Below are 288,358 nucleotides of genomic sequence, written 5' to 3'. Positions count from 1 at the left end.
TCCTTTTTTTATTGATAGATTGGCAATTCTGAATGCAGCGATACCAAATATGTGTATGTTTGATTTTTTTTTTTTAATTTTATTTTGAATGGGGCGAAAGGGGGGTGATTTGAACTTTTAATTTTATTTATTTTTTAATATTTTTAAAAACTTTTTTTTACTTTTGCAATGCTTCAATAGCCTCCTTGGGAAGCTAGAAGCTGCCATAGCTCGATCGGCTCTGCTACATAGAGGCGATGCTCAGATCGCCTCTATGTAGCAGAATTACTGCATTGCTATGAGTGCCGACCACAGGGTGGTGCTCATAGCTATCCGGCATCAACAACCATAGAGGTCTCAAGGAGACCTCTGGTTGTCATGCAGATGCACCGATGACCCCCCAATCACGTGTTGTCACGGGAAGCGCGCTGTCAGAGTTTGTTAAAAATGTCAATATGATGGAGCATACAGTAGTTATAAGTGTGAAGTCTGCTGGGTGTTCGATTAGGGCATCAACATCAAGCAAAGAACTGTCCTTAACCAACCACAGTGTGAATCTATATGGCAAGGAACCCTGATTGAATACCAGGAATCTCTGGTCCTGAAACACTGCCCTAAAGGGAATCTCTCCTACAGCTAAAAAATGAATTTATGGCAATAATTCCTGTTAGGGAACAGCAGTTTAAGGAATTCCCTTGTAAAAGGCTTAAAAGGTTAAATTTAAAATGAACTTTACTTTCTATACTAATTTATTTCTATCTTTTGGTTCCTTGCTCTGTATGGTAGACATTGTGCTCTCACATTTGAGTCTTTTGGTCATTACCCTGCCTTTTACGTGAATCAATCATTTTTGACATGCTCTCTCAATATCTGGTATTTTAATTAGTATATCTCCTTTATAAAGGAAGTAAACACTGCTCCTTGCATGGGTCTAGATTTTGCACATGCAACGATTTGCTGCTGTAAAATAAACTTATTTTAGAGTCAACAAATACCTCTCAAGATTAGAGAAACTGATTTTTATGGTCTACAATTCAGGCTTGGTGTGAGATTAAAAAATTATATAAAAAACAGACGTTCATTTTCAGATTAATGACCACAACTAAATTACAATCATGAAAAATACAATTAATGTCAATTTTAGGCCCAAGCCAACAAAAAACAAAGTGTGATTCGGCAGGCTGTCTTAGTTTATGCAACTGAAAAATTATAATTTTTATTTAATGTGCCTTAGGTCTGCAGACAGTTTCATATCACCACAGCACTAAATGACAAGGTGGGATACAGCAGGCTGTTTCACATTCAGCTAGTAAAAAATATTATTTAGAATGCTATACTCGTGCATGGAGCACAATAGAAGCAGTGCACAACACACTTGTAGGACATGTGCCCTGCTGGCTTTGTCTGCTGACCTCAGTAATGGCCCCCCAAAAATGCTGGCAGGTAAATTTTACAGCCACACTGGAAACTAGCTAGCTACACTATGTGACTGATATACAACCACCTAGCTAACTAGCTAAAATCTTGCTGCTAACAGTGCCAGCGTCAAGAGCAGCCTCTCTGTGATGTTAAAGTGTCAAAATGGCGCTAAAACAATATGTTTGCTCTTTATATGGAGAGGGACATTTGATTTCAGCAGCCAATCACATATGCCATGGTGTCAGGACATTGTGGATGTTTCCTACACCCTGATTGGCTAGCTGCAATGTGCACACATAAAGTTAAGGAAAAAAAGTTTACAAGAACGTTGCGCCTCTGAGCTCTGCAAACCCCCTCACCTCATCAAACACGTGCCAAACGCTCATGATACACCACCATTATCGTTGCTGAAGTGCAGAAAATACTTTTGTGCCAACGCAAATATTTTCTCGCACTTATTACTGAATGTTACCGATTTTTACCGATTTTATAAAATTTTACTCGGGTTTCCGATCACGAATCTGAATGTGCCGTATTCTTGCCAAATTTATGTTTGGAGATTGTTTTCCGAACTAATTCGCTCATCACTAGTCAAGAGTCTCTAGCCAACAAAATCTGAATTTAACAAACTAACTCATTGATCTGGAAGATACTGTAGATCCAGAAGAGCCAAGATCAGACTGGTTGACTTCAAGGAAGTGTCAGGGAACAGACTGTGTCAGATTTATTCAGAACTGGCTTCAGGCTACAATGCCCAATGCCCCGTTTCACAACTCGTTCGCTTTGGAAAGAGATCACTGCCTATCTAGAAATAAAATTTCCAGGGCTGGGGAGCTATCTGCAAACGTTTTTCCCTTGAGATAGGATTGTTATTCTTTGCACTTGACAGACAGATAAAAGACCTAAAATTTATTAATGAGACCATTAGGGTTTATCCACATTTCTAACATATGACTCAAAAAATCGTAAATAATGTTATTAAAATGAAAGCTCAATGAATTAAATTAAAGCTTAAACTAATTAAAGGAGAACTGAAGTATTCAATTATCTTTCCTTATACATTGAGAGTAATCTTGAATTATAAAGATTTTTTTTTTGCAACTCCAACAGAAGGGCACAACTGGTTGGGAAAATATAAATGTCAAAAAATATATAATTTTCACAGGGAAAATATAAAATGCACCTGTTTTTGGTGATAGTTATTTGTCTATGTATTGGCATTGCTCACGTAATAGGTGAGTTGTGTGCTGATGTACTACTACAGGGGTGGAGAACCTCAGACCCAAGGCCTTCGATGACCTTTTATCCCGCCCCGGGCAGATTTCCAGAGACTGCAGTGTTTGGGCCGTTAGCTGTATATTGACGTCCGCCGGCCCTTTAATTTCTCCATGCACACATGCAGTGTTCACTACTGAACCCTGAGGCGTGTGCATGTAATTATTATATCCTGACACCAGTGGCAGCGTCAGGACGTACTTTGTGGGCAGAGTTAGCGCATGATTTGTCAGGCCCCCGAAAAATGGTATAAATATCCAAATGGTAATCGGCAGAAAAAAGGTTCCCCACCTCTGTACTACTAGACGGTAGCTGTAAAGGGAGTGGATTTAAGGGGGGATTGAGGAGTTTATTTTTTCATTTTTTTTCTTTGAACTGTGAGGGGGCTGATTCAATCCATCTATACCTCTAGTGATTATTTGCCTACATGAGACCTATCTGAGAAATAATACAAAATATAAAATAAGTAATAAAAATAGATCAGGATGAACTATTCTCAATTAACACGTCCTTTTATAAGGTATTGAGGGTATTAAAGTCCGTGAGATTTTAAGTGTCATATTACATCTCAGATCTGAGATGTTGAAGGTCGATATGCATGTTAGGTTAGACTATGGGTTGAACTAGATGGACTTAAAGTCTTCCTTCAACCTTAATAACTATGTTACTATGTTACTATAATATGTCTTTTTATTTTGCCAACTAGGGGAATCTAATTGTTTCTTGGCTTTCTTGTGCATTCATCCTCCATTTTCATCTTCAGTCTTGCTGAAATTACAGAATTTTCTTACTGACAAGGGCTCCCATCGATTGTTGGTTATGTGACGCCCCAGGGTCCTGATCATTACAGTGACATTGCTTTCCTCATGGGGAGAGTGATGTTACGCTTGGAAGTGATGAAGGATATCTCTTTATCAGGTAATCACAATGCACACAACATGTTCACAATCCAGACCAGAAGGGGGAGCCCACACCCTGTATATGGGTGGCTTCCCTATATAAATTCTGATTTGGAGGGAAAAGTGGGGGAACGTTGAGAGGCAGAGGAGAGTGCAGACCGACAGAGAGTGTCAGAAGGTCTGAAGGGGCTCTGTAGTCTGAAGTACTACAACCCCTGGAGAAAGAGACATACAGAAGGAAAGAACATCATTCAGTGAGCATGCAGGAGAGCAAAACACAGGAGAGTGACATCAGGGGAGACCAGCTGCGAATGAGCTGCCTCCCTCTGGAGCGCAGATCACCAGTAGCCGGAACACCGAGGTTGTAAGGGACTCTAAGACTTACAGCAGAGACCGTCAGGACAGCTAAACTGCAAGCTACCTGTCTGCCCTAATGCCCAGCAGGCACAGTGACACCTAGAGCTCGGGTCATGATAGAGATCCTGTAAAAAGGCTCGAGTCACCTGTCATACGGGTTTGTGTCCTATCCTTTATGGGGGACAGAGAAGAACTGTGAGGACCTTATCAGAAGCCATAGGCAGAGGAAGGCTTTCATCTCCACCTGGTAAAGGGGAACTCTGCATTCGCTTCCAAGACGGCCAGATTCTGCCTACCCTGTGATCTGGTACCCTGGACTGTGGCTGCCTGAAGCCTTCAGTAAACCAGGTAAAGCAAATGCACCCCTGTGTCCTCGTTCTTTACTGCGCCATTTACCATCTTCTATCTCCACACCGGGAGCCCTGGGGATATACTTCACCTGTGGGAAGTTATACCATCTAGCTGCCATAACATCACCCGAGAGGACCCCTTAAAGCAGCGCCGGTCCCCACTGACCGAATGCCACAGGTGGCGTCACGAACATAAACTTTACTCAATTTCCCTTTTTCATGGGCACACAGGGCCACAGACCGGGTTGCCACTGTGAACACCAGACCCGGTACCGGGTACCCCACGGCCCTGGCGGGCGACGCAGTTACAGGGGACTTTAAAGGGAATCCCTCAGCAGGTTTTTGCTATGTGATCTGAGAGCAGCATTATGTAACAGCTGAGAGCCTGATTCCAAGGATGTGCCACTTACTAGGGTTTGCTGTTCAATAAAATCAGTGTTATCAGAAGGCTGTTACTACAGAACTAAGTGTCTTTGATTCCAACTCTGCCCCCAACACTGATTGGCAGCTTTCTGCCTATGCATATTATACACAGAAAGCTGCCAATCAGTGGAGTGGGCGGGGTTATACACAGCTCAGCATTCTGAGCTTTGCTTGATCTGCAGCAGAGAAAACTGTGATTTTATTACAACTGCTACACCAAGTAAACCCTACTGGAATTAGGGTCTCTGCCACTATATTTTGCTGCTGTGAGAAAACATATCAAAACCTGCTGACTGATTCCCTTTAGCAATGTTTGAATGAAAAGGTAGATAAATAGATAGATTCGTTTTTGGGGGCAGTCAGAACTATATACACTTCTGTAAAATTACTGAATTCTGGGAAGTTCTAGTGTCAGGTCCAGCAGGGATGGATGCGAGTTGAAATACACACGAGTACAGATAATGGAGCACACCAAACATGGAACACTAGAGTCTCAACCCAAGACACAGGTTTGTCTGTCAATGGGCCTTAAATAGGACGAGGGAGATGATATTGATTGCCAAAGCTCGACGTGGAGCACAACAGGGGGCAGCGATCTCAGGAGAAGGAAACGGAGCCTAGGATACCCAGGACAGGTGTGTAACAAAAGTATAGTTACTGCCTAATGCTGATACTCTTACCCAAAGCATACTTATTGGATATCTCAGTTTTTATCTATTTAACCAATATGGGAGAATTGTTTTGCTTCACAATTATTTGCAGCAGAGGAGAGCAAATGAAAAAAAAGGGGTGGATGGGGTCATACCTTTATATCCTAACTATTGAAAACATTTTACTATTTGCTCTTTTGATATTGTGAAATTTCATTTCAATAAAGAGACAAAACATTTTCAATTGCTTGAATGACAGCACACTGTTATGGACAGATCTGAAATCGGACTTTCAAATGTAATCTTTAATACCTCTGCATTTGTTATAAGCAGCTGTACTCACAAAGCTGCTATTTGTAAGCTTTATAGTTTATTTAATTCACATTTAACTGTAAGAAGTGTAATTCCTTGCAATATTGGAGGCATAATATGGGGTCTTTCAGAGATGAACAATAGGACAACATTCTGAGATACTTCCGAAGTACAGTATATCATCCGACACAAAGTGATACAATTTATGTTTCATCATTCTTCTAAATTTTAATTGGACTACAACCCTCAACTGATTGTCTCCATAGTAAAATTCAACTGACCAACCTTTTACACACATTATGGTCTTGTTCTGTGCTTAATCCAATTTGGACATAAATAATTGGTAGGATTTATCATAATTTAGACCGTGCAGTGCTTTTTTGATCCATCAATAAGATAAAGAATCTGATAAGGGCATCGTCACGTAATTCTGGAGTAGGTAAAATTAGATTTACAAGAATATTAGTTTTAGCAATATTGTCTATTGCAAAAAGTGGGTTTCTCTACATAGGTTATCAATTCAATTTTGGGTGCAAATCCTAAAGCAATGTTACTACTCTAAAAAATTAGGTAATCCTAGGCAAGCAGACCCCATCTGATAGGATACAGTTGTGGCCAAAAGTATTGACACCCCTGCAATTCTGTCAGATAATACTCAGTTTCTTCCTGAAAATGATTGCAAACACAAATTCTTTGGTATTATTATCTTCATTTAATTTGTCTTAAATGAAAAAACACAAAAAGAATTGTCCTAAAGCCAAATTGGATATAATTCCACACCAAACATAAAAAAGGGGGTGGACAAAAGTATTGGCACTGTTTGAAAAATCATGTGATGCTTCTCTAATTTGTGTAATTAACAGCACCTGTAACTTACCTGTGGCACCTAACAGGTGTTGGCAATAACTAAATCACACTTTCAGCCAGTTGACGTGGATTAAAGTTGACTCAACCTCTGTCCTGTGTCCTTGTGTATACCACATTGAGCATGGAGAAAAGAAAGAAGACCAAAGAACTGTCTGAGGACTTGAGAAACCAAATTGTGAGGAAGCATGAGCAATCTCAAGGCTACAAGTCTATCTCCAAAGACCTGAATGTTCCTGTGTCTACCGTGCGCAGTGTCATCAAGAAGTTTAAAGCCCATGGCACTGTGGCTAACCTCCTGAGATGTGGACGGAAAAGAAAAATTGACAAGAGATTTAAACGCAAGATTGTGCAGATGTTGGATAAAGAACCTTGACTAAGATCCAAACAAGTTCAAGCTGCCCTGCAGTCCAAGGGTACAACAGTGTCAACCCATACTATCCGTCGGCGTCTGAATGAAAAGGGACTGTATGGTAGGAGACCCAGGAAGACCCCACTTCTTACCCCGAGACATAAAAAAGCCAGGCTGGAGTTTGCCAAAACTTACCTGAAAAAACCTAAAACGTTTTGGAAGAATGTTCTCTGGTCAGATGAGACAAAAGTAGAGCTTTTTGGGCAAAGGCATCAACATAGAGTTTACAGGAGAAAAAAAGAAGCATTCAAAGAAAAGAACACGGTCCCTACAGTCAAACATGGCGGAGGTTCCCTGATGTTTTGGGGTTGCTTTGCTGCCTCTGGCACTGGACTGCTTGACCGTGTGCATGGCACTATGAAGTCTGAAGACTACCAACAAATTTTGCAGCATAATGTAGGGCCCAGTGTGAGAAAGCTGGGTCTCCCTCAGAGGTCATGGGTCTTCCAGCAGGACAATGACCCAAAACACACTTCAAAAAGCACTAGAAAATGGTTGAAGAGAAAGCACTGGAGACTTCTAAGGTGGCCAGCAATGAGTCCAGACCTGAATCCCATAGAACTCCTGTGGAGAGATCTAAAAATGGCAGTTAGGAGAAGGCACCCTTCAAATATCAGGGACCTGGAGCAGTTTGCCAAAGAAGAATGGTCTAAAATTCCAGCAGAGTATTGTAAGAAACTCATTGATGGTTACCGGAAGCGGTTGGTCGCAGTTATTTTGGCTAAAGGTTGTGCAACCAAGTATTAGGCTGAGGGTGCCAATACTTTTGTCTGGCCCATTTTTGGAGTTTTGTGTGAAATGATCAATGTTTTGCTTTTTGCTTCATTCTCTTTTGTGTTTTTTATTTAAGACAAATTAAATGAAGATAATAATACCAAAGAATTGGTGATTGCAATCATTTTCAGGAAGAAACTGAGTATTATCTGACAGAATTGCAGGGGTGTCAATACTTTTGGCCACAACTGTATGTTGTTGTTGTTTGGGTCTCAATTTATTCAACATTTTTTTCCTTTCTCCTCTCTCTCCTTTCAATCCTGGAAAAGTCAATAAAGAGATCAAATCATCAATTTACATTTATCAATTCAACGATAACATCTGGGCATTCACTTCCTCCAAGGTAAAAACAAAGGTTTTACACCAATATAGAAAGGATTCTTTTCTGTAAGAGCAGTATGGCTATGAAATAAGCTGTCAAAGGAAATTTCCTGAATATTTCCCTTATTTTAATAATACTAAAATTTCCATGTACTAGATTACTCTGTCAGATTCTAAATGTTCTTACACTAAAGAATTCTCTTCCCCTTGGTATGAAAACATTTATATAGAAGTAGTAATAGAGATCTCAGTATTCTGCTCTGTTATGGTTATTATTAGTTATTAAATCACTTTCAGCTTACTATTTTTTAAGCCAAATATTAAAGGACAAACTTTCTGGCAGGGGCAGACATATCATTGGTTCTACCTGTGCAGCTGTAAAGGGGTCCAAGAGGTAAAGGGGACGATCTCCAGCTCCAATGCAGGCGGAATTGTGCATAATGATGGGATATTGGGCTGCATAGGGCCCATATACTGTTCTTGCACAGGGGCCTTCTTCTGTCGGTTTCCGCCAGTGTTTACTGGGTAGCAAAGTTCATCCTTTTATTACTTTAGTTGCCACCTTTAAATCTACTTTCAATTCTACAGCTTTCCTCTGCACTGGTCCCTAAGTGGGACACAATAGCCCGTGTGTGGTAGTGACTGGTAAAGTGGTAGAACTTTGTTCTAATCGTGTGACTGTGCCTCTTTGATGAAACACATGATCTCATTTGTCTTGGCCAAAGTTTCCTGACACTGGTTACTACATTTAAAGGGTTGTCCAGGACTGATATATTGGTGACCTACCCTTAAGTCACCTGGCATCCTCACCGGTCAGCTGTTATCAGCTTTCGATCTAAGCTGTCCTACATTGTATTCATTTACACGGTTTAGTAACATCTCCATAAATTGATACTTTACCATAGAATCCCTCTATTCTCTTTAACAGATCAGATATGTTAAAACACCACTCCAGCATTTTTATTATTAACGCGCTAGAGTGGTGCCACTGGTCTAAGATCTCTGACCATAGTATCAAACACCCCAATCAAGGTCTTCAGCTGTTCCCTGTGCCGCTCTGGTCCCGATCCACCATCTTGTGTCCCCCAATTTTTGACTGACCAGAAGTCAGAGGTAACGGTTACAAGCTCTCAGTGTAAGTCTATGGGAGCCTCGTTCTGGCCTCATAGACTTACATTGAGTTGTGAGTTATGGATCACCCAGCAGATACTGGAGAGATCTGGCCGGTGATAAACTGCTGGAGGCTGACCTGAGCGGCATCAAGAACAGATGAAGATGGCAGCTGGTGAGTTTAATACAAGGGGCAGGAAACTTAGATTAGTCGCACCACTCCAGAGCGGAAATAAAAAAAAAACACTGGAGTGGTGCTTTAAAGAGAATTGACACTACATCCGAAAGAGTCCACCATTTAACTCTCACAGGAATGTTTATTCAATGTGCACTTGGAGACACACGCTCGAAACAGGGCTCCCAGTGTAGGCCATAGTCTTCACTGTCCCAGGCCACGGAAGGCTCCTTGTTCAGACCACAGTTGGATCTAACTGGTCACATTCCTTTACACTGAGGCACTGACTGATAGCCGGCTCTAATGCTGTCAGTCAGGGCTGGGGGCGAGGTCACAGACACCACTCTATATACACTGAGCCTTAACCTGTGACAGCACCTCCTCTATGACTGAAAGCCGGAGAGAATAAAGTTAATTTTCTCCTGTCATTGGGGCTCTCATGGTGTCAGAACGCTATTAACCTGCAGATTTCCTTCAGGTTCCTTTTAAATATGGAGAAACTACATTATATTGCTTGTGTTGAGGTATTTACATTATTTTTTTATGTGTTTAATGCAAGAAGCAGAAAGATTGCAAATGTTGCTAAGAAGCCTAATAATAATAATAATAATAATTTGCAATGGAAAGTGAATCATTTTGGTTGCAACTGTATATTCTAAAGTGTAAGTTCTAACCAAGATTAAGATTTTCAATTTGAACCATCCAAAATCCCAATAACTTAATTTTTTATGCATATCTGATTATCTACTGGCAGGAAGAAATGTACAGTGTGTAATGTTCATCTACTTAGTGATGCAAACAGCTATAAACCATTGCAACAGATAGCTGGAATGGGTTAATTCTTTTTGACCTCTGACCTTTCTGTAGGCCACAAAGTAGGGTCATACAGCTGCAGCGCCACCACACTGACATTTCTCCCCACCACCGAGTGATCTAAATTATTCCATTGTCTTCTCCGGTTTGTCTGCTTTCTCCTGTTGACAGCAAAGGACGATTGGCAGAAAGCAGAGAGAGGGTGAAGAAGGAGGGGAGAGGGCAAAGTGCTGGCACGCAGCGCCCGATCAATGCTTCATTGTGTGAGAAGGGACGAGTTATACTTACCAGCTGTACAGGCAAAACAAGTGCTACATAATCACAGCTTACCCACCTAAGAAGAGGAAGCACAGAAATGCTCTTAGAGGGACAGACAAGGTTTTTCCAAAAATTATTCTTAGGCCACATTCACACGTTCAGTATTTTACCTCGGTATTTGTAAACCAAAACCAGGAGAGGAATAATCAGAGCAAAAGTATGATAGAAACACGTCACCACTTCTGCATTTGGAGCGCCCCCAGTAGGGCTATGGGGTACTCGGAGCCGGACCGTTCGGTTCTCAAGGGGGATGTCATGGTGGCTGACCCTGTCCATGGCCCTAGGGACGTCCGTTGTACATGGGGGAAAGGTCTTTAAAGGGGATATGTTCGTGACGCCACCTGTGGTATTCGGTCAGGGTGACCGACGCTGCTGTAAGGGGTCCGCTGGGGTGATGTGATGGCAGCTAGATGGTATACCTTCCCACAGGTGAAGTATATCCCCAGGGCTTCCCAGAGTGTAGATGGTGAATGGTGTGAGGCGCAGTGAAGAACGAGGACACAAGGTTGCAGTCTCTTTACCTTTACTGAAGGCTTCAACATCCACAGTCCAGGGTACCGACCACAGGGTAGGCAGAGTCCGGCCGGTCTGAAGGCAAATCCAGAGTCCCCTTATTCAGGTGGAAATCAGTAGCCTTCCACTAGCGCCTGGATGTTGTAGTACCTCCCTGCTGAGCGTCTCGGTAAGGTCCTCACAACTGATGTTGGTGTTCTAGATGTTATGTCTTTCTCTCTGTCCCCCAGATGGATAGGGACAATCCGTATGACTGATGGCCTGAGGCTTTTTACAGGGACTCTAGCATGCCCCAGCCCCCACAAGTTGCCACCGTGCCTCCTGGGTATAGGTCGGGCAGGTAACGTGGAATTATGTGTCCTGCCGGTCTCTGGAGCAAGGCTTGGAGACGATTGCTCCCTCGGAGTTCCGGCTACCGGATCCTGTGCCTCAGAAAGGAGGCAGCCTTTTGCAGGGCAGAATGCCTTCTGGTATCCTCTCCTTGTGCTATGACTTCGTTTCTCACCCTCCGCAATACAGTTCTCTTTCGTGTCCTTCCTTAGGATGCTGCCGCACGTGGGGCAGGCGCAGCTCCGTGGCCTTCTGTCTAGGCCTCTGACAGGATCCCACCCCTGTCAGGGGCCTCTCTGTCTGCAGCTCTAGATGTTCCTCCTTCCACTCTGGCTGCCTGACAGGTGCTGCCTGGGTGAAGCCCAGTCAGCTTCTGCCTAACTTCCTATCCAGACCACCAGTTTTACCTAATTGTGAAGAGTGCCCTAATAAATAGAAGCATAGCTCCCCCTGGTGAATTGGAGTGTGAAGTGTGTTGTGTTGTTTGTGATACCTGGTAAAGTGATCTCCTTTATTGCCTTCAGATGTAACATCACTCCCCCTGGTGGAAGAATGACATTACTGCAACGACCAGGACATGGGGCGCTGCACATTTATCACCCACTCCTGATTATGGCTTACACATACTGAGGTAAAATACTGACCAAATACTTAACATGTGAACATGGCCTTAGAGCAGCAGGAAATACTTCCTCACTATAAATAAGTATTGAGCCCTTCAAAAATTAAACTTACACCAATTGAGAACAACTGAAGGATCAGTCAAAGGTATATAAAATATAAGGGTATGTAAAATATAACAATCTTTATTAGAACAATAATATATAATATAGACACAAACAATTATAAAAAATAGGACTATACAGGTGTATTTAGAAACAACCAACAATGACCAACTACAACAGAAGTACCATAGCACATATCAATTAAGTGATAATATTAATTCATTAAGGTAACATTAGATATGTCTATGGGATAGCCTATTATGATGAACACTATGACAAAGTGGTTTAAAGTGGCTGAAGTGCATGGAGGACCATAAATGAATAGCACCATTAAATCAATAAGTAGTACGGTCCAAGAGATGCCCTTACAGCAACCGTGAGCTATAAACCATGATACAAAAGTAACCAATGTATAAAGAGTCACATGCTAGATAACCTGAGGGCAGACTCCCCTGTCACAACAGCCATAGATTAAACATTAATTATCTGTATCCATGATAAGGGGACATTCAGTACTGCTGAAAACACACCTCGACGTGCGTTTCACCGCCGCTCGCAGTTTCGCCAGGAGGTCCCAGTGGTGGCCTTAGAGCAGACCTGGGCAAAGTGCGACCCGCGGTGCGACTTGAACAGACAGAGGGCTGGACTGAGACAGCAGAGGGGCTGAAAACAGTGGCCCACGAGCTGTACAGTGCCTACCTGCTCCGGCTCCTTCCTCCACCAATCAGCGTGTAAAATAGCTGACACGATGATGTCATGTGTACTGCAGCAAGTCAGCGCACCGGAGACAGAAGCAGAGGCAGAGCATCGTGGGAAAGATAGAAAGGTGAGTATATGGTGTTTTTTTTTATTTATGTGTATGGGATGTTTGGCTGCACATGGCGAGGCTATGGGGGTTTCATCTTCGATATGGTGAGTCTATTGGGGTCTTATCATGGACATGGGGAGGCTATGGGGATCTTATGGATGTGGGGAGGCTATGTGGGTCTCATCTTCAACATGGGAGGATATGGGGGTCTCATCATGGACATGGGGAGGCTATGAGGGTCTTATGGATATAGGGAGGCTATGGTGCTCTCATGCTGGTCATGGGGAGGCTGTGTGTGGTTCATATGCTGACATGGGGTGGCTGTGTGGGGCTCGCATGCTGCCCACGGGAAGACTGTGTGGGGCTCATATGCTGGGCATGGGGAGTCTGTGTTGTGCTCATATGCTGGACATGGGGAGGCTGTGTGGGGCTCATATGCTGCCCATGGGGAGTCTGTGTTGTGCTCATATGCTGCCCATGGGGAGTCTGTGTTGTGCTCATATGCTGGACATAGGGAGGCTGTGTGGGTCTCAGATGCTGGAAATGGGGAGGCTGTGTGGGTCTCATATGCTGGACATGGGGAAGTTGTGTGGGTCTCATATGCTGGACATGAGGAGGCTGTATGGGGCTCATATGCTGCCCATGGGGAGTCTGTGTTGGGCTCATATGCTGGACATGGGGAGCTTGTGTGGGTCTCATATCCTGCCCATGGGGAGTCTGTGTTGGGCTCATATGCTGGACATGGGGAGGTTGTGTGGGGCTTGTATGCTGCTCATGGGGAGGCTGTGTGGGGCTCGTATGCTGGTCATGGGGAGGCTGTGTTGGGCTCATGTGCTGGACATGGGGAGGTTGTGTGGGGCTTGTATGCTGCTCATGGGGAGGTTGTGTGGGGCTCGTATGCTGCTCATGGGGAGGCTGTGTGGGGCTCGTATGCTGGTCATGGGGAGGCTGTGTGGGGCTCGTATGCTGGTCATAGGGAGGCTGTGTTGGGCTCATACGAGATATAGGATGGGCTGTATTCGGGTTCAAGCAGTGTATAGGGGGATGTCAGCTTACTTAAGGCTACTCAGTATTAAGTTATACAATTGATGTTAATATAATTATTAATATAATAATTACAATTAATATATTTATATTAATATTGAGCCTAATTAATTTTAGCCAATTAGTTCAGCCTCCACAACAGTGACAGTCTCTCATGTGGCCCCTCTGCAAAATTAATTGCCCACCCCTGCCTTAGAGTAATACTGTGTGCTGTGCAAATATAGACAAATTGGATTATTAAAGGAAAATCACACTGGTCAGAAGGTTATTCTATCACTATGATTATTTTACCTCTTCCACATTATCCAAGGAAACAGTTTGTTTATTTATTTTTACTCACTTATATAGCACCATTATTTCCACAGCGCTTTATAGACAGTTAACCACAGATTATCAACTAGTGTCTTACTACAACCCTCAGCATTCCCTGATAGGCAGGTCATTCAATATCTGTCATTCATTATTGCGAAAATTCCATTTTCATCTAAATGAAGGTGACTCAACACCTTCCAAACTGACTCAAGGACAATTTGTTATCATCTGCTTCTATTTTAGGATCTGTGTACCAACAACAATAACCTGGAAGAAGTTACCTGACTGATACAGATGATTTTTCTGCTGTTAATTATATCTGACCACGTTAGCAAACAAGCAAGGTATCATAAATAGAAAAATAGTAAACATTAATATTCTGACCTACATTGCCAAGAGGCCTACCTGAAAAATTATTCAAAAAGCCATTTAATGCACAACAAAAATGTAAGAACCATATATAAATTTTCCACCTTTATGATGAGATATTATCATTTACAGTTACATAACCAAAGTCTAAAAAGAGACATGATGATGATTTCTCACCTTCAAATTTTTGTCTGCTGCATGTTTGTCATGAAGATAGAGGTTTTTTGTGGAGCCAAATTTTGCCCACTCATCCAGAAGAGCTTCTGTGAGGTCAGACCATGATGTTGGACCAGAGGTCCAGCTCGCAATCTCCATTTCAGGCAATCACACAGTGTAGGGAGCTGTGGGGGCCATTATACTATATGTGCAGGCTCGGACTGGCCCACAGGGTAACAGGGGAATCCCCTGGAAGGCCCCTGTGTAGATCTGGGCCCTCAACCCCATTGCAGTAGTCTGAGGAGGACAGAGGGTCAACGGAGCTGTGCATGCTCTCAGAGCTGCAGCTCCTAGAAAGAGACATTGAAAGGCAGAATTGTATTGCAGCAAGCGTGGAGGAACTCGAAGCAAAGGAGAGGATACCAGAAGGGGACCAGCCCCGAACAGGCTGCCTCCTTCTGAGGCGCAGAATCCCGGTAGCCGGAACACCGAGGGAGTAAGGACCTCTACGCCTTATTTCAGAGACCGGCAGGACAGCTAATTGCATGTTACCTGTCCGCACTTACACCCAGGAGGCACGGTGACACCCCACAGAGCCGGGTTATCTAAGAGACCCTAAAAACAGGCTCAAGTCACCAGTCATATGGGTTTTGTCCTATCCTATATGGGGGACAGAGAGAGCGAAACATCGCATCTGTGAGACCCTTATGTGAAGCCATAGGCAGTAAGGGACTACACCACTGCAGCGCAAGGGTAGGCTACTGATTTCCACCTGGACAAAGGGACTCTGGACTTGCCTCCAAACCAACCGGACTCTGCCTGCCCTGTGATCTGGTGCTCTGGACTGTGGATGCTGAAGTCCTCAGTAAAGGTAAAGAGACTGAAACCTTGTGTCCTCGTTCTTCACTGCGCCATTCACCATTCACCATCTACATACTGGGAAGCCCTGGGGATATCCTTCACCTGTGGGAAGGTACACCATCTAGCTGCCATAACATCACCCCAGCAGACCCCTTAAAGCAGCGTCGGTCACCCTGACCGAATACCACAGGTGGTGTCATGAACATAAACACTATCCCTTTAAAGACCTTTCCCCTTTTACATGGGCGCCCTGGGCCACGGACCGGGTCGCAGCCACCGTGACATCCTCCTGTGAAGCAGTAGGACCCAGTACCGAGTACCCCTTGCCCGCGGGGAAACTCACATTCATGTTGACTGGTGTTGACATGTCATTTGTGAATTTTTCAATATAAATTATTGAATACAAATATTTATATGAAATCATTGATTTTGTGCATATAGTGTCGTGTAATAGAGAATCTGTAGGTTGTAATTGGTGTCCATGAATATTCTGGGTCACAAGTATTATTTCAGCATACAGATGTGTGGCGTCATATTTCAGCTTCTAAATATATTAGATTGCCAACTTGTCTGGGATTTTATATGAATTATAGCTATAAATTAATAGAAAATGTTGGCAAAGTACTTCCTTTCACAAATTATGAATGCATAAAAGCTTAAAGGAGTTTATCAGTTTCATAAAGATATTGCCCCCAGCTGCAGTTTGTTAAAAAAAAAAAAAAAAACTAAACTGTGCTTTGTTCCGCCCTCCCAGGTCTAGCACTGAGTCTTTCCTGGTGCTCCTGATGTCTTTTACTGTCTGCAGCACTGACATCATGTCGATTGCACTGCAGCCAATCAGTGAGCTCTGTGGCTCTACCCAAGTAAATGGCGTGAGCCCCTTATACCTTCTGCGCTCACTGAGTGGCTGCAGTGCTGTTAATGTAATGTCAGTGCTACAGACAGTAATAGACACATTATGCTGAATGGAGCACTATGTGGTGCCATTTTACTATATGGAGCACTTTGTGAAGCCATTGTACTGTATGAAGCACTATGTGGTGCCATTATACTGTATGGAGCACCATGTGGGGTCATTATACTATATGGAGCACTATGTGAAGCCATTATACTGTATGGAGCACTTTGTGGGGCCATTATGCTGTATGGAGCACTATATGGTGCCCATTATACTGTATGGAGCACTTTGTGAAGCCATTGTACTATATGAAGCACTATGTGATGCCATTATAATAATAATAATAATAATAATTTTATTTTTATTTATATAGCGCCAACATATTCCGCAGCGCTTTACAACTTATAGAGGGGACTTGTACAGACAATAGACATTACAGCATAACAGAAATCACAGTTCAAAACAGATACCAGGAGGAATGAGGGCCCTGCTCGCAAGCTTACAAACTATGAGGGAAAAAGGAAGACACGAGAGGTGGATGGTAACAATTGCTTTAGTTATTTGGACCAGCCATAGTGTAAGGCTCGGGTGTTCATGTAAAGCTGCATGAACCAGTTAACTGCCTAAGTATGTAGCAGTACAGACACAGAGTGCTATTAACTGCATAAAGTGTATGAGAACATGATGCGAGGAACCTGATTATGGTTTTTTTTTTTTTTTTTTATTAGGCCACACAGGGATAGTTTGGTTACTGCGTTGAGGCGGTAGGCCAGTCTGAACAAATGCATTTTTAGGGCACACTTAAAACTGTGGGGATTGGGGATTAATCGTATTAACTTAGGTAGTGCATTCCAAAGAATCGGCGCAGCACGTGTAAAGTCTTGGAGACGGGAATGGGAGGTTCTGATTATTGAGGATGCTAACCTGAGGTCATTAGCGGAGCGGAGGGCACGGGTAGGGTGGTAGACTGAGACCAGAGAGGAGATGTAGGGTGGTGCTGAGCCATGGAGTGCTTTGTGGATGAGGGTAGTAGTTTTGTACTGGATTCTGGAGTGGATGGGTAGCCAGTGTAATGACTGGCACAAGGTAGAGGCATCGGTGTAACGGTTGGTGAGGAATATGATCCTGGCAGCAGCATTCAGGACAGATTGGAGCGGGGAGAGTTTGGTAAGAGGGAGGCCGATTAGTAGAGAGTAACAATAGTCCAGACGAGAATGAATAAGTGAGACAGTAAGAGTTTTTGCAGAGTGGAAAGTAAGAAAAGGGCGAATTCTAGAAATATTTTTGAGATGCAGATAAGAAGAGCGAGCCAGTGATCGGATGTGGGGGGTGAATGAAAGCTCGGAAACCAAATCTACTGATTGTTTGTCCAATAGGGGCAGTATACAAAGAGAAGAGGAGGGGGCCTAGGACTGATCCTTGAGGAGCCCCAACAGTAAGGGGAAGGGGAGAGGAGGAGGAACCAGCAAAACATACAGTGAAGGATCGGTCAGAGAGATAGGAGGAGAACCAAGAGAGAACGGTGTCCTTGATGCCGATGGAGCGGAGCATAGTCAGAGAGTGAACTAGATGCAGTGGGGGAGGGAGGACAGTGCCTGGTATGAAGAGATTGGGAGATGATTTCCTGTCGAATGTGGTCAATTTTTTCTTTGAAGTAATTGGCCAGATCGTCAGCGCGGACGTGGTTGGGGCCTGCTCTCTTGGGTTGAGTAGGGACTGGAAAGTGTCGAAGAGACGTTTAGGGTTATTGGACAGTGAGGTGATGAGGGTGTTGAAATAGGTTTGTTTGGAGAGGTGAAGGGCAGAGTTGTATGTTTTTAGCATGAACTTATAATGGATGAAATCTTCGGGTAGATTAGATTTTCTCCTCAGACGTTCGGCGCACCTGGAGCACCGCTGCAGGAAACGTGTTTGCAGCGTGTGCCACGGTTGTCGCCATCTGTGTCGAGTTGCTCTATGTATAGGAGGAGCACCTTCATCCAGGGCACTTTGCAGGGTTTCATTGCAATGCTTCAGAGCAGAATCAGGACATGAGATGGAGGAGATTGGGGCCAATGAGGACTGCAAGTTCTTCATAAGTTTCTGGGTGTTAATGGCCTGTATGTTTCTATAAGTGTGGAAAGTGGGGGTGACCTGAGCGGGATGGCAGTTCTTCATAGAGAATGAAAGAAGGTTGTGGTCAGCGGGAGAGGGGAGTTTGTGAAATCATCCACTGAGCAAAGCCGGGAGAAGACCAAGTCAAGGGAGTTTCCATCTTCATGCGTTGGAGAGTTAGTATGCTGCGAGAGGCCGAAAGAGGAGGTTAGAGATAAAAGGTGAGAAGCAGATGGGGAGAGGGGAGAAGCAATGGGGATGTTGAAATCACCCATGATAAGGGTGGGGGTGTCACAGGAGAGAAAGTGTGGAAGCCAGGTGGGAAAATGATCCAGGAACTGATGAGAGGGGCCAGGAGGACGATACACCACCGCCACTCGCATGGAGAAGGGGACGTAGAGTCTGACAGCATAGACCTCAAAGGAAGGGAATACAAGTGAGGGTACTTGGGGGATAACTTGGAAGGTACATTTGGGTGAAAGGAGCAGACCAACGCCTCCACCTGCTCTGTTGTCTGATCTTGGGTTATGAGAAAAGTGTAGTCCACCATATGAGAGAGCAGCAGCAGCGGTGGTGTCTGCCTGCTGGATCCAGGTTTCAGTAAGAGCCAGGAGATTAAGAGAATTAGAAAGGAAGAAGTCATGAATGAAGGAGAGTTTATTACACACAGAGCGAGAATTCCAAAGAGCACAATTGAAAGAGACAGAAGACATGCATGGAATATTAATAAGGTTAGAGGGGTTTCTGGGTGTAGCAGTTGGGAGGTTTGACTGGCTATAACATGGGGGGCCGGGGTTTGGAGAGATGTCTCCAGCGACTAGGAGAAGGAGGATAGAAAAAGTGAGCAGATGGTTAAGTGATTTGTGAGAGCGTCTCTTGTGTTGGATGGTGGGACTGCATGGATCTGCGCTGTTAAGCAATGCGAACAGAGCATGAGTGCTATACATAGGAGAGGCAAGGACAGAGGGGCCGATATGGATGGAGTTTAAAGAGTATATGCAAGGGTGGTGAGTGAATGCAGCAGCCAGGATATATATTATACACTGTATGGAGCACCACTTGGGGCCATTATACTGTATGGAGCACTATGTGAAACCATTATACTGTATCTAGCACTATGTGGGGCCATTATACTGTATGGACCACTTTGTAAATCCATTGTACTGTATGGAGCACTGTGCCATTATACTATATGGAGCACCAAGTGGGGCCATTATACTGTATGGAGTACCATGTGGGGCCATTATACTGAATGGAGCACTATGTGGGGCCATTATACTGTATGGAGCACCACGTGGGGTTATTATACTGTATGGAGCACTATGTGAAGCCATTATACTGTATGGAGCACTTTTTGGGGCCAGTATAGTGTATGGAGCACTATATGGTGCTCATTATACTGTATGGAGGACTTTGTGAAGCCATTGTACTATATGAAGCACTATGTGGTGCCATTATACTGTATGGAGCACCACTTGGGGCCATTATACTGTATGGAGCACTATGTGAAGCCATTATACTGTATGGAGCACTTTGTGGGGCAATTATACTGTATGGAGCACTATATGGTGCCCATTATACTGTATGGAGCACTTTGTGAAGCCATTATACTGTATGGAGCACTTTGTGGGGCCATTATACTGTATGGAGCACTATATGGTGCCCATTATACTGTATGGAGCACTTTTTGGGGCCAGTATACTGTATGGAGCACTTTGTGGGGCCATTATACTGTATGGAGCACTATATGGTGCTCATTATACTGTATGGAGGACTTTGTGAAGCCATTGTACTGTATGAAGCACTATGTGGTGCCATTATACTGTATGGAGCACCATGTGGGGTCATTATACTATATAGAGCACTATGTTAAGCCATTATACTGTATGGAGCACTTTGTGGGGCCGTTATACTGTATGGAGCACTATATGTTGCCCATTATACTGTATGGAGCACTTTGTGAAGCCATTGTACTATATGAAGCACTATGTGATGCCATTATACTGTATGGAGCACCACTTGGGGCCATTATACTGTATGGAGCACTATGTGAAGCCATTATACTGTATCTAGCACTATGTGGGGCCATTATACTGTATGGACCACTTTGTAAATCCATTGTACTGTATGGAGCACTGTGCCATTATACTTTATGGACCACCAAGTGGGGCCATTATACTGTATGGAGTACCATGTGGGGCCATTATACTGAATGGAGCACTATGTGGGGCCATTATACTGTATGGAGCACCACATGGGGTCATTATACTGTATGGAGCACTATGTGAAGCCATTATACTGTATGGAGCACTTTTTGGGGCCAGTATAGTGTATGGAGCACTATATGGTGCTCATTATACTGTATGGAGGACTTTGTGAAGCCATTGTACTATATGAAGCACTATGTGGTGCCATTATACTGTATGGAGCACCACTTGGGGCCATTATACTGTACGGAGCACTATATGGGGCCATTATACTGTATGGACCACTTTGTAAATCCAGTGTATTGTATGGAGCACTGTGCCATTATACTGTATGGAGCTCCACGTGGGGCCATTATACTGTATGGAGCACTGTGTAGGGTCTTTATACTGTATGGAACACTATGTGGTGCCATTATACTGAATGGAGCACTATGTGAAGCCATTATACTGTATGGAGCACTATGTGGGGCCAATATACTGTATGCAGCACTATGTGGTACCTATTATACTGTATGGAGCACCATGTGAAGCCATTATACTGTATGGAGCACTATGTGAAGCCATTATACTGTATGGAGCACTATGTGGGGGCATTGTACTGTATGGAGCACAATGTGGCGCCCATTATACTGTATGGAGCACTATGTGGGGTCATTATACTATATGAAGCACTATATGGGGCCATTATACTGTGTGGAAGGCAATGCAGGGCCCTGTTATACTGTATGGAGCACTATGTGAGTCATTATACTGTATGAAGCACTATGTGGGGATATTAGTGTGGGAGGCAATGCAGGGCCCATTATACTGTATGGAGGACTATGTAAAGCCCGTTATACTGCATGGAGCTCTTTTTCTGGCTATTATACTGTATGGAGGGCTGTGTGGGGATTACAGTTGGAGAATCATACATCATGATGAGGATCACCATTCTTTGTCAGGGGCATAGAGGGAGCAGTACTGTGGAAGAATTCACTGTGGGGGTATCTTACTGTGTTTGGGGGTACTTTTGTTTGCATCATACTTTATTATCTTTATTCACGTTTTTGTATCCATTGCTATTACATATTTAAATTAGGCCAGTGAGCCATATGCTTTTTACTTCTCTTACATAACACATTATATTATTCCAACATTTCACTCTATGATATATTAATGAAAATGTACTTTGTTTGTGGTACAACCCTTTTAACTTTGTTTCCCTATGAAAAGTTCATATTTGATGATAGGGAAAAACTTCCTCAATTGTAGGCATTATTTTTAATAGCAAATAAACAAAAATGTAGGGGCTAAAAAGCCCAGTCAGCTCACCGATAGACCACAGGAGCACGAGAACTCGTCCTGACCCAGACGTAGCATATGCTGAAGACGTGAGAAATGTAGAAAATGTTCCAGCTCCTTTCAATTAAAATTCTTTATTGATCCAAAAGGTATAAAAGAAATCCCTGCATATAGGGAATGTGAACATGCGGCAGAGAGCTACGCGTTTAAATCTATGAGATCTTCATCATGGCTGTCTGCACATAGATATTAGAAGGATATATATGTGAATCGGTAATCTATTACATTCGGACTCCCGATCACATGATCTAGGCTAATCGCAGGTTCTGTTACCAATACGTCAGAATAACAAATTCTATTAACATTAAGACAGACAGAACAATTTAAAACATTAACAAAATGATACAAAATTTCATTCCTTTTGTTTAATCCCTGAGGCAATCTGGTTTGTAAATTATAAATCCAATACGCCTCCCTTGTGAGGAGGCGTCTCTTAATGTCTCCTCCACGGGCAGATCGCTTCACTTGTTCGATTCCCTGAATGGACATAGCAGAAACATTTCCACCATTGCAGGTTACAAAATGTTTGGCAACCATGGAGACATTTCGATTGCTGATGCTAAAATTAGTGATATCTCTCAAATGTTCCGATATCCTGGTTTTTATTTTTCTGGTAGTACACCCTACGTATGCTATTTCACAATCTATACAACTTATTTTGTACACCACATTTTCAGAGTGACAATTTATGAATTCTTTGATTTTGAGTTCTTTTGTCTTGTCAGAATTGGTGAATTTTTTACTAACTAGACTATGAGCACAGGTTAGTGCATGCCGTAGTGCCACACTTATAAAACCCCTTACATTCAAGCCAGGGTGCAGACTTTGGTTTTGACACAAAAAGACCATTTGAAATTATATTCCCGATTGTTGGGGCTCTGCGAGCAACTATATTAATTCCTTTGCTTAAAATTTTAGCTATCTCTTCGTCTTCCAATAATATAGGGAGCCGTTTTTGTGTATGATATATTTAATATCTGCAAATTGCGGACTAAATTGGAGACAGACAAAAGGCGTCTCTTTTCTTTTTTCCTTATTTATTCTGTTATTAATATTTTGTTGTAATAAATTGGCCCTATCTTTTTTGTCCACTATGCTACGCGCCCTATCCAAACACCATCTGGGATACTTTCGTCTTTTTAACTTGGTCTCAAGAGTGTTAAATTCTTTGATCCTATCCTCATCCTTATTACAGTTTCTTTTAAAGGGAACCTGTCACCTGAATTTGGCAGGACCGGTTTTGGGTCATATGGGCGGGGTTTTCGGGTGTTTGATTCACCCTTTCCTTACCCGCTGGCTGCATGCTGGCCGCAATATTGGATTGAAGTTCATTCTCTGTCCTCCGGAGTACACGCCAGTGTAAGGCAATATTGCCTTGCGCAGGCGTGTACTCCGGAGGACAGAGAATGAACTTCAATCCAATATTGCGGCCAGCATGCAGCCAGCGGGTAATGAAAGGGTGAATCAAACACCCAAAAACCCCGCCCATATGACCCAAAACCGGTCCCACCAAATTCAGGTGACAGGTTCCCTTTAAGTCTTGTAAATTCCCCAATTGGTATAGATTTTATTGTATGTGCAGTATGGCTACTTCTGGCATGTAGAACCGTATTACCATTCATAGGTTTATTTTTAATACATAATGTTGGCCAGCGACTTTGTCCAAGCTTTTAATTTTAGCTTTCTGTGTATTTGAGTTAGACATCCCTGTCTTAGGGTGACCAATCAAAAAGTGCCAACTCAGCTCCAATGACATACTCCCAATTACAGTTGCATCACTTGTATAAATGCTCTCTGTGTAAGGTTTGCAGTTTTAGGATTTCTTAGCTTACTTACTTAGCATATAGACATGTTTCTATATGTTTTTTCAGATATGCCTCATTCTTGCATTAACAAAGTGAATAGTTTTTTGCTACATATGTGGAGAAGTCACTTTTGCGTTACAGAGGCGAAACTTGACTGCCATGATAAGGAAAATCTGCAGCTTGTATTTTGGCTGCAGAATAGGAGATCAGGACAAGAGTTGGACTCCAAACATATGCTGCAATAGATGTGCATCACATATTACCCAGCGGTTGCATGGGAAAAGGCAAACTTTGTCTTTTGCACTACCAATGATCAACAGAGAGCCAACCAACCAAACTACCAATTGTTATTTCTGCATGGTGACCTTTATTAGTAAAGGAGTTTCAAGGAAGTAATAAACTTGACAGTATCTAAACATTCCATCTGCAATAAGCCCAGTACCACATGCAGAAGAACTATTGGTTCCAAAAGCAAGAGAAACATTTTCAATCGAGTCAAGTGAGAAAGAAGAGGGCACTAGGTGTCATGAAGCATCTTCCTCTCACAACCCAGACATTTTGCCAGCAACCTCAACTGAACCAAACCTTATAACTAGTGATGGGCGAATATACTCGTTGCTCGGGTTTTCCCGAGCACGCTTGGGTGGTCTCTGACTATTTATGACTGCTTGGAGATTTAGTTTTCCTTGCCTCAGCTAGATGATTTGCGACTAGTGATGAGCGAGTGTACTCGTTGCTCGGGTTTTCCCGAGCACGCTCGGGTGATCTCCGAGTATTTGTTAGTGTTCGGAGATTAAGTTTTCATCGCCACAGCTGAATGATTTACAGCTACTAGACAGTTTGATTACACGTGAGGATTCCCTAGCAACCAGGCAACCCCCACATGTACTCAGGCTGAGTAGTAGCTGTAAATCATTCAGCTGAGGTGATGAAAACTTAATCTCCGAACACTAACAAACACTCGGAGATCACCCGAGCGTGCTCGGGAAAACCCGAGCAACGAGTATACTCGCTCATCACTATTTGCAACTACTAGACAGCTTGATAACATGTGGGGATTCCCTAGCAACCAGGCAACCACCACATGTACTTAGGCTGGCTAATAGCTGTAAATCAAGCAGCTGAATCAACAAAAACTAAATCGCTGAGCAGTCATAAATACTCGGAGATCACCCAAGCGTGCTTGGGAAAACCAGAGCAAAGAGTATATTCGCTCATCACTACTTATAACACAAAGTGAACTGAATGATCTTGTAAGAGATTTGGATCTGCCCAAGAATAGGGCTCAGCTCTTAGGTTCCAGGCTACAGCAGTGGAATCTTCTAGTAGGTGATGTTCAGATTTCTTTGCAAAGATGAAAGATGATAAAAATCTTGTCCAATACTTCTTCATAGAGAGCGGTCTTGTGGCATGTAACAACATCAGCAGTTTAATGGAAGCTCTGAAGATAAGTCATAATCCAGAGGAATGGAGGCTCTTCATTGATTCGTAAAAAAAAACAAGTCTAAAAGCCATCTTGCTGCATGATTGGAATGCAATACCTTCAATTCCAGTTGGTTATCCAGTTCACATGAATGAAACTTATGACAACATGAAACAGCTGTTGAGGGGTCTGAACTATGACCAATATGTGTGCCCCTCCATGGTGACTTAAAGGTGGTTGCCTTCTTGCTTGGTCTCCAGGGTCGATACACAAAGTACTGCTGCTTTCTGAGTGTGATGGTCGTGCATGAAAATATCACTACAATAATAGACTGGTCTCTAGGACAATCTCTTCATCAAGGGAATAATAATGTCCGGCATCCAGCACTTGTTGACCCACATAAGATTTTGCTGCCACCATTACATAGCAAGTTGAGCCCAATGAACAACTTTGTAAAGGAAATGGATAAAAATGCAAAAGCATTCAAGTATCTCATTGATAGATTTCCAAGGTTGAGTGAAGCAAACATAAAGGAAGGAGTCTTTATTGGACATCAGATTCATAAGCTTCTGCAAGATGAGGAGTTTCTCCTTTTGTTGTAGAGCAAGGAAAAGGCTACATGGGTAGCATTCGCATTAGTGATAAGATAACTATTTTTTTTTAAACTCAAGAGCAGATAACTGAAAAATTGGTGGAAAATCTCCTAAAAACATATAAAGATCTTGGCTGTAACATGTTCTTAAAGATTCATTTCTTATCATTTGTATATAGACTTTTTCCATCAAACTACTGAACAATGAGCGACGAGCACAGTGAGATATTTCACCAAGATATTGCGACTACGGAGAAAAGAGATCAAGGAAAATGGAATCCATCAATGCTTGCAGAATACTTCTCTGAATAATTCATCTCTGATGCAGGAGTACAAGAGGCAAGCAAAAAAGAGTTGTCACTGAATGAGGACCAAATTTTGTAGCTCTGTAACTGTTCACAATTTGCAATAGTGTTTAGACAGGTTTTAAATATTTGAATTGTTGTTAAGTTTCCTCTAAATAAATTTCAGAAAGTTGGCATAATAAAATATTCTGCATCTTTATATTTGCAAAAATAATAATGTTTCAAAGTCCTTTTTATGCATTAATTGTATGCAGCAGTAAAAGGAAAACTCTTTGATATCATAGATCCAAGAGCCAACTAAAAATTTTCATTGACAGATTTGAATTTTGGAGGTCAAAATCATTAAGAAATGTATAATTTCAGAACTGAACCTGACAACTTTTGAAAATATGCAGAACAGTGGTATCAATGTAATCATATACACTCACTGGCCACTTTATTAGGTACACCTGTCCAACTTCTTGTTAACACTTAATTTCTAATCAGCCAATCACATGGCGGCAACTCAGTGCATTTAGGCATGTAGACATGGTCAAGACAATCTCCTGCAGTTCAAACCGAGCATCAGTATGGGGAAGAAAGGTGATTTGAGTGCCTTTGAACGTGGCATGGTTGTTGGTGCCAGAAGGGCTGGTCTGAGTATTTCAGAAACTGCTGATCTACTGGGATTTTCACGCACAACCATCTCTAGGGTTTACAGAGAATGGTCCGAAAAAGAAAAAAAATCCAGTGAGCGGCAGTTCTGTGGGCGGAAATGCCTTGTTGATGCCAGAGGTCAGAGGAGAATGGGCAGACTGGTTCGAGCTGATAGAAAGGCAACAGTGACTCAAATCGCCACCCGTTACAACCAAGGTAGGCCTAAGAGCATCTCTGAACGCACAGTGCGTCGAACTTTGAGGCAGATGGGCTACAGCAGCAGAAGACCACACCGGGTACCACTCCTTTCAGCTAAGAACAGGAAACTGAGGCTACAATTTGTACAAGCTCATCGAAATTGGACAGTAGAAGATTGGAAAAATGTTGCTTGGTCTGATGAGTCTCGATTTCTGCTGCGACATTCGGATGGTAGGGTCAGAATTTGGCGTAAACAACATGAAAGCATGGATCCATCCTGCCTTGTATGGAGCATCTTTGGGATGTGCAGCCGACAAATCTGCGGCAACTGTGTGATGCCATCATGTCAATATGGACCAAAATCTCTGAGGAATGCTTCCAGCACCTTGTTGAATCTATGCCACGAAGAATTGAGGCAGTTCTGAAGGCAAAAGGGGTCCAACCCGTTACTAGCATGGTGTACCTAATAAAGTGGCCGGTGAGTGTATACCACCTACCTTAAAATTATATAATTCTTTATCCTGCACAATGAGCATAGTAAGAAAATAAATTACAAAAAGAGTGCCAGAATTACTGTTTTTTGTTCATTCCTCCTGCCTAATAAAAATGGAAAAAGTGATCAAAAAGTTGTACTTACTAAAAATTATGGCTTGTCCTCCAAAAAACAAGCCTTTACACAGCTCCATCTTCCTATTAATGCCTTTCCAACATCTGGCATAATAGTACACCGATGTCAGACTCCCTCCCTTTGATGTGGGCTCCGGTGCTGAGCCCACATCTTTTCTGGCACATGTCAGCTGTTTTGAACAGCTGACATGTGTCTCTAACATCAGCGGTGGAATCGTGATCCACCCGTGGCTGTTATCTAGTTAAATGCCCGCTGCGCAAAAAATAAGCCCTCACCCAACCCAGGATCACGAAAAATGGAGACGCTACTGGTATCAGAAAATGACACAATTTTCTTTTTACAAACTTTGAAAATTTTTTTCACCACTTAGATAAAAAAGAAGCTAGACATGTTTGGTGTCTATGAACTTATAATGACCCGGAGAATCATAATGGCAGGTCAGTTTTAGCATTTAGTGGACATAGTAAAAAAGCAAAACAAAAAACAATTGTGGAATTGCACTTTTTTTGCAATTTCACCGAACTTGGAATTTTTTCCCCATTTTCCAGTACATGATATATTAAAATCAATGGTGTCATTCAAACGTACAACTCGTCCCACAAAAAACCAAGCCATCACATGGCATTATTGACCGAAAAATAAAAAGTTATGGCTCAGGGAAGAAGGGGAGCAAAAAATGAAAATGCAAAACCAAAAATACCTCTGGTCTTTAAGAGGTTAAGTAAAATAGGTTACGTGCTTAGTTAAAAAAAAAAATATATATGCAGTTAAAACAAATCCCCCAAAACTCATTGTGGGAACAAAGCCTTAGGCTATGTGCACACGCTGCGGACTGGTCTGCGGATTTTTCCGCACTGATTTTGATAAATCCGCAGGGCAAAAACACTGCATTTTTGCTGCGGATTTATTGCGGTTTTACCGCGGATTTACCGCGGTTTTTGTGCGGACTCTACTGCGGTTTTACACCTGCGGTTTTTCAATATGTAGCAGGTGTCAAACCGCTGCAGATTACGCACAAAGAATTGACATGCTGCAGAAAATAAACCGCAGCATTTCTGCCCGTTTTTTTCCGCAGCATGTGCACAGCGGTTTTTGTTTTCCATAGGTTAACATTATACTGTACACCGCATGGAAAACTGCTGCGAATCCGCAGCAAAAACCGTAACGTGTGCACATGGCCTTATACTGAATGGTGAAATGTCTTTAAAGAAAAAAAAATTCTGAATTGCTATTTTTTATTCATTTCACCTCCTTAAAAGTGTAACAAAAAGTTATCAAATTCTCCAATGCACCAATGAAAACGACATCATGTTTCTTAGCCTAGGACCAAATTAGGCCTGGTACTTAATAACATTTTTAATAGGGGGAGTGCTTTTTTAACTAAACCTGTTTAAGTGTGATTGTAGTGTAGTGAAAGTGAGTTTATTATACTCTCTGATCGCCATCTTCTCTGGTTCTTTCTTTAAGTTACATGATGGGTTTTCTTCCTCGCAGGATCACTCTACGCTCTATGTGAGAGCCAGAAGTCGCATTTACAATGTAAGTTTATGGAGCCTTGTTCTGATGGCTTTCGACTCACACATAGAGGCCAGTGTGAGCTGGCAAGTAAAAGTAGCTGTCACATGAGTGAGAAGAGGACTGAAGCAGCGCTGCAAACCGTGAAAGATGGCAATCCGTGAATATATACTGTAAATATGTACAATTCACTACATACAGTTCACATTTACACAGTTTTAGCTACTAACATTTTTCAATGGGAGTGCTTCTTTAATGGATTCATTTGATTGATATGTTTAAATTTCAAGTAAACTAAAAAATGTAAAGCTCCTAAATGGTTAATATCTAGAGCTCATGACTACAAGGACAGGTGGAGTGTTAGTCACATGCGCTTGCCTGGGGATCATGATTGGTGGTAATTCAGGGTTAGAAAAGAGGATCAGGTTCATACTGTGCAGGGGATGGCAGGCCTTGTGGATCTCTGTGAACTAAAGTTTGGTGTTTTTAATTTTTTTGCAATGTTTATGCTTGTAATTCTTTTAAAAGAAGTAATTTTTTATCCTTCGAATACTTTGTGGCTCATTTATGGTTTCTAATCTGGAATATTCACTGCACACTATTGTTATGAATGCAATTTATTTTATTTCATGCAGCTAGAGATAAGTTGAGAACCAGCATAAAGTGCAGGACATTAATGCGCATAACGTTTCGATCTGGCCTTTTGGATCCACAAACTCCAGACCCTGGAAAGACGACCGTCAGGGCCCTTGAGTACAAGGGTGCCTAAGAATGGGATTTGGTTATGGTCGTGATTGAGGGTGATTGAGGGTGAACTTGAGTTCTGGTCTGACTGCATTCAGTATTGTGACAAAAGAGTTAAGTGTGTCAAATGTGCCTAGCCAAATGCAGAAGATATCATCTATGTATCTAAACCAGCACTTGGAGAGTCGTTGAAGTAGTGCATTACAGCATACATGTTGTATACTCTAATGCACTAATTAGTTGTACTTACCCTTTCATTTTTCCAAAGCTAGACATACAGTGTCACAGCTACAGTTCCAAGTTCCAGAACAAGTCCCCAGACCTCATGGTGGTGGCAACCACATTAAAACACTTAAACAAAGAGAGGCCTTCTAGATTCACAAACTCCAGAGCCTGGCCCCTTTGGGCTTTAACAGAGAAGCAAGACTTACTAGCTTGAATACTTTTAACTTTTGCATTGTTCTTGCCGCCTACACAGAATCGTTAAACCACTGGCCACAGGAACCTCTCTCCCCCTTGTGCACAACCACAACCACAACCAAGGTAAACTACATAAGGATCTGCCACACACCTACCAGGAGGAATCCCGTCTGGGTATTTAACAGTTACATAAAAAAAGTTTTATTTACTGTATTATAATTTCACAACTTTGATCTAGAGACCAATATTAATTTGCCATGAATACTACATCTAGCAAAAGCATTAAAAATGTACCCAGTCCCTGACACTATTTGCCCAAATTCTCTTAACCATTGTGTAGCCAGTGTGACCCAATGCAAAGTTTACCATGAATCAATAAGTTTGTCCAGCAAGAAGGAACCTCGAGGTGACCACTTTCAGTGGCCCTCTGGTGAGTGATATTTCCAGAAACTGACTTTCCGACCAGGTACATTCTGACATACCTCATCTTGTTTCCTTTCTTAGGACTCATTAAAGCAAAATGTCCTGGTAAGCAAATGCTTCATTACAAAAATGCATATATATGTCTAGAATATCTACTCCCGCCTGGGGCACATACATTTTTATTAATTAATGAAAATATAGCTGGATGGGAATTGTGAAATGTAGTCAGCTACTACAATACTTAATCTTTAATGAAGAGAGTTACAGGTGTGCGGGGTCTTCTGCTCTCTAGAGCACACAGAACACAAAGATATTGACTACTGCCAGGTACGACCGGGACACATTTGAGATGGACAGCGGCAACCTGGAAGTTGTAAAGGATTTCAACCTATTGGGATCTAAGATCACTCAAGATGCATCAACAACACCAGAAGTCAATAGGAGAATAGCTATGGGCAAATCAACAATGAAGTCACTGGACAAGGTCTTCGAATCGAGGAACATTTCACTAGTGATGAAGACGCGGCTCATTCATAGTTTGGTCTTTTCTGTGGTAGTATATAGATGCGAAACCTGGACGATAAAGAAACAAGACAAAAAGAAAAATCAGTGCCTTCGAACTGTGGTGCTGGAGAAAATGACAATATCATGGATGGCAAGGAGAACAAAAAAATCCATTTTGGAATAAATCAAACCAGATATGTCACTCCAAACAAGTATCACCAAGCTACGACTTTCCTACTTCGGACACATCATACGAAGAAGGTCAATCACTGGAGAAGGACATCGTGGACCGAAGAATAGATGGAACAAGGCGAAGAGTTCACCACTGTTTCATGTTTTCACCATTTGTGGATAATGGCTCTCACTGTGGTTCACTGGAGACCCAAAGCTTTAGAGATGGCTTTATAACCTTTTCGAGACTGATAGATCTCACTTACTTTATTTCTCATTTGTTCCAGGATTTCTTTGATGATGCCTAGCTTTTGAGGATCTGTTGGTCTACTTCACTTTGTTAGGCAGGTCCTATTTAAGTGATTTCTTGATTGAGAACAGGTGTGGCAGTAATCAGGCCTGCGTGTGGCTAGGGAAATTGAACTCCCCTTTCCAAAGATGTCATAAACCAAAGTTAATTTATTAAAGTGAAAACAGAAACAGTTTAGACCGCACCAACGCCCCTACAAATTAGCCGACACTGCTCACCTGCAGTGGAGGTCCAGTCTTCAGATTCCGGGTGCCATAGCCAAATAAACAACTGGAGTAATCCGAAACAGAAGAGAAAAGAGGCAGCACTCACCGATCTTCCGAGACAGGTAAATTTATTGCTTACAATAAAAACTTCACGGCCGGGGGTGCTGGAATTCTGAGTGCGGCAAGCCTGACGACGGCCGTTTTGCGCCTGACAGGCGCTTCTGCGGGTCAGTCACTGACCCGTAGAAGCGCCCGCCAGGCGCGAAACGGCCGTCGTCAGGCTTGCCGCATTCAGAATTCCAGCACCCCCGTGTTATGGTTCTCAATGGCGAGAGAACATAGCCCAGCATATATGAGAACTAGCTCTTGGAAGATGGAAACTATACTGACCATGAACTAAACCTGCCGCACAACTAGAAGTGGCCGGGTAGCATGCCTACGTTTTTTTATCCCTAGATGCCCAGCGCCAGCCGGAGAACTACCTAATCCTAGCAGAGGAAAAGACAGTCCTGGCTCACCTCTAGAGAAATTTTCCCAAAAGGCAGACAGAGGCCCCCACATATATTGGCGGTGATTTTAGATGAAATGACAAACGTAGTATGAAAATAGGTTTAGCAAAAATCGAGGTCCGCTTACTAGATAGCAAGAAGACAGAAAGGGCACTTTCATGGTCAGCAGAAAACCCTATCAAAACACCATCCAGAAATTACTTTAAGACTCTAGCATTAACTCATAACACCAGAGTGGCAATTTCCGCTCACAAGAGCTTTCCAGACACAGTAACGAAACAGCAGCTGTGAACAGGAACAAAATGCAAAAACACACAAGGACAAAAGTCCAACTTAGCTGGGAGTTGTCTAGTAGCAGGAACATGCACAGAAAGGCTTCTGATTACATTGTTGACCGGCATGAAACTGACAGAGGAGCAAGGTTATATAGCGACTCCCACATCCTGATAGGAGCAGGTGAACAGAGGGGATGATGCACACAAGTACAATTCCACAAGTGGCCACCGGGGGAGCCCAGAATCCAATTTCACAACAGTACCCCCCCCTCAAGGAGGGGGCACCGAACCCTCACCAGAACCACCAGGGCGATCAGGACGAGCCCTATGAAAGGCACGGACAAGATCGGAGGCATGAACATCAGAGGCAGTGACCCAAGAATTATCCTCCTGACCGTATCCCTTCCATTTGACCAGATACTGGAGTTTCCGTCTGGAAACACGAGAGTCCAAGATCTTTTCCACAACGTACTCCAACTCACCCTCAACCAACACCGGAGCAGGAGGCTCAACGGAAGGCACAGCCGGTACCTCATACCTGCGCAACAATGACCGATGAAAAACATTATGAATCGAAAAGGATGCAGGGAGGTCCAAACGGAAGGACACAGGGTTAAGAATCTCCAATATCTTGTACGGGCCGATGAACCGAGGCTTAAACTTAGGAGAAGAAACCCTCATAGGGACAAAACGAGAAGACAACCACACCAAGTCCCCAACACAAAGCCGAGGACCAACACGACGACGGCGGTTGGCAAAAAGCTGAGTCTTCTCCTGGGACAACTTCAAATTGTCCACCACCTGCCCCCAAATCTGATGCAACCTCTCCACCACAGCATCCACTCCAGGACAATCCGAAGATTCCACTTGACCGGAGGAAAATCGAGGATGAAACCCCGAATTACAGAAAAACGGGGACACCAAGGTGGCAGAGCTGGCCCGATTATTGAGGGCGAACTCCGCCAAAGGCAAAAAAGCAACCCAATCATCCTGATCCGCAGACACAAAACACCTCAAATATGTCTCCAAGGTCTGATTAGTCCGCTCGGTCTGGCCATTAGTCTGAGGATGGAAAGCAGACGAAAAAGACAAATCTATGCCCATCCTAGCACAGAATGCCCGCCAAAATCTAGACACGAATTGGGTCCCTCTGTCAGAAACGATATTCTCCGGAATACCATGCAAACGAACAACATTTTGAAAAAACAGAGGAACCAACTCGGAAGAAGAAGGCAACTTAGGCAAGGGAACCAGATGGACCATTTTAGAGAAACGGTCACACACCACCCAGATGACAGACATCTTATGAGAAACAGGCAGATCCGAAATAAAATCCATCGAGATGTGCGTCCAAGGCCTCTTCGGGATAGGCAAGGGTAACAACAATCCACTAGCCCGAGAACAACAAGGCTTGGCCCGAGCACAAACGTCACAAGACTGCACAAAGCCTCGCACATCTCGTGACAGGGAAGGCCACCAGAAGGACCTTGCCACCAAATCCCTGGTACCAAAGATTCCAGGATGACCTGCCAACGCAGAAGAATGAACCTCAGAGATGACTCTACTGGTCCAATCATCAGGAACAAACAGTCTACCAGGTGGGCAACGATCAGGTCTATCCGCCTGAAACTCCTGCAAGACCCGCCGCAGGTCTGGAGAAACGGCAGACAATATCACTCCATCTTTAAGGATACCTGTGGGCTCAGAATTACCAGGGGAGTCAGGCTCAAAACTCCTAGAAAGGGCATCCGCCCTAACATTCTTAGAACCCGGTAGGTAAGACACCACAAAATTAAACCGAGAGAAAAACAACGACCAGCGCGCCTGTCTAGGATTCAGGCGCCTGGCAGACTCAAGGTAAATTAAATTTTTGTGGTCAGTCAATACCACCACCTGATGTCTGGCCCCCTCAAGCCAGTGACGCCACTCCTCAAAAGCCCACTCCATGGCCAAAAGCTCCCGATTCCCAATATCATAATTCCGCTCGGCGGGCGAAAATTTACGAGAAAAAAAAGCACAAGGTCTCATCACGGAGCAGTCGGAACTTCTCTGCGACAACACCGCCCCAGCTCCGATTTCAGAAGCGTCGACCTCAACCTGAAAAGGAAGAGCAACATCAGGCTGACGCAACACTGGGGCGGAAGAAAAGCGGCGCTTGAGCTCCCGAAAGGCCTCCACAGCATCAGGGGACCAATCAGCAACATCAGCACCCTTCTTAGTCAAATCAGTCAATGGTTTTACAACATCAGAAAAACCAGCAATAAATCGACGATAAAAGTTAGCAAAGCCCAAAAATTTCTGAAGACTCTTAAGAGAAGAGGGTTGCGTTCAATCACCAATAGCCTGAACCTTGACAGGATCCATCTCGATGGAAGAGGGGGAAAAAATGTATCCCAAGAAGGAAATCTTTTGAACCCCAAAAACACACTTAGAACCCTTCACACACAAGGAATTAGACCGCAAAACCTGAAAAACCCTCCTGACCTGCTGGACATGAGAGTCCCAGTCATCCGAAAAAATCAGAATATCATCCAGATACACAATCATAAATTTATCCAAATAATCGCGAAAAATATCATGCATAAAGGACTGGAAGACTGAAGGGGCATTTGAAAGACCAAAAGGCATCACCAAATACTCAAAATGGCCCTCGGGCGTATTAAATGCGGTTTTCCACTCATCCCCCTGCTTGATTCGCACCAAATTATACGCCCCACGGAGATCAATCTTAGAGAACCACTTGGCCCCCTTTATACGAGCAAACAAATCAGTAAGCAGTGGTAACGGATATTGATATTTAACCGTGATTTTATTCAAAAGTCGATAATCAATACACGGCCTCAAAGAGCCGTCTTTCTTAGACACAAAGAAAAAACCGGCTCCTAAGGGAGATGACGAAGGACGAATATGTCCCTTTTCCAAGGACTCCTTTATATATTCTCGCATAGCCGCGTGTTCAGGCACAGACAGATTAAATAAACGACCCTTAGGGTATTTACTACCCGGGATCAAGTCTATGGCACAATCGCACTCCCGGTGCGGAGGTAGTGAACCAACCTTGGGTTCTTCAAAAACGTCACGAAAGTCAGACAAGAATTCAGGAATCTCAGAGGGAATAGATGATGAAATGGAAACCAAAGGTACGTCCCCATGAGTTCCTTTACATCCCCAGCTTAACACAGACATAGCTCTCCAGTCGAGGACTGGGTTATGAGATTGCAGCCATGGCAATCCCAGCACCAAAACATCATGTAGATTATACAGCACCAGAAAGCGAATAACCTCCTGGTGATCCGGATTAACACGCATAGTCACTTGTGTCCAGTATTGTGGTTTATTACTAGCCAATGGGGTGGAGTCAATCCCTTTCAGAGGTATTGGAGCCTCCAATGGCTCCAAATCATACCCACAGCGTTTGGCAAAGGACCAATCCATAAGACTCAAAGCAGCGCCAGAGTCGACATAGGCGTCCGCGGTAATAGATGACAAAGAACAAATCAGGGTCACAGATAGAATAAACTTAGACTGTAAAGTGCTAATTGAAACAGACTTGTCAGGCTTCTTAGTACGCTTAAAGCATGCTGATATAACATGAGTTGAATCACCACAATAGAAGCACAACCCATTTTTTCGTCTAAAATTCTGCCGCTCGCTTCTGGACAGAATTCTATCACATTGCATATTTTCTGGCGTTTTCTCAGTAGACACCGCCAAATGGTGCACAGGTTTGCGCTCCCGCAGACGCCTATCGATCTGAATAGCCATCGTCATGGACTCATTCAGACTCGCAGGCACAGGGAACCCCACCATAACATCCTTAATGGCATCAGAGAGACCTTCTCTGAAAATCGCCGCCAGGGCGCACTCATTCCACTGAGTAAGCACAGACCATTTGCGGAATTTTTGGCAGTATATTTCAGCTTCATCTTGCCCCTGAGACAAGGACATCAAGGCCTTTTCCGCCTGAAGCTCTAAATGAGGTTCCTCATAAAGCAACCCCAAGGCCAGAAAAAACGCATCCACATTGAGCAACGCAGGATCCCCTGGTGCCAATGCAAAAGCCCAGTCTTGAGGGTCGCCCCGGAGCAAGGAAATTATAATCCTGACCTGCTGTGCAGGGTCTCCGGCAGAGCGAGACTTCAGGGACAAAAACAATTTGCAATTATTTTTAAAATTTTGAAAGTGAGATCTATTCCCCGAGAAGAATTCAGGCAAAGGAATTCTAGGCTCAGACATAGGTGCATGAACAACAAAATCTTGCAAATTTTGTACCTTTGTGGCGAGATTATTCAAACCTGTAGCTACACTCTGAAGATCCATTTGAAACAGGCGAACACAGAGCCATTCAAGGATAAGAAGGAGAGAGAGAGAGGAAGGCTGCAATATAGGCAGACTTGCAAGTGATTCAATTGAAAGCACACTCAGAACTGAAGGGAAAAAAAAAAAAAAAAAAAAAATTTTTCAGCAGACTTCTTTTTTCTCTCCTTTCTCTGCCAATTAATTTAACCCTTTGTGGGCCGGTCAAACTGTTATGGTTCTCAATGGCGAGAGAACATAGCCCAGCATATATGAGAACTAGCTCTTGGAAGATGGAAACTATACTGACCATGAACTAAACCTGCCGCACAACTAGAAGTGGCCGGGTAGCATGCCTACGTTTTTTTATCCCTAGATGCCCAGCGCCAGCCGGAGAACTACCTAATCCTAGCAGAGGAAAAGACAGTCCTGGCTCACCTCTAGAGAAATTTTCCCAAAAGGCAGACAGAGGCCCCCACATATATTGGCAGTGATTTTAGATGAAATGACAAACGTAGTATGAAAATAGGTTTAGCAAAAATCGAGGTCCGCTTACTAGATAGCAAGAAGACAGAAAGGGCACTTTCATGGTCAGCAGAAAACCCTATCAAAACACCATCCAGAAATTACTTTAAGACTCTAGCATTAACTCATAACACCAGAGTGGCAATTTCCGCTCACAAGAGCTTTCCAGACACAGTAACGAAACAGCAGCTGTGAACAGGAACAAAATGCAAAAACACACAAGGACAAAAGTCCAACTTAGCTGGGAGTTGTCTAGTAGCAGGAACATGCACAGAAAGGCTTCTGATTACATTGTTGACCGGCATGAAACTGACAGAGGAGCAAGGTTATATAGCGACTCCCACATCCTGATAGGAGCAGGTGAACAGAGGGGATGATGCACACAAGTACAATTCCACAAGTGGCCACCGGGGGAGCCCAGAATCCAATTTCACAACACCCCCGGCCGTGAAGTTTTTATTGTAAGCAATAAATTTACCTGTCTCGGAAGATCGGTGAGTGCTGCCTCTTTTCTCTTCTGTTTCAGATTACTCCAAAGTTAATTTATGTTTTAAGGGGGCAATCACTTTTTCACACAGCCTGAAGGTTTGGATTTATTTTCCCCTTAATAATAAAGACCTTAATTTATAAACTGTATTTTATGCTTACTTGTGTTATCTGTGTCTAATATTTAAATTTGTTCTGGGATCTGAAACATTTAAGTGTGACACACATGCAAAAGAATAGGAAATCAGGAATAGGGCAAACACTTTTTCACACCACTGTATATACAGTATCTACCAAGTCTATTGGTAAGCATGATCCACAATGGTTTCACTTTACTAAACCCCCAAGTCCTGGACATAGCACTTGACAGAATTCCACAAAAGAATCCAGTCCCATATTGTACTTAGTGCTGAAGATCTCATCAATATTCAACAAATGTGAAATCCGATCAATTTCTATTTTATCATGAGACTTAGGCTACGTGCCCATGATCAGGAATAGCAGCGTTTTGGATACAGCGTATTTCGCTGCCTCCAGAACGCTGTGTTCTAAAATCACGCAGTCAATCCACATCATCTTAGTGAACTCTGCGGATTTAACGCATCTAATGAATGACTGTGGGGGAAACTAGGCAGCGTAGATGCGTAAACTTGCACCATGGATGAGTTTACCCAGCGTTAAATAGAAGCACAGTGGGCATAGGATTTCTATAAATCCCATCCGCTGTGCTTGTAATGTAGAATTTGCGCTGCTTCCAAAACGCTGCTATTCCTGATCGTGGGCACGCAGCCTAATAGATTCTACATAGTGCCCCAAAGACAAGACGCTAGGTTTCATCTCTTGATATGTTGGTGTCAGAGGAATGTATATAGTGCTAAAAAAAATCAAAATTGGACATAAAACATTAATTGTTGCATAAAAGAAAATAAACATAAAATCTGGAGTTCTTTTCTATTTCTAAAGTTTTGCAGCTGGGAGACAGATAAATAGCCTAAACTTGTTTGTGAGATTAACATGACCCTCTCCCTTATTCTCTTCTTATGAAGATGACTGCAGCTGCAGGCTATGTGAATAGGTTTTCATGCAACTTTGAAGACAGAGGGACAAAGGGACCATTCTCTCCAGGTCCCCAGACTGCAGCTGGACATCCCCCCTCTTTTTATGCCCATCTCTCCCTTATCACTGCTCCAGACATGATGGGGATCTGCATTCCAATACTCAAGGACCTGTTGGCATTCTGGATGTTCGGGTGCTATGGGGGCTTTAAAGATGGCTGCCAAGCGATACACACAGTCCTTTATTATAAGAAGAAGTCATTTCTAGTTGGAAGGTTTGGTCTTGGGAGAATCATTAGTAAATCTACAGATGCAGTCACTGACACTGTAATAAATGAAAACAGAACAACATCCCACTGATTCATGGGGTTTACTTATGGTTGTAGACCTTGGTTTGAACGTGCAAAGAAGAAATAATGAAAAGAAATAGAAACAAAATGTAATTTTTTAATGACTAAACGTAACATGATTTTTTATTCTTTATATAATATGAGTAATCTAAATGTCACTGAATAACACAATTTATACTCTTTTTCCATCTGTCATTTTTAGTGACTTTTAAGATAACGTTCCCAAGTCATATTGTCTCCTTTCATCTTCTGTAATACGTCATCTTTTAACTCTATACACATTTTGGTGCTTTTGTCATAGTTAAAAAAAAACAAATAAACAAGTATATTTGTCTTGTTTTAACCTTTATATAGGTGCTGAAACGCGTTGGAACAATAATGAATCATTTTGCAACACAAAGGGCTTTCCATTTACCGCAGCACGGCCCCTACAACGTGATATCCCCCTCCTCAACTAAAGTTTCATAAGTTAGCATACAGACGTTTTATACTGTGAGATGCCATTTTATTAAAGATTTTCTTTTAGTCTTGCAGCAAGTATAGGGGAGAATAACTCTATAAGATAGTGCCATATAGTGCCGCCATATGGAGTGCCTACTACAATACATGGTTTTGTCCTGATGGAGAGGTGCGCTGACCTCGAAACGCGTTGCCTTTGTAAACCTGATAAAATAAAGTTTTCAAGGAAAATATTTGTTGGATATAATTATCAGCAGTGCATCCAGTGTCACTTCACCCGGATATGTTCATACTACAATACACCGTACTATAGACCCCACCATGTGCATAAAATTCAGGATTTTCCATGTAAAGAGAATATTCTAGTTGATAAAATTAGGATATCAGTTTTTGAGTATGAGTCATGAGAGATAAATTATATCCGGTTCTGCATGGGTTAATTCCGATTGGCTAAACATTGAGAGACAAGTGGTAATAATAATCAGCCTAAGGGAAAATGTGCTTTGTTTATCCAAGTTTGCCAAGGACATCATATGACTAGAGCCAGGACCTGTCTGACGGAAGCAAGCGCAATGAAACGCGTAATTGTCTTCTAGTTTTGACACCGTATGGAGCGGATGTTTGGGACCACAAAATATGGAGCTTTCAGCACAATAGAGTCCTAGTTTCACTTGGCAATCTCATTGTATATATAGGTTATCGTTTTTCCTTTTCATTGTTTTCCCCTGACCACAGAACTATAAGTAGTTATTATAGTAACAAGTGGTTTTCCACCAAGAGAAAACATCAATGATGAAATCATTTTGTGAGAATATTAAAAATGGCACTAATTGTAATTAGACCGGTTCCTAGTGTGAAGGCACTCATGTATCCTTAACCAGGGTCAGTAGATAGAGGTTAATTTATATAAATCCTTTTATTATCTAGATTATTTCAAGAACATTTAAAATGATGCAAACGTATCAATTCCTTATTCATTACATGGGACCAACACGTCTTCATGGTATGGTAACCACAACCTACACTGTACGGATATCATAAGTACTAGCATAATAATTATTAAAATGTTCTGTTCTGAAATACAATCTGTCACCAGGCTTTCCTTATATAATCTGAGAGCAGCATGATGTAGGGCCCGAGACCCTGATTCCAGCGATGTATCACTTACAGGGCTGCTGGCTTTAATTTTTATTCAGCAACTGTTTTCTCTGCAGGAGATCTAGCAGTGCTCAGAATGCTGAGATATGTATAACCCCGCCCACACCACTGATTGGCTGAGCTGTGTATAACACCGCCCACACCACTGATTGGCTGAGCTGTGCATAACCCCGCCCACAGCACTGATTGACTGAGCTGTGTATAAACCCGCCCACACCACTGATTGGCAGCTTTCTGTGTACAGTGTGGAGTGCCCCCGTAGGGCAGTGGGGTACTCAGCACTGGGTCCTTCGGTTCTCAAGGGGGATGTCACGGTGGCTGACCCAGTCCGTGGCCCTGGGAACGTCCGTTGTAAATAGGGGAAAGGTCTTTAAAGGGATAATGTTTGTGATGCCACCTGTGGTATTCGGTCAGGGTGACCGATGCTGCTTAGGGGTCCGCTGGGGTGATGTTATGGCAGCTAGATGGTATACCTTCCCACAGGTGAAGTGTATCCCCAGGGCTTCCCAGTGTGTAGATGGTGGATGGTGAAAGGCGCAGAGAAGAACGAGGACACAAGGTTGCAGTTTCTTTACCTTTACTGAAGGCTTCAGCATCCACAGTCCAGGGTACCGACCACAGGGCAGGTAGAGTCCGGCCGGTCTGAAGGCAAATCCAGAGTCCCCTTATCCAGGTGGAAATCAGTAGCCTTCCTCTAGCACCTGTGTGTTGTAGTACCTTATTGCTGAGCCTCTCATAAGGTCCTCACAACTGTTGTGGATGTTCTAGGTGTTAAGTCTCTCTCTGTCCCCCTGATAGTAAAGATAGCACAAACCCGTAGGTGGTGGATGGTGTGAGGCGCAGTGAAGAACGAGGACACAAGGTTCCAGTCTCTTTACCTTTACTGAAGGCTTCAGCATCCACAGTCCAGGGTACAGACCACAAGGTAGGCAGAGTCCGGCCGGTCTGAAGGCAAATCCAGAGTCCCCTTATCCAGGTGGAAATCAGTAGCCTTCCTCTAGCGCCTGTGTGTTGTAGTACCTCCCTGCTGAGCGTCTAAGTAAGGTCCTCACAACTGATGTTGGTGTTCTAGATGTTATGTCTTTCTCTCTGTCCCCCAGATGGATAGGAACAACCCGTATGACTGATGGCCTGAGGCTCTTTACAGGGACTCTAGCATGCCCCAGCCTCCACTAGTTGCCACCGTGCTTCCTGGGTATAGGGCGGGCAGGTAACGTGAAATTAGCTGTCCTGCCGGTCTTTGGAGCAAGGTATGAAGGACTGTTGCTCCCTCGGTGTTCCGGCTACAGGGATACTGCGCCTCAGAAAGAGGCAGCCTGTGCAGGGCAGAACTCCTGGATTTCCTCTCCTTTTTGCTATGACTTCGTTTCTCACCCTCTCTACAATACAGTTCTCTGTTCATGTCTCCTTCTTGGGAACTGCCACATGTCGGGCAGGCGCAGCTCCGTGACCTTCTGTCTAGACCTCTAACAGGATCCCACACCTGTCAGGGACCAACTACCTGAGCCGAAGCTCAGCCAGCAACTCCTGAGAGGAGCTCAGACAGCATCTCCCTCTCTTTCTATTCAGACCACCAGTTTTACCTAATTGTGAAGAGTGCCCTAATAAATAGTAGCATAGCTCCCCCTGGTGGACTGGAGTATGAAGTGTGTTGTATGGTTGTGATACCTGGTAAGGAGATCTCCTTTATTGCCCTCAAACGTAACATCACTCCCACCTAGAGGAGAATGATATTACTGCAACGACCAGGACCCTGGGGCGCTGCAAGTGTATATTGACAGAATGCTGCTAATTAGTGGAGGTGGCAGGGTTATAGAGAACAAGTTGACCAGGAGGCACGAGACACCTAGTCCTGTAGTGATAATCACCTGCTGATAAAACACTGATTTTACAGCAAAACACAGCAGGGTCTCTGCCCATACATCATGCTGCTATCAGATTACATATCAAAAATATTCTATCATAGTCTCTTTAGTGCCATGTAACAGATTGGTTTACAGAGTTCTAACACTAAAGGCTCAGGGGCACTGCGTTAGAAAAGATCAGCTCAGACCCCCAACACAACTTCTCTTCATGGCTTCAGGCTATGATCCGCGCCCGTATTTATTATTATGCTTTGCTTATATAGCTCCATCATATTTCACAGCGCTTTACAGACATTATTATCACTGTCCCCATTGAGGCTCACAATCTAGATTCCCTATCAGTATGTCTTTGGAGTGTGGGAGGAAACCGGAGAACCCAGAGGAAACCCACCAAACATGGGGAGAACATACAAAACTCCTTGCAGATGGTGTTTTTGGAGGGATTTGACCCAGGACCCCAGCGCTACAAAGTAACAGTGCTGCTAACCACTGAGCCACCCATACCTTTCAGCTGAATCCATCAGTACAGTGTTACCAGCCCAGTTATCCTTATTGTGGTAAGCAATAGCCTTTCTTGGCCAGTGGTATCAAACTCATTTTTATTGAGTGCCACATCTACATTATGGTTGCCTCCAATGTGACAGTTGCAAGTGTAAGACTGTATGAATGTAAGATCTCCTTAACATATCGTTAAATATCCTGTGACAAGGTCCAACAGCCCGAAACACCGTGTCTGTGAATTGAGATACTGATTTGGCTTTTATCCTAAGTCACATTGCACGACTCGTTAAAAGGTTGATCGTGACTTGTAGGATCGCTACTTCCAACAGGTGGCGCTATAGAGTTTAAGTCCTCTTTTTCTCAAAAGAGGCAATTTGCATATCTCACCACATCATCCATTAACCCCTTGGACTCACAGACCCTTCTGGCCTTTACGACAGACCTTTCATTTTTGACTCTACCATAAGGACCCATAACTTTTTTTTATAGTTTTTGATCGCCATAGTCCCATATGGGTTCTATTTTTTTTTTTACAGTATAAGTTGTATTTTTTCAGTGGCATCACCTTAGGTCTCATAGCACTGATTACCAAACTTTTTAAACTCTTTATGGGAAGGAATATAAACAAAACAGTTCTTCCGCTGTCTTTTTTTTCTGTGTGTTTTGCGGGTCAGTCAAAATATGGCGATATCAAATTTATATTGTTTTATGTATGTTTTTATTACTTTCATACAATTAATACACACTTTGAAAAAAAATCATTTGTTTTGGGGTTGCCTTATTCTGAGAGTCATCAGTTTCCTAATTTTTTCTTATCAGCGGAGCTGTTTGAGGGCTTGTTTTTGTAGGAGAAGCTGTGGTTTTCATTGTCGCCATTTTTTGTACACGCGACTTTTTAGTCACTTTTTAGTCACTTTTTATTAAAAAGGTAAAAAGCAATTCTGTAGTTTTTTCAAATATTAATTACCATTGGGTATCATTGTAATTTTATCTTTATTCTGTGGGTTGATACCATGATAACAATACCAAATTGATTTACTTTGTTATGCTACTTTTGTACAAGAAATTACTTGAAAAAAAAATAAATATATATATCTTTTTGTGTGTGGGCCTGTTTTTTTTTAAGAACAAGCTGCAGTTTTTACTGGTTCCCCTTTTTGGCACATATTACTTGTTGACCTATTTTTGATTTTTAATTCTTTTTCTTTGTAGTAGGCATGAAATGTAATCTGGAATTGGTTTTAAATTCCATTTTTATAGGGTACACCATGTAGCATAATTAACATGATAACATTTTTCTGTGGGTCTATATAATTACTTTGATACCAGTTTTATAACTTATTTCTTTTTCACAAGAAAATATCTTTTTTCATAAAAAATGTTTTGGGGGTCATCGTATAGTAAAAGTCCTAACTTTTTCATTTCTCTGTTTTTGGGGCTTGTTTTTTTTTGCAGAACAAGCTGTAGTTTTTTGCTGCTAACATTTTGTAATGCATATAACTTTTTGATCACATTTTATATAATTTTTTTTGAGCCAAGATTAACCAAAAATGTCAATTAATGTATAGTTTTTCATATTTTTTATAATAATGTCATCTAAGTGCAGTCCAGTGTTTTTTCTACAACTTGACATGCATGGCTAAATGCGATCCAATCGGATCCAACTCGGGCATGGTGAGATTTTTTTTCCGCAGACTGGCTCGGTACAAGAAAAAAAATCAGACATGTGCACGGCCCCATAAAATAACGTCAGTCCTAGTGCGATCCAAAGTTTTGGCGTATCACACTCAGACCGAAAATACGGTCATGTACATGAGCCCTAATAATAACGACTACAAGACAGTGAAATGATCATTTATGAAGATTGGAAAAATGGTGTAAAAAGAAATGCCATGATTGATTTTTTCTCCAACCCATAAAAAATTAAATAAAAACGCTGAGGCTGTGTTCACATATAGCATAAATTCAGCATTTTTTCTGCTGCTTTTTATCTGCACACTTTGAACCATACTATCTAATAATCTCTGATTTTTGCTGCTTATTTTTGTGCCTTTCTTTTATGTGCTTTTGGTGCAGATCTGAAAACTTTGATTATGCAATTAAAAATACAACTGCATCTTTTTATATATGTCTATTTCAGGTTCCTCATTGAAGCCTAAAGAGGAAAAAAAGGAACCAAACCCGCACAGTACAACACCTTCGTTAGATGCACAGCGGCTGCGGTTTTCAAGAAATCATAACAATTGGCTTCGACAGGTAAGCCATATTCACTTGTAGCATAAATGCTGCGTTTCTTGCACAGAAAATCTGCCGAGTTTAACTGTCTAGGCAAAGTGGATATGATTCCACGAAAACTCATGCCCTCTGTGCGTCAAAAGTTGCTGTTGACCTATGTGGTTTTAGTATTGTTTTTCCGCTATAGGCTTCTATATGGAGCCTAAAAAATGTCTGTTTAAGGGGGTGGAGATGTGGCCAACACTGCCCATTGAAGACACGTGTATCGTTGTAATGTTTCTGAATTCAATGATTCGCATTGTTAGTGATAAAGCTGTATTCAAGCAAAATTGGACTCCTTTCTCTTCTGTAATAGTTGGGAGATATGGTAACTGAGCTCCCGATGGCGGGAAATTACCTGTAATATGGACATACAGTTATACCAATGTGCAGGAAAGGTTTAATCATGTTCTGAAAATAACAGCAATTCAAATGTATGGTTAAATGTAAATCAACTAGATTTCTTGTTAGAAATGCATTTTGTTATATTTTTAATTTACATTCATGTATTCTCTTTCCCATATTTCATTAAAATTGCATCAGTTTTCTCTTATTGGACATTTTGGGATTATTGGTATATATTTTACGCTTATGTGAAATACTTCAATCTAGTGGCAGGATGCGGGATGCAGTCACCAATGTATTGGTTAGTAAAAGGCCAAGATGTAATTAGGACCAGGTCAGGTATAGCCAACCCCTTCCATCTGTTTAGCACCGGGTGTCCTATCTTGGAGGAGTGCTTGGGTGTCTGGTTAGGGCTGTCAGGGTTGTCACTGTCTGTGAGTTGTTGAACATAAACGATGTGTTGATGCGCGCAGGAGCTGAGCTCAGAATACAAAATGGCACTCGCTCCCTCAGCTGGTGTCACCCCCACTAAGTACTGGCTGCGCCCTGCAGGATAGGACGAAGCTAGCACTTAGCATAGGGGCAGTGCCAGCACAGGGAGCGGGTGCCATCTTAGATTCTGATTTCCAGTGTGCAACTCCACACCTTTCTGATCAGCAATTCCTATATGGTGAAGATTATGAGGCCACATTTTCTCCAGCTGCTATACAGACCACAGTCGGGACTCTTCTGCCTATAGCCGCTATACAAAAGATGTATGCCAGACATTTGGACATCAAAACTTCCATTTTAAATGGTGACATTGAAGAGAACTTGTACATGACTCAACCTTTGGGTTATATCAAAGAGGATGATGAGAGTCTCGTGTGCAAACTACAAAAATCGCTCTATGGTCTTAAGCAATCGTTAAGAGCATGGATCACTAAAATGAACAAAGTTTTATCGGAAGAAGGATTTAAAAGAGTTCAAGCAGATCCGTGTTTATACACAAAATGTACAGACGAGAAGTGGAAGTGTATTCTCTTATGTGTGGACGAAGTGATTATGATTCATCAAGAGGAAACAGAAATTGCAAAGATGACTAAAATTCTGAATCAGAATTTTGAAACTAAAGACCTTGGAAATGTGACATATTATCTAGGAATCCAGGTCCAAAGAGAAGAAGATGGAAGCTTTCTTTTAAACCAAAGTACAAAAATCAACTCAATTCTGAATTAGTTTGGAATGTCAGAAGCCAAAGGTATATCAACGCTAAAGGAACCATCCTACTTAAAGTTGGAAGGAGAAGGTGATCTTTTACCTAACAATGAGAAATACAGACAGGCAGTGGGGCCAATTCTATACATGGCAACTATGACTCGACCGGATATCGAAGCAACAATAGGAATTCCCTACAGATGTGTGGAGAAACCACATCAAAAACACTGGAATGCTGTTAAGAGAGTTCTTCAATATTTGAAAGAGACTCAAGAAATACATTTAAGGATATGTGCAACAGGAGAACTAAAACTCACAGGCTATGTGGATGCAGACTGGGCTGGTGATTTAAATGATCCTAAATCCACAAGCGGTTATTTGTTCAAGCTTGGAGAAAGTTCAATTTCTTGCTCTAGTAGAAAGCAGGTGTCTGTATCATTGTCATGTCATGTCATATCATCTACAGAAGCAGAGTATGTGTCTGCAGCCCATGCAAGTCAAAAGTAATTTCGCTAAACCAATTGTTATGCGATGGTGGTAAGCCATCAACTCAATCGACTCTGATTTATGAAGACAACCAAGGATGCATTAAACTTGCATACAGTGAGAAGATCAATGTGAGAACCAAACACATTGATGTTAAATATCGTCACCTGCGTGATTTGATGTAATGTGGAATAATTGAGTTTGTTTGTTGTTAGACTGGCCAGATGATAGCTGATGTTATGACAAGCCACTTCCAAGAGCCAAATTTGAAGAATTCAGAGCCATTATGGGGCTAGCAGGATAAGTAGCTGTTGAGTAAGGGTGTTGGAATAATGCTTATTATTGTATATATTGCAACAACTACTATTTACTACTGTTTAATAGTGCACGAGTCTCTGTCTCTAGCTATGGTAATAGATTGCCAGTATAGACTGTTAAATGGAAAAAACAGGAAGTTCCTGTTCACTCACTGTGTGTTTGTAGCTGGAGCACAGTTTTACTTTCACTTTACAAATGACAGGCAAGATGCCTAAGCTATAAGAAATACCAGTTGTAAGCTGTGTTATCTTTTGTTCCTGAATAAATATATATTCACTGTTGAACGGCTGGACAGTACAGAAATTAATCCGCTGCCAACACTTACCCATCCCCACAGTGCTACCTGCCTCTACTATTCTTCGTTACATTGAATATACATGTGACCAACCATCAGACAATGTCAAGCATGTTTGTAACCACAGGAGAGCATTGAGGATCACAGGTGGCCCCCTGGCTACAGGATGTGCACTTCTACAGACACAGATTAGTTCTGGCACAGAGGACGAAAGGGGCTCAGAGGGGAACTATGACTGGGTACCCTCAGAGCCGAAGAGCAGGAACTGGGCACCGGGAGCCAGAGGCTGTGTTGTACTCTAGGATACATAGCAGAACCGGAGGGCATAGGACTGTATGTTATTTGCCCACACTACACCTGGAGGTGAAGTAGCACCTGAAGAGCCCGGGTCATGATAGAGATCCTATAAAATGGCTCAAGCTGCCCACCATACAGGTACCTGTCTCAGGACAGGAGGGAGAAGACTTTGCCAGCAAGCTACAGGCAGCAGGGAACTCGCACGAGTAGGAAGGCTTACAGACCTCACCTGGGAGAGGGATCTACTATTGCCTCCAGGCCGGCTGGACCACATCACCACCTGTGCCTGGTACCCTGGACTGTGGACTGCTACCACCAGTAAACCAGGCAAAGACTTTACAACTCTGTGTCATCCACTTATTTGCCTGCACACACCATACTTGCCCAAACACCTTTGGAGCCCTGGGGACCCCGCTTCGCCTGTGGGAAGCGTTACCATCTTGCTGCACCAAAATCACCCCAGAGGACCCCTTTAAGCAGCATCGGTCCCCTCTGAACGAGAACCACAGGTGGCATCACAAATAAACTTTATAACCAAATTCCCTTTAAAGACTTTTCCCCTTTCATTGAGTGCCCAGGGCCACAGACCGGGTCGCAGCCACCGTGACATCCCCTTTAAGAGCGACCGGACCCAGTACGAGTATCCCCATTGCCCTGGTGGGCAACTCACATGTGTGACAAGCTAACCTTAATCACAACTGAGTTGGTTATTTTACATTGGGTCTTATCTCAATGTTTTGGGGAGCCTTACCCAGTGATTGTGTATCCAAGGAGGCGGAGACAAATGTAGGTACATCTGCTTTTGAGGCGATGGCTCACTAAAGACATTTCCACCGACTGTATAGTTCTCTACGCCGCCATCCTGACAAGTTTAATCTCTACTGTCAGATGAGCATCTCTACATTTGACCTTCTTTTGGAGACTGTGTGACCTGGCCTAACCTTCAAGGACACCAAGATGTTCAAATGTATTTCAGCAGAGGAGCATCTTTTACTTGCATTACGGTATGTATTCATCCTATATTTGTTGGCTATTAAATGTAATGATCATTTTGAAACCGGCTCCGGCCATACGTTATTTCAAAATATTGTGTGAATGTTTACGGCATCTTCACTTCAATTACTTCACAACATTTTGTCATTATCACTCCCTGATGTAATTCAAACTGAGCTGTTCCTTAGCATGTAATAGTGTTGTCTATTGTTGATCCAGGGCTTAGCGTGCTATGTAGCTTACTTTTATGATATACTATACTGTTATTGTTATGAGTGGCCTTTTTTTCTGATTTTTCTTTGTATTTTTTAATGTCAGATTTTTTTCTACTTCCAATAGGTGGCACTAGAGTTCTAGTCCTCTTCCTCTCTGAAGAGACAATTTGCAGATTTATTTCTATACACCGGTCTCCCATATGCGGCACTTCATCTGGAGTTTCAGATTCGGAAATCTACAATCTCAGCCATTGTACAGAAATCTGGTCCCTCTTTCATGATTCAGTTATGTCCAAGCTCAAATAAGAAGACTGGCTGCGGATAGACCGTGGCTTTGAGCAAACATGCCAGTTCCCCAACTGTATAGGATCCCTGGATGGGAAGCATATCCATGTTTGGAAGCTGCCAAACTTAGGGTCCCGATAATAAAATAATAAACATTTTTTTTCCATAGTGCTGAAGGAAGGGTCAAGGGGTGCTTGAGTGGTAGCCATGGCTGACAGCAATCCTTGTATGACTCCCTGGTCCCTTCTCCATAGAAGTTCACAATTCTCGGCTGTATTACCTCTGTGCTGGCTTTCGGTGTCTTCTGGACTTTCCCGGTACGGGGATGGTTTCTTCACAGATGGCTCCGGAATAAAAGAGACACACTCCGGGTTAACTTTAACGATAAGTTCTTTACTCAGCACAGCTTGATCAATTACAGGCACTTCAGGGTACGCATACAACTCATTCTTCTATGTCCCTGCTCTGTCCTTTCCTTCTCTATATTCAGCCCCGGGTCGGACCGCTTCTCTTGGTCCTGCAGAGTCTATTTCATCCGGAATTCTTGCCTCACATGGGGAGTCCTATACCGTTTCGCCCCGGTTCTAAGTACTGCCGCCCAGGCAAAGATCTGCCACATCTCGTGTGTAGTGACCGTGCTGACCTGTCTTCTTGCTCTATAGGGACAGACTTGCCTTGCCAGCGCTTCCATTCTCTTTTCCTCCTAGAGGAATCCTTTCCTTGCAGCTGTTCTATGCTGTGCCCCTTCTTAAACGTTGCGGGGCACAGCGACTTCTGGCCAGGCAGCCCTGTGAGCTGCATGGGCACTCAGGCCCTGACTCTAACTGACTAAATCAGGAAACCTAACTATTCTTATGCACTGTGCCCCTCCTACTCAAACTACATGCTACAGTGCCCCCCTCTAATGGTCAACTATGGACACTACGTCCCTATCACTACATCAGGCTCGGGGACAAACGTTCCCTAACACTAAATGTGCAAAACATAAGCATATAAACAATTACATATTCAGAGCAATACACATGCAGTGTGTAGCAGTACTCTTGTACACGGTGACAATACACTTTATGTGTAGCAGTGCCACCTTGTATGAACACCTTAATAATACACATTAAACATTCTTAAAGGGGTTGGGGAGAAAAAGGGAGCACAACATATTTACATCCCCTACAGTGCTGTTGGCCCTGGTTGACATACAGGGTTATAATTGTCGATATTGGGGCCTATGGAAGAACCCTTTACTCCAGAGTCTTCATTTCTTCCATAATGGGTCGGCGGATGCAAAATAATGATTTGTACATCCCACCCCCACGGGTTCTACCTGGCACATGTTTAGAAGTGGTTCCTTATGTAATGGTTGCTGGTGAGATATTTCAATTGAGCCGCAATGGAATGAGAACATATCCACGGAGAGGCCTGGACCACCTGCGGCAAATTTTTAATTATCATCTATCCCACACAAGACGATTAGCGGCGTGTGCCTTTGGAATCCTATGTGCAAAATGGAGGGTCCTGATGTCATTAATGAAGCTAATGTTGTGAATGGTGTAATTAAAGTCTGTGTCATCCTACACAATTTCACGAGGATCCATGAAGGTCCATCAAATAATACTGATGATGGAGAATATAGGAATAATGGAAGACCTACAACACATGTTGCCAATCCATGTCATCAGCCCTCCGGCCTTAAAGTGCGGGACATATTTATACTCCTTGGCAAGGCTATGCTGTGTCTATGTTCTAATATGCTTTGTTCTATTAATTTCAAGGAGCAACTGTTATCAACCAAAGTGTATGATGACTATTTATGTCCAAAAATAGACCATGTATATCAGAAACATGGGGCATATATTGGCCAAAACATAAATCACACATTTAAATAACAGTTTTATTTCTAACAAGTGTAATTTGTAGCAAAATACTAATTTTTGTAGCAAAATACTATTTTTTTTTACAAATTCTGGTAGGAAGGTAGATATGATGGTGCCAGCACAGCATGACTTGTTTGTTGATTTTGGTTTCCTACATGATTAGGCCCCTGAGAGGTGTTTGGCATTTGGCTAACCCCCCCCCCAGAATGAACAAGTCGAACATACCCATGTTTTGACTAGTCTCCTACAGTTGATATGTTCAAGTGGCCATATTGGGAAAGTGCAGCTGGATTTGAGAAGTGCGCTTGTGGTTGTAGGTGTTGGTATGGGGTTTGCTGTGACTGAGTTGATGGGATCCACGGTGGAGGTGGTTCTGCGAGTATTATAGGTTGGTCATCATGGCTTCCAGGCATGTGTAGGTGGTTGTCGGTGGACATCTGCCATCTTTAAAGGAAGTTAAAAACCAGACTTGGATTGTTAGGTTCTGTGCAGGAATCACTCACAGTTTGTACGGCACTCCTGACATGCAGCCTCACCTCACGGGGAAATTTTGTGCGCATATACTGAGCAAGACTCTGACCATTGGCCTCCTCACCATCATCGTTAACAGTGAGCGATATATGTTCCAAAACACCAATGTCTAATTTGCGCCTGTTACCGGTGGTGGGAAGCTCCCTCCTGCGCTGGCCCCGGCATGTAGTGAGGTATCAAGGGGGAGAGTAGGACTACTGCTACATCCACATTCATCCTCATTTCGATTGGCCTCATGTCCTGCCGAAGGTCGTGGATGTAGTGGTTGGTCTGTTGCTGATGGTGCAGAAGAAGGTCCAGCCGACTGTTCAACTTCGACAACCAGGCCAAAGTAGACCTCGGAATCCGATGCTGTTTCTCATTCACGAATGTTGGATTCAGTTCTGGTTTTTGTGCAAATTTGTTCCCAGATTTCAGGCATCTCCCAAACCAGAAGAATCAGCATTTCCACATTAATATGTGTGGCCATGTTACTGACATCCATGGAGGCGTGTTCCTGGCTTTTTTATAGGTTGCCAGGACAATCTTCATGCCATGTTTCCTGTTCCTGGCTGATGCAATTTCCTGGCTTTAGGAAAATGTGTGCGTATTTGTCACACGCTATACGGATGGTCCGTGTGGCGTCCGAGTTTTTCTCGCACCCATAGGCTTGCATTGGCGAGTCTCGGACAATATACACGTACAATCGCAGCCTGCTGCAATTTTACACACACGCCGAATACGCCTGAGAAAATAATCACAGATCTGAGCTGCCCCATAGAGCAACACTGGGCCGAGTGCTATGCGATGCTTTCGTGCATAGCCCTCTGCCGTATTCTACGATAGTGTGACTCCAGCCTAAGACTTAATAACTGAGCTGTGATGGAAAAAACTGACCCAAGCAAGTAAATCCGGACAACTACTTTGAGTATGAGACAATATTTGTTGGAATTGCTCCACAGACTGATTATTTATCTCGGTTTGCCTGTAACGATAATACCGATTTCAAACAAGCATATAAAAATGTCTAATTTTCATCCATAAAAACGAATGATTTGTCATCTGTATTGTCATCTTCATACCATTTGATTTAATCATCAAACGTTGTTAAACTTTACAAGACCAAATATAGTTTCCTATGTTAATAATTTCAATTCAACCATAAAAATCTGATGCCATATGGATGATCTGTATGGGATCTGATTTAATTTTGCACACCCATACCCAGACAAGCTTCATCTAAAATACATGATAAATGCTTTTTTTGGAAGGGGGGTGCTGTTCTGATGACAGAAACTGTATTCGGAACATTTCAATTGAATAGACCAAATGGTCCGAGTATTGTCCGTTTGAGGTAGATGATGGTAGATGGTAGATGAGAATGAAAGATGCTTCAGATTTTGATTGTCCATTTAGATGGTCACTGTAAACTTTGCTCCTTCTGGTAGATGACACCATTCATTTCAGAATTAACTTTATGTACTTCACCATCACCAATTAAGTAGTTCTGCTCTGCTGGAGACAATTTTTTTGTAAGTAAGGGCGGTGAGAATTTTTGGGGTAGTATTAATATTTTATATTCTGAAGAATTTTGTGACTGAACTATGTGACTCCCTGTCTCACAACCCTAAACAGTTATTCAACACCTTCAATTCTCTCCTCCGTCCCCCAGCACCTCCTCCCTCCCCACTTATCTCCGCTGAAGACTTTGCCTCATTTTTCAAGCAGAAGATTGATAGCATCAGAGACAGTTTTGGTCAACAACTCCCAGAGCCCTTCCTCTCGACTTCCCAGCCCTCCACCTCCAAAACCAACTTCTCCACCATTACAGAAGATCAACTCTCCACTCTACTCTCAAGATCGCATCTCACCACCTGTGCACTTGACCCACTCCCATCCCACCTCATCCCAAACCTCACCACAGTCTTCATCCCAACCCTAACCCATCTCTTCAACCTATCACTAACAACTGGTGTTTTCCCCTCAAGCTTTAAACATGCCTCCATCACACCTATCCTCAAAAAGCCCTCTCTTGACCCATCCTCTGTATCTAGCTATCGCCCTATATCACTTCTCCCTTATGCCTCCAAACTACTGGAACAACATGTTTACCTTGAACTGTCCTCCCATCTCTCTTCTTGCTCTCTCTTTGACCGCTTACAATCTGGCTTCCGGTCACACCATTCCACTGAAACTGCCCTAACTAAGGTCACCAACGACCTCTTAACCGCCAAGAGCAAGTGACACTACTCTGTCCTCCTCCTCCTCCACCTGTCGGCTGCCTTTGACACAGTGGACCATTCCCTATTATTACAGACCCTCTCATCCCTTGGCATCACAGACTTGGCCCTATCCTGGATCTCATCATACCTAACAGACCGGACATTCAGCGTCTCCCACTCACACACCACCTCCTCACCTCGCCCCCTATCTGTCGGAGTCCCACAAGGTTCAGTCCTTGGGCCCCTGCTCTTCTCCATTTACACCTTTGGCCTGGGACAGCTCATAGAATCTCATGGCTTTCAGTATCACCTCTATGCTGATAACACACAGATCTACATCTCTGGACCAGATATCACCTCCCTACTAACCAGAATCCCTCAATGTCTGTCCACTATTTCATCCTTCTTCTCCGCTAGATTTCTCAAACTTAACATGGACAAAACAGAATTCATCATCTTTCCCCCATCTCACGCGACCCCCCCAACGAACCTAACCATTACAGAAAATGGCTGCGCACTCTCCCCAGTCCCACAAGCTCGCTGCCTCGGGGTAATCCTTGACGCTGATCTCTCCTTCAAACCACATATCCAAGCCCTTTCCACTTCCTGCCGACTTCAACTCAAAAATATTTCACGAATCCGTTCATTCCTCAACCAAGAATCTGCAAAAACTCTAGTCCATGCCCTCATCATCTCTCGCCTTGACTACTGCAACCTTCTGCTTTGTGGCCTCCCCTCGAACACTCTTGCACCCCTCCAATCTATTCTAAACTCTGCTGCCCGACTAATCCACCTGTCCCCCCCGCTATTCCCCGGCCTCTCCCCTCTGTCAATCCCTTCACTGGCTCCCCATTGCCCAGAGACTCCAGTACAAAACCCTAACCATGACGTTCAAAGCCATCCACAACCTGTCTCCTCCATACATCTGTGACCTCGTCTCCCGGTACTTACCTACACGCAACCTCCGATCCTCACAAGATCTCCTTCTCTACTCCCCTCTTATCTCCTCTTCCCACAATCGTATACAAGATTTCTCTCACGTATCACCCCTACTCTGGAACCCTCTACCACAACACATCAGACTCTCACCTACCATCGAAATCTTCAAAAAGAACCTGAAGACCCACCCCTTCCGACAAGCCTACAACCTGCAGTAACCACCGATCGACCAAACCGCTGCATGACCAGCTCTATCCTCACCTACTGTATTCTCACCCATCCCTTGTAGATTGTGAGCCTTCGCGGGCAGGGTCCTCTCTCCTCCTGTATCAGTTATGACTTGTATTGTTTAAGATTATTGTACTTGTTTTTATTATGTATACCCCTCCTCACATGTAAAGCGCCATGGAATAAATGGCGCTATAACAATAAATAATAATAATAACTACTCTTAAATCGATAGCAGAACGGCCTATCTCATCAGGTTGGTGAATAACTGGAGCAGTGGAGAAACAAGATTTAAGTTGCTTGAAGGCTTTAACTGCAGGGTTTGACCAATTCTGAGAATTAGCACTGCTCAGAGTAAGGGCAATGGTTAAACTTAGAAGTAACAGAGAAGTTTATTCAGCCTGGTATCTTCCAGCAGGGCAATGGTTAATAGCAGCAATGTATGCAAAATGGGACTTGTGGCAAAGAAATGGTTAACTTCAGGCAGCGTCGGACTGGAGCACCTTGGGCCCACAAGAGAAAATCATTCTTGGGGCCCACTATGTAGCTACATAGAAATAGATACAAGACCACCAATCGTGGGGTAAAAAGCGCTAATATCAGGGTATAATACAAGGTAGTTCACGTCTTAATTATGTAGCAAGGGTTGGGGCAGCCCCCTCACAGAATATAATGTAGCCCCCTCATAAAATATAATGCAGTCCCCTCTCATAGAATATAATGCAGCACCCCACCAAATATAATGCAACCCCCTCAGGTATAACGCAGTCCCCACCATAGAATATAATGTAGCACCCTCATAGGGTATAATGCAGCCCCCTCATATAGTATAATTCAGCCCACCACAGAATATAATGTAGTCCCCTGAGAGAATGCAGCCCCACCACAGAATATAACACAGCCCCCCATAGAGTATACTGTAACCCCTCATATAGTATGATGTAGCCCCCCATAATATAATGTAGTACCCTGAGAATAATGCAGTCCCCCCACAGAATATACTGTAGCCCCCTCATAAAGTATAATGCAGCCCCTCTCCACCCCCATCATTGTCCTCATCACCACCTCCATCATTGCCTTCTCCCACTCCACCCCTATCATTCTCCCCCACCACCTCCATCACTGCCTATTCCACCACCTGCATCATTGCTTCCTCCCCCACCATCATTGTCCATTTCAGCACCTCCTTCATCACATCCATCATGACCTCCATCATTGCCCATTTCATCACCTCCATCATTGCCTCCCACCACCATCATTGCCCATCACCTCCATCATTGCCTCCCCACCATCATTGCCTCCCCCACCATCATTGCCTATCACCTCCATCATTGCCTTCCCCACCACCATCATTGCCCATCACTTCCATCATTGCCTCCTGACCATCATTGCCTATCACCTCCATCATTGCCCATCACCTCCATTGCCTATCACCTCCATCATTTCCCATCACCTCCATCATTGCCTCCCGACCATCATTGCCTATCACCTCAATCATTGCCCATCACCTCCATCATTGCCTCCCGAGCATCATTGCCTATCACCTCCATCATTGCCCATCACCTCCATTGCCTATCACATCCATCATTGCCCATCACCTCCATCATTGCCTCCCCCACCACCATCATTGCCTCCCGACCATCATTGCCTATCACCACCATCATTGCCCATCCCCTCCATCATTGTCTCCCCACCACCACCATCATTGCCTATCACCTCCATCATTGTCTCCTTGTCTCCCCCTACCAATATCATTGTTCTTCACCACCACACACACACACCTCACCGCAGCAGCAGCTCATCACACACACACGCAGGCACACACACTCTCTCACACACACACACACACGCACACTCTCTCTCTCACACACACACACACACACACACACAGGCACACATAAACACACACACACGCAGGCAGGCACACAGCACAGCTCACCTCCCCGCAGCAGCAGCTCATCCAGCAGCCTCTTCCTCGCTGGAAGCTTTCTGACTGAGACAGCACGCTGGATGATGATGTCATCCAGCTGGGCTGTCTCAGACAGGAAGCAGGACACCGGGAGGTGAGCTGCTCTGTGTGCGTCTGTGTGCCTGCATGTGTGTATGTGTGCGGTGCTGTGTGTGTGCATGCGGTGGTGGGGCTTTACATGCGGGCAGTGTTAGCTGCAGCCTGCGGCTAATGCTGCCTGCTATTAAAGAGAAATGGAATTCACACCTGTCCTCGCCCATAGGGGCGTGGGGAAGCGTGAATATTCATTTTGCTTTTGCAGCGGGGACAGGATCCTGTTTCCAGCTGCTGCTACTGGCACAGGGCGGGCCCCCTTAACTCAGGGGCCCCATAGCCACTGGCTGGGGGCCCCTGGAGCAGTGGGGGCCCTACGCAGCTGCTGGCCAGTATGCCAGCAGGTGTCAGTGCCTGGGCCCACCGGAGAATCCTCTGGTTCTCCGGTGGGCCAGTCCGAGTCTGACTGCAGGGAGTATAGGCAAACTGGAGACTCACTTAAGCAGAAGTTTTATCTTCATTTCAGAGGCAAGGTGTGAACAGGACAAAGAACAGTCGTGAGCAGTTAGTAGTTTGCATGCTGAGATGTATGTGTAGGCAACAACTAGCAAGTTGGACTGAGCTTGGAATTAAAGCTGGCTGTAGCATGGAAGCCAGGAGAAGCAGAGATAGATATTTATTAGACAACTGGCTGAAGTTGAGCCAAGTGAAGAAGCAAACTCCTGGCAAACCTTAATACGCAAGCACCTGACCTCTGCCTGTTCGGCTTTAAAAGGCCTTGGGTGATGATATTAGAGTAGTTTGCTGGGTTACCTGAGAAACCCGGAGTGGACTAGTGCAAATAGAGGTAGCCATAGGTGTACGGAGCAATGCAAGGACAGGTTGAATAACACGTGCTTGCTGCTAATTAAACAACCTTATTTGATTGAATAGAAGTTATTGCAACCCCTGATGAAGCATTTGTGAAACACGAATTTGGTGTTTAGTGTGTGAGTTCCTTATTACTAATTCCTTTTTGTCTTCACCTTTACTGCTTTTTATTATTCTTGTGGGATAGATTTTGGCTGGTACTCCAATTTCCATCTAGATGTTTGTTTCCAGCCAGCTAACGCTCGGCACGTTCATTGCTATCTAATTAACGCTGCTGGTGATTAAACTAAAGTAAATAATGTCAACATTCAATAGCGCTTACTCAGGTGGTAAATTAACTTAAAATGAAGTTAATAACAATAGTGTGGTGATGTGTTGGGGGCGGGATTATGTGTGGTAATGGGGTGGGGGGCGGGATTATGTTTGGTGATGTGTTGGGGGTGGGATTGTGTGTGGTAATGGGATGGGGGGCGGGATTGTGTGTGGTAATGTGGTGGGGGGTGGGATTATGTGTGGTAATGTGGTGGAGGGATTATCTGTGGTAATGTGGGGGGCGGGATTGTGTGTGGTAATGTGGTGGGGGGCGGGATTATGTGTGGTAATGTGGCTGGGGGCGGGATTATCTGTAGAAATGTTGTGGGGGGCGGGATTATGTGTGATAATGTGGTGGGGGGCGGGATTATGTGTGGTAATGTGGTGGGGGCGGGATTATGTGTGGTGATGTGGTGGGGGGGCGGGATTATGTGTGGTGATGTGTTGGGGGCAGGATTATGTGTGGTGAGGTGGTGGGGGGTAGGGTTATGTGTGGTGATGTGGTGGGGGGGTGGGATTAGGTGTGTTGATGTGTTGGGGGGGCGGGATTACGTGTGGTGATGTGGTGGGGGCGGGATTATGTGTGGTGATGTGGTGGGGGGCGGAATTATGTGTGGTGATGGGTGGGGGGGCGGGATTATGTGTGGTGATGGGGTGGGGGGCGGGATTATGTGTGGTGATGTGTTGGGGGGCGGGATTATCTGTGGCAATGTAGTGTGGGGCAGGATTATGTGTGGTAATGTGGTGGGGGGCGGGATTATGTGTGGTGATGTGGTGGGGGCGGGATTATGTTTGGTAATGGGGTGCGGGGGCGGGATTATGTGTGGTGATGTGTTGGGGGCGGGATTGTGTGGTGATGTGTTGGGGCGGGATTGTGTGGTGATGTGCTGGGGGGCGGGATTATGTGTAGTGATGTGTTGAAGGGGCGGGATTATGTGTGGTGATGTGGTGGGGGGCGGGATTATGTGTCTGATGTGGTGGGTGGCAGGATTTGTGGGGGGCGGGATTGTGTGTGGTAATGTGGTGGGGGGTGGGATTAGGTGTGTTGATGTGGTGGGGGGGTGGGATTATGTGTGGTGATGTGGTGGGGGGCGGGGTTATGTGTAGTAATGTGTTGGGGGCGGGATTATGTGTGGTGATGTGGTGGGGGGTGGGATTATGTGTGGTGATGTGGTGGGGGCGGGATTATGTGTGGTGATGTGGTGGGGGGTGGAATTATGTGTGGTGATGGGTGGGGGGGCGGGATTATGTGTGGTGATGGGATGGGGGGCGGGATTATGTGTGGTAATGTGGTGGGGGAGCAGGATTATCTGTGGTAATGTGGTGGGGGAGCGGGATTATCTGTGGTAATATGGTGGGGGCAGGATTATGTGTAGTAATGTGGTGGGGTGGCGGGATTATGTGTGTTGATGTGGTGGGGGGCGGGATTATGTTTGGTAATGGGGTGCGGGGGCGGGATTATGTGTGGTGATGTGTTGGGGGGCGGGATTGTGTGGTGATGTGTTGGGGCGGGATTGTGTGGTGATGTGTTGGGGGGCGGGATTATGTGTAGTGATGTGTTGAAGGGGCGGGATTATGTGTGGTGATGTGGTGGGGGGCGGGATTATGTGTCTGTGATGTGGTGGGGGTTGCAGGATTTGTGGGGGGCGGGATTGTGTGTGGTAATGTGGGGCGGGATTGTGTGTGGTAATGGGGTGGGGGGCAGGATTATGTGTGGTGATGTGGTGGGGCGGAGCTACTGTGCAGGGGGCGGGATTAGCGAGTAATCACGATGCCTCTTATATACAGTGGGGCAAAAAAGTATTTAGTCATTCAGCAATAGTGCAAGTTCCACCACTTAAAAAGATGAGAGGCGTCTGTAATTTACATCATAGGTAGACCTCAACTATGGGAGACAAACTGAGAAAAAAAAATCCAGAAAATCACATTGTCTGTTTTTTTATCATTTTATTTGCATATTATGGTGGAAAATAAGTATTTGGTCAGAAACAAACAATCAAGATTTCTGGCTCTCACAGACCTGTAACTTCTTCTTTAAGAGTCTCCTCTTTCCTCCACTCATTACCTGTAGTAATGGCACCTGTTTAAACTTGTTATCAGTATAAAAAGACACCTGTGCACACCCTCAAACAGTCTGACTCCAAACTCCACTATGGTGAAGACCAAAGAGCTGTCAAAGGACACCAGAAACAAAATTGTAGCCCTGCACCAGGCTGGGAAAACTGAATCTGCAATAGCCAACCAGCTTGGAGTGAAGAAATCAACAGTGGGAGCAATAATTAGAAAATGGAAGACATTCAAGACCACTGATAATCTCCCTCGATCTGGGGCTCCACGCAAAATCCCACCCCGTGGGGTCAGAATGATCACAAGAACGGTGAGCAAAAATCCCAGAACCACGCGGGGGGACCTAGTGAATGAACTGCAGAGAGCTGGGACCAATGTAACAAGGCCTACCATAAGTAACACACTACGCCACCATGGACTCAGATCCTGCAGTGCCAGACGTGTCCCACTGCTTAATCCAGTACATGTCCGAGCCCGTCTGAAGTTCGCTAGAGAGCATTTGGATGATCCAGAGGAGTTTTGGGAGAATGTCCTATGGTCTGATGAAACCAAACTGGAACTGTTTGGTAGAAACACAACTTGTCGTGTTTGGAGGAAAAAGAATACTGAGTTGCATCCATCAAACACCATACCTACTGTAAAGCATGGTGGTGGAAACATCATGTTTTGGGGCTGTTTCTCTGCAAAGGGGCCAGGCGACTGATCCGGGTACATGAAAGAATGAATGGGGCCATGTATCGTGAGATTTTGAGTGCAAACCTCCTTCCATCAGCAAGGGCATTGAAGATGAAACGTGGCTGGGTCTTTCAACATGACAATGATCCAAAGCACACCGCCAGGACAACGAAGGAGTGGCTTCGTAAGAAGCATTTCAAGGTCCTGGAGTGGCCTAGCCAGTCTCCAGATCTCAACCCTATAGAAAACCTTGGGAGGGAGTTGAAAGTCCGTGTTGCCAAGCGAAAAGCCAAAAACATCACTGCTCTAGAGGAGATCTGCATGGAGGAATGGGCCAACATACCAACAACAGTGTGTGGCAACCTTGTGAAGACTTACAGAAAACGTTTGACCTCTGTCATTGCCAACAAAGGATATTTTACAAAGTATTGAGATGAAATTTTGTTTCTGACCAAATACTTATTTTCCACCATAATATGCAAATAAAATGATAAAAAAACAGACAATGATAAAATGATAAAAAAACAGACAATGTGATTTTCTGGAATTTTTTTTCTCAGTTTGTCTCCCATAGTTGAGGTCTACCCATGATGTAAATTACAGACGCCTCTCATCTTTTTAAGTGGTGGAACTTGCACTATTGCTGAATGACTAAATACTTTTTTGCCCCACTGTATATAGATACACATTGGATGTCTAGTATATCTCTTACTGCTTATTTTATATAAACATGTTCTATGATTGGAGCATTTTATTATTGGGGTTCCTACGGTGGCTCACCCACCAGTTTTTTTTACATTGTTTTTAATATATTGTTTTCAATAAATTTTAAATGTTTTAAATTCATTATTAGTAGTAATGAAATTCGGCACTCAAAAGGAAATGTTGCAAAACAAGGTGAATTTATTTACAGCCTGTGGATCAACAGCCAGTGTACAACGTTTCAGTCCGTATGGACCTTCGTCAGATAAATCCTGTGCTGTTGAAGCGCTGCCCAGCGCTTCCTGACTGTGGCTTTCAGCCAACATATCCCAGCACAGACATACCTCTTACCACCTTCAGGGTACGTGCACACGTCAGGATTTCTTGCAGAAATTTCCTGAAGAAAACCGGAAATTTTCTGCAAGAAATCCGCATTTTTTTTTGTGCTTTTTTTCCCCGTTTTTTTCACGGTTTTTTTAGCATTTTGCAAGCGTAATTAGCTTGCAGAATGCTAAAGTTTTCCAAGCGATCTGTAGCATCGCTTGGAAAACTGACTGACAGGTTGGTCACACTTGTCAAACATAGTGTTTAACAAGTGTGACCAACTTTTTACTATAGATGCTGCCTATGCAGCATCAATAGTAAAAGATAGAATGTTTAAAAATAATAAAAAAAATTAAAAAAATGGTTATACTCACCTGCAGACAGCCGATCTCCTCAGCGACGTCCGTTCCTATAGATGGTGTGTGTGTGCAGGATGACGTCGCGGTCACGTGAGCGGTCACATGAGCGGTCACGCGACCAATCACAAGACCGCGACGTCATCGCAGGTCCTTCACACACACCATCTATAGGAACGGAAGCGGCAGCATGCACCGCTGAGAGGCAGGAAGACTCCGGGGCCATCGAAGGTGAGTATATCACTATTTTTTATTTTAATTCTTTTTTTTTTTTACCAATTATATGGTGCCCAGTCCGTGGAGGAGAGTCTCCTCTCCTCCACCCTGGGTACCAACCGCACATGATCTGCTTACTTCCCGCATGGTGTGCACAGCCACATGCAGAAAGTAAGTAGATCAATGCATTCCTAGGTGTGCGGAATCCCCGCAATTCCGCAAATTTAATGAACATGTTGCTTTTTTTCCCGCAATGCGATTTTTTCGCGGAAAAAAATGCAACATTTGCACAAGAAATGCGGAATACACTGTAAATAATAGGAGGCATATGTAAGCGTTTTTATCACGTTTTTATAGCGAAAAAAAACGCAAAAAAACGCGAAAAATACTGAACGTGTGCACATGGCCTTAGTCTGTTCAAAGTAGGAAATACTATGAGTATTGACTACTTATCTTCCACTTCAACATCACAGAATTTATCTGATAAAGGTCCATGTGGACTGAAACGTTATCCACTAGCTTTTGATCCATGGACTGTAAATAAATTCACCTTGCTTTGCAACATATCCTTTTGAGTGCCGAGTTTCATTACTACTACTGGTACGGATCGGAACCCTACTCGGGCACATCATCTTTCCCCTCCGGAGTGCCGTTTATGACTTTTCTATTAAATTAATTATTGTCATGATTTTTGTTCTGGCACATATTTTGTTTTGAGTTTTTTCTATGTCATTAGTGCCTTTTAGGACACCTTACCCTTTCCCGGTATTACAATTTTCTATAGTGGACCAAATTTCTGCAACAAATGCTCTGTTGAGCATATCCATTTCTATAATCAAGATGTGATAGACTGAATATTTGAAGCTTCCAGAGCATACTTACAGTGGGTATGGAAAGTATTCAGACCCCTTCAAATTTTTCACTTTTTGTTTCATTGCAGCCATTTGGTAAATTCAAAAAAGTGCATTTTTTCACATTAATAAACACTCTGCACCCCATCTTGACTGAAAAAAACAGAAATGTAGCATTTTTTTTGTAAATGTATTCAAAAAGAAAAACTGAAATATCACATGGTCATAAGTATTCAGACCCTTTGCTCAGTATTGAGTAGAAGCACCCTTTTGAGCTAGTACAGCCATGAGTCTTCTTGGGAATGATGCAAAAAGTTTTTCACCCCTGGATTTGGGGATCCTCTGCCATTCTTCCTTGCAAATCCTCTCCAGTTCCATCAGGTTGGATGGTGAACGTTGCTGGACAGCCATTTTCAGGTCTCTCCAGAGATGCTCAATTGGGTTTAGGTCAGGACTCTGCCTAGGCCAGTCAAGAATGGTCACAGAGTTGTTCTGTAGCCACTCCTTTGCTATTTTAGCTGTATGCTTAGGGTCATTGTCTTGTTGAAAGGTGAATCTTCGGCCAAGTCTGAGGTCCAGAGCACCCTGGAAGAGGTTTTCATCCAGGATGTCTCTGTACTTGGCCACATTCATGTTTCCTTCAACGACAACCAGTCATCCTGTCCCTGAAGTTGAAAAATACCCCCACAGCATGATGCTGCCACCACCATGTTTCACTGTTGGGATTGTATTGGTCAGGTGATGAGTAGTGCCTGGTTTTCTCCACACATACCGCTTAGAATTATCACCAAAAAAGTCTATCTTCGTCTCATCAGACCAGAGAATCTTATTTCTCATAGTCTGGGAGTCTTTCATGTGTTTTTTGAAAACTCTATGCGGGCTTTCATATGTCTTGCACTGAGGAGAGGCTTTTGTCGGGCCACTCTGCCATAAAGGCCCGACTGGTGGAGGTCTGCAGTGATAGTTAACTGTGTAGAACTTTCTCCCATCTCCCTTCTGCATCTCTGGAGCTCAGCCTCAATGACCTTGGGTTCTTCTTTACCTCTCTCACCAAGGCTCTTCTCCCACGATTGCTCAGTTTGGCTGGATGGCCAGGTCTAGGAAGACTTCTGGTGGTCCCAAACTTCTTCCATTTAAGGATTATGGAGGCCACTGTGCTCTTTGGAACCTTAAGTACTGCAGAAATTCTGTTGTAACCTTGGCCACATCTGTGCCTTGCCACAATTCTGTCTCTGAGCTCCTTGGCCAGTTCCTTTGACCTCATGATTCTCATTTGGTCTGACATGCACTGTGAGCTTTGAGGTCTTATATAGACAGGTGTGTGCCTGTCCAAATCAAGTCCTATCAGTTTAATGAAACACAGATGGACTCCAATGAAGGAGCAGAACCATCTCAAGGAGGATCAGTAGGAAATGGACAGCATGTGACTTAAATATGAGTGTCTGAGCAAAGGGTCTGAATACTTATGACCATGTGATATTTCAGTTTTTCTTTTTCATAAAATTTGCAAAAAATTTAACATTTTTGTTTTTTCAGTGAAGATGGGGTGCAGAGTGTATATTAATGTGAAAAAATGAACTTTTTTGAATTTACCAAATGGCTTCAATGAAACAAAGAGTGAAAAATTTAAAGGGGTCTGAATACTTTCCGTACCCACTGTAGATGATGTAAACTTAAAACTGCTTCCCCAAAGGAAGAGTGTGAGGAGCAGGTATTTCATGGTGAAACATCCGGGATTGGACACATACATACTGACTCATCATATGACTGCTGGACCAAGAGTTGATATTGTCCCTGAAGAAGAAGGCATAAAACACCAGGACATTTTCAATGAGGACTATTTGTAAAATTGCACCTTTTCCATTGTAGGTATATTGGAGCAAAAAAAAAATTTGGAATATGAATTAATGTGAGAACTTATTGGTATATTTAGATTGGGACAGACTGTGGGACAATGTTTCATTGCCTTATGCTGTCGACAGGTGAGATTAGAGGTGACTGGGAAAAGGCACTGACTTTGTTTTGTTTGTAACTGCAATAGTTAAGGCAATGAGCGGCACTATGCCAGCATGTTTTGGAGATAAGTCTCAGAACTCGTTTCTAGTTTCAAACCCAAGCCCAAGGGCTTTTGGTTATGTCCCCTCCGCCTCTTCAGTACTTGGCCCCCCTCCCTATACTTCGCTGGGGCACAATGAAGTCTTTTGTCCCCAGTGATGTGGATGATGTGGAACAGCCAGCAAATCACATTGCGGTTAAAGAAACGTGTAGATGATACAGACCTCGGGCGCAGGACGCCTCCCACCTAATGTGACAGGGACAAGGTGACAAAGAGCGGTATTCTGGGAAAGTGTCCCATGTTACCTCCATTCCCAGAAGTATAACCAGAATTTACTGCAAGGGTACGCTCTGCAGAACTACAAGTGCCGGCGTGTACCAATGGACGAACCGCAAACTGTCTAAACTTGGCCGACAAGTACTACAAGTATTCTTGGTAGGAGTCTAAATATTTTAACCCTTTAATCCTCCCCTTGCATTCGGCAGCTATAGCAAAGGCAATGATCCCATGTGGATAGATGCTATTTTACATGGGTTGTTTGTTTTTACATTATTTTATTAAATATCAGAAACTTTACACAACTATCAAATATTTACCGTACACACGTTATATAGACGAAAGGAACCAGAAGTACCAGGGCACCTTCTCGAAATCAACCTTTACGGTACGGAACTTCTTTTAGCCATGGTATTCACCTCGGTGCCACCAAGTAGAAAAACAAGGACAGCACAGGGCGTCCCCTAGTGGGCAATGTAATAAACTAAAAATAAAGATACCTTTCGCGATATTGAGAATTTTCCTGGCAAAAGAAAAAAAACATTTTAGTTGTAAATAGTTTTCCTAAATAGGATGAAAAGCAGTACTCTAAGGCAATGTTCACACGTTGCGTTTTTGCAGCAGCTAAAACCTGCTCTCTTGGTAGAAAAGTCGCTGGTTACAAAATATCCTACCGATTGCAACAAAAAATGCACCATGGTTGAAAAGTGTAACCAGAGTCATAGGCTATGTTGTTCACTTGTTGTGTTTTTCCTGCATTTTTTAACATAATTTTTATGCACATTAAAAACTGATTTCTGCAGCATCAGCAAAAGCTGTGACATTTCAGAAATCTCATGCACACACTTGTTTTTTTTTGTATTCCTAAGTGAACTGGAAAACTGTAGCGTTTTTTTAATCTATAGCATGTCAAATCCTTCAGTGTTTTTTGCAGCGTTTTTTCGCTTTCTCATGACTTTCTATGGGTGAAAAAATGCTGAAAGATTTGACATGCTGCAGATTTCAAAAACCCTACAGTTGTCAAATTCAGTCAGTCGGGAAACAACAAATAAAAACAGGTGCATGCATGAGATTTCTGGAAAGTCATAGCTTTTGCTGAAACTGTAAAAAAATCACTTTTTAAATTTGTATAAAACACTGCTAAAAACGCAGCAAAAACACAACATGTGAACATAGCCTAAGACTGTGCTCATATGATTCAGCCGTGGAGCATTTCTTTGTCACAGTCACATAAGGACTTGCTCACATTCGCGTATAGAAAAATCGTTCCAATCCCGCTCTTGAAAATTTGGACAAATGGAATCTGTATGGTTGAACTTATGTAATGTGAGCGCAATGACTATTTTCTTGCCTAGCATCTGTATGACATGCATGTGGAATGCGTTTTTTAACATCGTCTTTTATGTACTACATGCTCTATGTAACTTAAATCTAACTTACAAAAGTAATAAAGCAATCTTATATAACGAGATGATAGATAAATACAGTAGATAATAGCTAGATAATAGCTAGATAGATAGATAGATAGATAGATAGATAGATATGCGCTAAATAGATAGATATGAGATAGATAGATATGATATAGATACATAGATTGATATGAGATAGATAGATATGAGATAGACAGACATAGATAGATAGATAGATAGATAGATAGATAGATAGATAGATAGATAGATAGATAGATATGAGAAAGGACTGCATCCAGGACCGAAACGTCGCCACATGGGACAATAAAGAGCACCTTACAACTGCCTTATGGAGTGCTGCTTCAAATTTTTATTAATTTAAGATAGATAGATAGATAGATAGATAGATAGATAGATAGATAGATTTTAGCTAGATAAATAGATAAATAGATATGAGATAAATAGATAGATATGAGCTAGATAGATAAATAGATATGAGATAGATAGATGATAGATAGATAGATGCTAGATAGATAGATAGATAGATAGATAGATAGATAGATATGAGATAAATAGATAGATATATAGATAGATACAGTAGATAGATAGATGTCCTGCACATACCTCATTTCACAAGCCTACTACATATTATTAAACTTGCACCCTTTAGTGTATTTCATGTAGCACTAAAGGGTGGTTAGGCTGGTTTAACCTAATAAAAATAAAAATGATTAAAAAAAATTACTTGTGGTCACCGCTAATTTTGTTTTTAAACCAGCAAAAGTAAAGCAGACAGCTGTGAGCTGATATTGCCAGGCTGGGAAGGTCCCTGGTTATTCGGCCCTTTCCAGGCCAAAAATACCATACCACATGAGATTCGCCAATTCTGGCACTTTACCTCACTCTTCCCAATTGCTCTGGTGCGTTGTCATTCGGGGTAATGGTAGTTGGGGTTGGTACCAGATGTGATTTGTCAAAAATCACAGCTGGCATCAAGCCCTTGTGTGTCTATCAGACATCCCCATCACTAACTCAGTAATCTAATATATAAAGCTGAATGTGTGTGTGTGTGTGTATGTATGTATGTGTGTATGTCCGGGATTGAAATCTGCACCGTCGCAGCTACAGCCACAAAATTATGCACAGCCACATGTCTGGACCCCGAGAGCGTCATAGGCTATGTTGTGAGGCAAAATTTTAACCCCGCGCGTTCCAATTCACCAAACAATTGTGCCCCTATCTACATAATGGGGAAAAAGTGAAAGGAAAAGTGTTGGAGGCAAATTGACAGCTGCCAGATGTGAACAAGGGGGACTTAAAGAGTGAGAGCAATGGCGCCAAAGAGTATATACCGTACAGTTGCTAAGGTGGGGCCCCGACATGGGATACTCACCACACACGGGGATATGAACACACACACAAAATGCGCCACACACTACCACGTGCTTGAACACATATCACCCTCAGCGCACATTTCACCACACATACACCAACCTCGCAACATAAAAGTCGAAACACAAAAGTCGCCACTCAAAACTCGCCATGCGCAAAATTCGCCACATGCAAAACTAGGCTCACACAAAACTCGCCACACGTGCAAAACTCACCTCATGGAAAACTCGCCACACGCAAAACTTGCACACGCGGAAAAATTGCCACATGCACAAAAGTTGCAACACATGCAAAAGTTGCCTCACACAAAACTTGCACATACTCAAAACGCACCACACATAAAACTCGCCACGCGCAAAACTCTCCATGTGCAAAACTTGCTGCACACAACTTGCTACACTAACCTGTCACATGCAACTCGACACACTAAAAGTTGCTACCGCATGTTGCCACACAAAACTCATCTCACAAAAGTCGCTACATGCATGTCGCCAAACGCAACTCAACACACACAATTTGACACATGAAACTCGCCCTAAAACACACACAAGTCTGGTATTATCCTTCAAAAATAAAAATCTGATCAATAAGCAGACAAACTACAAGAGCAACAAATGTACCATATAGGAATCCGGCAGCTGTCAGTCACATGACCAGTCTATTATGTGTATGTGTGAGCTAATATATACTGCCAGAGGGGAGGGCTTCCTGTTGGCTGGGGATTTATCAGGCTGCCAATTTAGCTTACAAATACTGAGGTAAAAATACTGAGCAAATAACGTGTGAATGCGGTCTAATACAGAAGGAGATTACACACAGATATATACTATATACAGGAGGAGATGACACACAGGTATATACTATATACAGGGGAGATGACACCCAGGTATATACTATATACAGGAGATGACATACAGGTATATACTATATACAGGAGGAGATGACACACACATATATACTATATACAGGAGGAGATGACACACAGGTATATACTATATACAGGAGAGATGACACACAGGTATATACTATATACAGGAGGAGATGACACACAGGTATATACTATATATAGGGGAGATGACACACAGGTATATACTATATACAGGAGATGACATACAGGTATATACTATATACAGGAGGAGATGACACACACATATATACTATATACAGGAGGAGATGACACACAGGTATATACTATATACAGGAGAGATGACACACAGGTATATACTATATACAGGAGGAGATGACACACAGGTATATACTATATACAGGAGGAGATGACACACACATATATACTATATACAGGGGAGATGACATAAAGGTACATAGTATATACAGGGGAGATGACACACAGGTATATACTATATACAGGGGAGATGACATACAGGTATACACTATATACAGGAGGAGATGACACACAGGTATGTACTATATACAGGGGAGATGACACACAGGTATATACTATATACAGAAGATGACATACAGGTATATACTATATACAGGAGGAGATGACATACATGTATATACTATATACAGGAGGAGATGACACACAGGTATATACTATATACAGGAGAGATGACACGCAGGTATATACTATATACAGGAGGAGATGACACACTGGTATATACTATATACAGGGGAGATGACATACAGGTACATAGTATATACAGGGGAGATGACACACAGGTATATACTATATACAGGGGAGATGACACATAGGTATATACTATATACAGGAGGAGATAAGACACAGGTACCGGTATATACTATATACAGGGGAGATGACACACACATATATACTATATACAAGGGAGATGACACACAAGTATATCCTATATACAGGGGAGATGACACACAGGTATATCCTATATACAGGGGAGATGACACACAGGTGTATACTATATACAGAGGGGATGACACACAGGTATATACTATATACAGGAGATGACATACAGGTACATACTATATACAGGGGAGATGACATACAGGTATACACTATATACAAGAGATGACATACAGGTATATACTATATTTAGGAGGAGATGACTTACAGGTATATAGTATATACAGAAGAGATGACATACAGGTATATACTATATACAGGAGGAGATGACACATAGGTATATACAATATACAGGAGGAGATGACATACAGCAGGTATATACTATTTACAGGGGAGATGACATACAGGTATATACTATATACAGGTGATGACATACAGGTGTATACTATATATAAGGGAGATGACAAATATGTATATACTGAGGGGAAAATGAGAGGTGTTAGGTGAAAATGAGGGGTGTGAGGTGAAAATGAAAAGGTGTGAGTGCAAATTGAGAGGAGTGAGGGAAAATAGTGGAGTGATTGGAAAATGACAGATGTGAGGTCAAAATGACAAGAGTTAGGGGGGAATGAGAGGAGTGAGGGGGAAAATAAGAGGAGTGAGGGGGAAATGAGAGGTGTAAGGGAGAAAATGAGAGATGTGAGGGGGAAAATGAGAGGCGTGATGGGAAAATAAGAGAAGTGAGGTGCTATAACTAACCACAGATATTTACTATGCCTAGGCAATGACGGGCTCTTCAGCTAGTGAAAAATAAAAACACAGGCAAAAATATTTATTTGAAAAAACACTCCCCCATACTTTCTTTCGCTCACCAATTTATTAAAATAAAAAAACAAGAAAATCCATGCATATCCACTGTAGGCCAACAAATCCGATTTAGTCCACAAGTGGATATCTGAAAAAAATAAAAAGAGAGAAAAAAAACAAGACAATGTCCCTTGTTTACCAATTTATTACAAAAAATGTGCCCACGCAAGTCCGATGTAGTCCAGTGTTCCCTGAATCTGACCTGGCGACTGAATAGCAGTAAGTAATGTTACTGCTATTCACAGTCGCCCGATACTGATGTTACCGCTTATCAGGGTTGCCGGCTCCCGCTGCACCCTGCAAGACTGGGCTGCTCTGAATAGCGGTGACATCATTACACCGATCATCACAGTTGCCAAGGGCAGCGTGACTCAGTGACTCTGATGAGCGTTATAGTTAAGCACGTTACTGCCAGAGGCGTAATTAGGGGGTTTAGCTCGGGGGGATGGCGAAACATCTATGTGGGTCCCTAACAAGGTAACCCTGATTTCAACTATCTTGGCACACCCTAATTGTGTGCATAGGGGAACCTCAGCGGATGACCATGGTATTACTGAAAATAAATCTCTATTAAAAAAAACACTGATATTACCGCTACTGCAGAACCTATAGGAGATTCAGGTACAGTTAAAGATAGTGACTTACAGCTGATCTTCTTTCTTGTTCACTTTTCCCGTCTTTTCCATCTGGCCCAGACCAACTCAACAACTTCTCCAACCAAGACTCATCTGCAGATATTATATATAACAAAGGCCCCCCGTTCCCATCTATTCCCAACCTGCATAAACTCTTAATCCTACTGATACCCCAATACTGAACCGCGTCTGCCGTATGTGTCCCTTTTAATGCACATGCTGTACAAAAACAGGGTTCCTCTTACTGCCCCACATAGTAATGCCACCACTATGCCCCTGTGTCACTATGAAAACAGTGTCCACATTTAGTCTTTAGAAAGAAATAATGCCACCTTTGACAGTCACAAAACTCTGAGTGCCCCTATAACAATAATGCTTCATAAGTGCCCATTTAACATTTAATAATATAACCTGAATCCCCCATGTACAGCTCCCCTATACACAGTATGAGGGACCCACAGCTCTACTATACACAGTATATTGCCCCTACAGCTCCCCTATGCACAGTATGAAGGGCCCACAGCTTCCATATATTCAGTATGATTGGCCCACAGCTTCCCTATACACAGTATGATGGGAACACAGCTCTTCTATGCACAGTATGAGGAGCCTACAGCTGCTCTATACATAGCAGGTTGGGTCTACAGCTCCCCCATACACAGTATGAGGGGCCCACAGCTACCTTATACACAGAATGATGGGTCCACTGCTCCCTCAAACACAATATAATGACCCCACAGTAGTGCTCACAGTGCATAATGGCCCCCACAGTAACACCCACATGATATAATGGCCTCCACACTGTTTAATTGCTCCCACAGTAGCCCCAAACTATATATTGGCCTTCACACTTTATACTAGTCTCTACAGAAGTCTCCACACTGTATGATGACCTCTAAGCTGTAGAATGGCCCTCACATTAGCTCTCACACTGTATAATGGTCCTACAGTAATCCCCACACTTTATATTGTCTCCCACACTGTATGACAGTCCCTCACAGTAGTCCCAATACTAGCCCACAAGTTGTATGGTGGCCCACTCATTAGCTCCCAAACTGTATAGTAGCCTCAACAGTAGTCCCCACACTGTATAATGGCCACCACATCAGCTCCCACGCTGTATAATGGCCCCCACACTATATGAGGGCTCACTCCAATAGTCCCTACAATGTTTGAGGGTCCCCCACACACTTTATGATGCCCCCTGCCACACATAGTGTGGGAAAGACTAAGTGCAACACGAAGGGATGAGGGGTAGGGAGCCCAACACTAGGGAAGAGGGGAGTGAAGACCACTAGGCAGATCTAAAATCACCCTGTCTGCCATAAACATCCCTATATAGGTTCTGCACCTATCGCCTAGCAGTAATCCAATCCCTGCCTGACCCTGTCTTGGGAATTTTTTTTGTAATAAATTGGTGAACAAGGGACATTGTCTTGTTTTTTTTCTCTCTTTTTATATTTTTCAGGTATCCATCAGGTATCTGGACTACGTCGGATTCGGTGGGCTACGGCGGACTTGCATGATTTTTTTTGAGAGGTTTAATGAATTGGTGAACCACGGAAAGTGTCAGGGAGTTTAAAAAAAGAAAAAAAAAGTTTTGTGTTTTTTTTTTATTTTTGATTACTGGTTTAGTTATGGATGTGTCATATCGACACCTCTCCATTACTAACACAAGTGCTTGATGCCAGCTATGATTTTTGATAAATCACAGCTGACATCAACCTCAACTAACATTACCCCGATTGCCAACACACCAAGGCAATGTGGAAGAGCGAGGCAAAGCACCAAAATTGGCACATCTCATATGATGCGCTACTTCTGGGTCAGCTGTGGGCTGGTATTTTTAGGTTTGGAAGGACCCAATAACCAAGGACCTTCCCAGCCTGATAATATAAGACCACAGCTGTCTGCTTTACCTTTGCTGGTTATCAAAAATAGGGGGCACTCCACATCGTTTTTTTTTTAATTATTTACTTATTAGGTTAAACCAGCCTAAACACCGTTTAGTGCCACATGTAAGGCACTAAAGAGTGCAAGTTTACTATATGTAGGGAGCTTGTGAAATTATATATTTACTCAATATCTATCTATTCTATCCATCTATGCTGAGGCTTCTGGCTGTGAATTTACTGTGCTTGGCTAATGACATTTCGTCATTAAATTCAGATATGTGTGTAAAATTTGGATGGTAGATGGATGATCTGTGTACTGTCCGTTTTTTTTTTCTATCACCCATTGACTAGCCGCAACGTATGAATGTAACCTAAGAGGATAAGTCCATATGCAGCAGATTTGTTATGGAAATGGGTTTATATCAGCAACAAAAGCATTAATTTCTGCAAGCCCCATTGAGATTATTAGGACACTGATAGCCAGCATCTTTTTCTAAAATCCTCCAGGATTCTTTTCATACGTGAAATTATTCCATGTACACAAAAAATCAGAAGTGTACTGTTATATTACAGGTGGGGTATTAAATTAAAAATAACACTCCCACTCCTCTGTTCTCGGTACTGTGTCCCCAGACGTTCTTCTGGCATCAATATCCAATCAGATACATCCTTCACATTCTGTCTGAGCCTTATTCTTCAGCTCTGGTGTGAGGTTCCGCTTTTCAACAAGTTTTGGAGCAAAATTCAGAAGTGGAATAAATCATCCACAGGCTTCCAGGTTAAAGAAAACCTTTACAAACCTTTACAGCACAATCATTTTTTTGAAGGTTCCTTATGAATGGAATAGCACAACTAATTAATCTATATTAAAAAGGTATACTAATGCCTGAAATGTGCCCGCATTACACGGATATTAAACCGACCTAAATGTACCAGTGAAAAAAAAATCTAGCCTTTAGGCTGGCTTCAGAAATCTGCAATTTACAGTTCATGTGCAGACAGTGATGCCCAGACCAGCTGTGGGTCTCCGGACCCGAACTCAACAACCTCATATGATCACGGGACCAAAATCTTGTTCCAGACATCAGGTCACAAGACCAGCAGCCAATTCTGGGTCACAAGATCAGCAGCTGGTTCTGGGTCACAAAACCAGCAGCAGGTTCTTGATATCACAATCTGCTCTTGGACCATGAATTGAAACGTGTGAAGCTGACATTAAAAGGAATCTGTCATCAGGTTTATGCTATGTAATCTGAGAGCAAGTGTCATGCCAGGGAAGGGAGAGCCTTGGTGAGTGGTGCAAAGATATAGGGTGAAACAGGAAAAGGAAGGCCATGTCGATAGGGAGAGGGGGAGAAGGTGACCCTGCAACAGTTACATAATGCTGAACCCTGCGCTCCCTATGCAGCACCCCAGAGTCCTGGTTGTTGCAGTACTGTGGCTCCGCCACTATGGGGAGCTATGGTACGTCTGATTGCACTAAGGAGTTTCTCTGACCAGGTACACTGACACCACACTTCACACTCCGGCCACCAGGGGGGGTGGTCCTATCTAGTAGGCCACTCCTCACAACTCTGGTAAAACTGGGGGTTGGACAGGAAGACAGGGAGAAGTAGCTGGGAAGAGCTAGTGAGAGGACCTGTCAGGGATGGGATCCTGGCAGACTCCTCAGAACAGAACTAACCAGTGCACAACGGGAATACAGTAAAGAAGTATTGGGACCAGAAGGAGTCGTGCTGTTAGACCGAGGCAACATCCTTCTGAGGCGCAAACAGTCGGTGGCCGGAACGCCGAGCAAGTAAGAGACTTTAAGTACACTGCAAACCACGGCCGGACAGCTAATTATAGGTTGGCTGTCTCACTTAACACCTAAGCAGACAACGGAGGCAGTTGTGGGAGAGGGGCGACTCTAGGGTCCCGGAAGAACTCCAGGCCTACCCCGTCATACGGGTGTGTCCTACCATATCATCTGGGGGACGGAGAGAACGAACATCAGAGACAGACAGAAACAGTTGTGAGGACTATCCCGGGAGCTCAGCAGGGAAGAACTACAACACCCAGCGCTAGCAGGTAGACACTGATTCCCACCTGTAAAGAGAACTCCTGATGTGCCTTTGGACCGGCCGGTCTCTGACAACCCAGTTAACAGCGCTCTGGACTGAGGTCTCCAAAACCTTCAGTAAAGAGGTAAAGAGACTGCAACCTGGTGTCTTCGTTATTTACCGCGACTTGCACCATTATCATCACTTATTGCAGGGGTCCCCAACTCCAGTCCTCAAGGCCCACCAACAGGTCATGTTTTCAGGATTTCCTTAGTCTTGCCCAGGTGATAATTGCATCACCTGTGCAATACAAAGGAAATCCTGAAAACATGATCTGTTGGTGGGCCTTGAGGACTGGAGTTGGGGAACACTGACTTATTGCACCGGACGTCCCCCACTGACAGACAGGGCCACGGACCGGGTCTAGCCACCGTGACAACCCCAGGACTGAGACCCAGAGGCCCGGCTCCGGGTACCCCTCGGCCCTGCGGCGGTGTGGGGGCGCTCCAACTTGGCGTCACGAACAGGATTTACTTAAGCCTGAAGAATCAGGTCATGTGTGCCTTGGAACTGTGATTTATTGTGCTTAGACTGTACTTTATTGAAAAGACTGTGTGCTGTGCCATTTACCGCCAAAATTCGCCATTGCCGCGCACGGAGGGAGGAGCCCTAGCTACGCGGGCGGAACCAGCCAAAAGAAGCGCGGAACGGAAAGCGCGGTAAGGCGCCAATCCCGGAAGAGGAACCCCGACCTCCAGCAGGTTAGTGGGAGGAAGGGACAGCCATCTCTGAGTCGGGAGGAGAGGAGGTGGCGGTCGCAGCCGCGGACGTAGGGGCAGCTCCGGTCCACGCAGCGGGCGAAGCCGCGGCCCTAATACCACCACCGGTTGCCGCAGAACCCGCTGTTCCCCTCAGCCAGCCGGACACTGCCGCTAACACAAAAGCCATAATGCCCTTTTCTATGCCGTACCTGCCCGGAGCGGCCTGGCTCCCACGATACTCTGGGGAGTCGCATACATTCACTGACTTTAAGGAAGGGCTCTGCAGCCTGCTCGAGTTCTATCCCCTGACAGAGCCTCAGAAGGTTCATATGATAACCGGCCAACTCTTTGGGGCGGCTCTGAGAGAATTGAAATCCTGGCCCGCTGAGGATAAAGGAACTGCACAACAGATTTTTGCCAAGCTTAAAGCCACCTTTGATACTCGCACTGCTACAGAAATTAAACTGACTTTTTATGGATGCAAACAGAGGCCACAGGATAGCTTACGGGACTATGCCCTTAATCTCCAGGAGGCTATGCGGGCCATTAAGCAGAGTGACCCCGGCAGCATGCAGGATGAGGATAAAATCCTGAAGGAGCGGTTCATCGAGGGGCTCCTGTGCAGTCACCAGCGGGGCCAATTGCACTTCCTGGCCATGCAAAATCCAGACTTGACTTTTGCGCAGTTCAAAGATAAAGCTATCCAGGCATTGCAGGAGGGACAGCCCAGCCGCGCAATACCACCCAGGCGCCCCGCTCTCACATACCACCAGGAGGTGGCATCGGATACCCCAGTTGCCGCGGAGGCCGACGCCCAGAGCTTCGAGGACGACTCCCCTGCAGGACTCCGTCTTCAGATGCAGGAGCTGACCAAGAACGTTGCTGCCCTAGCCCGGACGGTGCAGTCCCTACAGAAGGCCCCCAAGAAAAAGATCCAGCTAGCCTCCGGACCAGAGGATGTTCCCTGGACGCGACAGAAGAGGACCCCACCGACCAGAGGCCGGGACAGCGATCGTTTCCATCAGGACGGACGACCCATCTGCCGCCGATGTCACCAGGTGGGCCATCTTGCAAGGTACTGTCCTTTAAACGAGCAACCCCTGGGGCAAAGGGCCAACCCCCAGGAGTAGGACGGTCAGGCCCGCAGCATTGGAGAACCAAGTATATTGGAGGACGACCAGTTCTCCCTGTAGTGATTGATGGAATCCCCTTGAATGCTTTGCTGGACACCGGTTCTCAGGTGACGACTATACCTTACGTGCTCTACAAACGGTATTGGGAGGACGCTGATATTACTCGTGGCCCTGACGATGATTTCACCATAATCGCCAGTAATGGTCAGCCGTTGCCACAAGTGGGGTATAAGGAGGTCACCATCAAAGTGGGGCGGGTGGAATTGAAAGCCCAAGGGATTGTGATTGTTGATATTGATCGTCGAGAATGTAATCCCATGATGACTCTTGGTACTAATGTTATAGAAAATTGTCTTGCAGAAGTGATTGTTTTGTTGCAACAGGTGGCAGAAACCGCTGGCCACAGTGAGCAACGTGCCCTGCAGAAGGAAATCAGAGCTCTGATGCAGAGACAGCAGGTAGAGCTGACTGGTGGTGAGATTGGTCGTGTCACTGTGAGTGATTCAAACCCCATCGCGATACCCCCCAAGAGTGAAATGTTAATATGGTGTCGAGCAGCCATAGGCCTCAGGGGTAAGGACTACCAGGCCTTGGTAGAACCCGTATATTCAGACAATAGGCCTACTGTTCTGACAGCCCGGGGGGTGGTCGACGTCCGTCAGGGGAGAGTGCCCGTACGTGTCCTCAATTGTGGGGAGGAAGAGGTTCACCTCACCAAGTATACCACGCTCGCCAAATTGTTCACTGTCAATAATAATGTGATACAGACACCTGAACCCTTGGTCCCGTCAAACTTGGCGGAGAACAAAGGTTCTGCAGAGCCCTCGAAGGACTGGTGTCGGGAATTGCATGTGGGCACTGACTCTACCCCATCCCATCAAAAACAGGGGGCCTACAGGGTGGTACACGAGTACGAGCAGATATTCAGCAAACACCCCTCAGATTTTGGGCAGGTGAAAGGGATCCAACATCACATCCCCACGGGAGATCACCGACCCATAAAAGAGAGATATCACCCTGTACCCCCAGCTCATTACCAGTGTGCCAAGGACATGTTGCGGGAAATTAAGGAGGCTGGGGTGGTGAGAGACAGCTGTAGCCCCTGGGCAGCTCCGTTAGTCCTTGTTAAAAAGAAAGATGGTACAATGAGGATGTGTGTTGATTACAGGCAGTTGAATCGCATTACACATAAGGACGCATACCCACTGCCTAGGATAGAGGAGTCTCTGGCTGCCTTAAAATCTGCTAACTACTTCTCTACCTTAGATCTCACCAGTGGGTACTGGCAGGTTCCTGTAGCGGAGGCGGACAAAGAGAAGACGGCCTTCACGACGCCAATGGGTCTCTGTGAGTTCAACTACATGCCCTTCGGATTGTGCAATGCTCCCGGAACGTTCCAGAGGATGATGGAGTGCTGCCTGGGACACCTGAACTTTGAAACCGTGCTGCTATATTTGGATGATGTCATTGTCTTCTCTAAGACCTACGAAGACCACCTGAAGCACCTGGCCGAGGTGTTTGAAGCCCTATCCAACTTTGGCTTAAAGGTGAAACCGTCCAAGTGTCATCTGCTGAAACCTAAAGTGCAGTACCTGGGCCATGTGGTGAGCGCTGAAGGAGTGGCCCCAGACCCCGACAAGGTCACAGTGATTAAGGACTGGCCAAAGCCCAGTGACCTCCACGAAGTCCGGCAGTTCCTCGGGCTGGTAGGCTATTACCGGAGGTTCATTAAGGACTTCACCAAGAAGGCCGCACCCTTGCAAAACCTGTTGGTGGGCCAACCAAAGAAGACCAAGGGGAGGAACACCCCCTTTGATTGGAATGAAGAGCTGGAGGAATCCTTCACCTGTTTGAAGTCGGCACTGACGGGAGAAGAGGTACTGGCTTACCCCGAATACGACCAACCGTTTGTGCTGTACACAGATGCCAGTAATGTGGGACTAGGAGCCGTGCTGTCTCAAGTCCAGAAAGGCAAGGAAAGAGTGATCGCTTACGCCAGCAGGAAACTCCGTCCCACGGAAAGGAACCCTGACAACTACAGTTCCTTCAAACTGGAATTCCTTGCCCTTGTCTGGGCAGTGACAGAGAGGTTTAAGCACTACCTGGCCTCCGCGAAATTCACCGTCTTTACGGACAACAATCCGCTAACGCATCTGGGTACTGCCAAACTCGGGGCTTTGGAACAGCGGTGGATGGCCCGGCTGTCCAACTATGATTTCACCATCAAATATCGGGCAGGACACCAGAATGCCAATGCCGATGCTCTGTCCCGAATGCCCAATTTACCAGAAGTGGGAGAAGACCCGGAGGCACTTGAAGAGGTGGAGCTGCCTGCATTCCATCACCCCAAAGCCACCCAAAACTCTCATCAGGTGAAGAATAGGCACAAGAACCAACCGGATGCCACACTCAATCCCCTGCCCCACCACGGATGGGCAGAGACCCAGGATAGTGACCCCGCGGTCCGTCAGGTGAAGGAGCTCTTGACGCAGGCTGGGTTGCACCCTGGCCCAGATGATCCACAAGAAACCCAACAGCTGTGGAAGGGGAGAAGCAAACTGTTTATCCATGATGGCAAGTTGTGCAGGAGGAGCATCGACCCACGTACTCATGAATTGGTGTGGCAGATAGTGGTGCCAAGGCGAGATGCGCCCATGGTTCTGGGAGCCTACCATGATGGAGCCGGACACTTCGGATGGAGGAAGCTAGAGAAGCTGCTCCGAGGGAGGTTCTATTGGATTGGCATGAAGAGAACCATTGAGAAGTGGTGTCGGGAGTGTGGTCCATGTAGTCTGCGCAGGAAGGACCGTGACAGTCAACGGGCTCCCCTGCGGCCTATCATCACCAAACGGCCGCTCGAATTGGTCGCGCTGGATCATGTGAAGCTGACACCTAGCCGGTCGGGCTATATCTACGCCCTTACCATCGTGGACCACTACTCCAGGTTTTTGGTGGTTGTGCCTGTCAAGGATCTAACGGCTAGGACTGCCGCCAGGGCCTTCCAGCAGCACTTTTGTAGGCCCCATGGCTACCCAGAGAAAGTACTGACCGATCAGGGGCCTGCATTCGAAGCGGAAGTGTTCCAAGAATTCTGCCAGCTGTACGGGTGTAAGAAGATCAGAACCACCCCGTACCACCCTCAAACCAACGGGATGTGCGAGAAGATGAACCAGGTAGTAATCGATTTATTGAAGACCTTGCCTGTGGAGGAACGGAACCTGTGGCCGACAAAATTGCCTGACCTGGTGGATATGTACAACCACATCCCAGTAAGTTCCACCAACTGTACTCCAGCGTACCTGATGCGAGGAAGGTCTAGTCGGTTACCCGTTGATCTGGACATGGGGGTCCTAGTACCCGAAGATACCTCGCCGGAGGCAGATTGGGATACAGAAAGGCAGCGAAGATACCGCGAAGTACAGGAGTGTGTAGAGAGAAGTCTCGCCTAGGCTAGGCAGAAACAAGAAAGGGACTACAATCAACACGCTCCTGCGATTCCCCTGTCACCTGGTGAGCAAGTGCTTAAACGAAAAAGGAGGTTACACAAGCTCGATGACCAATGGGAAGCGGAACCGTATACCATCTTGCCATCCGACTTCGACAACACTAAGGTCTGTCTCATCAGCAAGGACAGAGGGGAGACCTCGACAGCGGTATCCAGGGATCACCTTAAGGTCTGCCCCGATAAGTTGAAAGAGAGGGGCACGGCCCCAGAAATCTCCCCGCCGGTGGAAAAGGAGAAAATGTTCCATACTGTCCTTGGTGACTTTCCCCAGTCCTGGACTCAGATAAACCAAGCCGTTGTGGTACCTGTCGTAATGTTTCAACAGCCGGACCCGCCAGAAACAATGGTGGTACCAGATCATCTGGCTCCACTACCTCAACAAGCCTTACCTGATGAAGCCCTGCCAATCGTTGAACCGGCAGGTCCTCCCTCTGCTATCAGTGAATCTGCTGTACCCACTGTTGATAACCGCAGCTCTGAGAGCCCCAACCTGCCAGTGCTACCCAGACTCACTAGAAGTGTAGTTAGAAGGCAGCGCACTACACCAGCGGTAGCAAGCATAGCGGGCCCTGTTAGGCCAATAGCAACCCCTGCGCTGCGAAGGTCCACACGCAGCACTCAAAACCAAACTCCCCTCCGCTACAAAACTTGGAGGTATTAATAAGGGCTGCTATTTAATTGTAAATGGTTGTATATATATCTTTTTGTTACAGGTTTTTAAATGGACACTAGAGTAATGGACGGTGAATTGCTCAAAAACTTTCATAAGGGGGACCCCTTTGTTTACCCGGGGTCCCCGCTGTTTCAACCACTGAACTGAGAGTCATAAACTGTGCATGACCTAACTTTTGCAACGTTCAAGAATCCTCACCTCCCATAAAGGGAAGCTTTGTTATGTTCAATTGTTATGCTATTTCAAAAATTTGTGTGTTTTCTGTTAACATGTATTATTGTTCTTGTTTTCCCAGTCCCGGAGTACTGGATTTAACCGGGGGGGAGTGCAGCACCCCAGAGTCCTGGTTGTTGCAGTACTGTGGCTCCGCCACTATGGGGAGCTATGGTACGTCTGATTGCACTAAGGAGTTTCTCTGACCAGGTACACTGACACCACACTTCACACTCCGGCCACCAGGGGGGGTGGTCCTATCTAGTAGGCCACTCCTCACAACTCTGGTAAAACTGGGGGTTGGACAGGAAGACAGGGAGAAGTAGCTGGGAAGAGCTAGTGAGAGGACCTGTCAGGGATGGGATCCTGGCAGACTCCTCAGAACAGAACTAACCAGTGCACAACGGGAATACAGTAAAGAAGTATTGGGACCAGAAGGAGTCGTGCTGTTAGACCGAGGCAACATCCTTCTGAGGCGCAAACAGTCGGTGGCCGGAACGCCGAGCAAGTAAGAGACTTTAAGTACACTGCAAACCACGGCCGGACAGCTAATTATAGGTTGGCTGTCTCACTTAACACCTAAGCAGACAACGGAGGCAGTTGTGGGAGAGGGGCGACTCTAGGGTCCCGGAAGAACTCCAGGCCTACCCCGTCATACGGGTGCGTCCTACCATATCATCTGGGGGACGGAGAGAACGAACATCAGAGACAGACAGAAACAGTTGTGAGGACTATCCCGGGAGCTCAGCAGGGAAGAACTACAACACCCAGCGCTAGCAGGTAGACACTGATTCCCACCTGTAAAGAGAACTCCTGATGTGCCTTTGGACCGGCCGGTCTCTGACAACCCAGTTAACAGCGCTCTGGACTGAGGTCTCCAAAACCTTCAGTAAAGAGGTAAAGAGACTGCAACCTGGTGTCTTCGTTATTTACCGCGACTTGCACCATCATCATCACTTATTGCACCGGACGTCCCCCACTGACAGACAGGGCCACGGACCGGGTCTAGCCACCGTGACAACCCCAGGACTGAGACCCAGAGGCCCGGCTCCGGGTACCCCTCGGCCCTGCGGCGGTGTGGGGGCGCTCCACCTACACCCTAGACGGGATTTTCTCCCCATGCGACGTCATGCGCCTAAGCCCTGACTGACCCCTGCTTTGCCCTTGCTAGTGAGAAGGACAGCAAGACACTGGTCTTACTACTATGACAAGACAACACTGGGAAGGAGTCAAGCAGGGGAAAACACACAAACAAATAGAACTCCACGGCATAAATGGAAGACACAACAGCTTCTCTTAGGAGCACCTTCTCCAGAGAAGCCAGGCTCAGGGTAGAAACTCTATTGCTGGCATGGGAGGAAGCCAGGAGTGGGTTTAAATAACGAAGGGGGAGTTGTTCCAAAGAGCAGAAGCTGAGACAAAAGCCAAATGGAATCTCAGCAAATTTAAACCAGAACTCTTAACAGTTTCCGTATCATAAGAAACAAGAAACCTGCACCACTCATGTGAAAGGCCGCGTAGACTTCAAAGAAGACCACTGATCAGCTAATCTCTGTGATCTTCGGATCCCAGATGCATAACAAGTCCCAGCAAGGTGTGGCACCTTCATGACAGAAATATAATGTAATCAAACAAATAAGGCAGCACTCTGTAGTGCCACAGCTTGCAAACATGAAATATAAAAATTGAATTTCATTACTGCACTAGAAATATGAAAAATTGAGAAAGTTTAGCGCATATATTGGCCAATTCATGTGTACCTCGTAGCCACGGTAAGGCGTTTCTCGTTACCAGGACCTAAACAATGCCAATCCTCTCTTAGAATAAAGTCTTCATCTGTATGGGAACCTGTGAGTCCTCTCTTAGACTAAAATCTATATCTCTGTGGAGGGGTAGTGGTCCTGCTTTGATTAAAACCGCCAGAAGCTAAGAGCCGGAGTGCTCAATCAGAAGGCTATGTTCTCCATAGCTTCACTCCACGACACTGCCACTAGTTTCTACAATGCCACTCTGGCATCAGCCATCGACTCAGTCGCCTCTGTCATGCATAGCAGAGTGCAACGAATCAATAGACAACCCTGGCACAATAACATTACTAAAAAACTTTGGCAAGTATCCAGAATTGCAGAACAGCATTGGAAGAAAACGCATTCGCAAGATGATTTCACTGCACTCAAACAAGCAACACTTGCATTCAAATTAGCTCTCACCTCTGCTAAACAGGCCTATTTCACATCCCTCGAATCTTCTTTATCCCACAACCCCAAACAGTTGTTCAACACCTTTAACTCCCTCCTCTGCCCACCACTGCCCTCTCTGACTTCCTTAATCTCTGCTGAGGACTTTGCCACGCACTTCAAAAATAAGACAAACCAAACAAGGCAAGTCTTTGTTGTCCGACCACCACAACCCCTTTGTATGCAAGACCAATGCCCTATCCTCATAACTTCCCTCTCCAAAATCACTGAAGGACAGCTTGCTCATCTCCTCTCGAAATCACACCTCACCACTTGTGCAGTTGACCCCATCCCATCCCACCTCCTCCCCAATCTCACCACTATACTAATCCAATCCCTAACCCATCTCTTCAATCTATCACTAACTTCTGGTACCTTCCCCTCTGCTTTCAAACATGTCACAATCACACCTATCCTCAAAAAGCCTTCCCTTGACCCGAACGCTATGTCAAGCTACCGCCCCATATCTTTGCTCCCATTTGCTTCCAAACTACTTGAGCAGCATTTCTATGCTGAACTTTCCTCTCACCTTGCATCTAACTCTCTCTTTGACAACATACAATCTGGCTTCCGTCCCCACCATTCCACTGAGACTGCCCTGACCAAACTTACGAGCGACGTACTTACAGTTAAAGCTAACAGACAATTCTCTATACTCCTCCTTTTAGACCTGTCCTCTGCCTTCAACAGTTGACCACTGCCTCCTACTACAGATCCTCTCTTCCTTCGGGGTCAAAGACCTCGCCCTATCCTGGATCTCCTCATACCTCACCAACTGCACATTTAGGGTTTCCTACTCCCATACTACCTCTTCATCTCGCCCCCTCTCTGTTGGTGTCCCTCAAGGCTCTGTCCTAGGACCTCTTCTCTTCTCAATCTATACCCTTGACTTGGGACAGCTCATAAAGTCCTATGGCTTCCAGTACCATCTATATGCCGATGACACTCAGATCTACCTCTCTGGCCCAGATGTCACCTCTCTGCTCTCCAGAATCCCAGAGTGTCTATCAGCCATATCCTCCTTCTCCTCTCGCTTCCTCGAACTCAATGTGGACAAAACCGAACTAATTATCTTTCCTCCATCTTGCACACCTTCCCTACCTGATCAACTGAATTCACACTTTCCCTGTCCCAGGAATCCGCTGCCTCAGAGTAACCCTTGACTCTGCCCTGTCCTTTAAACCGCACATCCAAGCTCTCGCCACCTCCTGTCGCCTCCAGCTCAAAAATATTTCCAGAATCTGTCCTTTCCTCAACCCTCACTCTACCAAAATGCTTGTGCATGCCCTAATCATCTCCAGCCTAGACTACTGCAACATCCTCTTTTGTGGCCTACCCTCTAACACTCTCGCACCCCTCCAGTCCGTCCTTAACTCTGCTGCCCGACTAATTAATCTCTCTCCTCGCTACACTCCTGCTTCCCCTCTTTGCAAATCCCTTCACTGGCTCCCAATTTCACAGCGTATCCAGTTTAAACTACTAACACTGACCTACAAAGCCATCCATAACCTTTCTCCTCCGTATATTTCTAATTTCTAATCTCTCAATATCTCCCCTCACGTAATCTCCGGTCCTCCCTAGACCTCCTTCTCTCCTCCACGCTTATTCGCTACTCACCCAGTCACCTCCAAGACTTCTCCCGAATATCTCCCTTCATCTGAAATTCTGTGCCCCAACATGTCTGGTTATCCACCACATTTGGATCTTTCAAACGGAACCTGAAAACTCATCTCTTCAAAGAAGCTTACAACCTGTAATGACCACACGACCACCTCAACACCATTGGAGCTACTGCAACCCCCGACCTACTGTCTCCTTCCCCACAATCCTGTAGAATGTAAGCCCACAAGGGCAGGGTCATCTACCCTCTGATTCAGTCTGTCATTTTTAGTTTTGTTTACTGCAAGTGATATTTGTATTTTGATGTAACACCTTCTCATGTACAGCACCAAGGGGATCCCCTTTTTCTTTTTCCCTCCTCTCTCCTCTATCATTGCGTATATGGCCCTAGCCTAATATCAGCACTTGGAGCCTAAAGGCATGTGTATATCCTTGATCTAGGTACGCATGGACCTTATTATATCCAGTTGTTTTCTGATCCCTATGGCTCTATTGTTTGCAGCCTTTTAGGCTTCTACCACTTGTTTCTTGCTAGGACCTATTTTTGGTCCTTGTTGTAGTTCCATATGGTACTGTGATATTGGGAGGTTTACATATGCATACTGCACTCTTTGCTTTGACCTGAGAATTATATATATTTTTTTGTTATACCGATCACATCAATTGTATACGGCTATATTTTGGGTTACTGCATCATATGACTATTTTGGTGGGGATAGGGATGTGGGTTGTCATTTTCCCCATATTAGGATATGACTTATGTATAGGCTTGTGCTGCATGCTGCACTTTTAAATGTTTTTAATCTTTTTTTCTGTGTGAAATGTTTTTGTACATGTTTTTCGTATTTTTTGTATGCTTATCAATAAAACTATGCGTTTTCTATATGTTGAGGTGCTCCCATATGTGTGGGCATGCGATTAACAATCACCCAGGTGACGGTACACCCGGTTGATACTGGAAGATCAGTGATAAAATCCATAGCAATATGCTACCAGGGAGCAAAAAGAAAAAATGGTATGGGCAAAATAAGTAGGAAGCTGTTTCAGGTTTCAGAGTCTTGTTCTGGGCACAAGAGGGACAGGCAGAGATGAAATCAGCAATATCTTTACGCAGGGTTGGCCACCAATAATGTCGGGAAATGAGAAGAGCAGGTTTTTTTTCTTGTCCGGCATTGCCAGCCAACTTTGACGAGTGACTCCACATAAGAACTCACTTTCTGGCCAGATTCAGCAACATAAGTCTTTCCAGAAGGGAGTCGAGACAAATCCAATGGAGTGTCTGTAATATTAATAATAATTAACTTTATTTTTATATAGCGCTAACATATTACTCAGCACTTTACAGTTTGCACACATTATCATTGCTGTCCCGATGGGGCTCACAATCTAAATTCCCTATCAGTATTCTCATATTTGGCATGCAGATGGTTCTTCCTTAATCTGCAGAATCTGGTGGAGCGCCCACACATTAAGGGCAATGGGGTACTCGGCACCGGGTCTCTCTCGCTCTCTTCTGGGGATGTCACGGTGGCCCGACCCGGTCCATGGCCCTTCTGAGGGGCGTCCAATTAAAGGTGAAGTTTGTCTGGTGTTCGTGACGCCACCTGTGGTATTCGGTCAGGGTGACCGACGCTGCTTAGGGGTCCGCTTGGGTGATGGAATGGCAGCTAGATGGTATACCTTCCCACAGGTGAAGTATGTCCCCAGGGCTTCCCAGATGTGTAGGTGGTGATGGTGGACGATGTAAGGCGCAATGAAGATCGAGGACACAAAGGTTGCAGTCTCTTTACCTTTTCCTGAAGACTTCAGCGTCCACAGTCCAAAGTACCGTTCACAGGGCAGGCAGAGTCCGGCTGGTCCGAGGGCATATCTGGAGTTCCCTTAACCAGGTGGAAATCAGTAGCCTTCCTACTAGCACCTGTGTGTTGTAGTACCTCCCTGCTGAGCACCACAGGATAGTCCTCACAACTTTCGTAGATGTTTCTGATGTTCTCTCTCTCTCTCTGTCCCCCAGATGGTATGGATAGGACAACCCGTATGACTGGGATAGCCTGGGGCTTGTTTGTAGGGACCCTAGAGACGCCCCGACCCCCACAATTTGCCACCGTGTCTTCTTAGGTATTAAGGTCGGGCAGCCAACTTGGAATTGACTGTCCTGCCGGTCTCTGAAGTAATGCGTAGAGTCAATTACTCCCTTGGTGTTCCTGCCACTGGCTACGCGCCTCAGAAGGAGGCTGCCGATCTCGGGACAGAACTCCTCCCGGTATTATCTCCTTGTGCTGTGACTTCGTTTCTCACTCTCCACAATACACTTCTCTTCGTGTCCTTTCTTAGGATGCTGCCGCATGTGGGGCAGGCGCAGCTCCGTAGCTATCTATCTCATGCTAGGCCTCTGCCAGGATCCCACCCCTGACAGGGACCCTCTGCAGCTCAGATGTTCCTCCTTCTCCCCCTGTCTGCCTGACAGGTCCTCTCTGGGTCAAACCCAGGCAGCTTAATGCCTAACTTCCTATCTAACCCACCAGTTTTACCCGTGTGTGAGGAGTGCCCAAATAGATAGAAGCAAGGCTCCCCCTGGTGGACTGGAGTGTGAAGTGTAGTGTGTGACTTGTGATACCTGGCAAGGTGAACTCCTTTAGTACCATCAGACGTAATATCACTCCCCCTGGTGGAAGAGCGACATTTCTGCAGCAACCAGGACTCTGGGGCGCTGGACTCCCCCCCCCCCCCCATTAAATCCAGTACTCCGGGACTGGGAAAAGAAGAACAACAATACATGTTAGCAAAAGACATACAACATTTTTGGTATGCTGTAAACAAATTAATTTAACAGTGCTTCCCTTTATGGGAGGTGAGGACACTTGAACGTTGCAAACAAGAACATATTTACATTGTGCAATAAGCAGATTGGAAACAGTTATTATCTATCTGTAGAACCAATTACCCATACAGGTATTCTACCTAAGTGCTATCTCAACAATAAATTAACATTTTCCTTAAGTGCAAAGTCTATTCACCATCTATCTATGGCTCTCTAAAGGACTCACTAACCCCTACGGGTTCACTTTATTGAAATGCTGAACAGGCTTCACCTCCACTACAGGCTAGACCGTATCTTTCTTCCAACTTTCTCTTGTCCTCAATTTTATTTAAAGTACATCATTAAACATTTCTTATCACTAGCTTTCTAACTACATACTATCACTATGTATAATACTATTGCTATCTAACTTCTTTAAACAACATTATCACTTTTAAACATTCCCTTTAAGAGAAAACTCCAAGTCTTTTCAGAGGTAGTGAAAATAATCACATCATTACTTTTCGAGTTGGTTTAAGGCAGTATGACGTGATGTAATATGAGGGACCCGTTACGAACCCCCAAACGTTGGTCTTGGGTGGGCTACAAGACGTATAATCCTGACCCAGAATTCTGCCGCACCAATGGGTTTTTCTTCAGGTCTGTGAAGCAAAGCAGTTATTTTACAGCATAATTAACAGCAGTTTCTGTTAAGAGGCAGTCCCTGTAAAAGCCTGTAAAACCAGTAGAAAGCACCTTTAAGAAGGTGCAAACTATGTACAAGTAGTTTTTGATCATGCGCAGTTCATGATTCTGCAGTTCTTTAGAAGAAAAATAGAAAAACTTAAAACAATAGGGATCCCGGGTAAACAAAGGGATCCCTTTAAGAATTAACCCTAGACAGGTTTTAAAGCAGCAAAGAAGAAATGAACAGTTAACTATATACAGTTTTCGGTTCTCCGAGGTTTATTTAAACCACTCTGGAGGTAGTACCAGCGGGGGTAGTCCTTTTGGATATTGGCTACCGCCTGGTACTACATAGGGAGGTCTCTCATTCCATTTGGGGGTCTGAGTACCCACTGTCTTTCTCTCAGGGGTAGGTGAAGCACCAGCCTTCACTGGAGTCAACTCTCTGGCCACCACCGTAGTAGTAGTGGCGACAGTACACATCGTAGTCCAGATAATGGTACACGTCGGGGTAACAGTTGTAGTCTTGGTAATAGCTGTAGTCTGGACACGAGGTGGCACTGTTGCCACAGGAGACAATTTAACCGGGCCTTTCGTGGGATGTGCTACAGTGTCTTTCCTTTTATGCACATTAAAGGCGAACCAGCCCTTTTCCCCGAAGTGCCTGGTATAGGTGACTATGTCTCCCGGGTAAAGGTCTCAGTCTGGGTGGCCTTCCCGAAGGTGGGATTCCACGTCCCTCTGGTTTACAAAGACCTCAGCGTACAGCCCTTACTCTTCGATGAAGCCCCATCCTCCCCAGAGCTTGAAGGCTACAACCGTGCCCTGCTTACGCGGGGCCTGGTGAGTGGTGTGGTCCTTACGGGCCTTGGCTTTTACCACTAGGTCACGTTGGTCATGGGCCTCACATTGGGCCTGGTATTTTTCCTCTTTCTCCTCCCACTGTCGAGCAAGCTGGGCCTGGTAGTCTTCCCAGCTTAGGACTTCCACCGTCTCCCCTTTTTGCGGTCCTACCCCGGGGAACCCCATGAAGCCTGGCCTGGGGTTCACCCAGCGGTACACAGTCCGCTCCGCGTAGACCTCACCCGGCAGGGTGGTGGGCGAAATCCTGGCCTTCAGGAATTGCTCCATGCCCGTGGCCTGATCCCATGGTGTTAAACACTGCAAGTGGCGGGCACCGCGAGGAGGTGGCGCTGCGACGGGGCCTGTTATGACCCCAATGGCAGAGGGTCTCAGGAATAATTGCTAAGTCTGCAAACACAGAAAACCAGCTCATAGGGCAGTGGTAACTGGGCTGACCATATATCTAATCCTAGCACCACAAATACCAGCAGCCGGGGAACGTGCCTACGTTGATTCTAGACGTCTCGCGCCAGCCGGAGAACTAACTAACCCTAGAAGGGAAAAGAAAGACCTTTCTTGCCTCCAGAGAAAAGACCCCAAAAGTTGGATACAAGCCCCCAACAAATAATAACGGTGAGGTAAGAGGAAAAGACAAACATAAGAATAAGCTAGGTATTTAGCAAAGAGAGGCCCACTAGCTAATAGCAGAATATAGAAAGATAACTTATATGGTCAGCAAAAACCCTATCAAAAATATCCACACTGGAAATTCAAGAACCCCCGAACCGTCTAACGGCCCGGGGGGAGAACACCAGCCCCCTAGAGCTTCCAGCAAGGTCAGGAATCACATTTAGTACAAGCTGGACAAAAATGAGAGCAAGCAAATAACCCAAAAAACAAAGAAGCAGGACTTAGCTTAATTTTGCACGAACCAGGACCAGCAGATAGGAGCAAACAGAATGTGTCTGATTACAACGATGCCAGGCACTGGACTAAGGATCCAGGAGGTTTATATAGCAACACCCCTGAACTAACGACCCAGCTGGGTGCAAACTGAGGGAAGAAAATCCCAGAGTCATATCACTAGTAACCACAAGAGGGAGCCAAAAAGTCTAATTCACAACAGGGGCCTATCAATAGTTCCTCAGTCACCAGGGCAGGGTCACTGGGCTTACCTGCCACCACGGTGTCCTGGATACCGGCTGGCTCTGCTGGCGGCGACGTCACTGATGGTGTCGGGAGTGGTGTCAGTGGCGGTAGGTCTTCTGTAGGTGCCACCTGGTACGGGGCCTTGGTGTTCACCTGCAGCTTCAGGAGTTGATCGATCAATTCCTCCATCCTAATCTGTAGGGAGTCGGTGTCATTGGCGAAGGCTTGGCTGCGGTGCCTGTTGTGAATTAGACTTTTTTGGCTCCCTCTTGTGGTTACTAGTGTTATGACTCTGGGATTTCCTTCCCTCAGTCTGCACCCAGCTGGGTCGTTACTTCAGGGGCGTTGCTATATTAACCTCCTGGAACCTTAGTCCAGTGCCTGGCATCGGTGTTATCAGACACATTCTGTTTGCTCCTGTTTGCTGGTCCTGGTTCGTGCAAAATTAAGCTAAGTCTTGCTTCTTGTTTTTTTGGGTTATTTGTTTGCTATCATTTTTGTCCAGCTTGTACTAAATGTGATTCCTGACCTTGCTGGAAGCTCTAGGGGGCTGGTGTTCTCCCCCCGGGCCGTTAGACGGTTCTGGGGTTCTTGAATTTCCAGTGTGGATATTTTTTATAGGATTTTTTGCTGACCATATAAGTTATCTTTCTATATTCTGCTATTAGCTAGTGGGCCTCTCTTTGCTAAATACCTAGCTCATTCTTATGTTTGTCTTTTCCTCTTACCTCACCGTTATTATTTGTGGGGGGCTTCTATCCAACTTTTGGGGTATTTCCTCTGGAGGCAAGAAAGGTCTTTCTTTTCCCTTCTAGGGGTAGTTAGCTCTCCGGCTGGCGCGAGACGTCTAGGATCAACGTAGGAACGTTCCCCGGCTGCTGGTATTTGTGGTGCTAGGATTAGTTATATGGTCAGCCCAGTTACCACTGCCCTATGAGCTGGTTTTCTGTATTTACAGACTTAGCATTATTCCTGAGACCCTCTGCCATTGGGGTCATAACAGTATGCCAGGCCAACATTGAATGTTTAAAGCATTGCAGAAGTGGGATAATAAGAAAGGAAATTCTGAGTTTTTTTTTTTTTCCTTCTCTTCCTCCCCTTTACCTTTGAGTGGCTTGTGCTTGCTGCAGACATGAATGTCCAGACCTTGATTACAAGTGTAAACCAGCTGGCAGCTCGTGTGCAGGGTATACAAGATTTTGTTACCAGTAGTCCTATGTCTGAACCTAAAATACCTATTCCGGAATTGTTTTCTGGAGACCGATTTAGGTTTAGGAATTTCAAGAATAATTGTAAATTGTTTCTTTCTCTGAGACCCCGTTCGTCTGGAGATTCAGCTCAGCAAGTTAAAATTGTTATTTCTTTTTTGCGGGGCGACCCTCAGGATTGGGCTTTCTCGCTAGCGCCAGGAGATCCGGCATTGGCGAATATTGATGCGTTTTTTCTGGCGCTCGGATTGCTTTACGAGGAACCCAATCTTGAAATTCAGGCAGAAAAAGCCTTGCTGGCTATTTCTCAGGGTCAGGATGAAGCTGAAGTGTATTGCCAAAAATTTCGGAAATGGTCCGTGCTTACTCAGTGGAATGAGTGTGCTCTGGCCGCAAATTTCAGAAATGGCCTTTCTGAAGCCATTAAGAATGTGATGGTGGGTTTCCCCATTCCTACAAGTCTGAATGATTCTATGGCGCTTGCTATTCAAATTGACCGGCGTTTGCGGGAGCGCAAAACCGCTAATCCTCTGGTGGTGTTGTCTGAACAAACACCTGATTTAATGCAATGTGATAGAATTCAGACTAGAAATGAACGGAAAAATCATAGACGTCAGAATGGGTTGTGTTTTTACTGTGGTGATTCTACACATGTTATATCAGCATGCTCTAAACGCCTAACAAGGGTTGTTAGTCCTGTCGCCATTGGTAATTTGCAACCTAAATTTATTTTGTCTGTGACTTTGATTTGCTCTTTGTCTTCTTACCCTGTTATGGCGTTTGTGGATTCAGGTGCCGCCCTGAGTCTTATGGATCTGTCGTTTGCCAAGCGCTGTGGTTTTGTTCTTGAACCGTTAGTAAATCCTATTCCTCTTAGAGGTATTGATGCTACGCCATTGGCGGAAAATAAACCGCAGTTTTGGACGCAGGTGACCATGTGCATGACTCCTGAACATCGGGAGGTGATTCGTTTTCTTGTTCTGCATAAAATGCATGATTTGGTCGTTTTGGGTCTGCCATGGTTACAGACCCACAATCCAGTCTTGGATTGGAAGGCAATGTCTGTGTCAAGTTGGGGCTGTCAGGGAATTCATGCTGATTCCCCGCCGGTGTCTATTGCTTCCTCTACTCCTTCGGAAGTTCCTGAGTATTTGTCTGATTATCAGGATGTATTCAGTGAGTCCAGATCCAGTGCTCTGCCTCCTCATAGGGACTGTGACTGCGCCATAGATTTGATTCCAGGTAGTAAATTTCCTAAGGGAAGATTATTTAATCTGTCAGTACCTGAGCATACCGCAATGCGTTCATATATCAAGGAGTCTCTGGAGAAGGGGCATATCCGTCCATCCTCTTCCCCTCTTGGTGCGGGATTCTTTTTTGTGGCCAAGAAGGAAGGATCTTTGAGACCTTGTATTGACTATCGGCTTCTGAATAAAATCACTGTAAAATTTCAGTATCCTTTGCCTCTCTTGTCGGACTTGTTTGCCCGGATTAAGGGTGCCAAGTGGTTCACCAAGATAGATCTTCGTGGTGCGTACAACCTTGTGCGCATTAAGCAAGGTGATGAATGGAAGACTGCATTTAATACGCCCGAAGGTCATTTTGAGTACTTGGTGATGCCTTTTGGGCTTTCTAATGCTCCCTCAGTATTTCAGTCCTTTATGCATGATATTTTCCGGAAGTATCTGGATAAATTTATGATTGTTTATCTGGACGATATTCTGGTTTTCTCTGAAGATTGGGACTCACATGTGGAGCAGGTCAGGATGGTGTTTCAGGTTTTGCGTGAGAATGCCTTGTTTGTTAAAGGCTCAAAGTGTCTCTTTGGAGTACAGAAAGTTCCCTTTTTGGGGTTTATTTTTCCCCTTCTGCTGTGGAGATGGACCCAGTCAAGGTCCGAGCTATTCATGAGTGGACTCAACCCACGTCAGTTAAGAGCCTTCAGAAGTTCTTGGGTTTTGCTAACTTCTACCGTCGTTTTATCGCTAATTTTTCTAGCGTTGTTAAACCTTTGACGGATATGACCAAGAAAGGTTCTGATGTTGCTAACTGGGCTCCTGCAGCCGTGGAGGCGTTCCAGGAGTTGAAGCGCCGGTTTACCTCGGCGCCTGTTTTGTGCCAGCCTGATGTCTCACTTCCCTTTCAGGTCGAGGTGGATGCTTCTGAGATTGGGGCAGGGGCCGTTTTGTCTCAGAGAGGCCCTGGTTGCTCGGTAATGAGACCGTGTGCTTTCTTCTCTAGGAAGTTTTCGCCTGCTGAGCGGAATTATGATGTTGGCAATCGGGAATTACTGGCCATGAAGTGGGCATTTGAGGAGTGGCGTCATTGGCTCGAGGGTGCTAAGCATCGTGTGGTGGTCTTGACTGATCACAAAAATTTGATGTATCTCGAGTCTGCTAAACGCTTGAATCCTAGACAGGCCCGCTGGTCATTGTTTTTCTCCCGTTTTGACTTTGTGGTCTCGTATTTACCAGGTTCAAAGAATGTGAAAGCTGATGCTCTTTCAAGGAGCTTTGTGCCTGACTCTCCTGGAGTCACAGAACCTGTTGGTATTCTTAAAGAGGGAGTTATTTTGTCAGCCATTTCTCCTGATTTGCGACGTGTGTTGCAGAGATTTCAAGCTGGTAGACCTGACTCTTGTCCACCTGACAGACTGTTTGTTCCTGATAAGTGGACCAGCAGAGTCATTTCTGAGGTTCATTCCTCGGTGTTGGCAGGTCATCCGGGAATTTTTGGCACCAGAGATCTGGTGGCTAGGTCATTTTGGTGGCCTTCCTTGTCACGGGATGTACGGTCATTTGTGCAGTCCTGTGGGACTTGTGCTCGAGCTAAGCCTTGCTGTTCCCGTGCCAGCGGGTTGCTCTTGCCCTTGCCTGTCCCGAAGAGGCCTTGGACACATATTTCCATGGATTTCATTTCTGATCTCCCGGTGTCTCGGGGTATGTCTGTCATCTGGGTGGTATGTGATCGCTTTTCAAAAATGGTCCATTTGGTGCCTTTGCCTAAGCTGCCTTCCTCTTCCGATCTGGTTCCTGTGTTCCTTCAGAATGTGGTTCGTTTACACGGCATTCCTGAGAATATTGTGTCTGACAGAGGATCCCAGTTTGTTTCCAGGTTCTGGCGATCCTTTTGTGCTAGGATGGGCATTGATTTGTCGTTCTCGTCTGCCTTTCATCCTCAGACTAATGGACAAACTGAGCGAACTAATCAGACTCTGGAGGCTTACTTGAGGTGTTTTGTTTCGGCAGATCAGGATGATTGGGTGACCTTCTTGCCGTTGGCTGAGTTTGCCCTAAATAATCGGGCTAGTTCCGCTACTTTGGTGTCGCCATTTTTCTGCAACTCTGGTTTCCATCCTCGTTTTTCCTCGGGACATGTGGAGCCTTCTGACTGTCCTGAGGTAGATTCTGTGGTGGATAGGTTGCAGCAGATCTGGAATCATGTGGTGGACAACTTAAAATTGTCACAGGAGAAGGCTCAGCGTTTTGCCAACCGCCGCCGCGGTGTGGGTCCCCGACTTCGTGTTGGGGATTTGGTGTGGCTGTCTTCTCGATTTGTTCCTATGAAGGTCTCCTCTCCTAAGTTTAAGCCTCGCTTCATCGGTCCTTACAGGATATTGGAAATCCTTAATCCAGTGTCCTTTCACTTGGATCTTCCGGTTTCGTTTGCCATTCACAACGTGTTCCATAGGTCTTTGTTACGACGCTACGTTGTGCCTGTGGTTCCTTCTGCTGAGCCTCCTGCTCCGGTGTTGGTTGAGGGCGAGTTGGAGTACGTGGTGGAGAAGATCTTGGATTCTCGTCTCTCCAGGCGGAGGCTTCAGTATTTGGTCAAGTGGAAGGGTTATGGTCAGGAGGATAATTCCTGGGTGGTTGCCTCTGATGTGCATGCGGCCGATTTAGCTCGTGCCTTTCACGCTGCTCATCCTGATCGCCCTGGTGGTCCTGGTGAGGGTTCGGTGACCCCTCCTTAAGGGGGGGGTACTGTTGTGAATTAGACTTTTTTGGCTCCCTCTTGTGGTTACTAGTGTTATGACTCTGGGATTTCCTTCCCTCAGTCTGCACCCAGCTGGGTCGTTACTTCAGGGGCGTTGCTATATTAACCTCCTGGAACCTTAGTCCAGTGCCTGGCATCACCAGGGCAGGGTCACTGGGCTTACCTGCCACCACGGTGTCCTGGATACCGGCTGGCTCTGCTGGCGGCGACGTCACTGATGGTGTCGGGAGTGGTGTCAGTGGCGGTAGGTCTTCTGTAGGCGCCACCTGGTACGGGGCCTTGGTGTTCACCTGCAGCTTCAGGAGTTGATCGATCAATTCCTCCATCCCAATCTGTAGGGAGTCGGTGTCATTGGCGAAGGCTTGGCTGCGGTGCCTGTTGTGAATTAAACTTTTTTGGCTCCCTCTTGTGGTTACTAGTGTTATGACTCTGGGATTTCCTTCCCTCAGTCTGCACCCAGCTGGGTCGTTACTTCAGGGGCGTTGCTATATTAACCTCCTGGAACCTTAGTCCAGTGCCTGGCATCGGTGTTATCAGACACATTCTGTTTGCTCCTGTTTGCTGGTCCTGGTTCGTGCAAAATTAAGCTAAGTCTTGCTTCTTGGTTTTTTGGGTTATTTGTTTGCTATCATTTTTGTCCAGCTTGTACTAAATGTGATTCCTGACCTTGCTGGAAGCTCTAGGGGGCTGGTGTTCTCCCCCCGGGCCGTTAGACGGTTCGGGGGTTCTTGAATTTCCAGGTTGGATATTTTTGATAGGATTTTTTGCTGACCATATAAGTTATCTTTCTATATTCTGCTATTAGCTAGTGGGCCTCTCTTTGCTAAATACCTAGCTCATTCTTATATTTGTCTTTTCCTCTTACCTCACCGTTATTATTTGTGGGGGGCTTCTATCCAACTTTTGGGGTATTTCCTCTGGAGGCAAGAAAGGTCTTTCTTTTCCCTTCTAGGGGTAGTTAGCTCTCCGGCTGGCGCGAGACGTCTAGGATCAACGTAGGAACGTTCCCCGGCTGCTGGTATTTGTGGTGCTAGGATTAGTTATATGGTCAGCCCAGTTACCACTGCCCTATGAGCTGGTTTTCTGTATTTACAGACTTAGCATTATTCCTGAGACCCTCTGCCATTGGGGTCATAACAGGTGCCCTTCCGAGTAGCTGGGGGAGTCCTCTGCTCCAACCCCGCGCTCCGGCTCCGGGTGGCTGGCCATGGCGTCCTCCACGTGGCTGACTTCTTCTTTTTCTTTTTCCCACTCTCTCCTTCGTGGGCGGTTTCGTTTTCGTTGTCTCCGCCCGCCATTGAGGATCAGGAGGCGGATCTCGGCTGCTGACGGACACGTCCTCAAGGTACAGAAATATTTAGACTGGGCGGCCATTATTTTTTGCACTTCTCAGTTCATTCACGCCCACAATTCCGCGCCCTTCTTCTTCTCCTGCGCTCCTCGTGGCGCTATAATGGCGGCAGTTCTGGCGGGAATTTTTCTTTTGCGGCAAATGGCAATACACAGTCTTTAGGCAAATCACAGTTCCAATACAGTTCTGACACAGTTCTTAGGCACACATGACCTGATTTTCAGACTTAAGTAGATCCTGTTCGTGACGCCAAGATTTGGAGCGCCCCCATGTTAAGGGCAATGGGGTACTTGGCACCGGGTCCATCTCTCTCTCTTCTGGGGACGTCACGGTGGCCCGACCCGGTCCATGGCCCTTCTGAGGGGCGTCCAATTAAAGGTGAAGTTTGTCTGGTGTTCGTGACGCCACCTGTGGTATTCGGTCAGGGTGACCGACGCTGCTTAGGGGTCCGCTGGGGTGATGGAATGGCAGCTAGATGGTATACCTTCCCACAGGTGAAGTATGTCCCCAGGGCTTCCCAGATGTGTAGGTGGTGATGGTGGACGATGTAAGGCGCAATGAAGAACGAGGACACAAAGGTTGCAGTCTCTTTACCTTTTACTGAAGACTTCAGCGTCCACAGTCCAAAGTACCGTTCACAGGGCAGGCAGAGTCCAGCTGGTCCGAGGGCATATCCGGAGTTCCCTTAACCAGGTGGAAATCAGTAGCATTCCTACTAGCACCTGTGTGTTATAGTACCTCCCTGCTGCGTACCACAGGATAGTCCTCACAACTTTCGTAGATGTTTCTGATGTTCTCTCTCTGTCCCCCAGATGGTATGGATAGGACAACCCGTATGACTGGGATAGCCTGGGGCTTGTTTGTAGGGACCCTAGAGACGCCCCGACCCCCACAATTTGCCACCGTGTCTTCTTAGGTATTAAGGTCGGGCAGCCAACTTGTAATTGACTGTCCTGCCGGTCTCTGAAGTAATGCGTAGAGTCAATTACTCCCTCGGTGTTCCGGCCACCGGCTACGCGCCTCAGAAGGAGGCTGCCGATCTCGGGGCAGGACTCCTCCTGGTATTATCTCATTGTGCTGTGACTTTGTTTCTCACTCTCCGCAATACACTTCTCTTCGTGTCCTTTCTTAGGATGCTGCCGCACGTGGGGCAGGCGCAGTTCCGTAGCTATCTATCTCATGCTAGGCCTCTGCCAGGATCCCACCCCTGACAGGGACCCTCTGTCTGCAGCTCAGATGTTACGCCTTCTCCCCCTGTCTGCCTGACAGGTCCTCTCTGGGTCAAACCCAGGCAGCTTCTGCCTAACTTCCTATCCAACCCACCAGTTTTACCCGTGTGTGAGGAGTGCCCTAATAGATAGAAGCAAGGCTCCCTCTGGTGGACTGGAGTGTGAAGTGTAGTGTGTGACTTGTGATACCTGGCAAGGTGAACTCATTTAGTACCATCAGACGTAATATCACTCCCCCTGGTGGAAGAGCGACATTACTGCAGCAACCAGGACTCTGGGGCGCTGCACTGGAGAACGTCACTTCTGTGTGTTGGCAGATCGGGAGAGAACTGTCACGGGTGAGTCAGGTGTGACAGACAGTCATCCTTGATCGGCTGTAAAAGGCCATTGCGATTAGCTGAAGTAGGTTCTTGATTTTTGCCTCTCTGTTGTGGAGCGATATCTTTCTGATTCTAGGACCTAACAGCTACCTCCGCCTTCTGCTTCTAATTACACATCTTTGCTGCAGGTTTAGATACATTCAGTTTTTGTGGCATGGTGCTGGCATTAGCTCAAATTTGTCACTGTCTTGTTGGAAGTACTAGCAGTCGGTTAGTTTCTTCTCAGAGGACTCGTGAGGATTGCTGGTGTGACATCTCGGTGGTCTTCTAAAGCTAAGTGTATCCCCTCGTTCATCCACCCTCACTGTCTTTAGTTGTAGAGGGGGCTGACTAGTGCTCACTCTGTCCCCCTTCCTTAATGTTTGAGCTTCCCCCTCCCTTTCCCCACTGTCTGTACTTTACTTCTCCCTCACCCAGCGTGATAAGAACACCAAGATGTCATCAAGGTAATCTACCACACACATGTAGAGGAGGTCCCGGAAGATGTCGTTCACCAGTTCTTGGAAGACTGCTGGGGCATTACAGAGTCCAAACTTCATAAGGCGATACTTGTAATGGCCGTCGCAGGTGTTAAAAATCATCTTCCATTCGTCTCCTTGGCAAATTTGAATCAGATTATACACCTCTCATAGGTCAAGTTTCGTGAAGACTCTGTAGCTTTTAAGGCAATCAAACAGCTCGGAAATAATAGGCAGAGGATATTTATTCTTGATCGTGATTTGGTTGAGACCTCTATAATAGATGCAGAGCTGTAGAGAACCGTCCTTTTTCTTCACAAAGAAGAAAACTGCTCCAGCTGGGGAGGAAGATTTATGGATAAATCCCCTGGCAAGGTTGAAACTGGGCCCACTGAAACCAAGAAATCGTATCAACTATTGAATTATTGACCCCTGGCTCATGCAAAACCTGCAGCCAAATATTCATTTGAAACATCTCAAAACTAAAATGTTGCATCAAATTCACCACTGGAGAAAATTAAGGTGATATGTTGTTAATGCATTGTACTCATTATTAAATTAAAAAAACAAACCTTCTTATTACTCAGTGTCTCCCCCCAAACTTCAACCGCTACCACAATTGGAAACGATTCAAAAATGCAAAATTCATTGTTATCCCATTTTCCTTCCACGTATCCGGCCATTCTCCAACAAACCATTTTCTTTAAAATACACCCCAAAACTATGTGACCTTGCTGCATCAGTCACTAACTCCAAGTCCACATCGCAAATAACTTCCTCCATCCAAACAGAACAAATGTTATACAACTCCATGAATTGCAACCACATGCGCAAATCAGCGGCGCACCGCATCATTCCATCGCCTCACCGGAAATTACTCATCCTCCACGGCCAGCGAACCGCAAACAAAATTAAGCTTGCCCAATAATGATTGTAATTCATGCAAGCGGATCTTTTTTGCTTGCAATGCCTCTTGTATTACTACCTTTAAGTCTTCTACTGTGCCCTCCAGGAGGCGACATTCCATTAGCATCTATTTTAATTCCCCAAAAACTTAATGTGGTTCTCAGACCTTCCATTTTTTCCGGAGGCAACAGGATCCCAAACCTCCTTGCTACCTGTTCCATTGTGCTCAGAAGCACTGCACAGACAGGGGACATAGCCGGGCCGATACATAAAAATATCTTCTAGAAAATGTAAAATTTAATCTACCCCTAACTATTACATAACCTCCCATTCCAAAAAGGAACTAAACTTCTCAAAATACGCACATGAAATCGAACAACCCATGGGTAAACAACAGTATATATAAAAACTCCCGTCCCACATACAACCTAGCAAATATGACTCGCAACCCTCTGCAGACTCCAGAGGATCTGTGGTGGGTCACATCTCTGTCTGCCGCACTCTAGTGGTCATCTCCTGGCTCATCTGAACAGGAGGCCGATACGTGTTAGGACCCTTGGGAAATTCCGATTCTTCAGCCACCTCTCCGACCCCGCCGCTCAACATCCTCAACTGCTGCTGGAGCCATCATGAGCCTTTTTTAGCTGCCAAAGCCTTGCTTGCAGCTTTCAAGCAAAACCTCCATCACAGCAATAGATATGGATCAACCAACGGACTGCAACTACCCCACCTCCGGCTTGTCAATATATCTGGAACCCCTTACCAATCAGGTAAGTTCCACCTGGTGGACCTCCTTTGAACTCCACTCCAAATTTCCCCTGAGAACCTGCCCCCCTCAACATCAAAATGCCATTTTAGGCTTCCCTTTATTAGTATTATCCCATTAACTACAGTATATTAATCAGGGCCTAGCAGACATCCTAGTCATGTGATACCTTCCTCTCTATGCTTTGAGTTGCAGTACATGCCCTCATTGATACTGATGCCTATTCCAAAAGTGTGTAGTATACAAATGTGTGCTGTCTGAGGATAGCACACTGACCAAGATTACTCAATTGGGCTGTTAAGATAACAGTGGTATCATAAATGTAAAAGAACCTGACACTCAACTTCAATGCGTGTAGCTTGAAAATTTATTACGTAGTACCAACAAAACGTTTCAGTCTATTTGACCTTCTTCAGTTACATACTTAAAAGATAGTTGAGTGTCACTTTGAGATAATGTCCAGATGGTCTGGTTAGAGTCACTTGGATATTAGTGCCCTGCTCGTGAGATGGGCTGGGAGCTGCTACTATCCGGAGCTTGACGCGGTGTCCACACTCCCTGACCAGCGGTGGACACCACGTCAAGCTCCGGATAGTAGCAGCTCCCAGCCCATCTCACGAGCAGGGCACTAATATCCAAGTGACTCCAACCAGACCATCTGGACATTATCACAAAGTGACACGCAACTATCTTTTAAGTATTTACCTGAAGAAGGTCAAATAGACTGAAACGTTTTGTTGGTACTACGTAATAAATTTTCAAGCTACACGCATTAAAGTTGAGTGCCAGGTTCTTTTACATTTATGCTATTAGGGTGTGGGAACCTACCTGTGCACCACTGGAGCAGTGCTCACGGTCTTGTCCAAACAGTGGTATCATGACTCTGTGGTCGGTTGTCCCGGGACCAGGGGCTCCTTCCCTGTCCCTACCACTAGGGTCGCCCTAGCTCGCCCAGCTTCCTGGACTACTTCTGATGGTGAAGACGCCAGGGCCATGTACCTTACCTTAGCTCCTGAATCTGCCCTCAGTCTATACCCTACCCCCAAGGGAAGAGGGGAGTAGTAGTACACCAACCAGACTAACAAGGTAATACAAACGGGGTAAAGAAAAATACAATGAGTGGGGGAGCACCATTATCTGTGCCTATTAGCACTCCCGTGACGTGATCTCAGGGTGCCGATGCGTAGGAATGACACCAAGGGGTCTGCTGAAGACCCCTGTGCCTGTCATGATGCTACTCCTGTGAAAGCCAGCCCTTGGTTAGCATTCATATAAGGCCGTCAGTTTTGCTATATACAGTAATACTGTGGCATTGCTGTATAAACCATAAGTGATCAGATGAACACAGTTTCAAGTCCCCCAACAAGACTTACAAATACAGTGAAAGGTGTAAAAAAAAAAATAAAAAAAAAAATGAAAAAATAGATATAAAATTTAAAATCACCTCTTCCTCCCATTAAACATTAAGAAATAAAAAAAGTAAAAAAAAACCCACATATTTGATATCCCTGTTTTCATAAGTCTGATCTACCAAAATATAAAATAAATTAATCTGATCAGTACATGATGTAATGAGAAAAAATAAAAATGCCAGAATTGTGGTTTTACTGCCACCACAACAACACTAAAAAAATGTAATAAGAAGCAATCAAAACATTGCATCTACCCAAAGATGATATCAATAAAAACATCAACTTGATCAACTTAGTGCATGTAAAATAAGCCCTCACACAGTGCCATGTCCCAAAAATGGGAAAATGATGTCACTCACAAGCATATTAAATTTTTATACAAATTTCTGAATTTTTGTTCATCACTTAAGCAAAACAAATACTCTGCATGTTTAATATCTGTGTAATCTTGTAATCTTACTGTCCTGGAGAATCATATTGTCAGGTCATTTTTACCGTAAAAGGAACGCTGTAAATAAATAAACCAAAAAACAATTGTATCAAATAGTTGATATCCAGCGACAATTGATCCCAGGAAATCCAAGGTTTCTTAAAATATCTATTTATTTCTTCATATTAAAAACAGGAAACAAAAAAACAACATGTTTCGACCCAGGCAGGACTCCATGATAAGACCTGCCTGGGTCGAAACATGTTGGTTTCTATGCCTTTTTTTAAATCATGAGTTTATCCAAACTGTCTGACCTTTTTTGTTATCTGTTTTTAATATGAAGAAATAGATGGTTTAAGAAACCTTGGATTTCCTGGGTTCAATAGTCCAAAGAGGCACTGGATGTCAACTATTTGATGCATATCAACCTTCACCCAGTGGATCCGTGCAGCCTGGAGGACATATTAACCAGAGGAGGAGGTAAGCTGACAATCTCATTTTATATATAAAAAACAATTGTGGAATTCTTTTTGCTCTGTTGCCAAGCTTGGAATTTTTTTTCCCGCTTTCCAGTACATCACATGATAAAATGGATGGTGTAATTCAAAAGAACAAATCGTCCCACAAAAAAACAGCCCTCACATGGCTGTGTCGAGAGAAAAATAAAATGTTATGGCTCTTGGAATATGGGGAGGGGGGTGAGAGGAAAGTGCAAAAATGAAAAATCACTTGGTCCTTAAGGCATTAAATAGATTTTGTATCAACCAGACAGAAAACGAACCTCTCATGCCACACTAGATTCTGATCCGTCATCATGTCCTCCTCTAGAACCAGAGGGTATATCTGGACATACCTAAGGGAGACTGTGTGGAGGCACACACAGTTTACTAGACCTTCACCAGATGGAAATAACATGGATGATAATACAACATGACATAAATACGACTGAGAGTTTGGAGGTATAGCACGTAGGCCCTGGAGTCCGAAAGGGCTCGAAGGCAGCCCTGTCTTATAAGCCCTGGGTATATATAGATGACATGTCAGAATGGGGACTATTGCTCTGGGGCAAAGGGGCTTCAAGTTATACCCCTGATTTAGATGCATTTCCAGTACGTCTAAAAAATGAGAAAATCAGGAAAACCTGTGAACAATAAATAAAAGGAAGAAATCGGTAGAAGCAGATTCATAATAAAAAATTGGTTTAACTAAAAGGATCAATAGGAGCTTAGGAAAACAGGGCGACCAAGAGGTTGTTTAAATGGATAATAGGACAATAAGCCTTATATTGCCTGTGACTATATGTAAACAGGACAGCAGAACTGGGCCATGTTGGGACTTAGAAAAAGAAAGGGTGGGATGCGGGGGACAGTGAGATGGAAGGAATGCAAGAAGGGGCATTGCATGGGGGGAGAGGGAGGGCAGGGGTGCTTGTGAGGCTAAATTAAATTCAATGAGGTCACATGCTCAGCCTGCTTTCATCTGTTTTTCGGTTCCCTTTTTTAAAGAACAAGGAAAGCCATTCATGGTCCGGCATCTGAGTTGGCGGGACACAAGGCCCCCGGCTCCTTACCCTTGCTTTTTAATGGCGATGTTCTCACTGTTAGGGCCGAGAAGGAAATAAATATGGAAAAAAAGAAATATGTAGCGCATGATTCCATGGGTGATTCAGACATAGCCCTACAGGGGGAGGACAAATGGAGGGAAGCCAAGATGAATTGTTCAGTCGCACAGAGGTCAGAGATGTGGTACAGTAATGAAATAGCTATGTACTGACCTGTAAACTCTATATCACCACTTGCATGTGCGTCATATGGTTTTACCCCAAGACGTTCATGCTTTACTGTTGATGGTTCCGCTAATTTTATAGGATTAATTACTAATATTTTTTGTTATTATGGTCAATTGGATTCTGATTGTAGGGACCATGAATCTTTTGTCTCCTAGAATGTTCTGTTTTCGGTTTGGGTTTTCCTAGACATACATTTGGCTCAGGAGCAGAGGGCAAGAATTGCGTATTGGCTCCCATCCCTTCAATGCCAAAAAACAACAGAAAAAAGTGTACATTAAATGGGTGAAAGTATTGGGACACAACCACATTATACCTACTGGAACTTTAATGACATCCCATTTCAAATACACAGTCCCAACTTTAATGGTAATATTGGTAAAATTTTGGAATGTGTGGGAATTTTTGCCCATTCACTTAAAAGAGCATTTGTAAGGTCAGACACTGATGTTGAAGAGGACCGGGCTCACAATCTGTATTCTAGATCAATCCATTGGTGTTCGATAGTGTTGATGCCTTGGCTCTGTGTAGACCTGTCATGTCTTTTACACCAAACTCATCCAACCTTGTCTTTACGTTCCTTTGTTTGTGCATTGGGCACAGTCATGGGGAACAGAAAAGGGTCTTTCCCAAACTGTTCCGACAAAGTTGGAAGCTACAATTGTTCAAATTTCTGTGGTGTACTGAAGGATTAAAATCTCCCTTCACTGAAACATGAGTCAGCAGTCAGTCAGAGACAGGAGGCAGGCAGCAGGTGAGAAATAGGGAGAGGGAAAGGAGAGCTGTAAGTGCAGTGTCCCGCCCACTGCACTTGTCACTCATTAGCATACAACTTCAACTATGGATTACTCTAAAACAGCAAAACAAACTTCTAAAAGAAAGGTAAGGATTTAATCAGCAATAAAGCATCTTTACATACATGCCATTAGTTTATGTTATAAAATCTTGATCCTGGGTTCTTTTTAAATGCGGTGAAATAAAACTAAGGCAGGCTTCACACTTGCGTTTGGCAGGGCTGCGGATGAAAGCCTTCTTCCTCCGTTAACCCCTTTCTGACCATGGACGGATAGTACATCCGAGGTCAGATCCCTTGCTTTGATGTGGGCTCTGGTGGTGAGCCTGCATCAAAGTCGGGACATGTCAGCTGTTTTGTACAGCTGACATGTGCCCGCAATGGCGACGGGTGGAATTGCGATCCACCCGCCGCTATTAACTAGTTCAATGCCGCTGTCAAATGCTGACAGCGGCATTTAACTACTGCTTCCGGCTGTGCGGCCGGAAATGAGCTCATCGTTGACCCCGTCACATGATCGGGGGTCAGCGATGCATTGGCATGACAACCAGAGGTCTCCTTGAGACTTCTATGGTTGTTGATGCCGGATTGCTATGAGCGCCACCCTGTGGTCAGCGCTCATAGCAATGCTGTAATTCTGTTGCATAGAGGTGATCTGTGATCTCCTTTATGAATAAATATCTAACAGAATAATGCAGTGACTAGGGGGGCTGGTATTGACAGTGGTAGACTCTATAACTAGAGGAGACTCTATGTCATGCCAATGACTCGCCCCTGATAGTAAATGCCGCCCTGCTCACTGTATGCACCAACCTTGAACCGCCTGACTACACTTCACCTTCCTGTGCTCCGCATTGCTGCCTTGACACTTGGGTCAGCTGCTGCAGGTTCATGGAATGCCATGGAGTGGTACCTGATGACTACCTACAGTCAAAGCCTCTCCATCACAGGCTCTAGTGAAAACCAGGCAGTCACTTACTCACGCCTATTCAAGGTAAACCCGGCCCATGACACAATGGGTTCACACCCATCATCGGCACAATCTATATCTCAGTCTGGATTCAGAACATAGACATTAAAACATATCCAGAAAAAGACAACATCATTGGCCCACAGTAGGTGGGCACTGAAGCTTTCCCATGGTCAGCATCCAAAATCCCAAACATGATGGACTACAAAAAAATTATGTATTCCCTTACAGGAAGGAATACATAGCAATGTAATGCAGTGACATGGGGTGTTGCCTGTGGATCGCCCCGTCTAGGGCAGTGGGGTACTCGGTACCGGGCCCTTTGGTTCTCAAGGGGGATATCACGGTGACTGACCAGGTCCGTGGCCCTCGGGAGGTCCGTTGTAAAAGGGGAAAGGTCTTTAAAGGGGAAATGTTTGTGACGCAACCTGTGGTATTCGGTCAGGGTGACCGACGCTGCTTAGGGTCTGCTGGGGTGATGTTATGGCAGCTAGATGGTATACCTTCCCACAGGTGAAGTGTGTCGCCAGGGCTTCCCAGTGTGTAGATGGTGGATGTGGGTGTGAGGCGCAGTGAAGAATGAGGACACAAGGTTGCAGTCTCTTTACCTTTACTGAAGGCTTCAGCGTCGACAGTCCAGAGCACCAGATCACAGGGCAGGCAGAGTCCTGCTGGTCTGAAGGCAAATCCAGAGTCCCCTTATCCAGGTGGAAATCAGTAGCATTCCTCTAGCGCCTGGGTGTTGTAGTACCTTACTGCTGAGCTTCTCATAAGGTCCTCACAACTGCTGTAGATGTTCTAGATGTTACATCTCTCTCTGTCCCCCAGATGGATAGGAACAAACCCGTATGACTGATGGCCTGAGGCTTTTTACAGGGACTCTAGCACGCCTCGGCCCCCACAAGTTGCCACCGTGCCTCCTGGGTATAGGGCGGATCAGTAACTTGGAATTAGCTGTCCTGCTGGTCTCTGGAGCAAGGCATAGAGACTGTTGCTCCCTCTGTGTTCCGGCTACCGGATCCTGCGCCTCAGAAGGAGGCAGCCTGTATAGCGCAGAACTCCTTCTGGTTTCCTCTTCCTTTGCTATGACTTTGTTTCTCACCCTCTACAATACAATTCGCTGTTCGTGTCTCTTTCTTAGGATGCTGCCGCACGTGGGGCAGGCGCAGCTCCGTGGCCTTCTGTCTAGGCCACTGACAGGATCCCACCCCTGTCAGGGACCATCTCTGTCAGCAACTATTCGATGTTCCTCCTTCCACTCTGTCTGCCTGACAGGAACTGACTAACTTCCTATCCAGGCCACCAGTTTTACCTAATTGTGAAGAGTGCACTAATAAACAGGAGCATAGCTCCCCCTGGAGGACTGGAGTGTGAAGTGTGTTGCATGGTTTGTGATACCTGGTAAAGAGATCTCCTTTATTGCCTTCAAACGAAACATCACTCCCCCCTAGAGGAGAATGATATTACTGCAATGACCAGGACCCTGGGGCGCTGCACTTGTGCCACTTAAAAGTTTAAAGTTTTAAGGCATACGTATAGCAATAATTTCTCATATTTTCATAGAAATTTCTAAAACCTGTATTTTTCGCAACCTTTTAAGTAGCATTGAGGGGCCTACGTATTAGAATTTCCACTTTAAACAATGCACCTCTCAAAATATTCAAAATCACCTTCCATTAGTCTGTTAATTCTTCAGGTGCTTCACAGTATATAATGTAAAATGAAATAAAAAATAAATATATAATTTAGTCTAATACCATTAAACTAATCTGTAAATTTAACTGTAAAGGTTTCATTTTCACAATTGATATTAGGATAAAATGAACCACACAATTTATTAAGCAGTTTCCCTACATGTTGTGGAAAACTACTGTATGGCACATGACAGGGCTCAGAAGGGAAGGAACGCTATGTGATTTTTGGAGTGCAAATTTTGCTGGAATGCGGATGCCATGTCACATTTGTAATTGCCTTGAGGTGCCAAAAACAAAAGAAAGTGAACACATTTTCAAAACTACACCCTTTAACCCCTTTCTGACCTCGGACGGGATAGTACGTCCGAGGTCAGAAGCCCTGCTTTGATGCGGGCTCCGCGTTGAGCCCGCATCAAAGCCGGGACATGTCAGCTGTTTTGAACAGCTGACATGTGCCCTTAATAGGCGCGGGCAGAATCGCGATCTGCCCGCGCCTATTAACTAGTTAAATGCTGCTGTCAAATGCAGACAGCGGCATTTAACTACCGCTTCCGGCCGGGCGGACGGAAATGAGCGCATCGCCGACCCCCGTCACATGATCGGAGGTCGGCGATGCTTCTCCATTGTAACCATAGAGGTCCTTGAGATCTCTATGGTTACTGATCGCCAGTAGCTGTGAGCGCCACCCTGTGGTTGGCGCTCACAGCACACCTGCAATTCTGCTGCATAGCAGCGAAGATCAGATCGCTGCTATGTAGCAGAGGCGATCGGGTTGTGCCTGCTATTGAAGCATGGCAAAAGTAAAAAAAAAAAAAAAAGTAAAAAAAATGTGAAAAAAATAAAAAAAATATAAAAGTTTAAATCACCCCCCTTTCGCCTCATTGAAAATAAATCAATAAAAAAAAATCAAATCTACACATATTTGGTATCGCCGCGTTCAGAATCGCCCGATCTATCAATAAAAAAAAGCATTAACCTGACCGCTAAACAGCGTAGTGAGAAAAAAAATCGAGACGCCAGAATTACGTTTTTTTGGTCACCGTGACATTGCATTAAAATGCAATAACGGGCGATCAAAAGAACGTATCTGCACCAAAATGGTATCATTAAAAACGCCAGCTCGGCACGCATAAAATAAGCCCTCAACCGACCCCAGATCATGAAAAATGGAGATGCTACGGATATCGGAAAATGGCGCAAATTTTTTTTTTTTTTTTTATTTTTTTTTTAGCAAAGTTTGGAATTTTTTTTCACCACTTAGATAAAAAAGAACCTAGTCATGTTAGGTGTCTATGAACTCGTACTGACCTGGAGAATCACAATGGCAGGTCAGTTTTGGCATTTAGTGAACCTAGCAAAAAAGCCAAGCAAAAAACAAGCGTGAGATTGCACTTTTTTTGCAATTTCACCGCACTTGGAATTTTTTTCCCGTTTTCTAGTACACGACATGCTAAAACCAATGATGTCTTTCAAAAGTACAACTCGTCCCGCAAAAAATAAGCCCTCACATGGCCATATGGATGGAGAAATAAAAAAGTTATGGCTCTGGGAAGGAGGGGAGCGAAAAACGAACACGGAAAAACGGAAAATCCCAAGGTCATGAAGGGGTTAAGGAATGCAATCTAAGGGTGTTGTGAACCTGCAAATGTTTCACAGAATTGTATAACATTGGGCCATGAAAAATGTATTTTCTTCCACTGAAATGTTGTTTTAGCCTAAAATTTTTCATTTTCACAAAGAATAATAGGAAAGAACAAATGGACCCCACATTTTGGCACGTGGTTTCTTCCCAGGGCAGCAGTGCCTCATATGTGGTCATACTGTACTGTTTGAGCACATGACGGCTTGGGAGGGAAGGTGTTCCATTTGGCTTTTAAATAGAAGATGCTGGAATAGTTTATGGGTGCCATTTGCCCTTAATGTTCCAGTCCAGATGAGCAGACAAATACCAAAATAACCCCCTTTTGGTATTTACATCCCTCACTGAATTTATCTATGGGTTTAGTTAAAATTTTGACTCCTCAAGTGTTTTCCAGACATTAGTGCCCAATACATTGTGCTCAGCTTTTGTTTCTGGAGACCGGCACCTTGTAGATTGTTAAGTAGGTTATTCCGTTCACATCATTACCCTTCATGTTGACGTAAAATCTGACTTGGGCACACTGATGCTTATGAGGGGTATTTGGCTTTTGGAGCACAGATTTTGCAATATTGGTTTTTGTGAGATGCTGCTTTTTCATAGCCTTTGAGTAACCAGTAACATGGAAACCTCCTATTTTCCCAATGACGGACCTGAGAGAGGGTTGTCCTTTACAGAATGAGGTCACGTTTTAATACTATTTCGAGGTATATACCGTAACTCTATCTACACATTGAGGTGACGTTTTTTATTGTATAATTAAAAACGTCAGCTCGATATGCAAAAATTAAGTCCTCAACCAGCCCGAGATCACGGAAAATGGAGACGCTACGGGTATCGGAAAATGGCGCAATTTCTTTTTTTTTTAACAAACTTTGGAATTTTGTTTCACCACTCAAATAAAAAAGATAGACATGTTTGGTGTCTATGAACTCGTAATGACCTGGAGAATCATAATGGCAGGTCAGTTTTAGTATTTAGTAAACATGGTAAGAAAAAAAAACAACTGTGGGATTGCACCTTTTTTTGCAATTTCACTGCACTTGGAATTTTTTTCCTGTTTTCTAGTACACGATATGTTAAAATCAATGGAGTCATTCAAAAGTACAACTCGTCCTGCAGAAAACAAGCCCTCACATGGCCATTTTCACCAAAAAATAGAAAAGTTATTGCTCTGGGAGGGGAGCAAAAAATGAAAATGCAAAACCAAAAATACCTCTGGTTGTAAAGGGGTTAATACTGTTTTTTAGGCTACGTTCCCACAATGAGTTTTTGGTGAGTATTATTACTCTGCAAATTTTCGAAAAAATGCAAGTAACCTTTTTTTCTTAGTGGGTGTAGAAAACTTACCAAAAGCTCATTGTGGGACTGTAGCCTTATTTTGATTTGTGGGAGGCCAAATTAAAAGCAATTCAGGTATCATTTTTATTTTTAAGTTTTCTGCCATTCAATTAAGCAGTAAAATTGAAAAAAACAGCGTTATTTTTGTGGTCAGTTTGATTACAGTCGTAACTAGGGATGAGCGAACCTGAATAGGAAAGTTCGGGATCTGTACCGGACACAGACTTTTTTACTGTATGTCCGGTTTCCTGTTCAGGTTCACCAGTCTAATAGAGCTTGTTGAAAGGCTGCAGCCAATCAACATGATTTTAGACTGTGGGCACTTCTGGAGCCATCACAGACATGCCAAGTATTGGCATGGCTGTGACTGGCTGGCGCACCACATGCAGGGCTGCAACTAGGAATTTCTGGGACCCATACTGTCAAATTTTTGGGCCCCCTTGAGACTCTGCCCAGGCTCCACCCCAGCTCCGCCTCCACCCCGTGAATCTTCCACAGTCCCACCGCCCACTGTTGGTAAAACTCCACTTCTGCACCACAACCTCACCAATCACAAATTAACAGTTCCCAGATCACATACATAGCCATTAGCTTTTGTTCTGGCCAAAATAATTTTTAAGCCGCTACCATGACCAGGTAGACTCTTTTGGCCGGATCCTACTCTACTGTAACCTATTAAACATTTGTTAAAGTACCCAATACTCTTTTTAGGCATATTTTTATTACTCTTTAAAGATATGAGTCTCATACATTTTTTAAACTAATTCAAACCAGATTGTGATTTATATATATATATATATAATCTATATTTCTGATTCCAGATTATTGTATTCTGTTCTCTGTACATTTATGGAAGCTGTTGGTGGATATCGGTCTACGCTCGGGCAGCGGGTCTCCTGGCTTGAACTCAGCAGCCTCACAGCATGTATGAGAATCTGGGTCGGGAGATCAGCGCCCAGTCCATGCACTGCAGTGCGAGCACAGACCGATTTCCTCCTTCCAATAATTATCCTGCCATAATAATAAATAAAGAGGTTTCCCAATCATACACACGTGGTCAAAATCGTTGGTACCCCTCGTTTAATGACAGAAAATCCCACAATGGTCACAGAAATAACTTGAATCTGACAAAAGTAATTATAAGTAGAAGATCTATGAAAATGAACGAATCAAAGTCAGACATTGCTTTTCAACCATCCTTCCACAGAATTGAAAAAAAAATAAAGCTCATGAAATAGGCCTGGAGAGAAATGATGGTACCCCTGAAAATAATGTGACATAAGGGACATGTTAAATCAAGGTGTGTCCAGTAACTAGCATCACAGGTGTCTACAATCTTGGAATCAGTGAGTGGCCTGTATATAGGCTACAGATACTCACTGTTCTGTTTGGTGACATGGTGTGTATCACACTCAACATGGACCAGAGGAAGCAAAAGAAAGAGTTGTCTCAGGAGATTAAAGAAAAAAATTAGAGACAAACATGTTAAAGGTAAAAGTTATAAGACCATCTCCAAGCAGACTGATGTTCCTGTGATTACAGTTGCACTTGTTATTCAGAAATTTAAGATCCATGGGACTGTCATCAACCTCCCTGGACGTGGCCGCATTAGATAAATTGATGACAAATCAAAGAGACGGATAATACGAATGGTAACAAAAGAGCCCAGAAAAAGTTTTCAGAAGGTGAACTTCAGGCTCAAGGAACAACAGTGTCAGATCGCCCATCCGTCGTTGTATGAGCCAATGTGGACTTCATGGGAGATGACCAAGGAGGACACCATTGTTGAAAAAAAATCATAAAAAAGCCAGACTGGAATTTGCTAAACTACATATTGACAAGTCACAAAGCTTCTGGGAGAATGTCCTATGGACAGATGAGACAAAAATGGAACTTTTTGGCAAGGCACATCAGCTCTATGTTCACAGATGGAAAAATGAAGCATATCAAGAAAAGAACAGTGTCCCTCCTGTGAAATATGGAGGAGGCTCTGTTATGTTCTGCGACTGCTTTGCTGCATCTGGCACAGGGTGTCTAGAATCTGTGCAGGGTACAATGGAATCTCAAGACAATCAAGGGATTCTTGAGAGAAATGTGCTGGCCAGAGTCAGAAAGCTTGGTCTCAGTCGCAGGTCATGGGTCTTGCAACAGGATAATGACACAAAACACACAGCTAAAATTTCCCAAGAATGCCTAAGAGGAAAACATTGGACTATTCTGAAGTGGCCTTCTATGAGCCCTGACCTAAATCCTATTGAGCATCTTTGGAAAGAGCTGAAACATGCCGTCTGGAAAAGGCAACCTTCAAGCACGAGACAACTGGAGCAGTTTGCTCTTGAGGAGTGGCCAAAATACCAGTCGAGAGGTGCAGAAGTCTCATTGACAGTTACAGGAATTGTTTGATTGCAGTGATTGCCTCAAAAGGTTGTGCAACAAAATATTAAGTCAAGGGTACCATCATTTCTTTCTAGGCCTATTTTATGCGTTTTATTTATAACAATTCTGTGGAAGCATGGTTGAAAAGCAATGTCTGACTTTCATTTGTTCATTTTCAGAGATTTTTTTTATTTATTATTACTTTTGTCAGATTCAAGTTATTTCTGTGACCATTGTGGTTTTTTTCTGTCATTAAACGAAGAGTACCAACCATTTTGGTCACGTGTGTATATACCCACTTTTAATTTTTCCATCAATATGGCCATGTGAGGGCTTGTTCTTTGCGGGACGAGTTGTACTTTTGAATGACATGATTGGTTTTACCAAATAGTGTACTGGAAAATGGGGAAAAAAATCAGAGTGCGGTGAAATTGCAAAAAAAAAGTGGAGTTCTACAATTGATTTTTGGTTGTTTTTTTACCATGTTCACCAAATGCTAAAACTGTCCTGCCATTATGATTCTCCAGGTCAGGTTAGGTTTGTAGACACCAAACATGTATAGGTTCTTTTTTTATTTAAGTGGTTAAAAAAAAATCCAAAGTTTGTCAAAAGAGAAAAAAAAGTCATTTCCTGAGACCCATGACGTCTCTATTTTACGTGATCTGGGGCTGGGTGAGAGCTTATTTTTTGCATGCCGACCTGATGTTTTTATTGATACTATCTTTGTGTAGATACAATCTTTTTATCGCCCATTATTGCATTTTAATGCAATGTTGCAGCAACTAAAAAAAGTAATTCTGCCATTTTTGATTTTTTTCAGAGTTACGGTTTTTAGCGATCAGATTAATTATTTTTATATATTGACAGATCGGGCGATTCTGAACCTGGCAATACCAAATATGTGTTATTTTTATTATTTTATTTTGAATGGGGCGAATGGGAAGTGATTTAAACTTTCATTTTTTATTTTTTTTTAAACTTTTTTTTTTCACTTTTTAATAGCGTCAATAGTCTCCATGGGAGACTAGAAGCTGCGATCATCTGATCGCCTCTGCTACATATTGAAGGACTGCAGCCCTGCTCTATGTAGCAGAAATACTCACTTGCTATGAGTGCCGACATGCCAACCCATCGGTGACCCACAGTCATGTCACACGAGTGCCGATGGGCGTGATTTGCGATGCGTGCATGTTAACTGCCACGCCACTGTCAGACATTGACAGCGGCATTTAACATATTAAAAGTCGCTGGTGGATTGCGATTCCACCCACGTCTGTTAGGGCAAATGACAGCTGATCAGATCAGCTGTCAAGTGCCAGAAAAGGTGCGGGCTCATCGCCAAAGCACACATCAAACAGGAGGAGACATCCAATAACCGACACTGCAAGTCGTTGGGTGTTAAGGGGTTAATAAATGTAAACTGTATATATTATTGCATACAGTGGGGCAAAAAAGTATTTAGTCAGTCAGCAATAGTGCAAGATCCACCACTTAAAAAGATGAGAGGCGTCTGTAATTTACATCATAGGTAGACCTCAACTATGGGAGACAAACTGAGAAAAAAAAATCCAGAAAATCACATTGTCTGTTTTTTTAACATTTTATTTGCATATTATGGTGGAAAATAAGTATTTGGTCAGAAAAAAAATTTCATCTCAATACTTTGTAATATATCCTTTGTTGGCAATGACAGAGGTCAAACGTTTTCTGTAAGTCTTCACAAGGTTGCCACACACTGTTGTTGGTATGTTGGCCCATTCCTCCATGCAGATCTCCTCTAGAGCAGTGATGTTTTTGGCTTTTCGCTTGGCAACACGGACTTTCAACTCCCTCCAAAGGTTTTCTATAGGGTTGAGATCTGGAGACTGGCTAGGCCACTCCAGGACCTTGAAATGCTTCTTACGAAGCCACTCCTTCGTTGCCCTGGCGGTGTGCTTTGGATCATTGTCATGTTGAAAGACCCAGCCACGTTTCATCTTCAATGCCCTTGCTGATGGAAGGAGGTTTGCACTCAAAATCTCACGATACATGGCCCCATTCATTCTTTCATGTACCCGGATCAGTCGTCCTGGCCCCTTTGCAGAGAAACAGCCCCAAAGCATGATATTTCCACCACCATGCTTTACAGTAGGTATGGTGTTTGATGGATGCAACTCAGTATTCTTTTTCCTCCAAACACGACAAGTTGTGTTTCTACCAAACAGTTCCAGTTTGGTTTCATCAGACCATAGGACATTCTCCCAAAACTCCTCTGGATCATCCAAATGCTCTCTAGCAAACTTCAGATGGGCCCGGACATGTACTGGCTTAAGCAGTGGGACACGCCTGGCACTGCAGGATCTGAGTCCATGGTGGCGTAGTGTGTTACTTATGGTAGGCCTTGTTACATTGGTCCCAGCTCTCTGCAGTTCATTCACTAGGTCCCCCCGCGTGGTTCTGGGATTTTTGCTCACCGTTCTTGTGATCATTCTGACCCCACGGGGTGGGATTTTGCGTGGAGCCCCAGATCGAGGGAGATTATCAGTGGTCTTGAATGTCTTCCATTTTCTAATTATTGCTCCCACTGTTGATTTCTTCACTCCAAGCTGGTTGGCTATTGCAGATTCAGTCTTCCCAGCCTGGTGCAGGGCTACAATTTTGTTTCTGGTGTCCTTTGACAGCTCTTTGGTCTTCACCATAGTGGAGTTTGGAGTCAGACTGTTTGAGGGTGTGCACAGGTGTCTTTTTATACTGATAACAAGTTTAAACAGGTGCCATTACTACAGGTAATGAGTGGAGGAAAGAGGAGACTCTTAAAGAAGAAGTTACAGGTCTGTGAGAGCCAGAAATCTTGATTGTTTGTTTCTGACCAAATACTTATTTTCCACCATAATATGCAAATAAAATGATAAAAAAACAGACAACGTGATTTTCTGGATTTTTTTTTCTCAGTTTGTCTCCCATAGTTGAGGTCTACCTATGATGTAAATTACAGACGCCTCTCATCTTTTTAAGTGGTGGAACTTGCACTATTGCTGAATGACTAAATACTTTTTTGCCCCACTGTATATATTCACCAATTATACACTACCAAAAAATCTCTATATTGGTATTCATTAAATCCTATCATTTCTAGAATATACTGTAAATATACCCCAAAACATGAGAACTCAAAAAGTGATATGATAATAGAAAAAAAAATTTGTCAACTACTCTTGTTCTCACCTGTCCGCAGAGGTTGGTACCCTTTTAAAGCGCAATTGGCGCCACCGCTCCTTGTCAACTAACCCTTACCGTGTCGGACGCAGGACGCAGACTCCCCTCAACAGCTTCCCCCTGCTGGATGCAGACTTCACTCAGCAGCCTCTCCTCATTCCCATAAGCAGCCTGCCTCCCCTTGCCGGAGGCAGCCTCCCCTCACTAGCCTCTCCCTGCCAGACACCTCCCCTCTCGTTAACAGCCTCCCCTCTCCTCACTCCCCTCAGCAGGCTCCCCCTTCCTCACTCCCCTCAGAAGCCTCCCTTCTCTTCACTCCCATCAGCAACCTCCACTCCCCTCACTGTGGAGCGCCCTCCAGGGCTGTGGGGTACTCGGTACGGTACTTAAAGGGGATGTGTCACGGTGACCCGGTCCATGGCCCTGGAAGCCCAAGAAAAAGGGAATGTCCTTAAAGGGGTTTTGTGAATAAAGTTTGTTTGTGACGCCACCTGTGGTTCTCTGTCAGAGGTGACCGACGCTGCTTAAAGGGGTCCTCTGGGGTGATGTTGTGGCAGCAGGGATGGTATGGCTTCCCACAGGTGAAGCTGGGTCCCCAGGGCTCCCAGTGTATAGATAAAGATGGTGGGTAGTATAGCAAGAAACGGAGGACACAGGTTTGAAGTCTCTTTACCTGGTTTACTGATGAATTCAGGCAGCCACAGTCCAGGGTACCAGATCACAGCTGCTGGTATGGTCCAGCCGGCTTGGAAGCGAGTTGGGAGTCCCCCCCCCTTAAACACCATTGGAGGAAACCCTCCACTAAACTACACAAAAAAACACCAGAACACAGGCATGGATGCTTACCTGTTCAAGGCCTCCAACAATTGCACTACCCAGGGTGCACCAGGCCCAAATGAAGATAGCGAAAACACAGGTGCAAATAATACCGATGCAGCCAACCTACAATCAGGAATTGGCTGCTTGGAGCACCCGTGCAAAAAAATAATCTGTATGTGGCATGTTCACACAGGAATGCAAAATATATGGTGAAAAGCCTATTAATGACGCCATATATATAGCGGGCTAACCATGATGCATCCTGTGTGAACAGAGGCCACAGTGTACAGAGCCATCTAGGGCCCAGGCGCACCCTGGAAAAATGTACAGTGCACCAAAAACATAACAATGTATGCAAGGTATTGGTTGATATTATGGCCACAATATTGAAGCTGCCAACCCACGTCAAGGGTCCTTGTATCTTGGCAGTCCTAATCTAAAAAAACACCATTGGAGGAAAACCTCCACTAAACTAAACAAAAAAACACCAGAACACAGGCATGGATGCTTACCTGTTCAAGGCCTCCAACAATTGCACTACCCAGGGTGCACCAGGCCCAAATGAGGATAGCGAAAACACAGGTGCAAATAATACCGATGCAGCCAACCTACAATCAGGAATTGGCTGCTTGGAGCACCCATGCAAAAAAATAATCTGTATGTGGCATGTTCACACAGGAATGCAAAATATATGGTGAAAAGCCTATTAATGACGCCATATATATAGCGGGCTAACCATGATGCATCCTGTGTGAACAGAGGCCACAGTGTACAGAGCCATCTAGGGCCCAGGCGCACCCTGGAAAAATATACAGTGCACCAAAAACATAACAATGTATGCAAGGTATTGGTTGATATTATGGCCACAATATTGAAGCTGCCAACCCACGTCAAGGGTCCTGCCAACCCACGTCATTAATAGGCTTTTCACCATATATTTTGCATTCCTGTGTGAACATGCCACATACAGATTATTTTTTTGCACGGGTGCTCCAAGCAGCCAATTCCTGATTGTAGGTTGGCTGCATCGGTATTATTTGCACCTGTGTTTTCGCTATCTTCATTTGGGCCTGGTGCACCCTGGGTAGTGCAATTGTTGGAGGCCTTGAACAGGTAAGCATCCATGCCTGTGTTCTGGTGTTTTTTTGTTTAGTTTAGTGGAGGGTTTCCTCCAATGGTGTTTTTTTAGATTAGGACTGCCAAGATACAAGGACCCTTGACGTGGGTTGGCAGCTTCAATATTGTGGCCATAATATCAACCAATACCTTGCATACATTGTTATGTTTTTGGTGCACTGTACATTTTTCCAGGGTGCGCCTAGTCCCCCCCCCTTTACCAGGTGAGGTAGAAGCCTTTGGGGCACCCCAGGAGTTCGGGTACCACAGTAGTGCTGTCTTCCTCACGGGGAGGATAGTGCCATGTCTGGAGACAACTGAGGTTTCCTTTAGTAGGTTTACACACACACACACACACACACACACACACACACACACACACACACACACACACACACACACACCTTCCACTTCCAGGCCAGTTTTAGGGCAGCTTCCCTCAATAAAGATCTTGATTTGGAGGCGGAAACAGCTCAGTTTGTTGCAGAAGTCTGTGAGCGAGGACAAACAGGAGTGGAGCACAGAGAAAAGAGACAGCTCCAGGAGGCCATGAGCAGGCCTCTGTGTGAGGATTAGACTAGGGAAAAGATGGAAAGTGGACCCACTGGACCGTGATGACGATCCCCCCACGGACGAGCTGACCAGGTGGACCGCCCCCTATACAGGGAGAGTTAGGGACAGGCCTGTGAGGGACTATCACCACGGAAGCTGGGGAAGCAAGAGGGAACAGAGGAAAGGATAAGAGGGAGCGGAGGAATAAAGGTGGCACTGGACTGCAACGAAACTGGTCAGGTAAGACACGGATGGCAGCAGGACCACGGAGATACAGGACAGGTAATGCAAGGACAGCGGAAGGGCTGTGGTGGTACAGGACTGGTAACTCAGGGACGGCAGGAGGACTGCGGTTATACAGGGCTGATAACACAGGGATGGCAGAAGGACTGCGGTGGTACAGGGCTGGTAACAGAGACGGCAGGAAGAGGCAACGGAAGATCCAGAATCAAAAGAGCATAAAGCACAAACGAGGGGCCAAGAGCACTAGCTGAGCACAAGTGATCTTCAGGCACAGAGGAGCGAACTGAAGCAACTTACATACAAACACAGCAAGGCACTTCCGGGTGAAGATCCTCCAAGATGAAAGAGAGGAGGGAAGGAACACCACCAGGAAGGTTAGAGGTGCGCGCGCACAGTGCTGAATCTGGCATGCGCGTGTGCCCAACGAGCAACAGAGACCGGGAGCGTGTGCAGAGAGGAGGACGCGTGCCGAGACGCCGAAGACAGGTGAGTATGAGTGGGCGGCAACGGCAGCGGCGTAACAGTACCCCAGTACCAGTTACCAGAGTTTGGTTAGTACGCTCCACTTGGCCGTTGGACTGTGGATGATAGGCTGAAGAAAAGTCAAGTGAGATGTTCATCGATTTACAGAGAGACCTCCAGAATCGAGCGGTGAATTGGACTCCTCGATCAGAAGCGATATGCTGTGGTAGACCATGAAGGCAAAAAATATGTTGAACAAAAATCTTCGCCAACACAGGAGCAGATGGCAAACCTGAGAGAGGAATGAAATGAGCCATTTTAGGGAAACGGTCTACTACCACGAGGATGACGGTGCAACCAGAAGAAAGAGGCAGGTCAGTAATAAAATCTACTGCAATATGTTGCCACGGAGCAGTAGGCACAGGAAGAGGATGCAGAAGACCTGAAGGCAACTGTCTTGGAACCTTGTTCTTAGCACAGGATGGACAAGACTCGACAAAACCTCGGACATCCTTTAAAAGAGTCGACCACCAGTAGTAGTGGATTATGATATTGAAGGTTTTCTTGAAACCGGCATGGCCCGCTAGCTTGGAGGCATGTCCCCAAAGTAAAACACGTCTCTTGTCTTTCTCAGAAACAAAGGTCTCACCCGGAGGTAAAGAGGTCAGGGAGACTGGAGCAACCGTGATGACTCTGGTTGGATCAATGATGTGTGTGGTCTCCTCTTCAGCGTCCACCGGCGAGAAAGATCTGGACAAGGCATCAGCCTTGACGTTTTTTTCACCAGGCAGAAAGCGGAGTTCAAAGTCAAATCGGACGTAGAATAAAGCCCACCTGGCTTGTCGAGGGTTTAGTCGGTGCGCAGAATGAATGTATGCCAAATTCTTATGGTCCGTATAGATTACAAAAGGATGAAGAGCTCCTTCCAGTAGATACCTCCATTCCTCCAGTGCCAATTTGATGGCTAAAAGTTCTTTATCGCCAATGGAATAATTTATCTCAGAAGACGAAAAGCACTTGGAAAAGAAGCCACAAGACGACCAGAAGAGGACTTCTGAGAATGCACAGCTCCAGCTCCGATAGCGGAGGCATCAACCTCAAGGAAGAAGGGCTTACTTGCTTCAGGGCGATGGAGTACAGGAGGTGAGGTGAAAGCTTTCTTGAGAGACAGGAAAGCTTCTTTGGCCTCTGCTGGCCAATGATGAGGATTGGCACCTTTCTTCGTCAGAGAAGAGATGGGAGCCGACAGGGAGGAGAAGGTGTGCCGAGACGCCGAAGACAGGTGAGTATGAGTGGGCGGCAACGGCAGCGGCGTAACACTCTGAAGAGTATCAGCACAAGAATGCGGTTACCGGGAGCTCGAGGCTTTTGTGGATTATAAAACACGGAGTAGAACCGGAGGGTATTGTTCTACAAGGACTTTGCCCATAATTACCTGTGGCACAGCAGCACCTAGGAGCCTGGAGTCACCGAGAACAGACCCCAGTTCACACTGCCCAAGCTGCCTGCCATACAGGTACCTCTCCTAGGACAGCAGAACGATTAAAGACCGTGTTGAGACACTTAGTGGCAGCAGGGACTTAGAGACAGAAAGCGCAGAGTGGTAGGCTCCCACCTGACTTACCCAGGGGAACTTGCTTGTCTCTGGACTGCCCGGACTTCTCTGCCTGCCCTGTGGTCTGGTGCTCTGGACTGTGGATGCTGAGGTCTTCAGTAAAGGTAAAGAGACTGCAACCTTGTGTCCTCGTTCTTCTCTGCACCTCTCACTATACCACCATCTACACACCGGGAGCCTGGGGATATACTTCACCTGTGGAAAGATATACCATCTAGCTGCCATAACATCACCACAGTGGACCCCTTAAAGCAGCGTCGGTCACCCTGACCGAATACCACAGGTGGCATCACGAACATAAACTTTATCCCTTTAAAGACCTTTCCCTTTTACATGGGCGCCCTGGGCCACGGACCGGGTCACAGCCACTGTGACATCCCCCTGTGAACACTGGGTAAATATATTTTTATTAAAGAGAAGAGAATTTTACAAGAAAAACAGTAGTTGAAAACTACGACAATGATCAAAGTACTTTTTCTTATAATATACAATTCGAGAAGAGTAACCCAAAAAACACTCGTTCACAAACCTTGCATAAATCTTACATAAAAGAAAAAAATAAAAAACGGTAACTTTAACATATAAGCAATAACTCCTTGCCCCCGCAACAGGCGAGGACTTTCATTACCGTGAATAAAAGAAAGCATACCTAAAATCAGTTCGCCCATGTCCCCTAGAGCGAGACATGCACGCAAATAGTAACATTATAAAAGTAACTGGTAAATCATGGTACAGACCTATCACACCGAGCTGGTGGAAGGTGAACAGCTCACCCAGGGGGGAGATAGAAAGAGGAGGAAATAGAGGGGGGAGCCCACGTAGGTGGGGCTCAAGAAAAGAAATATAAAATGAGAACACGAAAAGAAAAGAAGAGTAGCTTAGTAATCGACTGTAGAATAGACAGGTGTATTCAGGTAACCCCTGTGAACACTGGACCCGGTACAGAGTACCCCTAGCCCACGGGGCAACTCCCCTTCCTTCTAGTGCTGTGGTGTAGTCCCTTGCTGCCTTAAGCCTCTCACAAGGTCCTCACGTGTTCTCTCTGTCCTCCAGGTTGGTAGGACACTACCCGTGCGACAGGTAGCTTGAGTCTTTTTACAGGGTCTCTATCACGACCCGGGCTCTATGCGCTACTGTGTCCTCAGGTGTAAGGGTGGACAGGTGACTTGTAATCCAGCTGTCCTGCCGGTTTCTGCTGTGAGACGTGGAGTCCCTCACAACCCCGGTCTTCCGGCTACTGGTGTCTGCACTCAGTAGGGAGGTAAGCCAGTCGCAGCTAACTCCCCAGTTCTTCACTCTCCTGCACTCCACTTCCCCTACACGACACTACAATCTGTTCTACTTTCTCTTCTCTCTTTCCAGGAGCTGCAGCACCTCTCTTGGCTGCACGGCCCCTCTCTTTCCTCTCTGCCTCAGACTGCTCCAGTCTGCTTTCTGGCACTCACTAACTGAAATCACTTTCCCTCCAGACCAGAATATATATAGGGAAGCCACTCACAAGCTAGATCAGAGCTCCCCCTTCTGGCCTGGAGTATGAACATGTTGCATGCTTGTGATTACCTGATAAGAGAGATCCTTCCTCGCTTCCAAGCGTGACATCACTCTCCCCGTGAGGAAAGCAATGTCACTGTAACAACCAGGAACCTGGGGTGTTACAACTTCAGCCTCCCATCTCCTCAGCAGCCTCCCATCGCCTCACTCCCCTCAGCAGCCTCCCATCTCCTCAATCCCCTCAGCAGCCTCCCATCTCCTCAATCCCCTCAGCAGCCTCCCATCTCCTCACTCCCCTCAGCAGCCTCCCATCTCCTCACTACACTCAGCTATTTCCCATCTCCTCACTCACCTCATCAGCCTCCCCTCCCCTCTCCTCAGCAGCCTCCCATCTCATCAGTCACCTCAGCAGCCTCCTCTCTCCTTGCTCCCCTCTGCAGCCTCTTCTGAGTTCTCAAACACTGCCCACCTGTGACTTCAATGTCTCCTACGTGGCATGCTGCTCTGCTCCAGAATGAAGAAGAACGCGCAGCGTGTTACATGACCAGTGTCAGAACCATGAAGCATTCGGACCGCTGCTGCGGCTTAATGGTACAGCACCGATTTCTGGCTGTCGGATGCATTAACAACACTGATGTCATCAGGGTGGGCGGGGTTAGCGCCAGGGTGCTTTGGGTTATCATTGGGTGGCCCAATGCTATCCCGTCCTCCTGTGCCAGAAGAGAAGCTGCTGCCAGAGTGTCCAGAGCGATCTCTGTGCCAGCAGCTGAGCTCAGTGCCTGTCTGCAGGTGATCTGTGCCCCCCCAGCTATGTGTCCCAATATAATCTCTGTGCTCCTCATGTGATCTCTGTGCCCCCCAACTATATGCCTCCATGTTATCTCTGTGCCCCCCTGTGATCTCTGTGGCCCTAGCTATGTGCCCCCCATGATCTCTGTGCCCCCATGTGATCTATGTGCCCCCTGTGATCTCTGTGGCCCATAGCTATATGTCCCCCTGTAATCCCTGTGCCCCCCAGCTATGTGCCTCCTGTGATTTCTCTGCCCCAGCTATATGCCCCCTGTGATTTCTGTACCCTCCAGCTATACAGTATGCACCCCTGTGATCTCTGTGGCTCCCAGCTTTCTGCCCCCTGTGTTCCCTGTGCCCCCTGCTATGTACCCTCATGTGATATTTGTGCCCCCATGTGATCTCCGTGCCTCCTGTGATCTCTGTCCCCTCCAGCTATGTGCCCCTCTGTGATCTCTGTGCCCTCCAGCTATGTGCCCCTCTGTGATCTCTGTGCCCTCCAGCTTTGTGCCCCTCTGTGATTTCTCTGCCCCCAGCTATATGCCCCCTTGTGATTTCTGTACCCTGCAGCTATATGCACCCCTGTAATCTCTGTGGCTCCCAGCTTTCTGCCCCCTGTGTTCCCTGTGCCCCCTGCTATGTACCCCTCTGGGATATTTGTGCCCCCATGTGATCTCTGTGCCCTCCAGCTATATGCATCCCTGTGATCTCTGTGGCTCCCAGCTTTCTGCCCCCTGTGTTCCCTGTGCCCCCTGCTATGTACCCCCATGTGATATTTGTGCCCCCATGTGATCTCTGTGCCCCCCAGCTATATGCATCCCTGTGATCTCTGTGGCTCCCAGCTTTCTGCCTTCTGTGCCTCCTGCTATGTACCCCCAGTGATATTTGTGCCCCCATGTGATCTCTGTGCCCCCTGTGATCTCTGTCCCCTCCAGCTATGTGCCCCTATGTTTCCTGCTCTACTCACCATCCGAGCCAGGGACCCGCTCCTGTGCACGCCCGACGATACACGCACCTCAGCTGTTCGTCTTCCTCCCTTCTCAGGGACCTAGGTGAGTCCCAATATGGAAACTTTGTTTTATATACAGTACAGACCAAAAGTTTGGACACACCTTCTCATTTAAAGATTTTTCAGTATTTTCATGACTATGAAAATTGTACATTCACGCTGCAGGCATCAAATCTATGAATTAACACATGTGGAATTATATACTTAACAAAAAAGTGTGAAGCAACTGAAAAGTGAAGGCAAAAGGGCCAACAAGTGCTAATCATCTCTGGGAACTCCTTCAAGATTGTTGGAAGACCATTCTCAGTGACTACCTCTTGAAGCTCATCAAGAGAATGCCAAGAGTGTGCAAAGCAGTCATCAAAGCAAAAGGTGGCTACTTTGAAGAACCTAGAATATAAGACATAACAAAAAAGTGTGAAACCACTAAAATTAAGTACATAATTTCACATGTGTTGATTCATAGTTTTGATGCCTTCAGTGTGAATATACAATTTTCATAGTCATGAAAATACAGAAAAATCTTTAAATGAGAAGGTGTGTCCAAACTTTTGGACTGTACTGTATGTTCAGCACTTGCACTATCACCTGTATACTGTATATAGACTGCTGTATATACATTATACAGGTGATACTGCGACTCTGCTGTACATTATTATTATACATTTTCTATAGCGCCATTTATTCCATGGCGCTTTTCATGTGAAAAGGGAGCAAATATAGACAAATACAATAAACATGAGCAAAAAGCAAGGCACTAACAGGAACAAAAGGAGGGAGGACCCTGCCCGCGAGGGCTCACAGTCTGCAGGGGATGGGGGAGGATACACTAGGAGAGGGTAGAGCTGGTTGTGTGGTGGTTCAGTAGGTTGGGGATCACTGCAGGCTGTAGGCTTGTCGGAAGAGGTGAGTCTTCAAGTTCTTTTTGAACGTTTCTATGGTAGGCGAGAGTCTGATGTGTTGGGGTAGAGAGTTCCAGAGTATGGGGGAAGCAAGGGAGAAGTCTTGGATGCGGTTGTGGAAAGAAGTGGGGAGTAGAGAAGGAGATCTTGAGAGGATCAAAGGCAGGGGGTAGGTAAGTACTGGGAGACCATGTCACAGATGTATGGAGGAGACAGGTTGTCGATGACTTTGTATGTCATAGTAAGGGTTTTGAACTGGAGTCTCTGAACGATAGGAAGCCAGTGAAGGGCTTGCATAGGGGAGAGGCTGGGGAATAGCGGGGAGACAGGTGGTCTAGTCAGGCAGCAGAGTGTAGGATGGATTGGAGTGGTGCCAGAGTGCTAAAGGGGAGGCCAGAGAGTAGGAGGTTGCAATAGTCAAGGCGGGAGATAATAAGGGCATGCACTAGCGTTTTTGTGGTGTCGCGGTCAAGGAATGCGCGGATCAGGGAGATATTTTTGAGTTTGAGGTGGCAGGAGGAGGCAAGGGCTTGGATATGTGGCTTGAAAGAGAGGGCAGAGTCGAGGATCACCCTGAGGGACCGAGCATGCGAACTGGGGAAAGTGAGCAGCCATTGACATTGATGGATAGGTCTGGTGGAGGGGTAGAGTGAGATGGGGGAAAGATGATTAATTCTGTTTTGTCCATGTTCAGTTTTAGAAAGCGAGCAGAAAAGAAGGCCGCGATAGCAGACAGTGTGGGATTTTGGTGAGTAAGGAGGTGAGGTCAGGTTCGGATAGGTAGATCTGCGTGTCATCGGCGTAGAGATGATACTGCATACTGTGGGATTCTATGAGCTGTCCCAGGCCGAAGGTGTAGATGGAGAAGAGTAGGGGTCCTAGAACTGAGCCTTGAGGAACACCGACAGGCAAGGGGCGAGGTGAGGAGGTGTGTGGGAGAGGGAGACACTGAATGCTCGGTCTGTTAGATATGACGAGATCCAGGATAGGGCCAAGTCTGTCATGCCAGGAGGAATCTGTAGAAGGAGGGAGTGGTCCACAGTGTCAAAGGCAGAAGACAGGTCCAGAAGGAGGACAGAGTAGTGTCGCTTCCTATTGGCGGTTAGGGAGAATAAGGCATAAGGGAGAATACATTATATAGGTGATACTGGCTGCTAAATCTATGTATAATCACAGTATCACCTATATATTGTATATACAGCAGTCTATGCAGGGCCGACATCAGCACCCGGTGCACCCGGGCAAGTGCCCTGGTGAGACAGGGGGGCCCATTCACGGTACGGTACACTGAGGCTCCAGGGGGGCCCTTTCAGGCAGGGCCAGCATTAGGGGCAGGCAGCTGTCTAGCGCCCCCACTCCCAGGGGCCCTCAGGTAGCGGCACATCACGCAGCCGCTATGGGGCCCCTGTGAGGCAGGGGGGCCCACCTGCCACCAGCGCCGACTCCCCATTGAACTATACCGGCGTCTGCCGGTACAGTTCAAAGCAATGATGGAGGAGAGAACGTCAGCTGACGCTCCCTCTCCCATCATTCCCCACTCTGCCTCTGACACTACGGGTGCGCGATGACATCATTGCGCACTCACTGTGTGCCAGGTAGTGCAGCCGATGAGACAGGAGCAGGGAGCAGCGCGTGCACAAGGAGAGGTGAGGAGTGTGTTGTTTTTTTTACTATAGCAGTGAGTACTGGACTGTGGGGCCATTCATGGGGGAGAGATGCTGGCTGTGTTATATACTATGTGGGCTGTGCTATATACTACATGGCTGTGCTATATGCTGAAATCCACACTATATACACAGCTCCACTCTATATTCCTTACCACAGTATATATTGTGGAGCTATGTATGCTGGGTATACTTCTCCTGTCCTGTATACATGATACATGGTGTAATTCTCAGTATCTGCTCTTAGTGTGCTTGACCCGAAGTAAGGGAAATGCTACTATATATAAATATATATATATATATATATATATATATATATATATATATATATATATATATATATATATATATATATATATACAAACACACATATAGTATAGACCAAAAGTTTGGACACACCTCATTTAAAGATTTTTCTGTATTTTCATGACTATGAAAATTGTACATTCACACTGAAGGCATCAAAACTATGAAATAACACATGTGGAATTATATACTTAACAAAAAGTGTGAAACAACTGAAATTATGTCTTATATTCTAGGTTCTTCAAAGTAGCCACGTTTTGCTTCCATGACTGCTTTGCACACTCTTGGCATTCTCTTGATGAGCTTCAAGACGTAGTCACCGGGAATGGTTTTCACTTCACAGGTGTGCACTGTCAGGTTTAATAATTGGGATTTCTTGCCTTATAAATGGGGTTGGGACGATCAGTTGTGTTGTGCAGAAGTCTGGTGGATACACAGCTGATAGTCCTACTGAATAGACTGTTAGCTGCATTTTTCTTGCCATAATACAAATTCTAAGTAAAGAAAAACAAGTGGCCATCATTACTTTAAGAAATGAAGGTCAGTCAGTCCGATAAATTGGCCAAACTTTGAAAGTGTCCCCAAGTGCAGTGGCAAAAACCATCAAGCGCTACGAAGAAACTGGCTCACATGAGGACCACCCCAGGACAGGAAGACCAAGAGTCACCTCTGCTTCTGATGATAAGTTTATCCGAGTCACCAGCCTCAGAAATCTCAGGTTAACAGCAGCTCAGATTAGAGACCACGTCTCTTTTGGTCTGTACTGTGTGTGTATATATATACATATATACACGTCACCAGCTTACACATAGTCTGTTACTTTAACACTTGTGGCTTTACAAAGCATTCAATAGTCACGCCTTGTCTCTTCAGTCACCAAGTGACTGCACAGTTCATTACAGTTCATTGTATGCATCAACTGAACATATTAACCACCAGCAGTCTGTTCCAATGGCAGATACGTCTGCCGTATATTACAATTTTTTTCCCATACCAGGGGTTACCTCTCAGGAGCTCCGGCTCCACACACTGACTCCTGCCAGAGCTGGTTCACAGGGAAACTGCCTCACAGGGATCACCGTCCTTGTGACCAGGGCACCTCGGATAGTCCAGACCCACAGTAGGAACTGTAGCTTCCCCAACATAGAAACCGTCTCAGGCTCCGTACATGCAGCCTTTCCATGCGCTTCCAGGAAGTCCAATCACAGGCACTTCCAACACACAGTCCATCAGTCCATGATCTTACCAGGTGCTTGCAGGACTCCAGTCCATCTGAGGACAATCCAACACCCTGACCATTCCAGGACTCACCAAACATAAAGGGTCCTTTCTTTTGTGTACAATTGTAAATATGTATATACTTACCTGTGAGTGACATTGTTTTATCTTCTACTTGTTACAGCGATTTTGTGAACAAGGCTACGGGTTGGCCGAAACGTCAATTCGCCAAGTACCTTTTTCCTCTGACACAAATTGAATAACCTTTTGGAATTATGCATTTGAAAACCATACGAGTGCAGTGATCTTTTGAATTTTATGACGTGTGGGACTCAATATCCCGTTCACTAGCACCGTGGACTTCATTGATTGTGTGCTAGCTTTTCATTTCTTTCACACTCTTACCAGGTGCTTGCAGGACTCCAGTCCATCCGAGGACAATCCAACACTCTGACCATTCCAGGACTCACACTCTTACCAGGTGCTTGCAGGACTCCAGTCCATCCCAGGACAATCCAACACTCTGACCATTCCAGGACTCACACTCTTACCAGGTGCTTGCAGGACTCCAGTCCATCCCAGGACAATCCAACACTCTGACCATTCCAGGACTCACACTCTTACCAGGTGCTTGCAGGACTCCAGTCCATACCAGGACAATCCAACACCCTTGAGCATTCAGTCCATAGCCTCAGCAGTGCTTCCAGGACTCCAGCCCACTCCAGGACAATCCAACACACAGGTTATTGCAAGACTCACTCTCTTCAGTGCTTCCAGGACATCTCCAATGCCAGGAGACTCCAACACCGACCGGCTAGGACCTTGCACATGGACCAAACGGATCCATACACAGGAACCCACAGGAACCATGTGACTCACACCCTGGTCACATTACATACCTGTAACCACTCCCCTGGGTGGGAGTGTGGGTGTGTGTGGCTAGTTTGACCCTCCCATCTCTCATAACTAGCCCTGCCAGTGTCCCATTAGAACTACACAATTACTTGTGGGACTACAGGTCCCAGAACACAGCATAACTTTAGACAGACAGCGCAGAGTGTCCTCCTCTGCGACACACATACCGGCCATTTATAATCCTGCCGGACTTTCTCTCACCACCACAGTTATACATACAAGCGCATCCTGCAGCACACACACAGCGCCCCCTGGCTGTAAGATTGGTCACTGCACCACTATATATATATATATATATATATATATATATATATATATATACACACACACACAGTATATATAATCACTCCAATAACTTGTGAAAAAAGTGGCAGACTCTTTCTTAGCCCATGTGGCAATAACATAACCTTTCTCTGCTGTGGAACTGAAATGTTGCCACATGGGCTACTAAAGAGTCCACCTATCCCCCGCTTGCTCAGGGCCCCAGCACTTGCGATATTTACCTCTTCCCGCTCCTCTGCTGTGGCATCTTCTGTGTCGTTTCAGGTCAGAGGGTGCAGTGACATCACGTTTGTGCGCCCTCTGCCTGAACAGTCACAGTGCAGAGAGCCAGAAGATGCTGACGTTCAGGAGTCCGGAGCAGAGCAGCGGTCAGCGAGGAAAGGTGAGGATTTCAGGGTTTTTTTTGTAAATGTTTTGAGCAATATATGGGGCCATCATATACTGGAGAATTATATGGAGCATCATATGGGGCCCATTATACTGAAGCATAATATGGGGCCCATTATATACTGGAGCATCATATGGGGCCCAATAAATATGGATCCTCATATAGGGCCCATTATATATGGAGCATTATATGGGGCCCATTCTGTTTAGAGTTTGGAGCATTATATGGGGCCCATCATATACTGTATAGAGCATTATATGGGGCCCATTCTGTTTGGAGTTTGGAGGAATATATGGGGCCCATCATATACTGTATGAAGCATTATATGGGGCCCTTTCTGTATGGAGCAAGGTATGGGGCTCATTATACTGTATGGAGTATTATTTGGGGCGCATTATACTGTTTTGAGCATTATATGGGGCTCATTATTCTGTATGGAGAAATATATGGGGTTCATTATACTCTATGGAGAACTAGTGCTAAAGAGGCTAAAAAACTAATTGGCACATGACCGTAAGTATACAAGTCACATACTTACATTTATTTATTGGCCACTGGAAATGGCAAACGGAGCCAAATCCTAATGTTGCATACATTACACACTATTAGGATTCTGCAAGCTCCACAGCTTGCCAAGAATTTACTCGGGGTGGACAAGTGCCATAATACTGTATCAGGGGGGGCTTATTATTCTGTATGGAGCAACTTATGGGGCTCATTATTCTGTATAGAGCCATATATGAGGCTCATTATACTGTATGGAGCACTATGTGGTACCCATAATACTGTATGGAGCAATATATTGGGCATGTTATTCTGTATGGAGGGTTATGTGGTGGCAACAATACTGTATGGAGAACTATTTAGTGCCCATAATATTGTATGGAGCAATATATGGGGCTCATTATACTGTATGAAGCAATATATGGGGCAGGTTATTCTCTATGGAGGACTATGTGGTGCCCATAATACTGTATGGAGCAATATATGGGACTCATTGTAGATTGTACTGTATGGAGCAATATATGGCGCATGTTATTCTGTATGGAGGGCTATGTGGTGCCCATAATACTGTATGGAGGACTATACTGTGTGATTTATGACCTTTTGTAGAATGTACAATAGTTATCACTCATGTAATGTAAGAAGTGAAATCTTTGGCAATGTACTATCCCTATATTTCTCTGCTGTATCTGTGCATTATGAATTAAAGTTAAAGGAACTCACTGAGACTCTTTCACCTGGGGCCCACAAAAACCTGGAGCCGGCCATGTATGCACTGCACAGTACCACTTCTCCTGTCCTGTTGTCAGAGAGGCGACGACATTGGACTTTGGAGGGGTCAATATTGGTTTAGTATTTTCAATATTACTATGGCCAAATAAAATATTGGAAAAGCGGTTTAAATGGATTATCCCAAGTAATCCCCTCTCCTCTGGATAGGTGATAACTTTCCAATCTGATCCCCATGATCCTGAATATCAGAGCTCTGTAGAGCAGAGGTGTCAAACTGCATTCCTCGAGGGCCGCCAACAGGTCATGTTTTCAGGATTTCCTTAGCATTCCACAAGGTGCTGGACTCATTCTGAGCAGGTGATTAAATTATCACCTGTGCAATACAAGGAAATCCTGAAAACATGACCTGTTGGCGGCCCTCGAGGAATGCAGTTTGACACCTCTGCTGTAGAGCACCATGTAAATGCAGCTGTGGTCGATTATACGCACTGTGGCGGCATTCACATGTGGCTCTTCAAATATCTCCTTTTAGGAGAGTGAGGGGCACCACAAAGTAAAGCAGAATTCACTGATCGGGGTGAGGAGTGTTGTATGTGGTGGGGTTAGGGTGGCAGGGCTGCTTTTTTGTCCCAGTCTGCCTGCACCTAATCATGTGAAGGTGATACATTTATGATCACCGATTCTGGGTCCTATTTCCCCTGTCTGAATGGAGCGATGATCACACATGCACGTCACAGTAATAATCCCCAAATTAGCACTAAAAGATAATACAACTTATCGTGTATAACACAAAGTACCATACAGCCATATCAGTAAAAAAAAAAAAAATTCTGCTGCTAAAAATTGGAGATGCAAAATTGAAGAAGGAAAAAAGAAAAAAAAAAAATGGTGGGTTATCAAATTGGTTGTCCACTCCTGAGTAAATGTAAAAATTTTTCAGCAAGCAACACAGCTAGAATTCAGCTCTTCTTGCCTCTTCCAGCTGTCGCCACAGATCCGCTAATATGTGATTGTACTGAACAAAGAGGCTAAAAACTAATTGGCACATGACCGTAAGTACACAAGTCGCATACTTGCATTTATTTATTGGCCACTGGAAGTGGCAAACGGAGCCAAATCCTAATGTTGCCTACATTACACACCATTAGGATTCTGCAAGCTGCATAGCTTGCCACAAATTTACTCAGGGGTGGACAAGTGCTTTAAGGTCCTTACAGGTCTGTCAGTAAAGGCAATCTGTCAGCAGGTTTTGCTATGTAATCTGAAGACAGCAGGAGACAGAGGCTGAAACACGGAATTCAGGGATGTGTCACTTGTCAAACTATGTACTGCAGTTTACTAACTGTGAAGGATTTATCACAGAGATTAACATTGCTGGACTACACTAGTCCGGCAACGCTCCCCCTGCGATAAGCAGCTCACTGTCCATAGACTTTGTACATGCAGAGCCTGGTGGGGGCAGGGTTAGCTTCCTCAGCTCTGCTTCATTCTACATCTAAGAGCTCTGTGTCAGCACTGCTGCACCCAGTAATCTAAGTGATACATCATTGGATTCAGCTTCTCTTTGCCTCCATCAGTTTGCTCTCATATGGGGTAGCAAAAACCAGCTGACATATTCCCTTTAAGGGACTAAATTATATAATTTAGTTACTAATTTTTTATTTTTTATTTTGCTTAAGCACAGCAACTGTTTGAATGATGAAGAATTTGCAAAATCAGCTTGCAACCATTTATTCATCAGTTCATTATAAGGGATACATTCCATTATAGAACAGAAAGATGCAAGGAAAGCATCACATGAAATTTGCCAGGGTAAAGTATCTGTAGCAAGAGAGATAATGGCTCATGGTCCATAATGCACTCAGATTAATTAGGTCTCATGTGGCCTCTGACCTTTAGAGGTTTAATGGCTAATTACCGTTAGTGATCTAATCCCTACTGTGTCAGGGAGGCAGGCTTGTCATTGTTCTACTCCAGAGAGAACTAATTAAACTGCTGTACTATAATTAGGGACCAAGGCAAGATTAACAATTAATGTTACAGAAATTTCTGAACATGTCTCTTTTTAGGGCCCATGTATCAAATACATTAAAATACACCTAGAAAGTGAAACACAAAATTATAGTTACCTAGATTTACATTACATGACATAGTAATGTAAAACAGGGTCAGAATGGCCCACCCAACCACATTCTGAAGCTGGCAGTAGATCAGGTCTTTCTTATGGGGCTTATTCACTTCCTTTGAATTACCCGAATTTGCAATGCAGGGGACATAAAAATTTGCTGTACAGATGTGTAGTGGGTTCACAAAACTATTTTAAAAACTGTAAAACAATCACTTATGCATCCATTTTGCTAAATTAATAATATCCCTCAATTCTATTTTTCAATAGATTTCCAGGACTTTTTTTTTTTTTTTAACATCAGTTTATCAGTTATTACTACAAGCTGCCGAAATGACGAGACACCAGCCCTCGCTAATCAAAAGTTGCATTGTGTATCCTGGAAGGTAAGAGATTCATGACTGCGTATCCCAAGATTGGACCTTCGAGACCCGCATAGTGCCTTCCCCCGACCACATTTACCCAAAGAAATGCTTCCTACCCTCAAGCCCAAACCAACTATTTAAGTGAAAACCTTCTTTACCCTCAGCCGTAACCACCAGCTCGAGGGCACCATGTAACCCGTTTTCCGGGCAAACAAACAAACCCCAAAGCTCCCGAGGTAAACTCCCCGTCCAGAGCCAGTAAACCAAAGCCAGATCAACCCCATAAAACACCAACTCCAAGAATCCCGCCCACCGCCAACAAGCCACTGTGATGACATTACGACTCGAACCCCTACGGAAAAGACTTATTAAAATCCCGAATCCCCTTACTACTCCCCCCCCCCCCCGAATCCCGACAAAAACCCAAACCAAGAACTAAAAAACAAGGGTGGGTGGGTGGGCTTCACACTTCGCTGAATAAAAGGTAATGGCCCCCTTTCCCGCACTTTTCCCTACAAACCCGCCCCACAAATTACGGACCACCCCTTCTCCTCCCATCCCTTAAACCAATCCCCACTGCCCCTGCCTTATTTTAATCGATGCTCCCCCAAGTTCCCTTGGCAACGCAGTCATGGGGGGCTTTCTTTTAACTGCGTTCCTACAGCCCCCCCGCTTGACTGCGTATCCCAAGATTGGACCTTCGAGACCCGCATAGTGCCTTCCCCCGACCACATTTACCCAAAGAAATGCTTCCTACCCTCAAAAAAGACGTGACAATTATTTCTTTGGATAATTTGGCCACAGCGGCCATTTTATTAACAAAACAAACATAAAATAACACCAATTATAAATTTGTATAAAAAACTTGAGGGGAGGGTTCTTGGAGCTAATAAATCTGGCACCCAATAGGCAAAAGCCCAAACCAACTATTTAAGTGAAAACCTTTACCCTCAGCCGTAACCACCAGCTCGAGGGCACCATGTAACCCGTTTTCCGGGCAAACAAACAAACCCCAAAGCTCCTGAGGTAAACACCCCGTCCAGAGCCAGTAAACCAAAGCCAGATCAACCCCATAAAACACCAACTCCAAGAACCCCGCCCCCCGCCAACCACAAGCAGCACTGAACACCTCAGGCTCGCGAGTGCCCCACCACCGCCATGGCTCTCTCAACCTCCTGTATGGCCAACATCCACAAATCCAGACCAATATCGTTCAAATGAACGCCATCACGCCTCCAAAAATTTCCCACACCAGCCTCCAATTCAAAGTGCCGAACTGCCACACCCCCATTCCGGGAGACAAAGCTTGCCACAGCCCTGTTCAGCTTCACCCAGGCCCTATTGATCCCCTTAAGGGAACGAACCGCCCTCCACGTTTTCCTGGGCACGATGTCAGACCAGACTGTCACCATCCCTGGAAAGGATACCCACAATCTCAAAAAATCAAAACGGATATCCCGAATAAGCTCTCGTACCGGCTTAGACCCCAAATCATTCCCACCCAAATGCACCACAACAATGTCCGGGGAACGTTCCAAACTAGCAGCGTGGGCAAACTCTGATAGTATCCTGCACCACAACATGCCCCGAAAACCCAACCATCGGACCAACACCGCATCTCTCTTAAAACCCAGTTGCCTACCATCACGCCTAGCATCAGCACGAATCGCACCCCAATGCACAAAAGAATGTCCAAATATCCAGGCCAGCAGTGGGGTCCGACCTGCAAAATACAACAATTAATACCCACCAAACAAATAACCAACATCAATTGCGAACATAAGACAAGTACTGATTAGACGACCACCTGCCAATACGCCGAATAACCTCTGGCCCCAAACCCAAACCAGCAGCCTCAGACGCCGCCCCAATCCGAAATGAGTGTGACCCAAAGGAAAATGGGTCAAGGCCCAACGATGTCAGCCCTTTTCTCAATACCGCCGAGAACTGAAACCGCGACAAAAATTCACCTTGTCGGTGCCGCAAAAGCGGGCCAGACCTGCCAGGCCACAATCCTCAATAATCCTCCAAACACCGATGAGGGCACATCAAACCCCCAACCACCTTCCCTAAAACCACACGCTTCCCTTTTCCCAACTGATCGGTCTTTGACCGCCTAATCCAAAAGGCGATTCCACCAGACCAAAATTCCACATCCTCTGCTAACAAACCCCCCGCTTTAAACCGATTAGGGGACACCAACTCTCCAAGTCTCAACGCCCCGAAAAAAGCCAATGAAAACGCCAACCGAAACAAAACTGCCTCGAAATGAGAACTACAAAGTCCCCACAACGCCTCCCCCAAACGCTCCAACGTTGCAAAAGATATGGACCTACGCGCATCGCAAGTTGACGAACCCTTCCGAAAACCCTTTAATGCCTGCCGAATCAAGAAATCCTTAGTAACATCCACAGAACACTGAAGCTTGAAACCGAAAGCCAAACCAGCTATAAATTTATTCAGCTTCGACACCGACCAACCCCATTCCTCCTCCGACCCAATCAAAAGCAAAATCGCCATCACCTTGTCACCATCCGATTCAACAGAACCCAACTGCTCCAACCACCCTTCCCACATATGCCATGATGCTTCGTAACCTGACCACGTCCTGCCCGACACCGAGGCCTGTATCAACCGACCTCCTCGTCCGCAACAATCCGCCACAAATGAGAAGGGCATGGTGTTCCTGCATCCTCCGCTTCTGGTGCCAACTCCCGAAAACGCTCCCACTGCAAACGAGACAAAGCATCGGCTATAGAGTTTTGAACGCCGGGAACATGTACCGCCGAAATCCAGGTATTCAACTCCAGACACAGCAAAACTAACTCCCGAACCAGTCTGATTACTGGGGGAGAGGAAGAAGAAAGACTATTAATCACCGCCACCACGCTCAAATTATCGCAATGGAAACAAACCCGCCTATCCAGGAACGTACGACCCCAAATGAACACCGAAACCACAATTGGAAAAAGCTCAAGCAACGCCAAATTTTTAGTTAAACCAGTTGCACCCCACCAATCAGGCCATCCACTAACGCTCCATTTACCTGCACAATAGGCCCCATAGCCAACACTGCCAGCTGCGTCCGTAAAAATTTCGCAATCAAAATCATTCAAATCTTCCTGTTGAATCAAAGCCCTACCATTATAATTATCCAAAAAACGCCGCCAAATGACTAAATCTTCCCTATGCTCCCTATTCAAACGTACGAAATGATGTGCGGAACGCACTCCCGCAGTCGCCCTGGACAATCGCCTGCAAAATATTCTGCCCATAGGCATGATACGGCACGCAAAATTCAAACGCCCCAACAGCGACTGCAACTCTTTTAACGTAACCTTGTGCAACTTTTCACATCTCAGCACCTCATGCCGTAAAGCCGACAACTTCTCTTCAGGTAACCTGCACTCCATCTTGTCCGAGTCTATGAGAATACCCAAAAAACTCAAAACCGTGCAAGGGCCCTCTGTTTTTTCCCGCGCTAAAGGCACACCAAACTGTCCCGCCACCCATTCCATCCTAGCCACACAACAAAGAATCCGGCGGTCCGACAAACAAAAAATCATCCAAGTAGTGGATAACAGACGGAACCTGGGAAACATCCCGAACAACTCACTCAAGAAAAGTACTAAAGGACTCAAACAACGAACATGAAATCGAACAACCCATTGGCAAACACCTATCCAAATAAAAAAACCCATTCCAAAAACATCCTAACAACGGGATACTATCGGGGTGAACCGGAAGCAATCGGAAAGCCGATTCAACATCCGTCTTAGCCATTAACGCGCCAGCTCCATATCTACAGACCCATTGTACCGCGGCATCGAAAGATGTATATACCACGGAACAAAGCTCCTCAGCGATGCCGTCATTAACTGACTGGCCCTTCGGATACGACAGATGCTGAATAAGACGAAACTTATTAGGCTCCTTTTTAGGGACCACCCCCAGCGGCGAAACAACCACCCCTTCCATCGGTAAAACACTAAACGGCCCCGCCATACGCCCTAACTCAACCTCCTTCGCCAATTTAGCCGTAACTACTTCCGCATGTAAATTAGCTGACCTCAAATTCTTTTTTGAAAATGGGATAGTATGAACCGGATGAGGAATCCGAAAACCCTCACAAAAACCGTCCCACAGTAGCCTCGCCTTTTCCCGATCTGGATACCTACTTAGATAAGGGGCCATCCTTTGAACCTTCACTGGTGTCACCCACTTGACCGCCTCCCACTGCTGGTTTACCCCTTGCTTTTTTAAAACATTTGGCCGCTCCATGCGAGGCCCCGCTGCAGTGAGAACAGACATGCTTGAACTTGCATGTACTGCCATATTTGCATTGGCCGTCATTAAACTGCCAACACGTCCCTGTTTTGTCCTTAGCCCCTTGTGACCCCTGTCCCCCAGCTCCCTTTCCAGACTGCTGACCGCTACCCCCTCCCCCCCATGAAAGGACTGCCCAAACCGCGTTGGAGCCATAACTTTCAACCACAACCCTATATCTTTCTGATCCCATTTTATCTCAGGCCTGACCGCCTTCCTTTGCCGAAACTGCTCATCATACCGCAGCCACGCCTGGCCCCCGTACGCCCTGTATGCCTCCCCTAGAGCATCCTGGTAGCAAAACAGACCCGAACAGTTCTCCGGAAACTTTTCCCCGATAACACTTGCCAAAATTGAAAACGCCTGCTGCCAATTCACAAACGTCTGCGGTATTAATCGCCAGCGCCTATTTTCTTCTTCCTCCTTTTTACTATCCTTCTTCTTACCCTTGTCTAAATTAAACTTCTCTAAAGGCAGGAGGGAGAAAATCTCCACATATTCATCTTTCCAAATTTTCTCTTTTATTTCTTTCTTTAAATGAGCCCCTAATGGCCCCTCAAAACACACATAAACCTCTCCCTTAGCTCTATCATCCAATTTAATCGTATCCCCTTTGTCCTTTTCCCTTTGAACCGAGACCGACACCCCTGCCGCCGACGCTTGCTCAACGCCACTCGCTCCATCAGACCCCACAACCACTCTAGCACCCTGGCCAGACGCCGGCAACCATGCACCTACTGGAGGCGACCGCGCACTATCAAGGCCCCCCCATCCAATCTCCGCAAAATCTGAGACATACCCGCCAAAAGCTCCCTGACCCCCGGAACCCCGACAGTGCTAGCCCCTCCTCTCCCTGCCAAATCGACCCCCCCATACCAGCTATCCCCAGACCGTACACCACTATCCCTCACCGCAAAAGAATCAGCCTCATACTCACGAAGCTGCGCAGGTGCTGTGTCCCTGCCAGCCGTGCGATCACCGAATTCTCGTGGGTCACTCCCGGATCAGGAATCCTCCGCGCCGCTGTGGTGCTCCTGGCCCGCGCCCCTGGCCTCCTCGTCACCAGGGGGGACCGGAGCAGAAGAGATGGACCTCTCCCTCGACCTCCTGGGCGACCTGGACCTGGCGGCTGCCAGCCCGTCTCCAAGCCTATCTTCCTGCTGGACCCTGCCACGAGCCCCAGCCGCTGCCACACTGCGCCCCCTCCGAACTGGGCCAGGCTGAGGGGTTGAAATATGCCTGCTCGCCGCCCTGCCGCTCGGAACGCCGGCCCTGCCAGGCACCCGGGGTGGGTCAGACCCCAGGTTACCCGCGGCCGAACCACTGCCTCCATCGCTACTGCTCCTCTGCGCCGCCGCTGCTCCCTGGGGTCTCCTCCTCGTCGCTGTAGCCGTCACCGGCGCCGCAGCGCGTGCTGCTCCTCGCCGGGTAACGCTCCTGCTCACCGCTGCCATGTTTGCCCTTTGAACCGGATCCTCTGCAGGCACTTCCGGTGCGGCCTGTGCATCTCTTCTGGCCAGCACCGCCGTTGCTCCCGACCGCCGCCCAGCGCCAGCAGCGCCGGAGGATTCCTGCCAGAGGGCGGGCCGGGGTGGATAGGTGACCCGCAGCCCGCGCCCTCCACAGGGTCCCGAGAGGGGCTCCGTGGCCGGCGGCTGCCGCGCGCACCAAGCTCCGGGGACAAACGCTCTGGGGGACGGGTTCTCCGTGATCTGGTCCCCTGGACTCCAGGATTGGCCAGCAACGATGCCAGTTGATCCTCCAGCCAGCCACCGCGCCTGGACCGCGCCATCTCCCGCAGCTGCCCCAGAATGGATTCCACGGAAGACATCGTGCACGTCTTCACACTTCGCTGAATAAAAGGTAATGGCCCCCTTTCCCGCACTTTTCCCTACAAACCCGCCCCACAAATTACGGACCACCCCCTTCTCCTCCCATCCCTTAAACCAATCCCCACTGCCCCTGCCTTATTTTAAACAATGCTCCCCCAAGTTCCCTTGGCAACGCAGTCATGGGGGGCTTTCGTTTAACTGCGTTCCTACAGCCCCCCACTTGAGCATCACATCCAGTGGACAGAGACTACGGACCTAGGGGTTGGACTGGAGTGCCACGAATTGATCTGCCCATCTCTAATTACTATCACTTGGGGTAGGGCATTCCATGGTTTGACTATTTTGACTGTAATGAACTCTTTGTTATGTTGATGTTTGTATCCCCTGTCTGGGAAATATATAATATTGACCACATGCAGTAAAGGGTTTTTCTCCACTTTGATAAAGATAACTCATAAGTCATAAATATGAGATTGATGCGGGTGTAATCAGGGTTGTGGAGTCTGCAAGCCAAATCTCCAACTCCTCAAATTCCCTGACTCCCGACTCCGACTCCAACTCCACAGCACTGCCTCACTACTGAGCATGTACATAAAGTGCAGCACAGATTCATCTCCACTACGACCGCACAGCACTGGTCACTACTGAGCATGTGCATAAAGTGCAGCATAGATTCATCTCCACTGCGACTCCACAGCACTGGTCACTACTGAGGGTGTACATAACGTGCAGCACAGATTCATCTCCACTACGACTCCACAGCACTGGTCACTACTGAGCATGTACATAACGTGCAGCACAGATTCATCTCCACTACGACTCCACAGCACTGGTCACTACTGAGCAGGTACATAAAGTGCAGCACAGATTCATCTCCACTACGACTCCACAGCACTGGTCACTACTGAGCATGTACATAAAGTGCAGCACAGATTCATCTCACCTCCAACCTCACAGCACTGGTCACTACTGAGCACGTACATAAAGTGCAGCACAGATTCATCTCATCTATGACCCCACAGCACTGGTCACTACTGAGCATGTACATAAAGTGCAGCACAGATTCATCTCCACTACGACCCCACAGCACTGGTCACTACTGAGCATGTGCATAAAGTGCAGCACAGATTCATCTCCACTACGACCCCACAGCACTAGTCACTACAGAGCATGTACATAACGTGCAGCACAGATTCATCTCCACTACGACCCCACAGCACTGATCACTACTGAGCATGTACATAACGTGCAGCACAGATTTATCTCCACTACGACCCCACAGCACTGGTCACTACTGAGAATGTGCATAAAGTGCAGCACAGATTCATCTCATCTACGACCCCACAGCACTGGTCACTACTAAGCATGTACATAAAGTGCAGCACAGATTCATCTCCACAGCTCTGGTCACTACTGAGCATGTGCATAAAGTGTACCACAGATTCATCTCATCTACGACTCCACAGCACTGGTCAATACTGAGCATGTGCATAAAGTGCAGCACAGATTCATCTCCACTATGACTCCACAGCACTGGTCACTACTGAGCATGTGCATAAAGTGCAGCACAGATTCATCTCATCTACGACTCCACAGCACTGGTCACTACTGAGCATGTACATAAAGTGGAGCACAGATCCATCTCCACTCTGACCCCACAGCACTGGTCACTACTGAGCATGTACATAAAGTGGAGCACAGATCCATCTCCACTCTGACCCCACAGCACTGGTCACTACTGAGCATGTACATAAAGTGGAGCACAGATTCATCTCAACTAAATATCCTTTGATCAGGAACAGAACAGACATTTATAGGACATTCCATAACTTTCCCAAATTCTTATGAAAACATTTACAGCACATTCTGCATTGTACTAGTGTATCCAACATATTATATATTTTAAGAGTCAGAGTCGGTCCATTTTATACCGACTCCAATTCCACCAAAATGGACACTGACTCCACGACTCTGACTCCACAACCCTGGGTATAGCACCTTGAACACCCACTGATTAGATGTTATAACATCCAGCAGAGGCCATATGTATACAGTGTCCGGGGTCTGGATCACCACAGCTCCATGCACTGTTTGGTGTCCGCTGCTGGATACTGCAGATCAGCTTCTATTCACATAATGGGAACTGTGGGAACCCAAGTTATACAGTTTTGTGTAACTTTGTTTGGAACAATCTTTGTATATAATGGATAAATAATAAAAGCTACGTTACAGTACCCGACAGTAAACAGTGTGATAGCTAGGCGGTGTTCTGTTCCGTCACACCACGCTGTCTATATCAGACCTTTGTCAGCGCTGCAAACAGCTGATCGGTGGGGGTGCCAGGTGTCAGAATCACACTGATCTGATATTAACCATTTAGGCTCGTGCACACTATCATAAAAATAGTACGAGTGCCATCAGTCAATTTGATGGAAAGCACTCATCCCTATGTTATTCTATGAGGACATTTTTCCATTTTTTGTCCCCAACCAATCCTAGGAAAAACATGCAGCATGCATGAGTTGCATACGATAATCGGATCACACTCGCCCATTCATGTCTACGGGTTTGTGGAAAAAAAAACAATTGGACCGCATTCGGTTGACATCTGAGTGCAGTCCGATTTTCACAGACTGACAGAAGGTAGAATTTTGTTTTCTTCTCATATCCATGAAAATCGGATCACACTATGCTCCCAATCAGACCAGACTCATTAGCATAACTGTCCTGATTTTGTCAGATGAGAAAAAAAAAACGGTCATGTGACCTCAGCCTATGCATAGGTCATCAATATTAAAGTGGAGGAAAACCCCCTTTAAGGGCTTTGTTCCCATGATGAGCTTTGAGTGAATTTTTCATGTTGCAGATTTTCTGCACTTATTAAGTTAATTAATATTAATATTCTGAGGGCAGTCTGAATATCGGGTCAGACTGCAGCGATTTTTTTTTTTCCCCAGACAGTCTCTGTCAAAGGAAAAAAAATGGAAATGTGGACGACCTCACAGACTAGCATTGTTCTGAGTGCGATCCGATGCACAGACCGAACATGGGCTTTATTGGACCTGCTCTTAGGATGGAGCAGCACTGCACATCCTCAACCACAGCTACATTCATTCACGATGGGGCTGCTGAGCGCTTTGCTCGATTTTCTCCAGCGGCCTCATAGGAAATGAATAGATTGGCGGTGTCTGGCATCTGAGCTCACGTTCCACTTTGTAATGGGGACAATAGTTCCTCGTCAGGGATCAAAATGTCTTTTTCTACCGACTGGTGCAAGTCCCAGTGATCATTCATTAAACGGACAGTGATCATGCATTACACAGTCTACCGATAGGCACCTCCATGTTCAGAATCTCTGGGGATGCCAACGTTGGGACCCCCACCCAGCAGACATTTGATTTGGAGTACGCTTGTACAGTATAATTCCTTACTGTGTTTGTAAAACATGCAATAAAGGATACATGAAACAGAAAATAATAAATAAATAATAAAATCGTGTATTATATGGAAAAAATGAATCCAATCTCACAGAGATAAGAAACTAAACTCTCATTACGATGTTATTATGAGGACAAGAATGGATATCTGATACTGTGCAACTTATAAATTAATACTAATGACCAGGTTCAATGATAAGAAATTAAAACAGCAAAAATGGAGTGAAGAAGGACAATTAGAGCGTGGACAAGATCTTATCTGGAGAAGTAAAGGGACAGGCTTGTATAGCAGGCTTGGCTGGCACTGAGGCCCCAGAACAATTGGGCATCTGTAGGACATGAACAATAGGAGCACACAAGCTGTAACTGGGGGGTGCAGGGGGCCACGGCTGCCTTTCATCCCCTGCCTTTTTATCACCCAAAACCCTCAGGCAGCGCAATAAGGTCGCAGGGTCAATTCAGCATGTAAAAAATCCCACCCCTAACCTCGCCGTACCAATGACGCATGGAGAAGTATGACGTCTCCTATAATGCCAATACATAACAGAGGGCAAAGGTACACGGTGATAGCAATCATTTACAAAGCATTACTTCCTTTAATCATCCGTACACATCTTTCATGCTTTGCAAATTCTTTTCTTTTTCATAAAAAAGTGCTTAGTGGATGAATGTCCCTTTCCCACTGACACTGGCAGACATAAAGCCTTCTCCTGGCAAAGCCTTTGTATTATCTTTATTATCCATTGGGTTAAGGTTGCTGTACATTTTTTGATATGTGACAATTATTAACAACAGTTTTCTAGATTCTTTATTTCTGTCATTAAAAGGGACATTTTTTTTTTATTGATTTTATTTTGTATCTTTTTAAAAATCGCCAAATTGAGAACTCCATTCCAAATCCTTACTACAAGGGAGAAGGGAAATAATGGAGTGAGATTAGCTAAAAAAAAAAAGTGATATTTGCGATATTTGGTAAAAGTTGCATATCATGATTCGGTCTAAAACATATTTAAAGTTGTCGAGGAAAATCAAAAAAGACTTAAAAGAGAAAGACAAGTTAAAAAATGGCATAAAAGATATAGAGAATAGTGTAATAAGTGCTAAATCCACTAAAGAAATAAGGAAATTACTCCAGAAAAGTGGATAAACAAGAATGATGAATCAGGACAGGAGACCCCGATACCAGCGATGTGTCACTGGGCTGTAGTTTTGGTATAATCACAGTTTTATCAGCAGGAGATTATCACTAAACAAATAGTTAACCTGCTGCTATGCAGTCCTCCACAGTTATGAGATCTGTATAACCCCGCCCCCACCACTGATTGGCAGCCTTCTGCCTACGCATAGTGTACACAGAAAGCTGCTAATTAGTGATGAGTGAATATACTCGTTACTCAAGATTTCTCGAGCATGCTCGAGGGTCCTCCGAGTATTTTTTAGTGCTCGAAGTTTTAGTTTTCAGCGCTGCAGCTGAATGATTTACATCTGTTAGCCAGCATAAGTACATGTGGGGGTTGCCTGGTTGCTAGGGAATCCCCACATGTACTTATGCTGGCAAACAGATGTAAATCATTCAGCTGCGGCAAGAAAAACTAAATCTCCGAGCACTAAAAAATACTCGGAGGTCACCCGAGCATGCTCGAGAAATCTCGAGTAACGAGTATATTCGTTCATCACTACTGCTATTCAGTGGTGTGGACGGGTTATTCAGAGCTCTGCATTCAGAGAACTGCAGCAGATAAAACAGTAATTTTATCAAAATTGCATCAAGCAGCCCATTAAATGACAGATCACTGTAATCAGGGTCTCTGCCCCTACACTTTGCTGCTCTCAGATAAGGTTGCAAAAACCTGGTTAAAGATTTCCTTTGACATCTTTGGGACGCAACGTTATTTATGGCTTGTTTTTTCACATGTACATTTGGAAAGAAATAACCTTATTTTTTTTTTCTTTTTGGTGCATTTTTTCTTTACACCCTTCTATGTGGAGCCTGAAAAAAAATGCATGCACAGATGCTTTAAGCGCAAAATCAAAGCTTTTCTGTACTAAAAAAAAAGCTGATTCAAATCTATGCCAAAAACACATCAAAGGACAAAAACGCATCGAAAAACATAGCAAATGTTTTCCTGAAGCGGCTTCACTGGCGGTTGTGCCTGCAATTCTTGCCACTGCTCTGCCGCCACCATGTTTTACCCTTTAAGTTTAATTTAGTTTAGGCCGGAGTCACATAACCGTAGAAAACGGGCGAGTGCTATGCGTGAAAACATTGCATAGTACTCGGAGCAGTGTAAGGCTGGTCTCTGACTTGCGTTCCTGTGCGCTGTGGATGGCAGCGTATTTCCTCCTTGCTCTGCCTACTGCCGGCTGCGTCCAGCATTTCCCTGTGTACCTATCTTTAACATTGGGAACGCAGGGACATGCATTGTAGGCGGATGTGTCCGCATGCGGCGATTTGAGGTGTGCAGCGCCCGCATGGAAACGCAAAAACGCACCTCAAATCGCTGCATGCGGACACATCCACTTCACGGAGGAAGCAAGGAGGAAGTACGCTGCCATCCACAGCACACAGGAACGCAAGTCTGAAACCAGCCTAACATAATGTAGTGACCATAGAATATATACCTGGACGCCGCAGTAAGATAATTTAAAGACAATATTATTATACATTTTCATAGCGCCATTTATTCCATGGTGCTTTACATGTGAATATGGGGCAAATATAGACAAATACATTAAATATGAGCAAAAAACAAGGCACACTGGTACATAAGGAGGGAGGACCCTGCCCGCGAGGGCTCACAGTCTGCAGGGCATGGGTGAGGATACACTAGGAGAGGGTAGGGCAGGTTGTGCGGCGGTTCAGTAGGTTGAGGATCACTGCAGGCTTGTCGGAAGAGGTGAATCTTCGGGTTCTTTTTGAAGGTTTCTATGGTAGGTGAGTCTGATGTGTTGGGATTGAGAGTTCCAGAGTATGGGGGAAGCACGGGAGAAGTATAATATAATATAATATATACCTAGATGCCGTAGTAAGATACCATAGCCTCTTAAAGAAGAAGTTACAGGTCTGTGAGAGCCAGAAATCTTGCTTGTTTTTAGGTGACCAAATACTTACTTTCCACCATAATTTGCTAAATAAATCTTGCCAAATCAGACAAGGTGATTTTCTGGATTTTTCTCATTTTGACTCTCATAATAATAATAATCTTTATTTTTATATAGCGCTAACATATTCCGCACATTATCTTTGCTGTCCCTGTTGGGGCTCACAATCTAAATTCCCTATCAGTATGTCATTGGAATGTGGGAGGAAACCAGAGAACCCAGAGGAAACCCACACAAACACGGGTAGAACATACAAACTCTTTGCAGATGTTGTCCTTGGTGGGGTTTGAACCCAGGACCCCAGCGCTGCAAGGCTGCACTACTATCCACTGAGCCACCGTGCTCTCATAGTTGTGGTCTACCTATGATGTCAATTACAGGCCTCTCTCATCTTTTTAAGTGGGAGAACTTGCACAATTGGTGGCTGACTAAATACTTTTTTTTTCCCCATTGTAGCTGAATGCAGTAGTAAGATAAGGCAGTGACCATGAAAAAAATCTGCAAGAGCTGAATTTCTTACTTAAATGCATGTATTTTGTTAGCTTAAATGGATTTTTGTGATTGGTAACTTTGCAAGGATACAAAAAGCCTGTAAAATCCAAACTGCAAAATTTTTAATTAAAGCGAATTGCAAAAATGAAGCATAGCCCCAAACACATGCACTTGTCTCCATAGGTGAACAACCGGATGAAAAAATACTTTCCTGTACACCCAAAACTGAAATATTATAATAGTTCACTAGATGGCAGTGTAACAGTGTTTAGATCCTCACCTTTTTGTCCAGCTCTTTTTTTTTCCTGGTCCCTCTATAGTCCCTAGCAGCAATACAAGTACTTCTCACAAAATTAGAATATCATCAAAAGTTAATTTTAGACCTCAAGCAGCTTGGATTGTGGCCTCTCCACTCTTCCTCCAGACTCTGGGACCTTGATTTCCAAATGAAATGCAAAATTTACTTCCATCTGAAAACACCTTGGACCACTGAGTAACAGTCCAGTTCTTTTTCTCCTTGGCCCAAGTAAGACGCTTCTGGCGTTGTCTATTTTCATTGGCTGTAAGCCATAATCATCAACATTAATAGAAATAAACACTTGAAATAGATCACTCTGTGTGTAATGACTCTATATAATATGAGTTTCACTTTTTGTATTGAAGAACTTAAATAAATTAACTTTTTGGTGATATTCTAATTTAGTGAGAAGCACCTGTATGTCCACATGTATCTTACATAGGAAAGTGTGACCCCTCATTGCTCATGATTTTTGCCGGAATTAAGAATTTTTGTAGAGAAGAACAGTAATAATTCTGATCATTAAGCATGCAAGACAAGAAGCACTGCCGGTTTGCTAATATATTGATCTTTATTTACATCCATCAGTATTTTGCCATAATCACTTCTTATTAATATATATATTTACAGGGTATTTAAGTGTAAGTCACCAAATCTATTATATTTCTGCAAACTCCACAAAATGGTCATTTTCACAGAAGCGATAAGGAGATGATATCATCCACAATAAATCCAACATGAAGATCTGATATTTACAATCGCTGGAACATAAATGTACAAAATGTGCAATAGTTTCCACCCTATGGATACAAACTGGATGTAGGTTTATATCTTTAATGACACCAGTATGGCTATTCGTGATTAATAGGGGCTTCATTTTATTGTTGTGCTCACTGGAGTCCGGGAAAATGGTGGCATGATTCTCAAATATAAACCATCGTCTCCTGATCTTGTCTCACCGTATTAGAGGAGCAGATCGATCATTGGTTACGGTGGGACGGAGCTTTACCGTTGCAAACGGATTTGTTCCCCTGGTAGAAAGTAAAAGTGAATTAAAACTTAAAATGGAAGAATTGCCAAAATTATTAGATATAGATTTATGTTCTTATTTCCTAGGGACATTAGGTGTTTAGTCTGCATAAAATTTCTTTCTACATTGGAAAGCACAGAAAACACTTCTCCAAAGAAAAGAAAGGCAACTTAAAAAAAACCACAAATGATGAATGGGGCCCATTGTCTATCACATAGGTACAGAACCTAGCACATATCACATAGGTACAGAACCTATCACATAGGTACAGAACCTATCACATATCACATAGGTACAGAACCTAGCACATATCACATAGGTACAGAACCTATCACATAGGTACAGAACCTAGCACATATCACATAGGTACAGAACCTAGCACATATCACATAGGTACAGAACTTATCACATATCACATAAGTGCAGAACCTAGCACATATCACATAAGTGCAGAACCTAGCACATATCACATAGGTGCAGAACCTAGCACATATCACATAGGTACAGAACCTAGCACATATCACATAGGTACAGAACCTATCACATAGGTACAGAACCTAGCACATATCACATAGGTACAGAACCTAGCACATATCACATAGGTACAGAACCTAGCACATATCACATAGGTACAGAACCTAGCACATATCACATAGGTACAGAACCTAGCACATAGGTACAGAACCTATCACATATCACATAGGTACAGAACCTAGCACATATCACATAGGTACAGAACTTATCACATATCACATAAGTGCAGAACCTAGCACATATCACATAAGTGCAGAACCTAGCACATATCACATAGGTGCAGAACCTAGCACATATCACATAGGTGCAGAACCTAGCACATATCACATAGGTACAGAACCTATCACATAGGTACAGAACCTATCACATAGGTACAGAACCTATCACATATCACATAGGTACAGAACCTAGCACATATCACATAGGTACAGAACTTATCACATATCACATAAGTGCAGAACCTAGCACATATCACATAAGTGCAGAACCTAGCACATATCACATAGGTGCAGAACCTAGCACATATCACATAGGTGCAGAACCTATCACATATCACATAGGTACAGAACCTATCACATATCACATAGGTACAGAACCTAGCACATATCACATAGGTACAGAACCTAGCACATATCACATAGGTACAGAACCTATCACATAGGTACAGAACCTATCACATATCACATAGGTACAGAACCTAGCACATATCACATAGGTACAGAACTTATCACATATCACATAAGTGCAGAACCTAGCACATATCACATAAGTGCAGAACCTAGCACATATCACATAGGTGCAGAACCTAGCACATATCACATAGGTACAGAACCTAGCACATATCACACAGGTGCAGAACCTAGCACATATCACATAGGTACAGAACTTATCACATATGTGCAGAAACTAGCACATATCACATAGGTGCAGAAACTATCACAGCCTGAGAGTCACAGTGTAATGTTATTTTACTTAAAGGGATATATTAGCATTTTGACAAAATTAATATTACAGGCTTGGAGCAGATTAACCATTGGGATTTTTTTGTGTTATTTTTCTGTAGTAAAAATTGTTCCAATAATACCTTATTCGTTATTTAAAAGTGAACTTGTCTTGTCCATAAACACAAATTACCTGGAGAAAGAGGGTTAGTCTGCAGGTAAATAGGATGTTGGGCTATATTCACACGTTGCATTTTTGCAGCATTTTTTAACCCCTTTCTGACCTCGGACGGGATAGTACGTCCGAGGTCAGAACCCCCGCTTTGATGCAGGGTTCCGGCGGTGAGCCCGCATCGAAGCCGGGACATGTCAGCTGTTTTGAACAGCTGACATGTGCCCGCAATAGCGGCGGGTGAAATCGCGATTCACCCGCCGCTATTAACTAGTTAAATGCCGCTGTCAAACGCAGACAGCGGCATTTAACCGGCGCTTCCGGCCGGGCGGCCGGAAATGAGCGCATCGCCGACCCCCGTCACATGATCGGGGGTCAGCGATGCTTCTGCAGAGTAACCATAGAGGTCCTTGAGACCTCTATGGTTACTGATCGCCGGTAGCTGTGAGCGCCACCCTGTGGTCGGCGCTCATAGCACACCTGCATTTCTGCTGCATAGCAGCGATCTGATGATCGCTGCTATGTAGCAGAGGCAATCGAGTTGTGCCAGCTTCTAGCCTCCAATGGAGGCTATTGAAGCATGGCAAAAGTAAAAAAAAATGTGAAAAAAATAAAAAAATATAAAAGTTTAAATCACCCCCTTTCGCCCCACTCAAAATAAATTAATAAAAAAATAATCAAACCTACACATATTTGGTATTGCCGCGTTCAGAATCACCCGATCAATAAAAAAAGCATTAACTTGATCGCTAAACGGCGTAGCAAGAAAAAAAATTCGAAACACCAGAATTACGTTTTTTGGTCGCCGCGACATTGCATTAAAAAGCAAAAAATAAGCCATCAACCGACCCCAGATCATGAAAAATGGAGACGCTACAAGTATAGGAAAATGGCGCAATTTTTTTTTTTTTTTTTTTTTTTTTTTTTTTTAAGCAAAGTTTGGAATTTTTTTTCACCACTTAGATAAAAAATAACCTAGTCATGTTAGGTGTCGATGAACTCGTACTGACCTGGAGAATCATAATGGTAGGTCAGTTTTAGCATTTAGTGAACTTAGAAAAAAAAACAAAAAAAAAACCAGTGTGGGAGGACTGCAATTTTTTTGCAATTTCACCACACTTGGAATTTTTTTCCCGTTTTCTAGTACACCACATGCTAAAACCAATGATGTCATTCAAAAGTACAACTTGTTTCGCAAAAAATAAGCCCTCACATGGCCATATTGACGGAAAAATATAAAAGTTATGGCTCTGGGAAGGAGGGGAGCAAAAAACGAACACGGAAAAATGGAAAATCCCAAGGTCATGACAGGGTTAATGCATATTAAAAAGGAGATTTTTGTGTACTCACCGTAAAATCCTTTTCTCCGAGCCAATCATTGGGGGACACAGGACCATGGGTGTTATGCTGCTGCCACTAGGAGGACACTAAGTAAACACAGAAAGAATAGCTCCTCCCCTGCAGTATACACCCTCCTGCTGGCTCTCAGTGAACCAGTTCGGTAACAAAGCAGTAGAAGCTTAATATTTAACAAGGATGAACTATGTCAAAAACCAAGTTAACTCAACAAAAACCAAAGCCAATAGGCTAACAGGGTGGGTCCTGTGTCCCCCAATGATTGGCTCGGAGAAAAGGATTTATTTGAGTACACAAAAATCTCGTTTTCTCCTACGCCTCATTGGGGGACACAGGACCATGGGACGTCCTAAAGCAGTCCCTGGGTGGGAAACAATTAACTGCAATTGCTACTTGCACCCACAAGTTACAGATGCGGCACAGCCGCCTGCAGAATTTGTCTGCCGACGGTCGCATCTGCCGAGGCTTGAGAGTGAATGTGGTAATGTTTTGTACAGGTATGCAGGCTGGACCAAGTCGCAGCCTTACAAACTTGTGCGGCCGAAGCTTGGTGCCGGATGGCCCAAGACGCACCCACTGACCGAGTGGAGTGAGCCTTAATCCCTGCTGGGACAGGAAGACCTCTGACTCGGTAGGACTCTTGAATAGCCGAACTGATCTATTTGGCTATTGTCGCCTTGGAAGCGGGAAACCCTTTCCTCGGGCCTTCCAGGAGCACGAATAGGGCTTCTGACCTGCGGAAAGATGCTGTCCGCGAGATGTATCTCCTAAGAGCTCTCGCTAAATCCAGTGTGTGAAGGGCCTTCTCGATGCGATGGACTGGTGCCGGACGGAGTGACGGTAAGACAATCTCCTCATTGAGATGAAAAGAGGATACAACTTTCGGTAGAAAAGAGGGGGATGTCCTCAAAACCACCTTATCTTGATGAAAATTCAGGAACGGAACTTGAGAGGACAGAACCGCCAGCTCGGAGACTCGTCTTATAGAGGTGACCGCAACTAGAAAAGCAACTTTCCATGAAAGAAGAGACAGGGAAACCTCCTGTAGAGGTTCGAAAGGAGCCTGTTGCAAGACTCCGAGGACCAGATTAAGATCCCATGGTTCCAACGGCATCCTATAGGGGGGCGCCTGATGGGAGACTCCCTGAATAAACATCTTGACCTGTAATCTGTTGGCAATCCTGCATTGGAAGAGAACAGACAGGGCTGAGATCTGCCCCTTGAGAGAACTAAGGGCGAGACCCAAGTCCAAACCCGTTTCTAAGAACTCGAGAATGGAAGGGATGGAAAAATGTAGAGAACGCCCTCGGTCGCTACACCATGAAAAGAAAGTCTTCCAAGTGCGATGATAGATACGCATAGACATAGGCTTTCTAGCGCTGATCATGGTAGCTATGACTTCTGGAAAGAAACCTGCCTGGGTTAGGACCCAGGACTCAACGGCCATGCCGTCAAACACAGGGCCTCTGAGTTCTGGTGGTGAAAGGGGCCTTGAGATAGCAGATCTGCACGAATCGGTAATCGCCAGGGAACGTCGGCAACTAGTTGAACTAGTTCTGTGTACCACGCCCGGCGCGGCCAATCTGGCGCAATCAGGATTACCGATACCCTCTCCGCTCTGATTTTCTTGATGACTCTCGGCAGGAGAGGAAGCGGGAGAAATATGGACGGAAGCTGAAAATGATGCCACGGGAGTACAAGAGCGTCTGCCCCGATGGCTGCCGGATCATGGGACCGAGCCATGAAGTCGGGAACCTTGGAATTCAGCCGTGAGGTCATCAGATCCACGTCCGGGGTTCCCAAACGACAGCAGATCTGGTGGAAGATTTCTGGATGGAGAGACCACTCCCCGGAGTCGAGGCATTGGCGACTGAGGAAGTCTACCTCCCAATTGTCCACTCCCAGGATGTGAACCGCAGAGATCATTGAGCGGTTTTCCTCGGCCCATCGGAGGATGTGGCCTACCTCTGTCATGGCCGCCCTGCTGCGGGTTCCCCCTTGATGATGTATGCCACTGCAGTGGCGTTGTCGGACTGAATCCTGATTGGGCGACCTGCTAGGAAGGGATGGAACTGGAGAAGTGCCAGCCTGATCGCTCGGATTTCCAAGATGTTGATTGGAAGGCATGATTCCTGGGGGGACCAGCGGCCCTGAGCAGTGTGATGAAGGAACACCGCTCCCCAGCCTAGAAGACTGGCGTCTGTCATCACAACCAGCCAGTGTACTGGAAGAAAAGACTTCCCTTGATTCAGGGAGGATTTCAATGCCCAACACCTGAGAGACTGTCTGACTCGCTGGGGAAGGAGGAACCGACGGTCTAGGGAGAACGGGTTCCTGTCCCAAACAGCCAGAAGGGCATGCTGTAGAGGACGGAGGTGTAGTTGGGCAAATGGAACCGCCTCCATAGCTTCTACCATCCTGCCGAGGACTCTCATACTGAAGCGCAGAGAGTGAGAGCAAGGCTGAGAGAGCTTCTGAGCTTCTCGCTGTAAGACTGAGATCTTTTCCGGGGGAAGAAGAACCAACCCCCGGGACGAGTCGAGTATCATTCCTAGAAAGGAAATTCGCTGAGTCGGCACTGGGGAAGATTTTTTGAAGTTTATCTTCCAACCCAAGCGAGAAAGGGTATCTATTGTGATGGCCACGGCTTCCTTGCAGGAGCGGAAAGAGGGGCCTTTGATGAGGATATCGTCTAAATACGGGAGCGCCACCACTCCTCGGGTGTTGAGTATGGCCACGGCAGCCGCCATGACCTTGGTGAATACCCTGGGAGCGGTGGAGAGGCCGAAGGGCAGAGCAACGAATTGGAAGTGATCTTCCTGAACTGCGAAGCGAAGGAACCTTTGGTGAGAAGGTAAAATAGGAATGTGGAGGTATGCGTCCTGGATGTCTATAGACGCCAGGAACTCGCCTTTTTCCATGGAGGTGATGACAGAACGAAGCGATTCCATCCGGAACCGTCGTACCCTGACGAACTTGTTCAGCAGTTTTAGGTCCAGTATGGGCTGTACTGTACCGTCCTTCTTTGGAACAATGAAGAGGTTTGAATAAAAACCTTGAAACCTTTCACTTTGAGGGACCAGAATAATAACTCCGTCTTTTCTCAGAGAGCTTATAGCTTTGAAGAACTCTGATGCTTTTGCCCTGGGAGGAGAAGACAGGAAAAAACGGTTTGGAGGACGAGATAAGAGATCTATTTTGTATCCTGAGGACACTAGATCGCGGACCCACTCGTCGTGAACAACCGAGAGCGACGCGGCACTGAAGGATAGCAGGTGGCTGCCTACTTTGAGGGTGTCCCCCGGATACTGCAGGGAGTCATTGTGTGGAAGGTCTGCCCGTTCTGGCGCCTCTGGATCCCGGCTGCCTTGGCCTGCCTCTCCATGAAGGGGAAGGCTTAAAAGAGGCCTGTGAACCTCTGTCTCCACCTTGTGCCCGGCCGGAACCGGGAGATGTGGAAGTAGAGAGAAGTTGAGTTGTAACGAAAAAATCGGGACCAAGCCTGTGGTTGCAGGTTCCGAAAGGGCCGAGAGGGTCTCTGTTGTGGAAGAAATTTACTCTTCCCTACAGTGGCGTCAGAAATTAACTGGTCGAGCTTTTCGCCGAAAAGGCGACCGCTCTGATATGGGAGAGAAGTCAATTAATTTTTGGAAGTAGAATCCGCACGCCAGTCCCTGAGCCATAAGGACCTCCGGATGGTGATGGCATTTGCTGCTGCTTGAGAAGTGCAGTCAGCGGCATCCAGGGACGCGGTCACTACAAAATCTCCAGCTTTGGCTATCTGAGTAGCGAGGTCTGCTATCTCGAGGAGAAGATTGGTATCCAGTACTGCTGAAGACTAGACCTCAGCCCAGTGGGTCATAGCCTTAGCCACCCACGTAGCGGCAAAAGATGGAAAGAGTGCGGCCGCTGAGGCTTCAAAGGCTGAACGCGCCATATTGTCGATCTGACGATCGGTTGGATTTTTAATAGAGGCGCCCTGCGAGGAGGATAAAACAGATTTCGTAGTCAGGCGCGATACCGGAGGATCTACTGGGGGAGATTGTGACCAATCTTTTCTTAGATCCTGGGAAAAGGGATATTTGGACTCCATGGGCTTCTGCCCTGTGAATCGTTTATCTGGACGGATGCTGTGAGATTCAACAATTTGCTTAAACTCGGGATGAGTGGCGAACACTCTGTGAGCTCGTTTGGTCCTCTTAAAGGACACGGCATAATCCGTTTTAGATAAGGGTTCCTCCTCAAGTCTCAAAGCCTTATTCACTGACTCAATTAGAGAGTCAAGAGTCTCCTGATCATGATGAAATTCCTGATCTAGGGACGTATCAGAATCGTCCTCTGAAACAGATTCTCTACTAGCCCCAATGGAAGGGGAGCGAGAAATCGAGCTCTCAGAACCCGAAAACCGTTGATGGTCTGGGGATATGGCATGAGTCATTTTCCTGTATGAGTGAGAACTCCTTGGCAAGGTACAACCCCTGGAGTACGAGGGGTTCTGACCATCGGAAGCGTCGTCCGTATTAGTGCCCTGGTTAGAGGAAGGGTCTTGGAACGAGTCTAACGCTTTTGCCAGGGATGCCATAGACCGGGAAAGGGAGGTAGCCCACTCAGGGGGACTAGGCTTCACAAGCTGTGCACAATGCAGTATTGTGACCCCGGGGTAATGATACCTTACAAGAGGTACATGCAGCGAAAAATACAGTGTGGGTTTTCCCAGACTTTTTGTGAGGCTTTGGTTGAGACATAGTAAAGCCTGGAGGAAAGCGCTTACTAGCAGGGAAAGGGTTAAGCTATGTGTCTGCAGCTTACCCAGGTCCTGTGTCTTGAGTCCCCAGGGCAGGTCCGCTGTGTAGGCAGAGAAAAACGCTAGTCCTGAGTGAGGGCTGTGATAGGAAACGCTGGAGCAGTGCTGCAGCATCAGGGCTGTGGGTGTCCCAAGATGGCCGCCGAGACCAGGAAATGGGAGCTCATCACAGGGAACGAGAAGCGCCAGGAAAAGTGGGTGGGGCTAACTGCCGTGGGCGTGGCCAAAACTCCGGCCTGTATTGAGGGAACATTTTTATTTATTTTTTTTCTTCTTTCTTCTGCGGTTGCGGCCTGCAGTGCCGCGACCGCTATTAGCGCCATCATTAGCTGCACTCCTTCATGGGGTTGCCGCACTACGGACCACCCACGAACACAGGCTTAAGGTGCGGACCTCCCATACCCCGGGGACCAGGACCCCCCTAGCGCCTCGGCCCCCGCAGTGTACTCACGGTAGATGTGGTGGGCCGGTGCTCAATCCACCGTCACCATAGTCAGGGAGGGGGTGGAGAGCTTCTGCCGCCATGCGTCATCCGCTATATCAGTGGTGATGCAGAGGGGGGCTGCACGGACGCCATATATATCATGTTCGGCTATGCACCTGGCTCCAGGAGAGATAGATGGAGGGCTACTCCATGTGGTCGCCTGCTATGGATGGGTGAGATCGGAACGCGAAGGAACCGTTGCCCGTAATATGAGCTCAGGGCTGGCATCCAACGTTGCAGGAAAGGATACGGGAGGAACGCTCCCACGTGCTCGCCTGTTGATGGTTCGGGGGAGATCGGAACCTAGAAAGGATCCGTTGCCCCTATTCGCTCCGTTAAGGAAAAATAGAATAAAAGTAAACAGCTAAAATAAAAACGGTGGGGTCTGAAACAGACCCAAGTGCCTCCTACAGACACTAAGCAAGAACTGGTTCACTGAGAGCCAGCAGGAGGGTGTATACTGCAGGGGAGGAGCTATTCTTTAAGTTTTACTTAGTGTCCTCCTAGTGGCAGCAGTATAACACCCATGGACCTGTGTCCCCCAATGAGGCGTAGGAGAAAGCTGCTTTTTGAAGTACACAATGAAGTTATGAGATTTCAGAAATCTCACGCATATGGTTGTTTTTTTATTTCCTGATTGAATTGGAAAAATGTAACTTTTTTTAAATTAGCAGGTTGTCAATTTTGTCAGCGTTTTTCAGCCATAGAAAGCAATGAAAGCAACTAAGCTTTTTTTGGGGGTGAATAAAACCAACTTCGTTAAATATGTAGTGTAGCACAAATCATCCAAGTAATCCGCACCCACAAACATGGCAAAAACGCTGAAAAATGGGCGTTTTGAACACTGCAGCAAAGAAAGCAGGTTTTGGCTGCTGGAAAAACAACGCAGCTAAAACATGTGTGAACATAGCATTAAAATACTGGCAGGCTGCTTTTATGAAAACATGGTTGCAGAGAGAAAAAGTTATATTCTCCCAGCAGACACGCGCTTCCAGTCATCGGGGGTGCATGGAGTGACCGGTCACTGTACTGTGAGTGTGGATGTCATCACTCCCTGACACACTGATTGACAGTCTGCTCTGCATACACATTACACACTGCAGAGTAGGCTGTCAGTCACAGTGTCGGGAAGGGATTACTCCTGCCCTCACTATATAGTAAGGGGTGAATGGAATCTCTCCCTGCACCGACCCAATGCAAAAATATCAGAAATTGGAAAATTGTGGAGGGTGAGTGCCACATGTCAGGCATAACGGAAGCACTGCTGTGTGAAGAAGCAGCCTGCAGGGTACAAAGAGCTTCCCACCTAATGACAATTGTGCGGTTTGTGCTAGAAGGAGATTTTGTGGATTTAGAGAATTGAGCTTTGCAAATTACAGCTATGGGGGGGCAGCAGCTCAGTGGATCCCACAGTTGCTGTGCAGTAATAGGGATCTGAGTCAAAAAGAACCAAGGGTAAAATTTGTCCAAAAAAGGAATAAGAAACACTGATAAAATAGGCTGCGCTGGTGGAAGATGATGAATTACTGCAGGCGATATGATAAGATTCTATTATTCAGACAAGGCGTTTTGAAGCTGGAGTAAAAAACCACAGATCTTACCTTGAGAAAGACGCTAGTCCGGCTTCATAACGCCTTGTCTGAATAATAGAATCTTATCATATCGCCTGCAGTAATTCATCATCTTCCACCAGCGAAGCCTATTTTATCAGTTTATTTTACTCCTTTTTGGACTTTTTACCTGGAGTAGCAGCAGGTGGATCTTTTAACCCATCATCCCCTAGATCCCCCATTTTTTTCTCCCTCCTTAAATAGGGTCACACGATTGTGTGTGTTTTCCCAACAGCTCTTTCTACACAGTTTCCTTGCTAAATATATATTTTTTTCCATTTTCCTTGCCACACATACAGGGTGGAGACAAAAATATATTGAATTCTTATTTTCTTTTTATATCAAAATACATAATTTTAGCTGGACTTACTTGGGAAATAGATTTCCGCGCAACCCTTCTTCTCCAGATCTCTGCGACTAAGAAAAAGCACACAATGAATAACACATAGACACATACATGACAAACACATGCAGTTGTACAGTACTGTGCAAAAGTTTTCTACAAGTGTGGAAAAACTGCTACAAAGTAAGAATGCTTTCAAAAATAGAAGTATTTTTATCTATCAACAATGAATAAATGAATAAACAAAAGAGAAATCTAAATCACCTATATATTTGGTGTGACTACCGCTTGCCTTCAAAGTAGCATTAATTCTTCTAAGTACACTTAAACACAGTTTTTGAAGGAAATCGGCAGGGATGTTGTCCCAAACATCTTGGAGGACTAACCACAGATCTTCTGTGGATGAAAGTCCTCAATTCTTCAATGTTGTTAATTTCTTGGTGTCTTTAATGCTGAAATACATAGGTATACAATAGTACTTATCCATCATGCAAAACTATCAGGGTGGCGCATGATTGGCTCCAAATTTATTCTACAACAGGACAATGACCACAAAAATAGCCAATGTCATTAAGCTACAGAGTAAAGAAGTACATGGAGTCCTGAAAGTGATGATACGGTCCCCATAGAGCCCTGACCTCAACATCATCCATCCTGTATGGGATTACATAAAGAGACAGAAGGATTTACATAAGCGACATCAACAGAAGATCTGTGGTTAGTTCTCCAAGATGTTTGGAACAACCTCCTTGCCGAGTTCCTCCAGAAACTGTGAGCATGTACAAGTGTATCTAGAAGAATTGATGCCGTTTTAAAGGCAAAGTGCGGTCACCCCAAATATTGAGATGATTTACGTTTCTCTATTGTTCGTTCACTTTGCATTTTGTTAATTGATAAAATCAAACTAATTATCACTTCTATATTTGAGAGCATTCCTTCTACGCATGACAAAATCTTTTGCACTGTACTGCATGTGGGGTAAATACTAAAGTGCAAAAATGTAGCCACTGCAAAACATTGTGTATGCCCTGTTATTTAATGACAGACTTTTGGCATGTAGTTTTTTAGGGGGAAAGCAGGTTCATGCAATGACGGGACAACAGAAAACACTACATTTGTTATAACTGTTTCTATTGGTGGCAGAGCTCAATATAGCATGCTTGGGATTTAGGAATAGTTAAAAGGGATTTCAAGACACAAAATCCATGCGGTAAATTACATTTAAATGATAGAATTTATTGATATAGGTTAATGGCCTTAAGTGCCCCAATCCTCTAGTAGAAGATCTAGTTTAGGGTCTCGGCAGCTTTACATCCAGTCCCAAAGCTTCATACTGGTTTCCGGTTTGGCACAGTGTGCAAAGGAGGGTGTCTGACTACACATTTCAATAGCTAAGCCAGCCTCCTTCACTCAGCTCTGGTGATGTGCTGACATATGAAACACAGTCCAAAGAAACAGAAGTGAAGCTGTTGGCACCTGGGACAAGAGGTTCCAACAAAGGGTATGGGGCACCTGGCATAATTGAACCGGGGATGGAAATACCATGGGTGCAACCTGTGCAGCCGCACAGGGGCCCAAGAGATTAGGGGGCCACTACTACCTCCAAAGCAGGTGGAATTGTACACTATGATGAGCTAGTTGACTGCACAGGGACTATACACTCACTGGCCACTTTATTAGGTACACCTGTCCAACTTCTTGTTAACACTTAATTTCTAATCAGCCAATCACATGGCGGCAACTCGGTGCATTTAGGCATGTAGACATGGTCAAGACAATCTCCTGCAGTTCAAACCGAGCATCAGTATGGGGAAGAAAGGTGATTTGAGTGCCTTTGAACGTGGCATGGTTGTTGGTGCCAGAAGGGCTGGTCTGAGTATTTCAGAAACTGCTGATCTACTGGGATTTTCACGCACAACCATCTCTAGGGTTTACAGAGAATGGTCCGAAAAAGAAAAAAAATCCAGTGAGCGGCAGTTCTGTGGGCGGAAATGCCTTGTTGATGCCAGAGGTCAGAGGAGAATGGGCAGACTGGTTTGAGCTGATAGAAAGGCAACAGTGACTCAAATCGCCACCCGTTACAACCAAGGTAGGCCTAAGAGCATCTCTGAACGCACAGTGCGTCGAACTTTGAGGCAGATGGGCTACAGCAGCAGAAGACCACACCGGGTACCACTCCTTTCAGCTAAGAACAGGAAACTGAGGCTACAATTTGTACAAGCTCATCGAAATTGGACAGTAGAAGATTGGAAAAACGTAGCTTGGTCTGATGAGTCTCGATTTCTGCTGCGACATTCGGATGGTAGGGTCAGAATTTGGCGTAAACAACATGAAAGCATGGATCCATCCTGCCTTGTATGGAGCATCTTTGGGATGTGCAGCCGACAAATCTGCGGCAACTGTGTGTGTGATGCCATCATGTCAATATGGACCAAAATCTCTGAGGAATGCTTCCAGCACCTTGTTGAATCTATGCCACGAAGAATTGAGGCAGTTCTGAAGGCAAAAGGGGGTCCAACCCGTTACTAGCATGGTGTACCTAATAAAGTGGCCGGTGAGTGTATATTGTTCTTGCACAGCGGCCTCTTCTGTCTGTATCCGCTCCTGAATTGAACTACTGTATATCGGTAACTTATATAAATTGGATTATAAGAGTAATATATATTTTGGAGGCTGGAAAACACCTTTAACTATTAAATCCTCTTGTTTATGGAGCAGATTCTAAAGTACATTCCTCTGCATTGTGGGTCATCGATACATTTTAAGGTAGTCTGGTGGGGGTATAAATTGGAAAGCAGTGCACGGACTGGTCGGCGGCTCTCCCCACCCGAGAGAGAGAGCTGCATAGCAAAATATGAGGCTGTCATGTCCAAGTCTGGATAGCCGCCGGCCAGTTCCGATCTTGGTCCAATTTATACGACCATCTGACTGCGCTCTAGGTGTTAATAATGTAATTTCTATGTGTACCCTATGCCTAGCACACACAGACACCCACACCCTGCAATGAGTTTATTCGACACTGTGGACAACTATATGTGTATAGGTATGACCCCATTTCTATCACAGTCTGGGGATCTCCATGCAGGGTTGCAGAGAAGGTCATACATTTAGCAGTCAGAGCTTTCATCCTGTATCCACCAGAAGTGTGGCTCAGGTGTCATAGATGTGAGGATGGAGCTAAAGGGACCCTGCTGGGAAGAGAGACGAGTTTGAGAGTATGTGGGGTCCGAGGTTATAAAGTAGGGGGAAAGGATGAAAGATCATGGGGAGCTTACTGACTGTATAACCAACCATGCATGTTACATTGTGCTACTGAGCAAAGCCTTCTGTAGGCAGCAAAATCCCATTTTTACAGGAATACATTTGCTTTTGTCTTAAAAAGTAACCGCCGTTTTAATTTTCACTTACGAAAATAAACAACTTGGAATTATATCTTTTCCGAGAAATCTGCTTCGTTCACGTTCCAAATTGATTTTGGAATGAAAAATCAGTCAAGGAGGAGAAAGAAGCAGATTTCACTAATATGAAAAATTACATGGTTTCTTTTTTTCATGTGTAATATATAATTATAAATCATAAAAAAAAAAATTAAAGTTACACAATATATTCCTCAGTCTCTACATTAAGTGGGTCACTGTCAGAGAAGATGGCCTAGTTAGTACTGGAGGGTTTGTGGACCACATCATTGCAAATTATGTCTTGCAAATTGATAAAGGTACAGTCAAATACAGATTAGATATTAGAACAAACTTTTGGACAGTGAGGGTGATCAATGAGTGGAACAGGCTGACACGAGAGGTGGTGAGTTCTCCTTCAATGGAAGTCTTCCAGCAGAGGCTGGACGGACATCTGTCTGAGATGGTATAGTGATTCCTGCATTGAGCAGGGGGTTGGACCTGATGGCCCCTGAGGTCCCTTCAATGTGTTGAATACGAGTTTTTAATAAATGTGCTTTAGTCCCTTGTGTGAAGCCCAGGAGGGATGCTGCACTTACTTTTACACTGTTGTTCTTTGGAGGTGGTGGAGGAGCTGCATTGATAAACCTCTGATCTGCGGCGTTCTGCTTGTAGTCCGGCTGTGGGATATTGTTGGTAGCATCCAGGAGATCGCTGACACTGTGTGGTCTACGTAGCATGTTGGGCCTGCACGGACACATTAATTCTTTAATTATAGCATATCACGTATAGAAACTATAATTACTGCAGTGTGATCATCAGGATGGCTGCATAGTTACAAACAAAAAATTGTTGGACAGCACTCACCAGGGGTGAAAAATCTGGAAACAATTCCATCATTGCTCTATGAGCATAAAGCAACGTTTCGAACGGTCGGTCTGTCTCAAGCTTAAGGCTACGTTCACATTTGCGTTGTGCGCTGCAGCGTCGGCGCCGCAACGCACAACGCAAACAAAAACGCAGCACAACGCATGCACAACGCTGCATTTTGCGCCGCATGCGTCCTTTTTTTCATTGATTTTGGACGCAGCAAAAATGCAACTTGCTGCGTCCTCTGCGCCCGGACGCGGGCGCCGCAGTGACGCATGCGGCGCAAAACGCAAGTGCGACGCATGTCCATGCGCCCCCATGTTAAATATAGGGGCGCATGACGCATGCGGCGATGCTGCGGCGCCCGACGCTGCGGCGCTGACCGCAAATGTGAACGTAGCATAAGAAAGATCTGAATAAGCTTGAGAAACCTGAACGGTCAAAATAATGCTTTGTTTTGGGCATCAAGCTGTTTTTTCCATATTTGTACTGTCCAACAATTGTTTGTGTAGGACTATATGTAGATCAGCAGATTATGGTCTCTCTTGTGGACTGTATCACTTACAACTGAGAGTGCGCTGCGGATATATTCTTTTTTTGTTTGTTTTTGCCCCATAGTTAGTAGGGTTCAAAAAAAGACATATGTCCATCAGGGTCAACTGGAGGATAGGTGAGGATAAAGGGAAGCGGTATAGGTGCAAACATTACTTAAATAACAACAGTGCCCATCTTTATAAAACATGAAGAGAGTCTTGCCTGGAATTAAAATCAGCATCCATAGATTTTACATATGTCTCAGGAAACCAGCCAGCCCTATGAAGACAAAAGGGGAGGACAATTAGGGATATGTTGCTGTAAGTAAAGCCAGTCCTATATAATATCTATTTATTATCTCTACTTATTCAAGTCAGTAGAAGCTGATCTGCTCTGTGCAATATTTACATTTGGCCACAATCAGGGGTGAACCTAGCCACACTGCTGCCTGAGGCGAACTTCAAAACGGCGCCCCCCCAAAGTACAGCCCCCCTATAGGGCTCCCATCTCATATACAGTCCCCCCATACATTACATGAGTGATAACTATTGTACATTCTACAATAGGTCATAAATCAGACAGTATAGTCCTCCATACAGTATTCTGGGCACCACAGTGCTCCATACAGAATAAGGAGCCCCATATATTGCTCCATACAGTATTATGGGCACCACATAGTCCTCCATACAGTATTGTGGGCACCGCACGGCGCTCCATACAGAATAACATGCCCCATATATTGCTCCATACAGTATAAGGAGCCCCACATGATGCTCCATACTGTATAATGGCCACACATGATGCTTCATACTGTATATTGGCCGCACATGATGCTCCGTACTGTATATTGGCCGCACATGATGCTCTGTACTGTATAATGGCCCCACATGATGCTCCGTACTGTATAATGGCCCCACATGATGCTCCGTACTGTATAATGGCCGCACATGATGCTCGGTACTGTATAATGGCTGCACACGATACTGCGTACTGTATAATGGCCACACATAGTTACTCCGTACACCTAATACACACGTGGCTCTGCTCTGTACACCTCGTACACACGCGGCTCCGCTCCGTACACCTCGTACACACGCGGCTCCGCTCCGTACACCTCGTACACACGCGGCTCCGCTCCGTACACCTCGTACACACGCGGCTCCGCTATGTACACACGCGGCTCCGCTCCGTACACCTCGTACACACGCGGCTCCGCTCCGTACACCTCGTACACACGCGGCTCCGCTCCGTACACCTGGTACACATTCAGATCCGCTCCGTACACCTCGTACACACACGGCTTTGCTACATCCACACTGTAAACCCCTACTGACCCCACACAAGGCAGCTTACCATGGCAACCAGCACAGCAGAGTCCTGCAATCCATGGAGGTCCCGATCATGTGACCCCTGACTCCTCCCCTCCTGTGACCTCATCACAGGTTTTGTGCGCACAGAGCAGCCAATATATGGTGTGCTGCTCTGCGGGTGCAAGGATGACCGGCTGATATTGCACACCGTGGGTTGTGACTTACCTAACGGTTAGGTTGTGAGCAGGGGCGCGTGCACCGCACTAGTGACTCAGCAAATCTCAGGGATTATGGAGAGTCTGCACCATGTGTTCTGACCGCCGCTCTGCTGCCCCCTGTCTTTCAGTGGCGACTGCCACCTGAAGCAAAGGGCTCAACTTGCCTCATGATAGCGGCGCCACTGGCCACAATCAGAGCTAAAAACAGCTGATCAGTGTTGGACCCCCGCCGATCTTATACCGAACACTTATCCTAAAGATAAGTAATCGATATCAGATGACCGGAGAACCCCTTTAAAAGGAGATTTAACGCAAGCCTGGCCGTATGTAAGGAGGAAGACCGGACTGTAAGTACCTGTGCCAGACTGGGTCCGGAACTGCTGAGGCTGCGTCCCATGTTGTCCGGGGGAAGGCAAACAGGCCCGGACAGGTTCCCTGACCTGGATGCTGAGGGCACAGTTACAAGTAAAAGCACGCGCAGCGTCGGCAGTTTCCCGCCGGCGGTGACAGAGGCAAGGTGCGTGGGCAACGGGCTCTGGGGGATGCGCAGCCGGGCCACAAAGACACGTGGCTGATCCAATGCCGGGACGCTGCCGGAGCCCACCGCAGTAATAAGGAAAGAGCTGGGAGCCCTGTTCAGCTAAGAGCCGCACTCCAACTTAAGAGCCAGGGCAGAGTTCAGGACTGTTCGCTGCTGCCCTCGTTGTCGGACCATGGTCTGCAGGACCACGTTGGAGAAACATCATGCCAGCTGTTGTCGGCGCTTCAGTCTTGGTGGGAACAGGCAGCACGCAGCATAGAGATAAGTGCAGCGCACCTGGTGACTGGCAGTGAGTGAGGTGCCGTGTGCTTCGTAACCGTGAGTACAGCACACGTGCCGCAAAGAGAGAACTGGGTACTGGACAGACGTTTGCAGCCCACCTTACCAGCATATACTTTCCCACCCACGGGAGACCCTGATCATGCTGTGGCCTTGGTTGCTCTGGCCACATATGTTCATGGACTAGGGGCTCAGCGGAAGGCATCTGACACTGTCTGCTGCCGCCAGAAGATGGACCACCGTTACCAGCTGATCCTTCTTGTACAAGCACCACGCCAGCCGTTGTTGGAGCTATTTACTCCCCCACAGCATTCACAAGAACTGCCACTATCTGATTCATTGTTCCTTAACTCTGCATATCCTTTATAACTGGACTGTTATTCTTCCTATTTAACCTTGCACCTCCCTGTGAGGAGTAAACCCCTGTTAAATTAAAACTGTGATATTTGCTAACCCTTGCTCTGCCTTCTGTCGGTCACTGCATCCCACAACCTGCTTACACATACACTTAGGCTTTGTTCACATGTCCAGTAACCATCAGTTAGAACGGATCCAGCAGCAATCCAATGGCAAAAAAAAGTTGCACAGACACAACTTTTTAGTCCCTTTTTAAATAACTTATATCTGCTGGATCCGTTTCTTTTTAACACTAAAGTCTATGGAAAACAGTTCCGTTAAACAGCCATCCATTTTTCTTTTATTTGTAACGGTTCCGTTTTTTGCTTACTGGATCCAACTTTTTTCGCCAACAGATAGCTGCTAGATCCGTTCTAATGGATCACTACTGGACATGTGAACATAGCTGTAGTCTTCATGGGTTATCTCTCCTGACCAAAGCTCATTAGGAAGAGAGGAGTCTGCCAAACACCTCTGGGGGCAGCTTATGGCCCTGAGAGGTAAAGGTTCAGGCACTTTAGATCCAACTGTCCAATCCTTTCCCCTGATCTACGGCGAGCTTTAAGGACCCCATACACACTAGACTAATGCTGGCAGTACGTGCCGATATCGAAAGGTTCAGCTGTCAGTCTAATGTGTACAAGGGCCCTTGAACACACAGATATCAGGGCAGATAAGGATGCGACGTGTCTGATTTCAGTTTTCTTCTGTTCTTAAGAGATGAGCCACCAGCAGAGATGTCGGTCAGTGACTCTCTCATAGAGAACACTGGAGCGCTCGGCAAAGTGAGCAATTTTGAGAGAGGCGGCCAAGAGAGCTGCCAGGAAACTGATGGTTTAGCCAACATTTATCTAAAGTGCTTTAGACTGGCCATCCTCATTAGATATAAGTCAACTAATCCTGCCGAATTCCGCACAATTGTACAATGATATAATCCATTGGGGAAGACAAATTGTACCCTAATTGCAGATGTCCTGGGAAAGGATTGGGTATGTTTGATTTTAACATTCCGAATCTTGAGCTGTTGTTCCATCAGGAGATGTTATTCCAATAGGTTTATTCCACTCTATCCACTGTATACACATGCTTTCTTGGTGGAGTCTTGAAAAATATCTCAGGAAAAGAAAACGGATGTTTCCAAATATTCCTTTATTTCATCATCATTGAAAAGCTACAAACAAGAAGCCATGGCGACCTTTACATTACAGATGGAGAAAGAAGTAGTTGTTCTGCAAGTCCTAGATGTACCGTAAGTATGGAGGGGTATGTGGGGGGAATGCCTAGAGCTGGGACATTATTATTTATATGTATCGTAACCCTAATGATCTTATCATGTATCTATACAAGATTTCTGATTGTATTTACTGCAGTCCTGGTATAATATATAACATAACATTGTTGTTTGGTTTATTTTTGCGAAAATTGAAGCTTTTGTAATTGTAATTGATGTTTTAACAGTATTTAACCCATGTTGATATGGCTGCTAGTGTATAAACAAGTGGGAAATATTACTTTAACTGGGGTATTACAATTAGGTTTCCTGCTGGAGAGGAAAGAGATGCCTTGTGTGTTCTCTCCAAGTCAACCATCCTTCGATTCAAGAGTTAAATATTGAGGACAACCAATGTTCTGGTTACAATGCCGATGTCATCAAGTGGCGTGGATCGTTATACCTAATGCATTGATATGGTTGTTTTTAGTTGCCTTATTAATTGTGTGCGACCAGGAGGATGAGGAAGAGGAGTAGCTGTTGTGCCCATTGAAACAAATGGCTCTGTAGATGTTCTACATGGATTCTAAAGTTGTTGTTTTTCATAAAGGGAATCTATTCCCTTTAATGTTCACTTGAAAAAAGCTATTTGCAGCTGAAACTTGTTTGTAACTTTTCAATGAAGATGCAATAAAGAAAGTTTCGGAAATATTCACTGTCCATTTTCTGTTCCTGAGTTGAGCGACTGGTGGAGAGTCACTCCCAAGAAACATGGAGTTAGTTACAGTAATGGTTCAGAGATTTAAATTTCTATTGGCAAAATAGCTGTCAGCTCCTTCAGAGGCACACCGCTGTATCCCTAGAATGAAGTTCCACATTCAAGTTTATGAACCTGACATTGAGCTAAGTGCCATCTTCATCAGTCCCATAGACTTGGTATGGAGCAGTATCGCGCATGCTCGACTGTTGCTCCATTGAAATGGGACACGTGTCCATCAGGACACAATGTAACCATGTTATCATTCCAACAGCTGATAGATCAATAATTGAGCTCAGTGCTACAATACACAAAATGGACCTATGTACATTGTTAAACCTCACTTACGTAGAGAGAGCATCGAGTTTTCCATACAGCCAACCATTACGAGCTTCTGACACCAGTAAAGTGATCACATTGCCTTTTGAAAACTGCAGCATGGTAGGGTTTCCTACTGGTTTATGGTCTACAATGGCCTGGACCCTCCTATTTCCTGCATTTGCTGCTGCTGCAACTGCAGCTACTGCTACTTCACCAAAGGAATTAGAACGAGAACGACTACTGCCTAAAGTTCCTAAACAAAAAAGGGAATAAAAAAACTTTTTTAATATGTTCAGGCATCGAAGAATAAGGCCATAAATAAAAGTGTTTGACCTACCATTTGACGGTGATCTAGGCAGACCTCTTGTGGTATGTTCAACAGGACCTCTCATATTATTCTGTTCTTGACGACTGACCATGGATACAACATCGACTACAGATCTTGCTATCTGAATGATGAAGAAATTTTTTTTTAGGAATATTGCCCATTAAAGAGAACTTACCATGTTCCCAAATGCTACTTGTAGATATAGGGTTAACCTACAAGTTAATCGTATTACAAAGCTGTCCAGCCGCCTTACTGAAATCATGGCGCCTGGGAGAAAATGAGCTTTATTTCCTTGTGTGCCACTGGTTTTCAAAGTATAGATCCTCGGTGCACCCTTGGTGTGGCCAAACATTTAAGTGCAGCTTCTCACCTATTTTCTCTCTATCTCCACCCTACCCATCTTCTTTGATTGCTGTCTTTATGTTTAATCTGGTTTTTATTGAAAAGAACTTCAAAACAAACAAGGAACAAAGGATTCAACAACATAAAAAGTATTGAGTACAAAAAGCAATCTTATATACAACTGTATATCAAGACCTGTAACCAACAAGTCCTGAAATAGTATAACTTTCAGGTCAAAATCATTTTCAATCAAGTCCAACAAGATCTGAATAGAAAAAAAAATCCATGGGGGATGTAGGTATCCCCAATCCAGGGAGACTGTATGACCTTTGGTGATACATATGAGGTATCCTCTGAAAGAGAGCGACCCAAACAAGAGGAGCTAGGTCACTCCAAGTAATAATGGTATAAACACGAACGGAAAGAATGAGATTAAGAAGAGGAATATGGGGGAGGAGAGAGGAAGAAAAAAAAGGGCGAAGGGGAGGAACCATGGAGTCTGATACAGAAGAGGGCAACATGCACCCCTATAATGACGTCCATCTAACCCGTATTGTTCAATCTATCTTCCTTATGGCTTAGAAAAGAGGGATTGAAAGTCCTGAGAGTCCATATACAAAATCCAAGGACTCCAAACCTGCAGATATTTCTCCATTGAACCATTAACCTCAGCGGACAATTCCTCCATACTTTGAATGGGTCAAGGAGATGACCAGCCTTCAGACACATTAGGAGATTGGGAGGATCTCCAATGTCTCGGGATCACAGTGCGCGCAGCAGTTAAGCAGAATCTTAGGAGCCCCTTTTTCTGGAAGCGAAACGAGCCCGGGAGGATAGATAATAAAGGGCACCTGGGGGAGTTGGTCACCAAATGATCGCTAATGGCTTGATAAGCGGAAAATACAGAATCCCAAAATGGCTTAATAAGCTTACATCCCCACCAAATGTGTAGCATGGTACCTCTCTCTACTCCACAACGCCAGCACCTATCGGAGACGGAGGGAAAAGCGGCGTGTAAGACATCAGGACAGCGATACAACCTGGTGAGAGTTTTGTAATTCTTTTCCTGTGCGGCACAGGCAATAGAGAATTCATGTGAATATACGAACGCCTTCCTCCACTCGGCCTCCGATATGGCAACTCCCAACTCACCCCGCCACCTCTCCACATACTTGGGGAACTTGTCTTTGGTATTTTGGTTCAAAAGAGCATATATTAAGGAGACAGCATGTGCAGGCGGCGACCCCAACAGGAAAAGCTTTTCAAACGGCGTAGGAAGGGAGGAGTATGAGCCTGCGCCCTCTGGAGACGAGAGGAAGGATTTTAGTTGGAGGTATTCCAACCAATCAGAAGGGCCCCCTCCCTCTAACGGCTGCACGGATTCGAAAGCGGGCATGGCCGAACCCTTGAGGACATGAAAGCATCTGGTATTGTCCCCTCCCTCCCACCCAAGAAAATGATCCCTCTCCACCCCTGGGGGAAACTCCGGATTAGAGAAGAGAGGCGTAAGCGGTCCACTGCCTAAGGACAGAGAGCCTCTGCGGGTCTCCAGATCCCATCCTCTAAGTGTATCTTTAAGGAGGTCAGCTTCAGAACTGAATTGACCTCTACTTTTAGGGCTGATCCAGGGAAGGTTATGGAGTGGAATTGTAGAGCTAATTTGTTCTATTCCCACCCATTGTTTGTCTGAACTGTGGAACTGCCAGTCTAGCATGCATGTCAATAGCGCTGCTCTGTGATACAATATGAAATTCGGAAGACCCGCGCCCCCTGAGCCTTTGTGCCTATATAAAGTACCCATGCCGATCCGAGGTCTACCACCCCCACCACACAAATCTCGAGATGGCTGATTGGACTCTGGAAAAGAAAGAAGGAGGAGGAATTAGAGGAACTGTCTGGAAAATATACAGGAAACGAGGAAGTACATCCATTTTTATCGCATTTATACGGCCGAATCATGAGAGCTTCCGCTTATCATAGCTACATAAGTCTTTCAAAGTCTTATCCAAAAGGGGTTGGAAGTTTAAAGAATATAGTTTAGTATGATCTGTCGGGATGGTTACTCCCAAGTATCTTAATGCTGTTTCCTGCCATTTAAAGGGAAAATTATCGTTAAGATGTTGAACTTCATCTCTAGATAAAGTTATATTAAGGGCCTCTGATTTAGATTAATTCACTTTAAAATTACTAAGATGGCCAAATGTCTCAAATTCTTTGACTATGGAGGGGAAGGAAATGCGAGGCTGTGATATAAATGCAGCGCCCCAGAGTCCTGGTCGTTGCAGTACTATGGCTCCGCCACTAAGGGGGGCTATGGTACGTCTGATGGCACTGAAGGAGTTTATCTGACCAGGTATCACAGACACCAATACATTTCACAGCCGGGCCTCCAGGGGGAGCTAAGGGTTCTATTCATTAGGCCACTCCTCACATACTGGTAAAACTGGGGGTCAGGCAGGAAGTTAGTGAGAAAGCTGACTGGGTTGGAACCAGGCAACACCTTGTGGCAGAGGGTGTTGTGGGGGAAGATTCGGTAGGGTCCCTGTCAGGGGTGGGATCCTGACAGAGGCCTGGCAATTGGAGAGAACGTAACGGGACCGTGCCTGCTCAGTATAGCGGCGGTGCCCAAGGAAGGATTGGAAGCGAGATAGATTGTGCTGAGTGAGAAATGAAATCAAAGCAAGAGGAGAAATACCAGTAGGAGTCGTGCTGTAAGACCGAGGCAACATCCTACTGAGGCGCACAACCGGCGGCCGGAACGCCGAGGAAGTATTTATATATCTAGCTCCAAGCAATACTTCAAACCAACGGCAGGACAGTCAGTCTCAGGCGGGCTGTCTCACATACATCACCTATGAAGACATGGGGGGCGCACTAGGAGAGGGGCGACTCTAGGGTCCCGGAAGAGCTCCGAGCCTACTCGTCATACGGGTGCCGTCCCAACCATAACACCGGGAGGGACGGAGGAGAAGAACATCATCCGAACGAGTTGTGAGGGAACATAAGAAACAGACACAACAGTTGTGGGGACTTTCCGTAAGCACAGCAGGGGAGGACCACAACACATAGCGCTAGCAGGAAGGCACAGATTTCCACCTGCAAAGAGAACTCTGGAGGTGCCATTGGACCGGCCGGACTTGCGCAGCCTGGTTATCCGGAATCCGGACAGAGGACCCAGAGATCTTCAGTAAAGAGGTAAAGAGACTGCAACCTGGTGTCCTCGTTATTTTACCGCGTCCGGCACTACACCGCATCACCATCCTTGTCTATCATTCACTGTACGTCGCCTCCCCACCAGCGGGGTCACGGACCGGGCCTAGCCACCGTGACAACCCCAGAGCAGAGACTCAGAGGCCCGGTACCGGGTACCCCTCGGCCCTGCGGCGGTGGGGGCGCTACAAACTTGGCGTCACGAACAGGATGTACTTAAGCCTGAAGAATCAGGTCATGTGTGCCTAGGAACTGTGATTTACTGTGTTTGGACTGTACTTTATTGCAAAAACTGTGTGTTGTCACTTGCCGCCAAAAGTTCCCGCCAAAAGTCGCCGCCATTGCAGCGCCACGGGGAGCGCAGAGGAAGAAGAGGGGCGTGCCATGGGAGGAGACTACCAAAGCGGCGCCAGAAGTAGCGACCGCCCCCTCCGACTCCTGCTGCAAGAGGACGACCTACCTAGCAGCAGAGGAGAACCGCCCCCTGATTTGCAACGGCGGGAAGCGGGTGACGGAGAAGCTCGGCCCCGGAGAAATGGCGGGGTCAGATGCATGCACTGCCACCGACCATCAGACAGCGATGACGAACAGCAAGTGCCTGAACGAGGAAGGAGCAATCCCGGCTTGCCCTCATACACCAGAGGTGGACCCACGTCCGCTGCAGCGGAAAGACCTGAATTCCTTGGAACCGGCAACAGAGCTGAGCCTACCCATCCCGACCTCGGAGCCAGCAGAGGAGGAGCCATGGCGGGTGGAGCCGCATCCGGAGACCGCAATGGGGGAGCCGCGGTCTGGGCTGCAGCCGATTCCAGTGTCCTCGTTAGTGGACCAGATCAACATCGGTGGAATCACATCAGGCGCAGGTATGGAAGACGCCCCTGCTCCCCCGCTCGATCCCGCTCTCGTGACCGACCCTCACCCCAGTAAAAGCCGCCTCCTCTCGGCAGAGCTAGTGGTGATACCCCCCGACGCAATGGGGAAGCTGGTGCCACCGCTGCCGACCAGGATGGGAGAACCCATAGACGTGGGCCCAGACGGGGTGATTCTCCAGCGGGACACCGCCCGGATTGGGCCAGATGGGGCTCGGGAGGAAGGTTTCACCCTTGCTGTGCTTACCTGGGAACAATACAAACAATGTTTGATCCTACATTGGAAGAGACAAAAACAGGCAGAATTAACTGACCCGCTGAGAGTACAACAACCACCTCTTGCGCGTGGTAGGAAACACGTGGTAAAGCGGGGAACTGTGTTGGCCTTCCACCCGAAGAGGGGATGGGGCTCCATACAGGAGCCGGGGCTCCCAGCTGATGTCTTCGTTACTAGTCACAACGTGAAAACTCCCTGCTGCAGTCGAGATGGTGACCCGTTGCAGAGGGGGGATCAGGTGACTTACACCCGTCATCGGAATGCGCAAGGATGGTACGCCCGGAATGTTCACCCATGTGAACCTGAGGGGGCTTCATCTGATACTTCAACTGGGATTGAACCAGACGTGGCAGACCTTACTACTATTGCCGCCGTACGTCTTATTGCGGCAACTGAGTTGGCGGCTAGAATCCGTCTTCAAGTCCAGGCCTCAGGTGGTCTGACTGCGTCCGAGGGACCAACTACTGACACTGGCACCGCATCAGCCGTGGACCAGGGGCCGGGTCCTGCGCAGTCAGGAGGTGTCCACTTTCGGCTGATGTCGTGCACCCTACTATGAGGATAAACCTCGATACCATGAGAATGTAAATAGTTACTGTTCTACTGTTTTGCTGCTAAACCCGTTTAGGGTTAACTCTTAAAGGGATCCCTTTGTTGACCCGGGATCCCTATTGCTTTTTGGTTATTTTTTATTTGTTCCTTTGTTATCAAGAACTGCCGCCATCATGAACAGTGCATGATACAAACTGCTTGTAAATAGTTTGCACCTTCTTAAAGGTGCTTCCTACTGGTTTTACTTAAAGGAGGACTGATTGCGAAGATACCGCACCGGAGCCTTTGCGGAGTATGGACTGGTAGCTTGAGAAGATGTGCTACCTCATAAAGACTTGGTCCCCTCTTAAAGGGGATGTTCACTTGTGTACTTAAAGAATGGTATTGCTTTAAGACAGATAGATAGCAATAATGTCTTGACCAAAAGGAAAATGATGATGATGCTTACATGTGAAAGTTATATGTGTCCAACTAGTTGATTGTAAGAAATGTTTGATAATGTTGATAGAAAAATGAGGACAGAAAGTGAACCCGTACGGGTTGGTCAGAGAGTTCTCTTAGGAGCCATGAAGGGATGGCTCAGTGATTTCAAACTGAAAGTAAATGTTATGTTCTATACTGTGTATAGTAGTTGAAAAGGCAGTAGGCCTGGGCTGAAAGGGGCGGTCCTGTAAAGAAAGGAGAGGCAGTAGGTCTGGAGCCGTTAGGACAGGCGGTCCTGCAGATTTAAAGAAGGAGAATGCAAAAAAGTTAATTAACCTTATACTGTGTTATAAGAAGGTCTTTAGCGGATTCAGAGTGTACGTCCTTAAAGACAATGTTAAATTATTGTTCAAAGAATTTGCACTGAGTAGAATACCCGGTTGGGTAACAGGAGTTGTTTATAGCCTGTAATTTATAATGGTTAACCAAGTTTGTAACGTTCAAGTGTCCTCACCTCCCATAAAGGGAAGCTCTGTTCAAGTATACTTATTGTTATTGCACTCAACAAAATTGTATGTCTTTTTGCTAACCTGTATTGTTGTTTTCTTCCCAGTCCAGGAGTACTGGATTTAACCGGGGGGGGGAGTGCAGCGCCCCAGAGTTCTGGTCGTTGCAGTACTATGGCTCCGCCACTAAGGGGGGCTATGGTACGTCTGATGGCACTGAAGGAGTTCATCTGACCAGGTATCACAGACACCAATACATTTCACAGCCGGGCCTCCAGGGGGAGCTAAGGGTTCTATTCATTAGGCCACTCCTCACATACTGGTAAAACTGGGGGTCAGGCAGGAAGTTAGTGAGAAAGCTGACTGGGTTGGAACCAGGCAACACCTTGTGGCAGAGGGTGTTGTGGGGGAAGATTCGGTAGGGTCCCTGTCAGGGGTGGGATCCTGACAGAGGCCTGGCAATTGGAGAGAACGTAACGGGACCGTGCCTGCTCAGTATAGCGGCGGTGCCCAAGGAAGGATTGGAAGCGAGATAGATTGTTCTGAGTGAGAAACGAGATCAAAGCAAGAGGAGAAATACCAGTAGGAGTCGTGCTGTAAGACCGAGGCAACATCCTACTGAGGCGCACAACCGGCGGCCGGAACGCCGAGGAAGTATTTATATATCTAGCTCCAAGCAATACTTCAAACCAACGGCAGGACAGTCAGTCTCAGGCGGGCTGTCTCACATACATCACCTATGAAGACATGGGGGGCGCACTAGGAGAGGGGCAACTCTAGGGTCCCGGAAAAGCTCCGAGCCTACTCGTCATACGGGTGCCGTCCCAACCATAACACCGGGAGGGACGGAGGAGAAGAACATCATCCAAACGAGTTGTGAGGGAACATAAGAAACAGACAACAGTTGTGGGGACTTTCCGTAAGCACAGCAAGGGAGGACCACAACACATAGCGCTAGCAGGAAGGCACAGATTTCCACCTGCAAAGAGAACTCTGGAGGTGCCATTGGACCGGCCGGACTTGCGCAGCCTGGTTATCCGGAATCCGGACTGAGGACCCAGAGATCTTCAGTAAAGAGGTAAAGAGACTGCAACCTGGTGTCCTCGTTATTTTACCGCGTCCAGCACTACACCGCATCACCATCCTTTCCAGCTCCATTCCCTCCTTTCTCCGTTTTGTAGACTTTATACACCAACAAGCGAGAATTAGAAACGATCCAAGCTTTGACTTTGCAATACCATATGCCACACCGTCACCACCTGCAAATCCACGCAGAACATCTGTGGCAGTACACAAGACTTATGTTTCTTCTCCAGGTTCTAATTACAGGTCTGCTGGCTGCTCCCAATCAGAGACAAAGGTGCAGGACCCTGACAAGCAGTGCCCACTTGATCAGAAGCCCCATCCTCTCCTAAAATGCAGAGCCTTCAGAGGAAAATCTATGCCAGATCGCAAAAGCTTCCTGAAAGAAAACGGTATCTGCTACAAGTGCTGCTCGTCCACAACTCCTCTCGCCAAGGATTGCAAGGTCAGTTTAAAATGCACAGAATGTGGCACCACAGATCATAACACTGCTCTACACCCTGGCCCAGCTCCATGGAGTACACAAAACACGCCAGCTGACAGTGAGCATGGCGGCGAGGAAAGGAACACTGATACAGCTGCGCCAGAGATCACTTCACAATGTACAGAAGTCTGCAAAGGGACAAATAGACAGTAGGTCCAGTTCAAAAATATGCCTCGTCAGAGTATACCCAAAAGGCCATAGAGACCAGGCTGTAAGACTGTATGCTATCTTGGCCATAAAGGAGAAACTGGCGCACTACTATTGCGCAAGTCAAAATTGAAGTGGGTGCAAAAGAGTGGGAGCAAAACATGATGCAAAGAAGAGACAAAAGGCACCACTCCAAAATAATTCACACCACTACTAAATACCAATATAAAAGGCTAACTTTTATTGATACTACAGATTAAAAACATCTAAAAGAAATAACATCACCCCCACGGTGATCCCGCCGAATAACAGAGGTAAGAAAGACATATATCTTACATAAATACAATATAAAGTAAGAAAAATTTCATACAATATGAAGAATGACCCCGTACCTTCAATACACAGATAACACAACAATCTACCCCAGGGTTAGAGAAGTGAACAATCAATATCTGTGCCAAGAGCGAACACGGAACAATGTCGGTACACCAATAATTATAGCCTGCACAATGAACGGTGCCAGATAACAAAAAGGAATCCACATATATCTATAATAGAAATTGTGTGCAATGTGTACCTGTATGCCAGAATATTGCTCATGTGCCTCCAGTGTATAAGAAATGGTGCACATAAGCCTAAATAAGCATTATGCCAAAGTGGGTTACCGCAGCCAAATGAAGGCGGTGTAAACCAAAGTCCACGTGTCCAGCCCAATAAGAAGCACAGGTAAAAAGTGCTGTAGCCGGGGGAGGAAAAGAGGCTATGACACGTCAAGTTTCATCAATGCTTTAAGACATTTAATTGCCATCCGTGGTCCTATCAAGCATATACGTTCAGACAGAGGTTCTAACTTTGTCGTGCAGCAAAGGAATTAGGAATACCTTCAAATCTAGACTATAAGATTCTCGAGAGGTTCCTCAGTGACCAAAGTTGCACATGGTCATTCAACCCACCTCACTCTTCGCATATGAGAGGATCTTGGGAACGAATGATTGGTCTACGGAGAATTCTTGACTCCACTCTTCTTCAAGAAGGAACAGCCAGTCTTACCCATGAAAGCCTAATCACCTTCATGGCAGGAGCTGCAGCTATAATCAACGCAAGACCCTTGGTTCCAATTCCTAATGACCCTGAGGAGCCCTTGTTATTGACTTCAGCTACTCTCCTTGCCCAGAAAACGGGACTGTCCAGTGCCCCTCCAGGAGGATTCGACGCTAAGGACGTCTACAAGCGTCAATGGAGACAGGTACAAAGTCTTGCAAATACTTTCTGGGACAGGTGGCGCAAACAATATTTGTCTACTCTGCAGCCACGGACGAAGTGGCAATCTACTAAGCCTAATCTGAGCATAGGTGACCATGTTCTTGTGAAAGACTGTCAAATTCATCGAAACCAGTGGCCACTTGGTCTAGTTACCGCAACATTCCCGAGCAAGGACAGCAACGTCCGCAAAGTTGAACTAAGGATGACCAAAGGGAATGAACCTAAGACATTTTTTCACACCGGTATCTGAACTGGTCCTATTGTTGCCTTCAGAAGAAAGGAGTAGTCACATCCGTTGATGCCAGACGGGGAGTGTTCTGTCTCCGCCATCTAATTTGTTACCTCTGATTATCTGTTTGCATAAATTTGCAGTTTTCTTAGTAGCCAGTATACAGTAATTGATATATTCATACCTTTATTTGCCTGTAGTGTTTTGGCTCCCTCTAGAGGTCAGAGTCATGTTCACAGTTCTATTTTCTGTTTTTTCTATTTTCCATGTCTGATTCTCCTGCCCTTTGCAAAGCATTATGGTAGCTCAGCCTACATGTCCCTCCACTTTCTTTTCACTTCCTTCAGTCTGCTTTCAAGTAAAGACGCTTCCACTTCATCCCCCTTGCGATTGCATTGCCGGTATGTCTTTATGCTTTCTGTAGGTAATTTTTGCTCTAATATTAGCCTAGGTAGTCAGTTGTACTCCTAGTTCAGTTACTAGCCTTGTAAATGTTCATGCGTAATGTACAACATGTTTAGTATGTATTTCTGCTATACTATGCACTGATTGTATGTATATGATTGTTTACAGTTTCACCGCGTCAATATACTACTATGTTCAATAAAGCACAGACTCAACCACAGTCTCCTTATTGGAGTCCGGTATAGCGGTTTTGCTGCCTGTATAGCTACATATGAGCCTGCCTCATTTAGTGAGGACAGAACATGTATAATTCTGAGAGAATGAACCCACCTGAACTCTGCTTGCATCAATCTGTTCGTTCCAATTAGATAATCGTATGTTAAGCACACCATGAGCCTAAACACAAAGCAAACATCCCATTAATACCAATGCAGCTATCATTACATCTGGATGAAAACAGCTTTAATGCCATAGAGTCAATGAACATTAGATACTCATGAGATTTCCCGAGCACACTCAGGTGACCTCCGAGTACTTTTTAGTGCTCGGAGATTTCGTTTTTATTGCGGCAGCTGAATGATTTACATCTGTTAGCCAGCATAAGTACATGTGGGGATTCCCTAGCAACCAGGCAACCCCCACATGTACTTATGCTGGCTAACAGATGTAAATCATTCAGCTGTGGCAATAAAAACTAAATCTCCGAGCACTAAAAAATACTCGGAGGACCCCCGAGCGTGCTCGAGAAATCTCGAGTAAAGGTACCGTCACACTAAGCGACGCTGCAGCGATACAGACAACGATGCCGATCGCTGCAGCGTCGCGGTTTGGTCGCTAGAGAGCTGTCACACAGACCGCTCTCCAGCGACCAACGATGCCGAGGTCCCCGGGTAACCAGGGTAAACATTGGGTTGCTAAGCGCAGGGCCGCGCTTAGTAACCCGATGTTTACCCTGGTTACCAGTAAAAAAACAAACAGTACATACTCACCATCGTGTCCCCCGGCGTCCGCTTCCTGCACTGACTGAGCGCCGGCCCTAACAGCAGAGCGGTGACGTCACCGCTGTGCTGTACTTTCACTTTGCGGCCGGCGCTCAGTCAGTGCAGGAAGCGGATGGCGAGGGACGTGTGACAGACATCAGAGGGTGAGTATGTACTTTGTTTTTTTACATTTTACACTGGTAACCAGGGTAAACATCGGGTTACTAAGCGCTGCCCTGCGCTTAGTAACCCGATATTTACCCTGGTTACCATTGTAAAACATCGCTGGTATCGTTGCTTTTGCTGTCAAACACAACGATACACGGCGATCTGACGACCAAATAAAGTTCTGAACTTTAATCAACGACCAGCGATATCACAGCAGGATCCTGATCGCTGCTGCGTGTCAAACACAACAATATCGCTAGCCAGGACGCTGCAACGTCACGGATCGCTAGCGATATCGTTTAGTGTGACGGTACCTTAACGAGTATATTCGCTCATCAGTACCCATGAGCTAATAATAGAGTTTGTCATGGCCTACAGAGGTTTTGTTTGACCTACATTACTGTACAAAAGATTTAGGCAGTTGTGGAAAAAATACTGCAAAGTAAGAATGCTTTCAAGTACAGAAATGTATGTTAATAGTTTATTTTTATCAATTAACAAAATTCAAAGTGAATGAACAAAAAAGAAATGTAAATAAAATCAATATTTGGTTTGACCACCCTTTACTTTGGTATAGTAGATCCCTTGGTAGTCAAAGCCAGACTTCACCCACCCCTATTTTACATTCCCTTCTTCCCAACTATCCCCTCCCTTCAACAAAACACTTACACTTTAGGTTGGATAATTTTGCCACAGCAGCCTTTATTATAACAAATGCATTACAACATTAACAGCTTAGCCATAACAACCCAATAAACCGTAATTACTCCCAGCCGTGGCCCATAGGTTTAGCTTCTCCATAACCCAAAGGGTTCCTCTCCTATAATAGATACCCAGGGGCCTGACATTCCCTTGTCCTAAGTCCCACAAAAGCACCAGATCAACTAAACAAACTTACAGTTTCAGGAATCCATTTCCTGATGAATCGCCCAGACCAACTTAAAACCAACCTCAAAGATCCCACCAAGCACTACAGCGAGGGCATTTTGATCACCTCAAATGCTTCAGACCCCCCCTTCCACGCATGTACATGATCTCTTCAATGCCCTCTTGCAATGACTGAGCCCACAAATCAATATTCACCGTATTTAGATGCACCTCATCTGCTAACCAAAACTTGTCATCCTCTCTGTTCCAGATCAAAGTGGCGCAGTGTAAAACCCCCATTCCAACTAACAAAATTAGAAGTTGACCTATTAAAGGGAACCTGTCACCCCCAAAATCGAAGGTGAGCTAAGCCCACCAACATCAGGGGCTTATCTACAGCATTCTGGAATGCTGTAGATAAGCCCCCGATGTATCATAAAAGATGAGAAAAAGAGGTTATATTATACTCACCCAGGGGCGGTCCCGCTGCGGTGGGCGTCGCGGTCCGTGGCCTCCCATCTTCTTACAATGACGTCCTCTTCTTATCTTCACGCTGCGGCTCCGGCGCAGGCGTACTTAGTCTGCCCTGTTGAGGGCAGAGCAAAGTACTGCAGTGCGCAGGTGCCGGGAAAGGTCAGAGAGGCCTGGCGCCTGCGCACTGCAGTACTTTGCTCTGCCCTCAACAGGGCAGACTAAGTACGCCTGCGCCGGAGCCGCAGCGTGAAGACAAGAAGAGGACGTCATCTGATGAAGATGGGAGGCGCTGGACCGGCCCGTGACGCCCATCGGATCGGACCGCCCACCTAGGTGAGTATAATCTAACCTCTTTTTCTCATCTTTTAGGATACATCCAGAATGCTGTAGATAAGCCCCTGATGCTGGTGGGATTAGCTCACCTTCGATTTTGGGGGTGACAGGTTCCCTTTAACTATTATGCTAGCCTTCTTCTCTAGTGACTGAGTGTTCTGCCAGGTTTTTCATGGATGAATTTCTAATCACAAGGTGATGAGCCCATAGAAAGATACCCAGAGACTTAACAAATCATACTTTTTGTCTCTGACCAACTCTTGAAAGGACAAACTTCTAAATCATTACCTCCAATATACCAGACTAAAATATCTGAGGCCTTGTCTAAACAAAGATATTGGAGCATTTCTTGTAACACTCTGCTCCAGCACATATCTGTAAAACCCAGCCACCGTGACACCTGCTGATCCTCTGGAAAAACCAAGTTGACTACCTTCCTCTGCCCTAACTGCTCCCCAATACACATGGTACTTTATTTACCAAAACCTCCACTGTTCTACGTACAGTATTTTGAAAAGTTGTCCTGTTCAGTTATGAAATGACCCATTTTTTAATGATTTTGACACCCCTGAACTCAAATCTAACAATGAAAAGTTTTAGTTGGCTGTTGTTTCTATGATATCTAAGAGTTTTCCTTTTACTGCTACATATAATTAATGCATAAAAGTTTCAGTACTTTGAAACGTTATTATATTTGCAAATATAAAGATGCAGATGAGGAAGTGATAGCAGCATAAAACGCGTGTCGGGGGAACGTGGCAGTGGTCTTGGCAGGATCTACAAAAACTATGGTGACTCTTGTCATTGACTGCACCTTTTTCAATTACATGTATGGTGTGCAGCAAATAGCCATTGATACTTTATGATCGACAGTGTTTCACTCCTCTTTCATTGGATTATTTTCTCTCTTACTAGCAATAACTGAGTTTAAGAGCATCAGTTGATATATATATACCTAACAGGTATCCTGTTCAATTAGATAAACTTATTTTGTTGCACACATATTGTTACTTTTTCCTGACCAATTCTCTGGTCTCCTTGTTTCACCTACGGATTAAACTACATTGTACCCATATAAATGTTATATTGTCCATATATTTTCCTGTAAATTTTTGTAATATGAATAAACTGTTTACATTTTATAGCATATTTGGACTTGGTTTTTCTCCTTGTTAAGTATTTTTTTTAATGACAATTTTCTGACATTAATTCAGAGGAAACTTAGCAACAATTCAATGACTGTATATACTCGAGTATAAGCCGACCCAAATGTAAGTTGAGGCACCTAATTTTACCACAAAAACTGGGAAAACTTATTAACTCGAGAATACAGTAAGCCTGGTATGCATGGCCTCCTCATCCCCATCATGGTATGCGTGGCCTCCTCATCCCCATCCTGGTATGGTGGCCTCCTGATCTCTATCCTGGTATGCGTGGCCTCCTCATCCCCATCCTGGTATGGTGGCCTCCTCATCCCCATCATGGTATGCGTGGCCTCCTCATCCCCATCCTGGTATGGTGGCCTCCTCATCCCCATCATGGTATGCGTGGCCTCCTCATCCCCATCCTGGTATGGTGGCCTCCTGATCTCTATCCTGGTATGCGTGGCCTCCTCATCCCCATCCTGGTATGGTGGCCTCCTCATCCCCATCATGGTATGCGTGGCCTCCTCATCCCCATCCTGGTATGGTGGCCTCCTGATCTCTATCCTGGTATGCGTGGCCTCCTCATCCCCATCCTGGTATGCGTGGCCTCCTCATCTCCATTCTGGTATGCGTGGCCTCCTCATCCCCATCCTGGAATGCGTGGCCTCCTCATCCCCATCCTGGTATGCGTGGCACCCTCATCCCCATCCTGGTATGCGTGGCCTCCTCATCCCCATCTTGGTATGGTGGCCTCCTGATCTCTATCCTGGTATGCATGGCCTCCTCATCCCCATCCTGGTATGCATGGCCTCCTCATCCCCATCCTGGTATGCATGGCCTCCTCATCCCCATCCTGGTATGCATGGCCTCCTCATCCCCATCCTGGTATGCATGGCCTCCTCATCCCCATCCTGGTATGCATGGCCTCCTCATCCCCATCCTGGTATGCATGGCCTCCTGATCTCTATCCTGGTATGCGTGGCCTCCTCATCTCCATCCTGGTATGCGTGGCCTCCTCATCCCCATCCTGGTATGCATGGCCTCCTGATCTCTATCCTGGTATGCGTGGCCTCCTCATCTCCATCCTGGTATGCATGGCCTCCTCATCCCCATCCTCGAATGCGTGGCCTCCTCATCCCCATCCTGGTATGCGTGGCACCCTCATCCCCATCCTGGTATGCGTGGCCTCCTCACCCCCATCCTGGTATGGTGGCCTCCTGATCTCTATCCTGGTATGCATGGCCTCCTCATCCCCATCCTGGTATGCGTGGCCTCCTCATCCCCATCCTGGTATGCGTGGCCTCCTCATCCCCATCCTGGTATGCATGGCCTCCGCAATAGCAGCTATCGGCTATCTCCGACATCTGCTACTGCGCAGGAGGGGTCAGAACCATCTTGGAGGAGGACTTTTTTTCTCTCTAGCCAGATGGCGCCGCTGGCGCCTGCGAAATAGCAGCTATCGGACCAATAGCAGCTGCTGCACAGGCGCGGCAAGCACCATTTTCAAATTGCCTTTTTTTTTTTCCTCGCTTAATTAAATAAGCAAAAGGGATTGTACAGACTCTGAGCCTGGGGAGCCAGGAGACAATCTCATCAGGGTGCCACTCAGGCAATGAGGAGGTCGCCGCCGCCTCTGCTCCCCCACCAATGATCCCCGCAATTTGCTATTCTAGCCAGCCTGAAGGATGGGCACCAGTAGCAATTTTCAGATGCTGCAGGAGCTCCCCTTTACCTTCAAAACAGCAGGAATTATTTTAGGTACACTTGAACAGTTTTTGAGGGAACTCAGCAGGGAGGTTTCCCCAAAACATCTTGATAAATTACAGATTTTCTGGGGATGTAGGCTTCCAAAAATCCTTCAGTCTCTTCATGTAATTCCAGACAGACTCAATAATGTTAAGATCAGGGCTATGTGGAGGCTATATCACTTCCAGAAACCATTGTCATCTTTATGGTGAAGATAATTCTTGATGAGATTGCCTCTATGTTTGGGACTGTTTTCCTTCTGTAGAATAAATTTGCCAATCAGACACCTCACTGATGGCATTGCATGAATTTCTCAGCATTGAGAACACCATTGATCCTGACCAAATCCCCCAACTCCATTCTATGAAATGCAGTCCCAAACCCTCCATCATGCTTCACTGTTGCCTGCAGACACTCATTATTTTACCGCTCTCCAGGAAATTAACTTCTGTTACAACCAAAAATTTCACATTTTGACTCCTCAGACTCCTCAATCCACAGGACCTGCTGCCAATTTTCAGCACCCACCCGGTTTGTTTCTATGACTAAGGTATGGCATGTTGGCCACAATTCTTCCATGAAGACCACTTCTGGCTAAGGTATGGCTTAATGGCCACAATTCTTCCATGAAAGTCACTTCTCTGAACAGTAGATGGGTGTAACAGGATACTGTTGGTTGCAGCTAGTTTTGAGCTGATGGCACTGCTAGACACCTTCCGATTTCAAAGGAAAGTATGCATATCTCTCATCTGCTGCACTAAATTTCCTTGGCCATCCAATGTGCACACGGTCCTCAACAATGCTTATTTCTTGATGTTTTTTCAACAGCGCTTGAACAGCACATCTTAAAACCCCAGTCTGCTTTGACACCTTTACCTGGGAGAGATCTTGCTGTTGCAGTATAACTACCTTGTGCCTAGTTACTGTGCTCTGTCTTGTCATAGTGTATGACCGGTGACATGAAACGGTCTTCCACAATGTTACCTTTGTAACAGAGTTTAGCTGCTCCTCACCCAGTTTTAAGTGTCATACACAACTGTTCCTGTTTTAGCTAATGACTGGGCTTCAATCCCCACATGGAAATACTACAAAATCCATGACTTTGTCCAATTGTTGTGAGAAGAATTGATGATTTGTTGCTGTTTTGACAGCATTGGGTGGTCACACTAAATAGTGATTTGATTCAGACTTCTCTTTTGTTCATTTGTTTTGCATTTTGTTAATTGATAAAAAATAAACTATTAACACCTCTATTTTTTAAAGCTTTCTTACTTTACAGCATTTTTTCCATACCTGCCATACAGTTCTGTAATTTTAATCCGCTACTTAGTTTGTGATCATTTATACTTTGAGCACAAAAAAGTTAACAGTCTTGATCTCTTGCAGTTCTCTATCTTCAACAGTCAAATCTATCAGGTAAGTTGATTTATGCAATAAAGCTTTAAGAGAAACAAATAATGTGTAAGGGGAAACTTCGTACCCGATTGTGATAGTGTACAAAGGTATTGCACAGCAGCCATTGTCGTTCGGCCAGAAACCGGTATCTTCGTTTCTCCTCCAGTTCTGCTGCTTGCTGACTCTCTCTGACAAATGAAAGCATGTCGGAATGCAACATGTTCACTTTTTCCTACAAAAGATAAAAGACCAAATCATCTTTCACTTTTTTCCTGCAAAAGATGAAGGAGCAAATCACCAAGGAAGTTACCATTAATATAGCAGGCTATGGGATTCAACATCCAAAGGACACCACCTCCACTCATAACTACGGCAGATGGAGTGACCATGAAGCTTTCTACTACCAAAATTGATAAATCCTCAACTTTATTACTTTATTACTTTTTTTTATTTTGTAACAATAATCACTCAGTCATTAAAAAATCACTGGGCTATTAAACAATAAAACCTCAGAAGTAACTGTGTACTCAAGATAATTAGCCTAGTTAGGAAAAAAATCGATCCAGCAGTAATTGCATTCCAACTCATTAGTAACCCCCTTTATATAGGATCTGTCACTATTCCTGATATGTCTGTCTTCGTAAAAAAAAAACAAAAAAACAACCATTCCCTATAACAGGGATAGGGAATCTTTTTTTCTGCCAAAGGCCATTTTTATATTTATATTACCCTTCGGGGGCCGTACAAATTGCATGCTAACTCCACCCACGAAGTACGTCCTGACGCTGGCACAGGTGTCAGGACGCAATCTTTCATTGCAGGGGATGGATAAAAGGTTGTGGTTCTCAACCCTTGCCCTATAATATCACAATTCTAGAGCATCATTGTGTTATAAGTCCCTGTTGTATAATTGTTTTGTCATTTTTACTAGCAATTAATTAATAAGTTGACATCTGATTACTAGCCTCTCACTAGGTGTCAGGGCAGCCAGTTTCTCAGTATCCTCCAATGTCTCCATGTCTGAAATGGAAGATCCAGAGGTCACACTGACCTCGCCATGGCATGAAATCTAGTGGAAACCTTTCCAGAAGATAAGAGTTGAAGGTGTGATAGCACCAAGAAATCTCTTTAGAACCTGACATATCACCTATCATTATTGCAGCTACATTAATAAGCTGGCACTGCAATGTATCTATCATGGCAATGTTCCCACTAGGACATAGTGACTATGCAACTCTGTGAAGCTACGCGAAGCTTATACCGCCCAATAATGCCCATATAGAAGTGCTGAGCAAGGACTGCAGAGGGAACAGACAGTAGGGTGTTGCCCTATTAAAAGAACAAGAGAATTCAAGGGAAAGTGCTCACTTGAGTGAGCTGTGTGAGGCACAACTCCTATAAAGGTAGGATATCAGCTACTGCTGCCCCATGGCTGGGGGATGAAATCCCCCAGGAAATTTTACCAAATTTCAGAATGCATGGTATTGGGCTGCGCTCCCGAAAAAAGATCCTATTGCCAAATGTAGATTGAGCGTTTTTTATTCCACAACGCGTTTCGACACCGGACTGTTCAGTCGGTTTTCACACTTGAGAAAGACACCAGTCAGGTGTCGAAGCTCATTGTAGAATAAAAACCACTCAATCTATACTAGGATCTCGCAACTCAACATCATCCTATTTGGTCCACATAGGAGTGTTAACAGATTCCACTACGTGATATTGCTGTAATATTGAAAATAACATTGATGAGCCTCAGTCTCAGTAGTGTTGGAATTAATACTTGCGTCTTGTCCTTACTTTCATACTTTGCAGGTTACGGTCCCTTTGTCTCTCCATTTTCCAAGCATCTTGCATGCATTTATCAAGGGTGCTTGCTCTCTGGCGATACTCCATTTCATAACGGTTTTGGCTGTCCTATGTAAGAATGGAAAATAAAATACCAAAGACAAAATCCATACGAGTAATAAATGGATATCCCTTAGGACAAGCAATTCTGGAAGAGGGAGATCAGCTGCAGGGAGTTGCCAGCACATCATGGAGGTTATGATGAACACACTCATATTGTGACATGACTCTGCTGTCTCCTTATACAAAATGCATATAGATAGCAGACTATTGGGGGAACAGGGTAAGTCACAATGTTTGCACGGATTTTCTAAATGGAAAGATATGAATAACTGATGTATCATAAGGTAATGTGGGTACAATATGTTCAAGCAGAAGACCCACTGATTACAGCTAAAAGGAAGATAATATGATCTGCTTATTGAGGACCTGTCTAACATATAGGCATTGTCTAATTTGGAAAACACCTTTAAAGGAATCAGTCGCCAGGTTTTTGTTACCTCATCTGAGAGCAACATGATCTAGGGGCAGAGATTCTGATCCTGATTATTCGACTGCTTGCCGTTGTTTTGAGAAAAATCACTTTTTTCCATCTGCTGCAAATTTACCAGTTCTCTGAATCCTGAGCTTTGTATAACCCCACCCACACCACTGATTGGCTGCTTTCTATATATACTGTCCATTGGCAGAAAACTGCCAATCAGTGGTGGGGGCGTGGTTGGACTACATGGAAGCAGGTTTACTAGTCCTCTAGTGATAATCTCCTGCTAATAAAACAGTGATTATATCAAAACTATAGCAAGCAGTCCAGCAAGTGACACATCACTGGATTATGGTCTCTGTCACTACATTACACTGCTCTTAGAATGGATGCCAAAAACCTAGTGACAGATTCCCTTTAAAAGGGGTCGCACAGTACTGGACAACCTCTTATTAACAGCCCCAGGGGGTAAAAATCTGCTGTGTCTTCAACAGGTCTCTTAGCATCAACATATGGCAGGGGCATCAGTCGTCTCTGATCGGCTGCAGGATTCATATTTTGTCTGAGTCGAAAGAAACAGTATAGCACCAGTTTTGTAAGCGAGTATCGATTATTTGCTGTTCGTCTTCCTGGGTCCATTAATATGGGGTTTTTCAGTAATGGCTAAATATTCAGAATGCTTGGGGGTAAATACATGAAACTGTCGACAGAACATATAAAGGATGCATAAGCCAGGATATAAATTGTAAATGCTACTCACTCGTATAAACTGCATATCCAGCTTTGTGTTCTTGCCCATTTGTTGGACAATCTCGCCATGTAATGTCTGAACCTATGAAACATTCACAAATTATTCTGACTCAAAAGTCCATGGAATTGTAATAACTGAGGTTAATGGATGCAGTTAAAGACCATTTGTCCATAGATTTTTAAAATTAACAGATATGATACAGAACAAAAATACACGTTCACAGTTGTCTCTTGGTTCCTAAAGACCTGAATACACATTAATTGGACCCGGTCACCTCCAGAAATGCTACTTACCTGCAGATATAAGGATAATCTGCAGGTAGATAGCGTATAAATCCTATAAGGCTGCGTTAGTGGAGCAGTGGCTAGAGGGAGAAAATTAAGGTACAGTGGATATAAAAAGTCTACACACCTCTGTTAAAATGCTAGTTTTTTTGTCATGTAAAAGAATCATAGCAAAAGGAATCATTTCAGAACTTATTCCACCCATAATCTGCACAAATCCATTGAGAAACAAGCTGAATTCATTGTGAGGAGGAAAAAATAAAACTAAAATAATGAAGTTGCATAAGTGTGAACACCCTCTTATAATTTGGGATGTGGTTGTGTTCAGAATTTTGCAATCACATGTACACTCAGGTTAAAGAGTAGTCAGAACATCACTGCCATGATTTACAGTCATTCTGATTGACATTTACTTAGATGCATTTTACAGCCAAAGCCATGGTCCATAAACAGTTTACAACACAGCAAAGGGATCTCATAGCACAAAGTTATCAGTCAGGAGAAGGGTACAAAAAATGATCAAGGCATTAGATTATATCTTTGAAAACTCTGAAAACAGTAATAAAAATGGCATACAGTCATGGCCAAAAGTATTGACACCCCTGCAATTCTGTCAGATAATACTCAGTTTCTTCCTGAAAATGATTGCAATCACAAATTTTTTGGTATTATTATCTTCATTTAATTTGTCTTAAATGAAAAAACACAAAAGAGAATGAAGCAAAAAGCAAAACATTGATCATTTCACACAAAACTCCAAAAATGGGCCAGACAAAAGTATTGGCACCCTCAGCCTAATACTTGGTTGCACAACCTTTAGCCAAAATAACTGAGACCAACCGCTTCCGGTAACCATCAATGAGTTTCTTACAATGCTCTGCTGGAATTTTAGACCATTCTTCTTTGGCAAACTGCTCCAGGTCCCTGATATTTGAAGGGTGCCTTCTCCAAACTGCCATTTTTAGATCTCTCCACAGGAGTTCTATGGGATTCAGGTCTGTACTCATTGCTGGCCACGTTAGAAGTCTCCAGTGCTTTCTCTCAAACCATTTTCTAGTGCTTTTTAAAGTGTGTTTTGGGTCATTGTCCTGCTGGAAGACCCATGACCTCTGAGGGAGACTCCGCTTTCTCACAGTGGGCCCTACATTATGCTGCAAAATTTGTTGGTAGTCTTCAGACTTCATAATGCCATGCACACAGTCAAGCAGTCCAGTGCCAGAGGCAGCAAAGCAACCCCAAAACATCAGGGAACCTCCGCCATGTTTGACTGTAGGGACTGTGTTCTTTTCTTTGAATGCCTCTTTTTTTCTCATGTAAACTCTATGTTGATGCCTTTGCCCAAAAAGCTCTACTTTTGTCTCATCTGACCGGAGAACATTCTTCCAAAACGTTTTAGGCTTTTTCAGGTAAGTTTTGGCAAACTCCAGCCTGGCTTTTTTATGTCTCGGGGTAAGAAGTGGGGTCTTCCTGGGTCTCCTACCATACAGTCCCTTTTCATTCAGATGCCGATGGATAGTACGGGTTGACACTGTTGTACCCTCGGACTGCAGGGCAGCTTGAACTTGTTTAATGTTAATCGAGGTTCTTTATCCAACATCCGCACCATCTTGCGTTGAAATCTCTTGTCAATTTTTCTTTTCTGTCCACATCTAGGGAGGTTAGCCACAGTGCCATGGGCTTTAAACTTCTTGATGACACTGCGCACGGTAGACACAGGAACATTCAGGTCTTTGGAGATGGACTTGTAGCCTTGAGATTGCTCATGCTTCCTCACAATTTGGTTTCTGAAGTCCTCAGACAGCTCTTTGGTCTTCTTTCTTTTCTCCATGCTCAATGTGGTACACACAAGGACACAGGACAGAGGTTGAGTCAACTTTAATCCATGTCAACTGGCTGCAAGTGTGATTTAGTTATTGCCAACACCTGTTAGGTGCCACGGATAAGTTACAGGTGCTGTTAATTACACAAATTAGAGAAGCATCACATGATTTTTCGAACAGTGCCAATACTTTTGTCCACCCCCTTTTTTATGTTTGGTGTGGAATTATATCCAATTTGGCTTTAGGACAATTCTTTTTGTGTATTTTCATTTAAGACAAATTAAATGAAGATAATAGTACCAAAGAATTGGTGTTTGCAATCATTTTCAGGAAGAAACTGAGTATTGTCTGACAGAATTGCAAGAGTGTCAATACTTTTGGCCATGACTGTAGGTTTGGTACAATGGTGACATTACTTAAAAACTAGATGTCCCGCAAAAATTAATCAAAAGACTAGAAGGAAATTGGTCCAGGAGGCTGCCAAGAATTCTGCAGCAACATTAAACGAACTGCAGGAATTAGTGGCTAGTACTGGTTGTGTACTGCATGTGACAGCAATCTACCGTATTTTTCTTATGTCTAGCCAGTGGGGTATAGTGCAACTGGGAAGCCTTTCTTACGAAGAAAAACATCCAAGGCCCTCCATATGTTGCCAAAATCTACAGTCTGCTAAAGGGTGTGGCTAAAACGAGTTATGGACTGACGAGACCAAGGTTAAACTTTTTTACCATAATTTCAAAAGGTAAGCATGGCGCTAAGCCAATACTGCACATCACCAAAAAAACACTATAGTCACAGTGAAGCATGGTGGAGGAATCATTATGTTTTGAGGCTGTTTTTCAGTAGCTGGTTTTGATGCTTTAGTCACGGCGAAGGGACAGTTCCAAATATCAGTCAATTTTGAAACAAAACCTTTACTCATCTTCCTAAAAGCTGAAGATGAAGAGAAACGTCATTTTCAGAATGCCAACAACCCTACCCATACCAGCAAATTAACAAAACAATGGCTTTGCCAGAAAATCAAAGATTTGGAATGGCCAGGCCACCTAAAATCTGTGGGTGACTGTTATGATCCGGCGACCTTGGAGCCACATGAAAACTTTCTCTGGAGTCGGTGGAACCTGTACTGACCGCAAATCCTGAACTAACACCGCAACTAGAAGTAGCCGTGGGGTGTGCCTAACAAACCCTAGACACCTCGACACAGCCGGAGGACTAAATACCCCTATAGATGGAAATAGGAATGCTATCTTGCCTCAGAGCAGACCCCCAAAGGATAGGCAGCCCCCCACGAATAATGACTGTGAGTAGGAGAAGAATAGACACACGCAGGTAGAAAACAGGATTTAGCAAAAGAGGCCACTCTAGCTAAATAGAAAAGGATAGGACAGATTACTAGGCGGTCAGTATTAAAACCCTTCCAAAAATATCCACAACAGATAATACAAAAAGTTAGACAATCTAACTAAAGACATGGAATGTATATCTGCCACTCCAGAGAATCCAGCAAGACTGAGAAAATACTGACACAATCTAAGCTGGACAAGAAAACACAAAGAATAGCACTGAATTGTGAAGCACACAGCATGTGTGCCACAGGAAAAAAAACCCAGACACTTATCTTTGCTGATTTGGCAGAAAGACAGGAGGAACCAGGCAGAGGTCCAACACCTCCCAACAACAATTGACAACTGGCAAGGACTAATGAATCCTGCACACCTAAATACCCCAGTCAGAACTGCAATCAGCAGACACACCTGACCAGGACTGCAACCCAGGGACAACTGCATTACCACCTACTACCACCGGAGGGAACCCAAAAGCAGAATTCACAACAGTACCCTCCCCTTGAGGAGGGGTCACCGAACCCTCACCAGCACCCCCAGGCCGATCAGGATGAGCCAGATGAAAGGCACGAACCAGATCAGCAGCATGGACATCAGAAGCAAAAACCCAAGAATTATCCTCCTGGCCATAACCCTTCCATTTGACAAGGTACTGAAGCCTCCGCCTCGAAAAACGAGAATCCAAAATCTTCTCAACCACATACTCCAACTCCCCATCAACCAAAACAGGGGCCGGAGGATCAACAGAGGGAACAACGGGCACCACATATTTCCGCAATAAAGATCTATGGAAGACATTATGGATAGCAAAAGAGGCCGGAAGCGCCAATCGTAAAGACACCGGATTAATAATCTCAGAAATCCTATAAGGACCAATAAACCGAGGCTTAAACTTAGGGGAAGAGATCTTCATAGGAACATGACGGGAAGACAACCAAACCAAATCCCCAACCCGAAGCCGGGAACCAACACACCGACGACGGTTAGCAAAACGTTGAGCCTCCTCCTGAGACAACACCAAATTGTCCACCACATGAGCCCAAATCTGCTGCAACCTGTCAACCACAGAATCCACACCAGGACAGTCAGAAGGCTCAACCTGCCCAGAAGAAAAACGAGGATGAAAACCAAAATTACAAAAAAAAGGCGAAACCAAAGTAGCCGAACTAGCCTGATTATTAAGGGCAAACTCGGCCAATGGCAAAAAGGCCACCCAATCATCCTGATCGGCAGACACAAAGCATCTGAAATAAGTCTCCAAAGTCTGATTAGTTCGCTCGGTCTGGCCATTTGTCTGAGGATGAAATGCCGAAGAAAAAGACAAATCAATGCCCAGCCTAGCACAAAAGGCCCGCCAAAACCTAGAATCAAACTAGAAACCTCTGTCGGACACAATATTCTCCGGAATACCATGCAAACGAACCACATGCTGAAAAAACAACGGAACCAACTCTGAAGAGGAAGGCAATTTAGGCAAAGGCACCAAATGAACCATCTTAGAAAACCAGTCACAAACAACCCAGATAACCGACATCCTCTGGGAAACCGGAAGATCAGAAATAAAATCCATAGAAATATGCGTCCAGGGCCTCTCAGGGACCGGCAATGGCAAAAGCAACCCACCAGCACGGGAACAACAAGGCTTGGCCCGCGCACAAGTCTCACAGGACTGCACAAAAGAACGCACATCACGTGACAACGAAGGCCACCAAAAGGACCTACCAACCAAATCTCTAGTACCAAAAATACCAGGATGACCAGCCAACACAGAACAGTGAACCTCAGAAATCACTCTACTAGTCCATGTGTCAGGAACAAACAATTTCCCCACAGGACAGCGGTCAGGTCTATCAGCCTGAAATTCCTGAAGAACCCGCCGTAAATCAGGGGAAATGGCAGAAAGGACCACCCCTTCTTTCAGAATGCCGACCGGTTCAAGGACCTCAGGAGAATCAGGCAAAAAACTCCTAGAAAGGGCATCAGCCTTAATATTCTTAGAACCCGGAAGATACGAAACCACAAAATCAAAACGGGAAAAAAACAAGGACTATCGAGCCTGTCTAGGACTCAGCCGTTTGGCAGACTCGAGGTAAATCAAATTCTTATGATCGGTCAGGACCACAATACGGTGGTAAGCTCCCTCAAGCCAATGTCGCCACTCCTCAAACGCCCACTTCATAGCCAACAACTCACGATTGCCGACATCATAATTGCGTTCAGCAGGCGAAAACTTGCGGGAGAAGAAGGCACACGGTTTCATCAAAGAACCAACAGAATCCCTCTGAGACAAAACGGCCCCTGCCCCAATCTCAGAAGCATCAATCTCAACCTGAAACGGAAGAGAAACATCTGGTTGGCGCAACACCGGAGCAGAAGTAAATCGGCGTTTAAGCTCCTGAAAGGCAGAGACAGCCGCAGAGGACCAATTCGCCACATCAGCGCCTTTTTTAGTCAAATCAGTCAAGGGTTTAACCACGCTGGAGAAGTTAGCAATGAACCGGCGATAAAAATTTGCAAAACCCAAAAATTTCTGAAGGCTCTTCACGGATGTGGGTTGAATCCAATCATGAATGGCCTGAACCTTAACCGGATCCATCTCCATAGATGAGGGAGAAAAAATAAAGCCCAAAAAAGAAACCTTCTGCACCCCAAAGAGACACTTAGACCCCTTCACAAACAAAGCATTGTCACGAAGGATCTGAAATACCATCCTGACCTGTTCCACATGAGACTTCCAATCATCGGAAAAAATCAAAATATCGTCCAAATATACAATCAAGAATTTATCAATATAAGTCCGGAAGAAATCATGCATGAAGGATTGAAAAACAGATGGAGCGTTAGTGAGCCCGAATGGCATCACAAGGTATTCAAAATGGCCTTCGGGCGTATTAACGCCGTTTTCCATTCATCACCCTGCTTAATACGAACAAGATTATATGCTCCCCGAAGGTCAATCTTCGTAAACCAACTAGCCCCCTTAATCCTAGCAAACAAATCGGAAAGCAAAGGTAAAGGGTATTGAAACTTGACCGTGATCTTATTCAAGAGGCGATAATCAATACAAGGTCTCAAGGAGCCATCCTTCTTAGCAACAAAAAAAAAACCTGCTCCCAACGGTGAAGAAGATGGCCGAATATGCCCTTTCTCCAAAGACTCCTTAACATAACTCCGCATGGCGGTATGTTCAGGCACAGACAGGTTGAAAAGTCGGCCCTTAGGAAACTTACTGCCTGGAATCAAGTCAATCGCACAATCACAGTCCCTGTGCGGTGGAAGGGAACTGGACTTGGGCTCATCGAATACATCCTGAAAATCAGACAAAAACTCTGGAATTTCAGAAGAGGAAGAGGAGGAGATTGACATCAAAGGAACATCATTATGAACCCCCTGACAACCCCAACTAGTCACAGACATAGATTTCCAAGCCAACACAGGATTATGTACCTGCAACCACGGAAAACCCAGCACGATAACATCATGCAAATTATGCAACACCAGAAATCGACAATCTTCCTGATGGGCTGGCGCCATGTGCATGGTCACCTGTGTCCAAAACTGGGGCTTATTTTTAGCCAAAGGTGTAGCATCAATCCCCCTTAAAGGAATAGGGTTTTGCAAAGGCTGCAAGGGAAAACCACAACGCCTGGCAAACTCAAAATCCATTAAGTTCAAGGCGGCGCCTGAATCCACAAACGCCATGACAGAAAATGATGACAATGAGCAGATCAAGGACACCGATAACAGAAATTTAGGTTGTACAGTACTGATAGTAAATGAACTAGCGATCCTTTTTGTCCGCTTAGGGCAGACTGAAATGACATGAGAAGCGTCGCCACAATAATAACACAACCTATTCTGACGTCTGAATCCTTGTCGTTCCGTTCTTGACAAAATCCTATCACACTGCATTGGCTCAGGACTTTGCTCTAAGGACGACGCCACAGCGCGCACAGTTTGACGCTCCCGCAAACGCCGATCAATCTGAATGGCCAGAGACATAGAATCACTCAGACCGGAAGGCGTGGGAAACCCCACCATAACATCTTTAACGGATTCAGAAAGACCCTTTCTGAAAATTGCCGCCAAAGCATCATCATTCCATTTAGTCAACACAGACCATTTTCTAAATTTCTGACAATACAATTCTGCCGCCTCTTGACCCTGAGACAGGGCCAACAAGATTTTCTCCGCTTGATCCACAGAATTCGGTTCATCATATAATAATCCTAAAGCCTGAAAAAAGGAATCTACATTAAGCAAGGCCGGATTCCCAGATTCCAGGGAAAATGCCCAATCCTGTGGATCGCCACGCAGCAGGGAGATGACAATTTTAACCTGCTGAATGGAATCACCGGAGGATCGCGGTCTCAGAGCAAAAAACAGGTCCAAATTTGGGGGTTTTAAAAACAATTGTAAACTATCACCAAAAAACAAATCAGGAGTAGGAATCTTCGGCTCTAAAGCAGGAGTCTGAACAATATAATCAGAAATATCCTGTACCCTAGCAGCAAGCTGGTCTACACGAGAAGCTAATTCCTGAACATCCATGCTGGCACAAGACTCCTCAGCCACCCATAAATAAAGAGGGAAGAGAAGACAAAACAGACTGCAGAAAAAAAAATGGCTCAACACCTTTCTTCCCTTCTTCAGAGATGCATTTAACTCATTATTGGCCAGTTGTACTGTTATGATCCGGTGACCTTGGAGCTGCATGAAAACTTTCTCTGGAGTCGGTGGAACCTGTACTGACCGCAAATCCTGAACTAACACCACAACTAGAAGTAGCCGTGGGGTGTGCCTAACAAACCCTAGACACCTCGACACAGCCGGAGGACTAAATACCCCTATAGATGGAAATAGGAATGCTATCTTGCCTCAGAGCAGACCCCCAAAGGATAGGCAGCCCCCCACGAATAATGACTGAGTAGGAGAAGAATAGACACACGCAGGTAGAAAACAGGATTTAGCAAAAGAGGCCACTCTAGCTAAATAGGAAAGGATAGGACAGATTACTAGGCGGTCAGTATTAAAACCCTTCCAAAAATATCCACAACAGATAATACAAAAAGTTAGACAATCTAACTAAAGACATGGAATGTATATCTGCCACTCCAGAGAATCCAGCAAGACTGAGAAAATACTGACACAATCTAAGCTGGACAAGAAAACACAAAGAATAGCACTGAATTGTGAAGCACACAGCATGTGTGCCACAGGAAAAAAAAAACCAGACACTTATCTTTGCTGATTTGGCAGAAAGACAGGAGGAACCAGGCAGAGGTCCAACACCTCCCAACAACAATTGACAACTGGCAAGGACTAATGAATCCTGCACACCTAAATACCCCAGTCAGAACTGCAATCAGCAGACACACCTGACCAGGACTGCAACCCAGGGACAACTGCATTACCACCTACTACCACCGGAGGGAACCCAAAAGCAGAATTCACAACAGGTGACCTGAAGACGACACTGTACATAGGAACTTCCCTTGCAGTCTGACAGATGTGTAGCGCTACTGCAAGGAAGAGTGGTCAAAGATTACCAATTCCTGATGTTCCATACTGATAAGCTCCTACTCAGAAATACTGAATTCTGTCATAGATACTTCAACAAACTTTTAGTATAAGGGTGTGCATATTTATGCAACCACATTATTTTGGTTCTTTCGTTTTCTTTTTCCACCCAAAATGATTTCAGTGTATTTTCCTATTGGATTGTACACATTACAGATGACCTTAAAAGGTGGAAAAAATGAATTTGGTATGATTTTTTAACATGACAAAAACTTTGCATTTTAACAAGGGTGTTTACACTTTTTCTATTGACTGTGTATTCTCCCTGCAGCTGCTCACTTCCAGTCATAAGGGCGGCGTAGGGGGCATTTACAGTTACTACTCACTCCACATAGTGAGCGTGCTGTGATCACTCCACAGCAGACTGACAGCTTGCTCTACACCATGTGTGTGCAGGTTGTGTGTGCAGGGCAGGCTGTCAAATTGCTGGGAGTGATTACAACATGATTACTGTGTAGTGAGCCAAGACAGTAACTGAGTAATTGGAAGTGAGCGGCTGCAAGGAGAAAAAAAAACAATTTTCTCCCTGTAGCTGCTGCTCCACTAAGGCAGGCAGGTAGGATTAAAATGCTATTTACCTGCAGATTACCTCTATATGTGCAGGAAAATAGTATTTCTAGAGGTGACATATCCTTTAAAGTTGTTTTGGCGGGAATGGACGATCATCTAACGCCTTCCGACTATCCTCCTGCAGATGATGCTGTAGGAAATAAGAATTAGCATGTGTATTTTGTCAGGCTCCATACTTTTCTTCTTCCTGGAAATAAGCCAGCCCTACAGCAGTGTGTTATTGTGTCAATAAAATAAGTGTTTTATCAGCAGGACATTATCACTACAAGACTAGGTGTCTTGTGCCTCCTGGATTAGTGGATGGCCAACATTCGGCACCCCCACCAATCATCTGTTGCAGCACCAGCTAGATGATAACAGTGTATGAAACTGTAACAGCATGGCTTATTAGATAATGGAAGTTCGTGAATACTGCAGCTCAGCTCCTATTGAAACAATAAAAAGATGAGCTATAATAGTTTATTATGTTACTGTATAAAAAGGTCATTTAAAATAGAAAAACGGTAGTGACTTCTAGGGTTAGAAATAAATAAATTGATAACAATAAACTTCTGGAGATTTCAGTTCTTGAAGAAAATGCACAATTTGGTTTTACCGAAAGACTTGCTATATGGGTAGTAAATAAATGCTATAAACAGTTATAAAGGTTATATACTATAAACATTATATTTAAAATTCCTTACCACTAACTGAAGCCCAGAATTTGCATTTTTGCAGTTATCAGCCATCTGGATGAGTATCTGACCTATAATATTGAAAGGGAGAACATTACAGTTATGCAGGTGAAGATCTTAGCTCTTTGTCTTTTACAATTTAGAACTATTTTTGGACATTTCAGTAGTGGGTCACTGCACACTCACTCCTGTGATAAACCAAAAAGAGAAATGTGTTACCTCAGGCAGGGAAATGTGTTACCTCAGGCAGGGAAATGTGTTACCTCAGGCAGGGAAATGTGTTACCTCAGGCAGGGAAATGTGTTACCTCTGAAAGCTGCCGCTGCGAACCCTTGATGTTTCAACTGAATACTCACTTATCATAAGTGAGTTATACTTCTTCCCCTGCCCAGGAGATGTGGTATGTGCAGACCATGTTCCAGCACAGCCATTACATAGTACATAGCAGGGGCACTTTATAGAATTATCTTAGCACGGGAACTTTTTTTGCACTGTATTTTGTGTGTCAGTAGGACAATCCCTTTAACCATAATATCAGTTCGTCACTTCTGTAGGACTCTCATAGACCTTTCAATTATTGACCACACAATAGCACGAGCGCCTACGGCTCTATAGTACAAAGCCATAGGACTGCCTTCCTGCACCATACCCCATAACCATGACAAACAAGGAATCTGAACATGAATGATCTTAAAAATTACCGGTAGTGTAACTTGTGGCATATACGGTACTTATCCTTTATTTTTATTTTAAACCTGGTAGATATGTGTTTGAAGGGTAAATATAACAGCATTGAGGAGACATGTATGTCAGCTGGGATGGCAAAGGGAAGCGACATTCTGGTTGTAAATTACCACAAGGAGGGTATGAGGGAAGCAGCTAGGCCGATTTGTTTTTTTCTATTTTCTAGTGTCAAAGTCCTTTGCCGTTAAGTGAATCTCTGCAGAGAGAAGAGATAAGCGCTAACGATAATAAAGATGGTTACTTCCTTGAACGGACTTGTTTTATATGAGCAAAGGACAACCCATTTTTAATACTATGAAGGCGGTTTATGGTTTTTTTTTTCTGGTCAGCTACTGAACTTCAGTAAAGAAGACAAAAACTGTTTGGTACCCAGAGTAATAAGGATAAACTATAACTTAGTTGATTATTTCCTATTCCATATAGTATACATATCATTATATTCTATATATGTCCTCCTGGTTGGGCTCACAATCTAATGTTCATTATCATAGTCACACATTCTAGAGCCAATTTGATGGGAATCCAGGTTACAAGTCAGGGAATACCCTGCATGATTATTGGGAAGAAGTCAAGAAGTGTAAAGTCCTAGAAATGGTCGTTTCCTAATAATCATGCTGCCGATCACCTGAGGAACGAGCAAACCAAAATGATCTTTTGGCTTGATTAAAATGTCACCGTTCTCGGCGGCACATCATCTGGTATGAACAAGTAATGTGCTGTCAAGAGCAATGACAGTCTATGTGCACAGAATGATTTATTACTCATCAATTTGTGCCAAAGGGAAATGCAGTCTGCCAACGGACAAGTATGTAGCCAATTGGCAATCGTTTAATGCCGCAGGTTGTCTAGTCCAGGGGCAGAAATATCGTTGGTGCAGCTCCACTGGGGCCAGGAGGTGGAAGAGGGCCTGCCAGCACCAGCGAGTACTTCAGCTGGATGTCCGCCCAAGAATGCACATTCAGCTGAAATGCACTGCGGTGCAGGGAACCCGCCAGCTTCCTGCTCTGCAATAGACGCCACCAGCTAATCAGAGGCCAACAGCTGACATCGGAATGACCAGGACTGGGACGTCGAAGTCACTTGTTGTCTCCCCACCAGCTGTAAAAGAGGACACCGTGCGGCGTGCGACCATGTGAGAAAGTGAGTAGTATCTTTTTTTTATGCATTGCAAAGCAGAGCACATAGCAGGATGGGGCACACACAATTGGGTACATATTTACCAGAATGGGACCCATTATACCAGGATGGGGCCCACTAAACTAGGATGGGCCCATTATACCACAATGGGGGACATGTATACCAGGATAGGAGGGCACATATTTACCAGGATGGAGCACATTATACCAGGATGAGGCACATTATCCCAGGAAGGGAACCATGATGGGACACCTTATACCAAGAAGGGGACCAGGATTGGGCACATTATACCAAGAAGGGGACCAGAAGGGAAGATATTCTCCAGAAAGGGTACCAGGATGGGGGACATTATTACTGGAAATTACTCTTATTACATAATATCATCTCTAGTTATGTATGAGGTGTTCTTTATCAGAGGCATATCCAGGGGAAGTTGTGGGGCATCCGCCCCGGGCGCAGCCGGCAGGTGCAGACCTGACATCCAGCTCAGAGAAAGTGCAGAGCACCAGCTTCCAGTGTTCAATTGTACTCACATCATTCAGGCACGAGTACAATTGAGGCTCTGAACGCCGGGTCAGGGAGACATCAGCAGCTTTATCTGGCTATGTGATCATTCCGCTGACGTCACTCGTTGGCACTGCAGCAGCGCGAATGGCGATAGGTGATACAGTGGAGCTGAAGACACCAAAGATTTGTTGTAACGGGGGTGGGGGCAGGAGAAAAAGGATTTAAGGACACAGTTTGGGGGGTGGGAGGAGAAGAAATAAGATTTGAGGACATAGATTGGGGGTGGGGGAGAAGATATAGGATTTGAGGACACCGTTTGGGGTGTGGGAGAGGAAGAAATAAGATTTTAGGACACAGTTTGGGGAGTGGGGTAAAAGAGATAGGATTTGAGGACAGTTTTGGGGTGAATAAATAGGATTTGAAGACACAGTTTGGGGGTGGGGTCAGATGAAATAGGATTTGAGGACACAGTTTTGGGAACGAGGAAGGGATGGACTCGGACACTATCGGTAGGGGGAGGGTGAAGCAGGATAAATTTGAGGGGGCATGGATGCAAACAGGATAGCAAATGGGGGGATGGGTGCGGACATAGTATGAGGAGCAAGGGTAAGAATGTATGTGGACACAGTGTAGGGAGCGAGGGTGATGGGATGGGTGCAGACACAGTATGGGGAGATATGTGAGGAGACTATTGAAGGGGATAGTGTGAGGAGATTGTATGGGGGGAGTGTGAGTGGGCACAGAAAAGAGAATGAGTAGTGGGGGGTAGCATGGGGCAACAGTTTAAGGACATAACCAGGAGGGGACAATATGCCAAAGAGGGTTAGTGTGATGAAGGGAGCATAGTATAGAGACTGGGCCCTATATGGGGGACACATTGTGAGAGGATAGTTTGAAAAGGGGACCCAGTATGGAAAGGAGAGTGATTAGGGAAAGGGGCCCGACACTGTCCCTAGGACTGGGGCCCAAACTATCTCTGCTACCAAAGGTACCTCTTATGGCGAGGTAGTTTAGGCCAAGTGCCTTACTGTTCTCTTGTTATACCCTAAGCCAGTGTTCCCCAACTCCGGTCCACAAGAGCCACCAACAGGTCATGTTTTCAGTATTTCCTTAGTATTGCACAGGTGATAATTGCATCACCTGCACAGGCAATAATTCCATCACCTGTGCAATACAAAGGAAATTCTGAAAACATGACCTGTTGGTGGCTCTTGAGGACCGCAGTTGGGGACCACTGCCCTAAGCAGTCCCCTCCCCCAGGAGACCTGGGACCGAAATGCTAGAGTATACACATGTACAGTTGTGCTCAAAAGTTTACATACCACGGAAGAATTTTTGCTTTCTTGGCCTTTTCTCAGAGAATATGAATGATAACATCAAAACTTTTTCTCCACTCATGGTTAGCGGTTTGGTGAAGCCATTTATTGTCAAACTACTGTGTTTTCTCTTTTTAAATCATAATGACAACCCAAAACATCCAAATGACCCAGATCAAAAGTTTACATACCCTGGTGATTTTGGCCTGATAACATGTACAGAACTTGACAGAATTGGTTTTGAATGACTACTAAAGGTAACATCCTCATCTGTGACCTATTTGCTTGTAATCAGTGTGTGTGCATAAAAGCTGAGTGAGTTTCTGGGATCCAGACAGACTCTTGCATCTTTCATACAGCCACTGACGTTTTTGGATTTTGAGTCATTGGGAAAGCAAAAGAATTGTCAACGGATCTACAGGAAAAGGTAGTTGAACTGTATAAAACAGGAAAGGGATACAAAAAAAATCCAAGGAATTGACAATGTCACTCAGCAGCGTTCAAACTGTGATTAGCAAATTGAAAATCAGGGGCTCTGTAAAAATAAAACCACGGTCAGGTAGACCCAACAAAAACTTTGTCCACAACTTTGTCCACAAAATTTGTTTGGAATGCAAAGAAAAACCCACAAATAACATCAGCTGAAATACAGGGCGCTCTGAAAACTAGCGGTGTGGCTGTTTCAAGATGTACAGTAAGGAGGCACTTGAAGAAAATGGGCTGCATGGTCGAATTGCCAGAAGAAAGCCATTACTGCACAAATGCCACAAAGTATTTTGCCTACAATACGCAAAACAGCACAGAGACAAGCCTCAAAACTTCTGGAACAAGGTAATTTGGAGTCATGAGCCCAAAATTGAATTTTTTGGCCACAACCAATAATGTTACATTTGGAGAGAAGTCAACAAGGCCCAGGGCCGGCGTCAGCACCCGGGCAAGTGACGAAGCCCTGGCGAGATGGGGGGCCCATTCATGGTACACGAGGCTCTGGGAGGCCCCTGCAGGCAGGGCCGGCATTAAAGGCAGGCAGCTGCCTAGGGCCCCCGCTCCCAGGGGTCCTCAGGTAGTGGCACATCACACAGCCGCTATGGGGCCCCTGTGAGGCAGGGGGGCCCACCTGCCACCAACGCCGACTCCCCCGCCGCCGCATTGATCTATACTGGCGTCTGCCGGTACAGTTCAAAGCAATGATGGAGGGGAGAACGTTAGCTGCCGCTCCCTCTCCCATCACTCCCTGCTCTGCCTCTGACACTGCGGGTGCGCGATGATGTCATCGCGCACTCACTGTGTGCCAGGCAGTGCAGCCGCTGAGACAGGAGCAGGGAGCAGCGCGGGCAAGAGGAGAGGTGAGGAGTGTGGGGGGTTTTTTTTGGTATTTTTTTACTATAACAGTGAGTACTGGACTGTAGGGCCATTCTGGGGGGGGGGGGGGTGCGGGCTGTGCTATATACTATATGGCTGTGCTATAGGCCAAGTTGGCTGTGTTATATACTACGTGGGCTGTGCTATAAATACTACATGTCTGTGTTATATGCTACGTGGCTGTGCTATATACTACGTGGGCTGTGACATATACTACGTGGCTGTGCTATATACTATGTGGGCTGTGTTATATGCTATGTGGGTGTGCTATATACTACATGGGCTGTGTTATATACTACATGGTTGTGCTATATGCTACCCATTTTGCACTTTTACAAATGTTGTACATTAATACTTTCTAATGTTTACATTAAAAAGTTTTCCATTAAAAAATTGTCATATTCAATGCATGAAGTTTTTACTTTGCAGCAAGTTCAGCTAACAAAATGCCAACTGGTAACTGTGGAAGAGGGAGTAGGTCACAAAAATTGGCATATAAGGGGTTGACTTATATAAAGCCCCTCTGCTGTATGGTATTGAAGAATATACAATAGCTATCACTCATGTAAGAAGTGAAATCTGGCATTGTACTATACCTATATTTCTCTGCTGTATCTGTGCATCATGAATCGTGGTATGTGTTAAAGTGGGGCCCCACTGAGACTCTTTCACCCGGGGCCCTCAAAAACCTGGAGCCGGCCCTGATAAGGCCTATGATGAAAGGAACACCATTCCTACTGTAAAGCACGGAGGTTGATCACTGATGTTTTGGGGATGTGTGAGCTATAAAGGCACAGGAAACTTGGTCAAAGTTGAAGGAAAAATAAATGCAGCATGTTATCAGCAAATACTGGAGGCAAATTTGCAATCATCAGCCCGGAAGCTGAGCATGGGATGTACTTGGACGTTCCAATATGAACACAAGGCCAAGTCGACCTGTTATTGGCTACAGCAGAACAAAGTGAAGGTTCCGGAGTGGCCATCTCAGTCTCCTGACCTCAATATCAGTGAGCCACTCTGGGGAGATCTTAAGCACGCAGTTCATGCTACACAGAATTTACAGGAACTGGAGGCTTTTTGCCAAGAAGAGTGGGCAGCTTTACCATCTGAGAAAATAAAGAAGCTCATCCACAACTACCACAAAAGACTTCAAGCTGTCATTGATGTTAGAGGGGGCAATACACGGTATTAAGAAATGGGGTATGTGAACTTTTGATCAGGGTCATTTGGATGTTTTGGGTTGTCAATATTTAAAAAGAGAAAACACAGCAGTTTGACAATAAATGGCTTCACTCAACCACTAACCATGAGTGGAGAAAAAGTTTTGGTGTTATCATTAATATTCTCTGAAAAAAGGACAAGAAAGCAAAAATTCTCCTGGGGTATGTAAACTTTTGAGCACAACGGCACCCACATCCTCTGTCCTCTGCTCAGGACCATACCCCTTCCAATGTACTAGGTACTGTACAGAGCGGTGAACCATATGGGAATCAACAATTTTCTCTACCTGATATTCTAACAACAGGGGTGTGGAAACCACAGAAAAATGACCAAAAGTCAAAGTAATATATGAAAATGTATTAATACAAAATACAATGCGAAAATGAGATAAAATTGCAACATGACACAATGGGACGAATGTACGGCACGTGCACAACGCAAACAAATTGCCACCATGCAAACATGCATGTGCATACCAGGAGACAAATCGGACACAAGTCCATGTTGATATATGCAGAGGGAGATAGTAATTAATAAAGACAACAGTTACTATGTGTATGTAAACTGCCAATATATGTGTGCACCAGGGTGATACCCTATGGTGGACTTCCTTCAGGAATAACTATGTACCATATGGCATATGGCGATAGCCAATATAGAAAATGGGATCTAACCCTCACACAAATGATGTCCACACACTATATGCACTAGAGATGCAGCTGCAACACATAGAATAAACCCCTTATTCTAATGGTAAAACAACCCTCATAGCAACAAGCCAGCAAGGCGGTATTACCGCCATATGAACAACATGTTACCTATAAAGGTGATAACGCGGGAACGTAGATGAGTCCCGCATCTGCACGTCAGCCCGAGAAAAAGTTTTGGTGTTATTAATATTCTCTGAAAAAAGGACAAGAAAGCAAAAATTCTCCTGGGGTATGTAAACTTTTGAGCACAACGGCACCCATATCCTCTGTCCTCTGCTCAGGACCATACCCCTTCCAATGTACTAGGTACTGTACAGAGCGGTGAACCATATGGGAATCAACAATTTTCTCTACCTGATATTCTAAATTGCCATTAATAATAACTGATAGAGGTGGTAAAGGTGCAAGAATTTTTTGAGCAAAGACCTGTGGAAAACATTATGGATCTTGAGTGTAGGAGGAAAATTGAGATGAAAGCTACAGGGTTGATTACGACAACCACCTTATAAGTACCAATAAACCTAGGACCTAATTTCCAAGAAGGAACTTTCAGTTTAATATTTTTGGTGGACAGCCATACTAAATCATTCACCTCCAGGTCAGAAGCCTGACAATCGTTTCTCATCAGCCATACAATTACATTTGTCCCCCATGATCTTTAAATTATTCTGAACATCTTCCCAAACAGATGAGAATGAGGAAGAAAATGGTTTCTCCCCGGGAACAACCAAAGATTCATCTTTACTGAAGGTACAGTATTATGGATGGAAGCCGTGTGCACCAAAAAATTGCAACTTACCAGTGTACTCACTAAGACGATTGTTTAACCCCTTAACGACCGCCAATACGCCTTTTAACGGCGGCAGTTATTAATTAATTAACGGCGCTGTGGAAAAAGTGAATAGCGCCCCCCAGAGTCGGATTTTCTCTGGGGTCTCGGTTGCCGGGGGTAGCCGAGACCCCAGAGAACATGATTTGTTTTTGTTTTTTTTTACAGACCCTCAAGTTGCGATCACCGGTATTAACCGGATTAACCGTTTACCGGCGGTCGCAACAAAAAAAAAACAAAAACGCGATTTGCCATTTAATTCTCTGTCCCCGATAGCCCCCCGATACTTACCTATCTCCCCCGGTGCTCCTCGTGGCTCCCGATGGGCGCCGCCATCTTTTTCTGGGAATAAAATGGCGGGCGCATGCGCAGTGCGCCCGCCGCCCGGCAGCCGGAAGATCTTTGGGGTCTCGGCTGCCGGGGGTAGCCGAGACCCCGAAGAACATGATCGGGGTCGGTTTTTACCGACCCCGGTTTTGCGATCGCCGGTAATTAACTGCTTACCGGCAACCGCAAAAAAAAAGCGATGTGTCATTCTCTGTCCCCTGATGTGATCGCACATCAGAGGACAGAGAAATAGGGGGATTCGGGGACCCTGTTATACTTACCGGTGTCCCTGGGTCCTCCTGTGTCCTCTCCTGGCCGCCGGCTTCTTGCTCCTAAGAAAATGGCGGGCGCATGTGCAGTGCCATGATCTGCCGGCCGGCAGAGGAAGATTCTTCCTCTTCTTTTATTTTGGTCACTGTGAGATCCTATCACAGTGATCAAAATAAAAAAAATAGTAAATAACCCCCCCCCCCTTTATCACCCCCTTTGTAAGGAAAAAATAATAAAATAAAAAAAATGTATGTATTTCTATTTTCCGGTTAGGGGTAGGGGTAGGGTTAGGGGTAGGATATGTGCACACGTAGAATGGTTCTCTGCAGATTTTTCTGCAGCGGATTTGATAAATCCGCAGGGCCAAAACGCTGCGTTTTTCCTGCGGATTTATCGCGGATGTACCGCGGTTTTTGTGCGGATTCCCCTGCGGTTTTACACCTGCGGTTTTCTATTATGGAGCACGTGTAAAACGGCTGCGGAATCCGCAGAAAGAATTGACAGCTGTGGAATGTAAACCGTTGCGTTTCCGCGTGTTTTTTTCCGCAGCATGGGCACTGCGTTTTATGTTTCCCATAGGTTTACATTGTACTGTAAACTCATGGGAAAATGCTGCGGACCCGCAGCTGCGGAAACGCTGCGGATCCGCAGCAAAATCCGCAACGTGTGCACATAGCCTTAGGGCTAGGGTTAGGGCTTGGGTTAGGGTTAGAGCTAGGGTTAGGGTTGGGGCTAAAGTTAAGGTTAGGGTTGGGGCTAAAGTTAAGGTTAGGGTTGGGGCTAAAGTTAAGGTTAGGGTTGGGGCTAAAGTTAAGGTTAGGGTTGGGGCTAAAGTTAGGGTTGGGGCTAAAGTTAGGGTTGGGGCTAAAGTTAGGGTTGGGGCTAAAGTTAGGGTTGGGGCTAAAGTTAGGGTTGGGGCTAAAGTTAGGGTTGGGGCTAAAGTTAGGGTTGGGGCTAAAGTTAGGGTTGGGGCTAAAGTTAGGGTTGGGGCTAAAGTTAGGGTTGGGGCTAAAGTTAGGGTTGGGGCTAAAGTTAGGGTTGGGGCTAAAGTTAGGGTTAGAGTTGGGATTAGGGTTGGCATTAGGGTTACATTTGGGTTTAGGGTTAAGGTTAGGGTTGGGATTAGGGTTAGGGGTGTATTGGGATTAGGCTTAGGTTTTGCGGTTAGGGTAGAGATTAGGATTAGGGGTGTGTTGGGTTTAGGGTTTTGATTAGAGTTATGGTTAGCTTTGGGATTAGGGTTAGGGGTGTTTTGGGGGTTAGGGTTGTGATTAGGATTATGGATCGGGTTGGGATTAGGGTTTGGGGCTGTGTTGGGGTTAGGGTTGGAGTTAGAATTGGGGGGTTTCCACTGTTTAGGTACATCAGGGGGTCTCTAAATGCCACAGACAATTTTGCGCTCAAAAAGTCAAATGGTGCTCTCTCCCTTCTGAGCTCTGCTGTGCGCCCAAACAGTGGTTTACCCCCACATATGGGGCATCAGCGTACTCGGGATAAATTGGACAACAACTTTTGGGGTCCAATTTCTCCTGTTACCCTTGTGAAAATAAAAACTTGGGGGCTAAAAAATCTTTTCTGTGGAAAAAAAAATTATTTTTTATTTTCACGACTCTGCATTATAAACTTCTGTGAAGCACTTGGGCATTCAAAGTTCTCACCACACATCTAGTTAAGTTCCTTGGGGAGTCTAGTTTCCAAAATGGGGTCTCTTGTTGGGGGTTTCTACTGTTTAGGTACATCAGGGGCTCTGCAAACGCAACATAACGCCTGCAGACCATTCTATCAAAGTCTGCATTCCAAAATGGCACTCCTTCCCTTCCGAGCTTAGCCATGCACCCAAACAGTGGTCCTCCCACACATGGGGTATCAGTGTACTCAGGACAAATTGGACAACAACTTTTGGGGTCCAATTACTCTTGTTACCCTTGTAAAAATAAAAATATGGGGGCTAAAAAAAATATTTTTTTTTATTTTCATGACCTCATTATAAACTTCTGTGAAGCACTTGAGCATTCAAAGTTCTCACAACACATCTAGATAAGTTCCTTGGGGGGGTCTAGTTTCCAAAATGGGGTCACTTGTGGGGGGTTTCTACTGTTTAGGTACATCGGGGACTCTGCAAACGCAACATAATGCCCGCAGACCATTCTATCAAAGTCTGCATTCCAAAACGGCGCTCCTTCCCTTCCGAGCTCTGCCATGCGCCCAAACAGTGGTTTACCCCCACATATGGGGTATCACCCTACTCAGCATAAAATGCACAATAAATTTTGGGGTCCAATTTCTCCTGTTACCCTTGTGAAAGTAAAAATTTTGGGGTGAAAAGATCATTTTTGTGGAAAAAATATGATTTTTTTTATTTTCATGGCTCTACATTATAAACTTCTGTGAAGCAGTTGGGGGATCATAGTGCTCACCACACATATAGATAAGCTCTTTGGGGGGTCTAGTTTCCAAAATGGGGTCACTTGTGGGGGTTTCTACTGTTTAGATACATCAGGAGCTCTGCAAATGCAACATGACGCCCGCAGACCATCCTATCAAAGTCTGCATTCCAAGCGGCGCTCCTTCCCTTCCGAGCCCTGATGGGTGCCCAAACAGTGCCCCCCCCACATATGGGGTATCAGAGTACTCAGGACAAACTGTTCAACAGATTTTGGGGTCCAATGTCTCCTGTTACCCTTGAGAAAATAAAAAATTGCAGGCTAAAAAATCTTTTTTGAGGTAAAAAAAAGGATTTTGTATTTTCACGGCTCTACGTTATAAATTTCTGTGAAGCACTTGGGGGTTTAAAGTGCTCACCACACATCTAGTTAAGTTCCTTAAGGGGTTTAGTTTCCAAAATGGTGTCACTTGTGGAGCGTTTCCACTGTTTAGGCACATCAGGGGTTCTCTAAACATGACATGGCATCCGATCTCAATTCCAGCCAATTCTGCATTGAAAAAGTCAAACGGCGCTCCTTCTCTTCCAAGCTCTGCGGTGCGCCCAAACAGTGGTTTACCCCCACATATGGGGTATCGGCGTATTCAGGAGAAACTGCATAACAAAATTTATGGTTAAATTTCTGTTTTTACACTTGTGAAAATAAAAAAAAATGGTTCTGAATTAAAATGTTTGCAAAAAAAAGTTAAATGTTCATTTTTTCCTTCCACATTGTTTCAGTTCCTGTGAAGCACGTAAAGGGTTAATAAACTTCTTGAATATGGTTTTGAGCACCTTGAGGGGTGTAGTTTTTAGAATGGTGTCACACTTGGTTATTTTCTATCATATAGACCCCTCAAAATGACTTCAAATGTGATGTGGTCCCTAAAAAAAAATGGTGTTGTAAAAATGAGAAATTGCTGATCAACTTTTAACCCTTATAACTCCCTAACAAAAAAAAAATATGTTTCCAAAATTGTGCTGATGTAAAGTAGACATGTGGGAAATGTTATTTATTAACTATTTTGTGTGACATATCTCTCTGATTTAAGGGCATAAAAGTACATAGTTTGAAAATTGCTAAATTTTAAAAATTTTCGCCATATTTCCATATTTTTGATAAATAATCGCAAGTAATATCGAAGAAATGTTACCACTAACATGAAGTACAATATGTCACTAAAAAACAGTCTCAGAATCAGCGGGATCCGTTAAAGCGTTCCAGAGTTATAACCTCATAAAGTGACAATGGTCAGAATTGTAAAAATTGGCTCGGTCATTAATTACCAAATTGGCTGTCACTAAGGCATACCTCCCAACTTTTGAAGATGGGAAAGAGGGACAAAGTTTGCGGCGTGCTTCATGCGCCGCGGCAAATTTTTGGCCACGCCTCTGACCACACCCATTCATAACTAGCCACACCTATATCCACGTCCCAACCACACCCATTTAGCACTGCTGATCACACTTTCATAAAGAATAATTATAAACAAAAAAATATGGCCACACAGTGCTCCATACTGTATAATGGCCACACATGATGCTGCATACTGTATAATGGCCCCACATGATGCTCCATACTGTATAATGGCCACACAGTACTCCATACTGTATAATGGCCCCACATGATGCTCCATACTATACAATGGCCCCATACTGTATAATGGCCCCACATGATGCTCTATACTGTATAATGGCCACACAGTGCTCCATACTGTATAATGGCCACACAGTGCTCCATACTGTATAATGGCCCCACAGTGCTCCATACTGTATAATGGCCCCACATGATGCTCTATACTGTATAATGGCCACACAGTGCTCCATACTGTATAATGGCCACACAGTGCTCCATACTGTATAATGGCCACACAGTGCTCCATACTGTATAATGGCCCCACATGATGCTCCATACTGTATAATGTCCCCACATGATGCTCCATACTGTATAATGGCCACACAGTGCTCCATACTGTATAATGGCCACACAGTGCTCCATACTCTATAATGGCCCCACATGATGCTCCATACTGTATAATGGCCACACATGATGCTCCATACTGTACAATGGCCCCACATGATGCTCCATACTGTATAATGGCCACACAGTGCTCCATACTGTATAATGGCCCCACATGATGCTCCATACTGTATAATGGCCACACAGTGCTCCATACTGTATAATGGCCCCACATGATGCTCCATACTGTATATTGGCTGCACATGATGCTCCATACTGTATAATGGCCACACATGATGCTCTATACTGTATAAAGGCCACATGATCCTCCATACTGTATAATTACTGCACATGATGCTCCATACTGTATAATGGCCACACATGATGCTCCATACTGTACAATGGCCCCACATGATGCTCCATACTGTATATTGGCCGCACATGATGCTCCATACTGTATATTGGCCGCACATGATGCTCCATACTGTATAATGGCCCCACATGATGCTCCATACTGTATAATGGCCCCACATTATGCTCCATACTGTATAATGACCACACATGATGCTCCACACTGTATATTGGCCGCACATGATACTTCGTACCGTATAATGGCCACACATAGCTACTCCTACACACGCGGCTGCGCTCCGTACACACGCGCTCCGCTCCATACACCTCGTACACACGCGGCTCCGCTCCGTACACATTTAGCTCCACTCCATACACCTCATACACACACGACTCTGCTCCGTATACCTCATACACACGGCTCCGCTCTGTACACCTCATACACACGGCTCTGCTCCGTACACCTCATACACACGGCTCCGCTCCGTACACCTCATACACACGGCTCCGCTCGTACACCTCATACACGGCTCCGCTCCGTACACCTCATACACGCTCAGCTCCGCTCTGTACACATTAAGCTCCGCTCCGTACAATTCATACACATTCAGCTCCGCTCCGTACACCTCGTACACATTTAGCTCCGCTCCCTACACCTCATACACACGGCTCTGCTCCGTACACCTCATACACACGGCTCCGCTCCGTATACCTCATACACACGGCTCCGTTCGTACACCTCATACACGGCTCCGCTCCATACACCTCGTACACACACGGCTCCGCTCCATACACCTCGTACACACACGGCTCCGCTCCATACACCTCGTACACATACGGCTCCGCTCCATACACCTCGTACACATTCAGCTGCGCTCCATACACCTCGTACACACACGGCTCCGCTCCATACACCTCGTACACACGCGGCTCCGCTCCATACACCTCGTACACACGCGGCTCCGCTCCATACACCTCGTACACACGCGGCTCCGATCCATACACCTCATATACATTCAGCTGCGCTCCATACACCTCGTACACACACGGCTCCACTCCGTACACCTCGTACACACGGCTCCGCTCCATACACCTCGTACACACACGGCTCCGCTCCATACACCTCGTACACACACGGCTCCGCTCCATACACCTCGTACACACACGGCTCCGCTCCATACACCTCGTACACACACGGCTCCGCTCCATACACCTCGTACACACACGGCTCCGCTCCATACACCTCGTACACACACGGCTCCGCTCCATACACCTCGTACACACACGGCTCCGCTCCATACACCTCGTATACACACGGCTCCGCTCCGTACACCTCGTACACACACGGCTCCGCTCCGTACACCTCGTACACACACGGCTCCGCTCCGTACACCTCGTACACACACGGCTCCGCTCCGTACACCTCGTACACACACGGCTTCGCTCCGTACACCTCGTACAGACACGGCTCCGCTCCATACACCTCGTACACACACGGCTCCGCTCCATACACCTCGTACACACACGGCTCCGCTGCATACACCTCGTATACACACGGCTCCGCTCCATACACCTCGCATACACACGGCTCCGCTCCGTACACCTCGTACACACGGCTCCGCTCCGTACACCTCGTACACACACGGCTCCGCTCCGTACACCTCGTACACACACGGCTCCGCTCCGTACACCTCGTACACACACGGCTCCGCTCCGTACACCTCGTACACACACGGCTCCGCTCCGTACACCTCGTACAGACACGGCTCTGCTACATCCACACTGTAAACACCTCCTGACCCAACACAACAGGCAGCGCATCACCAAGGCACTTGCTTCTCTCCAGAGAAGGGGGTGTGTGAGCCTGCAGCAGCACATGGCTACCGAGCACGCCCACTCCAGCTCATTATCCTGCTGGCACCGCACACACCAGGGGCATGAGGGTCGGTGTGCCTGCTCGTCCTGCACAACATCCCGCACAATGAGGGACGGTTGGGAGCTATGACTAAGGGGTTAAAGCAAACTCAGCCAGTGGTAAAATAGAAGACCAATCCTATCCTCCTGGTTATCTGACACAAAACTTCTGAGGTATGTCTCCAAACTTTGGTTTAAGCTTTGAGTCTTACCATTAGTTTCAGGATCGATAAGATGCACTTTTCCCCAAAAAAAATTGTGAGGAAAACGGGGTGCGTCTTATAGTTAGAATGCAGGCTTACCGGCAGTGTGGCGGCGGCAGAGGTGCGGGGATCATGTGGCGCGGTGAGCGGTATGGCGTGAGCAGGGTCCCTTCCACATTTGAGGTGACGCCGCGGCCCGGTATTGAAGGAGAGCAGCAGAGCTGGGTGAGTCACGGCTTTCGTGCGCAGATTGAGTTTTCTGCTTTCCGAGTTTGCAGATTGAGATCTCGGCTTCAGGAAAATGGCCGCCGCGATCGTCATCTGCGCAAGCGCGGCCTCCCGCGGCCATTTTCCTGAAGCCCTGGGAAGCAGAGTACTGAATCTGCGCACGCGCGGCCTCAGGAAGATGGCCGCCGCCACCGGGAAAACCGTGACTCACCCAGCTCTGCTGCTCTCCAATACCGCCGCGGCGTCACCTCAAATGTGGAAGGGACCCTGGCCGCCGCCACCTGAGGAAGTGACCGCACATCTGCCGCCGCCACGGCACTGCCGCAAACTCCCCATGGACACCAGTCCATGGCGTCACCCACCTAAGCAGGAAGGGACCCTGCTCAAGTGCACGCCGTACCGCCCATCGCGCCTCAACATCACCGCACCTCTGCTGACACCATGACTCCTGTGACCCTGCTCTGCCACTGCCTGCCCTCAGGTAAGAGATCTTAAATTCGGACAATAAGACGGACCCCCATCTTATAAAAAATCTTTTTTTCTGCAGACTTCCCCTGACGAAGCTGTCCCTGTAACAGCGATATGCGTTGGGAGTCCACTCCACTTCCCGCTCCTGTGTCTGGCTACAAGCATGGTAGTTCTCTTTAGGTGACTTGCCTTTTTCAGCAGTATTTTTACTCACCTGACAGGTTGGATCTAATTTGTGGATCTTAAGCACCTGTCCCCCGTGTGGATCTCTACCACATTATTGTAGTTATTGGATTCTAGGCGTTTTGTGTACATTCCTTTGACTCAGTGCTGTGTATTATTCACCTGGTGGGTGTGCTGGTAGTATTATATATTCGCATACCTCCATGGGTGTATTTTCTCTGGCTGCCATTACTTATTGTTTTAGTGTATAACACGGTGTATTGCTATTTTTCACACAGGTAGGGGGGAGGTTTATGTGGTGGAGTGTTGCATTGTTTTTAATTGGTTTTAAAATGTTGTTACCAATAAAGTTTGCTGTTTTATATTATACTAGATGGTGGCCCGATTCTAACGCATCGGGTATTCTAGAATATGTATGTCCACGTAGTATATTGCCCAGTTACGTAGTATATTGCCCAGCCACGTAGTACAATGCCCAGCCACGCAGTATATTGCCCAGCCACGTAGTATATTGCCCAGCCACGTAGTATATTGCCCAGCCACATAGTATACTGCCCAGCCACATAGTATATTGCCCAGCCACATAGTATATTGCCCAGCCACATAGTATATTGCCCAGCCACATAGTATATTGCCCAGTGACGTAGTATATAGCCCAGTTACATTGTATATTGCCCAGTGACGTAGTATATTGCCCAGTGACGTAGTATATTGTCCAGTGACGTAGTATATTGCCCAGTGACGTAGTATATTGCCCAGTGACGTAGTATATTGCCCAGTGACGTAGTATATTGCCCAGTGACGTAGTATATTGCCCGGTGACGTGGTATATTGCCCAGTGACGTAGTATATTGCCCAGTGACGTAGTATACAGCACAGAGCCACGTAGCATATTGCCCAGCCACGTAGTATATTGCCCAGTGACGTAGTATACAGCACAGAGCCACGTAGTATATTGCCCAGCTACGTAGTATATTGCCCAGCCACGTATGACACAGGTTAAAAAAATAAACATATACTCACCTTATGCAGGCGCGTTGTAGTTCTGTCGCCTCTGTGTGGGGTGCAGGCGGCAGCTTCCGGTCCCAGGGTGTGATGACGTCGGTCACGTGACCGTGTCGCGGTCACATGACCGTGAAGTCACGGCAGGTCCTTGTCGCGCAGGACCTGTGACGACGTTGCGGTCACATGACCGTGTAGCCTCACGGCAGGTCTTTTCCGCGCAGGACTTGTGATGACGTCGCGGTCACATGACTGTGACGTCATGGCAGGTCCTTTTGCCAGACCATCCTTGCCACCGGAACGTGCCGCTTCCATCGCGGGGAGCGGGAAAGGCGGCGTAGGTGAGTATATAATCATTTTTTATTTTTTTAAATTATTTTTAACATTAGATGTTTTTACTATTGACGCTGCATAGGCTGCGTCAATAGTAAAAAACTTGGTCACACAGGGTTAATAGCAGCGGTAACGGAGTGCGTTACCCGCGGCATAACGCGGTCCGTTACCGCCGGCATTAACCCTGTGTGAGCGGTGACTGGAGGGGTGTGTCTGCGGGCGCCGGGCAGTGAGTGCGGGGAGTAAGGAGCGGCCATTTTTTTCTGGGCTGTGCGCGTCACTGATTGGTCGTGGGCGTTTTGCCACGACCAATCAGCGACTTGGATTCCATGACAGACAGAGGCCGCGACCAATGAATATCCGTGACAGACAGAAGGACAGACAGACGGAAGTGACCCTTAGACAATTATATAGTAGATGATATTGGGTGGTGTGCATACCTTATAAGTGACTTCTTTTTTTCTTGTGCCATTTCCAGACACTACAGGAGGACACAAAGTCAACTGCATCCTTACTCAACCTTGGCCACCAAAAACGACAAGAAAGGAGGTCCAAGGTCACCTTACTACTTGGGTGACTAGCCCGAGCTGAGTTATGATGTGCCTCTAAAATTCTGAGACGCAGAAGTACAGATACATACAGTACAACTTCCCTGGAGGACCAGCAGAGGCGTCCCCCTGAGCCTTCAATACCTCACCCTCAAGTTCAGAATACAATGCAGGGACAACCACACTTTCTTGTACAATATGGACAGACTCATCAGTACTTTCACCCCCAGGGAAACGCCGAGACAAAACATCTGCTTTGACGTTCTTAATAACAGGATGGTAAGTGACCACAGAATTAAACCTGGTGAAAAACAAAGACCATCTAGCTTGCCTGGGATTAAGATGTTTAGCAGATTCAAGGTGCATCAAATTTTCGTGATCAGTGATGACTGTGATAAGGTGAACTGCCCCTCCAAAAAATGAAGCCACTCCACAAATGCCAGCTTAATGGCCAAAAGTTCCCAATTGCCTACATCATAGTTTGCTTTGGCCGATGACAGCTTTTTGGAGAAGAAGGCACATGGATGCCACTTACCAGGGGACAAACCTTGAGACAATACAGCCCTGAATCCCACCTCAGAAGCATTGACCTTGACAATGGTTGAGAAGCATGAGGTTGGAGGAGTATTGGCACAGTGGAAAAATATCTCTTCAAAGAAGAAAATGCCTACCAAGCGCAGTCGGACCACTTCGAGAAGTCTTTACCTTTCCTTGTCATGTCAGTAAGGGGTTTTGCAATAGACAAGAAGTTTCTGATAAATTTCCGATAATAATTTGAGAACCCCAAAAAGCATTGTAATGCTTTCAGATTTTTTGGGAGGTCCCATTCCAGCACTGCTCAGTCCTGATCAGGATCCATGCGAAAACCTGCAGCTGACACTAGGAAACCTAAGAACTTAGGGTACCGTCACACAGTACCATTTTAATCGCTACGACGGCACGATCCGTGACGTCGCAGCGATCGTATGATTATCGCTCCAGCGTCGTAGACTGCGGTCACACGTTGCAATCACGGCGCTGGAGCGATGCCGAAGTCCCCGGGTAACCAGGGTAAACATCGGGTAACTAAGCGCAGGGCCGCGCTTAGTAACCCGATGTTTACCGTGGTTACCAGCGTAAAAGTAAAAAAAAAAAAAACAGTACATACTTACATTCCGGTGTCTGTCCCCGGCGTTCTGCTTCTCTCCACTGTGTAAGCGCCATAGCCGGAAAGCACAGCGGTGACGTCAGACGTCACCGCTGTGCTCGCTTTCTGGTCGGCAGGCGCTCACACAGTGGAGAGAAGCTGAGACGCCGGAGGACAGACACCGGAATGTGAGTATGTACTGTTTGTTTTTTACTTTTACGCTGGTAACCACGGTAAACATCGGGTTACTAAGCGCGGCCCTGCGCTTAGTTACCCGATGTTTACCCTGGTTACAAGCGAACACATCGCTGGATCGCTGTCACACACAACGATCCAGCGATGTCAGCGGGTGATCAAGCGACGAAAGAAAGTTCCATACGATCTGCTACGACGTACGATTCTCAGCAGGGTCCCTGATCGCTGCTGCGTGTCAGACACTGCGATATCGTAACGATATCGCTAGAACGTCACGAATCGTACCGTCGTAGCGATCAAAATGGTACTGTGTGACAGTACCCTTAACCTGCCTGACATGTACCTGATGAGACTTTAGATCTGACGAGTAGATAAAAATATTGTCAAGATACACTACTAATCTACTCACGAGGTGACGGAAGAGGCCATTAACAAAATGTTGGAACACAGTGGAAGCATTAGTCAAACCAAAAGGCATGACAATATCTTCATAATGTCCTTCTGGGGTGTTAAAAGCCATCTTCCACTCATACCCCTCCTTAATCCTAATCAGATTATAGGCTCCCCTGAGATACAACTTGGGACAGAAATGCTAGTGTGTACACATGTAAGACAAACAGGGATAACAAAAAGCAACTAATATACAAAACACTGACCAATGATAGAGAGGTAAACAGGGAAGGGTAGGAATGTTCAAACCAAATGGGAAAAGGACAATGAGGAAAGCATACAACAATCTCCAGCAGCAAAAACAATCTCCAACTCAGCACAGCAACTCCACGGAACCAGGTAGTAAACTTTCACTGGCGAGGAAGAGAAGGTCTGGCCAGATTTTATAGAGATAGGAAATGACCAGGTCAGGAGCAGCTGCGAGAAGGAGCTGCATGTTTCTAAACAGCATAGAAAGGGTTAACCTCTTCAGTACCAAATTAAACTAAATTCATTTAATATGGGACATGAAACACACTGCCTAAATGGAAGACCTGCGATTCACAATACTTAATGATATTCTAACCCCATATCTCCCAGGAGGATGTGACACACTCGTGACAGCCCATCATACTGCATATAGAGAGCTGTGGAACCATCATACTGTATATAGAGGTGCTGCTGGGATCATCTTACTGTGTATAGGGGAGGTGTAGGGGCATTACACTGTGTATAGGGGAGCTGTATATCGGCAGGGGATATTACTAAAAGTTAAGTGGGCTTTTAAGATGCATTATTGTTATAGGGGCACTCTGAGTATTGTGACCATCAAAGGTACACATGGGACATTATCACTTTCTAGGGGCAAAATGTGGACTGTTTTTTAGAACACTAGAACAAGGCATCAACATTTTGTATGGGGCAATAATGACACAAAGAAAGCATTTTGCTATGGAAGAGGCACAGTGGTGGCAGTATTATGTGAGGCAGTAAGAGGAGCACAGTTTTTGTGCCACACAAGAGGTGCAGTAATAGGGTCACATATGGCAGCAGTGGCTCAGTGTTGAGGTATTAACAGGATGAGGAGTTTGTGCAGTTCGGAAATAGATGGAGACGGTGCTGGAAATGTGATAAGTCAAATGTCTCTTTGCTGTAATCTCTGCAGATGAGTTGTGGTTGGAGAAGTCGTCATGTCACAGGAAAAGTGAACAACTCCATCAGAAAGAACGTCAGCTGTAAGTCACTATCTGTACAGCTGTACTGTAATCTCCTATATGAACTGCAGGACTGGTATCTACCACTATATGGTCACCATATGAAGGGAATATCAGTGTTGGCCTTTGTGCAGAGATTTATTTTCACTAACAGCGCAGTCATCTGCCGAGGTTCCCCTATTCCCACAACTCGGGTGCGCCACCATAGTTAAAATAAGGCTTACCTGGTTAGGGGCCCACTCAAATGTTTTGTTCCCCCTCCCCTGAGGTGAACCCCGAGCTACGCCTCTAGGATCTATATAGAATGGATAACACACAGAAGATATAGGGCCCGTTGTTCACGCTAGTGTTGACGAGGAGGTGTGCTGCAGTCAGACACTCCTGGTTCATGAAAAAATGAACGCCTCTTAATGAATCTGGAGCATATGACGGGTGGCGTGCGCATCCGTGAGCCAGTCAGGTACTGGAGTGAAATTTTGGGGGTAGGGAACACCCCAGCTCATCATGAATTAGACAAGCTGTGGTGTCTAGCCCTCGCCTCACCCCTGTCCCAGTTCTTCCCATTTTAGCAGAGCTGGGAGAACCTAAAGTTGCACCTAAAGTTTGTGACTTTTCAACACCTTTACATCATAATTCTGGCGTGAAAGCTTTGATGAGTAAGGCCCATACTGTGTACTTCAGAGTTCCGTCTGAGTTTCCTCTGTTTTTCACTGATCCATTGCTGATGGAACACTGACCAAACTCAGATTAACCCCTTCCCGACCTTTGACGCAGCGTATGCGTCATCAAAACCTGTGCCAATCCGACCTGTGACGCAGCATATGCGTCATGGTCGGATCGCGCTCCTGCAGGCCGGGTGAAAGGGTTAACTGTAATTTCACCCGACCTGCAGGGACAGGAGGAGTGGTACTTGAGCCCAGGGGGGGTGGCTTCACCCCCCCCGTGGCTACGATCGCTCTGATTGGCTGTTGAAAGTGACGTTTCACTTTCAATCAGAGTGATAGTAATACTTCACCAATGAAAATTGGTGAAATATTACAATCCAGCCATCTTCCAAAATGGCGGGCGCATGCGCAGTGCGCCCGCCGAATCTGCCAGCTGGCAGATTCATTACAGGTACATTTTGATCGCTGTGATAGGTTCTATCACAGCGATCAAAATATAATAAATAACCCCCCCCCTTATCACCCCCATAGGTAAGGACAATAATAAAATAAAGAAAATATTTTTTTGATTTTTTTATTTATTTTTTTACACTAGGGTTAGGGCTAGGGTTAGGGCTAGAATTAGGGTTAGAACTAGGGTTAGGGTTAGAATTAGGCTATGTGCACATGGTACGGATTTGGCTGCGGATCCACCACGGATTGGCCGCTGCTGATTTCGTTGCAGTTTTCCATCAGGTTTACAGTACCATGTAAACCTATGGAAAACCAAATCCGCTGTGCCCATGGTGTGGAAAATACCGCGCGGAAACGCTGTGCTGTATTTTCCGCAGCATGTCAATTCTTTGTGCGGATTCCGCAGCGTTTTACACCTGTTCCTCAATAGGAATCCGCAGGTGAAATCCGCACAAAAAACACTGGAAATCCGCTGTAAATCCGCAGGTAAAACACAGTTTTACCTGCAGATTTTTCAAAAATGGTGCGGAAAAATCTCACACGAATCCGCAATGTGGGCACATAGCCTTAGGGTTAGGGCTGGAATTAGGGCTAGGGTTGGAAATAGGGTTAAGATTAGGCTGTGGTTAGGGTTATGATTAGGGTTGTGTTAGGGTTAGGGTTGTGGTTAGGGTTGGGATTAGGGTTAGGATTAGGGATAGGGTTGGGATTAGGGTTACGGGTGTGTTTTGGTTAGGGTTGTGGTTAGGAGTATGTTGGGGTTAGGGTTGTGATTAGGGTTGTGGCTAGAGTTGGGATTAGGGTTAGGGGTGTGTTGGGGTTAGTGTTGGCATTAGAATTGAGGGGTTTCCACTGTTTAGGCACATCAGGGGTCTCCAAACGCAACATGGCACCACCATTGATTCCAGTCAATCTTGTATTAAAAAAATCAAATGGTGCTCCCTCCCTTCCGAGCACCGACGTGTGCCAAAACAGTGGTTTACTCCCACATATGGGACACCAGCGTACTCAGGACAAACTGGGCAACAATTACTGGTGTCCAATTTCTCCTGTTACCCTTGTGAAAATAAAAATTTGCTTGCTAAAAATAATTTTTGAGGAAAGAAAAATGATTTTTTATTTTCACGGCTCTGCGTTGTAAACTTCTGTGAAGTATTTAGAGGTTCAAAGTGCTCAGCACATATCTAGATAAGTTCCTTGGGGGGTCTAGTTTCCAAAATGGGGTCACTTGTGGGGGGTTTCTACTGTTTAGGCACATCAGGGGCTCTGCAAACGCAACGTGACGCCCGCAGACCATTCCATCAAAGTCTGCATTTCAAAAGTCACTACTTCCCTTCCGAGCCCCGACATGTGCCCAAACAGTGGTTTACCCCCACATATGGGGTTTCAGTGTACTCAGGACAAACTGGGCAACAACTATTGGAGTCCAATTTCTCCTGTTACCCTTGTGAAAATAATAAATTGCTTGCTAAAACATCATTTTTGAGGGAAACAAATGATTTTTTTTTTCACGGCTGTGCGTTGTAAACTTCTGTGAAGCACTTGGGGGTTCAAAGTGCTCACCACATATTTAGATAAGTTCCTTGGGGGGTCTAGTTTCCAAAATGGGGTCACTTGTGGGGGGTTTCTACTGTTTAGGCACATCAGGGGCTCTGCAAACGCAACGTGACGCCAGCAGACCATTCCATCAGTCTGCATTTCAAAAGTCACTACTTCCCTTCCGAGCCCCGACGTGTGCCCAAACAGTGGTTTACCCCCACATATGGGGTATCGGTGTACTCAGGACAAACTGAAAAACAACTTTTGGGGTCCAATTTCTCCTGTTACTCTTGTGAAAATAAAAAATTGCGGGCTAAAAAATAATTTTTGAGGAAAGAAAAATTATTTTTTATTTTCACGGCTCTGCGTTATAAACTTCTGTGAAGCACTTTGGGGTTTAAAGTGGTCACCGCACATCTAGATTAGTTCCATGGGAGGTCTAGTTTCCAAAATGGGGTCACATGTGGGGGAGCTCCAATGTTTAGGCACACAGGGGCTCTCCAAACGCGACATGGTGTCCGCTAACGATTGGAGCTAATTTTTCATTCAAAAGTCAAATGGCGCTCCTTCCCTTCCGAGCCTTGCCGTGTGCACAAACAGTGGTTTGTGACCACATGTGAGGTATCAGTGTACTCAGGAGAAATTGCCCAACACATTTTAAGATCCATTATATCCTGTTGCCCATGTGGAAATGAACAAATTGAGGCTAAAATAATTTTTTTGTGAAAAAAAAGTACTTTTTCATTTTTACGGATCAATTTGTGAAGCACCTGGGGGTTCAAAGTGCTAACTATGCATCTAGGTAAGCTCCTTGGGGGGTCTAGTTTCCAAAATGGGGTCACTTGTGGGGGAGCTCCAATGTTTAGGCACACAGGGGCTCTCCAAACGCTACATGGTGTCCGCTAAAAATTGATCCAATTTTTCATTGAAAAAGTCGAATAGCGCTCCTTCCCTTCCGAGCCCTGTCGTGCACCCAAACTGTAGTTCCCCCCCACATATGGGGTATTGACGTACTCAGGACAAATTGTACAATAACTTTTGGGGTCCAGTTTCTCTTTCTACCCTTGGGAAAATAAAAAAAATTGTTAAAACATCATTTTTGTGACTAAAAAGTTAAATGTTCATTTTTTCCTTCCATGTTGCTTCTGCTGCTGTGAAGCACCTGAAGGGTTAATAAACTTCTTGAATGTGGTTTTGAGTATCTTGCGGGGTGCAGTTTTTAGAATGGTGTCACTTTTGGGTATTTTCAGCCATATAGACCCTTCAAATTGACTTCAAATGTGAGGTGGTCCCTAAAAAAAATGGTTTTGTAAATTTCGTTGTAAAAATGAGAAATCGCTGGTCAAATTTTAACCCTTATAACTTCCTAGCAAAAAAAAATTTTGTTTCCAAAATTGTCCGGATGTAAAGTAGACATGTGGGAAATGTTATTTATTAACTATTTTGTGTCACATAACTCTCTGGTTTAACAGAATAAAAATTCAAAATTTGAAAATTGCAAAATTTTCAAAATTTTTGCCAAATTTCCTTTTTTTCACAAATAAACGCAAAAATTATCGACCTAAATTTACCACTAAAACGAAGCCCAATATGTCAGGAAAAAACAGTCTCAGAACCGTTAGGATCCGTTGAAGCGTTCCTGAGTTATTACCTCATAAAGGGACACTGGTCAGAATTGCAAAAAACGGGCAGGTCATTAAGGTCAAAATAGGCTGGGTAATGAAGGGGTTAAAGTCAGATAAAACTCTGAACAAAATCACTCATGAAACTAGAAACGTTTTGTCTCCTAATTTTCCTCGTACTTGAAAACAACAGACATCTGAATGAGCCCTTAGTCGCAAAAAAACACAAATTGCTCACAACAATAAAATAAATACAAATTCTGAAAGATGTATAAACATAGAAATGACGAAAGAATAATAATAATATGTAATAATATGACCATGGTAATATAATTGTAGAGGAAAAACTGTGATTTAACACACCGCTGTTCATCAATGAGCTGCCAGATATCATTCAGGGGGACTATAATTAAGGGTCATCATCACCCAGTATTACTTACTCAACTCAAACTATATAGCTATCATGCCAAGAGTACAAATTCAAAGGTTCACATTAATATTTAAGTGTAATGCCACATGGCACTGTTGTGACGTGGTAAAAAACTGTGTACCGCAGACTTCATGCATTTTTTACCTAAACAAACAAGCTTAGTCTGCAAGTTGTCTAGCAAGGTCATTACTACTAGTGATCTTTATTGATTAAATTGGGTCGTAAAGTAAAAAAAAAAACTCACTTTCAGAACATGATGTTTAAGCAAAGCCGGACACCGTCAACCAAACTGTTTTGATTGTATCACAACTTAATCACAACCATTCTAGCTGGCTTCATCTTTAGGGTAATGTCAGCGATGCAGCAGGGTCATGGCGTGCACATGTCATGGCTGCTTCATATGGCCTCATCCTTGGGAAACATTAACATGAACGTTTTTCCATGTGCACAAAGGACCGCACCTTGACCAATGCAAGCCTATGTGCTATGCACATGGATGCACCACGCACTAGTCTGGCCCAATTTACAGCATACTAGTGCCAGTTACATCTGCAACTTGTGAATGAGGGTGGTCGAGGCTCCTCTGAATTTAGCTTTAGGCTGAGTTTTTTGGTTGTTGCTCCATTTGGCCGTACCCCAATTACTCCTAACATAGAAGCCCATGAAAGAAGGACTAGCAGGAGGATATGTTTCTAAGAAATCTGATGATGACAAAAATCACATAAGGACAGCAAGGTATGGACTCCCCACTTCATTCAGTATACTATAGAACAACCTTGACTTTATAACTAAATATCAGTTTACATGTCCTTACATTGTGTAATAAAAGAATGCTGGGTGCAATTTAGCCAACGAGATCAAAGTACAAACGCTCCCATGATATTGCACACGCTCAAGTCATTAATGACACCTTTAATTCATCATTCCTAATACCATGCTCAATGAGCTGCTCGTTGGGTATTTTTGGTCGCCATAATAATGTTTTGCAATTGTTAGGGTCGCCTGAATATAAGCATGATACTATATATTTTTTATATATTTTGGGCCAAAATAAAAAAAAAAATTATCACACACACAATCATGCCAAGTAATGCGCATAGAAGAAAGAATGCATCAAAAACAAATAAAAAAAGGAAATTAAAATCGTTCCCAATGCTGGCAGCGGGTCACCCGAGTTCTGTTCTGCATTACCCTTGGGCATCTGCTCTTCTGTTAGTTACTAGTCCAACATACATAGATACACAGGTTCATCAAGTGCAGCCTTTCATAATAAACAATATCTGTGTTCAGGAAAATAAACAATAAATCTTTTTCCTCTGGAAAACCAGGATTTTCCAAGTACAATGACACACAGTTTGCAAATTTCACTAAAGTAATTTATAAATTCGCAATTTTTTTTGTATTATTGCATGACGTAAGGGGTACACGTGACTCATGACCGCCTTTACCGACCTAAATACCCCCCATTGTTTACTTGATAATTTTCTCGACCCAAAAGAAATACCCTAATGAGACATAGGCCCCCAAGTAATGACATTAAACCAAATTTGGATTAAATGGCCACAGCAGCCTTTTATTAAACACTAGATGGTGGCCCGATTGTAACGCATCAGGTATTCTAGAATATGTATGCGTAGTGTATAGCGCAGCCCACGTAGTATATTGCGCAGCCCACGCAGTACATTGCGCAGCCCACGCAGTACATTGCGCAGCCCACGCAGTACATTGCGCAGCCCACGCAGTACTTTGCGCAGCCCACGCAGTACATTGCGCAGCCCACGCAGTACATTGCGCAGCCAACGCAGTACATTGCGCAGCCAACGCAGTACATTGCGCAGCCCACGTTGTACATTGCGCAGCCCACGTTGTACATTGCGCAGCCCACGTTGTACATTGCGCAGCCCACGTTGTACATTGCGCAGCCCACGTTGTACATTGCGCAGCCCACGTTGTACATTGCGCAGCCCACGTTGTACATTGCGCAGCCCACGTTGTACATTGCGCAGCCCACGTTGTACATTGCGCAGCCCACGTTGTACATTGCGCAGCCCACGTTGTACATTGCGCAGCCCACGTAGTACATTGCGCAGCCCACGTAGTACATTGCGCAGCCCACGTAGTACATTGCGCAGCCCACGTAGTACATTGCGCAGCCCACGTTGTATATTGCGCAGCCCACGTTGTATATTGCGCAGCCCACGTTGTATATTGCGCAGCCCACGTTGTATAGTCACGTAGTATATTGCCCAGCCACGCAGTATATAGCACAGCCCATGTAGTATATTGCCCAGCCCATGTAGTATATTGCCCAGCCACATAGTATATTGCCCAACGCATGTAGTAATTGCCCAGCCACGTAGTATATAGCACAGCCCATGTAGTATATTGCCCAACCACGTAGTATATTGCCCAGCCTATGTAGTATATTGCCCAGCCACGTAGTATATAGCACAGCCCATGTAGTATATTGCCCAGCCATGTAGTATACTGCCCAGTCACGTAGTATATAGCACAGCCCATGTAGTATATTGCCCAGCCACGTAGTATATTGCCCAGCCACGTAGTATATAGCACAGCCCACGTAGTATATTGCCCAGCCACGTAGTATATTGCCCAGCCCATGTAGTATATTGCCCAGCCACGTAGTATATAGCACAGCCCATGTAGTATATTGCCCAGCCACGTAGTATATTGCCCAGCCCACGTAGTATATTGCCCAGCCCATGTAGTATATTGCCCAGCCCACGTAGTATATAGCAATGTGGGCATCATATCCCTGTTAAAAAAAAAAAAAAAGAAAGAAAATAAAAAATAGTTATATACTCACCTTCCGGAGCCCCCGGATCCAAGCGAAGCAGTTACCGACGCTGCTCGTGCGCTCCGGTCTCAAGAGTGCATTGCGGTCTCGCGAGATGATGACGTAGCAGTCTCGCGAGACCGCTACGTCATCATCTCGCGAGATCGCAGCATGGACCGGTTACCGGAGCATCGCGAGCGGGAAACGCCTGTTGTCGATCCGGGGGCCGACGGACGGTGAGTATATAACGATTTTTTATTTTTTTAATTATTTTTAACATTAGATTGTTTTACTATTCATGCTGCATAGGCAGCATGAATAGTAAAAAGTTGGTCACACAGGGTTAATAGCAGCTGTAACGGAGTGCATTACACCGCGGCATAACGCGGTCCGTTACACGCTGCCATTAACCCTGTGTGAGGGCAGACTGGAGGGGAGTATGGAGCGGGCAATGACTGCGGGGAGGAAGGAGCGGCCATTTTTCCGCCGGACTGTGCCCGTCGCTGATTGGTCGTGGCTGTTTTGCCTGTCATGGCTGCCGCGACAAATCAGCGAATGAATATCCGTGACAGAAAGAAGGACAGACAGAAAGACGGAAGTGACCCTTAGACAATTATATAGTAGATAAAATACAACAATTCAACAATATCCCCCCCAGGGAGTGGTGGTCCTCGAAGCCTCAAAATAAACACTGCAGATATGCAAATTATTTTGTACCTTGGCCTCCAGGCTTAGTCTTACCCCCAGCCACTACGCACCAGCTCGGAGGCAGATAGTGACCAACCAACCCGGCCAAACCAACCTATTACCAAGCCCCTTAATCAACCCTTCCACGGGCTGATCTACCACATCCACTCGCAATCCACTCAGTGGGAGTCCAGGACCACTAGAGATCTCCCCCCTACAATCCGCCATTCCCCCTTTCCACCAACTTCGAGGACCTCCCTCACCCACCTCCCTGCTATGACAGAATTATTCCCTCACCCTAACACCATAACATGTATACCCTTAAATAAAAGCAAAAGATAAAACAAAAGAAGGGAGGGTGGGAGCTTCGTACGCTCTCAAGAAGGGGAGGTGAGTGCGGCAGTAACGGCTGAAAAATTGGCGGTTTTTCTGACACCCATTCTATGCTCCACCTCCTTGCTTTTCCCAACCTCCTCCGGATCCCGCCCTCACCCCCACATTCAAATCTACTTGCATCAAATTTAACCCCAAATTGCCCCATACCTCCCTTATTCCCCCGTGACCTCGTCATGCTGGCCTCCCTTGAGGGCCAGGGGCCCAGTACGGCCTTTCTTAAATTTGTGCTTTTTTTAATCTTAGATGAGATTGACTATTTGTTTAGGAATTATGACAATTGAATTGTGTTGCTATCTATTTTTATGGGGTATTGATTTTGTTTAACTCATGGGTATCATTTTTGAAAAACCTTTATTTTATCAATGCCCTTTCAATTTTTTAATGCAGGGGTGTATTTTTCTCTTTGAGGGTTAAGGGTACTGTCAGCACAGAAAGACTGTTTAAACCAAGTACAGGGGCTCGGTGCACCCATAGAGTGGCCAAATATTTAGGTGCACCTTCCCACCCACTTGTGTTCCCTCTATCTCCAAGCTCCTCTTCTTTGATGGACAGCTCCAGCTTTAAAAAGCCAAAAAAGGAGGAGATAGAGGTAGAACAAGTAGCTGGGAAGGTGTACTTAAAGGGAACCTGTCATGAGGTTTTCCTAATATAAAGTAGGGCCAGCACCTTTAAGCCCTTTGTTACAGCATTTTAGTTTGCTGCTTGTATTTCCCCAATTCCCTATGCAACATACAAAAAATACTTTTTATTATACTCACAGATGACGCGGTCCAGGCCGATAGACGTCTCTGGTCTTCATCCGGCGCATCTTCTCTTCTCACGATCAACGGGGGAAGGCCAAAGAGCGTCAATAACCCGCACGTAAAGCCGATGCATACACATTATAGTGAGCCCTCGGAATGGTAGAGAGAAGTGGGCATGCGCAAGAGCGTTGGGGGGACACTGTGTAGAAGACATAGGATGTGTCATCTATAAGAAGCAGGGAAGGAGGACGGTGATCGTAAGAAGAAAGGAGGAGCTGGATGAAGGGTAGAGACACCAACTGGACCGGACCGCGCCGTCTGTGAGTATAATAAAAGGTCTTCATTGTGCCTTACATAGGGGATTGGTGACATATGTAAAGGATGCTGCAATTCTGTAAAAGAGGACTTAAAGGTGCTGGCCCTAATTTATATTAAGAAAACCTGGTGACAGGTTCCCTTTAAACGTTTAGCCACACCAAGGGTGCACCGAGCACCCGTGCTAGGTTTGATCAGTCATTCTGTGTTGATAGACTCCCTTTAAGACTGTAAAAAAGCGACCTTAAATCTTTAAAGATATACCAGATAAAACACAACTTTTAATAGATATCCTTAAAACCATGAAGAACAACCACAAATACACACAACAAACAACCGTGCTCCCTGCCAACAACCCTGTTGCAGACCCTGATAGTCACTACCTGTCAGCGGAGGTTGGCACCCTAAATAATATCGAGATTGGCGCCCCCGCTCCTCGTAGTCTGTCCCTAGATCTCCTGTTATAGTCTAGGCTGATGTGCCATTAGTACTATCAATCATTCAACAGGAAGATAGATAGGGATAGGATAAGGCCAATTATGGCTATGGCTTAATCAAAAGAGAGCTGCAGCAGGGTGGGAGACACAGGTAGGAAAGTGCAAAAAAGTGCAAAAAATAGTGCAGAGTGAACATACAATACCTTACTAGACTGCTCCCTGCTTTCTCAATGCCTACCTATCTGTGGGGGTTGGCACCCTACTGTACAGCGGAATAGGCGCCCCCACTCCACGGTGGCTGTCCCTAGCGGACCCTAGTGATAACTAATGAGGCAGGATAATTATTATAAAGCAATGGAGACCATGTCAACAAACATATAATTTCAACGAAATTGGTCCACCAATGCAAACCCAAAATTGATAAGGTGTAGCAGCTAGTAAGGAAAGATACTTATCGTTTCATGATGTCATAACGCCTCTACGCGTTTCACCTATTCAGGATCATCAGGAGGCTAAGGATATATGGATGCTTCATGGAGTCGTCCATCTTAACCCACATATAAAGATATCGCCCTCCTTGAGTGGGAGGTATTAATTAAATGCAGCTAGAGGAAAAACACCAGCATACCTCGTTTTGTCTCCAATGGGCGGCGATAAATACCCCATGCCACATGTATCTCACATGTAAGATCTCCGTTTGAGCCGCCATATTGGAGTAGTGCAGAGGACCCAGAACACCTATATTTTCTCATAATACTTGTCACTTCTAGTGCCCTTCTCAAGCGGAAGCGCTCCCGGCGTGCGCTCCAGCTGGAGCGCAAATATTCCCCGCCCGCGTCAATGCGCATGACCGGATACCAGTTTGTGCTTTCTGATGCAGCTCAGCCTTATCAGCCACGCTGGTGCGCATATCCGGAACTGAGCTGTGTGTCTCTGTATCATTCAGTCTCTGCCAGCCGCGCAAATGCGCATGACCGGAAACCAGCCGCGCACCACCATAGGCTCCGCCACATCTGCCGAACACAGACAAAAATGTCCCAGCATCCCGGACCTTTTGACAGCATATGTGTAATGCGCATGCCCGAGAACTTAATCGTGCTCATTCATCAATGGAGTTACGCATGTCAGCTACCTCCGTGCTATACCGTGGACCAGCAAGTCCAGCGTAATTACACTGCATATTGATATATGTTCATTGGATCAAATGTAGCTAGCAAGTATTAGATTATATTATATTTATTAATTTTTATATTTTCATCACTTCTTATTAGGTTTAGGTGTATTCCTGTTACTCCGCCTCTTACATTAAAAGTAGCATAGGGGGGAGAATACATAAACAATCATTAATATACATGCCCCAAAGAAATGGGATTTAGATAAACTGACCAGCTAAAATATATAGATACACATGTGGGAAATGAATAGAGAATAAATAACTATTGTAGATAAACTTAAAGCTACAGATAATCCCTAATGTGCACAGTAAATACTGTGTTACCTGTCAAAGCAGGATCAATTTTGATGACATGACAAGAAATAATGATCGATATTCAGGTATATATTCATATGAAAACAACGGACATGGGTACTGAAAAAACAAATCATACCAGACTAATTAGATACATATATATATATATGAATCAATAGAGGTAGGGGGAGGAGTGGGGGAAAGGTTCGTACTTATAGAAAGCATGCATAAGACAAGTTCTCATTAAGTCCCAATGGTGCCATACAATTAACCCGATAGATCCATGCGCACTCTTTTTGCAACAATAATCTATCGAAGTCACCACCCCTCGGATTAGGAGTGTACACTTCTAGTACACTGAACAAAATCTCATCAGTATGTCCTTGATGTACTTCGTTCATGTATCTAGCTATAGGGGTGTCTCGTCTGTGCCGGATATCCCCTATATGCTCTCCCACTCTCCTCCTAAACTCCCTCTTAGTTTTGCCAACGTAGTCCATGGGACAGCTGCATGTAGCGATGTAGACCAGCCCTGTGGTTTTGCAGTTTGAAAAATTCCGTAGAAAAAACTTTTTACCCGTAGACGAGCTGACAATATATTTGCACGGTCTCATAAACCTGCAGTTCACACAGCTACCACATTTAAAGAAGCCGCAGATTTTTCTATCAAGCCATGTGCCCTCAGGGACTGGCCTTTTGAAATGACTATGTACCAAGTTATCTCTTAGGGATCGACCTTTTCGGTATGTTATTAAAGGTCTAGGTCCAATAATATGGGTCAGATCAGGGTCAGCGGATAGAACATCCCAATGTTTAGCCAGAATTCTGGCTACTCTATCATTCCGGCAGTCATAGGTTCCGATGATTCTTAACGCCTCTGTATCAGTCCTAGCTCTCTCATTCTGAGACTGCAGTAAGATACCTCTATCCTGTGAGAGGGCATGATTAAATGCTGACTCAATAATCCCTCTGGGATACCCTTTTTCCCCAAACCTCCTTTTCATATCCCCTGACTGTTTGATAAAGGTATTTTCGTCCGAACAATTTCTTCTTAATCGCAAAAATTGCCCCTTAGGGATACCGCGTCTCAAGGCCCGCAGATGGTGACTCTCCCATCTCAGTAAACAATTACTGCTCGTCGGCTTACGAAAAATCTGAGTTTTCAAAGAGCCATCCGCATTTTTTTGAATACTCACGTCCAGAAATGAAAGCACTTCCTGATTAATTTCGAAAGTAAATTTCATACCGATAGTATTGTCATTTAGTTCTTGTAGAAACGCACCAAATGCCTCACGTGTGCCCTGCCAGATTACAAAGACATCGTCTATAAATCTGTACCAGACCTCTACATGTTGATGCCACCAACTCACTTCATCTGTAAAGACAATGGTTTCCTCCCACCAGCCCAGGAACAGATTAGCATACGATGGGGCGCAGGGACTCCCCATCGCTGTGCCCCTGAGCTGGTGGAAGTACTTCCTGTCAAAGATGAAATAATTTTTAGTGAGAGTGAAATGCAGGAGGTCTAGCACAAAACGACTATGTGGGGCACATTGGACTGCTCTTGTTTTCAAAAAGTACTGTACCGCTTTAAGGCCCAAATCGTGTGGGATATTGCTGTACAGGGCTTTGACGTCTATCGAAGCTAGGAAAGAATCCTCGGTAAGATGAATACCCTCCAACTTAAGGAGCAAGTCTGAGGTATCCCTAATGTACGACGGAAGGGTCAGCACAAAAGGTCTCAGTATTTCGTCTATGTAGATACCACAATTTTGTGTCAGTGATTCAGACCCTGAGACTATCGGACGGCCTTTTAATGGGTCTAGCCCTTTGTGCACTTTAGGAGTAGTGTAGAAAGTAGCCACAAGGGGGTGAGTCGGTAGGAGGAAATTAAATTCATTATTAGAGATTAAGTTGTTAACCTTGGCTGTTATAAGAAGGCCTTCCAGCTCCTTTTTATATTGTACAGATGGGTCAGATTGTAGAATTTCGTATGTACATACATCTCGTAGAATGGCATGACACATCTTCAGATAATCCTGTACTGACATGATCACCAGGTTACCCCCTTTGTCGGAGGGCTTGATGACCAGGTCATTAATATACATTAACCTCAGTAGCGCCTCATGCTCACCTGTTGTTAAATTTGACACATCTGGCCCCACAGGAATTTTACGTAAATCTCTCTCAACAAGTTTTAGGAAGATATCTATGCTTGTAATATCACCTTGCGGTGGCATTCTCTTACTTTTATTTTTTAGTTTAGTATATGGACCCGACCCAGTATTTGGACTATTTTCCTCCAACAGCCCGACCAAGGCCCTGTATCCCTCTAGGTCATCTTTATCAAGACCCAATCTGGCACACTCAAGTTGGTCATTATGTAGGAAGAATTTTCTCCATTTAAGTTTCCTGCAAAAAAGGTTAATGTCTTTTACCCAGCCAAAGCAGTCATATTTGTTTGTGGGCACAAAATTGAGCCCCTTAATGAGGAGGCTATAGTCGTCTTTAGATAGACTATGATTAGTTAAATTAATAATCTGCCCCATATTTACTTGGGTCGTAGATAATAGCCCGTCCGGGCATTCCTCTCTAAAAAAGAGGCTGATGAGGAAACTGAGGATGAGGAGGAGCTGTTTCCCATCTGGGGTCCTCTCCCAAATTGTTGTGGTTGACCACTCCTTTGGAACCCCCTGGAATAGTGTTTTCCTCTGCCTCTCCATCCTTGTTTGAAACGTCTTCCTACCTTAGGGGAAAAATTGGCTTGAGGATGTTCAGAATCTGAAGTCTCTATGTCAGAGGACGAAATGTCAGACACACTATTTTAACTAAAGCTGTACGCCTGGTTCTCATTAAACGCTCTTAGATCTCTTTGGAATTGTAGTTGTTTCCTATCTTTAATAAAAGATTGGTATTTTTCCACTGAAGTCTGCAGAACATTCACCCTCCTGTTGAGACTCCCTTTAAGCTTAGGTATGAATCGTTTTACTGAATGTTACAATGGGATTTATATTTTGGGGTGTGGTTGTGTTTGTCTTTTAATGACGGTCTACATTCTATTTTTGTTTTTAGTACACAGTTTTTTGCTACTTGTAAAGATTTGTTGTTAGGTGACTGGGAGTGTGATGGATAGAAATACATAAACTGTCATTGTTGGTTGATTGTTGTAGCAACGGCCCCAGACTTTGTAAGCCATATCAGTCAGGACATCGTTCAGAAGATAAGAGAGGATATGATGAGCTGTCATGCAGAAAGGTCGGAGAAAGCTGCAATTTGTTGGCAAGTAAGGGTACCGTTACACAAAACGATTTACCAACGATCACGACCAGCGATACGACCTGGCCGTGATCGTTGGTAAGTGGTTGCGTGGTCGCTGGGGAGCTGTCACACAGACAGCTCTCCAGCGACCAACGATGCCGAAGTCCCCGGGTAACCAGGGCAAACATCGGGTTACTAAGCGCAGGGCCGCGCTTAGTAACCCAATGTTTACCCTGGTTACCAGCGTAAACGTAAAGTAAAAAAAACACATACTCACATTCCGGTGCCCGGCGTCCGCTTCCCTGCATTCCTCCTGCATCCTGTGTAAGCGCCGGCCAAAGCAGAGCGGTGACGTCACCGCTGTGCTGTGCTTTCACTTTACGGCCGGCGCTCACAGTCAGTGCAGGGAAGCAGACAGCCAGGGACCTGACACCGGAATGTAAGTATGTACTGTTTTTTTTTTCTACATTTACGATGGTAACCAGGGTAAACATCGGGTTACTAAGCGCGGCCCTGCGCTTAGTAACCCGATGTTTACCCTGGTTACAAGCGAATGCATCGTTGGATCGGTGTCACACACACCGATCCAGCGATGACAGCGGGAGATCCAGCGACGAAAGAAAGTTTCAAACGATCTGCTACGACGTACGATTCTCAGCGGGGTCCCTGATCGCCGCTGCGTGTCAGACACAGCGATATCGTATGGATATCGCTGGAACGTCACGGATCGTGCCGTCGTAGTGATCAAAGTGCCAATGTGAGAAGGTACCCTTAAAAAAAAAATGAACTGATAAATGACAGCTTTGGAGCAATCAGAATCCTTTCACTTAATTGCTTTAAAACAATATTAACGTATATGATTTCCTCCCATAAGTTACAGTCACAGTGTGAGTTTAATTTTTCTAGTAGTAACATATATTACTGAGCCAATAATGACAATCGGGTAACTCCCAAATATCTTAAAGAACTTCTCTGAATGTAGTCCTTAGACAGGGAACGTAAGTTCTTCTGATTTTTGTGTTCCCCATAAGATTACAATTCTTGAACATCTTTTCTTTGTACTTTGCACTCTGCCATTATTTAGTTAGTCCTATTGGATATTTGTGTATATATTGACAATTTGGTGTTTACATTCACTTCATCAAATTACTTTTTCCCATAGACGTGCTAAACGTTTGCTGGTTGGACATTATCAGAGAGTTACCCTTAATGGACACACCCAGTTGTCAATTTATTTATACATTTCTAGGAGAAATAAAAGATTAACTACAACACTGAGTTTTAAAATAAAACAATCTATTTATATAATTGCCTTGTGATGTTCTAATTTCGTGTTCTCTCCAGATGTCACCATATCCCAGAATTCCAAGCGGAGGAAGTTCACCGACCACCATATTGGGACGCCCAAGTGATGGATGTCTCAATATGGAAACTGCTGCTGGTACCAACACCAGAGCACCGGCGCACCACACACTATATGCCGTACGCACCACACACACACTCACTTTCACACACACTCACGCAGCCTCTTGCGCGGTACCACCAGCAGAACACCATCGCGAACACGCTGCCGCCATCAGCCGAATGATTCACTGACTGCCGCCATCTTTGTACAGGAGGACTGCATGCGCAGTTTTAATGTGACCGCCGCTATATGTCTGCACAAAGATGGCGGCGGTCTGATTTACTGCACCTGCGCGAATTACGCACAGGTGCAGTGAATCATTCGGCTGATCCCGGCGGCAAATGCGCGACGTGTCAACAGGCAGAGGAAGCCGGTCACATTATAGGGGTTTTCCCATGAACAAAAGTTCATTTTAAAAATTGACTGTGTCTGACCGTGTACGGAGCATACCACATCTCCTGGGCACGGGAGGAAGCAAAAGACAATACTGACATTACAGCAGGGCATCACAGTGGATTCATTTTGTGAGGTAAAATATTTCACTGACTGTTTTTGAAAAATATTTTGCCTCACAAAATGTATCCTCTGCGATCTTCTGCTGTAATGTCAGTATTGTCTTTTGCTTCCTCCCCTGCCCAGGAGATGTGGTATGTTCGGTACATGGTCAGACACAGACAATTTTTAAAATGAACTTTTGTTCGTGGGAAAACCCCTTTAAAAAGCAAATATCAACGCCAACATGGCTCCTCATAAGAAGTATGCCAATGACAATGAAAGGAAAGCAGCAAAGGCACAACGTTGAAGACAACAAAGGGAAAATGAGACTCTTGAAGAGCAACAGCATCGCTGGGACAAAAAACAATGCATATAAGCGTAGGCGTCAAGCACATGAGTCTCCTGATGCAAAAGTCATTAGATTACCACAGGATGCCATTAGGCAACAACAGTGCCGCATGCCTTCCCCCAGCATCGGGCCTCCATCCAGTGTTTCATAATTGTTATATTACACAAAATGAAATTGTTTCCTAAAACAAACATGTCTCCTTTAAAGAAGCACTTCTCCTCCTCCCATCAAAGTTTTCATTCTCCTAATATATTGCAGTCATCACACTATATATATAGCCCTGTGTACTTACAATTGCTCATTTTCCCTTTCTACTAAATGATTCTTCTCTTTTCTCTGCTGTATGTAGAAACAGGAATTCTCTTGTCTCTACAAAAATTTCTCCTGAGCCAGCTGTTCCCACCTCCCCCCCCCACCAGGGACTTTTGCAGTGACTGATGACTCATACAGTAAAAAGTGACCTCCTGCTTCTACATAGAGCTTGGAATGATTGAGTGAGTCAGCTTTAACTCCTTCACCCCCTTTTTTTTGCTCCTCTTCTTCCCAGAGCCATAAGTTTTTTTTATTTTTTCCGGCAATATGGCCATGTGAGGGCATGTTTTTTGTGGGATGAGTTGTACTTTTGAATGACACCATTGATTTTACAACATAGTGTACTGGAAAATGGGAAAAAAATTCCAACTGTGGTGAAATTTGAAAAAAAAAAAAAAAAAAAGTGCAATTCCACGATTGCTTTTTAGGCTTTTTATTTACCATGTTCGCTATATGGTAAAATTGATCTGCCATTATGATTCACCAGGTCAGTACACAGATGGCAAACAGGTATAGGTTCTTATTTATTTAAGTGGTGAAATTTTTTTAGAAATTTGTATGAATTTTTTTTTTTTTACGTTTGTCGCTATTTTCCATCTTCCAGAATCTAAGGCTGGGTGAGGGTTTATTTTTTTAATTTTGAGTGGACGTTTTTATTGATCCCATTTTGGGGTAGATACAATGTTTTGCTCACTTTTCATTGCATTTTATTGCAATGTTGAGGTGACCAAAAAAAAAGGAATTCTGGCGTTTTGATTTTTGTTCTCGTTACGCTGTTTACTGATCTGATTATTTAACTTTATATTTTGTATATTATTAACAGCAGTGATGGCACTCTAACATTTTCTGTTAAACGAATGCGCCATCAGAAAATTACCTATTGTTTAAATCAAGTTTTTGGGTTAAAACGTATTTTCTAAAACATTTTTAGCAATTTTTTTGTCACATCAGAATCTTTATATAAACAAAAAATCTCACAATTTTCACACTGGTCACTTGGGCTTTTTAGACTTCCTGCAGTTTCAGAACACAACACTTGTATATTAGCCACAATGAACAGACCCCGATGCTGTATTTTGCATTGAAGCATCTAGTGAGCATGTGCAAAGGTCATTGTGGAGGGAGGAGGAGCAGGGTCAGCTGTGACATGGCTTATTTTGAGTGTTGGTATTTGTGTTATCTGATGTATATAGAGGTGTTGGGCTCTGAACACATGTCCAGTTGTTAACCATTTGTAATGGACCCAATATTTAAAAAATGTCGATCCATCCTAAATGGAGCAAAAACAGATTCACACTTTAGTTTCCATTTTGCATCTGTTTTTTTTTCCATTTGTAACGGATCAGTTTTTACTAGCGGTGTCTCTGGACTCCTCTAGTGTTCTGAGTGAGGGCAGTGCTTAAAAAATGAATCCGCTGACGAATGACAAAACTGATAGACTTCAATATTCAGCAAAATGTATCCAGTTGCTAGCTGTTTTTTTAGCAGGACAAAAAAAAGTTGTGCAGACTGCGTTTTTTGATCCAGCTAAAAACTGTTTGCAGCTGGAAAGAAGTTAAGCGGAAGAAATTAAAGAACATCTTTAAAAAATGGATGCAATCCTTAAAAGTCCACACTTTCAAATTATATAAATATTTAAACCCATGCAGTAAACTCCGTAAAGGAAAATAAATAGCTGTCATGTCGGACGCTGTTCACACTAGGGCGTTCGACAGACAGCAGTAATTCCTCTTACGTCCACTACACGCTCAGTGGCGTCGGCTAGACTTTATCCAGCTTGCTTGGGGTTAATCTAGCTGGTAATTTGGTTGGAGTCTGGGTCACGCCCACGGCCTTTAAATAGTTGTGCTGGACTTTGGGCGTCGCCGATTATAGCTTGTGCTTTGTGCCTAGTGATTCCGGTCTGGAGTGGTGGTCTTGTTGGAGGAATATCGTATCTGGTGGTGTATTATCCTTTGTCATATTCCTCCTTCCTAGATTAGATTTGTATTGTTTTGCCCTGTGCACATTATAGTGTATTCCTGTGTGTCTGCGGCGTGGTGCGTTTTTCAGTTTTCCCTGTCTGTGCTTTCTGTGGGGATTGGTGTGTGGTCTCTTCACTGGGTAGCGGGTGGTGGTTTCAGCTTAGGGCTGAAACAGGAGACAGGGTCAGGCCTGGCGGCCCAGACATGCACACCTTCAGTGTAACTTCTGGGAAAGGGACAGACAGGGTTTCCCTAGCCTAAGGGAAATCGCAGGGGCCCGGGTAACCAGCCTTAGTCTACCTAGTACTCCCGTGACAATAGCACAGAATTGCGCTTTTTTGGTCACTTAGCCTCCAAAAACATGAAACAAAAAGTTATATCTACCCCAAAATAGTAACAATAAAAACTACAGCTTGTTCTGCAAAAATATGCTCTATCAACTGAAAAATAAAAAAAAAGTTCTGGGTCTCAGAAGATGGCGACACAAACCAAATAGGATACATATAAAATCGAGCTTAATGAGCCAGTGTTACACGTCATATCCCACACATCATCTACCCTTTATAATTCTTTCAAAGAAAAACGGTGTCCTGCACCTATCCGCTAGTTATCTCATGCAGGGCCGGACTGGGACTAAAATTCAGCCCTGGCATTTGAAGTCACACAGGCCCACTTGTCGCATGGTGACTGTATAATATCTTTGTACACTTGTAGGCTACAAGAAGTGAGGGGAGTGTAACACGACTATATAACATATAATTACAGCTGTATCCAGCATTACAGCTCAGTCCCCATAGAATGTAATACAGCACAGCCCCCATAGAATGTAATACAGCACAGCCCCCATAGAATGTAATACAGCACAGCCCCCATAGACTATAATACAGCACAGCCCCCATAGACTATAATACAGCACAGCCCCCATAGAATGTAATACAGCACAGCCCCCATAGAATGTAATACAGCACAGCCCCCATAGAATGTAATACAGCACAGCCCCCATAGAATGTAATACAGCACAGCCCCCATAGAATGTAATACAGCACAGCCCCCATAGAATGTAATGCAGCCAGCCCCATAGAATGTAATACAGAACAGCCCCATAGAATTTAATGCAGCACAGTCCCCATAGAATGTAATACAGCACAGCCCCCATAGACTATAATACAGCACAGCCCCCATAAACTATAATACAGCACAGCCCCCATAGAATGTAATACAGCACAGCCCCCATAGAATGTAATACAGCACAGCCCCCATAGAATGTAATACAGCACAGCCCCCATAGAATGTAATACAGCACAGCCCCCATAGAATGTAATACAGCACAGCCCCCATAGAATGTAATGCAGCCAGCCCCATAGAATGTAATACAGAACAGCCCCATAGAATTTAATGCAGCACAGTCCCCATAGAATGTAATGCAGCACAGCCCCCATAGAATGTAATGCAGCCAGCCCCATAGAATGTAATGCAGCACAGCCCCCATAGAATGTAATGCAGCCAGCCCCATAGAATTAAATGCAGCACAGCCCCATAGAATGTAATACAGCACAGCCCCATAGAATATAATGCAGCACAGCCCCATAGAATATAATGCAGCACAGCCCCATACAATATAATGCAGCACAGCCACCATACAATGTAATGCAGCCAGCCCCATAGAATATAATGCAGCACAGGCCCATAGAATGAAATGCAGCCAGCCCCATAGAATATAATGCAGCACAGGCCCATGGAATGGAATGCAGCCAGCCCCATAGAATATAATGCAGCACAGGCCCATGGAATGGAATGCAGCCAGCCCCCATAGAATGTAATGCAGGCAGCCACCATACAATATAATGCAGCACAGCCCCCATAGAATGTAATGCAGGCAGCCCCCATAGAATGTAATACAGCACAGCCCCATAGAATATAATGCAGCACAGCCCCATACAATATAATGCAGCACAGCCACCATACAATGTAATGCAGCCAGCCCCATAGAATATAATGCAGCACAGGCCCATAGAATGAAATGCAGCCAGCCCCATAGAATATAATGCAGCACAGGCCCATGGAATGGAATGCAGCCAGCCCCATAGAATATAATGCAGAACAGGCCCATGGAATGGAATGCAGCCAGCCCCCATAGAATGTAATGCAGGCAGCCACCATACAATATAATGCAGCACAGCCCCCATAGAATGTAATGCAGGCAGCCCCCATAGAATGTAATGCAGGCAGCCCCCATAGAATGTAATGCAGCACAGCCCCATAGAATGTAACGCAGCACAGCCCCATAGAATGTAATGCAGCACAGCCCCATAGAATATAATGCAGCACAGGCCCATGGAATGGAATGCAGCCAGCCCCATAGAATATAATGCAGCACAGGCCCATGGAATGGAATGCAGCCAGCCCCCATAGAATGTAATGCAGGCAGACACCATACAATATAATGCAGCACAGCCCCCATAGAATGTAATGCAGGCAGGCAGCCCCCCATAGAATGTAATGCAGGCAGGCAGCCCCCATAGAATGTAATGCAGGCAGGCAGCCCCCATAGAATGTAATGCAGGCAGGCAGCCCCCATAGAATGTAATGCAGGCAGGCAGCCCCCATAGAATGTAATGCAGGCAGGCAGCCCCCATAGAAAGTAATGCAGGCAGGCAGCCCCCATAGAAAGTAATGCAGGCAGGCAGCCCCCATAGAAAGTAATGCAGGCAGGAAGCCCCCATAGAAAGTAATGCAGGCAGGCAGCCCCCATAGAAAATAATGCAGGCAGGAAGCCCCCATAGAAAGTAATGCAGGCAGGCAGCCCCATAGAAAGTAATGCAGGAAGGCAGCCCCCATAGAAAGTAATGCAGGCAGGCAGCCCCCATAGAAAGTAATGCAGGCAGGCAGCCCCCATAGAAAGTAATGCAGGCAGGCAGCCCCATAGAAAGTAATGCAGGCAGGCAGCCCCCATAGAAAGTAATGCAGGCAGGCAGCCCCCATAGAAAGTAATGCAGGCAGGCAGCCCCCATAGAAAGTAATGCAGGCAGGCAGCCCCCATAGAAAGTAATGCAGGCAGGCAGCCCCCATAGAAAGTAATGCAGGCAGGCAGCCCCCATAGAAAGTAATGCAGGCAGGCAGCCCCCCCAATAGCTCCACAATCCAGTCATCACTCATTGATAAAAAAAAACAAAACACTCTACTCACCTCTCTCCTCGTGCCCCGCGCTGCTCCTGGCTCCAGTCTCGGCAGCTGCAGTCTGCCCACCCGGTCACACAGCAGGTGCGTGATGATATGACGTCATCGCGCACCCGCAGTGTCAGCGGCAGGCAGAGCGGGGAATGATGGGAGAGGGGGCGTCAGCAGACGCTCTCTCCTCCATCATTGCATTCAACTGTACCGGCGTCTATGACGCCGGTACAGTTGAATGCGGGGCCGGGAGTGTGCCGCGACAGCGTGGGGAGTGTGCCGACAGCGGCACACTCGAGCGGCCCACTACTGCCACCGGCCCTTCTGGCATTTGCCAGAACTGCCCTATGGCCAGTCCGGCCCTGATCTCATGCACCGTCTTATATGGCAATCTAATGGTTCAAAGATCTATATAGCCTATTATGAAGAATAAAGTGTCACTGTTGTAGGTATCATTCTATGTTTTTTTCACCATTCGATAGATACTTCAGCACAGTAGTTGCATAGATTCCTCAAATTTGAGGTCCTTGTACAGACCGGTGAAACATTTTCCCATTCTCCAAGCACGCGGACCAAAAATATGGTAACAAGAGAGATTACAGCCTCATCTAATGTACACGTCAAGCCCCATAATAATTAAAATGCTTTCATTAGCAACTCCATCAAGGTGACCCCATTAAGAGTGCCAGCAGAGTGCCCCACTCCCCCCCCCAAAAAAAAAAAACAGTACCTCCCGACTGCCACAAGAGTGCCTACAGCCATAACCAAGGAGTAGGCAAGTCATGTTTGAATGCTTTTGACTGCGTTATTTATTTTATAGGGTTTTTTTCTTCTACAAATTTTGGTCTAAAAATCCGAATACATCTCGAAATTAGTGAAAATATTTTTAAAATGTTTGCTTCACATATTTAATCTTTTTCTTTGTTTTTATCTTGGCCCCCCAACTGCTATGGTCTTACTGTAATTGCACAGTGAGTGGTCACATGACCCCAACTAGGATCTGCAACATGTTCCAGAAGTTCACCATCTTCACAGCTCATGCACGAGCGCTGTCTTTGTCCATCCCACTGGAATGTGTAGCATATGTTACCCCAGTTTAGAATGGCATAGCTAGACGTGGGCAGAAACTGAGTTTGTTGTTGATCTTGGGTCAGCTTTCTTATACTCAGCCTTTCGTATGGGCTCGTATACTCAGAAAAGGTGTGCTAACAAATAGGAAGAGCATCTAGCAGAATCTGGGGTCGGCATTGGGGCCTTGCACGCCATAGGTAGAACAGAGCTTCATGGCCATGAAAATTGGAAAATGAAGCAATCATTTGAGTTGTTTCCGATATCGTCACATTTCCTTTGCCTATACATTAAATTATAATAAGTTTTGAGGAAAAACCTTTCCTCTGACTCACCCAGGCCATTACATGCAGAGTTCTGCAATGCTTGTTCACCTATCTTCCTAATCGCATTAAAATAAGACTCAGCAACTTCAGATAGACCTGTGGATAGAAAGAAGACATCAGCGAATATTATACATCATTACCTGGTAATATCCATTGTGAAGACATTTTATTAAAATCAAGACTTTTCTGTTCGATATTATAATCAATGGCATGACTACCACCATAGCCTGCATTTTCAAGGGGGCTTGGGCCACCTAATCCGGCTAGATCAAGAAGTTCAGGCCCCCCAGAGACCACAATGAAGAAATTCCTTTGAGTTGGCACAGACAGTAGGATGCCCTATAATAACACTGCGTCCCACTGAGTGACCCAGGCTCCGAAGTGTAAAGAGAAAGATGGTGCAGACTCATTGTGGGATCAGGGTTGGGTAAGTATAAGATGTTTTTGCTTTTTTAAAGGTGCCCAAAGGGGAAATTACTGTGTCTATCATATCATTAATGGGTAGAAGCGAGGAACAAAAGAACATATTTCCATATGGTCACCCTTCCTGTCTGTGGAGGTTGGCACCCTCGCTTCAGCACGGCGGTTTTGCTTCCACTCATGCGTCGTCTGTATCCTAATCTCCCTAATTGTCCCTAAGATTTGGACATAAAAGGGACCAGAGAAAAGAAGATAGGCACCACCAATAGGTCTATCCACACAATCAGTTGGATCAGGAAAAGTTAGAAAAATTGAAGGTCAGACGACTCGTGAGTGAGGGCGCCACCGACGTGTAGGAATAGGGTGCAACCTCCACTGATAGAAAGGGTCAGTATAAGGGGGAGTTGAGTGTAAGAAGACATTAATTCATCTTTTGGTTATATCTATAAACTAGTCCTACATACGTATTGGCCAACAATTTTTAATATCATAGACTATCACTGTATCTGGACACCTACACCCTCAGAGATATTGACGGTAACTGTATTCTTTTATTCTTTTGTCCCTGTTATGTCCAAACCATAGGGACAATTAGGGAGATTAGGATACAGATGACACATGAGTGGGGGCCGCAACTGCCCTGCTGAATCTAGGCTGCCAACCTCCACAGACAGTTTGGATGAGCTTAGGGGATACTAAGGACAGCTTTTCCCCATCTGCTTAGGTATATGATCTAAGCATTGGTTATATTTTATAGCACTTTAATCACTTTGTTTATGTGAGAATATTTTTGGTTGAGACTATTTATTTCTAATAAAATACCATTTTTAAAGAGTTAATTATCTAAAATGTTGTGTCTATACCCTGATCTATGTCGCATTCTGTAAGTTCACAAACAGGAAGACTACTACTTTGTAAATGGAATAAATATTGAATATGGTCATAAAAGATATGCATATCATATCATATTCTGCAAGTTCACAAACAGGAACACTACTATTTTGTAAATGGAATAAATATTGAGTGCGGTCATAAAAGGGGAATTATTACATGATCATGGCATATCGTATTCTGCAAGTTCACAAACAGGAACACTACTATTTTGTAAATTGAATAAATATTGAGTGGGGTCATAAAAGGGGAATTATTACATGATCATGGCATATCGTATTCTGCAAGTTCACAAACAGGAACACTACTATTTTGTAAATTGAATAAATATTGAGTGGGGTCATAAAAGGGGAATTATTACATGATCATGGCATATCGTATTCTGCAAGTTCACAAACAGGAACACTACTATTTTGTAAATTGAATAAATATTGAGTGGGGTCATAAAAGGGGAATTATTACGTGATCATGACATAACAGGAAGCATTGTTACTAATGAGGACATGAAAGGTAACAATTACTGAGAGTAGAGTTCTAGAAGCAATACTCACTGTATACAGTTTTTTGATTGCAAAAATAAGGTGGTACTTTTACTATGTGGGGCCCCAAGGGTGCCATTTTTATAGTGCTTTGGAACAAAGCACTATACTGTTATTCCATCGTGGATAACTTCTTCTTATTATAGTGCTTTGGAACAAAGCACTATACTGTTATTCCATCGTGGTAAACTTCTTCTTATTCTTATTATAGTGCTTTGGAACAAAGCACTATACTGTTATTCCACCGTGGTAAACTTCTTCTTATTATAGTGCTTTGGAACAAAGCACTATACTGTTATTCCACCGTGGTAAACTTCTTCTTATTCTTATTATTCAGTCCGCACGTAATGCGGCCCGAACCGCTAAACTCACAGACTCCAGTGAGGTGTCATTTCGAAGCCAGCGTTCCTGAGAGGTGTGCTAAGTATTTTTCGTGTCGATCGGATTTGTAGTTTTTGCGCAATTTGTGTTTGAAAAAAGTCTTTCAATGCGTTTCAATGGAGAAATTTTCCTATACGTTTATAATGGGCTGGTTTCTGAGGCAATTTCTAAAAATAACTGCCACCTGGCTGATTAGCTCATTGATATGCGCAGTCAGACACAGTTACTATGCCAACTCCTATGAAATCTACATCAGCTCACCAGGTCACAAGTTTTGTCAGATAATATCAGGTCTTAAAGTGACAGTACAGCACAATTCCAAACCACTATCCGTAGTCTTATGATTATTAGACTGTGGCCCGATTCTAACTCATCGGGTATTCTAGAATATGCATGTCCACGTAGTATATTGCACAGCCACGCAGTATACAGTGCAGAGCCGTGCAGTACACAGCGCAGAGCCGCGCAGTACACAGCGCAGAGCCGCGCAGTACACAGCGCAGAGCCACGCAGTATAAAGCGCAGAGCCGCGCAGTACACAGCGCAGAGCCGCGCAGTACACAGCGCAGAGCCGCGCAGTACACAGCGCAGAGCCGCGCAGTACACAGCGCAGAGCCGCGCAGTACACAGCGCAGAGCCGCGCAGTATAAAGCGCAGAGCCGTGCAGTACACAGCGCAGAGCCGCGCAGTATAAAGCGCAGAGCCGTGCAGTACACAGCGCAGAGCCGCGCAGTACACAGCGCAGAGCCGTGCAGTACACAGCGCAGAGCCGCGCAGTATAAAGCGCAGAGCCGTGCAGTACACAGCGCAGAGCCGCGCAGTACACAGCGCAGAGCCGCGCAGTACACAGCGCAGAGCCGCGCAGTACACAGCGCAGAGCCGCGCAGTATAAAGCGCAGAGCCGCGCAGTACACAGCGCAGAGCCGCGCAGTACACAGCGCAGAGCCGTGCAGTACACAGCGCAGAGCCGCGCAGTTTAAAGCGCAGAGCCGTGCAGTACACAGCGCAGAGCCGCGCAGTACACAGCGCAGAGCCGTGCAGTACACAGCGCAGAGCCGCGCAGTATAAAGCGCAGAGCCGTGCAGTACACAGCGCAGAGCCGCGCAGTACACAGCGCAGAGCCGCGCAGTACACAGCGCAGAGCCGCGCAGTATAAAGCGCAGAGCCGCGCAGTACACAGCGCAGAGCCGCGCAGTACACAGCGCAGAGCCGCGCAGTACACAGCGCAGAGCCGTGCAGTACACAGCGCAGAGCCGCGCAGTATAAAGCGCAGAGCCGTGCAGTACACAGCGCAGAGCCGCGCAGTACACAGCGCAGAGCCGTGCAGTACACAGCGCAGAGCCGCGCAGTATAAAGCGCAGAGCCGTGCAGTACACAGCGCAGAGCCGTGCAGTACACAGCGCAGAGCCGTGCAGTACACAGTGCAGAGCCGCGCAGTACACAGCGCAGAGCCATGCAGTACACAGCGCAAAGCCGCGCAGTATAAAGCGCAGAGCCGCGCAGTATAAAGCGGAGAGCCGCGCAGTACACAGCGCAGAGCCGAGCAGTACACAGCGCAGAGCCGCGCAGTAGACAGCGCAGAGCCGTGCAGTACAGAGCGCAGAGCCGCACAGTATAAAGCGCAGAGCCGCGCAGTATACCGCGCAGAGCCGTGCAGTACACAGCGCAGAGCCGCGCAGTACACAGCGCAGAGCCGCGCAGTACACAGCACAGAGCCGCGCAGTACACAGCACGGACACGCGCAGTACACAGCGCAGAGCCACGCAGTACACAGCGCAGAGCCGCGTAGTATACAGCGAAGAGCCACGCAGTATATAGCGCAGAGCCGCGCAGTACAAAGCGCAGAGCTGCGCAGAGCTGCGCAGTATACAGCGCAGAGCCGCGCAGTATACAGCGCAGAACGCGCAGTACACAGTGCAGAGCCGCGCAGTACACAGCGCAGAGCCGTGCAGTACACAGCGCAGAGCCGCGCAGTACACAGCGCAGAGCCACGCAGTATACAGCGCAGAGCCGCGTAGTATACAGCGCAGAGCCGCGTAGTATACAGCGCAGAGCCACGCAGTATACAGCACAGAGCCACGCAGTATACAGCGCAGAGCCACGTAGTTATACTGCCCAGTCACGTAGTATATTGTCCAGTCACATAGTATACTGCATATCCCTGTTAAAAAAAAAAAGAATTAAAATAAAAAAGTTACATACTCACCTCCTGGAGCGGCCGGTATCTGATGGTTGTTGCACCTCCTAGAGCGGCCGGTACACGATGCTTGTTGCACCTGGAGTGGCCGGTACCCGATGCTTGTTGCGCGCTCCGGTCCCAAGAGTGCATTGCGGTCTCACGAGATGATGACGTAGCGGTGTTGTGAGACAGAAAGACGGAAGTGCCCTTAGATAATTAGATAGTAGATTACCCCGCTCACCAATTCGGAACCCGAGAGGCCCGGCCCACCAAATCGGACCCCGAGGGGCCCGGCCCACCAAATCGGACCCAGAGTGACCCCGCCCCCTAAATCAGACCCAGAGTGACCCCGCCCACCAAATCGGACCCAGAGTGGCTCCGCCCACCAAATCGGACCCAGAGTGACCCCTTCCACCAAATCAGACCCAGAGTGACCCCTTCCACCAAATCGGGCCCAGAGTGACCCCTTCCACCAAATCGGGCCCAGAGTGACCCCGCCCACCAAATCAGACCCAGAGTGACCCCACCCACCAAATCGGACCCTGAGGTGCCCAGCCCACCAAATCAGACCCTGAGGTGCCCAGCCCACCAAATCGGACCGAGTGACCCCACCCACCAAATTGGTCCCTAAGGTGCCCCGCCCACCAAATCGGACCCAGAGTGGCTCCGCCCACCGAATCGGACCCAGAGTGGCCGCGCCCACAGAATCGGACCAAAAGTGACCCCGCCCACCGAATCGGACCTAGATTTACCCCGCCCACAAAATCAGACCCAGATTGACCCAACCCACCAAATCGGACCGCCTGAGGGGCACCCAAGTGTGAAAGTCTTGCAGGGGCAGCCCGGGCACCATTCCAAAGCACTATCTGTAGTTCCTTCAGGAAATACCCATCTAGTTCTTATTATTATTCAGTCCGCACGTAATGCGGCCCGAACCGCTTCACTCACAGACTCCAGTGAGGTGTCATTTCGAAGCCAGCGTCCCCAAGAGGTGTGCTAAGTATTTTTCGTGTCAATCGGATTTGTAGTTTTGGCGCAATTTGCGTTTGAAAATGTTTTTTCCCCTCATTGTAATGCATTTCAATAGGGAAATTTTCCCATAGGTTATAATGGCCGGGTTTCTGAGGCAATTTGAAATGTACCTGCCACCTGCCACCTGGCCGATTAGCTCATTGATATGCGCAGTCAGGCCCAGTTACTATGCCAACGCCTGCGAACTGTACATGACCACACCAGCACAGTTTTGCCAGATAATATCAGCTCTTAAAGTGATAGCACAGCACAATTTCAAAGCACTATCTGTAGTCTTATTTTAATTATTACTCCGCTCACCAAATCGGACCCAGAGTGACGGCGCCAGCCAAATCGGACCCAGAGTGGCGCCGCCCACAAAATTGGACCCAGAGTGGCGCCGCCCGCAAAATCGGACCCAGAGTGGCGCCGCCCGCCAAATCGGACCCAGAGTGGCGCCGCCCGCCAAATCCGACCCAGAGTGGCGCCGCCCGCCAAATCGGACCCAGAGTGGCGCCGAACGCCAAATCGGACCCAGAGTGGCGCCGAACGCCAAATCGGACCCAGAGTGGCGCCGCCCGCCAAATCGGACCCCGTGTGGCGCCGCCCGCCAAATCGGTCCCAGAGTGACCCCGCCCACCAAATCGGTCTCAGAGTGACCCCGCCCACCAAATTGGTCCCAGAGTGACCCCACCCACCAAATCGGACCCAGAGTGACCCCGCCCACCAAATCAAACCCAGAGTGACCCGGCCCACCAAATCAGACCGAGTGACCCCGTCCACCAAATCGTACCCTGAGTGATCCCGCCCACCAAATCGGCCCCTGAGGCGCCCCGCCCACCAAATCGGACCCAGAGTGGCTCCGCCCACCAAATTGGTCCCAGAGTGACACCGCCCACCAAATCGGACCCAGAGTGACCCCGCCCACCAAATCGGACCCAGAGTGGCCTCAACCCTGAGGGGCTACAACTACCAAACCAGCGCCTGAGGGGCACCCAAGTGTGAAAGTCTTGCAGGGGCAACCCGGGCACCATTCCAAAGCACTATCTGTAGTTCCTTCAGGAAATACCCATCTAGTTATTATTATTCAGTCCGCACGTAATGCGGCCCGAACCGCTTCACTCACAGACTCCAGTGAGGTGTCATTTCGAAGCCAGCATCCCCAAGAGGTGTGCTAAGTATTTTTCGTGTCGATCGGATTTGTAGTTTTGGCGCAATTTGCGTTTGAAAATGTTTTTTCCCCTCATTGTAATGCATTTCAATAGGGAAATTTTCCCATAGGTTATAATGGCCGGGTTTCTGAGGCAATTTGAAATGTACCTGCCACCTGCCACCTGGCTGATTAGCTCATTGATATGCGCAGTCAGGCCCAGTTACTATGCCAACGCCTGCGAACTGTACACCAGCACAGTTTTGCCAGATAATATCAGCTCTTAAAGTGATAGCACAGCACAATTTCAAAGCACTATCTGTAGTGTTATTATAATTATTGCCCCGCTCACCAAATCGGACCCAGAGTGGCGCCGCCCGCCAAATCGGACCCAGAGTGGCGCCGCCCGCCAAATCGGACCCAGAGTGGCGCCGCCCGCAAAATCGGACCCAGAGTGGCGCCGCCCGCAAAATCGGACCCAGAGGGACGCCGCCCGCCAAATCGGACCCAGAGTGACCCGGCCCGCCAAATCGGACCCAGAGTGACCCGGCCCACCAAATCGGACCCAGAGTGACCCGGGCCACCAAATCGGACCCAGAGTGACCCGGGCCACCAAATCGGACCCAGAGTGACCCGGGCCACCAAATCGGACCCAGAGTGACCCGGGCCACCAAATCGGACCCAGAGTGACCCGGGCCACCAAATCGGACCCAGAGTGACCCGGGCCACCAAATCGGACCCAGAGTGACCCGGGCCACCAAATCGGACCCAGAGTGACCCGGGCCACCAAATCGGACCCAGAGTGACCCGGGCCACCAAATCGGACCCAGAGTGACCCGGGCCACCAAATCGGACCCAGAGTGACCCGGGCCACCAAATCGGTCCCAGAGTGACCCGGGCCACCAAATCGGACCCAGAGTGACCCGGGCCACCAAATCGGACCCAGAGTGGGGGCGCCCACCAAATCCTCAACTACCAAACCAGCGTCTGAGGGGCACCCAAGTGTGAAAGTCTTGCAGGGGCACCCGGGCACCATTCCAAAGCACTATCTGTAGTTCCTTCAGGAAATACCCATCTAGTTACTACTGATAGCACATTGGATGGGGAGGCTTGTGTAGTATTGGGATTAAGTTGTAGGTGTGAAGGAAAACTTTTGTCTGTGCCCAGTTCTACAGAATGAAAACGGTAATTAGTTCTTACCGGTAATTGTATTTCCAGGAATCCACCTGACAGCACCATTGGAGGACGTCCTTCTTATCCGCAGTGGGACAGGAACCACAAGTTAAAAGGACCCTCCCCACTCCACCCACCAGTGATTTTCTAAGTACCACATCTGGATGGATGCAAAAAAGAGAGTTTATTTACAATTACACACCAATGTTACATCACATTAGTCAGTAGTAAAAGTTTGCAGTGGGAGGGAACTAGTAGTGCTGTCAGGTGGATTCCTGGAAATACAATTACCGGTAAGAACTAATTACCGTTTTCCAGTCCACCACCTGACAGCACCATTGGAGAATACCAAAGGATGTTAACTAGGGTGGGACTACTGCATGTAAGACTTTTCTACCAAAGGCTAATTGGTCTGATACGACATCTAATTTATAGTGTCTAGCAAAGGTAGAAAGACTAGTCCAAGTCGCCGCCCTACAGATTTGCTCAGCTGAGGCACCCCCCTTCTCTGCCCATGATGTAGAAATGGCTCGTGTTGAGTGGGCCCTAAGAGTGTCCGGGGGATCGTTCCCTTGGTTTGTATATGCTAGGCTAATCATATTTTTAATCCACCTAGCAATGGTTGATTTTGCTGCCTTGCAACCCCTATTTGGACCACCGTATTGAATAAATAAGTTAGTGTCCCGTCTCCAGCTTTTTGTCGCCCCCAGGTATTTTAGAACAGTCTCCCTAACGTCAAGGTTATGGTAGACCCCTTCTTTTGCGTTTTTAGGGTGTTGGCAGAAAGAAGGAAGGATTATCTCCTGATTGATATTGGTAGATGATACTACTTTGGGGAGGAAAGCTGGGTTATGTTTGAAGACTATTCTGTCGTCAAAGATTTGAAGATATGGGTTCTGGATAGAAAGAGCCTGCATCTCCCCTAGCCTTTTAGCCGATGTGATGGCAATCAGGAAGGCGGTTTTAAAGGAGAGATTGGCTATGTCCATATCTTCTGACAGTAAGTAAGGGGTTTTACACAAAGTGTTAAGGACCAAGTTTAGGTCCCAAGGAGGAGTTGATTTCCTCACAAGTGGCCTCATTCTCTGTGTGGCCCTGGAAAATCTGGCTATCCAGGGATGGGAGGCTAGTGATGTATCAAAAAATACACTAAGTGCTGCAATCTGTACTTTTAGAGTGCTAGGCCGAAGGCCCTTGTCAAATCCGAGTTGCAGGAAATCGAGGATTTTGGGGATATCTGGTTTTGAAGTATCCACATGACCTTCTCCCAGAAAGGAACAATACCGCTTCCAGATCTTGTTGTAAATCGCCGAAGTCACCGGCTTTCTGCTTGCCTGGAGTGTGGTAATGACATCTTCTGACAGGCCTCTAGATCTTAGGGTTTGCCGTTCAGGATCCAAGCAGATAGGTGAAAAGAGTCTGGATTCTTGTGGAATACTGGACCTTGAAGTAGAAGGTCCTGCCTGTTCGGTAGAAAGACTGGTTCTTCTGTTGACATCCTGGACAATAGAGAAAACCAGCTCCTTTTCGGCCAGAAAGGAACCACCAGGATTACGGTTGCTCTTTCGTCTCGTATCTTCCTGAGTGTCTTCGGTATCAGAGGAAGAGGCGGAAAAGCGTATAGGAGACCTTCTCCCCAATACTGAGACAAGGCGTCTACTCCTGTGGCTCCATCTAGAGGATTCAGAGAAAAAAATGCTCTGGCCTTTGTGTTTGACCTGGTGGCAAAGAGGTCCACCTGAGGCGTTCCCCATTTCTGGCACAGACTGCTGAATACTTCCGGGTTCAATTCCCATTCTCCGGGATGTACCGACTTTCGGCTCAGGAAATCTGCAACCTGATTCTTGGCACCTTCCAGGTGAACTGCCGAGATGGATTTGACAGATCTTTCTGCCCACCTGAAAATCTGGTCTGCTAAGTGTTGCAGTGGTGGATGTCTCGGACCTCCCTGGTGTCTCAGAAATGCCACTGCTGTGACATTGTCGGACAGTATTCTCACGTGTTTGTCTCGGACCAATGACTGGGCCTGGCACAACACTTTCCAGATCGCGTACAGCTCTCTGAAATTCGACGATCTTGCGGCAATTTGAGGAGTCCATTCTCCCTGGTAGTATGTTCTCCCTATATGACCGCCCCATCCGTATTGACTGGCGTCTGTGGTAACCGTAACACAGGGATCGAGTATCCATGGAACTCCCTCTCTCAGGTTCGCTGGTGTGGTCCACCAGGTTAGGGATTTCTTTACCGAAGGAGACACAAGCATCTTCCTGTCTAGGGAACTTTGTTTTCTGTTCCAAGATCCTAGGACTTCTCTTTGCAACTTCCGCGAGTGGAATTGGCTCCATCTCACACAGGGTATGCATGCTGTCATGAAACCGAGTATCCTCATTGCCTCTCTTATGGAGGGGGTACTTCTTCTGAAATGGTGGATGTGCCTGATCAAGGTCTCTTGTCTGTCTTCTGGTAAAAAAGATGTTCTTAGATTGGAATCTAAGATCACCCCCAAAAATTTTATTCTGGAATTTGGGACCAGGCAGGACTTTTTCCAGTTCACGATCCACCCCAGCTCCTGTAGGATGGAAAGAGTGAACGTGCAGTCTATCTTGAGGAGTTTCTGTGATTTCGCCATTATCAGGAAGTCGTCCAGGTATGGGACTATGGTCACATTCTGATTCCTTAGATAGGCCACAACTTCCGACATCAGCTTGGTAAAGATCCTGGGCGCTGAAGCAAGCCCGAAGGGGAGACATCTGAACTGGAAGTGATGTACAATCCCCCTGTTCATTATGGCGAACCTCAGGAACTTTTGGTAGGAGAGGTGTATCGGGACATGATAGTATGCGTTGCTTAGGTCTAGGGTACACATTACCATGTCTTTGTCTATTAGAGGCGTCGTGGATCTTATAGATTCCATCCGGAATCTTTTGTACCGGACCCATTTGTTTAATGGTTTTAAATTTATAATCGTCCGGGAGTCTCCGGATGGTTTCTTTATTGAAAACAAATGGGAATAATGGCCTCTGCCTCTTTCTGAGATGGGAACTGGCACAATCGCTTCTAATTCTAACAGCTCCTGAATGTTTGTCCACATGGAGGAGTCGGAGAGCGGGCAAGGTCGGGTCACTACAAATCTTTCTGGGGGACTGCTGGAGAACTCTAATTTGTATCCCTGTGCAACTACTTGTAGAATCCAAGGATTCTGGGATACCTTCTGCCAACCCCCTAGAAATTTCTGTAATCGACCTCCCACCTTTATGTCATTTATTTGACTTTGGTGTGCCTGCACTAGGGAAGATGGAGTCTCTACCCTTTCCACCCTTGGGATAAGACCACCTCCCAGTCTTCCCTTTCCCCTTGTAGTTTGTCCTCTGACCAGGTCGGGACCTACGAAAGGGTTGATATTTTTTGGTATTCTCCTCAGGAAAACCCTTCTTTTTATCTGAGGCTTTTTCTAGAATATCGTCTAGAATCGGCCCAAATACTTTATTTCCTGAGAATGGGATTCCACACAATTTATTTTTTGACTGGAGATCCCCCGACCAGGTCTTTAGCCATATGGCTCTTCTGGCCGCATTAGACAGGGATTCGCTTCTAGCCGCAAACCGTACAGATTCGGCAGAAGCGTCTGCCATAAAGCCTGTTGCGAGTTTGAGCAAAGGCAATGATTTAAGGATAACCTCTCTAGAAGTCTTGGCTTTGAGGTGATCCTCTAAGTCGTCAATCCATAAGTGCATTGACCGGGCTACGGAAGTTGCCGCTATATTGGCCCGTATTATTGCCGCGGAGGACTCCCAAGTTCTCCTTAGCAAACCATCCGCTTTACGATCCATAGGATCTTTTAACGCGGAAGAGTCCTCAAATGGAATTGAGGTCTTCTTCGCCACCTTTGCTAGTGGGACATCGATCTTGGGAACTTCATCCCACACTTTAATGTCCTCAGGGTTGTAGGGCAGACGAAGTCTAAAGTCCCTGGGAATCACTAGCTTCTTCTCCGCTTCCTGCCACTCTTCCAGGATCATGGAACGGATGTGGTTGTTGACGGGGAAGACTTTTGTCACCTGGGCATGTAATCCGCCAAACATCTCGTCCTGGATCGAGGTTTCCTCTGGTGTATCTTGTAGCTGCATGGTGTTACGTACAGCATAAAGAAGTTCATCTGTGTCTGCTGCGGCGAAGAGATATCTCTTCCCTTTGCCCACAGATCCATCTCTTTCTTCCTGGTCAGAATCCTCTGAAACCTCACCCTCGGAAGAAGGGCTAGACTCCCTTGGCCTCTTCCGTGAAGTCTGTGGTTCTGACTGAGTCTGGGGAAGATTCAAGCCTGAGATAGAAGCCTGAACCTCCTGTCGAATCATGGTCCTCATGCTGGATAGTAGTGCCGTCTGCTCATCACCCACAATTTTGGATGTGCACGATCTGCACAATGGTTTCCGCCAATTTTCTGGAAACTTAGTGGCACAAATCGGGCACTTATTCTTCCCCGATTTTTTCCTTTCAGTTGTGGGGATGGGAGGCTCAGCCTAGGGTAAATAGACATACGTGGCACCGTAAGTAGGGAAGCGGGGGGGGGGGGGAGGGGTGGGCTTTGTGGTATGGCTTTACATAGCCTACTCACGTGCCCCTGAAGCTGGTCAGTCCCCTCAGGTCTGGTAGTGTCCTCCATGATGAGGATAATATTACAATACAGCCGTGTGCACCTTTTGTCAGGATAGCCGGCGGAACAACGACCCCCATTGTATGCTTATATAGGTTTTACCTGGTTGATCCTGCCTCCTTACCGCGCCCCGCGCGGTCGACCATGCTGAGAAAAGGCCTTCCTGAAGGCCGGCGCTGCCGCTGGCGTCCTCCGGTCCGATGCTTGCCGCGACCGGAAGTGACGCAGCCGCCGACCGGAAGTGACGCGGCCGCGTGTCCTGGAGCCGGCAGCGGCTGCTGCACAGAGCGCCCCCGGCGAAACGGCTGCGGCCGCATGCGGGAACAGCCACCGCTGCAGCAGACAGCGCCCGGGCCGAGAGCCCCAGCAAGGAGAAACGGACCTTGGCCCCAGGAGCAGCGCTACACTGGGGGAGGCTGAGGGACCCCCCATCGCAGGTATCAGCCGCAGATATCTTGTGGCGGGGAAGGGAAAGGCTGGGCCCCCCGATCCCCACCATCTGCACAGCACCGTCGGAGGCTACGTCTTGCAGTTCCTATCCGCAGTGGGACAGGAAAAACACTGGTGGGTGGAGTGGGGAGGGTCCTTTTAACTTGTGGCTCCTGTCCCACTGCGGATAAGAAGGACGTCCTCCAATGGTGCTGTCAGGTGGTGGACTGTAGTATTAGTGGTTAGTATTAGTAATAGTGGTTGAACGAATTGACACTCTGAGCCGGATGTAGAAGAAAAAGGTACAATCAATCACAATCTGTGAGTCGCTGAGTGTTTCTGTAATGGATCCACTTATGTGGTCTGCAGTACCCCTGTGCAGAACTGGTAATTGCCACGACTATAATGTTACTATATGGCGGTAATATTTGTTTCTGTCCAGTGTTTTTATTAAAGGAAACCTGTCAGCTTGGAAGTCCAGTGCAATTTGCCAGCAGAAAGTTGTAGAGGAAGAGCTCAATAAAAAAGACTCAGAATAATCCCTCATTCACACGTTCAGGATTTGGCTAAGAAATACTGATATAAAATACTGACCAAACACTGAACCGTGTGAACGTGGCCTAACTTGTTTATTATGCAATAAAATCCATCTCTTTCTGTGTGCTCAGGTCCAGTGGGCAGTTTTAAACAGTGATTGACAGGTACCTCTTCATGACATATGACACATGCAAGGAAAGCTGTCAATCACTGATTAGTACTGGACCTGACTGTCCGGAAAGATTGAATGGATTTCAGTGGATAAAATACAAGTTATATTGAATCTTTTCTTTCAAAACTTCCTATCAATCTGTTCAGCTCTTCTGCTCTGTCACATTCTGCTGCCAGATTGAACTGAACTTCCAAGCTGACGGTGGTATTATTTGTCACTATGTGGTGGTAATAGTCTGGAACTATTGTTTGCTTCTTATATAGTGTTGTTATTGGTATAATTAGGTTTTTGTCAGTAAAAAAAAAAGAAAAACAAGGTGGAAGTGCAGTGTTATGTGAATTAGCATTTTGTCAAATTATGCAATATACTTGTTGATGTTTTGCCCATTGAGTTCAATGAAGAAGTCAAAATCCACGAACCCCATTAATTTAGCAGGTTTTGCAAGATCTGCAGCAAAATCCCCAAGTCTTGGGGTAAAAAATCACTGTGTCATCTCTCTGGGCACTTCCATGCCAGGTCCCCTGGAGGTCTCTGTATTGCCCAGAATCCTGTGAAGACTAATTAGATACAATGTTGTCTAATGGTCATTATATTACAATTAATCCATAGGTCTGATTAACCAAAACAAGGGTGGGCATCCCACATGTATATCCCTGCCCATCGGCAGACTGGGAACAGATTGTTTTCACAGGGTGTTAATAAGGTGAGGCCATATTTCTAGCATCACCTTATGATTTAAAATGATTGGGACCATTCAAGTGGCCAAAACCACTACATAAGAACTGTACCCCCTTCATTCTTAGGATCGGAGTGGGGGCAGTGATGGCAGATACTAGCCATAGGAAAACCACTTTACTGCAGAACCATTGTCCTAGGACAGTGACTCACTAGTCTTTTTAACATTATAGATCAGCATTCATTCATGTGATAACCAAAGCACTGCTTGCATATTGGCCTAGATAATCATTAATGACATCTTGCAATTTATTTCTTGGGAAACACGATTACACTAAACACATTGATAACAATATGAATAACCTACAACGGCATGTAAAGTTTGTTCACCCCTGGTCAAAATTACTGTTATTGTGAACAGTTAAGCAAGGTGAAGATGAAATGATCTCTAAAAGGCCTAAAGTTAAAGAGGACACATTTCCTTTCTATTTTGGGCAAGAAAAATATATATATTTTCAGCTTTACATTTTAAAAATGGAGAATAATCCTAAACACGCATCAAAATCCACAATAGAAGACCACAAAAGGCGCAAGCTGAAGGTTTTACAATGGCCCTCACAGTCCCCTGATCTGAACATCATTGAAAATCTGTGGCTAGACCTCAGGATAGCAATGCAAGACGACCCAGGAATCTCACAGAACTGGAAGAATTTACCATGGAAAAATGGATGAAAAGCCATCAAACAAGAATTGAAAGACTCTTGTCTGGCTACAAAAAGCGTTTACAAGCTGAGATACTTTCAAAAGGGGGTGTTACTAGGTGCTAACCACAAAGGGTTGTAAGTTTTAAAATGTAAAAGATTAAAATATTACATGCTACTTTAACAGTGTTTGAAATAATGGTGTCATGCACACAGTGTCTGCCATAAACACCAGATAGTGTCCCCTGCACAAAGTGCACCATAAATACTTACCTGCCACCTGTTTCCACGCTTTCTGACATGGAAGATTTATTTGACATTTATATCACAAAGCTCATAATATTTGGGGAAGAATAAAACGAGCAGCACTTTCCTGCATCGGAAGAAAGTGTCCGCAATTTGCCAGCTGTGAATACTGAGACATAGACAAGTATATCTGTGTACTGTTGGTTGGAGGCCAAACACAGGGGCATCAAGGGGCATTCCCGCTTTAGACCCCTAACCACTGTCCAGATGAAGACCGTTTCGTCTCATATGAGGCACTTTGTCTTGCTTGACTTGGCACGAATGGTATTCTGATCATGCATGGCAAAGAATGGCTGCCAATATATGCAATACATGGTTAGCAGAACCCCTAGACTCTCATTTATAGTCTATGTACAAGTTTAAAAATGACCAAATGTCTAGAGATAAAATGGTCAAAACGAATGTTCTGTGCAATGTTCTGGTTGCATTGAAAGAATATAAAATACTAATATATGGCACAATGGTAGAGACACTTACCGCTTAATGCTCGGACGTAGTTATTACCTAGGTATACAAGGTTTTCCAGAGCTGGGTTAAATTGACCTAAAATTTTCTGCAAAGAAAAAAGAAAAAATGAGGTTGAATAACGCTTTGTTTTTAACGTGACTGTGAATATAGAAGCGTATCTGTACTTTCCTTGTGTACGTATATGGATATCTATAAAATATAGAATACAGTGAAACAGGACTATAAAGAAAAATTATATAGGATCTTGCCAGAAAAAGTCGTGGATTTCTTCCTGTAAAGCCGGTTCTCATTACGAGAGTCATCTTAACTATGTACAATTAAACCCGAGTTAGTCATTGACACCGATCCTATAAACGATGAGGATGCAAATACAGCAAAACATACGTATTGATCCCTTCACAAGCAGGAGATTACTTTATAAGATGTTTAAACTCCAGAGAATCTACTTTCCCTGCTGGTTCAATCCCTAATGTAAAGTCTATGAAGCAGTAGATAATCATATTAATAAAAAATCAAGTGTCAGGATGAAAGGGAATTCCCAGCAACTTCCCTGATCCATTATCGGATTGTTCGTGCTCGTAAAGTCCATCCGGTGACCTATAGATAGCAGTGAATTACAGAGAATCTACATTTTTCAACAAACTTTGGTTCTTTCTTTGAAAACAGGACAATACCTTCCCCTCCATCTTCTGATGATAGAACTAAGAATCTGCAGTAAATTCATAGATTTCCCTTCGCCCATTAAATTTGATCGTTTTTGGATATAAATAATTACAGATAATTCTACGTATGAAGAATAGGAGGGGAGAGATCTCACCTTATAGGAGGCAATCGTGGAGGTATAAATGGAATCCATTTCTCGAGCCATGGCTGCTCTCTCCTGGAGTCAGCAAGAAAAAAGAAGGGTACCTGTACCAGCGGAGTTTGGACGTTGACCACAGGGAGAGGGGAAGAGAGGATGGTTTAATAATTCACCAAGTACAATGATACCTGATCATGCAGGTAACAGAATACCGGAGAGTTTAATAAGTGCTCTGGTGAGGAGTGCACCATCTGATTATCTAGGAACAGCTGACAGAGACACAGAGTCTGTTCCTCCCACTGGAATGTGACGTGAAACCGGCTCCTGCCCCAACACCTCTTCTTCAACAGGGGACACCATGAGTTAGTGCAAGTGAGGGCTCCTGAGAATAAACATGACACATGGATACTGTGGATGGAAAGATCAGGAGCTGACCTGTTCAGCCGCACAGGTAGAGAGAGGTAAGAACAGGGTGGCCAACTTGACTTTTTATTTTTTCTGGACAGTTCATCAAAAATCACGGACGAACAATTTTTTTTACGTACACATTGGAAAACCATAATAAATCATTATGATCAGTGACAGATGTCTACAGCCCACAATCCTTATATGAAGACATTGGCTGAATTCACTGTAAAATGATGAGACTTACAGTCAGGGCTGCCACTGGGAATTTAGGTGCCCCATACTGGCAAACTTTTTGGGTCCCCCTTGAGACTCCGCCCAGGTTCCACCCCAGCCCCGCCTCCACCCCACGAACTGTCCACAGTCCCTCCGCTCTCTTGGAAAAACTCCACTTTTCACCAATCACACATTAACAGCTCCCGTCACCAGATCAAACATATAGCCAGCAGCTTTTGTTTTGGCCAAAAGATGTTCTAAGACGCCAAAACGACAAGGCAGACTCTTTTGGCCAGGCCCTGCTCTACTGCAACCTATTAAACATTTGTTAAAATACAATTTACGTATTTTTTTTTTTCAATTTTTAAAATTACCAATAATCTCACATACAAAGGAGAAATACCACCGCACCATGACCAGACACCATATTGCCACCACAGAGACCTATAATACCAAATACAAGGAACCTACACCGCCACATAATGTCCAGACCACATATTAACATCCCCAGTGACCGAATAATACCACATACATGGAATAAATACCACCACACCATGACCAGACCACATATTACCACCGCATGTTGACTAATAATACCACATACAAGGAACAAATACCACCACACCATGACCAGACCACAAATTGCAACCACATGGTGACCAAATAATAGCACATACAAGGAACAAATAACGCCACACCATGGCCAGACAACATATTACCACCAAATAGTGACTAAATACTACAATACTGATCATTAATAATAAAAAAAAAAAAAAACATACAATACTAAATATCACTATAAGTGCCATTATACACAGGAGATCTGTACTTGGTAAGCAGTGTCTGTGTATAGGTAATACAGTGATTACCGGTAACATACACACGAGAACTGTATATATTCTACAGGTGATACAGTGATCAATGACATTATATACAGGAGCTCTGTATATAGTGTCAGTGTAAAGGTAATACAGTGATCACTGGTGACATTGTACACAGGAGCTCTGTATATAGTGTCAGTGTAAAGGTAATACAGTGATCACTGGTGACATTGTACACAGGACCGCTGTATACAGTGTATAGTGTCAGTGTACAAGTAACACACTGACTCACCAGTGACGTCTCTAGGTGAAGTCCTTCAGCTTTGCTTTTCATCTTCATCCAGCACAGACTGCCATCACTTTTTCCAGCCAGGGTTAGTCTCTGCAGGAAATAACACAGTTATTTAGAGCTCCGCTTGCAGAACATATTACTTAATTTTTTCCCTAATTCTAAACTATATCAGATGAAGACAAAAAGGCGATATAGTGTCACTCTGCACAGTAACAGGACTGCCTCCCCCATTTAAAACAGTTTCCTCAAAAAATAAAAATAAATACATCACTGCAGTAATAATATCCCTTAATTAGCCCCTATGGTAATAATATCCCCCATCCTGGCCCCCATGTGTCTTATTCCTGGCTCCAGCCACATGTTCTTCCATCCTGCCCCATCTATCCCATGATCCTGCCCCATCTGTCTCCATCCTGCCCCATCTGTCTCCAACATATCCATCCTGCCCCATCTGTCTCCAACGTATCCATCCTGCCCTATCTGTCACCATCCTGCGCCATGATCCTGCCCCATCTGTCTCCATCATATCCATCCTGCCCCATCTGTCTCCACCGTATCTATCCTGCCCCATCTGTCTCCATCCTGCACCATGATCCTGCCCCATCTGTCTCCATCTTGCCCCGTGTCTCCATCCTGCCCCCATGTCTCCATTCTGCACTGGGCAGGATGGAGACACAGTCTCTCCTTACCTGGCCGCACTCCTGCAGCGAAGATCCCTCCCGGCATTTCAAGCGCGCACTTGCCGGCGAATGACAATGACGTCATACGCCGGCGCCATGAGTGTTGACGTCAGCTGCCAGGCCGATTGGCTGGCGGCTTTAACTATTGACTTGCGGGCCCACACAGGCCCACAAGGGAATAGAGTAACTGAACCTGCGTCTCGGCCGGAGGTTCAGTTACTGCATCTGCAGAATCCTGCCGCTGGGGCCTGGGCCTGATGAGCAGAAGAGACGGGGCATGGTGCGGGCCTCCTCTGTCCACCAGGCCCCTTACACCAGTCAGGGCAGTAATGCACTGATGGCGGCCCTGCTTACAGTCATGATAATCTCTATAAGTTTCTCCAATTTCAAAAAAATCACAGAAGTCTTAATTTTTTTTTAATGACAAGTCAAAAAAGTGACTTAGTTTTACAGACTCTCTTAGAATTTAATAATAATAATCTTTATTTTTTTATATAGTGCTAACATATTCCGCAGCGCTTTACAGTTTGCACACATTATCATCACTGTCCCCAATGGGGCTCACAATCTAGATTCCCTATCAGTATGTCTTTGGAATGTGTGCGGAAACCGGAGAACCCGGAGGAAACCCACGCAAAAACGGGGAGAACATACAAACTCCTTGCAGAGGATGTCCTTGGTGGGATTTGAACCCAGGACTCCAGCGCTGCAAAGCTGCAGTACTAACTGCTAACCACAGGACAGTTGGCAACCCTGGGCAAGAGGGTCCACTTCCACCTCTAAAGTTGGAATTGTGCATTATGATGAGCTACTGGACTGCAAACTGCCCATATATTGTTCTTGCACAGGGCCCTCTTCTGCCTGTGTTCGCTGCATAGAAAGACAGACAGATAGGATAGAAACAAAAGGAAACAGCAGTACTTTGTAAGTGCTAAGATGTATGCAAACATTGAACATGTGATATTTTGACTGTGTTACTGCTATATAGAATATGTACCTTCCTTTTTGTAAGCAGTGTCGCAATGTCTATCGACGCCACTGCGACTGAGCCGTTGAGGATTATGGGCCCACCAATACCAGCCCCTACTTCAGCTGGATGTGCATCATCAGCTCATAGAATCTCATGGCTTTCAGTATCACCTCTATGCTGATGACACACAGATCTACATCTCTGGACCAGATATCACCTCCCTACTAACCAAAATCCCTCAATGTCTGTCCACTATTTCATCCTTCTTCTCCGCTAAATTTCTGAAACTTAACATGGACAAAACAGAATTCATCATCTTTCCCCCATCTCACATGACCCCCCCAATGAACCTATCCATTACAGTAAATGGCTGCCCACTCTCCCCAGTCCCACAAGCTCGCTGCCTCGGGGTTATCCTTGACGCTGATCTCTCCTTCAAACCACATATCCAAGCCCTTTCCACTTCCTGCCGACTTCAACTCAAAAATATTGCACGAATCCGTTCATTCCTCAACCAAGAATCTGCAAAAACCCTAGTCCATGCCCTCATCATCTCTCGCCTTGACTACTGCAACCTCCTGCTCTGTGGCCTCCCCTCAAACACTCTCGCACCCCTCCAATCTATTCTAAACTCTGCTGCCCGACTAATCCACCTGTCTCCCCACTATTCTCCGGCCTCTCCCCTCTGTCAATCCCTTCACTGGCTCCCCATTGCCCAGAGACTCCAGTACAAAACCCTAACAATGACGTACAAAGCCATCCACAACCTGTCTCCTCCTTACATCTGTGACCTCATCTCCCGGTACTTTCCTACACGCAACCTCCGATCCTCACAAGATCTCCTTCTCTACTCCCCTCTTATCTCCTCTTCCCACAATCGTATACAAGATTTCTCTCGCGTATCACCCCTACTCTGGAACCCTCTACCACAACACATCAGACTCTCGCCCACCATCGAAACCTTCAAAAAGAATCTGAAGACCCACCTCTTCCGACAAGCCTACAACCTGCAGTAACCACCGATCGACCAAACCACTGCATGACCAGCTCTACCCTCGCCTACTGTATGCTCACCCATCCCTTGTAGATTGTGAGCCTTCGCGGGCAGGGTCCTCTCTCCTCCTGTACCAGTTATGACTTGTATTGTTTAAGATTATTGTACTTGTTTTTATTATGTATACCCCTCCTCACTTGTAAAGCGCCATGGAATAAATGGCGCTATAACAATAAATAATAATAATAATCAGACGCACATCCAGCTGAAGTGTATTGCAGCACACAAACTCATCGGGCAGTGCACCACAATACACGGCAAATCAGAGGCCAGCAGCTGACATCGGCGCACATCTGATTCAGGGCGCATGGCAGTGACATCATCCACTCCCGTCGCTTGGACACTGAAGTCAGCTGCCGGCTGCAAAAGACAACGCGCGGCCGTGGAGTGGTGGGGCAAGGTGAGTAGGAGTGTTTTGTTTATCTCTTATGCATTGAATTAGAGCGACAATGGCACTATGGGGGACATGTACTAGGATGAGGGACATATACCAGGATAGGGCCCAGGATAAGGGACATATACCAGGATGAGGGACATATACCAGGATAGGGCCCAGGATAAGGGACATATACCAGGATGAGGAACATACATCAGGGTGGGGGTCATATACCAGGAAGGGGCCCAGGATGGGGGACATATACCAGAAAGGGCCTCATGATGGAGAACATACCAGTATTGTGGACAAATACTAAGAAGTGGGACATATACCAGGAAGAGACCCAGGATAGGGAACATATACCAGGGTGGGGGACATATACCAGGATGGGGGATACATACCAGGATGGGGAACATATACCAGGGTGAGGAACACATACCAATATGGGGGATATAAACCAGGAAGAGGTCCAGGATGGGGAACATATACAAGTATTGGGGACATATATCAGGATGGGAACATATACCAGGACGAGGATCATATATCAGGATGGAGTCATATATACGAGGAAGAAGACCATGATAAGGGGCATATATACCTGAAAGGGGCCCAGAATAGGGAATATTACTACATAATGGGAGAGAGGGGAAAATTTATGCGTCATTATAGGAATTAAAACACTACAGGAGCCCAGGTCCAAATTTTGCACCAGTTCCCATCGGACTCTAGTTACGTTGCTGTTTGAAAGTATAAATTGGCCAAATCATGAGAGCTGACCAGCTGTGACAAGAAGTACTGTTCTCTAGGACCCTAAACTTCATAGATATGAATACAAAAATATAGGTGCAGCACAAGCAAAAGGTAAAAGAGAATAACGGGTGCAAGGTGCCTCAGGAAACACCAAACCTCCATTTATGCCCAAAAAGATAGAGGCAGCATTCCAAGTTTAACAATATGTTGGCATATTTCTGCATGTCAGCACATTGTACCTGTGAATATAAATACGCACGGGGGCCTATAAAGGAATATTATGACTGGTAGTGGCCACTAATGTGACAGAGCTGAGGTGTTCAGCTTCGTATTCTACAGTGGCCTCTGTTAGAGCTGGTAACAGCTGATTAGCAGGAGTGCTGGGCCCTAGTGATCTGATATTAAAGACCAATCCTAAGAATAGGTCATCAATATCATAGAAGTGGAAAATCCATTTCAAGGGAAACAGTCGGCAGATTCATGGTCCCCAAACTATGGGAGACATGAATCAGATCTAGGCTGCACAATTGCAGCCAGGTATATATTTCAGTGTGTTTCAAAGAAAAATATACCTGGCTGCAATCGTGCAGCCAAGCTGCGATTCATGGTGCCCATAGTTTGGAACAGGAGGGTAGGCAAAAACCTAGACAAACGACCAATGAGTCCATAAATATAAAAAATACAAAATCTTTATTAAATATAATATAGTACATTGAACAGGTGAGGACAGGTGCACCAGAACCAGTGCAAACCGCTATGTAAGTGCACGACCGAGAGCGCACGGAACAAGGGGACCGTACCATCACAATAGAATTATACTGATAGCACAAATATAAAAAAAATAGAAAATCTCCACTCCCCAGGGGTGAGCGCACGGACCAAGGGAACCCCTACATCTGCAACTAACTTAAGGTAACACTTGTTCTACCATATATCTGTTTGGCTTTCTGCGTTGTAATTTTTAAATCGCAGTTTATATTACTTGAACTAGTTCAACCTCTGCCTAGAGCTATATCAGGATGGTATGCAGATGTGATCAGGGATTATAAGTAGTCTACATCTCCATTCATCTCTTTTACGGGAGTGGAGATTTTCTATTCCTGTTCCTTGATTTGTCAGCGACTTGTCCACTATTTTTGTCCGTCATTAAGATTAGCAGTTAGGTAGTTATTTTGAGCATATTTATAGGGCACCTGTCATGCTGCTATCTTTTGTGAACTTTTGTACTTACTGCCCACATTTTGGGCAGCATGAATAAGATGACAGGTTCCCTTAAAAAAAAAAAAAAAAAAAAAAAAAATGGTTGCCATGATCATCTTTTTGTCCAATCCAATTTTCCATAAATTCAATAAAACTCCACGTTTATTAGTATTTTCTAAATCTATACCTTATCAACACAAAGCATGTGCTTAAAAGCGCCAGGTTTTTTTTTTGTTTGCTGGCTGGTTGCCAAAGTTCAATGTATACAGTTGACAAACAATTTCATGTCTTTGATTGTTGCAGTAAAGTCACATGAAGGTGTGACTGCAGTTCACACCCTCCCTATAATATTGCACCTATGCCAGGATTAGTAAAATAAAATAAAAACCATCTAAAAATGTAGCCCTAAATACTGGTTACTTATCTTGGCATAAGTGCAATGATGTGGGGGGGTGAGAACTGCTGTCACAACTTCAAGGGACATGGGACTTTGGCCTCTTTTACACGCCTGTTTTTTTTGTGTCTGTAAGGACCACAAATACTGACACATGCATATCCATTGTATTCACGTCAGTTTTTTTCCCCAAGGATCGTATGTGTGAAAAACTCGACAGACATGTCAGTTTTTTTTGTACACGCACCACAGACAAAACAACTGCCACACACGTATGACAAATGGATCACATAGGTAGTTTGCTCAGTTCTCAGGCGCTAGCTGAAGGCAGCTCTCATCATTGTCACCTGGTCTCCTTGTGATCAGCACATCCAGGCGACAATGATGGGAGTTGTATTCAGCACCCGCTGTGTACATTGTGTGTAAAATGAAAAATGCATTTAAAAAAATGGGGTGGACTCCCGCTTAATTTTGATAACCAACAGAGGGAAAGCCCACGGCTGGGGGCTGACGTTACTAATCTGGGAAAGGGGACAATATCCCAATAAGTTCCCAGGCTAATCATAACAGCTCACAGTTGTCTGTTTAGCCTTTACTGGTTAGTTTATGGAGTCCTCTAGAAAATAAATGGCTTAGGGTCTCCTATAAATTCTAACCAGCAAAGGCTAAACAGACAGTTGTGGGTTGATATTAATAGCCTGGGAAGGGGCCAGGGATATTGCCCTCCCTTCCATTTCAGCCCTCAGCTGCCCCAGAAACGGCGCATCAATAAGATGCGCCAATTCTGGTGCTTGGCCTCGCTCCTCCCACTTGCCCTGGTGCAGTCGCAAGTGGGGTAATAGGGTTGGGGTTTATGTCAGCTTTGTATTGTCAGCTGACATCAAGCCCAGGAGTTAGTAATGGAGAAGAGTCTATAAGACGCCCCCATTGTTATATTGTAAAAAAGACACAGCAAGAATAAAGTCCTTTATTTGAAATAAAACTCTGCACCCTCCTTTGCACATTTATTAACCCAAAAAAGTTATACTCACATTTCCACCTATAATCCATCAAAGCCCATGTCTGCTGTAAAAGATCAAAAATAATAAAACACCATATTCCTCATCTGTCTGACAATAATTCATTAAGGGCCACATCCCACAATGATCTGGACGATTTGGAGAGCAGTCACAACAGGGATGCTACTGCTCTCCATGCCAGCCGAAACACACCTTTCTCACGTCAGCGATACACATTGCAGAAGCATAATCACTCTCTTGTCTCAGTGTGTTCCGGTTGGCGTGGAAAACATTCACATCGCTGATGTGACTGATCTCCAAATCATTCTGATTGTCGTGGGACATGGCCCTTAATGGATAATCGTTGTGGATTTTTATTTCAAATAACGACTTTATTTTTGGTGTGACTTTTACAATACTAGTAATGACGGCGTCTTCTAGATGCCCCTGCTTGATGGCAGCTGACAATACAAAGCTGACATCAACCTCAACCCTATTACCCCACTTACCACCGTACCAGGGCAAGTGGGGGGGAGTGAGGCTAAGCACCATATTTGGCACATCTTGTTGATGCGCCATTTCTGGGGCGGCTGAGGGCTGATGTTGGTTGACTGGGGGGAGCAATATCACTGGCCCTTCCCAGGCTATTAATATCAATCTAGTTGTCTGTTTAGCCTTTGCTGGTTAGAATTTATAGGGGGGCCTTACTCATTTTTTTTCTGGGGTCCCCCATAAACTATCCAGTAAAGGCCAAGCAAACAGCTGTGAGAACCTTTTGGGACATTGTCCCAGGTTATCAACATCGGCTTCCAGCTCTCCCTCTGCTGGTTATCAAAATTAAGCAGGATCCCACACCATTTTTTTTTAATTCTTAATTTTACACACAATATACACAGTGGGTGCTGAATACAATTCACATTATTGTCGCCTTGTCGTGCTAATCACTGGGCGACCAGGCAACAATGAATTGTAGAAAAAACTTGGCACTGAGAGAAAAAAAGTGACAAAAAAAGTTCCATTTATTGCATCCAGAATTAGCATTAAACGTTTTCGGCCCACTTCCGGACCTTTATCAGAACTGATATGAGAACACTGGGTTTTATGTCTTGTTATGGATCTCCTGTTTTCTACAAAAAGTCCAGGGAGAAATCCAAGTAGCCTGGATGCCTGGTGGAGCTAGCATGAGGCTTTCCCCTCCAAAGGCAACAATGAAGAGAGCTGCCTTCAGCACCCAACGCCTATGAACAGCTAACTGCAGTGCTTTTCCCAGGTGCTGGTGCGTGTCACACGGATATGATATACGGACAGCAAATGGATACGGACATACATATGGCACACACACATGGACCACCAATCTCTCACCAGTGTTGAGGAGAGCCATAAGATCAAATACTTAATTAACCTCAACACATAAGGTAATTGAGAGAAATAACCCATAACATGTGTTGTTTAACCTTACATAAGTTTTCCTCAGACAAAGTGAGACACTTAAGATGGCTGCCATCTCCTCTACCAGAGCCATGCGGTCTGGTATCCAAGATGAACAATGAAGACACTGAAGATGGCTGCCATTTCCTGTTTTAGCAGACCATGCGGTCTGGTATCCAAGACGACGCCCACACTGATGACCTCATGGATCCACCCACAGCGACACCCACTCTGATGACCTCACGGACCAACCCACCTTGATGACCTCATGGATCCGCCCATGGACTTGCTCATGCCCAACCCACTAACCAATGGAATACATCCGATCACTCCCATTTTAGAGCTAACCGAGCCCCCTTACAGGAGATATATAACATTGTGTTTTCACTAATAAAAGCCCTTCTTGGAGCTGAGCCATACATTGATCAAGGAGAGTTACAGCTGACTGTGTCTGGTGTATTTCTTTAGTGCACATGATCAATATCCATTAGGCCAGGAGTAGGCAACTAGAGAATTGAACATTTATATTAATTGTTCAACCCTAATATTTGGCCGCCCAACCTGGGGCCAGCAGAGGAGAGCCCTGAACCCTGGAAACCGGCGACTGGAACAGCTGGATGCACTGAGTACCCCGAACAATGGAGACTGATCACCTCCTTAACAGAGCACGGTAAGTCTGCTGATTTTTTATAATCTGTAGTCTTTACCTGTGTCCTTCGGGGTATCCTGTGCAGATTGCCTGACCGTGTCCGGTTTTCTTGGTATCTGTAAGACGGCAGAAAGGGTATCTCCGCTGCTGGTCATTTAATTGCAAGAACCGTCACATGTTCTAGTTGCCTACTGCCTGTTACATGTTGTGAAGAGGGGAGATGACAAATAGAAAAGAAGAGAAGTATTGTGTAAGGACAGACAAAAGTAGGTTACTAGGAAAGAAAGTCAAAGCAAGTGTTTACAGAGGGCTAGAGGCAAGTGAAAAACAGGAAAAACAGGTTTGTACAGAAGGATATGACTGGTAGTCATTGTGTTTGGAACAGGATGAGAAAGAAAAGCATGTGGTAGGACGAGAAAAACAGGTTTTGTTTTTAAAGAAGGAAAGAAAGCAAGTGTAGAAAAAAAATAAAATAATTTTTGTCTGTGGTATACGGTTGTCGCCTGTGATAAGATTTTCAGTTCTGTACATGAGGACTAGGACCTGGAGTAATTGACTCGGCCTAGGGGGGCCCGGTAAATCTTGGAGCGAATTGGCTCAGTTCGGGCATAATAAATTGTGTAGCGGCTCATCAAAGCTTGGAGTGATTGACTCAGTTTGAGCCAATTAAATTTATAGTTTTCCTTTTTTTTTTTGCCCCGTGACATCGAGTGAGTGACTCTGCACGGGGACCGGTAAGTTAGGGAGCAATTTGACAAAGTAGGGAATAATTGGTTTGTAAAGTACGGAGCACGGAAGTCAGACAGGGACCACGTGACAAGAAGCAATAGGAACTGGGTACTGCAGACTCAGTTCCCTTTAGAATCTCAGGTTTGAGTCATCTCCCCCGTCTTATTGTTTGTTTGGTGTTTGTTGTCTAGATAGAGATATATACTGTGTATCTATAGAAAGATGGAGAAAGTAATGCAGTTCTGCCATATGGGCACTAAGCCAAATTCAGATGGCAAGTTAGACTCATGCACATTAGTGGAAATTGTGTGGAATGCCAGAAGGGGGAGGTTACAGCCCCTGGAGTGTAAGCTTGTCTTGAAAGAAAGAAAAGGTATCCTAGAAGATAATGGATTGTTGTCTATTGCTAGGGCAGGAGAAAGAGTCTCTGAAAGTCTGTATATAAAAAAAAAAAAAAAAAAAGGAAAAATTGGAAATTGGGTAGAAGAGAAAAGGAATAGAAAGAATAGAGTTTTGAGTTGTGTATTACAAAACCATTTTGTTAATGGCGAATGTGTTAAATGTGATAGCAGCCAAAATGGTGGCCCAGAGCCATGTGGTAAATGTAATAACGGCAGCCATTTTGTTAGTGGTGGTAAATACAATTCTGACGGCAGCCATTTTGTTGGTGGTAAATATAATTCTGATGGCGGCCATCTTGTTGGTGGTAAATATAGTTCTGACGGCAGCCATTTTGTTGGTGGTAAATACAATTCTGACGGCAGCCATTTTGTTGGTGGTAAATACAATTCTGACGGCAGCCATCTTGTTGGTGGTAAATACAATTCTGACGGCAGCCATTTTGTTGGTGGTAAATACAATTCTGACGGCAGCCATTTTGTTGGTGGTAAATATAATTCTGACGGCAGCCATTCTGTTGGCGGTAAATACAATTCTGACGGCAGCCATTTTGTTGGTGGTAAATATAGTTCTGACGGCAGCCATCTTGTTGGTGGTAAATACAATTCTGACGGCAGCCATCTTGTTGGTGGTAAATACAATTCTGACGGCAGCCATTTTGTTGGTGGTAAATATAATTCTGACGGCAGCCATTTTGTTGGTGGTAAAAACAATTCTGACGGCAGCCATCTTGTTGGTGGTAAATACAATTCTGACGGCAGCCATTTTGTTGGTGGTAAATACAATTCTGACGGCAGCCATCTTGTTGGTGGTAAATACAATTCTGACGGCAGCCATGTTGTGGATGGCGAATGTGCTGGTTCTGGTGGTGAATATCTCAGACTAAGGCTACACACCACTTCGCTAAATCCTTGTTATCCAGTAATGACCACTGATGGCCAATACTATATTCCTTCAGGAAATAAAAGGCTTTACCCATGTTTCCTATCTCAGTGTTTCCAATGGGGCACCAACCCTTTCCCCTATCACTCCTGTTGTGAATCCAGCAGTCCTCCCACCTGGATCGTCCCCAGCACCTACCCTTTCTACTGTCACTTCCACTGCCAATTTAGCCGCACACCCACATGAGATGCTCCAAGCAGCGGCCTCTCCTCCCAATGCTTCCACAACAGCACTCTCACGCAGCCTACATAACCCTATGCCCAGTACCTCACAGGCTGTCTCGCAGCCAAGCGCACACCTGTATGGGACATTGGCGACTGTAACAAGGGGGGCTCAATGTGGGAGGGGGATACCAATAGCACAGGAAGCACAAAGGGGAGGGAATGTTGGCAACCTATTTTTGAAAAAGAACTTCCTGACGGACCCTTGTTAGTGGTGGGAAAGGGTGACATAACAACAATGGAGACAGACGCTATTGTTAATGCTGCCAATTCTCAGTTAGAGCACAATGGAGGTGTAGCTAGAGCTATAGTGGAAGCAGGAGGGGCGACTATTCAAGCTGACAGTCAAATCATTGTTGAGTCACGTGGTCAGATAGCTGTTGGGGACGTAGCGGTGACTAAAGCTGGCAATCTCCTGTGTAGAATGATCATACGCACTGTGACCCCTACTTATGACCCTATTCATCCAGACGTTAGTGCTCAACAACTTCGTGCAGCAATAACTCGCATTAATGAGGACAGGACTGTTAAAGCTTTTAAGACTGCCTGCGTCACCTGGAGCCCATACCATGATACTGGAACTGCCCAAATAGAGCCCCTCATTCCAGGACTGTTACCTCCTCCTGCTCCTCATAAACAAGGGACTACATCTGCACTCCCGGTGCCATCTCTACTCCCGCCTCAGGTGCCGCCACCAACAGTGCCGATGCTCATGTCTGAAGAGCCCACCATCTGTGTCAAGTTTACACCCCGGCACGCTGCTACTCTGTTGAACCAAGTTCTAGATCCAGAAAAACAGCCGATGCCTTTCTACAGGAGCATGACGAGACATGGGACTCTGGTGTTGAGTTCTGCCAAGAACCTAAGACAAGGGCCTCGGATGAGTTGGCTGACCTATCAATTATTATTGTTGCCAAAGGTTTCCAGATGCCTCAAAGCTGATGCAGCCATTGTACGATGACCTCAAGACGTCAGCGCTTCCACTATGTACTAAATCCGTGGAAGCTTTCTACGCTCTTAAACAGGCCATACAGTCTGCACCAGCTCTTGGAATCCCAAATTATCAACTACCTTTTTACTTGTTTGTCAGTGAAGTAGCAGGACATGCTTCCGGAGTCCTAGCACAAAAACATGGGGGAAGAACAAGACCAATCGGCTACTACTCTGCCCGTCTGGACTCTGTGTCTCAAGCTTCCCCGACTTGCCTCAGAGCTGTTCATGCTGCACATATGCTTCTGGACAAAACTTCTGATATCATCAGAGGACATCCAGTTCTCTTAATGGCTCCACACGACATAATTGCTATTGTTGGAACCTAAACATCTGTTGGTGCAGCATCATATGAGACTCCAATGTTGACTCTTGGTTCCGGATAATGTCACTCTTGTCCGCTGCAGCATCTTCAAACTGTCCACGCTGCTTCCTCTTTCCAGGGGGGATGTGGATGATACTGATGCTCTCGGAGAAGATGCCTCTACACACTCAGAGGATCATGACTGTCTAGAACAAATGCAGGAAGAAGCAGCCTCCAAGAAAAACGTGTCTGAAGACCCACTCCCACATGCTGACCTGACGTTCTTCACTGATGGTTCCAGATTTGCAGATGAAACAGGAAGATTCCATACGGGATATGCCGTGGTTACACATGACCAGATCATCTCAGCTGGATCGCTACCACCGCACATGTCTGCACAAGAAGCGGAACTTAAAGCTTTGACACTGGCTTGTCAGGAAGCGACGGAGAAGGTGGTCAACATCTACACGGATTCAAGATACGCTTTTGGAGAGGCTCATGACTTCGGCAGTATCTGGGCAGCCAGAGGATACCTAACGTCCAGTGGAACTCCTGTAAAACATGCTGCTATCATACAAGAACTTGTGGTCGCTCTAGATCTACCTTTGGAGGTTTCAGTAATCAAGATCAAAGCTCACGGGAGATTGGATTCTCCAGAAGCAAGGGGGAACTTCTTTGCTGACAAAACAGCAAAAACCTATGCTGCGGATCCATTTGGGAAAGAGAAAGCAGCGGTGTACGTGTCACAAGACACTGAAGAAGGGACTAAAGGCTCTCTTATGAGGATCATCCATCTACATCAAGACAAGACATCAGATGATGAAAAGAAGTCATGGCAAGAAGGAGGAGCTAAAAAAAGGATGAAGATGGAGTCTGGAGGGTGAACACAAAGGTCTACCCCGTAATCTGTACCCTTCAGTGACAGAATGGGCACACGGTATCACCCACAGAGGCAAGAATCGGATGAATGACCTGATTTGGAAGACCTACATGGCACCTGGGATTTCTACTGTCACCCAAAAATATTGCAAGTCCTGCCTTGTGTGTGCAGCATGCAATCCAGCACCACCTCAGAAAGTTACTCAGAAACATTTGGCTAAACCACTTTATCCCTTTCAGAAAATTCAGATTGACCACATTCAAATGCCAAAAGTAGGGAAGTACGAGTATGTACTGGAAGTGACTGACATGTTCTCAGGATGGCCCGAAGCCTAGCCAGTAACCAACATGACTGCCAGAGTGACTGTTAAGAGACTGATGCATGAAGTAGTAAGCAGATATGGGGTCCCAGAGGTAATTGAGAGTGACCAAGGACCTGCGTTTACTGCAGCATTGACTAAGGAACTATGGACACTGGTGGGAGCTGATTTGGGTTTACATACTCCATATCACCTACATAGCAGTGGGAAAGTAGAAACACTGAATGGCACCTTCAAAAATAAAATACTGAAAGCCAGTTAGGAGGTCAGACTTGGACAGACATTTTGCACGTTGCCTTATACTCAGTCAGAAACACTCCAAGGGGTCCCACTAAACTCACACCATACGAGATTCTTTTTGGGGGGCCTCCAAGATTGGGTCAATATTTTCCACAACAGCTAGCCTTGGGAAGTGATACTCTTGTAAATTCTGTAATTGTTGTTAATTGTTGTTACTAAAGAACTGTCAGTAACACATGTACGAGTTTTATCATCCATTCCAGGTCCAGATTCCAGTGAAGGTACCCATGCTTTCTAACCTGGTGACTACATGCTGGTAAAGAAGTTCATCAGAAAGACATCCCTGGAGTCGAGATTTAAGGGTCCCTACCAAGTGCTCCTGACTACTCCTACTTCAGTCAGGATTGCTGAGCGCCTCCTGGATCCATCTCTCACATTATAAACTTGTTAGACCGTTAGGGACAGAGTAGGATCTGACCTGCTTGTCAAAGTCCAGCTACAAAGGGAGGTTTTCCACAAGGGAAAACTTGTCTCAAACTGGTGAAAACTCCAATTCCCCCTCCCGGGCAAGACGGTCAGATCTAGGATGTGTACATCAGGGTTAGTCACATGTGTATTTTACTCCAAGTAACCATGGAGATGGGAGATTGGAGAGTAATAGATCCAGCAGGTTGGGAAGTCCCGAGGACACTGGTAACACGCTCCGATATACCTCCTCAGTATACCCATAATCGGTCACACATTCTCTGGTGTCTATAGCATCCATATTGTCATGAAGCCTCTGATGTCATAATAACACTTAACATCGATGGGTTAGGGAACCACGGTGGGATCAAGATAAAAGAAAAGGTTAATAAAGTATTTAGGGGGGACTGTTGAGGAGAGCCATAAGATCAAATACTTAATTAACCTCAACACATAAGGTAATTGAGAGAAATAACCCATAACATGTGTTGTTTAACCTTACATAAGTTTTCCTCAGACAAAGTGAGACACTTAAGATGGCTGCCATCTCCTCTACCAGAGCCATGCGGTCTGGTATCCAAGATGAACAATGAAGACACTGAAGATGGCTGCCATTTCCTGTTTTAGCAGACCATGCGGTCTGGTATCCAAGACGACGCCCACACTGATGACCTCATGGATCCACCCACAGCGACACCCACTCTGATGACCTCACGGACCAACCCACCTTGATGACCTCATGGATCCGCCCATGGACTTGCTCATGCCCAACCCACTAACCAATGGAATACATCCGATCACTCCCATTTTAGAGCTAACCGAGCCCCCTTACAGGAGATATATAACATTGTGTTTTCACTAATAAAAGCCCTTCTTGGAGCTGAGCCATACATTGATCAAGGAGAGTTACAGCTGACTGTGTCTGGTGTATTTCTTTAGTGCACATGATCAATATCCATTAGGCCAGGAGTAGGCAACTAGAGAATTGAACATTTATATTAATTGTTCAACCCTAATACCAGTACTGTTTTTTCCTGTACAGGAATCACCAGGATATGAGAAGGATGCCTAAGGCAGGCTGCACAAGACTATGAAACATGGAAAATGCTTGGATAAAACAGGGCCTGACCACTAGGTCTCCTGACCTGAGTGTACTGCCTCATGGGTATATATTAAAGGGTTTGTCCACTTCTAGGACAACCCCTTCTCAATTTTATTGTTTGCCTCCTTTAAAATTAAAACACATACACTGAACTCTGGTGCCATGGTCGTTCCATCGGTTTCGGCACACGTGTTCCCAGGGCAGCCACAGCCCTGTCTTCCTGTTGATGTTTAATATGTTCGAAGGTGGGGACAATGAGCCTGGTGCTGATTAGGTGCAGGGCTCATATGACGTAACAACCTCACATGAGGTCCAGGAACACGAGTGCCGTCACCGCTGGAACAGCGCCACCACCAGAGGGACAACCCCAGTAAGTAAATAGCTCCAGTTAGGAGAACCAGCTGATGGACCAGCTGCCTAGAGTGAATACCCTATACTTAACAGAACCGTGAATGTGATGGACAGATATACAGTTGTGTGATAAAGTGATTGCCCCTTCCTGATTTCCTATTCTTTTGCATTTTTGTCACACTTAAATGTTTCAGATCAATAAACAAATGTAAATATTAGACAAAGATAACACAAGTAAACACAAAATGCAGTTTTTAAATGAAGGTCTTTATTATTAAAGTTAAAAGAAATCCAAACCTACAGGGCCCTGTGTGAAAAAGTGATTGACCCTTAAACCTATAACTGGTTGGGCCACCCTTAGCAGCAACAACTGTAATCAAGTACTTGTGATTTAGCAAAAAATTAAATACTTTTTTTTTCAAGTAGTAATAAGAAAAAAGTGCTATGTACAAATAAGATATTAGCATATACCATATATGATTATAACCTACTGTCTGAGCACACGCAAAGGTTCATAGGGAGCAGTCTGAAAATAAGCAGTGACAGGGGGCATGCCTGACACATCCCATTCCTATTGTCAAAGGGGGAGGATGCAGGGGAAAAATAATAAAACGCATTTCATCTAACATTGCATCTTATCACCCAAATCCATGCATCAGAGAGTTTTAAATAGGAAGTCCCCGTTTACTTGGTCAAACGCTTTGTTGACATCTATACATAGGATGAACACCGGAAGCAAGGATACAGTAGCATGACCGATTAAAGTGATTGCATTGGTGTTATTATCCTTAGTTTTGCGGAGGGGTATAAAGCCCATATATCCTTATGAATAATATTCTGAAGAATGAGCGTAAGCCTACAGGCCAGGATCTTTCACAAATCGGAAGATGATGAATGAATACTTCAAAGTCAGCATCACACCCAACTGCAAAACATTCATGGTCTGGGTGGCTTTATTAGTGGGTTCTTTATTAGAATAGGCTGGTGTTGGGGGCAAAAAAAAGAGTACTTGATGCAGTTACAGTCTCTTATCCAACATTTATACGCTTGAACAAACATACAGTATCTACAATAGAGAGGTTAATATGGGCCCAGTTATGCCAGCTGAAGGGGAAGTTTCTATACCTGAGTAGGGTCCTTGCCACTTTCGCTAAATGCAGATGCCATTTTTACGACATTACCGAGTAGGGAACTCACCCATGCATGGCGAGCAACTTGGGCTCACAAGTACGTTCCACATATTGACTTATCGCAGGGTCACAGAATTCATTTGCCACACCAAGAAGCTGATTTCGAGCTGACTATTGCTACCTATAGAGTCTCCACAGTCTGATACTGGTTTGGACTGACATAGGAGGCTCAGGATTAAATGAGTTTACCAACAATCCCCTCACATGGGTAGTGTATATATAGAAGTCATTGATAAGACCAGGGAGCATAGGGGGAAACCATTAAATAAGGAAGACCAACCCCTCAACAACAAGCCTAAAAATCTTAGCAAGAGGAGTAATAATAACCAGTAGCCTGTTATGGACCTCTAATGTATACTCCTTTTCACATGTAAAGCACCATGGAATAAAATGCACTATAATAAATAATAATAATAATAATAATAATAAACAACAAATAACTTCAAGAGCACCTTCTGACTTTTCTTTTGGTATCCACGGAAGTTGAGTCACTAAATAAACTTCTTTGTCCAACCTCAACCCATTAATAGTGATGGTCGAGAAGAAGAAACAAAACAGAGTGGGCATTGGAGTCTCAATAACTTTAAATGAGCACAAGCAAAATTCTGGTAGAGGGGGCACCAGAGAAAAGTTATCCAAGTTTATAGTGACCAGGATCAGAAGATGAGGTGGAAACCATTAGATAGTACAGATACAACAAAGATCCTACTCAGAATTACAATATTTTACCTAGTGCCCAAAATCTCACAGCACTGCACCGTTTGGGGCAAGGGGCCTCCTGCGTGAAGACGAATAGCTGGTGGTAAAGTCTAGACTAGAAAAGACAGGTTAGCCATCCAAGGAGTGGAATCCTGGAAAATAGCTGCATGCAACTTTACTACGTAGCTCTAGATTTTATTTTCTTTCTCAACATAATATGGAAGTGATGTCCTCAGAAAACCGTAGCTCTTATGGATATGGCCACCTCAAATTCAGGGTTTTTTTTCCATGCATAGAACATGCATATGTTATAGTTTGAGTCGTTACAGATATGGTAATACCAAATACGTATAGTTTATATTTCATCACTAACAACAAAATCCAAATAAAAAATGTTTATTTGTGTTCCCATATTTCTTGAGCCATAACTTTTATATATTGTTGAAGGAGCTGTGTGACAGATTAACTTTTGCTTGATTAACTAGAGATTTTATTGGTACCATTTTGGGTACATGTGACTTTTTGAAAAAATCGTATTCATTTTTTTTTTAAAAGCAAGATCACCATAAAACAGCAACCCTGGATTTTTTTGATTGTGTTCGCTGGGTGGAATAATAATTTTATAGTTTGGGCTATTATAGACAAAGCATGTATAATTTATTTATATTGCATTACTTTTTTCCAATAAATTGTACATTTGTAAAAAAAATTTTTTTTAATACGTTGCCATATTATAGGAGCCAACACCTTTTTTTTTTTAGTAAGTCTTTGCCATCATAGATGCAATTTTAGTGTATGTGCACACGTTGCGGATTTGGCTGCGGATCCGCAGCAGTTTTCCATGCGGTGTACAGTGATGCTGTTGAAAATTCAGTGCAGAAACGCTGCGGTTTATTTTCCGCAGCATGTCAATTCTTTTTGTGGAATCCGCAGAGTTTTACACCTATTCCATTATAGGAATCCGCAGGTGTAAAAACGCAGGCGAATTACGCAGAAAATCCGCAGGTAAAACGCAGGTCATTTTACCTGCGGATGCTGCAGAATCCGAGCGGAAAAATCCGCAATGGAATCCGCAACGTGTGCACATACCCTTATACTTTGCTTTTATGTGTGTCTATAAGGACATGTTTGTTTTTCAGGACATGTTGTTTTGCTCACTTTTACTATATTCTTTTACGAGGCAAAATATACAGAAAAAATTTTTTTTTTCTGCCATTCACCAGGCAGGATAAATAACATGATAAAGTTATTGTTCTGAGTGTTATGGACAAAATATATTATTTTATGTTTTAAGAAAATTGAAATGATTGTCAAATGGAGAGCAGTCATGCTGAACAGAACAGGGCCTTCCCCAAGTTGTTCCCACAAAATTGGATGCTACAATTGCCACATTGTCTTGGATGCTGACGCATTAACATTTCTCTTCAATGAAAGCCTAAGATAACCCCTGAAAAATAGCCCCATAGCATTATTTCTCATTCCCCAAAGTTTACAATAGGCACAATATAGTCAGGTAGGTAATGTTCTCGTGGCATCAGTCAATCCCAGCTTCGTCCATTAGACATCCAGATAAAGAAGTGTGAGTCGTCACTTAACAAAACACGTTTTTAATGAGTTTTTTTTCTAGAGTTCAGTAGATTGTGCTTTACACCACTCAATCTAATCATGCTTAGTAATGTAAGGCTTGCATGCAAAGACCATGAAGCTCCCTGCGTACAGTTTATGTTGCTGATGTTAAGAACTTCAGAGCTGTGTAGCAAAGCCAGATAGGGCTGGGTTAAATCCTAGCACTGCAGGTCTTAGTTAGGTCACCTGGATAGCTTTGACTAAGAACCAGGAAATGGGTTCACTCTGGGTCAGTTTGCTAAATGAAGCACAGCTTACTATGTTGAAGCTGGTGAGTGACCAGCCAAAATGCGAGCACTAGCTGTCAGACAGACCAAAGTCTCTTTCTGAATGAAGACTGGGAAAGCTGAGCAATCTGTGTGTTGGAGCTACAGAGTTACATGTTGAAGGTGCAGTCTTTTCAGTGTGAACTCTGCAAGGAGATGAACAACTCTGTTTGGCCGCTGGAACTCAGGCTGAAGGGGATACCGAGTCTGGTAGGACCATACCTCTTCTGTGTACAAAGTTTGCTCCGATAGAAAGGACTGTAATATGCTTGGGTGAGCCCGCACTGACATATGTAAGCCTGCTAAAATAACTGTTTAGTTTCTATTCTACCTTTGTGCCCAAAAGAGGTTGTTTTGCTTTTGAATCCCTTATAGTTTTATGAAAGCAATAAAACTGCACGTTTGGACCTCACTGCATTGCCTGTGTGAACGATACCTCATGCCTACCTGGATCCCTACAACTCCATTGAGTCATCAGAGCGTTGGTGACTTTTATGCACTATAGCCCTCAGTTACCCACTCCGTTGCTCTGCGGTCTGCCACCTCATTGCTGTGTTGCATTAGCTCCTAAATTGTTCCAATTTTCAAAAATATGACTTACAGGTGTTGGTGGAATATTTAGGAGGGAAGAATTTCACAAACTGACTTGTGTTACAATTGTGACCTCCTATTACTGGACAATGCTGGAATTCTGTGAGCTCCTTAGAAAGGTCCATTTTTGCACAAAGGTTAGTAAATGCAGACTGCATGGCGAGATCATTGATTTTACGCACCTGCGGCAATAAGACTGAATGAAAAACCTGATCTCCAGGAGTAAGAGGTGTGTATACCAATACATAGAGTGTATGTACAGTACCAGTCAAAAGTTCGGCACACATGTCCATGCAATGGTTTTCATTGTGTTTAGTGGAATGTGAATATTGTAGATTCAGAATGAAGGTGAAAAAAAACAAAACAGAAGAACATATGGAAACAGGGAGTACTGAAATGCGTGTGTGACGCAAACCAAAATATGAGTTACACCTTAGATTCCTCATGTACCCCCTATTATTTTGAGGACAGCTTTACACCCCCTGGGCAATCTATCAAGCATCTTCATCAGGTTTTCACCTGGAGTGCCTTCTGACAGGTATGTCCCTAAGAGTCCATCTGTGGAATCGCCTGTCTTCCGAAAGGGTTTGCGGTCACCGGTTGTGTTTTGTAGAGGCAGCGTCAGTACTCCGGTCTAAAGTGGTCCACAACTGTACTAAGCCACAATATAGCAAGAACAACTCAAACAAGTAGAGAGAAACATCAGCCCATCATTACTTTATAGCGTAGATGTAATTACCGTATGTCAAACATTTTATGTACTACAGGCGCTGCATAGTAACATAGTCTTCCTTCAGCCTCAAAAACTAAGTCCATCTAGTTCAACCCATAGCCTAACCTAACATGTTCAGGCCCTGAAACCCCTACCACTAAAAACACTGCTCTGAAGTCCGCAGCTCCTACATGAGCAGCACACACAGAGCGGTGTACAGCCTCAACAGTAAGGGTAAGTTCACACAGGGCGTTTTTGCTGCTTTTTTTTTCTGCAGCAAAACCTGATCTTCTTGGCAGGAAAGAAGCTGCTTCAAAACCGCAGGTTTAGGTGCGTTTTTTGTTGCGTATTTGGTGTGTGTTTTTTTTCTCTTTGTCCATGCTAATGTCCTTGGATTTTTAGCAACATAAACGCAGCAATTAATGATATCTGCATTGAAGTCAATGGGTGAAAAACAGTGAAAAAAAACGCAGCAAAAACGCTGAAAGAGGTGACATGCTCTATGTCCAAAAAACGCAGCAAAGCACAAAATACTGATCAAACAAAAAAACAATGTGTGCACGTGAGATTTCTGAAATCTCATAGCTTTGCTGGTACTGTAAAAAGAAGCTGAAAATTAGCATAAAAAGCAGCAAAAACGCCCTGTGTGAACTTATCCAAATAGTTTATGGGTCCAAACGCTGCACTGTGAGAGTGAATGTACCGACCCATACACATTTTTTTTAACCCATACAATCCTCTGTGTGTTCACCTTTTGCAAGATCTGCGGACTTCAGAGCAGTGTACATATCAGTGTTTTTACCGATTTGTGGGTGTCTCAGAACTAGACCCCACCAATCACAAACTTCTATAAAATGACACATACACTTAAAAAGACAAAGATCAGATAATCCAGACAATTGCTAGAACCTTGAAGGTATCCTTAAGTGCAGTCTTGAAAACCATTATTCGCGACGATGAAACTTTCTCTCCTTGTGACCACCCCAGGAGATGAAGACCAAGAATTACCACTGCTGCACAAATTAACAGCACCTAAGAGAACAGACCACATAAATGGTGCACAGATATCAAATAGCAGACAAATCTCAGCATCATCCTATAACTGCTGCCCCTGTCGTGTCTCCTGATGAAGGAGTCTTGAACTCAAAAGCGTAGAATAATAAAGCCACATGTACTAATAATTCAGGAATTCTAGTGATTCGGAAGCGCAGAAATTTACCACAATTATCCCAATCTGTATCTAACGGCTGGTCCTTCCTGGACTCGTGGATCTGCTGCAGCAAATCCTTTTAATGCTTCAACTCCGCTACATCTGGTGAGTGCAATCCTATGGATTAACCTTTTAATCTCAGATAAGACACTATTTGCACTCTTTCCTTCAACAGTTTTCATATAACTGCTGTATGGGAGCCTCTACTGAGGACCGCACACAAGAAGACACTTGTTTAGACCAAGCAATAAAAGGCCTAGACATTAGATCAGTGGAGATCTATACTGTGGTCTGAGGAGTTAAAATTTGAGATTTATGGTATAAACCACTAGAAAAGGTGAACAGATGGGATTTGTGAGTCACGGAAAAGGTAAGCAGATGGTATTAATGTGTGGTGCCCCCTATGAAGCATGGCGGTGATGGTGTGTTGAGTGGGTGCTTTACTGGTATCACTGTTGAGGATATTTCCAAATTGAAGGCACACTTATCCAGCATGGCTACCACACCATTGTCCAACAAAATGTCATCCCATCTAGTTTGCACTTAGTGGGACCATTATGGGTGTGTGGCAACACAAAAATGACCCCAAATCCATCCAGGCTATGAAAGGTCTATATGACCAAAAGGGACAGGGATGGAGTGTTGTGTCAGATGAAATGGCTTCCAGAAACACCCAACCTCAACCCAATTGAGATGGTTTGGACTGAGTTGGACAGCAGGGTGAAGGCAAAGCAGCCAACAAGTGCTCAGCACCTCTGGGAACTCATTCAAACCCACAGGAACGTTACTCCAGGATGGCTAACTGATCGAGCTACTTGAGAGAATGCCATAGACACCCACACATATACATAGCAGTATTGATCTAGTAAAAGCGTACACAAAATGACTCCATTTAAATCACTAACTTAAGACCCATTCACATTTAGACATAATCAATAAAGTTGTTAGGAGTGTGATCGCGCTCTCTTAATGTACCCTAGCAGTTCTTATTTTCATCTTGATATTTGGCTAATTAGATGCCCTGACAAGGTCAGCCTGTGGGAAATATGGCACTAATTCTGAAAACCAATATGTCCTGATATTTCTCCCTACGCATATCACAATGAGGAGCTGGGTTATAAGAGACAGTCATGGATCTGCCTAACTTGCCTTTATATTAAACTCTAACCCTAAAGGAAGGTTCAGCCTCCTCTGTTATACAACGGGAGTATCGCGGTACATTGGTTCCACCTACTGTCCAGTAGGCAATCAGTCGATGAGCGTGGCATAGAACTATTGCATCTTGCCTATCAAATTACGAGCAGGCAGTCCTCGGTCAATGCTAACTGATTCTCAATCTCATTCACTTATATACTCTTTGTTAATTTTTAGCCCAGCTGAAAATGTATATACCATTAATTACATCAGTGTTGTGCAACAAGAACAATGCAGCAAAGAAACACATCAATGTGTCACTTTAAAAAATGTCTTTCATGATACTTGGTCATGTGGCAAGGCCCTTTAAAGGGTCGATATTGACTTTTAGGATTGCCACATCTAAGTGACAGTAGAGTTGATGTCCTTTGACTCACTGAAGAGGCCCATTTGCATCTTTAAAGCCCCATTGCAGTGTTTTTTGTTTTTATTCCCTATCCTTACAGAGCATGCATTAGAATACTTAATGGTTGCTGTTGTCTGCCGCTTCAAGTGCTCCTCTAGGCCTGTACATGGGGACGCTATGGGGGTGACATGCTGGGCCAGGTCTGCTGTACAGGGTACAAGCAATCGGCTTGTCAAAATACAGTTTAAAAAAAAAAAATATGGAAAAAAGTTTGGATCATCCACCTCCTTTTTCCCCATTAAAAAGAAATAAAAAAAAAAATAAATACACATATGGTAATGCTATGCCCATAAAACTCCTATCAAAATATAAAATTCATTAACGTGATCAGTAAATGATGTCACAATCAGATTAACAGGATGTCTGAGGATATTATCCGCGCTGCTGAATAAGAAGTAGGTCCAGGTACGATGAAATTAAAGATGGCGGTTTATTCCACGCATTTAGAAGTATATAGCTACTTTTTAATCAAGGAAAGACCACATGTATACAGGAAAAAAAAGTGTTTACCGATTAAATAGATCGATCTTTTGAATATGGATGCCAATAGAGCCACATGACAAAGTGTCAGAGTTCAGGAGAACACCACATGGTGCGGCACATGATATATAAAATATTTGTTTTTCTCCATACATATCATGTGCCGCACCATGTGGTGTTCTCCTGAAGCAATAATTTTAACTGTCTATTTCACGCTTATTTCTCCTACAGAGCTAGTTAGAGAAAAATTCTAGAAACACGAGAATTGCAGTGTTTGGCTGCCGCAACACAAAAAAACTGCAATAAGAGGCAATCAAAATATCATCTTCATCCTAAAATGGCATCAATAAAAGCGTGGGTTTAAGGTGTAAAAAAAACTAGCCCTCACATAGCAAAAGTTATGGGTCTCGGAAAACGGAGACAAGTAAAATTCTTATTTATATGAATGACCACATTTTTTTCACCACTTAAAAATAAACAAAAAAACAAGCCCTTGTAAGGCTATGTCGACAGAAAAATAAGAAAGTTATGGAACAAG

At 45.1% G+C, this 288,358-nt stretch overlaps 2 protein-coding genes across 2 annotated transcripts; one reads left to right on the top strand and one right to left on the bottom strand.

Annotated features, from left to right (window-relative positions):
* Nucleotides 1-47,440: 47,440 nt before the first annotated feature.
* On the top strand, nt 47,441-47,791 carry LOC143788833 (uncharacterized). The gene has a single exon (XM_077278744.1). It carries the CDS (start codon nt 47,441-47,443, stop codon nt 47,789-47,791), a length of 351 nt encoding a protein of 116 aa, XP_077134859.1.
* Nucleotides 47,792-149,757: 101,966 nt separating this feature from the next.
* BAIAP2L2 (BAR/IMD domain containing adaptor protein 2 like 2) lies at nt 149,758-262,480 on the bottom strand. Its single transcript, XM_077277874.1, has 14 exons — nt 262,287-262,480; nt 261,479-261,554; nt 245,793-245,879; nt 200,897-200,958; nt 190,623-190,694; nt 189,334-189,450; nt 187,622-187,768; nt 180,759-180,824; nt 170,648-170,759; nt 170,338-170,563; nt 165,501-165,557; nt 164,474-164,621; nt 160,507-160,553; nt 149,758-150,236 (listed from the first exon to the last, which is right to left on the bottom strand). The coding sequence occupies exons 1-14, from the start codon at nt 262,335-262,337 to the stop codon at nt 150,161-150,163; spliced, it is 1,344 nt and encodes a 447-aa protein (XP_077133989.1). The 5' UTR covers nt 262,338-262,480; the 3' UTR covers nt 149,758-150,160.
* Nucleotides 262,481-288,358: the final 25,878 nt, after the last annotated feature.

Source organism: Ranitomeya variabilis, chromosome 8 (genome assembly GCF_051348905.1).
Source record: "Ranitomeya variabilis isolate aRanVar5 chromosome 8, aRanVar5.hap1, whole genome shotgun sequence".
Taxonomy (NCBI): Eukaryota; Metazoa; Chordata; class Amphibia; order Anura; family Dendrobatidae; genus Ranitomeya; species Ranitomeya variabilis.
This window is presented reverse-complemented; position numbering and strand designations above follow the sequence as displayed.

Bases quoted from the DNA above. Each gene is read 5' to 3' on its own strand.
- LOC143788833 (XM_077278744.1), top strand. From the start codon at position 47,441: ATGACTCGACCGGATATCGAAGCAACAATAGGAATTCCCTACAGATGT.
- BAIAP2L2 (XM_077277874.1), bottom strand. From the start codon at position 262,337: ATGGCTCGAGAAATGGATTCCATTTATACCTCCACGATTGCCTCCTAT. The intron at 190,695-200,896 runs GTAAGGAATTTT...AATGTTTCATAG, and splicing joins ATTCTGGGCTTCAGTTAGTG to GTTCAGACATTACATGGCGA. The intron at 170,760-180,758 runs GTGGGTTCATTC...TTCATCATTCAG, and splicing joins TTGATGCAAGCAGAGTTCAG to ATAGCAAGATCTGTAGTCGA.